The 233378-nt window shown below is 38.4% G+C and overlaps 3 protein-coding genes across 4 annotated transcripts; 2 read left to right on the top strand and 1 right to left on the bottom strand.

Annotated features, from left to right (window-relative positions):
- Positions 1-49773: 49773 nt before the first annotated feature.
- Positions 49774-211118, bottom strand: LOC141439481 (neurotrimin-like). 2 transcript variants are annotated; one of them, XM_074103756.1, is made up of 10 exons: positions 210869-211118; positions 159057-159146; positions 104746-104870; positions 83106-83313; positions 78161-78334; positions 74717-74845; positions 54685-54823; positions 51943-52091; positions 51494-51541; positions 49774-50157 (listed from the first exon to the last, which is right to left on the bottom strand). In XM_074103756.1, the coding sequence occupies exons 2-10, from the start codon at positions 159127-159129 to the stop codon at positions 50033-50035; spliced, it is 1170 nt and encodes a 389-aa protein (XP_073959857.1). In that variant the 5' UTR covers positions 159130-159146; positions 210869-211118; the 3' UTR covers positions 49774-50032. The 2 variants fall into 2 exon arrangements, with proteins under 2 accessions (XP_073959857.1, XP_073959858.1); XM_074103757.1 differs by lacking the exon at positions 159057-159146.
- Positions 67141-74671, top strand: LOC141439482 (uncharacterized). Its single transcript, XM_074103759.1, has 3 exons — positions 67141-67333; positions 67441-67688; positions 74043-74671. The coding sequence occupies exons 1-3, from the start codon at positions 67331-67333 to the stop codon at positions 74407-74409; spliced, it is 618 nt and encodes a 205-aa protein (XP_073959860.1). The 5' UTR covers positions 67141-67330; the 3' UTR covers positions 74410-74671.
- Positions 185165-192611, top strand: LOC141440060 (uncharacterized). The gene is made up of 2 exons (XM_074104532.1): positions 185165-186602; positions 187332-192611. The coding sequence occupies exons 1-2, from the start codon at positions 185731-185733 to the stop codon at positions 191554-191556; spliced, it is 5097 nt and encodes a 1698-aa protein (XP_073960633.1). The 5' UTR covers positions 185165-185730; the 3' UTR covers positions 191557-192611.
- Positions 211119-233378: the final 22260 nt, after the last annotated feature.

The following is a 233378-nucleotide window of genomic DNA, read 5'->3' as shown; positions in this document are numbered from 1 at the left end:
GCTGTTAAGGAAAAGAAAGGTAAATATGTGAGTGCTGTGATACCAGATGCTTTGAAAGCTATAGAGTGGAAATCTAGAGATGACAGTTACTTTATGAATAAATATTTAATAGTTGAATGGTTTCTTTCACCGAAGGCTAAATCTGACATTGTAGACTCCCAATTGTGCACAAATACACGAACGCACAAAGGAATATTTGTATCCCAAGGTAATTATTTCAAAGCTTGGTACTACGCAATGTACATGATTGTTAGTTTTGTGCTATATGTGCAAAATTCAGTTTTTTTGTCTATTGGCCAAATTTGTGTTTTAGTTATATTTAATATATATAAGTTTAGGTAACATTGAACAGCTTGAACGCCATGTCTCTGGTGTTACAACTGTTGTCTGATTTATAATTATACTGAAAATTAAAAATAGAATTATTCGAACGATCGGCGTTTTATTTCAACCTCAACACATACAGGTAAGTACATAGAAATATAAATATACAAGTATTAATTTATGATGATAAAAATCATCGCTTCATCAGAAGAAGTACTTATAATAGAGTTATGGTTATACCTAAATATAATTACATAATAAATATATGTTTTAGAATCATTAGGTTTCTGTAAGTATCGCTTACTATTTCTGGTGTACAATAGTCATAATTTGTATTATATTATTATGTATGCCCAATAATTCTTAGGTTTAGACCTTCTTTGGATTCGCTGAACATATAAATAATAAAATATATTCATTTATATATAGGTACGTTTCTGATTGACATATAATATAATAATAATACTATTTCAGCAAATAATCTCGTTGCATTTACATTGTTTGCTTCTATCATTTGTTTGAGTCGTCAAGTTAATGTATTAGTATAAGTAAGATAACAATTATAAAGATCAATATTCAACTTAATTAATTTAATGTTCTGACGAACTTGTTTTGTATCACTTATTCGAATAATAAATCACAATATTATTAAAATAATTTAACCATTCATACATATTGTAAGTAAAAAATCTATAATTTTCAAATAACGAGCGGTGGTATTAAATCCTCATATTCCGTTACAAATGCAAAATAAAAATAATTGTAGGAAAGCGACCAGTTACTTTTGCTAGTCACTGTATTTATGCCCATGTAAAATCTACTAGCGTACCTACACCTAAAGTTTCGAATATTTTTTAACAGTAAGTATTTACTTCTTTTCGTCAGTAAAACAGTCATAATATAACTTATGGTTATGGTAATACGGTTTGGAACAGTAATATAACCTGTTATCGTTATGTTAATGACATTTTGTGCACTTATGTAACAACTGCTTGGTGCGCCTTCGACCACTGCCAAAGCTAACTAAGAAGTCGTTATACATTGTCAAAACCAACATTTCAACACCTACATATGCCTACAGATCTAATGTGTTTAACAAAGACTAGAAAATTTTAGAAATAATCGGAGTAAAAGAGATAAATGTCTATTTAAATATATTTATATAAAACTCAGGTACATGTTAACAGTTAAGCCATAAAACTAATAAGCTATTCACATTAGTGCAATCTTTGGCACGTAAATCTAAGAAATATAATACATCTGCTTAAAAACCACGAGAGAGCTGAACACAAAGGTGAGATCAACAAGTCATAGTAAAGATAATAACCCCGACGTACCCGTAGTCATGATAGCCGTTAATTTGGTGGTCTTAAAGTTTGTACACCACAACTTCGTATGTGACACTCGTAGAACCCTGTTACAGTCAGTATTTGCGGCAGTTATCAAAAATAATCTGATAAAGGCAGAAGAGCCTCCCCGCGAGAGGTTTCTACCGACTTGTCAAGGTGTAATAAAAATACCTATAGATAGCTATGTATAAAAATACAATAAGGAAGCTTTAAATCAAATGCACTGCAGTGCATGCACATCATCAAATTACTAGTACTCAGCGTTAAAAATATTAATGTCGGCGGCCGATCGTAAAATCCGCCAGATCCGAAATTCCTAGGCATATCGTGAAATGGCGCCATTTCATAAATTGGCTAAGGTACATCCTCCATATCGTTCAGAACTCACCGTTTAACGATTTGCCTAGTGACGTCTAGGCAGATCATGAAATTCCTAGGCATATAATGAAACGCCGCCATTTCATGATTTGGCCAGTTTAGGCAGATCATGAAATCCCTAGGCATATCATGAAACGATGCATATCGGATCTGAACTTCGCCGGCCGCTGCCGGCACCGCTCGCTTCGCTCGCTCGGCTCGTGCGTCGTGGTCACAATCATACTAACCACTCCTCGCTTCGCTCGTCGTACCTATATTTTTCTTTTTTTCGGCATATCACGATGTCCCGATATAGCGCTAGGAATATCGACGAATGCGTTGCTCTAATCGATCTGCCGTATTGTTTCTCAGGCACATCGTGACATGTCTGGTCAACTTTTAGAGGAATTTCGTGATCTGGTGGATTTAAGGATCGGCCGCCGACATTAACATGGAATGCATGATCAGTCAACTGTTTTTGGTAAGAAGTGTAAATGAGAATGTTTTTCAGAGAGTAGGAAAATATCAGGCAGTTTTTTGTTTACTGTTTAAATCCCTGTACGTTACGAAATTTGATAATCATATTGTCCTGTGCGTCGCTTAGGTACCGACCGATTAATGGTAGCGTTTGAGTTCAGGAAATACCTCGAGAAGAACAGCTCGAAGAGTTCCTGAAAGAAGAGGACAGTAATAAATTATACATATTTAACATTGTAAATACACTAACTATATAAATTAATGATTATATCATGGACAGGACATTTGGAAATAATTCCGATACTCGATCCCTTACTTCAAATAGCGAATCTACTGTGTTAAAAATGAATTTGTTTGTGTTAAATTATTGTAAATCTGTTTAAAAAAAATATATACCTCGTTGAGTTTCTTGCCGGATTCTTCTCGACAGAGTTTTTCCGAACAGGTGGTAGATTTTTGGCATTCATGTGCTTGTATAGGTATAGGCTAAATTGAATAAAGATATCTGGACTTTGACTTTGAACTTAGAAAAGTAAAAAAAATGGTCAAGTGCGAGTCGGACTTCATTTTGCACAAAAACGAATAAACCACACAATCAGTTGGACGTAACTTATTTAAGAATTGTCACGATTAAAGTAGGTTTAAAAATAAACTGAGAAATATTGATATATATAAGGAGGCTGAAGGAAAACACGTCCGTTCGTTACCAGCACTTTAATCTGGACAAAAGAATATAAATCTACCTACGTACATCTAATGACATATCAGAAACACCCGACATTACACCTCCACCCTTAATATCTAACTGACAAAATAAGATATAGGACTAAACTAGGTATATTACATTAAATTACTAAATAATAAAACTATGATTTATCAATGACTAGTCAGTGACTAATCACTATCAAAACCGTAACGGCGGGGACGTCGAATTACCCGTTTAGGACGGGACCGACCATACTCCAGCGGTGTACGCTGTGCGGGCTGCACGGGCTGAGGTGTAGACGACGACTTATGCAGGTTATTTGGTGAGCGTGTTCCCTCCGTGCTGGTTGAACTTGGAGTTCTCCATTCCGGGCAATCCCTTTCCCCCTCGCACGGAGAGTTCGGTTGTTCACTACCGTCGTTATCATTATTGACCCTTTTTTCCATAGTTTCTGCATTAGTCATCGTCCCCTCCCCGCGTACATCCTCACCCCCGTACACAGGATCCTCGGAAGGGGCCACCATACCACTGGATCTCTGAGACCTGTGCCGAATCTGATCTATGTGTCTACGCACTAGTTGACCGTCCTCCCTAGCCACTACGTATCTACGAGACCCTTCGCTTTCTACTACTTTACCCGGTATCCATTTATCTGGTCCCGAATAGCTCCTTGCCCATACTGGGTCTCCTTCCATACATGAACGTGATACGCCTTCGGCGGCCTCCACTTGCCTTTGTTGCGCCTTTGACACCTGGCGCTCTCGGGAATAGTCGCTACGTAGCAAATCCAAACGCGATCGGAGGCTTCGTCTCTGTAATAACATTGCTGGGCTTTCACCAGTAGTAGCATGTTTACTGTTTCTGTACGCTAACAAATAAGTTTGTAAAGCCGCGTCTAAATCTACCTTATCCCTAATGGCCTTTTTTAAAGCGCGCTTGCACAGTTTAACGGCGTTCTCTGCTGCCCCATTCGAAGACGGATGATAACACGGTGAGAAGCTATGACGAATACCGTTATTAGTTAGGAAAGTTTCAAAGTCTGTGCTAGTGAACGGCGGTCCTTGATCGGATACCACCTCCATTGGCAGTCCGAAACGTGCAAAAATGGTCCTTAACACTTTAACAACTGCAGCTGCATTTGTGCGCAACATCTCCATTATCTCTATCCATTTGGAGCTCGAATCAATCAAAACCAAAAAAGTCTTACCATTAAACGGTCCCAGGAAATCTATATGTAACCTGCTCCAAGGTTGTGGTATGTACGGCCATGGCTGAGGCAAAGCCTTCGGCGGCGCTTGGGCTTCCATCGCACAAGTCTCGCAGGCCTTACAGATTTCCTCCACGTCTACATCCATACTAGGCCACCACACGTAACTGCGAGCTATACTTTTGGTTTTGACTATACCCATATGACTAGCGTGCAATTGCTTGAGAACGCCTGGCTGCAAGGTTGTAGGTATTATTATACGATATCCCCACATGAGACAGTTACGGTCTATATATATTTCATTTCGCCTCACAAAGTAAGGCTTCAGCTCTTCACTAGGACATGATGCTGGCCAACCTGAATAAGTGTGAGCAAGGACCTTACGCAACACTACGTCTTTGTGCGTCGCTCCCCCCACCTCATTATTCGTAATAGGCAAGAATTCTTCCACAAAGTTCAGGTACGTCACGTCGTGCCGACGTGCCCTTTCTTGTCCGTTCCCCTTATGTGGCAACCTAGACAGCGCATCAGCACAATTCTTTGTCGATGGTACGTATTCTATATCATATTGGTAACCTGCTAAAATTATTGCCCAACGTTGTATCCGTGACGCCGCCATTACTGGGATTCCAACTTTGGTTCCAAAAATATATGTTAGAGGCTTGTGGTCGGTTCTTAATGTAAACTTGCGACCATATAAGTATTGGTGGAATTTACGAATACCAAATATAATGGCCAACGCTTCCCGGTCAATTTGGGCATAAGCTCGCTCCGCTCCCGTAAGCGTGCGCGATGCGAACGCCACCGGTCGCTCACCCTCTGGCGTGAGTTGGGATATGACTGCGCCGACCCCGACCCCGCTCGCGTCCGTCGTGAGGAGCAGCGGCAGCTCGGGTGCGTAGTGCATGAGTACTTGGCGTGACCCTAACTCACGTTTGACGGCCTCGAACGCTTCTTGGCATTCGGGGGCCCACAAAAACTGTACACCAGCTTTAAGGAGTTTGTACAATGGCGTCAGGATAGAACTTACGTTTTTAATGAACTTTCCGTAGTACATGACCATGCCGATGAAGGCCCGTAGCTCCGAGACTGTCGCTGGAGCCGGCGTGTTTACTATAGCTGCCACCTTATCCGGGCAGGTGTGTACTCCTTCTTCGCTGATGATGTGCCCTAAGTAGTTTACCGCTTTCGCAAAAAAACTACATTTATCTTTCCTTACTCGTAGGCCATACAATTTCAAACGCGTAAATACTTTGTTTAAATTTTCAATGTGCTGTTGTGTATCACGACCCGAAATAATAACGTCGTCCAAAAACACCCCGACGTATGGCAGGTCAGTAAAAAGTTGCTCGAGTCGTCTCTGGAAGATGCCGGGACTAGACGAAAGTCCGTATACCAACCGATTGTACTTAAACAATCCTTTGTGTGTATTTATAACTGTATATTTACTCGAATCGTCTAGTTCGAATTGAGCGTACGCTTGAGATAAGTCTATTTTACTAAAACGCTTACCACCGTGCAAGCGCGCCAGCAAATCCTCTACTTTCGGCAATGGATAACGGTCAACTACGAGTACTTTATTAAGCGTCAACTTGTAGTCGGCACAGATCCTTATACTACCATCTTTTTTATCACGGTACTATAGGGTGGCCCAGTCCGAGCGGTCGACAGGGGTGAGCACGCCGTCCCGCACCAGCTGGTCCAGCGCGCGCTCCACCGGCTCGCGCAGCGCGTACGCCAGCGGGCGCGCGCGCAGGAACACCGGCCGGGCGCCCGCACGCAGCTCAATGCCTACCGGCCCGCCGGTAAACCGCCCGAGCCCCTCCGCGAACACGTCACAAAATCTGGAACTGAAATCAGCTAGATTGAATTCTTCCGTGTTTATGTTATTTACTACATAATGCGATTTCGTTATTTCTAACTGTATCTTAAGTTCCATTAGCCACTGCCGGCCGAGCAATACGGTTTTCCGTCTTTAATTACATACAAAATCTAATTGCTTTTCTATATTTTTATACTTAACTAGCGGCCGTATGACGCCCACTGGTTTACAAGCTCACCGGTATAATACCGTAAGGTTAATTACAAGGCTCAACTTCTAAGTTACTAAATAATTTACGTTGCAAATCGTAACTTATACACGACACTGCGCTGCCTGTATCACATTCCATGTTCACATCGATACGTCGCACCGAACTCACACGACGCGGAATTTTTTTTTAAGCTGCTACGTAATCTTTTAACCGGTTCACCCACATTTTGTTTTTGTTACGGAATTTGTACCGCTCGGCAAGAATGCCAGGTTTAGGCTGCAGATGATCTGCAAGGATAGTCACAACTCTCGAAATGTTTTTGATGACGGCTTGTCCTGTGTACACAATTTACTAATAGTTCATAGCAGTCCGCGCCGATTACCGTTATTAACGTCGACACTTGCAACGAACTATCGACCTTGTTAGCTACGAAATACTGTTCAATTCGCTCCACGTACAGATTCCAGTTATCTGTGTTAATATTAAATTCACCTATTTTACCGATTGACATTGTTATATTCACTTCTAAACGTCACTTAACACACGTGAATTATATACTCGTCGCCACTGAGAAATATTGATATATATAAGGAGGCTGAAGGAAAACACGTCCGTTCGTTACCAGCACTTTAATCTGGACAAAGAAATAAATTCTACCTAAGTACGTACATCTAATGACATATCCGAACTACCGCCGACATTACAGTGTCAAGTGTCCCATGATATTTATTTATTTATTTTATTTATTTAGTTTTAGCTCATGCTGATGCTACACAATACCATCCTATTGTAAGTATAAAGTCATTTGCACACAGGCAGCAACAGCCACTCGCGAACCGTACGAATGTCACTTAACTCGTAACATCACTAAGCGAAGCCTTTAGCGCTGAACAGCGTACGACCTTTATTCAGATTGCAGGTGTATCGATTACCTAGTCGCATGAATCGGTAAACAGACAATCGTTAATAGAGCTGCTAAATTTATCGCCTTGGTGCTACTTGGTTGTTGCACGTTGCAGACTTTTATCTGAAGGATTTATCTTTTGTCTAAGTCGTTACACTCTTGACAAAGTGATTGTCATATGGTTGAGAATAAGTTGTGAACCATGACTATTTTTTTTGTTTATAGTGTAGTAGTTTCTCCTTCCCTTTCACACTGTAGTTCAAATTCAATATTTCTCAGTACTTAATGGTTGTTAAATTTTAATTACACACCCAGTACAACTAACTAAGGGATCTTTAAAAAACGAGCCTATCAATCTCTCGAAGGGCCGGCAAGGCACCTGTAATACCCCCCGTGTTGCGGGAATGGGCGGCATTGATTGTTTACCACTAGGTGACCCGCATGCTCGTTTGTCTCCTCTATATAAAAAAATACTTAACAGCCTGCGAGACCACATACTTTTTTCCTTATTTTCGTTTTTAAGGCAGTCGGGCTTTTTATTTGTTTAATTTATTATTTTTAAATTAGTTCTGTAGTAGGCAGTGCGCCACCACCCTAACAATATTCACTGTCTTCGGGGAAATTATCGAACTAGCTTCCAGCACTTTAATTACGCTTTAAAACGTACCCTTATTCGGTTTCCACTTGCCAACACACAGATTTTGAAAGTTTTTAAGCAAGATTTTTTTTTTCGTCAAATTGTCTTCCAGTAATTCACGGAGGTAAACAGGAATGTTTTTTTGGCTTTTATTGCATGTTAATTTCCGTAGATTATTATTCAGAAAAAAACTTTTTTTTTTCAAAGTTTTGAGAAATTTCGGCGATAGACGATCATGCCACTGCATAAGTTATCTGAGAATTAACACATAGTATTATTTGAGAAATAATAAGTGATGACGCTTGCGAGAGCGCGATTTGAACTTTCGCTCTGGTTCGTTTCTGGTGCAATTTGGCGTTCAATGGGGCAGGACGGCCAGTGTGAAGGGCCAGATACCTTTGCGCCAGGAATGATGCGAGGCAGGTTATTTACCTAGTTATATTTTTAATTTGAGTTAAATGTAGATATCTTAGTTGTATTCTTGTTTACGTTTACGTTTATTTCATTTATTTATTGCATATCACATTACAAACATGGATGGAATTATAAATAGGCAGGTATACTGACATGTGACGCCCTGTTAGGACACAGCAATATTAGAGGGCCAATTAAGTATTTCATTTTTTAATTTATTTTATAAAATAATAATTAAAATTATTATTTATAATTATTTATTTTTATTATTGAGAGGCATGGTTATTTTTGGATGTGCACCTATCTAATCGCATAATTTCAGAAAGCCATTACGTTATAGTTACAATTTTGTCACAATTTTTGTTAGTGTATATACGGACTTGTAGAAATCAATAGGTATGTTAGGGCTCTTTTACACATAAACACGATTTGTGACACGTCGTGCTACGTCACGATAAATTCACCTAATTACCTAAAAGTACTTATCGCATAGTTAATTTATAAAATTTCTTATTAATTGATAAAATATAAGTAGATAAAATAATATTGTCGAAAATTATAACCTAAATTTTAGTGACCTAGAACTAAATATTTGTAGGTAGGCTTGCTTGCATGCTCAATATACAGTGCTAAAACTTATTTTATCTACACCCATATAGCAAATCCTCAATTATGCGTTCAAAAACCATAGGTAATGACCAGCATTACGACATTGGATACTATTATGAACACGGCTGTATCGTATTGGTCATTACGATACAGAAATCTGTATTGTAATGATATTTCATACATCATTACAGCACAGGGGCGGGGACGGGGGGGCCTGGCTGGTCGTCGCGCGCACAGCGGGCTCAGCTCCTGGGGCAGACATACCTACCTAGTTCTTGTTAATGCAGGTCATTCTCAATGGTTCATAAACACATGATAGAGGATATGGATATTGATAAATATTGTATGCAAACACTCATGTGACCCTATTATGAAACACTCTTGTTTTAAGGACCCCTATTACGATACAGTTGCATAAAGTACCATAAAGATCATTTTACTATATTCTTATAAATAAATGTTTTTGAATTTGAACTTATATTCGTACTACGCAACCCTAAATTCGGTCTTTTCTTGGGCAGTCATGTAAAGAAAAACATTATTGCCTTAAGTACTGCTAATGCAACGTCTTACGTAATAGCAACTGGCGCAGTCAGAATTGAAATTCCAAGAATTTCTACAGGCACCAGAATTGAATTTGAAATAGCAAAGAAAGTTATTTCAAGTTTAAGTTTACAGTTTACTCGGGAGAGGTCGCGAGATTTATTCGGTAAACTAAAGTTGGGTTCACTTTCTTTGTGTCACACTGTACCCACTTGCAGGCTTTTGCTGTGGTCGAAGTGTACAAGTAGAGCGGGTACGTTGTAGTTTAAAAGCCGTGATAGCCTACAGTGATTTGAGCTATGGCCTCTTGTACGCGCTGCTGCATATTTACTCTATGACAGAGGGGCGCGCGGGAGGGGACCCAGCGCGAGAGCAGCGCCGCGCCGCGTCGCCGGCAGTCAGCCACAAGACACCATTCAAAGCTGGCTCACGCCGCTCTAATTAAATATAATAACGACTTTGTAATACTACAATACATACAAGTTTATCCCAATATCGTGGTTTTATTGTCCGGCTTGGACACCTCTCAAGCTGAGAGTCGTGGGTTGTGAGTTTTTGTCATCATCGTCAAAACTATCACCCACTGTTGGACATAAGCTGTCAATGTGCCTGACAGCGCCATCTTCACAATGATACGCAAATTAAGTGGCTTATTGATGAATTAAAGAACTGTCATCGATTGTTTGCAGCAAATCAATAAACCAAGTAATTCTTTAGGGAGCTAACAGAGGGCGCTTATGTAAACCAACTTAGGAACAATTTTTATTATAATGACTTTCCAAATATACACCGAAGAAATCAGATCTCTCGCATTTCCATTCTCTGGCATCACTCCACCCATCCACGAGCCGACATAAGGTTAGAAGCATCCTTCATCCACCGTGAACTTACCGGCTTTTAATAAGTCATCGGTCCATCTCGTTGTTGGATGTCGCTGCGCTGCCAGTCCGCAGAAGAAAAGAGAAAAAATTAGAAACGTTTGAAACTTTTTATTTCAATAGGATCCTTTCTAATTAACAGAAAAATATATCAGGTTTTTAAGTAGCATCAATATTTAAAAAAATGAAAGAGTTTCCTTTACCGCCAAATTACGACAGTCCGGTCGGTTACGGGTTGATCCATAGTCCAGAATATAAACATTAAAAAGAATTTATGTGTCTTTGACTCAATCGTTTTGACCGGTGACTCTCACACACATAGAAACTGACATGAGCTTCTATGGGTGTGTAGATGAATAACAGGGACGGTATTTCCATGTCGGTATTATCCGAGCCGGTAAAGAGTGTCACCTGTCAAAACGATCGAGTCAGACACAAATTATTTTTTAATGTTTTTTACTCTGGACTATGGAACAATCCGTAAACGACCGGTCTGTCGTAATTTGGCGGTAAAGAAAACTCTTTCATTTTTTAAAATTAAATGATGATACTTAAAAATTCTGATATTATTTCTGTTAATTAGAAAGGTTATTCCTTTCGATTAAAAAAGTTTCAAGCGTTTCTACATTTTTCAGACATTCCCCATTTGACGCTGGTGTTTTATGCATATTTATTAATATCCACGATATAAGTTTTGGTTACTCCCACTGGATTTTTTGTCTAATCCCAGAATTTAATTTCAACTTCTTTTCCTAGTAGTTTACGCGTGCAGTCAAAAATAAGTGATAGACATTTCAATGTACAAACCTTTTCCTTTAAAAATCTTATCATTTTCTTCCAATCGGGTAGCAGCTTACATCTTTCTTAAACCGTCCAGAAACTCAACGCTTGTGCCGCTGCAGAACGGGGGAACAGTTTAAATTGCTTTTTCAGACACTGCGTCTATTCCTCGCCAGAACAACTAACAAGAGATTCTACGAGATAATGTTACTCGTAGATCAGACTTTGTATTATGTATGGGGTATGTGCGTTAATAACATGCCCAGTTTTGCAATAGAAGAAGAATAGTACCTATTACACCGGCGATTTTGAAAAAGAAGAATAGTATTACACTGGCGATTACATTAATATTGTACTCCATTTTTTTCTGAGTCATCATCATCAAAGAGCTTTACATCTATGACAGATGATTCATGCATTGTAACAATTGAACGTTCTCTGATGGCTGAACAATTCTCTACGGAACCGGCATCTTATGTGGTAGAGCCTCACTGGAACTACTAGCTGGCTGCAGTACGAATGGGCCGGCTCGATCGGGTTAGTACCACACTCCCACAGAATACCGGCGTGAAATAGCAGTTTTGCCACTGTGTTCCGTCCGGTGAGTGGGAGATCCGGAGGCCCAACTCCCCTACCCCTTCCCCCTCCCTCTCTTCCCTCTCCCTCTCTCCTCTCCCTTTAATCTGGCAACGCACCCGCAGTCCTAATAATGCTGTAGGTGTCTATGGGCGGCAGTGATAACTTGCCATCAGGTGATCCGCATGCTCGTTTTCCAGCTATTTAATAAATAAATAAAAACTCTGGCTGTAACAAGGTGCATAAACGGTCGAATTTAAAGGAACGTCTCACACACACATGCTCAGGTTCTTCTGCTCGCTAAAGCTTGGTCGTGCTCTTGGCGTCCATCAACGAGACGCCTCCGTTACTCCTCTCTCCCGCGAGTTCCTCCCATTTGTCGCGCTGGATGTTTAATGCAGTCATATTTTATGTTTTTGGCGTAGACCATAAACCTCTTTATTGTACAAAAAAAGAAAAACAAATACAATTTACAAACGTTCAGATACATATACAAAAGCGATTTATTCCTTAAAAGTACTTTCAAGAAGTGTTTTATTTTTAATTGTATCATTTCAGGTCATTTCTTATTGTCGTCCTAATCCCCCTTCAGGCATAAAGGGTTAAACGGAACGGGAAGTACCTATATTAGACATACCTGATATCCCCATTCATACCGTTTGATAGACTCACCAACTGACAAACACAAAGACGACAAGTTTTTCACAAGAACGCCCGTTTTTCGCAAGAATGTCCGTTCGAATTACATCAATTGCAAAATCTTTATCCTAAGAGGATATAAAATGCAGTCAAAACTTCGGGAAAAGAGGCACCGTTGCGCTCGCGACTGGCGTCGTGTTGAATATTCGTCTGTTCATTGCGCAGCCCACATGCTTACCGCACAATGGCTACCTGACAATAACGCAATGTATAAGTATAGAGAAAATGCTCACCGCACCGGTCGTCTCGCGATGTCGTGGTCAGAGTATTAAAGGCAAGGTAAAAACCAGGTGTGCGACGCGAGTCACGGCACAAATTTCTTCCGAGAACGAATGGAAAGAAACTCTACCACTACTACTAGATTTTCGTTATTTTATTTTTTATTTATTGAGTCAGGTGCTATTTTGCAGAAGTCTATAGCAATGAACTAAATAAACAATTACTTTGCTTACCTGTACTTACGATAGCCACGTCGTTGCAACAAATGTGTGCTCATGCTGCTCCTCCACCTCCACACTGTAAGAACTCACAAATCACAAGTATTGCATGGTGAATGGTTGAGTTTCTCTGAGGATGAACTCTGGTTGACTTCGAAACGGGTCAGCGTAGTTTGGTGATGGTGATAGTTAGGTTTGTGTGATTTGTTTGTATTCTTACAGTGTGGAGGTGGAGGAACTGCGTGAACATACAATTTATTGCATAGAGCTATCGAATGGTCGCGGGTGAGCAAAGTAAATGTTTATAGTTCCTTAAATTCTAAAATTATATTTTTAGGGTTTCATACTTAATAAGTTTCTGTTTCTGTGTTTCTGTTTCTGGGGGAAGGCCGTGATGGAGTGGAGACCCAGAACCGGGCGGAGAAACGTTGGTAGACAGGAGATGGGGTGGACCGACGACCTGGTCAAAGTGGCGGGAAGGTGCTGGATGAGGAGAGCACTGGACCGAGATGAGTGGCGAGCAATGCAGGATGCCTACTTTCAGCATTGGGTGGCTATGGGCTGAAGAAGAAGAAGAGAGGAGAAGGAGAAGTTTCTGTTAAAAATTTCACTTTTGATACAAGCTTTTTTTGCTGACTGTACTTTTTGTTGACTGTACTTGCATTGTCATCTGAACTGCATATCATTACCAATTTTCAAGTCGGTAGTATTAACCATTGAGGAGTTCCCTCCTGCGGAGACTATCCTGGCAGGACCACGAAGATATCACAACCAGATTATTGTATTGCCACCATAAGTATGCCAAATTTCCAGTCAATCGTACCGCTGGAAGTGGGTCAAATTTAGCTTCCAAGATTTGACCGAAACAAATAAACAAACAAATAAATACACAGGGCAAGCTAAGGAAAAGCTTGTAAAAACGAATTGATCGTCAGCAATTGCTGATTGAGGTTTAATTTATCTTCAGACTACCTACATCTATTCACTATTCGATGCACATGTCCTTAGTAGCGGACTCGCCGTGCACTTGAAACTTAATGTTTGTAAGCATCGCAGCTGTTTATTTTCTTTCCTCGTTGAAAGAACTCGGATATGCGGTAGACGGCAGACGGTGCTACGTAATAGTTACTATTTGTTTCTGTTAGTTGTTTATTAAGACTTCTTTTGAAGGTAGTGAATAAAGGTTGTTAGTGCAACAACGAGTACTGCCTTTTCGCAACGTAACGTTTGGCAACCTGTTTAATTAAGCAACTTTTCATTTCGCAAACTCTAAAACTGTAAATATTTTAGGATTTATTTCAAAGCCATCGTGTTATTCGCCGAAACATTAGGAAACCGTGCAACAATTGTGAAGTTGATTCTAATTTTATGTATGAGTTTTATGTACCAAATCTTAGTGTATTTTTTTATTTATTGACAGGTCATTGTTTAAGTTTCTTCCATTTGGAATATTAGCAGTATTAGAGAAAAATGATACTACAAATCCAATTAGTAGTCTTCTTGACATACCTAATTGATTTAAGTACTTTTCATGAGCTGCCAATATGTAATTCCCATTTTTTTTACTTTGTACTTTTATCTTCAAACATCACAATTTAATGACATTTTCCAGTTAGCTTTATTACACACTTGTGACAGAGGTGAAAACGGTGCACCCTGGGAGCAGTGACCTTGTCCGCTTGTGTGCAGGTCACCGGGAATTATTTCCGCCTTAAGAAGCAATACGCAAGTATCCCTCACCTATCGCAAAAACTTTACTTTAACCGAAAAGGATTAGGCAGAACGTAAACAATCCATCTTTGACCCTACGAGTATACTACAAAGTGCAAAATTCGAACTTTGGATCTTGCCGTCCCTCTGACTCTTTTATTATTTAATATGAGAGTGAGAGGGACGGTACGATATGAACTTCGATTTTCGAATTACGTAGTAGCCCCACTGGTCCGCAGAACTTACCTAATTCGTATAATTTGGCAAGTTGTGCCAGTCACCCCGATTCGTGAAATGTCAAGAAGATTGATGCTCTTACTCTAATTAGAAAAGTTTCCAGAGTGATATTTTAATGGTCGTTACTCTTAAACCTGGGAAATAAAGATTTGAGAAAAGATTAAGCGACCACTTTTAAATTTGAATGGGTTTAGACATATTCCTGCGGGAGTAAGCCAATAATATGCACGCGTAAATCATTACATACAGCAGCTGAATTGAAATTCCGGGATTTTATTAAATTCCCGTGGGAATACCCTAAAAGTACATCATGGTTTTCATTGACGTTAAATTAAAACACCCATGCCAAATTTCATAATTCTAAACAAAGCGGTTGTAATTTCGAGATTTTATCCCTATCCCGTGGGAATATCGTGGGATAAATAGTAATCTATGCGTTATTCCAGATGTCCAGCTATCTACATACCAAATTTCATGACTCTAAGCCCAGCGGTTGTTATTTGGAGATTTTATCCCTATGCCGTGAGAATATCGGAATTAAAAGTATCCTATGTTTTAATCCAGGTTATATACTAACTTTTTATCAAATTTCATCCAAATCCGTCTAGCCGTTTCAGTGTGAAGAAGTAACAAACATACTCACTCACTTGCAAACTTTCACACTTATAATATTATATAATACGCAACTACTTACATCTTGAAGAAGTACGAGTAGAATATAGGTTAACCGATACTCAGAAGTTGTGCTCAGATTTTAAGATATTTACGCCCTGTTTCACCATTATCATCATCATCATCATCCCAGCCTACATATATGTCCCACGGCTGGGCACAGGCCTCCTCTCAGAATAAGAGGTCTTGGGCCGTAGTTCCCACGCGGGCCCAATGTGGATTGGGAACTTCACACACATCATTGAATTGATTCGTAGTTTTGTACAGGTTTCCTCACGATGATTTCCTTCACCGTAAAAGCTCGTGGTAAATTTCAAATGTAATTTCGAAAAGCTCAGAGTTGCGAGCCGGAGTTTGAAACCACGATCCTGTGCTTGAGAGGCCATAGGAGAAACCACTCGGCCACCACGGCTTTTTTGTTTCACCATCCATTGATTAAAATTGTGACGGATAAAATTAAATGTGATGCCGTCTCTGTTTGTTTTGTTTGAATAGACGGAGACGGCATCACATTTATCCGTCAAATAAAATTAATCAATGGGTGGTGAAACAGCCCCTTAGACTCTTTTAAATTACCCCCGAATTTTATAAATACTAGGATTTCGGAATCCTCAATAAAATATTTTTTTATAATGCAAATTACATATGAGTGAATTTAAAAAAAAACTTTTTTGTTGTCCTTTTGCTGTGTCAAAAGCATTGAATTGAATTAATCAAATACCGATGACATGGCAAATGCATAATCAATTATTGCTAATGCAACTAAATAAACCAACTTAATTGTAGTAGTGACGCAGCAATTTGTAAATTTATAAATATGTTAACCCAATTTGAAATCGTGTGAACGAACTATATTGTACTATACAATTTTCGTATAGGTACTTAACTTTGATTTTGTTCACATGAAACATTTATATTGTAAACCAGAGGCCGTACTGCCTAACGTTTCTGACGTTCGCGATCGCAATCAAATGACAGTTTTTGTATGCGAAATCTGTCATTTGATGGCGATCGCGAGCGTCGGAAACATTAGGCAATACGGCATCTGGGTTAGTAGAATGTTATTTTCTTATGGTAAGTGTCACTCTTTTTTTATAATGTACATAATCAAACAAATTCAAATTAAATATAAGTATTAATCATAATTAATAACAAATGTGGCATTTAAAATACAAGTGGTAAAGAAATACTCGTAAAATTATTACAATTAAAACAAAAATGAGACTAAAAAATTTTTTTGATTACCTGTCAGTGACATTGTAGATCGCCGTTCGGGACGAAGGTTCTCGAAGGGACACGGCGTATCGGCAAGCGCAACGTAGGCCGTTACCAACGAGTTGGACGGATGACCTGGTTAAAGCCGTTTCCAACCGAAGCTACTGGATGTCTATGGGGGAGGCCTATGTCCAACAGTGGACGTCCTACAGCTTATTGATAATGATGATGTTCCTACTAATACTTTAAATATGAAAGTCCATGACTTACTAGCAAGTAAGAACAATTTACTACACACGAAAATGATGATAACTGATACAATTCAAACTTCTTCATCTTACAACACAAAATCTAAGAGCAAATGCAGACCTTCAATAAACTATTTCAGTCCGCTTTATTATCCTTCTCAAGATATTTCCACCTTTAATGTGTCCGCGAATCTCGTGACAGAAACCAATAAAGATGGCTGCCACAATAACTGGCATCTCGTGTTAAGTACACATGAAGAGAACTTTGCCAAGAATGCTCTGGATTTACTGAGGATTGTACGCTTTGATATATAACGTAAGTGCACTTTAAGCTGCAGTGAACGTGTAAAATACTAGCTTTAATCAGCAGCTTTGCTCGCATGATGAGAGTTATCCTACTAATATTATAAATGAGAAAGTTTGTGAGTGAGTGAGTATGTATTGTTACTTCTTCACGCTGAAACGGCTGGACGGATTTGGATGAAATTTGGTAAAAAGTTAGTTTATAACCTAAATTAAAACAAAGGATACTTTTTATCCCGATATTCCCAAGGGATAGGGATAAAATATCTAAATAACAACCGCTGGGTTTAGAGTCATGAAATTTGGTACCTATGTAGGTAGCTTGACGTCTGGAATAACACATAGGCTACATTTTATCCCGATATTCGCACGGGATAGGAATGAAATTTCGAACTAATAATTGCTGGGTTTAGAGTCATGAAGTTTGGTATGTAGATAGCTGAACATCTGGAATAAAACATAGCCTACTTTTTATTCCAATATTCCCACGGGATAGGGATAAAATCTCGGAACAACAATCGCTGGGCTTACAGTCATGAAATTCGACCATGATTGTTTTTAATGTAACGGCAGTGATAACAACTATTTATTTTTCGGGAATTCCCACGGGTTTTTTTTTTAAATCCCTGGATTTCAATTCAGCTGCTGGACCTAATTGATTTACGTGTGCAAAGCCGCGGGTAAACACTAATAAGAAATAATAATAATAAGAATAAAATAATAATAAATATAATAATAATAATAAGAGACTGGCCGGCTTCGCACGTGTAAACCATTAGGCCTAGAAAAATCGAATTGAAATTCCGGAATGCAAAAAAACATGCGTGAAAATACCATCTTGAATTTCATTAACGCGTCATTCAAAACCGTATCAAATTTCATCTCTCTAATCCTAATGATTTAAGGATAAAAGTAGCTTATGTTACCGCAATGACGCATACTTCTTTCTACATGTTGTCTATTTGTACTTAATACTATTGTTGTGTCTTGCTTGTGTTGTGAATAAATGTATTTTCTTTCTTTCTTTCTTTCTTTCTTATGTATTCAAAAATTAAAATCAAAATGACTTTATTGCGGTTATGGGTAATAAAGTTGATAGACAGCAATACATAAAGAAGCGCCATATCCTGCCTGCTAGAGGCGTACAATATTTTTGCACACTACTTAAAATGTAATAGGAAAGAATATAAGAAGAAGTATTATTCTAAAACCAACCAACCAGCTATCTACTTTCACACCAAATTATATCCAAATTCGTCCAGTCATTTTTAGCGCAAATGTCTAACAATATATACACACACACACGCACACACACACCCGAACACGCAGACGCACACACGCGCACACACACACACACACAAGCACACACACACACACACACACACACACACACACACACACACACACACACACACACACACAGAGAGAGAGAGACAGAGACAGACGCACACATACACACGCACACTTACACACATATATATGTCTGTCTGTCTGTCCGTCCGTCTGTCACAGGGCTCTATCTCTGAAGCCGTAAAAGTTAGACACTTGAAATTTTCACAGATTATGTATTACTGTGGCCGCTATACCAATAAATACTAAAAATAAAATAAAGTTACAAATTAAAGCGCATTTATAAAATTTGTAGTAGTACTTTATTCGGGACTAGATCAATAATTGGTTTTAATTGTCTCATTTATTGGTTTTAATTGTACCTAAAGGGAAATTCCAGCACGTTTTCTATAAAGTACCTCTCTAGTAATAAAGAGTGCTCTTCGGAGACCGGATATCATCATGAAATACAGAAATGAAATCCATTTATTTTCCAATAGCACGTACCGCAGTAATACCAGGCGATTCACAAACATTCTCATCTCAGGAAGGATTGTCCAAATGACCAACTATTACGTAAGGTGGGGTATGATAAATGGTGGGTGCCGTTCCTTATAAAACCATGTTTATATATGTATATAGGCTTACATGTTTGAAGCCTAAATGATGTGTGACTATGCACATTTAAAAGGAAATAATTGAATTTGTAATAAGCTAACTTTGTTTCCCGTGCATAACTTTTTGTATTTCCTTTTTGAACAATAAAGAGTATAAACAAACAAACATAAAAAATATCGGACACTTTTGTGAATTAAAAAAAATATGTATGTATTATACAAGGTGTTCATTAAATAACTGAAAACCTCAGACAATCCAAAAATATTTTTTAAATATTTTAAGTTCGAAGCAATTCAATGGTGCGTGTGAAGTTCCCAATCCGCACTGGGCCCGCGTGGGAACTATGGCCCAAGCCCTCTTGTTCTGAGAGGAGGCCTGTGCCCAGCAGTGGGATGTATATAGGCTGGGATGATGATGATGATTTTAAGTTAGTTGATTGCATTCATGTTTGAATACCTTAATTATTTTAAAAGATATAGTATGTTTTACTAAGTCAGTAATTCTGCATGCTTCATTTCTAACTCTAACACTCATAATTTGTGTTTGGCAGTTACGCTTTGACGTTTTTAGAAGAAAATCACACATTGACAGCAAAACGGCCAGTATTCAATTATCGAAATAATTATGAAATCTCGCTAAAATATTTACTTGGCGCCTGTTGCTGTCGCAATTTTAGACTGGGCGCAATAAAAAAGGGATTTAAGAATATTTTATATATAAACACAACCTAATTTAACCATAGTGTAATCGATTCTACTCTCGATTCTGAGCAAACTACTTTCTGGTTTTCAGTTATTTAACACCTTGTATAGCTGGTGTGGATTGCCTGTCCTACGGTGCGCAAACAATGTCTTTGACCGAGAATCAGAAATCCAAACTAAAGGTTTGCCAACGAGCTATGGAGCGCACCATATTAGAGGTGAAAAGGAGAGATCGTATCCGGAACGCCACATTGCGCTCCAAGACTCGACTTAAGTGGGACTTAAGTGGGACTGGGCCGGGCATGTCTGCCGGATGCACCCACAAAGATGGGCGCACATAGCCACGTGGTGGGTACCGCATGACGGGCACCGACTCAAGGCAGGCCGAGGCGGAGCTGGCGAGATGACTTGAACGCGGAACTGAGTGAGTGGCCAAATATAGCTCTGGATAGGGAGATGTGGAAGTCAAGAGGAGAGGCCTTTGTCCAGCAGTAGGACACAGTTATAGGCTAATTATAATAAAAAAAATTGCTGGTTTGAGTACCTACCATGTGACGTCACACCTGAGTGCACGTTTTACTAAGAAGTGACATTACCGCCCCACTCCCGAAATTTGACGTGCTTAACCACTGTCATTTTTTGTTTCATTGACAAAAGAAAAAAATCGTGTCCAAATTTTTTTCATAATCTAAGTGACAGTCTAAATAGAATATTACTTTTTTACCCAGGAATCCACATCGTATAGCTGGGGTCTACATCGACTGGTCGAAAACTGTTAGTCATAGTGTAATACAAATACAAATATTTTTATTATCAGGAACATATTTGATACAATACAGAACATATCTATCAGACTCCAAACTAGGCTGAGCCTGTATCTTGGACGTCTGTGTGTTCGATTAACAGATTTGTAAACCTTTGTGTGTGTGTGTGTGTGTGTGTGTGTGTGTGTGTGTGTGTGTGCGTGTGCGTGTGCGTGTGCGTGTGCGTGTGCGTGCGTGTGTGTGTGTGTGTCTTCACGCTTGTATTTTGACTTGTTCCTGGAGTATTTAAACATAATGGCAGTCGAAAGGATCGAAAGTAGCGTCTCGCCAAGTGTTTTCGCCTGCACCGCCGCGGCGCCGCGATCTATAAATGTAAATAAAAATGCGAAGCGCCGACCACATCCGACGTGCAGTCGGCTTTCGTAGCAGTTTTAAATTTAAGCCTGGATCATCCGCGCGAATGGATTACGAGAACTCGTCTCGGCAACGGCACACCAAATCGGATTTTTACATTGTTTAATGTTTTATTGGGGTTTTTGTTACAGCGTTGTGTTACCGTGTATGGAGACCGAAGTGAAGTGATACTGGAGTAGGGGAATAAGGTACCTGTCTTCGCGGACATAAAGGAGCCTCAGTGAAACTCAAAATTCTTGAAATAATGCTTTACTCAAAAATTACTAATATTTAACAAAGTATGTGCTAATCGTGCGAAGGTTATTGTAAGGTGGTTGTGTTTTTAAAAGACACGGTAGGCGTAGAAGCTCACGGCACAAGCAAACGCCTATTAAAGTTCACGAGCAATGTTTCCACATAGTCTGTAATTTCGGACGTGCACTTAGAAGGCTTCAGCACGAGCCTGAACAGTACCATAAGGTCGGATTACCTTAGACCTGACTGTAGACTGTGTATGTGTGACTGTGTGTTTGTATGGGACTGCCGTGTTGTGATTTTTAAAAATCCTACCGGCTGCGCCATGTTAAATTATTTATTATTTGAGGAAAAAAATTAGAACACAATACAGTTGGATTTAGATGTGCGAATAATATTTGAAATTTACCATGAACTTTATGGTGTTGGTAATCATCAAAACAAAAGATAAAGATAATTTTATTTGTCAAACATGCATGAGTTACTATATACAATTATTAAATCGAATTGTAATAATATAGATGTTCAATAATCTTTTATGACCTGTCCTCCATGTCTTGCCTTTCAGCGTTAAAATTTTTAGCTATGAATTTAAATAATTATACAATAAATAAAACGAAATGATTCAATTATAAATCATTATTACATTAATGTTATATGAATAATTTTACATTTAATAATCAGTGTAACATTAACCTCATTCTAACCAGCACTTTCATGGGTATTCCATAACGCGTCTGAAGTTCCCGATCCGCATTGAGTCTGCATCGTAAATGCGGCCCAATCCCTCTCATTCGAGTGGGACGTATATAGGATGAGATGATGATGATGTTGAAGTTTTAATGGAAGTGATCATCAGCCAGGAGTCTTTCACTGGAACAAAGGCTTCCCCTAAGAACGCTACAGCAAGGGAAGTTACATATAAACCGAGATGAACTATTTGTAGATAGAGTAATTGAAATGATAAAAATGCAAACGCAAATGGAACAAGGAATCTCACTGCGGACTCGGACGGTCGGACCGCAGACCACAATCACTCGGACCGCGCGATCGATGGACGTCTGGCCATTTAATTGGTGGTTTATCGATTCGATTCGTGGAACTACTATCTGAGTTGGGTCGTTGGATTTTGAATTAAATGCAGTATCTTGCATTGCAGACGATGAGGAAAATCCATGTTAATAGATGACGAAGAATACCCGTTTAAAAAACATACGGCGACTGGCTGAATAACAAACCGCTTAGATACTGACAAAAATAAATTTAAATAGTATTTTTTTTTATTTAAAACTTACATAAGACATCTTAGTAACATCGTAGCAATATTAACCATTTACCAACGTGAAATTGACGAATTAGGTTGACGAAATCCTGAGTCTTGGGAGGCGCTTGCTGCAAAGCGGTCGTCTTGGCATTCTACCATCTCGAAAGGCATCAAATTATTTGAGTAGGAGCGTCTAACGGCGTTTCTACACGTAAACATACAACTCAGCTGGGCGACTGTACTGTCACGCGTGTAGGAGGGTATTTAAAAGTAAATTCGGCCTAGCCAGCCATATCAGAGCCCATAATAGGCGTCTTAATTCATAGAGGATGGTTTCCGTGACCGTCGCGGAAACCAAAGTCAAAGTCAAAGTCAAAATATCTTTATTCAATTTAGGCTATAACAAGCACTTATGAATGTCAAAAAAAATCTACCACCACAACGGAAAAACCTCTGTTGAGAAGAATCCGGCAAGAAACTCAACGAGGTATATTTTTATTAATAGATTTACAATATTATTAAATGATATCTTATATATTTATGAAATAGAAATGACGCCATTTCATGATGTAACTAGGAATTTCGTGATCTGGCAGATTTTACGATCGGCCGCCGACATATACAAACCGAAAGACGTAACGTGAGGATGTCTTCAACTAGATGGACCGTCGATCTGCTAAAGGTCGCAGGAACCGGGTGGATGCGGGCAGCGCAGGTCCAATTGCTGTGGAACTCTTGGGGAGCGGCCTTTCTCCAGCAGTGGACGTTTTTCGGCTGATTGATGGTATACGCGCAGACAAAATGTTAGCCTGAAACCGCCCTTAAACTGTGCGGGACGGTGCATTATCTGAATTAATGAATGAAAATAATTTATTTGACATTCTTTCGCAGGGTTTCTAGAACCTGACTGCTCCATCGGCCGACGTTTTATGAGCAATTTGGCCTGCCCACTCTCTGTGAATGTACGGAAGTAACAAAAAGCACAATCATAAACAGTAGAGTTATTAACAGGATTACAAAAACAATGTTTATTTGCATGAAGAAGCCATGTTGTAATGCATGACGTTAATGCACGGAGTTTCTGTCAGAGCGTCGCCGTGAAAAACCGGCCGCAATGTAGCCGCAGCAGATACAAATAACACTTGCATAAGCACAGCCTACGGGCGCAGCGAAACTAGTACAATATAGTTTTTTTGACTGCCGGCTACGGAACCCTATCTTGGGCGTGTCCAACACGCTCTTGACCAGTTTTTATTTCTTTTGCCAATTAAACAAAAAAAAAAAAAACAAAAGAGATGGTGGCCAAATTAAGTTCCGTGTGACGTCACTAATACGTATAATTTTTACTAAAAAATAACTTCACTCGCCACTTGAACTTTGACGCATTTTTACCGCACTTCAATTTTGGCATTTACTGTTTGATAAAAAAAATACGTGTCCCATATTTTCTGATTATCTGTCTGACAGACTAAATATGTAGTATATTCTACTTTTTCAGTTAGGAATCTATCCAATACCAGAATTATAAAATCAACTGCCCGACCCAATAATCCGCGGTTATAATTATAATTTTTAACATTAACTGCAGTTTTGAACGTGATGTTAACTGCAGTGTTAATATCTCTCTCCCATCCTCTGCTCAAGAGTCCAAATGACTAGTATCATTGATTTTAACATTGATTAGTATCCCATCCAGCAAAGTAATGTAGCTGCGCTGTTGGCTGTGATTCCATTGTCGGTTTAACTATGTTGTTAAAATATGTATGTATTTAAATACGAAATGTATGCATGAGTTCTTGGTTCCGTGCGTTTATAAATTGAGATTCATTTTGTTGATAGTGTCGCATCATCAAATGGCTTCCTCTTGTCTGTGTGATGTGGTTTTACAGTTGTTAAAAAACTAAATAGCAAAATTATTTGACTATATAGTTATCCAGTAATACCCAGTAATTATACCCAGTACCTAATTGAAAAGATTTCGATTTAAACATCAATTTGTACCAAACCTCTTTGCAGATGCTTACGAGTATTTCTAAGGAGCAGCGTCTGGTTAATAACAGTTCTCGTAATTACTCTATCAGAATGGATGTCTGGGGTCTTGAACAATATCCTCTCTGCCAGTTCAACGTACTTTTAGTTATTGAAAGAGGTAAATGAGAAACTTAATTAATGAAAATGCTTTCGTTTATTAGCGTTTTTTGGTTGCAACCAGTCTTAGTAAACGTTAACCAGTTAACGTAAATTATAGTAAAAAGTAAAAAATATTTTTTTCACTTGTCATGCTCTAAAAGTAGTTAAATATATAGCCTTACGAGGCGGGAGTAAAGTGAGTACTTTAGTCCCTATGGAGTAAAAATAATTATTTTTTTAATTTACTTCGAGTGACTTATATAAACTTACTTAGTTAGTTTAGTACTTGCTTAGTTTTTGGCAAAAAATAAGATTGTGTGCGGACCATTTTCATGACGAAAATGTTACGTTCTTAGTCAACGTGGTCTTAGTTCTATGCTTCTTTCTTGGGCTCCTATCTGTTTTCTTACTTATATGCCCCATAAACCTTCACAAAATACAAAAATACCCATACAATACAATACAATACAAATATTTATTGCAGACCACAAATCAGAACAATAATTTTACATAAAATGCAGGGTAGACAATAGGGGGGTCTTATCACTTAAAAACGATCTCTTCCAGACAACAATTCAGATACATATAAACAATATAAATGCAGTTAATATAAAAAAACAACAATGAACTAAATAAAAAATAAAACAAAAAAATTGTTTCAAAAATCGTCTACGTACTGACATTTTTATGTCATACTAACTAAACAGACCCACTCTATTATACAAGAGAATATTGAGTATCGGCAGCGATAGGTCAATAGACTTAGTAGATGAGTTTGAGACGATGACGTCACGGTTCGGTCGCTCAGCTGATTGGTTGAAGGCCTAAGCTGAAATATATTGGGCTTATCTGATATATTTTTAGATAGCTCAAGGCTACAGATTAGATCTATCTATAATAAATCTGTAGACTGAAAATATACGTAGATAGACTAAAAAGTCTAAAATAACATGCAAAGTTTATAAGGGGTTGGGATTATATCGCCTACAAAACGCCAGCATTGCCATGCGTGACATCAAATTTATCTAGTTGCAAACCAAGGAAAGCTTGTTGTATGGTTACCTGCCAGACAACTGATAAACATACTTATATTACTACTACTACTGGCTACTAGAAACACAGGGAAGCTTAAAGTTCTATCTTACAGACTGGCTAAAACCAAAAAGTCTTTTCTGGGAAATTGCATACGTTTTTATAATAAAATTCCAAAAAATATTATAAATGAAACGGATACAAAATTCAGATCTATTGTCAAGAAGACATTAATATCAAAGGCGTATTATAAAGTTAATGATTATATCATGTACAGAGATATTTGGAAATAATTCCGATCCGCATTAGCGATCCCTTTAAATAGCGAACCTACTGTGTTAAAAATAAAGTTGTGTTAAATACTTGTGATGTATACATATCATTTAATAAAATTGTAAATCTGTTTTAAAAAAAATATATACCTCGTTGAGTTTCTTGCCGGATTCTTCTCAGCAGAGGTTTTTCCGAACCGGTGGTAGATTTTTTTTGACATTCATAAGTGCTTGTTATAGCCTAAATTGAATAAAGATATTTTGACTTTGACTTTGACTTTGACTTTGATATAAAATTAGAGTATATATTAAAGATCCTGGACTCGAAAACAATTCTAGTATACCACACCATAAAAATGTTTCCGGATGTTATAAAAAAAAAACAAAAACAAGCATTCACATAAAATGAGACGATGAGTGATATTAATAGTTAGGATGTTTGGTGGCAATTTTGAACAGAGTGCAGTGGAGTCGTTATTATATTTTTATGATTGAATGAATGAATAAATATTTTATAAGATTTTTAAAAAGAGTATGTTGTTTAAATTGTCACGGAATGAAATGTCTTGTATAATAGTCGAGAATATTAAAAAGAAAATTATAAACATTTGTTTTTTGAAACTTAAAAAAAGTATGTAGAGAAAATATGATGCCCTTATTAATCAAACAATGCCTGATGCCAAAAAATACGCGACCACAAAAAAGTTCATTTCATTTAATTTCAATGAGTTAGTTTCAATAGCTACTTAAAATTTACTTGAATAATAGCTACCTAACCTACCACTTAGCTTGCAAAAAAATAACAAGTAACATTACTTTTTACAAGCAAATTACACATTTAGTACCAATTTCACCATACGATGTTAATTGTTAATCGACTGTTAGTTCATACATTTTGACTGAATGGACGAACTAACAGTCCATTAACATTTAATATTATGGTGAAATTAGTAAGTACTAATTATCTTATATTGGGAGTGAGGTATTAGAATATACCAACAGGTTTTTGAAAAATAATAACCGGTAGGAATTTCCATCTATGACGTTGAACAAGTAGCAATTGGAATTAAAGTCTCAAACTCTTGTATGTTAGGATGAAAAGAATGGGTAATTAATACCAGTCGTAAAATTATTAAATGGAAATAGTTCACGCAAAATTTTACATGGGTTATGTTTGCATTATTCAGTCATTCATTCATAATTAAAAGTACATATTGACGACTCCTCTGCATTACTTGTCCAAATATGCCACGAGAATCCTAACCCTAGGATATATTACGCGCTGAAAATGTTTCATAAATTGTAGAAGACAACAAACAAATTTATTTTCCCGAAGATACGGGGACGTTTAAGAAAATAGGCGAAGGGCCAAGTCGTGAATCATGCCTGTAACAAAATCTTTACAAGTGCCATTCCGTATCAGGGAGCCAAAGGGAAAGCTTAAAATCCTCTTTTTCTTTTTTCGTGTGACAAAAGTCGCCCTTAGGTCGTTATCACGCGAAACTTGCTCTCTGGTAATTGTTTTCAATTCGTATCCTTATTTTTTCTCCTTTTTTTCCCAGCAACCTTTGTGAGGCTGAAACGCGAATCTTTTTGCCCATTTTTTTTCTAAAAAATAACAAGGCTCTTTTTTTACATATTTCTCAAGGTAACACTGTGCATAGTTTCTGGTAAACTAAACTTCATTACTAAGAATAATGAAAACAAGTATTCGATTGTTTCACCAGCAAACTTTTCATCAAGTATCATAACATCGTAAACGATTCATCGAATGTTCAGTTCGCTTATTTTTACTTAGCGTAATTTTGTTTCATCTATCATTCAATTCATTTTTTTACTTACTATTTACTTATATTATAGGTAAAACAGTTCAAAGAAAATTACTTCATCGATGATTCATTTGATGAGTATTTTTAGTGACAGAACTACCAAACATCGACTTTCATTTGTTCGACGTATTACTAACTATTCCTCACTCACTAATTATTATAAATGTGAAAGTGAGTATTTTGTTTATCACGCTTTCACACCTAAAGCACTAAGCCGATCGTGGTGAAATTTGGTATCCGTATTATTAATTAAGTTAAATTTAACAAAATGACACAATTTTTTTAATGTAATAATAATTATGAAAAAAATCTATTAATAACAAATCTAAATTTGTACTACACTAATTAGATAAATAACCGAAAAAATACAAAAAGAACAAGCTCACAACCATTAATTGTGCAAAAAATCGAACTTCATTATTCCAAATAGTTTTTTCTTGTTTAAAATGTTCAGCAAAACCACTATTATTTACCCCGAACCCATAATTATCTTTGCAGAAAAACCCGCCCAATAAAATTAACCCAAACATCAACAGCGAAGGCAAAAGTTAGCAATTTAATAAAAACAAAAAGAAAATCGGAAATGAAAGTCATAAATTCGCGAAAACTGGCAGTTGTATGTTCGCAAATTTAATTATATCGTGTCCCTTTCTCATAAACAGGGGTTGAAATAAAATCATTATAAAGGGATATAAACTTGGCAAGGATTTGGAAAAATGATAACGCTTACAGATACATGAATGTCAGAGCAGAGATAAAGCAACATTGGTATTGCATTTGGCGTGAATCATTTCATTGGGCTAAAATTAGCTTTGGTTTCGTTTTAGGACGTGATTAAGCGAATATGAATCGAAATGTTTAACCAACTCTTATCTAATACCTTTAAAGGAGCATTCTTGTATATATGTATATAGATAGATCTCGGAAACGGCTTCAACGATTTCGATGAAATTTGGTTTGGGTTTTCGGGGATGGCAAATCGATCTAGCTCGGTCTTATTTTTGGAAAAATGCTTATAATCGAGTTTTAGCCTGAGCAAAGCTCGGTCGCTCAGGTACTTTTTGTATAAAGAGATAGTTTTAACTATGAAAGATCAAGACATTTATTTTTGATTTAAGTATCTATGAACTAAAATAATTTCCTTGCTCACCCGCGACCTTACGATAGCTAAGCTTATGCAAAATATGCGTGTTCATGCAGTTCCTCCACCTCCACACTGTAAGAACACACACAAATCACACAAACCCATCTATCACCACCATCACACTACACTGACGCGTTTCGAACTCAAACAGAGCTCATCTTCAGAGTGACACAACCGTACACCATGCTACCAGTTGTTAGACTAACGAACCACAACCACCGTTTTAACTTGTCACTGTAACTCCCCAAGTACCCACATACGTTTTATGAAACAAAACAAAACTACCCACAAATTATTAATAAATTTTTTTAACTGTCCTTCAAAACTACCTTGATTTTTTATTTATTTACTGTCAAGGCATGTTTTATTAACTACCATTGCTGAAATTAGATCCAAGCCGTAGCAAGGGAGATGAAACTAAATTTACCTGCTCATTAATAATAGACCCCATACTGTTGTATCTAATCGCGTCAGTGTAGTGTGGTGGTGGTGATAGATGGGTTTGTGTGATTTGTGTGTGTTCTTACAGTGTGGAGGTGGAGGAACTGCATGAACACGCATATTTTGCATAAGCTTAGCTATCGTAAGGTCGCGGGTGAGCAAGGAAATTATTTTAGTTCATTGATATGGACCTCCGCAAAGTAACGCCTGATTCAATAAATTATTTAAGTATCTATTATGTTTATTCTACACAAAATACAGAAACAATAACAATTTACACAAACTAAGATATAACAGGCACTTTTCCATAAGGATTAGGTTTACGGACCTATAATGTTCGTGTGTATAATGGTTAGGTTGTTTTTATATGTTATTTTCTTGTTTTAAATGATATTGTAACGGATAACTCACGTCTTAAACCGAGTTTAGCTCGACATGTTTCGGGCTATTTCGTAGCCCTTCTTCTCAGGAGCACGCGACTCGACACTACGAGCCACCGCTCTGCTCGCGCGACACGCGCGGGCGCGAGTCACGTGCTCCTGAGAAGAAGGGCTACAAAATAGCCCGAAATATGTCGAGCTTAACTCGGTTTAAGACGTGAGTTATCCGTTACAATATCATTTAATATGAGTGAGTCTCACGGTAGTTTCATGTTCAAAATATTTTCTTGTTTATTCTGTTTGTTAATTAAATTCCATAATTTGTCACAAATGTAACCCTTTAGATAAGCCTTACTCAATTTTTTATTCTTAAAAGTCTGACGTCGTATTCGGCAGCTAACAACAAAGACTTATTTAAAGATAAACTGATATTTGACGGTATCCAAAACGCTCAGCCGTCGTACTAAGGCCCGCTTCAAACACAGTCACAATCTATTCTGGCGCTGTTAGCACCTGAAAGGCTTTCAAGGGAATTAAATGATGTCACCCGATAAACGCCCCAACCTGTTAGCAGCTTCATTAACGGGCACAACTCGAAACCAGCCAGTACTTTTATCAGTTCCGTGTAATTTTTCAAGCGTTTCAACCTTCTCATTATTGTGGTCACACTTTTTTATATATGGGCTGTAGAATTTGATGACATTTCCGATTATTTTGTAAAGGTCCTGTACTCCTACTAGGTATCAAAAACTTGAACAGGATCTTCTTCTATGTCGATAAATACGTGCCCACGAAAATCATACCGAATGAACTCTCGAATCATTATCCCTTCTACGTTCGCATGAACAAAAAAAAATTTGACATTCTAAAGTCAAAGTCAAAACATCTTTATTCAATTTAAACACAAAACTCAACTGAAAATATTCGGCCTCTTTCAGTGCTTATGGTTGTGTTTGATGGTCATGTACCGAGAATAAGATTAATGTGTGGTTAAAGATTGATGCATGCCAAGTATCAAAGATTTTAACGTTAACGTGTTCTAAGTAAAACAAGCTAAGGGATCTCATGGGAATTATCATGTTGTCGCTGATCCTTCTTAGAGGAGAGAATCTTTTTATATCTATTTCTTTTTTTCTATAACTCTCGTTTTCAGACCCTCTGTTCTTTATTAAACCCAGCCTCACCTGTAATTACCATTCAAATAAGCCTTTCCTCTACCTTCAAATAATAACGAATCCAATTAATATAGTAAATCAATCAATTAATAGGGCTGTTGGGAATCAAACGTAATTAAATAACCCAATTAGGTTTTCCACTTTTATTCCGTAGAAGACAAGGAATTCATATTTTACAAAAGCAGATATTAGTAAAAACAAAAAGTGAAAATACAAATCCATTTACTTATTATCCCGTGGGAATTTCAAAAAATCCTGAAAACTTTTTTTTAGCTGTTAGTATTACCTAACTAGCATGCCAAATTTGAAGTTCCTTATAATTATAGTTACGGAAATAGGGCCATTTTGAAGTGAAAATATAAATCCCATTTATTCCATATCCCGTGGGAATTTCGAAAAATAAAACCGGGCACTGCACGGATCGTCAAATCTAAAGACTCGATATTTTGTAATTTTTAGAATTTTCCATTAGAATTTCGTAAAATCTCAGATATTTTTTTTTACTGCCAGATCGTTCAATCATCATCATCATCATCATGTCAGCCGAAAGACTTCCACTGCTGGACATAGGCCTCCCCCAAGGCTCTCCACTCAGACCGCGCTCGCTCTTGTGCTTGTAATCATTCAATGAATTGAAACAACTACTTTGCTCACCCGCGATCTTATGATAACTACGTTTATGCAAAAAATGTGTGTTTGTGCAGTTACTCCACCTCCACACTGTAAGATCACATTACTTATAATAATATTATCGCAGGTGAGCAAAGTAACTGTTGCAGTTCATTAATATGTACTTTTAAAATAAACTGGTTTATTTTAAACATAACCAGATTCCGATTGAAAAAAAGTGAAAAATGACTCCCTATCCCAAATTCGATAATTCGCGACGTAACTACGCACGCACGAACGGCTCGTTAGATAAACGGCTTTTTGCCAACATAACAAAAGGTAAAAGCGATAAGGATCGCCCGACCGGCCATTGTTCGTTACTTTACCTTTAAATCTCACGTTACCTTGTAAAAGATTTACCTTCGAGTCTTGCCTGTGACGCTGTTTTTCTTCAACTGAAAAATTGGCGCGATTTAGAAGCCCGGAGGTAAATATAGGTCCGTTTGAATAGGTGGCGAAATCTGTGATTTTTATTCGCTCGGTGTTTTTGGAGTTTTGCGAGCTGCTTCGTTGGACGATGCAGGATGTTGTTTGAGGTTGCTTTAAGAAGACAAGCTTTAAAGTGTATTTAAAAAGGCAAACTGAAAGCATTTTAAGAAGCTTTTGATAACTTCACCTCAAATTGTTTGCTTTAAATCTTTCAACTTAATTTTGATCTACTTTCAGTGCAGTGGTCGGATTGACTAGAAATTCGGTATACATATGAAGGTTGGATGGCACATGCATTGGTCATTTGACAGTGAACAAAAAATACAGTCAAAAATTCTTATTTTTTAAAACAATAGCTTATTATTACAAGTTTTATTTCAGCAACATTTCTAGATAATGTAAGCATGTCTTGGTTTCTAATTTGCAAACCGTTATTCAAACACTTATTGATAGGTAATCTATTTAATTGAGCTGAAATCCATACTAATATTATAAATGCGAAAGTGTGTGTGTTTGTATGTTTGTCCGTCTTTCACGTCGAAATGGAGCGACGGATCGACCTGATTTTTGGCATAGGGATAGTTTACGGGCCAGAGAGTGGCATAGGCTACTTCTTATCCCGGAAAAATGCACAATTCCTGAGGGAACAGCGCGCGATAACCGAATACCACGTGGGCGAAGCCACGGGAAAAACCTAGTTTGGCATACTTTTGAAAGCTCGTTGACAATGCAATAATCTTTTAATCTCATTTTCGTAGCAAAATTTTGGTGATCTGCCAGGATCGTCTCCACAGGACGGAACTCTTCAAAAGTTTACTTTAAACTTGGTACGAGCATGCAGTTTGAGCGATAATGCAAGTAAAGTCAACAATAACCCTCCTTCTTCGCAGTCGGGTAAAAGGAGCTTGTATTAAAATATCTTGTCCAGAAACATGTTTATGGAATGATGTAAAAATCATGTTGCTACCTGAGTTTGTGGTAGCCTAGGAATCAAATCGGTTGACTGTACCGTGAAAAAAGAACTTGTAATAAAGCACTTAAAAACTTTTTCGAAATAATTTAGTATTGTTTAATAAACATCATTACATAAGTATTTTGAATTAGTATTAAATTATGCGTTCAATTTCACCGCATAAAACTAGAAAATATAACGCAGTTTTTTCTAGGTGTCTCAACGTAGTAATCCCCTTTAAAACCACTAAAAACAAAAGCTTTACAGTGTAACTCCGCAAAAATTCTATTTTTAAATTTAAATAAGAAATAAAAGTATCAAAACCTCCATAAATTTCAGCCACAGTGAAATGTTGAATTTCTTTTAGCTTTTTCGCCTTATCACTGAAGCTGGCTGGAATAGCGGGGGTGAACGTTTTATGTTCATTTTTAATTGTTTTTAGAGATCTGTAAAGAAATACTCTGTATTACAAGCGGATAAAATATAATTAAAAAAGAGTAGACACAACTTTATAATAATAACTAGCTTCGCCCGCGTGGACTTCGGTTATCGCGCGCTGTTCCCTCGGTAACTGTGCTTTTTCCGGGATAAAAAGTAGCCTCATCACTCTCAGGCCCATAAAATATCTCTATGCTACGTTTCGACGTTAAAGACTGTCAAATATACAAACACACAAACAGACACACTTTTGCATTTATAATATTAGTATTTAGACAAATAAAATACATTACACCACATATTTTTTTTAGACACTACGAAAGAATTTTACAGGTAACTATTTTTCTGCTATTTAATTGAAAGGCAAACAGAACGACACAGTAGGTCAAATGAAACACTTTAAAACTTGAAAAAGGACGTAACGTTTAATTAGGGCCCCCTCTTTTTGAACGTAAGAAATATTTTTTGCTGTGTAAACAGTTGCATTACATTGCGGCGCTCAATTGACTCCTATAAACTCGTTAGCTTTACGGCCTCGCAATGTAATGCAACTTGCACGATTTTTCTTGCAAGTCTAAAGTCGGCTTTACTTAGAAAACCGGACTATGATTTCAGCAACTTTTAGAGCGAGAACAATATTTTCTAATAAACCTAGTCAAGTTTTTACGTCTTAGCAAAGACCCAACTTCTTGATCACCGAACTCCATAGTTCACCAAAAATCAAAGAGAATTCCTTTACTCCTTTAAAAAAGCTCGTATTTCATAAAATATATTATTATAAACTAAACTAAACCTTCATACACGCCAATAGAGTCCACCTAGTAGGACAACAGACTTTGAGATACGAGCTTTCAAAAAAATAGTGGCAATATGAAGAATATAGAAGAAAAAGGCCGGGTCAAAGTAACTTGCGTTTGTCCAAAGTTTATTTTTATCTTCGTCCGGGCCCTTGCAAAACAAATTTCATGAATAAATTTAGCCTTTGTAAACAAATCGGGCGAGCCATATTAAATTAAGGGAAGGCAAAGGAATGCAATTAGGGCTTGCAATCCGGATAACCGGATATCCATATTATCCGGATATCCGCCCATTTTCAAATCCGGATAGGAAGCTCTTCATTATCCGGATAATTTGGATAATTCGAATATCTGATATTAAGCGCGCGCTCGCGCATTGTGAGAGGTTAGTGTAGTGTATGCATGTATGCACAGCACAGATACATTTCTTTTTGTATTAGGAAGGTTTACATGCAATACTTATTAGTTAGGTTCATTTTTAACATCTTGTTTGGTAATGGTAGTGGCGATGATGAATTTTTGGTAAATGTGTATGTAAGTAATGTATGTGTTTATTTTATTAATAGTATTATATTTATGTATTTTTTCAATCTTCAATATATTTTTTACCTTACATTACACCCACCTGCTTTGATCACCTTTTTTCTTGATTCTATGTTAATAACATCGTCAGGTCGAATAAGAAGGTAGAAGAAGAGATCGCTTTTTAGCGATTAGACCCCTGTTTTCTCGTCTCCTACCCTACCTTTTATGTTCTGATTTCATTTTATAATGAATGTTTTTTGGTGTTCAATACAATACGCTTTGTATTGTATTGTGTTATTTATTCTTATAATAGAGCAAGAGCCAGACCTTCGTTATAGTCCGACTACAGGACCAGAGCACGAAGCCTATTCCTTTGCAGCGGGGAGTCAGACAAGGAGATGTAATCTCTCCGAAACTGTTCACCGCTGGATTGGAAGATGATTTTAAGGTTCTGGACTGGAAAGGACGAGGCATTAACAATAATGGGGAGTACTTCACTCACCTTCGATTCGCCGACGATATTGTAGTCATGGCTGAGACTATGGAGGACCTCAGTGCTATGCTCGTTGACCTCAGCAGAGTTGTTTCCGACCGAGATAGCTTAAAAATAAACATGGACAAGACGAAAGTCATGTCTAATGTTGTGCCAGCTCCCGTAATAGTCGGAGGCTCTGCGCTCGAAGTTGTTGACGACTATGTATACCTAGGACAAACGATCCAGTTAGGTAGGTCTAACTTGGAGAAAGAGATCACTCGTCGAATCCGACTCGGCTGGGCAGCATTCGGGAAGCTTTGCAGTGTCTTTTCGGCCAAATTACCGCAGTGTTTGAAGTCAAAAGTCTTTGACCAGTGTGTGTTGCCAGTGATGACATACGGATCTGAGACGTGGGCGCCAACGATGGGCCTCATTAGGAAGCTCAAAGTCACTCAAAGGGCTATGGAAAGGTCTATGCTCGGGGTTTCTCTACGGGATAGAGTCAGAAATGATGATATCCGCAGTAGAACTAAGGTTACCGAAATAGCCCGAAGAATTGCGAAACTGAAGTGGCAGTGAGCGTGCTCGCAGGACTGATGGCCAATGGGGTTAGAAGGTTCTCGAATGTCGTCCGCGGAGCGGGAAACGAGCCGTCGGTAGGCCTCCAATAAGATGGAGCGACGACCTGGTTATGATCGCTGAATTGCGTTGGATGCGGAAAGCACAAGACTGGTCTGAGTGGAGAGCCTTGGGCGAGTCCTAAGTCCAGCAGTGGACGTCTTTCGGCTGACATGATGAATCGAATCTACTCTCGATTCTGAGTATTTCTGAGCAAAGTGCTTTCCGGTTTTCAGTTATATTAAAAATGAACACCTTGCATAAAAAAAAACTTTCAGCGTTTAAAATATAACGAAGGTCTGGCTGTCGTGGGCTCTTGGTCCGTAAGGCAAAATAACAACAAGCAGGAGACAGAGAAGTTATAAAGTGTTTTTAAGTTATTTCACTCATTAAAGTGACAAAATAATGATTTTTACGTGCGTATAAGACAATCAGTGATTAAGTTAATTAACACGATTCGTCTGATGAAACAAATTTAAAATTGTTTTTAGCGTTTTTTAAATATTATGAAAATTATTCAAATTATTCAAAATAACCGGATATCCGGATACTGAGATTTCAAATATCCGAAATATCCGGATAATAAAAAGTTACCGGATAGTGCAAGCCCTAAATGCAATAAAACGGAATGTTCAGAAATACACGATAATTTATATCGCTTGGTTACTTATAGTTTTCGACGTTTAGGGAAAATTGGCGTCTATTTAAAGGGTATACCTGTGTTGTACAGTCAAGTGCAAAAATAAGTATCTGTTCGAACCACTCAAAAATATGTTACTACGGCCTTATTGCGATGGAATAAGAGTCTGTTGTACTTATTTTTGAAACTTTTAATACCTAAGTTCAAATTTTTACAGTTGTATTTAGCACTTTGTTGACACCTTATAGACATACACATTTTAAAAGCTTAGCAATTCAGTTTTTTTACTTTTGTACAACTAGCCCTCCCCGGTTCACTTGAGTGTTATTTTGATTAAACGAATAAAAAAAATGAAATAATAAAAATCAAACAACCCGACTGCCTTAAAAATACCTACTAAAAAGAAAAAGAAAAGTCTAGTGGTATAGAAGGATTATACGAGGTTTATGCCATTATTGTTTCTTCCTATTCGCGATTCTGCACAAAATAAATTCCACACACCTGAATTTGATCACATGCGTAATGCTTCACAGTCATTATTTCTACGCAATCTTGTTTCTTCTTATTCGCGATTCTGCACAATATGAATTCCACACAACTGAATTTAATCACATACGTAATGATATTCAGTCATTATTTCTACGCAATCTTGTTTCTTCCTATTCGCGATTCTGCACAATATGAATTCCACACAACTGAATTTAATCACATGCGTTATACTTCACGATTCTGTAATTATTTTTTTTAAAATCTCATACATAACCGGGAATCGAACCCGGACAAAATTGGGGCAGAGAAAATTTTTTTTTTTTTTTATATCAATCGTCCCTGTTTATTATTATTATTTTATTTAGGCTGCTGCTGCCTTCGGGAAGCTTCGTCTCAAAAGGCGGCACGATTTCCATACTAATATATTTACACAATCATGAGCGCTTGAAAGAATAATTTGAAACTAAAATCACATCTGTTGACGTTTAGTTTGTTCTTTATTTGAGGCATTTTTTATTTACCTAAAGAAAGCTTTTGATTAATAGCTTAATCTAGATGATTATTTTAGTTAATTTTTGTCAATATGTGAGTGGACGGCGACAGTATCGTACGCCAACGGCTCGGTTAGTAGTGTGCGTTTCAGCTACGTTGTCAGCTCGCCGACAATTCGATGCTAAGCGACGTTGCCAGATTTCGTTTGATTTGTCTGATCAAAATCACATAATTACCATTTTGAAGCTCGTTTAACTTTTTTTTTTAAATATTTTTGCTGGCCATAGGTACAAAGTCCGTCAGTCAAAAGACTGAAGTGCAACGAACAAATGCATTGCCAATTTTTTGGATTTCCGACAGAAATTAGGAAGAAAATCACATAACATGAACGTATTAACAAATAAGTACGGAAAATTGCATTAACGGATTATAAATTAGTAGTGATAAAATCAGATAAAGGCTGCATGGCTTGTGGCTTTTTCCATAAAATAAAAATAAAAAAACATCAAGTCAAATGTCAAATTCGTCAAGTCATAATTTTTTGTTCGTTTGTTGTCATTGGTTGTCATGACATTTTAAACTAATGGAGTAATTTTTTCCTAAATTAAATTATCGTAATTTGTCCTCGAAATTGGCCAGATTATCATTATCTAGAATCTATAATGTGAATGCAGTTATATTTTCAAGTATTGAACTGAATTATAATTCACATTGGAAACTATGAAGCCACGAACTTTGCAAAAAAATTACATAAAGCATCAATACTCTGGTCTCGAAAAAGACGCATTATAAGGAAATTAAAAAGTAAGTACAGTAGAGGCTGAGTACAACATACAACTTCCACACCCCGTGGGTACCGTAGGAATCGGCTGAGGGATAATATCAGAAGATGGGCAGCAGCGTTTTCCAAGCAACCCCACATCATATACTGTGCTCGCCAACCCGCTTATCAAACGTGGCAAGGCAGGCACGGGAAAATATAGGGGAGGCCTAAAGTCTCAGTTTCCATGACCGTAGGTGTTTAGGACAGATTTTTTTACAATTTTTTTTCCAATTCCCCAGCCCCTTGGTAGCGGACTAACTTTTGAGCCTCATATCTCGGTAATTTTGGAGTTCAGAGAAAAGTTCATTTGACAAAATATGCTTCTTCAAAATATGTTTTATTTTCATAATACAATATTTAATTACAGAGTGGAAAACACTGTTATAACATTGTGGCGATTGTAGGCGAACTCTAATGTTGGCACGGCTCATCCCTAGCCGGAAGCCGCACCGCACTACGCGCGGGCGGCCGCCATGATGTTTTTCTCTTTGACGTCTCTCGCTCGCCGGCTCGCAAGCTGAGAACACTCCGAAACTAAAGACCTGTATTTAATCAGTACCTAGTTAAAGGATCTCAGAAATACAAAGTACCTAAGAGGTTAAATGTAGTTTTAATATATATGTGCTACAAAACCACCTTGGCCGTCAAAACCACATTGGTGACCCTCGACTCCGAACTACGTACCTGCCTACTACTTCGTGTGTGTTTCCTCACCGCCTGGACATCAGCCGCAGACGCCGATCTCATCACCAATACCTGCAAAACCGTCCGGACGAAAGCAAAGAAACCGACGTGTGTTTTTTTCCCACGATATAACCTCAAAGTGTTACCACGCGCTACAACCGCGTACCTACGCGAGGCCACCGGCGAGCTCCCGCCTGCTTATCAACACGCCGCCCTGTGTGATCGCTACCGCGCCGCCGCCGCGCGCCGCCGTGTCACCGCCGACACGCGCCACTGTGTGATCGCTACCGCGCCCGCCGCGCGCCGCCGTGTCCCCGCCGACACGCGCCACTGTGTGATCGCTACCGCGCCCCCGCCGCGCGCCGCCGTGTCACCGCCGACACGCGCCACTGTGTGATCGCTACCGCGCCGCCGCCGCGCGCCGCCGTGTCACCGCCGACACGCGCCACTGCGTGACTGCCGCCGCGCTGCCCTGTGTCACCGCTGCCGCGCACCGCCCTGTGCGACTGCCGCCGCGCTGCCCTGTGTCACCGCCGCTGCGCGCCGCCCTGTGTCACCACCGCTGCGCGCCGCCCTGTGACTGCCGCCGCGCCGCCCTGTGTCACCGCCGCTGCGCGCCGCCCTGTGACTGCCGCCGCGCCGCCCCGTGCGACTGCCGCCGCGCCGCCCTGTGCGACTGCCGCCGCGCTGCCCTGTGTCGCCGCCGCTGCAGAGCGCCGCTGCCGCGCCTCTACGCCGCTGCCGCGCAACCGCTCCTGCGCGCCGCTGCCGCGCAGCCCCCGCTGCGCGCCGCTCCCACGCCGCCGCTGCCGCCGCCCTGTGACTGCCGCCGCGCCGCCCCGTGCGACTGCCGCCGCGCCGCCCTGTGACTGCCGCCGTGCCGCCCTGTGTGACTGCCGCCGCGCCGTCCTGTGACTGCCGCCGCGCCGCTCTGTGCGCGCCGCTGCCGCGCCGCCCCCTGCTGCGCGCCGCTCTCGCGCTGCCACTCCTGCGCGTCCGCTGCCGCGCCTCCGCTCCTGCGCGCCGCTGCCGCGCCGCCCTCGCTGCGCGCCGCTCCCGCTGTGCGCCGCTCCCACGCCGCCACTCCTGCGTGCTGCTGCCGCGCCTCCGCTCCTGCGCGCCGCTGCCGCGCCGCCCCCGCTGCGCGCCGCTCCCACGCCGCTGCTGCCGCGCCGCTCCTGCGCGCCGCTGCACCTGCGCGCCGCTGCCGCGCCGCCGCTCCTGCGCGCCGCTGCCGCGCCGCCGCTCTTGCGCGCCGCTGCCGCGCCGCCGCTCCCACGCCGCCGCTGCCGCGCCGCCCCTGCTGCGCGCCGCTGCCTCGCCGCCCCGCTGCGCGGCCGTCAAGACCGCCCATCGCGTAAACATGACGGACAACGAAGGCCCTTCTTCACCCAACACTTCGCCCGACGAAGCGGGACACGCGAAGCCCACTCCACAGCACCCGGATTTAGAGGTGAGTCGAGTTGGCATTAGAGTTCCGCCCTTCTGGCCCGATCGCCCCGCGCTATGGTTCGCCAGTTTGGAAGCTCAATTTCATCTTAATAATATAACTCGGGAGCAGACGAAATTCTATTACACAATTTCTCAACTTGATACAAAATACGCCTCCGAGGCGGAAGAAATTATCACAAACCCGCCCGATGACTTGCCCTATACAAAACTTAAATCCTGCCTAGTAGCTAGGTTTTCCGAGACGTACGAGGAGAGAGTTAACCGCCTTCTGGAGAGGGCAGAATTAGGTGACAGGAAGCCAGCTGCGTTCCTGAGACATCTTAAGTCACTGTCACGAGGAGCAGTTTCTGACCAAATGTTAAGGACTATATGGATCAGTCGCCTACCGGTAGCTACCCAGCAAATACTAATTGCCCAACCACCCAACCAGAGTCTAGAGAGCCTCGGAGACCTCGCAGACAGGTTACACGACATCACCCAACCAACACAGCAAGTACACCAAGTAAATGCCGCTATGGCACCCATGCCAACGGCTACGATGTCCCCTATGGAGATGCGCATTAATGAAATGCAGGCCCAGATCAACGAATTAACTAGATTGGTGACTTCTCTCACTACCCGTCCTCCACATCAATACCCGCGTCAAAATAGAAATCGGTCAAGAGCCCGCGCGCGCTCGCAAAGCCGCAAACGCGTTTCGAACTTCAACCCAAATTTTTGTTTTTATCACAACAACTACGGCGATAACGCACGAAAGTGCGAGAAACCATGTGCCTACCAGGGAAACCAGCAGTAGGGTTGCTACAGGCGGTACACAACCCTACTCCAGACCCAGTACCTCACCGCCTTTTCGTCACTGACAGCTTAACAAAGAGACAATACCTCATTGACACAGGCTCCGACGTCTGCGTGTTCCCACACGCCTACCTAAACCGTCGCCGCAAGCCTTCGGAATACGAGCTGTTTGCTGCCAACTCATCCTCAATCAAGACCTACGGTCAGTTAAATATTAAGCTGACCATAGGGCTCCGACGCAACTATGAGTGGCCTTTTATAATAGCAGATGTGAACAAACCAATTATAGGGGCTGACCTCCTAACACACTACGGCCTCTTGGTCGATCTAAAAAACAGACGACTGATCGATCCTACAACAGGGTTCATTGCCAACGCCCTACCCGCTGCCGACGACACCACACCTTCAGTGCGTACGGTCGTAGGGACAACTGCCTATCACCAGCTGCTCGCGAAGTTTCCACGTATCACCCGGCCAACCTCGAGTATAGGTGAGGCCACACACAGGACAGAGCACCACATACGCACCACACCTGGACCACCTACCGCTTGTAGAGCACGACGTCTCCCACCTGAGAAGCTCAAAGTAGCGCGGGACAAATTCCAAGAGCTGCTCCAAGAAGGAATAATCAGACCTAGCGACAGTCCCTGGGCATCCCCAATACATATGGTAGCGAAGAAGTCTGGGGGATGGCGACCCTGTGGCGACTACCGTGCCCTCAACGCGCGCACGCTGCCCGACCGCTACCCCCTACGCCATATCGAGGACTTTGGACTGTCGCTCCAAGGCGCCACCATCTTTAGCAAAATAGACCTGGTCAACGCATTTTATCACCGTCCTGTCCATGAAGACGATATTCCGAAGACCGCCGTCATTACACCTTTCGGCCTCTTCGAATTCGTCAAAATGCCGTTTGGTTTACGCAACGCCGCCCAGACCTTTCAGAGATTTGTCGATGAGATCACCAGAGACTTGCCATTCGCATTCCCATATCTTGACGACATTCTGGTAGCATCTTCAGACGAATCGCAACACATGGAACACCTTAAATGCCTCTTCCAAAAACTTCAAGAATATGGTGTCATTATAAACCATTCTAAGTGCTTATTTGGCCAACCAGAACTGGAGTTTTTAGGCTACAAAGTTTCAGCATCAGGCATTGAACCACCCTCATCCATGATCGAAGTCATTCAACAATACACCAAACCGTCCTCCGTAAAAGCACTACGCAGATTCTTAGGCGTTTTAAATTTCTACCGGCGTTTCATTAAAAACGCCGCTGAAACGCAAGCACCTCTCCACAATTTGCTCAAAAATGGCGTCAAAGGTAACGACCCCGTCCCGTGGACACCAGAAGCAGATGCCGCTTTTGAATCCTGCAGACAAAGCCTGGCGCGTGCCACCAGACTCACGCACCCAAGGCAAAATTGTGAACTAGCACTTTTCACAGACGCCTCTGATACTGCCATGGGAGCCGCACTTCACCAAAAGACAAACAACGACTGGGAGCCCATCGCCTTTTTCTCTAAAAAGATGACTTCCGCGCAATCAAGATACAGCGCCTATGACAAAGAGCTCCTAGCAATATACCAAGCAATCCACCATTTCCGACACTGGCTAGAAGGAAGACATTTCACGGTCTTCACTGACCATCGTCCACTCACGTTTGCGTTTCAACAAAAACCTGAGAAGTGCACTCCCCGCCAATTTCGTCACCTTGAATTTATTGCCCAATTCACGACCGATATCAAACACATCAGTGGCCGAAACAACATTGTCGCCGATGCCCTCTCAAGGGTAGAATCGATCAGCAAGCCAGTGAGCCCACGTGAACTGGCTGCTGCACAGGAATCAGATGATGAGCTCCAGCAGCTCCTTCGCCCAGACTGCCAGACCGCCCTACAACTTAAGAGAGTCTACATCCCAGATTCTGGCATTCACATCTACTGCGACATTTCTACCACCTCAGTCAGACCGTATGTACCTGCACCACTCAGAGCACAGGTCTTCAACGCATTACATGGTCTTGCGCACCCCGGCATCAGAGCGACATCGAAGTTGCTGTCGGACAAATACATCTGGCCAGGAATAAACAAAGATTGCACAACATGGACGCGTTCCTGCCTCGCATGCCAAGCAGCCAAGATCAACCGTCACAACGTCCCACCACCTGGAACATTTGCCCTACCGAACACCAGGTTCGACCACATCCACGTCGACCTAGTAGGACCGCTGCCTCCATCCCGCGACTACAGATACCTCCTGACAGTCGTGGATCGATTCTCAAGACTGCCGGAAGTATACCCAATACGAAACATAGAAGCAGAGACTGTTGCACACAAATTGTTCTCCGGATGGATATGCCGATATGGTATACCACTTCGGATAACCACAGATCAAGGCCGACAGTTCCAATCCGAGCTCTTCTCATCCCTGTCTCGACTGTGTGGTTTCCAGCACATCCACACCACTGCCTACCATCCATCTTCAAATGGATTAGTCGAACGCCTCCACAGACAGCTTAAAGCCGCTCTGAAATGTCACAATAATGTTTCATGGTCAGACGACCTACCTGTGGTCATGATGGGCCTCCGCGCTGTTTACAAAGAAGACATAGACGCTACACCAGCAGAAATGATATTTGGTCAGAACATCAGACTACCGGGAGAATTCATATCACCTCAACCATCAACAGTTCCATCAGAAATAACCTTCGTGTCTTCACTAAGATCAGCATTCCATCGCCTTGCTCCAATCCCCACATCTTCACACGCGAAGCCATCCATATTCATGCATAAGGACCTGAGAACAGCAACTCATGTCTTTATCAAAAAATTTAACAAAGTTGGTCTACAATGCCCATACGAAGGTCCATACCGCGTCACGAAGAAAGAAGATAAATTCTTTACAGTTATCATAAACGGTACTCCGCGTGTTGTATCAATCAATAACATCAAGCCAGCATACCTTGAATCGGATTCCACACCAACCAACGCCACCTCACCTGAAAATAACGACTTACCTGTGTCTGCACCTGCCCCTGCTACTCCAGCTGCTGTTCCACCTCCGGTTGTTGCTACACCACCGAACTCACCTGTAGGTCCACCTATCTTCACACCTTCAACAACTCAAACTACCAGGGCAGGTCGTCGGGTTAAATTCCCCAATAAACTAAACTTATAACTTCTTAACCATACTGGCAACCTACCTTCTCTTCTTTTATCTTTATTAAGGGGGGGAGTATTGTGGCGATTGTAGGCGAACTCTAATGTTGGCACGGCTCATCCCTAGCCGGAAGCCGCACCGCACTACGCGCGGGCGGCCGCCATGATGTTTTCCGATTTGACGTCTCTCGCTCGCCGGCTCGCAAGCTGAGAACACTAACACTTTCCGAAACTAAAGACTTGTACTTAATCAGTAGTTAAAGGATCTCAGAAATACAATTTACCTAATGTGTTAAATGTAGTTTTAATATATGTGATACTAAACCACAACATACATTGTTGGCTGGTAAGCTGTGTATTGAGACTGGCACAAGACTGAAAAAGTGGAGTGAAAATGCAAGAGGCACTCAGCAGTGGTTGTATGTGGGCTAATTTAATTGACTGATTTAAATAAATAAAATAAAAACTGACTTAGTGATGGACTTTTTTATTTGTTGTTCAATAGAGCCTTCGATTACTACCCAATCAATTAAATTTGAAATAAAAATAAACAAGTCTAATTTCATATTTTCACGTGTTTTTCGTTGAAGCAAAATATCGTGAAGAAACGTAAAGACACCTGCTAAATAATTAATGGTGTGCGCTATATTTCAATTCACAATGGGCCTGCGTTGAAAATAACGCCCAAGCCTTCATTGTGAGAGGAGGCCTGTGTATGTAGGTATGTATAGGGATAATGATTATGACTAATTAATTATCTCATAGTATGTAAACTGTATTGTAAATAAAAAATAAATAAACAATCGTTGAGTTACGGTCCAGGAAACTGAGTCACGTACCAGGATGGAACCTATGTGCTACTAATGTCATGTTGACATCCCATACACCTGCCAAAGAAATCACAGCGCAATTGAATATGAAAAGGTTCCACTTGGGTTCCACTCTGGTACGTGATTCGGTTTCCTTGACTTTGTAAAGGCGAACTTATCCCTCGAAGGGATCTCTATTAAGCAACCCTTGAGTGGATGTGAGGAATTATAAGTCTCATAGTACTTACTGTAGTTGTGCTGTGCATATTCAGATTTACCTAAAATTTAAAAAAAAAATGTTTGTGCCTAAATTAGGTCTTATAAATTTTTAGCTACACATTTCAAAAAATATTAACATCATTAACTAAGAACAATAAAAAAAAAACAAAAAAAAACTAAATCTTACAACGGGTTTGAACCCGAACTTCCTAAGCTGTGGGTAGGGTAAACTCTAGCCTTATGCAACTAGGCCAATCTGCTCTTTGATCATGAGAGCGAAATTAACAAAGACTTCTGTTTACAACAAATTACAAGCATGTGTGCGAAAATATCTCAGTCGAAACTGCAGCGATCAAGTGAAAGTATTTTCTAAATTAAAATACATCTGAAACTTGGTACGATATATCACAAATTTCACGCTATTGGCGGTATGTACATTATTTTATAAAAATATCCACGATTTCATTCCAAAAAAAAATAAAATACGAGGAATTTGCACACTAACGTCATCTACTGGCGCTGTAGTGCCTAGCTGACCGTGACAAACGACCTTAAAGCTCGCGACCATGATAATTTTTACCGCGGGAAAAGCGACTCACGCAGTCTGTTTTTTTTTTTTATTTATAAACGCGACTAGGAAGAAACAAGATATCATAGAAAATAGATAGAATAAAAGATAAAGATAGTATCGTGAAGTATAACGCATGTGAGTAAATTAAGTTGTGTGGAATTAATATTGTGCAGAATCGCGAATAGGAAGAAACAAGATTGCGTAGAAATAATGACTGTGAATCATTAGTATGTGATTAAATTCAGTTGTGTGGAATTCATATTGTCCAGAATCGCGAATAGGAAGAAACAAGACTGCGTAGAAATAATGACTGTGAAGCATTACGCATGTGATCAAATTCAGCTGTGTGGAATTTATTTTGTGCAGAATCGCGAATAGGAAGAAACAATAATGGCATAAACCTCGTAGAATCCGTATAGAACTCTGTTAAATAGCTTTAACGCTTAATTGAAGCAAAGCTAAACGCAGACGTTAAGAATCCGATCAATGATCCTTTTCAGTGCGATTTGGGAACTTCACACGTATACCATTGAATTGCTTCGCAGGGTTGTGCAGGTTTCCTCACGATGTTTTCCTTCACCGTAAAGATCGTGGTAAATTTCAAATATAACCCCAGGTCAAACCACTTGGCCACCACGGCTTCCTTTACTAATATAATAAATGTAAAAATAACTCTGTTTATCCCACGCTTGTAATACTAATAAGTTTTAGGGCGACCACAGACCTACCGATTTAGTTTATTTAGTCGCTCAGTTCTGGTGTGTTTTAATGCAAGAAATGCGCCCTCTTATACTTCCACACAAATCACTTAGTCAGACCTAATTACCACAAACTTAACTCGTTTCGAACGTTTTACGAGTTCAAAAATGTTTTTTTTTTTAACAAATAAATAAATTTTCAACTTCCATGGTTATCAGTAAAATAAAATACTTTTACTCTCACTAAACCGAAACTTTTACACGCGGTACTAAAGTAGCTCTACGATGTACTTAAGAATTATCGCTTGCGATAAAAAATACATGTGGCGTCCATTTTATAGATTTAGGCCAATATGAGGACTTTCCTATTTTGTACCTGCTGCGAATAAATTGTCATAGATTGTTAAATAAAACCTAAGAATTAGGTGACTCAAGGCAGTGGTTTATTTGTTCTTCGGTGCAGCATTAAGTTTAGAGAATGATCAACTGACTTCGATATAATGACGCTCGCCAGAGTCCGTAAACCGCAAAGTCTGTTATTGTTTACATATCATCATCATCCCAGCCTATATACGTCCCACTGCTGGGCACAGGCCTCCTCTCAGAACAAGAGGGCTTGGGCCATAGTTCCCACGCGGGCCCAGTGCGGATTGGGAACTTCACACACACCATTGAATTGCTTCGCAGGTTTGTGCAGGTTTCCTCACGATGTTTTCCTTCACCGCAAAGCTCGTGGTAAATTTCAAATGTAACTCCGCACATGAATTTCGAAAAACTCAGAGGTGCGAGCCGGGGTTTGAACCCACGACCCTCTGCTTGAGAGGCGATAGGTCAAACCACTAGGCCACCACGGCTTCACATTGTTTACATATAAAATACCATTTACCATGTCTATACTATGATGTTGAAAAAGCGACCGGGCATGTCTGCCGGATGCACCCACAAAGATGGCCGCACCAAGCCACGTGGTGGGTACCGCATGACATGCACCGATGGAAGGCAGACCGAGGCGGAGATGGGGAGATGACCTGGACGCGGAACTGAGTGGGCAAATATAGCTCTGGATAGGGAGATGTGGAAGTCAAGAGGAGAGGGCTTTTGCCCAGCAGCGAGACACAGTTATAGGTTAAATATAATAATAATAATGTCTATACTCGTAAGTCACAACTTATTTATTTAGAAATTCTGAACAAAGATCATACCTACCAATGCGATGCCAAAGGTATTGCGCTTATCAGCCATCAACAGCCAAATTCAAAGGCTGGCAACGGACTAATGACTCCTTGAGTAGTTTATACTTATCGAAAATACAAACTGAAATATAGATGCATAGAAAAACCAGAAAAATAAGACCAGCGCTGGGAATCGAACCCAGGTCCTCGGCATTCCGTGCCACGTGCTATACCACTACACCACTACTGACAGTGATACAGACACGAATTTCTCCTATGCACCACATATCTCAGCTTGTTTGTTTTCTTATTTAGTCACTTAAGCAGCGACACTAGAGCTCTATGCTGTAGCCCTCACCGAGAAACTTTCAGCACCCCATTGGAACTAACCGCTCACCCGGACAAGAGATGTCGTTATTAAGCAATCAAATTAAGATTGTTTTTTTTTAACCAATAAAAACCCGTAAAAGTCACAAAAATTTGGAATTTAAATAAAACATACAAAAAGATTCCAAAAAAAAAACAATTTTAGTTGATACTTATTCTTATCAGATGACTCGCATGCTCGTTAGCCTCCCTGTCTAAATAATAAAAAAAAAATCTATCCAAAATACCTATTTGCTCAGAGATTGTTCATACACGCGATGAATTCGGCGAATGTTTGACAAGTTGCGGTGATTTAGTAGTTCAAAAAGTAAAGTTGTCTCATTCAAATATTGAGTTTTGCGTGCGAGTAAAAACTTTATAGTGTTCACACAGTTTTGAGACTCAATTAAATATATATTTTGCAAAATAAACACAAAATAAATCTTTTGATGCCCTTTTTAAGTAATACTTAGCAGCGAAAACTACCTACAAACCTTTGAGTATTTATCTAGATAAATACTCAAAGCTACAAACAGATCCCCGAGGCCTTGATTGACTAACACACTCAGAATTACAAGTGTTCACCACTTCTTTCTGTCACATGGTTTAAGACGAGGGTAGAAAGAGATGGTGAATGTGCCTATGGCGTCATCGCTACAGCCCCTCCTTTTTTGTCTTCTATTTTAACTTCATCATCATCATCATCATCCCAGCCTATATACGTCCCACTGCTGGGCACAGGCCTCCTCTCAGAACAAGAGGGCTTGGGCCATAGTTCCCACGCGGGCCCAGTTGGGCCATTGGGAACTTCGCACGCAGCATTGAATCGCTTCGCAGGTTGTGCAGGTTTCCTCACGATGTTTTCCTTCACCGCAAAGCTCGTGGTAAATTTCAAATGTAATTCCGCACATGAATTCCGAAAAACTCAGAGGTGCGGGCCGGGGTTCGAACCCACGACCCTCTGCTTGAGACGCGATATGTCAAACCACTAGGCCACCACGGCTTTAACTAGAATAAATAAAATAATAAAAAAATAAGTCAATATCATGGGACACTTCACGCCTAGTCCCAAACTAAGCAAAGCTTGTACTATGGATATTAGGCAACGGATAAACATACTTATATAGATAAATACATACTTAAAATACATATTGAACATCCAAGGCCCGAGAACAAACATTCGTATTATTCATACAAATATCTGCCCCAGCCGGGAATCGGGAGCTCGTAGTCAGATTCACTAACCACTTGGCTATCCGGTAGTCAAAAAAAAACTTGTCGAAAAGGTAACGTCAGATTGTCTTGTATTTTCATAAAAGTTTCCAAAATACCGCAAACAGTAAAGTGTTTAATTTTTTTTAATGACAGATTAATCTATATAAATACAGGTTGTTGAAATAAAAATATATTTTTTTATTACATCTTTTATTGAAATTGACATTATTGAAAACAAAGTAAATAATAATTATTGAGCATGTAGTAAATTCCAAATAAGCATAAGTTAATACAATTTATTTTCAATTTGAGCAAATTCGTTCCAAATTAACACTTAGTTTCTATTTTTAAATCCTGCTCATTTTATCATTATAATTATAATATTGTAACAGTGTGATACTTCAACAAGTAAAAAGATTCGACAGTAGTACAATCTTCAAAAGGTCGACATTTTTATTTATAACATTATCCTAACTCAACGTTTAATTGTATGTACAATTAAACTAAATTATTGACTAACACTAAGATTAAAACAGTGTATAATACCACATTTCTTGATACAAACACTTGATTTGCAAAACCACTTCCACCCTGCATCTTCACTCCTCCCCCTTCCATCAGACCTGCGCAAAAAAAGATAATCTCCAATGTAGTATAAAGCTGAACCAGATAAAATAGGTACCTATATACACTTGGCTTGTTTTTCATGGTATGTTGGCAAACTTGTGCTAAAGCTAGCAATTTTCGCATCGTGTATACAGAACTGTTTCTAGATCGATCTGCATACATGAAGCCAGAGTTGCCAGCACAGAAGACTTTTTTTCGTGCTCAGCTTTCTTATGTCTGAGAGGTCAGTGTCAATACTTCTGACGTGAGTTGACTTTTCCATTTAGGGGCTGTTTCACCATCCATTGATTAGTGTTAACTGACGGTTAAATGTGATGCCGTCTCTATTTGTTTTGTTCGAATAGACGGAGACGGCATTTCATTTAACCGTCAGTTAACACTAATCAATGGATGGTGAAACAGCCCCTTAATCTAATATTTTCAGAGGTAAATTCGAACAACTCACGTCTATTGTTGCAAAAAAGGTCTAAGATCACCTACGAGTATAATATGATCGTAGTCTGCCACTTCGTCAATCACGTTGCGCTTATACAGGGGTCCATATCGGCTCGCATACTTATTGGAAGTCCGAATGTTGTTTGTCAGAACGATCGTTTGTCATAACTCTTTTTTCTCTGAATCCAATAATTGTTCAGAATTGTTATGAAAACAAACCTAACCAAACCTATTGTTTTCTATAGGTTGACCATTTAAAAATTTCAGTAAACTGTAAGGTTTCAGTGGGAAAAAAATTATGACAAACGATGATTCGGACAAAAATTACGGTATGTCTAGCGAAGAGTATGCGAATTATGGCGCTCCCTTTTTATGGTTATCGTAAATATACACCGTTTTGAAGACAACACTTAGATTAAAAGAAGACGTGTAAGTTACAGTTAACAGACCACCCCTATTAATGTTTTCAGGAGTTTTTTGACTGTGGTTGACAAATCATTCCTGAAATTATAAGTATAATCAAGTTGCTCGAAGCAATTATTTCGGCTCTATCGTTAGAGTTTTTTTAAAGACGACTCATAATGAAGAACTTAACAAACTGTCGTAATAATGATATTACCAATAAAGGAGTATCAGTATACCACGTAAAGTCATAATTTCAGACAAAAAAATACGGGGTGTTCAGTCAAACTATCCCTAACTACCAGCTGAAGTATTCAATTGTGAATTAATTTTTAAACACCCTTTATCAATCGTTTCAAGACACGACGAAACGAAGTTGAAATATCGAGTTGAACGCTCCTGGAGATCTAACGTAATAACTGTCGCACTATCACCGTCTAGTACCGATAAACTTTATAAATTTGAAAACTAGTGCATTGCTTTCTGATTGCTTACCGCCAACGTTGACTTCAGAAGACTGCGAGCTAGGATACAGTTTGATTTCTGCAAAGAAGTTCAAGTTGTACGGTTATTTGTTTGATACAGGATTTTCTTAAATTAAATGTTTACTATAATAGCATCTGAAGCTGGCTTACTGTAAACTGCACCGAGTAAAGTCACTGACATTGGTCTTAGGGTGGCAAGAATCAATAAATGGAAATGGATTTTGGTACAAATGCCTACTAGATTCCATGAGAGAGTCCATGGGCCCGTTAAAGAAGAGAAGGGCTATAAACGAGGTGTAACGATGATATTGAAAAAGTGGAGGGTACATACTGGACCCTCACTGCTCAGGACAGGGAGAAATAGAGAAACTTGAAGAAGTCTACTCCAATTAATTAGTACTGTAGTAGGCTAGAGAAAAGAAGATGGAATACTTTTAAATGGCTATAGTTGCCACTCACCGTAGAGTCTAAGTGTTCCCTCGCTTTTGCCCAGCGAGTTGGTACTGACGCAGTTATAGGTGCCGATGTCACTGCTGGCAAACTGACGAATCGTCAGTTTCATTACCACTTTGTAAAGGGATCTGTCTTCACTAATGATGTACTTAGGCCTGTGAACAAACATCATTTAATAATCAATATTTTCTCCTTCGGTTTCAATTGCAGTCCTCATCAGCCGGAAGATTATCACTGTTGGACAAACGCTTCCTCAAAAACAGCACTGTTAACTACAACTTACGAGTAAAGGACCTACAGAAGCTACGAAAAATTCGAACGATCAGACTGCACGGTTCGGTTACTACCGTTTATACTCGTAGCATCGTGTATGTGAAAAAACTGTGCAGTTTTGTACGATTTTTTAACACTACCGTCGAATTAAGATTGGTTTTTTGAAATTGTTTTGTATTTTTTTTCAATTCCGAATTTTTTGTTGCTTTTACGGTCATAAAACCCATATCGAAAATACAAACTGAAATATAGATGCATAGAAAAACCAGAAAAATAAGACCAGCGCTGGGAATCGAACCCACCCAGGTCCTCGGCATTCCGTGCCACGTGCTTATACCACTACCCAACACTGGACAGTGATACCGGCACGAATTTCTCCTATGCACCACATATCTCAGCTTGTTTGATAATCTTATTAGTCACTTAAGCAGCGACACTAGCGACATCTATGCTGTAGCCCTCATCGAAAAACTTTCAGCACCCCATTGGAACTAACCGCTCACCCGGACAAGAGATGTCGTTATTAAGCAATCAAATTAAGATTGGTGGGACTACCGTCGAACGCAACAGTAACAAAAGTCAAATACTTAGATAAATCGGAAAGAATGGATTAGGAATATAATTAGCCCCACAACCGCTATTACGTCGTCAGTTGCTATAGGAATTAAAACGAAAATCGGTACGGCCAACTGTAGCTGTATGTGGCGTAGGATAAATCAGACCAATCGAACGGTGCAGTCTAATCGAAGAACTATCGTAGCGTCTGCGGGCATTACACCGGTTACAGGCGATGCTCGGGTTATTGTCAGTCCACCTAGTGGGAGGCCAGCTAACGCTGTGTCTTCTAATTTGTGATAATAAAAGTAACGTGGATCAAATATAGATAAATACATAACTAAACATCCAAGACCCGAGAACAAACATTCCTATTATTCACCCAAATATCTGCCTCGGACGGGAATCGAACCCGGGACTTCAAGCTTCGTAGTCAGGTTCTCTAACCACTTGGCTATCCGGTCGTCAATAAATGAATAAGGTGACTTTGCTGAGTTCCATATTCATCATCAACTTACAAGATTTATTCGTGTTTATTTTGTGGACTTTTCAAGTCCACCACTCCAATAAACACAAATAAATATTGTCTACTTCTTCTTTAACTTAAGAGTTATACTCTTGTCGGTGGAGTATCTTCCACACATCCTTCCTTTGAGCTATCCTCTTGACCTCTTGATACGACGCGAGGCCGACTTTCTCCCTTATCTGATTGTATTGTATTGATTAAAATTAATCACTGAATGCATTAATTTCACTTCGACTCTTTAAGCCTAACAGACAATACTGTAATCCCCATCTAATCGTTGCAATCACTGTTTCATTTGCAGCGCTTACTGCGAATCAATCAGAATCAATGAATAGCTCAATATAATAGCGCAACAGGAACAATAGTACAAAAGACCCTATTGCAAGTTCCAGTTGGAAGATAATGGTCAGACATGAAGATTCAGGAAATGATTCAGTCGATGAAACAATAGGTTGATGAGTGTTGAAATCGGTCAATATAAAGGGTCAATAGTTTGAATCAACATATTTTGACCGACCGGATGGCTAAGTGGTTAGAGAACCTGACTACAAAGCTTGAGGTCCCGGTTTCGATTCCCGGCCGGGGAGATATTTGTATGAATAATACGAATGTTTGTTCTCGGGTCTTGGATGTTTAATATGTATTTAAGTATGTATATCTATATATATATATAAAAGAAGAAACTGACTGACTGACTTATAGATCAACGCACAGCCCAAACCGCTAGGCCTATAAACTTGAAATTTGGAATATAATAATATATTGCTTGATATGTGTAGACTGTAGACGCGCACTAAGAAAGGATTTTTCGAAATTCCCACGGGATAGGGAATAAATGGGATTTATATTTTCAATTCAAAATGGCCCTATTTCCGTAACTATAATTATTAGAAACTTCAAATTTGGAATGCAAATAGATAATACTAACAGCTAAAAACTGTTTTCAGGATTTTTCGAAATTCCCACGGGATAGCGTATAAATGGGATTCATATATTTTTTTCAATTAATACTTTCCGTAACTATAATTATCAGAGACTTCAAATTTGGCATAGAAGTAGTTGATTATAATAGTTAAAATCATTTTTATCATCATCAGCCTACAGCAGTCCACTGCTTGACGTAGGCCTCTTCCATGGCTTCCATAGAGTTGATATTAAACTAACCTAACCTAACCTACTGCATTCTATAAGATGACATTTTCAAAAATGCTGAAAAAGAACGATTCTATATATTTTATGGCAAACATTGGTATGGCAAGTGAAATTCGGGCAAATAAAATTCGGGCAAGTAAAGGTATACGGTTGCATAGACGTGGCTATCATAAGGTCGCGAGAGAGCAAAGTAACTACTTTTAGCTCATTGATTTTCTTATAAAAAGGTAAAGGAAACGTACCCATCCAGCAGCATTTCTCCTCTGTTCTTTAACCAGTAGTTGATGGTATTGGGGTAGGCTTCCACTGTACATTCCAACACGACATCTGTGCCGAGTGGAGCTCCTAGAAGCTGATTTGGAACGATGACCGTCGGAGAAACTGGCAAAAAAGAAAAATACATTAAAAGAATATCCGGAAAATATTCGATTTAGTTTTGATCGACTATTACTTCTAGAAAAAAAACATCCCCACTTTAAATGTAGAGGCGTGGTAAGGGCTATTATCATATTACAGTAAACGGCGATAAGAATTGCACGTTGGCGTTCGGAAAAAGACAATTGGCTGTTCACGACGATTTCCGAACACTAGCGACCGTCCATCAATCATCGTATTTATTAAGTGACGTTTTATATCAAATAAATACTGCACTTTTATGGACTTAATTAGTTTATGTCAAATTAATGACATGTAAACTTCAGACATCTATACGAGTAGAGAGCTGTTGCAACTACTAGAAAAAGGATAGTTCCCTCTTTTTGCTAAAGATGCCATCGCACAATTTAGAGTTTTAGGGGGTTTCAACAACTCCTTATTATATTATTTTCATAAAAATGCATCTGTACTCTATTGTACCTGTACAACGACTGACAAACGTCACATAAGTAGTGTGTGACAATGCTCTACGAAGCCAAAATCAGCCGAGTCTCTTTCCAAAGACCGATGTGCAATCTTTATGGCCGGGTACTGTACACGAGCTTGGTCGCCGATGTAATAACCAATTGGAACTTTTACGTATTAGGGTATTAGGTATTTACGAACAGTAAATACCTCATCACAATTCAGTAGCTGAACATATTATTTAATAGGAGATTACTGCAGATTCCTCAGTAGTGTTTATTGAAAATTGTCTGTGAAAGTATTAATTAATAGAAACAGTGAATTTCATTATCTCCCTGTCAGACGACTTGCGTCACGTTTTAGATTAAAATTCCCAGAATAAGACACTGTTTAGTTTAATTTAAGCTTAATTTAAATTTTAACCGAAAGTTAGGCTTTGTTTAAACACCGCCGTTAATACAGTCACTGGCAGTTTGAGAATACTAATACAAACAAGTTAAATTGACAAGGAAGATAAATCTTATTAATATTTTATTAGAACGAAGTTATATTGAAAGGAAAAGGCTTATGGCTAAGTTTGAAATTATCATTAAGGTCGACTACGAAATATCTCCTCTTTCACTTTCATTGCTCTGAAATTTTATTAATTAGTAAGTATATATTATTATGTATTTGATATATACTCAAATTTTATGTATTTGACATTTAATATTAATTTTTAAACAGAACTAACTTAGTTTTAAAGTGTGTTACTAACAAATGAATGGATCTATGTTGTCTGATAAATAAATAAATTATTATTATTATCATTATTATTAGTAGTTTAAGAATAGAATATTCCGTACAAAATACGAAATCCTTAGAAAAATATTACTTAATTTTTTCGTAATGGCTACGGAACCCTATTTCGGGCGTGTCCGACACGCTCTTGGCCGGTTTTTAGGTATAACTAGTGTGGTTTTATACAGCTGTTTTTCAAATAAATATAAATTGTGATAATAATAGACATTGTAAATTGTATTTCGTGTGTAAACTATCAACTGGCGGTGCTGACTTTTACTTCTTTAGGGACTTTGGCGAGCGTCATATTATATCGCAGTCGGTTTCATTGAGAAATGGTACCTATGCATTAATTGTTCTCTAGACTTAATGCTGCACAGCTGACAAAAAGAGTACAAATATGGACCAAGTTCCTAATTGTCATCAGAATTTTCATTTATACCTAACCGATTTTTTTTTATTCGACTGTATGGCAAACGAGCAAGTGGGTCTCCTGATGGTAAGAGATCACCACCGCCCATAAACATCTGCAACACCAGGGTATTGCAGATGCGATGCCAACCTAGATGCCTAAGATGGGATACCTCAAGAGCCAGTAATTTCACCGGCTGTCTTACTCTCCACGCCGAAACACAACAATGCAAGCACGATTAGCGAGCAAGATGGTGGTAGCAATCCGGGCGGACCTTGCACAAGGTCCTGCCACCTGTAAATTCTAAAATACGCGACATGTGGATGTAAAAGAAGCGTGGCAGGTAATTTTTAAACTCCGACGCAAAAGAGGGGTGTTACAAGTTTGACCGCTATGTGTGTCTGTGAGTGTGTGTCTGTCTGTGGCACCGTAGCTCTTAAACGAGTGAACCGATTTGAATGCGATTTTTATATTTAAAAGCTGGTTTTCCAGCGAAGGTTCTTAGACATGTTTTATCAACATCGGTTTAGCCGTTTTTGAGATATTGAACATTGAAGTGCCAAAATCGGGGGTATAAATAATGTGGGCTATCTTTATTTATAAAACGGTACTTGCGCGACTTAAAAGAGAGGATAGAGTTTGTGGATAATTTAAATAAATAACATAAATATCGTGGGATGATATTCCTGAACTAACTGAGCTTGTATCTTGGATATCATAGGCAAGATGACTTGGCTATGGTATGGACTAACATTTTATAAGTGTTTTAAAATAAATTCAGAATATTTCAGAAAATGACTAGATTAGCTTGACTGAATACTTAGTTTTCCTTGGAATAAAAAAAATACACATCACAATAACAACAACGCATAATATATCGCATTTTTTTTACACTAAAAGGATTTTTTAAAGGGTTGATCCATCATCTCTTAAAAAATTAAATTAAATTTTAATGTTACTTAATTAGGTGTACAGTAATTTTTGAACCAGAAAAAGATACTATCAAATAATGCAAATAATTACTCGTTTGATACAAAAATAGAGCTGTTTATGGACAAAGCAGATATTTACAAGCAGATATTTATAAACAGACAAAATAAGCTATAATGAGGCGTTTAATGTTCGTCTGCAAAAATCTTTTTCACTTCTCATGCTCGTAAAGTTTGTGTTTACGCTGGATCTAGGCGACATAAAACGACTTTTTATGCTCTAGTGCATAAAGTTAAATCTTCGTCTAAGACCAAGGCAATCAGGTGTAAATAGCCACAAACAAAGAAGTTTCTACATATTTTAAAAAATAATATTATATAAAACTAAAAATCAATCAAATCAATCAAAATAGATTAATAAAACTAAAAAAAAATTATTTATTTATATAATCTCATAATAAACACTTACAGTCAAGCCACACATGCTAATTATATAAGTATCATAAGTATCATAAGTAATGCGTGAACAATAAAAGGTACATAGTAAGTGAATAATTGTTTCCACTGTTGCTATTTCATTTCCTCGCCATCGAAGTGAATAGCAGAGTGTAAAACTCGAGCATTAAACCCATTTTAACCTCGACGTGTCTATCTACCCTCGCCGTACCGGCTCGGGTGGCTATATGAACGTCTTGGGTAAAATGGCTCTTGTTGTACAATCTACTATTTTTAGATTAGATTAGATTTTATTTATAGTCAAAAACTGTGTACATAAGATCTCATGTCATACATTTTGTATCACCAGTTTTCCCATTTTGAACGTATAATGTTGTTGGTCTTAAAATTAAATGCAAGTAATTATTTGTAGTTTTATATGAAGTATTCATTCAGATTGACATTTACCCATAATTCGCGTATTGTCATAAAAGCAACTGTTAACAAATAAATAAGTCAATCCTTTCCACGATCGAGTCCAATTTTCGAATAAAATATACACAGGATGCTCCAAAATCGTGACACAATAAACGACCTGAGACGAAGGTTACGTAAGCTGTAAATCAAAACAGTGCTCTTACTGCAATGTTGATGTGGTTCAATTTCCTGGCTGAGCAAGGCTTTGAATATTAATCGTGCAAGAAGCTGCCATTTAAATGTAGCCTGCAAAATGAGTGAGTTAGGCCGTATATCGTGCTGTGAAATATTGTGCTGTAGGCAATTATTTAACGTTATATCAGAGTTTCAGGTACGGTTCACCCGCCAGTGCGCTGTGCGAAGTAGCCACAATACGGTGTTTGACTATTTTGTATATGTTTTATAAATTAAAATTCACAATGCCTGTTATCGAATAGAGAAACAATTTTTAAGCTACCTTTACAAATAACAATGTTATAATAGTTTGAAATTCAATATTAGACAGAGAAAGACATACTGGCATGTGACGTCACACGCCAGTACCGCCATACTTGCTGCATAGAGAAAAGCGTTTGAGAAAGAGACAGGTAAGTATACCTACAGATTTTTCAAAAAATCACTATAAATCCAATTTTCAACCGATTTAAATTTTCTCTTCGCTAAACACTATCATCTGTATATCTATATTTTCAAAATAATATTAAGATATGGCAAATTAAGTAGTTGTCAAATACCGTATTTTATCATTTTAGCATAATTATTATAATCTCCGTCGCGTAATATCGATGCGTATCGTACCTGTTATATTGGTTATAAATTAGTAACTTCTGTTATGTCCTTAGAAAATACACAAATTCACTGCATCGCTATTTAACTTCATTATTATTGTTTTCTTTTTTTTTGTTATAAGTTATGAATGAAATCTTATATTGAATCTTGCAGCATGTCTAGACTAGCTTTTCGATACATTAAATTTAAGTCTTGTTAAAAAACAATCTTTTCAACGAAAACATAAGTTTATAAAGTAAATTTTATATTACTTTGCTATCGTAAGTTAAAGACAATGTTATTTTGCCTTCTACGTGTTTCTTGAAGCGAAAAACCGAGCAACTCGGTTCAATTTGCCTTGAATTTACGTACGAGTGCGTCAAGGAAGCAAAGGTTAAAAAAAATCTTAATAAAACAACACGCTGTGATGTTGCAGGCGGAATTTTTTTACATATTATTAAGAGTACAAGAAATTAGTAACATCAAAGATAAAATAACCAAAAACTCTTCATAACAGACTTTAAAAAAAGTCCTACTCTACTTATTGTATTTTAGTTTAAATAGGCATTTTCAAATAAATACATATAATAATAATAACAAGCCTCTTTTATTCCTTAATAAAATTAAACTTTCAAAATAAATTTACAATTTCACAATTTCATTTGATAATTAAATACTAGATAATAATTGATTTAATAATATAAATTAAATGAAATTATTTGATTTATTGTAATTCCCCGCCCCCCCCGCCGACCCCGGCTCGCACCTCTGAGTTTTTTCGAAATTCATGTGCGGAATTACATTTGAAATTTACCACGAGCTATGCGGTGAAGGAAAACATCGTGAGGAAACCTGCACAAACCTGCGAAGCAATTCAATGGTGTGTGTGAAGTTCCCAATCCGCACTGGGCCCGCGTGGGAACTATGGCCCAAGCCCTCTTGTTCTGAGAGGAGGCCTGTGCCCAGCAGTGGGACGTATATAGGCTGGGATGATGGGATGATGATTTGATTTATTAATAAACATTACAATTTATAATTTCAATTTTACGATTGGTATATAAAAGATTAGACAATTATTCGACGACCGGATGGCTGAGTGGTTAGAGAACCTGACTACGAAGCTTAAGGTCCCGGGTTCGAATCCCGGCCGGGGCAGATATTTGTATGAATAATACGAATGTTTGTTCTCGGGTCTTGGATGTTTAATATGTATTTAAGTATGTATTTATCTATATAAGTATGTTTATCCGTTGCCTAGTGTCCATAGTACAAGCTTTGCTTAGTTTGGGACTAGGTCAATTGGTGTCAAGTGTCCCATGATATTTGATATTTATTTATTAATTTGAAAATAGTGTAAATTATAAAATTTATTTAATTATTTGAATTATTACTGTAAAATTATTAAATCATTTATTTCAAGAACAACATAAGTCCAAATTAAATACATACAATTCTAAGTCAATAAGCGAAATGATATTAATGTCACAAATTAATAAATAATACAATAATAATTTATTAAAAACAGTTATACAATAAAAAAAAAATTAAAAAAATCACGAAAAAAAAAAGAGAATATTAATTATTAGTGTAAGTTACAATTAATACATTTCGTACATAGCATGCAATTCGATACATATATTATATACATATTCGATATATCGAATAAAATACATATACCTTTTTTGATTATTAGTGATATAATAATTATAATTTGTGGTAGGTACAACAAACAAACAAAACCACTTAATTTTAATAAAGCATTTTTGGTCAATCTTCATACTGCCAGTTATAACGATGATACGGAATCTTCCGTACTTGACAGGTTTTACAAAATCATAACATTGACATTTTACCATTTCAGTTGCAGTTTCAACGTAAGCTAGCCTGAGAATCCCCTCTTACTAATTTTAAACAGCTTTTCGCTCAAGAACCCAGCAAGGATCCGAATCACCCGGCTCGCTGGCTAGGGATCCAAAATCGATCCCACTTTATCAGCGCATTGGCTCTTACAGCAACCGCCAACCGATCCCAAATCCCTACTCATCGGGATTGGCCAATTCCACTCTGGATCCCCCGATTTCGTTGCGTTCGTTTCAACGAGATTATAAATATCCCCGTAACGCTCTGTGCAAATTAATTCGAGATCTGTAGCCATACATGCTTTTATTTACTAAAAGTTTTTGGGCGAAGATTTAAACGCAGATTGGCTCATTTTTAGGGTTCCGAAACTGGAAAGGAAAAAATGGAACCCTTATGGGATCACTTTGTTGTCCGTCTGTCCGTCTGTCAAGCCCCTTTTTCTCTGGAACGCGTGGAGGTCTCAAGCTGAAATTTATATCAAATACTTAGGTCTACTGTCCTTGGAGCTGTGAAAAAATCAGACTTCTAAGCCAACGCAATCAAAATATACAGCCGTTTATGCCGCAAATTTCCGAAACTCGCAAGGGAATCAAAACCTACAGGGTACTTCCCGTGCACTCAAAATCATGAAATTTGTTACGAAGCAACGTCTTATAAATAGCACATATAAAGGAAAAATTGCGAAAACCATAAATTTGTAGTTACATCATATAATAAAAATATTTTTAATAATTTTAAAGTTACTACCTACAGGTTTGTACGGAACCCTCGGTGCGCGTGTCCGACTCGCACTTGGCTTTTTTATATTTATTGACATGTTCATACACTCAACTCAAAGTTGAGGCATAATGAAGTTAGAAAGAACAATAGCGCTTGGTTGACAATCCCATTATTTTTATTGGTTGGTGGGACCATCAAAGTCGCCACCATCATTTTACTCGTTATTGCTGTCGCACTTCTTGTGCTGTTGTGTTCAGACAAGGAGAGTAAAACAGTCGATATTGGCATAAGATTCTATCTTCCTGAGTCCTCTAGGTAGGTAGTGCTTCTGAAATCTTCTAGTTTTGCATTGCATGCTGACTTACTGACAGGTGACCCACTTGTTTGTCTCATTTTGAAAAAATCGCCAGTAGTAAACTTTGAACTTCTTGAATCAGGTTTTGACTATGGCTCAGGTCTGAATGAATTATCATTATTTTTTTAAAGAATACAATCCGTAATGTTTCTTTTTCATTAATTTTCTTAATTTATTTATTTTTGTACAATACACGAATGTTTTTGCGCATGTGTGAGCCCACTGTTACGTCTTAAAGACATAATATACTTTTTTTATCTGTGAAATATGTTGGCAGTGGTTTGTTTATTTGATGTTATTCCATTAGCTTCCTATTTCTGGTTAATATTGGCAACTATTCATACCGGAGAAGTGCAAAATCCCAACGGTCTTCAGGCAATAACTAATGCATTGATAGCATAGTTAGCACAATTTCAAATCGGAACCAAACCATTACCAGGCTACATCTCGTAACCTGGCCCAGTAAACCGTCTATACACCGTGTAGGCAGACATAGCTCTATCAACTAGTTGGATTCTGCAGTCAATGAAAGGGAAGAGTCAATTATACGCAAGAATGGCCTACAAGAGGCAGATCAATTCAGGTTTATCACGACCAAGGTGCAGTCAAAGGTACAAGCTCACGGCGTTTAGAAAGAAAAAAGTCACGTTTATTTGTGATACACAGGGATGACCGTCGGGTAGCCTCCTCGTACAGTTTCAAAGTCAAAGTCAAAGTCAAAATATCTTTATTCAATTTAGGCTATAACAAGCACTTTATAATGTCGAAAAAATCTATCACCGGTTCGGAAAAACCCATGTTGAGAAGAATCCGTCAAGAAACTCAACAAGGGTTCATGCATGCGCCACATGCAAAAAAAGGTGCTTGGATATTACATCTGTCACGGGCGATACAAGGTGCTTGAAAAGCTTTGTGGCAAATTAAAGGAACATCGTTGACAACGACTAATAAACCGACCAGGGAGAAATTATAATTTTTATTTTTGCACCCTTATTTATTTACTTTCAACATTTCTACTGACATCCTAGTAGCTGTCATTAATGTTGATAATAGTTGACAAAGATAAATAATAGGCAAGAAATTTGTCACAAAATGATTCCAATTCAGCATAACGTTAGCCTGATTTTTAACCCCCGACACAAAAAGAGGGATGTTATAAGTTTGACCGCTATGTGTGTCTGTCTGTGGCACCGTAGCTCTTAAACGGGTGAACCAATTTGAATGCGGTTTTTTTTATTTGAAAGCAGGATTTTTAGCAATGGTTCTTAGACATTTTTTGTCAAAATCAGTTCAGCCGTTTTTGAGATATTGAACTATGAAGTGACGATGTCGGAGGTTTTCCAAATTTTTGTTGGTTAGGTTATATACGAGTACACTCACAATACATGCCTACTCGTAAGATTTCTGCTTGTCTACTGCTTGAAACTTAGAGTACAGTGTGAACTGCTGAATGTGATTACGTGTCAGAGTAGCTTGTACTTTTAGGGGCTGTTTCACCATCCATTGATTAGTGTTAACGGGCGGTTAGGTGTGATGCCGTCTCTATTTGTTTTGTTCGAATAGACGGAGACGGCATCACATTTAACCGTCGGTTAACGCTAATCAATGGATGGTGAAACAGCCCCTTAAAGTAATAACCAGTCATAATCTAACCAACAAAAAGTTGGAAAACCCCCGACTTTGTCACTTCAAAAATCAATATCTCAAAAACGGCTGAATCTATTTTGATGAAACATGTCTAAAAACCATTGCTGAAAAACCAGCTTTAAAAAAAACGCATTTAGATTTGTCTATCCGTTTAACAGCTACGGTGCCACAGACAGACGCACATAGCGGTCAAACTTATAACACCCCTTTTTGCGTCCGGGGTTAAAAACGCTTACTACTTTCCTTTGCACCACCACTTTCATTATACCACCGTCATCGATGGCGTACACCCGACAACGCAACCTGTAATCTAACCTCCATATTGACTCTCTGATAAGGTCTTTTGATCTTTTACGCCCACAGTACCCACGTCAGGCGAAGGTAGTAAATCATAAGATGAAATTAGTATAAGAGTCTTAATACGATTTACTGTTTGAACAGTAAATTCGCTTTAGGTTTTGACGTGGAGTCGTGTTCATCATGCTTCCATATTATTGTAATTAATTACGTATTTAATAGGACTAGCGCAGAGGAGGTTTTGCTATTTTTAACCCCCGACGCAAAAAGAGGTGTTACAAGTTTGACCGCTATGTGTGTCTGAATATGGCACCGTAGCTCTCAAACGGGTGAACTGATTTAAATGCGGTTTTTTATTTGAAATTAGGGTTGATAGCGATAGTTCTTAGACATGTTTCATCAAAATCGGTTTTTGAGATATTGAACTTTAAAGTGACAAAGTCGGGAGTTTTCCGGATTTTTTGTTGGTAAGGTTAGTTTTAATATATGTATTTTTGCGTAGGTACTCTTTCTAATACTCTTTCGTATTGTAATATTATAAGAAAAGAACGTGATGGTCAATGAGATGCCAGTTGTAGATGTGCGTAAAAAGCACCTTTTCATTAAGTAAAACCTAGATTACCTATATACATTATGATTGTCGCTGACACAAGCAATATGCGTTTCCATCCCAGCCTATATACGTCCCACTGTTAGGCACAGGCCTCTTCTCAGAACAAGAGGGCTTTGGCCATAGTACCCACGCGAACCCAGTGCGGATTGGATTCACGCGCATCATTAAATTGCTTCGCAGGTTTGTGCACATTTCCTCACGATGTTTTCCTTCACCGCAAAGCTCGTGGTAAATTTCAAATATAATTCCGGAAATTAATTTCGAAAAACTCAGAGGTTCGGGCCGGGGTTTGAACCCACGAACCTCTGCTTGAGAGGCGATAGGTCAAACCACTAGGCCACCACGGCTTTTATGTAGCAGTAAACTATTGTGTTACGCTAATCACTGTGTGTGTTGCCAGTGATGACATACGGAGCTGAGACGTGGACGCTAACGATGGGACTCATGAGGAAGCTCAAAGTCACTCAAAGGGCTATGGAGAGGGCTATGCTCGGGGTTTCTCTGCGGGATAGAATTAGAAATGATGATATCCGCAGTAGAACTAAGGTTACCGACATAGCCCGAATAATTGCGAAACTGAAGTGGCAGTGGGCGGGGCACATTGCTCGCAGGACTGATGGCCGATGGCGTCAGAAGGTTCTCGAATGGCGTCCGCGGACCGGGAGACGAGCTGTCGGTAGGCCTCCAACAAGATGGAGCGATGACCTGGTTAAGATCGCGAAAAGCACAAGACCGGTCTGAGTGGAGAGCCTTGGGGCCTATGTCCAGCAGTGGACGTCTTTCGGCTGATATGATGATGATGATGAATCACTGAAAGTGGTCAATTCACATACTACAGTATTATTATTATTATTTGTTTATTTTTTAAATAATTATTTTCACTTTCATTGCGACAGCTAGCCTATTTCACCCTTTCATCCGTTCATTGACAATAAGTCTCATAATTGAAGAACGAACGAATAAACCAAAACAAAAGACAACTTCAAGACTTCCTATACAAACAAAATCTACATCATATCCCTATAGTAGAGGATCCACTTAAAAACGACCTTTCCTCGTCTGTTTGAGGGATAAAAAACATTTTGTAGTTATGTAGATTTAGCATGAAAAAAAAATCGCGAGTGGATTGCTTAAAAAAATCCTGCCCAAAATAAGCAAACAAAAATTAGAACCATCATTCAAATACAAACCTTTTTTTTGCAGATAATCCTATTTCATCGCGTTGCCAATGAAAGCGCTTATTCGTTATAACGAGGTTCATTTATTTAGGAAATGGTGAAAATAATTAGTATTCGCTTATCAAACTTGTAGTTACGGTTTACTAATGTTTCGGCGAATAACGTTTGGCAACCTGTTTCATTTCGCAATTTTTCATTTCCCAACTGTTTAATATTTCTGAAACTGTAAATATTTCAGGATTTTTATAAAACTAACCTAACCTAACCTAAAGGGTTCTACACGATGGCCCTGAAATAAATCCTGAAATATTTACAGTTTTAGAGTTTGCAAAATGAAAAATTACGAAATGAAACAGGTTGCCAAACGTTACGTTGCGAAAAGGCAGTACTCGAGTAGTTACAGCACGAAAAAAAAACCACCCAACATTTATACATTTTATAAGCTTCATATTTTCGGTTGATATTAAATTTATTCGTTATTTAGTTCATGAGCCTGATGTTTTAAAATAAAAAATATTCTTTCTTACTTCTTTCTATTTTCTTTATATTCTTACTCACGGTAATTTTGAATAGACTTATTTTGGATTAAAATACTTTTCATCCAACCACGTCCACCAACGAAATGACCAAATGACCTGGTCAAAGCCGCGGGTTCTCGGTAGATGCAGGCCGTTTCCAACCGAAGCAACTCGAGGTCTATGGGGGAGACCTATGACCAACAGTGGACATCCTACTGCTCACATGATGATGATCACTTTTCATCCATTAAACTGATGAGTGCAAATCGTTTCCGATTCGGATCTCAGATTACCTACTACAACGTTGCAGAACTGCCCGCAAAAACGCCGCTGCTTTAATACAAAATGAATATCTAAGCCAGCTAAAGGAGCAGGCAAGATTTACTTTTTCATCCCACTTGCTCGTAAAGTGCCGTAAGATGTAGGCTACCTTGGTTGCAACCCCCCAAATAAAACCCTCGACCTTTATGTGCTTGTCATGAAACCTGTGGTCGGTAAATGAGTCATTGCGCGTACAAATTTTCTTGTCATGAAGCCCAAGGTCGGTAAATGAGTCAATGTGCGTACTGATGGTGCTGCGCGCGCTGCTGCAGGACCACATGCACTTGCACGCTGCGGCGCATGCTGCGGGAGGGGGGAGGGGGAGGGCAGCACTGCCAAGAAAGCAGCCTAAGGTATCACCAATATTAGGAACAATTGTATATTTTTTCTTTTAGAAATATAAAAATTTACTCGCAAATGTGATGAAAAATATTGTATGTCGCACGGGCGGTACTAGAATTACGAACATCGACTTATTAAAGCCCTCAGTCTTCGACTTCGGGCTTCTAATAGACTCTCGTTCGTAATTCCTTATTTACCGCTGTTCGCGCCGTCGCATCTCTCATCGAAGCCCGAGCGTCGTGACCAATCCCAGAGCCTGCGCCGCGCATGCGCGGGCGCGGCTGCGCTACGAGACCCAGGCGTCACTCGCCGTCTCTCTCTCACTTCTCTGCGCGATACCATTGCGAACGCTCGTGTCCTGATTAACACAAACTTAAAGACTTGTAATCCTTTTTAATGGTAATTAAACCATATTTATAACTAGAAAAACCTTTTTCATTCTATGCCTCAACATAGAAAGTGGCGACCGTGACAGGACACGAGCGCGTATCACTCCCACGTTCCAGGCTCGCCGTAAAAAACTCGCCGATCGCCATCTTGGGGCGTCGGCGCTTTGGTGGAAGACTCGGAAGAAGAGGCTACGCAGTCTAGCAGGCCGTAGGCGCGCTGTGAAGCCGGGCGAGCAAGAGAAGTACTTGGCGTTGGCGTTGGCGTTGGTGCAGCGAAGAAGCCCGGCCAGAAGCGGCAGCAACTGCGCGCTTCGTCGGCGACGCGCGCCGCAGCGCCCCCAGCTAAGTCCAACCAGGAACGTGCCGTGAGCCCATCATCCCTTACCCATTTAACTTACCTTACTTTGCCCATTTAATTTACATATAGTTTTATTTGCCCACATACATACTTACTGACCTTTGACCTTTTAACTTAACCTCATAACTTTTTCCCACTTCTGTTTGTCTGAGTTTTGAGTACAGTCTACGGATTGTGATCGTGTTATGCCGTCTTATAGCCAAACAATTAAGTGTCTTTAAGTGTATATTATTATCTACAGCTCAGCGCTTGCTGCGTGTTGTATTTATTTGCACCGCTTAGTTTCATTCAGGCCAGTATTGCACCTATATACCTAAGTCTTCTTCTTTGTGGCAACTTTGTTTTCTCTTAATTTTCAAATGCCACTATTGGCAAATTAAAAACCTAATAATAACGTAAGGCTAAGGACCGCGTACCTACTGATTTAGGTACTTTGTTTGTTAACCAGTGAGAAACCTTAGCCTTAGCATTAGTTGCATATTATTTAACTTCTGTTAATTTAATTATCTGATTTATTTGCAAGGCCCTATCTTTCCTCTCTAATTCGAGAAGTATTATTGCATCATTTTGTTTCCGCCATTTGCAATTTTTTTCGCTTACGCTTTCAGCAGCGCCGTACGCTGCTTGCGTGGCAGGCGCCGTCGCGCGCCGCGCAGCCGGTTACATTCGGCCCGCTTCGGGTGCGCTCGGCACCATTCGTGCGCGCTCGGCCTGCTTCGTGTATCTCCGCCGCTTCAGCAGGCGCCGTGTGGCTGTTATGAATAAGGAGCGTAAGCCGTTTTGCCAATTGTTAATTTAACTCATTTTGTTTACTTACGTGGTTTGCTATTGTTTTTTATTGTGGTGTTTATAAAGGTCTTTACTGTTTTTCACATCGAAAAATACAATTAAACACGATGGATGCAAAAACAGAGGCTCAACTAACGGAATTAACAAGTAAACGCAGTTCCATGAAGGGACAAGTTACTAAATTTAGTAACTATTTGTCAACACTCGATGATGACAAACCACTTAGTGATTTAAAGGCTAATGAGTTAACTTTAAAATTAAATAAAATTATTGACTTGGCCACGCGTTTCGATGAGCTGCAAATGTCCATTGAAGTTATAAACAATAGTAGCCTTGATAGCGAGCTCACGGAACGTGAAGTGTTCGAGGATAAAATTCATTTATTAATTGCAACTGCACAGTGTACCCTTGACAAGGTTCAGGCCTCCAAGGCGAAATCCGATCAACCATCGTTGCAGACTTGTGCTACAAATTGTAATAATGACTCAATGGGTTTTCAATTGCCTCAAATAAAGATTGCCAAGTTTGATGGTTCATATTATAAATGGATGGAATTTAAGGATATTTATGAATCTCTAATACATACAAATGATAGAATTAAAGCTGTGCATAAATTCCACTATTTAAATTCGTACTTGGAGGGCGAAGCCTCTCGAGTAATTTCGAATCTCGAAGTCTCTGCGGCTAACTACCCTGAGGCTTGGGAACTATTATGCGAAAGGTATGGTAACAAACGACAATTGATTACTAACCACTTAAATTCATTGCTCAATTTTGATGTGATTCGGCGTGAATCCGATAAGGCCTTACGCTTTCTAAGTGATCACATGACCAAGAACCTTCGGGCGCTTGAGACCCTTGGTCTTCCTACACAGCACTGGGATGCAATCCTTATTCACTTATTATCCACTAAGCTAGATCCTAGCTCTTCTGTAAAATGGGAGGAATACCGAAGTGAGCTCAAAGATTGGCCCACTCTAAAAGATTTTTCTCAAAAATGTCCGTAAAATTTGACATTATTCTTTACATATCAGAAGGTAAAGTGCATAGTTTATGGTCAGCGAAAAATTAAAAAGTTAAAAAGATTGCAGGCGCGCTAGCTCGACAATAATGAATGAGCGCGCCTGCAATCATTCACATTTTTTTTTTTAAGTTAAAAAGGCCATGGAAATGTTGGCACAAGTCGTATACAGCCAAGTCTAATGGCCGGTATCAGATATTTTGTTGGAACTTCGGACTTTTTCTATTGGGTCTGAAATAGCTTGTGGTGTTTTCGGTTGAAAAATACACCTGCAATTTATTTTTAATGAACAATGGCCGGAAAGCATAAGATTTTTTTTGGAATAAAATTAAATTTTATAATATATTTTGAGGAAAAGTTTATTCTATTTCAGAATTATTCACCATTTTTGAGAAAAGCTTTATATTAGTCTCGGCTGGAATAGCAATTGCTGGCTTCGTATTAGTTAAACGGACTCGCAAGCTCGTCCGTTTAATACTCATACTCAGCCAGCAATTGCCTACTTCCAGGCCACGACAATAATCTACTATTAAAGACTTCCTAAAAAATCGTGCAGATATACTAGAAACTCTGTATCGATCTAAATCCATTAACAAACCGGAAGTTCTGAACAATAAAGCTCCTTCTAAGCAGGATAAAAGCGTGAAAACATTTGTAATTTCAGCCAAACAAAATGACAACAAAGGCCGGCCGTGCGTCGTGTGCCGCGGCGATCACCGCGTGTACGACTGTCCTGTCTTCAGGCAGCTCTCTGTTGACGAGAGATGGGCGCGGGTCAACGGCCTCCAGCTGTGCCACGTCTGCTTGCGAGCGGACCATGAGTCGCGTCGGTGCAAACTGAGCGGCTGTCGTGTATGTAAGAGACGTCACAACACATACCTACACACACACACGACACAACACACAAACACAGCTAACCCTACGTCTAGTAGTGCTAGCATGGACCAGGTCATTCACCCCGCCAGTGGGGCCTTAGAGCAGCCTGCGCCCTCCGCTCCTAGTACGATACCAAACAGTGCAGAGGTTCCTTCTACCTCCACTGCTAATTCTTCGCTGTCCAGCAGTGAGGTTCTGCTGTCCACAGCCTTAATTGATGTAATTAATCCTTGCAACAATAGGATAGAAACTGTAAAGGCTTTGCTTGATTGCGGGAGTCAATCATCATATATGAGTGATAGTTTAAAGCAACGTTTGCAACTTCCCTCTCAGCCTCTAATTGCCACAACCATTTTAGGTATTGGTAATACTCCACTTAAATGTACGCCAGGTCGTTGTTCAGCACAAATACATTCAAAGATAAATGATTTTAATACTAAAGTGGACTTCCTGGTTCTTGACCAAATCACTGATAACTTACCAAAAAAATATTTTGACTTGACCCAATTAAACATACCAGCTAATATACAATTGGCTGATCCGACATTTAATGTTCCATCCCACATCGATGTATTATTAGGAGCTGATATTTTTTGGCACATTGTGGGCGGCGAACAAAAAACCCTAAACAACAAATGCACAAGGCTGATTTCATCAAAATTGGGTTATCTAATCGCTGGCCCAGTGGTCAGCGCTAGTGTCAGTCTAAATCCTGTCACTACACGAAGCAACCTTTCAATATCTGATTTATCTGCCCAAATTTCAAGATTCTGGGAGACAGAAGAGTTACCGTTTGAGGCGGACTCTAGTTACGGGGACGCGATTGCCTCGCACCCCATAGAAACTCATTTTGTAGAAAACACTTACCGTCAGCCAGATGGTAGATTTGTAGTCCGAATGCCTCTAATTGACAGCCCAGATTGTTTAGGCAGCTCTTACCATATGGCTAAAAAACGTTTGCTCAACCTAGAGAAACGCTTTCAAAAACAGCCTGAACTAAAGGACAATTACAACGAATTTATAGATGAATATAAGCAATTGGGGCATTTATCTGAATCTCAGCTGATCTCTAACCCTAATTACCTACCTCACCACCCGGTGATCAAGGAACAGAGTGAGTCCACAAAATTGCGCGTCGTCTTCGACGCGTCATGCCCTACCTCTTCCGGCTACAGTATTAATAATATACAAATGGTAGGTCCATGTATACAAGACTCCTTGTATAATATATTACTTAGGTTTCGCCATTATAAGTACGTATTATCAGGTGACATTGAAAAACAGTACAGGCAAATTCTAATGAATGAGTTAGATCGATATTTGCAGGTCATTCTATGGCGCGAAGACGAACATTTGCCCATACGCTCACTCACCCTAAACACCGTTACTTACGGCTTTGCGTCTGCAAGTTTCTTAGCTGCTAGATGTTTGTGGCAATTAGGGGAAGAGTGCATTGACCCCTTAATAAAAACAATAATACAAAATGATTTTTACTGTGATGATCTGTTAACAGGGGCAGACTCAGAGTCTGACCTGCTGTATATACAAACAGGTGTAGCTCAGGCCTTAGAGGCTGGCTGTTTCAACTTACGCAAATACCGCTCAAATGCAACTGAACTGTTAATTTCCAACCTCATTAGTTCGCAGGATAACCTAACGTTGAGCCAGTCTTGTCAAACACTTGGCCTAGGATGGAATCCTAGTCAAGATCTGCTTAACTTTTCGATTGACGATGATCATAGTAATAAAACAGTAACCAAGCGTTCCATTTTGTCAATCACCTTTAAAATATTCGATCCATTAGGACTATTAAGTCTGTGCACAGTAAAGCCCAAAATGCTCATGCAAAAGCTCTGGGCAGCGAAGGTTGGGTGGGACGACCCCGCTCCTCCTGAATTTCAGCGTATTTGGGCGCGCTTTATAAAAAACTTGCATCACTTAAAAACATTAAATATACCTAGGCAAGTGCTGTGTGAATCACCCTCAGTTGTAGAGTTACACTGTTTTAGTGACAGTTCTCAGGATGCATATTGCGCTTGTGTTTACGTCAAATCCATTTCCTGTACCGGCAAGTCAGTCGTAAATTTATTATGTGCAAAGGATAGAGTAGCTCCCATGAAACCTACTACCATACCGCGGCTGGAACTCTCCGGAGCCCTTTTAGCGGTGAAAACGTACGCTTCCGTTTCAAAAGCTCTGAGAAAGCCCATATCACGCGTTGTATTTTGGACGGACTCCGCCGTAGTTCTTGCCTGGCTAAAAAGTGACATTTCAAAATTGAAGGTTTTCGTAGCAAACAGGGTAGCCGCTATAACCGATCTCGCACCAACTGCCTCTTGGAGGCACGTTCCGTCCGCACAAAATCCGGCTGACCTGGGGACGCGTGGCGTGGACCCGCAACATGTCGCTAGTGCGGCTCTATGGTGGCATGGACCTGAGTTCCTTCTTGAGCCCGAGACTAACTGGCCCACTTTAAATACCGGCTCTATACCAAATACTCTACCTGAGCTTAAAATAACGTCAACGGTCTCAAGTGTGGAGCTAGCGCCATCTATCGTAGACTTCGATAGGTTCTCTAAATTTAAAACACTTCAACGTGCCTTTGCATACGTGCAACGATTTATAAATAACTCTAGGCCTAGCCGTCCTAAATTGACAGGCGTATTGACGTCTCAAGAGCTAACTAATTCATTTCAATCATTGATCAAGCTTGCGCAACAGCAATTGTTTCATGATGAAATACAAATTTTACATAAAAATAAACAGCTAAATACAAAGTCACATATCTCATCGTTGACGCCCTTTATTGACTCTCAAGGCATCTTGAGAGTCGGGGGGGAGGTTAGACGCTTCTCATTACAGCTATGATAAGAAGCATCCTATGTTATTACTTGCTAAACACACACTCACTCAACTCATAATGAAACATGAACACATACGTCTCTTGCATGCAGGACCGCAGCTCCTTTTGACCTCAGTAAGAGATACCGTGTGGCCCGTTGGGGGCCGATGCCTCGCGCGCAGTACGGCCCGCAATTGTGTCACATGTAGGCGTGCTGCAGGCCGCACTTTAAAAAATATAATGGGCAATCTTCCACCACAACGATTAAATCCTGATTTTCCATTTGCGGCCACTGCTGTTGACTTCGGTGGACCTTTTTTAATAACAGATCGCCGTGGTCGCGGATGCAAAATCACCAAATGCTATCTGTGTCTATTTGTATGCTTAAGATATAAGTGTGTTCACTTAGAGGCCGTAAGCGAATTATCCAAAGATGCATTCATACTAGCTCTCCGCCGATTTATTGCGCGACGCGGTAAGCCCACGGAGATGCTATGTGATAATGGCCGTAATTTCGTAGCCGCTGCAAAGGAAATAAATGAATTTGTTAAGCTTAACGTCGATAGTGTGACGAACTTTGCAGCTGATCAAAACATTAGGTTCAAATTTACCCCGGCTTACGCCCCTAATCATAATGGCTACGTCGAGGCCTGCATTAAGATGGCAAAATTTCATCTCAAACGGATTATGGGCAACACGCATCTTACATTCGAGGAACTGTCCTCATTATTTAGCCAAATAGAAGCTATCCTAAACAGCAGGCCTCTCTGCCCCCTCTCCTCCTGCCCCGACGATTTTTCCCCGCTCACGCCAGGGCACTTTCTGGTTGGCAGGGCGCTGATGTCGCTGCCGACCCCATCGCTGCAAGACCACAACCCTCGCCACCTGGATCGCTTTAAGAAACTGGAGCAGCTGCGCCAGCACTTCTGGACGCGCTGGTCGTCCGAGTACGTGTCCGAGCTACAGCAGCGCGTCAAGTGGCGCACACGGCAGCGCGACCTGCAGCTGGGCGAGCTCGTTCTGATCAAGGACGAGGCGCTGCAGCCTCTACACTGGCGAATGGGCCGGGTCGTCAAGCTTCACCCCGGCACGGATGGCGTGCCTCGCGTGGCCGATATAGCCACGGCCAGAGGGCCCATAAGGCGGGCTCTCAACCGTATTTGTCCCCTGCGCGACGAAGAAGAGGTTCCTGAAAGCTAGGCTTTCAGCGTCCCGGAGTATGTTCGCGCCGTCGCATCTCTCATCGAAGCCCGAGCGTCGTGACCAATCCCAGAGCCTGCGCCGCGCATGCGCGGGCGCGGCTGCGCTACGAGACCCAGGCGTCACTCGCCGTCTCTCTCTCACTTCTCTGCGCGATACCATTGCGAACGCTCGTGTCCTGATTAACACAAACTTAAAGACTTGTAATCCTTTTTAATGGTAATTAAACCATATTTATAACTAGAAAAACCTTTTTCATTCTATGCCTCAACAACCGCCCTTAAGACACAATGTACTATTAACTTACAGTTTACTCTCAGTGTGATCCTCTTGCTGACCGCCGGCGGCACGTCGTTCGAAGCGATGCAGAGAAACGCACCCATTTGTTTGCGATCCACACGCCATAAGGGCAGAGAACTGCCCGTGTAGCTCTCAACTGTCAAAGATGGACAAAGTAGGGTTTAGATTAAAAAGGCGGTGTGATATAAGCTGTAAAGGGTGGAAGCGAGATATTTGCTACACTATAAATATATTAACAAAATGCCAAAGTTAAATTTCGTATCAGTAATCGTTATTGTACCCTTCGGCATTAGACATTCTATATTTAAAATGTCGACCTTAGAATCGTTCGAAATTTCAATTTTCGATATTTTATCCGTCGATACTTTCGTCATTTTGAAATTCGACCTTATGATCCTTCGGCATTCTGATTTTCGATATTTTGATCGCCGATGTTTGACGTACACCATGAAACCCTAAAAAATCAGTCCGATCTTCAAACAAAATTCATTCGCGAACCTGCCCGACAGTTTTGACAAATGATTTCTTTTGTTTACCATTTCTGGTGATGCCGAGCCTCAAGGATCCATTGTTCCGAACCATTGAGGCCCCAGTCCCTTGCTTTCTGTTTATATTTTTTTGTAAATAAGCCTTTGTAAAGGCTATCATGATTTTTTACGATTCGTTAAACAACCGAAACGGAATTTGGTAACATTAGTTTCCATTTGAATGAACTATACTTTGCTACAATTCGGTTTGTTAAAGTCTGTAACAGCATTTGAATATTTTATCCGAGTCTCTTGTGTCCGTGTTCATAGGAAAAATCTATAAAAAGACTAAAAGATACACCTAAATACACCCAATACCTTTCTAAACACATTCAATTCAATCTTCAATTTATTTTTATCGAGAAGAAGGCTGTCCACTGGGTCAGATTTACAAGCGCCAGGGTTTTTAAACAAGATTGTGATAACTATTGTAACTTTCTGCTAAATAAACTAGACCTGTGCATCAATATTTTATACTGTTCAATTTCTGTTAAATTGTAGTTTGATTTAACAGTAATTTTTGCAAGTGAATGGAATTTTTATACCTACATAAGTGAGTCTATTAATTTGACAAATTTACCCCTCCTTTACTTCAAAAACTTTTTAAAATTATGACATTCAATTTTTTTTATGCAACTGCGGTGAAATTAGGAGCTTATTAAAAGCAATCGCGCCCTTAGCGGCGTGGCCATAACAACCCGATTCACACCGCGTTTTTGAATCACATACGAGGTATTATTGATTATTTTATTTTTCTAATGTGTTTTACTGAATTTGACATATTTTATCTTATTATATTTTAAGTAGTGTGCAAGAATTATTGTACGCCTCTAGCAGGCAGGATATGGCGCTTCTTTATGTATTGCTGTCTATCAACTTTATTACCCATAACCGCAATAAAGACATTTTGATTTGATTTGATTTGATTTGAGGGTGGAGCCTTTGTGCTACTAATGTCATGTTGACATCTCATACATCTGCCAAAGGAATCATATCGAAATTAACTATGAAAAGGTTCCACCCTGGTACGCGATTCACTGATTTTCACTGTACCTAACTCACACCACACTTTGGGTTCATCATCATCAAAATTGAAAAGTTGTACTCTGGTCGGTGGAGTATTTGCTACTTTTAACACTTTCCTTTTGTGCAATTTATTCCAAACTTTAGCTTTGTGCTAAGTAATTGCAAGTTTATTGTTATCTATCTCCACATAATTAAAATGTTAAACCTTAAACTTATCTGTTTCTGTTATGTAAGTATTACAAAAGATAAACCTACATGAATTGTATTGCGTCATGCCACGAGACAGGCTTAGCCTTGTGTAGGTGACACGAGTAAATTAATTCTGTAAACGAGAACACTATAGGTATCTATTCCATTTTTCTTACTCATATGATTATGAATAACTTAATTAACTGTATGCAATTATCACTAAAAAAAAATCTAACTTATGCCTGTCTTCTGCCAGTATTTTTACTCTCCGGCTTGCCTAACAAAAATGTTCATCGCACGCTACCAAGGCCGGGCGTCTATTTTCCAAAGGAAATCTAATCAACACCATCCTCTTGACTAATGGCAATTGTACAATTACGATCCCGTGTATAATTGGGATGTCCCAATTTTTGACAACGTATAATAAATCGAAAACCGTTTGGAGAAATACGCTTTGTGAAGCGTTTTCAGAAATCATATTCCAAAAATAAACTAAATTAAATAAACACAATTTAAGTAATGACCTTCATTTGACCCCTGCAGTGTCCCGTCACAAAGGCAGTTATAAAGCAGGTCTACGCTAAAGCAAATTGACAGTTTGAAATGATGCTGTCCTGCTTATAATAGCAAAGAGCGACAAAGTTTAACTTTAATTAGTTTCAGGCTTTAAACAGTTGTCATTTATCGTAAAGTCCGAAATGTATACGAGTATTTCCAATATATTTTTATTTTTACAAATAAAATTATTAAATTACGACGTTACAAGTAAATATAAAAGAATTTAAATATCAGATTTTATTATAAAATATCTATTTACTATCAAACCATTAAACAAATATAGGAACAGTCGAAGCTACAAGAAGATAAATAAATAAAACTATTTGTCATGGTTCATTTAGGACCCTAAGCCGTGCTTGTATTATTGACACATTGTAATACCACAGATTATGTTATGTACGACCTGATTTTTTCTAGGCAACGGAACGTGGCTGTCTCACTGTGACGTCATCCAGCGTATTTCGTAAAAAAAAATTAAAAAAAAAAATTACTCATCCAAATTCAAAATCGACGAAAACGGTATCTTTAAATATCCTACCTATTCTTTCCAAAAATAAAATAAAAACTATACTTACGTTATTTTTTTTTTGCATCCCAATTGACAGGCAGGGAGAGCCCTATTGGTTTGACATTATGGCCTCTTAACTAGAGGATCTTGTTTTCAAATCCGGGCTGGCACCTCTGAGTTTTTCGAAATTCATGTGTATAAAATTACATTAGAAATTTACCACGAGTTTTACGTATGGTAAAAGAAAACTCTGGAATGAACATCGCTTGAGGTATTCCCGGATCGATATGACCGTCAAGCTTTCATGAAAAGAGCGTCCTCCTACTTAAAAGGCCGGCAACGCACTTGTGACTCTTCTGGTGTTGCAGGTGTCCATGGGTGACGGTAATCGTTTACCATCAGATGATCCGTTTGCTCGTTTGACCTCTATACCATAAAAAAATATCGTGAGGAGACCTTGACACACCGGCAAATAAATTTAATGAATTGTGTGAAGTTTTTTATCCGCACTGGCCCTGCATTGGGAGCTATGACCCAAGCCCACTCATTGTAGGGAAGGTCTGTGCCCAGCAGTGGGACGTATCTATGTAGGCTGAGATGATGATAATGACGATGATGATGATAAAATTCACATCAATTTTACCTTTGTAAAACTCTTTGCCTCCTTGCTTCTTCAGCAGCATGGGTTCGTGGTCCTCCCTCCTCCACGTGATCTTGGGAGGCGGGTGTCCTGTCGCCCGGCAGATCAACGTGATGTTGTCCAACTCCCTCGCAGATACGTCCGCTGATGTCTCATCATTTATGATGTCTGGAGGCACTGCAATGGAAATCATAGATTAGTTTCGATTTTCTTTAAAAATCCGTATGTAGTCAGAAAAAAACAAATGGCAAAAATGGAACTCGTATCGTTTCACCACGTCCTTCCATTTATCCGTCTATTTACGGAGATTTTAGTGCTAGAAAGCTGTTATTTGGCATGGAACATATAAACGGTAAAGTTTAAGGAATAAAAATATGAGATCCTCCCCTACATGTTAAGTGGGATTAAATTACATTACACGACATGTTGTAGCTGTGTGTGTAATCATTCATTTCAACTCTCGTGGCACTACCTATATTTCAGTTTCTGAGATATTATTACATTTGATATGGCATTACATTGCATAGAACTGTTTTGTGCATCTTTACTATTCTGGTGCAAGCACACTTTGCGACTTCCTTGTCACGCGCGTTTACGGGCGTCTTGCTCTCGATGTGGATAAATCTCAAGAATCTCACGATTGGGCTATTCGAAACCTGTGAATGTACTCGGTCTAAATCACACAATCTGGTCAAGCTCTTACTGACCCATCTAAATGGTCCCTGTATACGAGTCACATATAGCAATGTGTTCTCTATCTCAGCCAGTAGCGTTCTTCATTCAGTGCGAACCCGGTTTGTAGGCGCTATTTACATAAGTTAAGCGAGTGGCAGATCCAACTGGCAGTTTCAGCCTTGACTGTAGAAGTCGACATAACAATGTGACCTAAGCAAATATAGCTGCTTTACTTGACAGAAGTTCATTGTTACTTTTGATTCGATATAGCTTTAATAAAGTACGTAAGTAATTTATTTAATTATTTATTTTCAACTTCATTTTCTTATTCAACGAGGAAATGCTGCCAACCTGTTGGGCACCATGCTAAGGAGACCTTTTTTGGATTTAATTTAGAACAAAGTTTTTAAGTAGGTATTTAATTTACAGTTAAGTTTTATTTACGATTTTAATTCTAACATGTACCTAACCTACATGTAATAGTATGTAACCTGAGATATGTATGCATAGGAAAAATTCGTGTCTAGATTCCTGTCCAGCGGTGGTGTAGGGGTTATAGCACGCAACACGGATTGCTGAGGACCTGGGTTCGATCCCCAGCGCTGGTCTCTTTTTCTGGTTTTCTGTGCATCTGTCTCAGTTTGTATTTTCGATATGTACCTATACCCTATTTCTTACATTAAAATTCTTGCAATAAAAAGAAATAATGATGACGAAAACAGTCATGTCGATCTACTGTCAGTAACAATGACACTTATTTATCACAATAATGTATTATGCAAAAAATATATAGGTAGCATATTAGATGCATAATAAATGCAAAGAATTCCCTCAAACCTGAAACATCAGTAAAATGTTTCAATCTTTAACGTTCTTGAAAAGTACGTAACGTTCCATGTATTAAATTCCCCAACTTCATAAGCCCGATGCAGGAGACATAGTAAAAATTCAATATCGCTGCGTTTGAAACTTTAAGGGGGTAAAAAAGTTGAATAATTTGAGCAGTGAACGGTAAAAGTTGGCACCTACGATGGAGCATAGAAATAACTCTGACTTGTGATGATTTATTTTCTCAGGAAAATACTTTTCCCTGTTGAGAACGTTTTGATATTGAGCTGTGCTGGCAACTTCCGCGTAAGTACTTCGAATTTTTAGAAGCTCTCGTCCCTAACATGCTTTGAACTTCGCCGCTTTTTATTTCAACCTATTATACATTTACAATCGAGGGTTTCTTTTCAAAATGTTCACAGTTGAATTACTCTGAGAGTTTCTATTCGGTTTGCTTGTTTAATTTACTTAAGTTCTTTACGCCTACAACTTTACTGTGTTATCTCGGTTTCCCTTCAGATTTGTTCACAGTCGGTTGAATTTTAATAACAGTACATTCAAACTTATTTACGGAACCCAATTTGGCGTCGTTAAGGACTTTTATATACTTAAAGATTGATACTTTTCATTTTCGGTCGGACGCAAATAAGCTTTTAGTCTTTGCTCATAACAGAGCTTGGCATAAAAATGATTGACATGTTCATTGACATTGTTTTATTGACTTTATTAGTTTTATTGATTGTTTTGATTTTGGGTGTGGGTAGTTATACGATTTACTTGAATTATTGTATGCCCTGACAGGGTTTCATGGATTGACTTGTAATAATATTGTAACACCTTATAATATGTAACATGACATTACAATGAATAAATTAATATGAATATTATAAATATGAATTTAAAAGTATAAAAGTTGATATTAGAGCTTATAAAGTCAAACGCCACCGTCATTATTAGAAAACAATATTAAATGAAGTCTAAATCTTAAAACAATATCAAGAGATGCCCTGACTGATTGACAGACTTATTAATGCACAGCCCAAATAAGTTGAAGTTTTACAGACTGTTTCTTTTGCAAAATAGGCAAAGAATTAAAGTTTTGAAATTCGTACGAGGAAATTCTACAGCGAGATTGTAATTTGTCACATAAATAACATTGTCATAATTATTCACTAATTTGATTGATTTAGGGATTATTAATTTACTTCAATTCTCCCCTAAAAACTCACTTCGCTCTTCGTTTTCACTTTTTTGAGAGAGAAGCAAGATAAATAGTGTAGTTCATTGACTAGTGTATTTTTCACCTATGATGAGTTCTGTGACACTTGAAAATTTTCCGAATTACGCATACTATGTTCGCAAAATATTTTTTAAAAAGAATTTCTAGTTTGAAGCAAAATAATCATTAAAATTTAAAACTGTACATTTTAAATATATATAGCAATATCAGTGTCCATTAAATAGTCTCCATCGAATACGATAGAAAAATATTTATTTTTCTAAATGACGCAATGTGTGAAACGGAACCGAGTAGTGACGTGACACAACATTATCGGCAAATTCGGCAATTGCCGCGGTGCATTATTCAATAACAATGAACATTTAGATATATTAAATTTTTAAACAAAACTTGCAAGATTTCTGCCGCTGAGAGTCTGCCTTGTATACGAGTTGAGTCTCCATTGCATTTTCTTTGCATTGTATTTTGTTATTATTCATTTCTGTTATTATTGTTGTTGACTTTTGTTACTGTTTCTCGTTAGGTTTATTGTTATTTTTTGACAAAATGCCGAAACGGTCTAAAAAGACTGGTTTGAACTCCTAGAGTCGGGAGTTTGTAATTAGTTTGAGGGATTATTTTGAGCGAGAACGAGAAAACGGTGTCCCGGTGGGCAGAAAACTGTTTTTTTTTTTAATATAATGCAACTTCTCCAAAAATAGGCACTAATAACTCGTAGAAAAATCGATAGTTCACTCGATAAATGGTACATCTCTAAAACTTTCAAATTCGAAACGTCACAGAACTCATCATAGGTGAAAAATATTATAGTAACTACTTTAGAGCGTTTGTGGGACATTCATCTGTTTCGCATTGCTAGATTCGCCATTTATTATGTCTGCGTTTCATTTGTTTCTCGTTTCATAATCTTCGCGGTGCTGAGCGATGAAGTAATCTCCCTAAACTTTACAAGGCCTCAACAAACCTAAGCTCGTCATCATAGCCGTGATCACTTAGTTTAGTTATAAAGCGCCGGTTTACTTCGGAATTGTTAATTCATGGTCCATCGTAAATTTCCGACACCTGCACGCTCGTACAACACTTATTAGCTCAGGTGGCTAGAGACGTTGGAGGGAAATTAACCTTAGAACAAGGAAATTGGGTTACGCATTTGGTTAAATATTTCTTTGGTTAGTAAGACATCCTTTCTCGTTTTTTATTTTAATTGAAGAGGGTGAGGGATGAACGTAAAAAAACAAACGGTTGTTTTAGCTTCAAAATACAAAAATCTGGTTAAATTTTCTGCATATTTTCAATAGAGCCGTGGTGGCCTAGTGGTTTGAAGCAGAAGGTCATGGGTTTAAGCTCAGCTCGTGTCTCTGAGTTTTCCGGAATTTAACTGTAAAATTTCATTTGAAATTTACCGGAAGCTTTACGGTGAAGGTAAACCTTGTGAGTAAACCTGGACACACCGGCGATGAAATTTAATGGTGTGTGTGGAGTTCCCTATTCGTACTGGGCCCGCGTGTGAACTATTACTACGGTCCAAGCCATCTCATTCTAAGAGGAAGCCTGTACCCAGCAGTGGGACGTATATAAGCTGGGTTGACTGACTGACTGGAGGAGCTAGGCCGGACCGGAACCCACGATCCTCATCTTGATAGGCTATAGATCCAACCATTAGACTTGTAGTCTGTAGGCTTATAAAAGAAGTATTTGATAAAGGGGTATTTTGCTTTTATGGGTCTATGAAAGGTTGAAGTAACAACAGGCAGACCATAGAACACGGAGAACGGATGGTCGTTGGGCCCGAAAAAATCTCAAATTAGGAGTAGGACGTCCACCAACGAGATCGACGGATGACTTGGTTAAAGCCGCGGTTTCAAGATAGATGCAGTTCTCTTGCAACCAAGTCAACTGAAGTTCCATAGAGGAGGCCTATGTCCAACAGTGGACGTCCTAGGGATCCCTGTATTATAATTTTTTCTTTAATTTTGTAAGTACTGTAGTTTTTAAGTATTTTATTTGCAATCATTTAATTTTGAAAAAATGACTTTCTGCCAAGTTTCTTGCGGCGCATTCTTCTTGGCAATGATCGTCTTTCCGAAAGCGCCGGTAGTTTATAAAAATGACCTGTAAAAGTACCTATTGCGGCCTATTTACTGAATAAATGATTTCAATTTGAAGTTTTGAATTTGATATGATGATGATAAAAGGTCTACTCACCAAAAACATCAATACAGCCGATCTGCCACTTCATGCTGGGCTGCGTGTTGATCTGGCACATGTAGCAGCCGCGGTCTTCAGCACGCAGTGGCCGGATCCTCAGCTGCCAGGTGCGAGGAGAGTCCAGGGTTACGGAGTACCTGGCACCCAGGACTGTGCGGTCGTGCATGGTCAGGATTGTCTGATCTTCTGCCCGCAGCCAGCCAACCTGGGTAAAAAAGGTAAATGTGAAGTGAAGCTAAAAGCAAAGCTGTGTTATCGACAGACCAATGCCACCAAAGTGATAAATCTTGAACACGTGACTTAGAAGGATTCATTAGAGGGTACTAAGGTCCTCAATTACATGTCAAAGATCTATCAGTTAGCAGATATTGGTACTTAATAGTGGTTCTGCTCTGTCTTGTCGCTCAGCGCTTGACTTTAAAATATTGGCTGACTTAGTTTTTAGGTTCCGGGTCACGAAATGATAAAACGGAACCCTTATAGCATCACTTTGCTGTCCATCTGTGTGTGTATCAAAACTCTTCTCAGAAATAGTCAGCAAAAAAATCTTTTATTAAAACCGGCTACAGTCGGACTCGCGCGCGAAGGGTTCCGTGCCATATACAACATTAGACATTAGTAAAAAACGGCGGTGTGTTGTATGGGAGCCCCCCTTAAATGTTTATTTTGTTCTGTTTTTAGTATTTGTTGTTGTAGCGGCAACAGAAATACATCATATTGTGACAGACAGACAGACGGACAATTAAGTCGTAGAAAAATTTCATTTTTAACAAAAACTAATTCTCAGTATAGCCAAGAACTTTGTATCTCATCGTTGTATTTAATTTCGCGTCCGCCTAGGATAACTGTCCCTTCACGTTTTCCCGGAAATTGCAAGCTTTTAGCTCTACGTCCGCACTTGGTCATGTTTTTTTAAGGGTTCCGTACCCTAAAGGTGACAAACGGCATCGTATTAACGTCGCTGGACTGACTGTCTGTCTGTCCGTCCGTTGCAGTTAAAATTTATATACAGGAAGTCCAGAATAAGGATGAAGGAACATTAGGAGGTGATATAGAGTGTTAGAACGAGTTTGAACCTAAAATCTGAAAGTCAAAATGCGTGATATAATTATCTATATTTTCGTTAGATAACATGCATTATTCTTATCAACATTTAAATTAAGAGTAAATAGGTATTATCGGATTTCTAATAATGGAGCTTAAGGAATAGCCAATTTGCCCGTTTTTTTAGAATATCGTATCTTCATCGGATTAACTTAAGTATAGCAAATTTTAGCTCGTTCGGTAACCATTTGCAGACATAAAACTCACTAAGATTTCAAAAATTCTATATACTTTTTATTAATTTCTAAATCAATGGACCATAGTGCGCAGAATCATTTTGAATTCTAAGCAGCAACATTGTAAAGCAAATGTCAGTATTATTACAAACACGTAACGCTTTGCGAAGTTGTGGTAACCCTTCTGATGAATTGCCCAATTTAAGACGCTGTAAATCTTTACTTTATTTCTACGAGTGGGTTTCAACAGTACTCTAGTTTTAAAAACACTTCGAGATATTTTCATAACAATGCCAAAGTAGTTGTTTTGTGTTTCAACTGTTGGTTACACGTATTATTAAGGTATTATTAGTTAAGTATCAGTAAGGCAAAAAAGTTTATGATTTTCTTATAGTGCCTAAATTTGTAATATTTGTATCATGCGGAAGTACGACTGAAAAGAGTAAAAAGTTAACGAGAATAAGCTATAAGTTTACGTTCGAAATTAGCTTACGTTCGAATGTAGCTGTTGCCTGCGACTTCGCCTGTGTAAAATTTGCTTATCGCTATCCCACGGGTACTATGCATTTTTCGGGATAAAAAGTGGCCTATGTCATTCCTTGAGACTTCAACTATCTCTATACCAAATTTCGTCTAAATCGGTTCAGCGGTTGAAACGTGAAAAGGTGACAGACAGACAGGGCTACTTTCACATTTATGTATATATAATTTGTTCAGTAGACATAGACATAACTTTATTTCGACATTAAACTTAAGATAGTAATAGGTACACAATTTACAGAAAAGAAAAACATTTGATGATGTAGAAAAAGAACTTGACTCAGCACTAGGGACAGTAGGGAATAATATTAGTTGGGATATGAAAGAAGTGTTTAATCATAAAAAAATATATTACGAAGTACTTAGTGTAATAGGTTCTCTTCTCGATTGTAAACAAACTCTTTTCAGGTTTTCTATTATAAAATATCATTATCAGACACACACACACACGCACGCACGCACGCACGCACGCACGCACGCACGCACGCACGCACGCACGCACGCACGCACGTACACACACACACACACACACTAACATCACGCCTGTATTCCCAAATGGGGTAGGCAGAGCACACGAAACGTTACCGCTTCGTAGCCACTTTTAGCAATTATAGGTTTTAAGTTTGACAAATTCATCATTATCAACTTAAACCTATAGCAAGCACGCGTGACAGAAATAGGAGGGGGTTAATTAAAACGTCTTGGTTTGGAAGCGGTCAATCGCGAACTAACTTTATTTTTCTCTCTCTATTGTATATTCAAGGGCTGCTCATTTGTTTACATTAGGGCTGTGACGCTTGGCGGCTATCATTTGGTGCTATTATTTTCCAAAGATATGATAAAGAACTCAGAGTTGTATCATATTATAGCAAGAAAGCTTCACTCGAAGAATCTAAATATCACAGTTATGAATTGGAAACACTCGCGATCGTGAACGCCTTGAAATACTTCAGAGTATATCTTCTTGGCTTAAAATTCAAACTAATCACCGACTGCAACGCTGTCAAAGCGACATCAAAAAAACGAGATCTATTACCTAGAGTGGCTAGATGGTGGACCTACATACAAGACTTCGACTTTGAAATTAACTACCGTAAAGGCAGCAACATTCAGCACGTCGATTTTCTCAGTCGAAACCCGACAGCAATCGAAAAAAAACTAGATACTACGTGCCCTCTTCAGTTCGATTCAACTTAACAAGAGTGAACCATGATGAACAATGTCACGTTGGTGTGGACAAAACCTTAGAATCACTAAAATTGAAATACTGGTTTCCTAAAATGGCATCTCTGTCACGCGTGACGCGACACTTGCTTTGTATGTTTCGATCCTTACCTAAATATCTGTGTTCGTAATTAACGTATTTAACTTGCTTTCTCAATCAGCTGCAATAAACTTCAGTAAGCTGTTTGAAAAAGCAACATACTCGTAAATACGAACTTTACCGACAAAATACGATGGCAAAACATTATTCACTACATCTGTAGGTACTGCACTGCACCGTTTATAACAACGGCGTATCGTAATACTAATAACTGTTGCGTGGACGAATGCCGAAATAAACAAAAGAAAGAACTCGAAGTTATCTTTTTTTTTAATTACCAAAAGAAGTTTTTTGAGGTCGCTTAATAAATAACATTTCTAAACGTTTAGTTGGATTATTTTATTTTAATTATCTGACAAAGTGATAACCCTTACACTCGAGTTGGCGGCGTAGGTATGTTCGGAACAAAAGGCAGCACTGTAGGCTATTAAAACGGCGGCTTTCTTCAAAATCAAAGGAGTGCACGTTCTGTACGTAGTACTATTATTTATTCTGTGCCTATAGGTCGAGATGATGATGATGATGATGAAGGGTTGAGTCGCTTTCTATACAATGGTCGTACGATGAATTCTATCCGAATCCTAAAATTATTCAATTATAAAAATTCAAGCCACTTCCAATATCACTAATTACAATTTTAAATCGTTTCCCGATACTTAAGGTTATTAATATAATAATTTATATCCCTAGAAGCGATAATTGCTATTTTAATCGTGAAAATTAATGATTATTTGCCATAATAACGGACAAGTGGTACCTTTATCAGGATCCGTCTTATAAGTGGTTGAAGATTGGATTAATTTATGGAGAGTTGTTCATTAAAATCCTTATTAAAGTTATTAAATTTGAAAATGAGTTCGCTCTTCCTTGTTATGGTTTTCAGATGGTTTGAGTTTTATAGATACTGTGTGTATGCAGTCATTTTTGGTGGCAATTTTAAACATTGTTACATTTTTTTAAGCTTTCCTTTTTTAGGGTTCCGTAGCCAAAATGGCAAAAACTGAACCCTTATAGTTTCGTCATGTCTGTCTGTCTGTCTGTCCGTCTGTCTGTTTGATCAGGGACTATCAATGCTAGACAGCTGTAATTTTGCACAAATATTACACCTAAACTACGCCAAAAAATTTGTTACAGTAAAAAATTCAAAAATATTTATTTTTAGAGTACCTCCCATAGACGTAAAGTGGGGGTGATTTTTTTTTCTCATCTAATCTTGTAGTGTGGGGTATCGTTGGATAGGTCTTTTAAAACCATTACGGGTTTCCTAAGACAACTTTTCGATTCAGTGATCTGTTTGCAAAATATTCAACTTTAAATTGCAAATTTTCATTAAAATAGGGCGTTCCCCCCCTCTAAAATCTAAACCGGTCGGTGGAAAAATTTGGAAAAAGCCTCTTCTTGGTCGCTTATCCAGTTATATTAATCATGATCGCCTATAGACGAGCGAGCATTACTTAGCTTTGATGAGTTCAATTGGTCATGAACGGTCTTCTTCATCAGGTCCACTTTATCAAATGATACTTTCTGAATGTAAATGCTTACTTAATGCTAAAAATGCCATAAATCGCCATAGGTGTGCCTACAAAATTTTAGGTTTGCCCCCGATTTCCCTAGGATCCCATTATCAGATCTCGACTTGGTCACAATGGGACCACCTCAGAAGAGTACTCTTTCAAATAAAAAAGAGCGTACTTAATTAATTTTTGAAATATTTTCGAGCAGCAATGTAATGCGTACAATAATTTGATACGAGAGAGAAGCGTTCTGTGACAGCTGTCACGTCAACAAGTGCGACGTCTTGAATAAAAACAAAGTAGTATCACGTGGTGATACATTGCGTGCTAATTAATTTTTTAAGGAAAATAATAAGTCTTTTTTTTTTACTAAAACATAATAAAACGTGATTATTAGGGTCTTCACTAACTACCCTTAAAGTTTGAGGTAGTGTCAAAAATACACGCTGTATACATAAACATTGGAACATAGAACCTCATCCTTTTTTGAAGTCGGTTAACAATACGCTGCAGCCACACACTGCCGAACCTAACTACTTGCATGCGACCAACATTCAATTTGCAATACACATGCACAACTACCAAATAAACGTAGACGCTTCGCTTCCGCTTTTATCCCGAGAACTTGTAAAGTACCTGCAGATAAACTCGCAGACAATGGCTAGTTACTCTTGTAAAATCAAAATAACGTTTCCCAAATAATACGCCACAATGAGCTCGATCCTTGTACTCCGGCCTAATTTCCTTAACTCTAACAGTACACTGCATCAAACCAAATAACCCCGTCTCTTCCATTACCCTGGTAATGCCGTCTTTTACATTACAAACCCTTTATCTCGTATATTTTCAAGAGATATTTGACGGCCTTCATTAATTCTCCCCATCACGGTGATGACGTACGTTTGTGATAGCGTACAGGGCATAACTTAACGTAACGCACTCTGGTTTAAATGAAGCGCTTGTTAATATATTGTCCGTGATATTCGGGTATATGGTATGTAGGTGAGATTGGTGCGTAAAATATGAAAGCATGTTGGTGAGATTAAAATAGGGAGGGAGAACGAGAGACAAAGAGGAGAGAATGAGAGAATGTCGAATTAATTTATCTATTAACCGGTTCTTTGTTCTTTGAAATGACTAATTTCCAATGAGGGTTTTCACAGAGGCGAAATATCGCTAGATGGCGTTAGTATCGTGAGGTCCGTTTCACGTTTGACGTTTGCTCGTGATTGGTTAAAAAACTAAATGAGCCAATCGCAAACACACGTCAAACGATATTTCACCTCTGTGAAAACCCTCATTGATTAATTCAGGAGTTACAAAGTAACACGGAGAACGGATGGTCGTTGGCGCCGAAAAGTTCTCGAGTGGAGACCGCGGATCGGCAAGCGCAGCGTAGGACGTACACCAACGAGATGGACGGATGACCTGGTTAAAGTCGCGGGTTCACGGTGGATGCAAGCCGCTTCCAACCGAGGCAACTGGCGGTCTATGGGGGAGGCCTATGTCCAACAGTGGACGTCCTATGGCTGATATTATGATGATGATGACAAAGTAAAGGGCCCCATATACGGTACGATTCGTCTGTACGATTGATCTGATGAAAGAGAGCCATTCATTGTCCATTCATCGTTACGATATTCATGATTGCATGAGATTTCGTTGCGATCTCCGAATCATCTTCGATGAAGTAAATCGTTAACGATAACGATCGGTCTGAAACGACGGATCGTACAGACGAATCGTACCGTGTATGGGGCCCTTAACACTACAAAGAACTTTTCAAAATAAACATTGTCAAATAAATAAAGCAATAGTTGAAACATTTTTCCTCGTCATCAACCTGCTGCCAACTCAGCATCATTACGATTCCTGAACATCAAAAACACTCCGGAAACTATCGGCAATCCCTACAAAATGACGAATGTATCATACCCTCACTCTTACATCTCCGGTCCATCCTTTATTTCTTGTACATTTTATTGGACCATTGTTGGTACAAGTGAATGATGGTCGTTTTACTGAGGGCGCCTTTGTGCGCCTTACGTCTCGAGAGCTGCGAGTGGTGTACGGCGGAAACTATCGGCAACCGAAAATTAAACCAAATTTCGGTTTCTGATTCGGTTTCAGCCGAAATTGAAACTCAGTTTCAGAGGTTTTTAGTGTATATTTTTTAAATACGCATTCCTTTTAGCGTTGGTGAGTAATAATAATATATTTGTGTTTGGTGTAACGATTATTCGATAATATAGCGTGTGACACTAGCTAGCTCTAGGCGGGAGCTTCGTAAACGTCAGTGTCACACGCTATAATAAATATTTATTCTGTGGTAGCTCTAAAAACCCCAAACAAGTATAAGTGGGACTCGCGCACTAAGGGAAACGTATGAATTTGTAGGTATCTATAAATACTCAGTGTCAGCAGAGTCTCTCTTCTAAGCAAAATGTACACAGTCTGTTTCTAACATAGACAGACATACATAAAATCAAGATTTTTCTGACTTTTCTTATTGGTTGTACTATAATTTATAAAGGTTACTTTCATACCAAATTTCAAGTTCTATTGTTCTACTTTTTGGTTACGGCATTTTTTATAGAAACACCTTTTTTAATTACTGTACATATCTTTTGATTGCATTGCCTTAGAAGTTTGTTTTTTTTACTGCTTCAATAAGTATTAGACTTGAGTATTCCGTATTAATTTCAGTTTGATAGCTCCACGTGTTTCTGAGAAAAAGGGTCTTCACAAACAGAAGGAAGGACAACCAAATCATCCTATGGGGGATCCGTTTTTTTCCTTTTGTATGTTCAGAACTCTAAGAAGCGACGTATTATTCTACTTGATATAGAATATTAGCTGCTCCATGACGCAGAAATAAAATTTCGGAAAACCACGCTTGTTTTGTTGCTATGTCTAAAGAAAATTTTCACGAAAGCTGATGAACCCAGTATCGACATATTTTCTTCGGAAACCGAAACTTAGCCATCCACCCATTCCATAACATTTTTCTTATTCATCTTTTTTGACCCATTTTATTTTGCCTAAAAATTAATTTAACTCCGAAACTCGCCAAAACCGAAACCCAAACCGTAAGTTCAATCCGACACTAGCTACGAGTACCGACAGGTATCATTAATTTTATACGCAATTGTGTTGACGGCCTTTATGTTTGAAGCAATGCTGTGCAAACACGATGGATTATCAGCACAGATTAAATTAATCTCCTTTTCTTTAATATGAATGATTACGACATTACAGCCGACGCTTTTATTACATCCTTTTATTGCTAGACTAGCCCTATCTGAGCCTTTTCAGGGTTTGTCTGCGAGAACCAGTAGATTTGGCAATTAAGTAAACAGAAACAGACATTTTTATTATTATTATTAAACTATTCTGTCTACTGCATACAAGGGCCATTCCTTCAAAAAGTTGTTTAGTTACGAGTAATACCGCTATCGTCGTTTAGGTCTGCCAGGTCGCCTTTTCGAGTTGGTAGACATTGATTCTCATGGATATTTCAAAAAACGACATAGTGTCCTTTTATATTGCATGAAGATCACCCGTGCCATTTCACATCTCTAGACTACAAGACAGTATAGTTGGGATATTTGGGATTTTTTAATTGATTTTAATTTGGGCAGGAGTCTCGTTAGGGATGCGACCTGCGTAGATACACTGGCACCATCTCACGTTGCCACCACTTCCATCCGAGCAGGTGCGGCGGCCTCTGCTGCTGAGCATCTCAAACGGCGCAAATGTGCCTGTACAGGGCACATAGGGATGATATCCGCAGTAGAACTAGGGTTACCGACATAGCCCGAAAAATTGCGAAACTGTAGTGGCAGTTGGCGGGGCACATTGTTCGCAGGACTGATGGCCGGTGGGGTCAGAAGGTTCTCAAATGGCGTCCACCGATCGGGAGATGAGCTGTCGGTAGGCCTCCAACAAGATGGAGCGACGACCTGGTTAAGATCGCGGGATCGCGTTGGATGCGGAAAGCACAAGACCGGTCTGAGTGGAGAGCCTTGGGGGAGGCGTGATGATGACGATGATGATAAGGACACAGCTACGTTTTTGCACCGTTTGGGGTGGAAGGCGCGAAGGAACTCGTTAAAGAGATTTCTTCGCGCCTGGTAAAGATGACTGCCGACCAGAAGGCAGGCAGCTATTTCCGTCAACGTTTGAGCTTGGCTATTCAACGCGGAAACGCTGCCTCTCTCCTGAGAACTGTGCCGTCGTCGGACATTTTTATAGATATTTTTCTTTTTTAATTGTTAATTAGTTGCTCTGCAAATGTTTTAGTGTTATTATATTTTCAGTCGTTTCTAAAAAAATACCACTACTTTTAAATTACTCCATTATAATTACTTAAAATTTTACCATTAGCTGTTTTGTGAAAGAAAGCGATCCTGCGAAGCAATCCTATACAATGTGTGCTACGTTTCCAATCTGCAAGGAGCCCGCGTGGGAATTACTGCCCTAGCTGTCTAATTTTAAGAAGCTGAGCCCAACAATGAGAAGTATGAATGATGGTGATGACTACTAGATCCCTTCTGCCAAAGCCAAAATTTTCTTGAGTGTAAAATTGCAAATCTCCCAACCTTTTGTAAAACAAATCACCGAGCCGTGTACGTGGCGAGATTACCCAACTTTAAATGAACATTTTCCGTTAATTTATTTCTCTTAATTAACGCTTGTGACATTTTAACGTTTTAAATATATCAGCTTTTAATAAAGGCCCTATGCAAACACATAAAATCGCCCTTAAAAAGGGACGAGCTTCATAACCAAGTGTTTGTGTGAGATGATAATCATATTTCCGGCATATTAAGGTTTATATGAGGTCGTAAAGAAATATTAGGTTGGGTGGGGCCATACTTTATTAGATGATATTTACGTTTCATTAAAAGGTTTTATGTACTGGCTATGCCGTGATATGATGGGTATTAATTACGAACATGGCCGTTCCGGCCCAACCGGGTTGATTATTCATAGTTAACTATCCACTCTTGGGGCTCGCATCTCTCTGGAATCCGATTTAATTGGAATTTTAACATAATTTTTGATGTAGTTTACCATATTAGCATACAAATTAGTAGTTCATTTGTTTACATTCATAATATATATGTCGGGCTAGTTTTTGAAAGAATTTAGGATAAGGCTGATGCTTTTGATAATGTAAGACCTTGACACACCATCCATAAACATATTATGGCTTCAGTCAGTAAGAAGTTTTAACGAAATAAGTTTGTAGTAAAAAAATAATTTAAACACGATCTTTTTTGCTGATTGTACTTGCATTGCCATCCAGGTTTCTTTATGTATACCAAATTTCAAATCAACCCGATCCGCAGAAGTGGATTAAATCAGAATTCACAATTTGATCCATTATAATGGTAAATTAAACAAAAGCTTCTAAAAAAAGTTTCCTTGGCTGTGTTCATCACAACTACAGAACGTCTACTGTTGGACATAGCCTTCCCCGAAACCTCCAGTTGCTTCGATTGAAAGCGGCCTGCACTTTGAACCCGCGGCTTTAACCAGGTCATCTGTCAATCTCGTTGGCGCACATCCTCTACAGCGCTTCCGATCTGCAGTCTCCATTCGAACTGACTCTTGACTGTATTTACATTCAGCAACTCTCACCTTTAGTGGCCACGGTTTAAGGTAAATCTTAAGTTTAAAAAACACACTAGCAAACAAAACTTACGCACCAAATAAAAACCGAAACTAAATTGTAAACAAAACAGTCGGAACGCACGGCCGATTCCAAATTTCTCACAATCCAAGAAAGGTCGTTTTCCTTGACAATTTTGCACGAATTACATAACATTACCCAGAAAAGGGATTACTATTCGAGGGGGCGACTCTAACTTCTGCTTCACAATAAAATCCGACGTGACCAAGCGCTTAAATTCAGTTATTTGCGAGCACCAAATCAATTTGGCCGGGCAAATAGCGTGATTCTCATTCCTGTACTCCTTTTTTAAAACGGCTTTCCATTGCTATTAAGGTGATTTGTCTGATAGAAAATGCTAAATTCATTCGCTGTTACATTGATATTGTTGTAGACGAAAATGCTTGGTGAAAATTCAAGATATAATCTAACTTTAAGAGGCTATTTGGGGATGCTCCACGTTTTGACAGCAATCGTCTTGCGATGACTATTATGATCATAAAAGTTTGCAGCTGAGAGTGGAATTTTTACGGCAAATACTGAAGTAAGTAGGGTTTTAAGCAGGTGTTAGAAAAATATTCTATAAAATCGTTGCTGCCATTCTTCTATTTGTTTCTAGTAAGTAAATGAGAATTTTCAAAAAGTTTGTATCATTTAATTTCTTCTTCTTTCTTATTTAAGAGTTACACTCTTGTCGGTGTAGCCGATAAAAGACTCTCCATTTCTCTCTACTCAAAGCTGCTTCCTTAACCTCCTTATACGACATGACGGCTGCCTTCTCTTTTATTTGCTCTGTATAATCAATTCTCGGTCTCCCTCTTTTTCGCTTCCCTCATCATAATTTAATTTACTACTCCAATTTTCAAAAAAATGCAGGTAGGATGACTGAAACTAAACCTAAAAAGCGAAGTCACGCAAAATGTTTTTGTTCATTTTTCTGGAAATTTCCTTTTTCTTGCTAATTCACTTTTTAGTTCATAGTAAGAAAATGATCAGTCAAATTAATTAGGATGATCATGCCACAAAACAATACATGTCCGAATGTGATATTTTTCTCTAACGGATGATACCTACTCCTCTGCTATAGTTTAACAAAATATCTTGTCAAAATGAAACCGATAACTTAAACCAATCTGTAGTTCATACAATAAAAAAAACTTAGTCTAGTTAACAGTTGTTATCATTTTTGTCCAATAAATTATCAAAATTTAATGGACAAAATTATCGAAATTTGTATTAATTTATAGCGATCATGTTCATTAGTACAATTATTGTACTATGACAAGTATTCAAATAATGAGATATTAAAAAAACATTCCAAATTCTAATTCGAGTAGCGTCTCCTTTAAGTTTTAATTGTAAACAATCTTATTAGTATGTTAAATTATTTGGCAGCCTCTGGCGAATGAAAATATCGTTACGAAATGTAATTAACTCGAGAAACCCAGCCACGGTTGATCTAAATTTACTTACCTATGTAACAGAAAGTAAAAAAAAATTGTGTCTTACAAAAAAAAACCGACCAGGTGCTAGTCGGATTCGCGCCCCGAGGGTTCTGTACAAATTTATAGGGATTTATCCAGTATTAGCAGAACCCCTTTCCTAAGCAAAATGTGTGTGTGTGTGTGTGTGTGTGTGTGTGTGTGTGTGTGTAGTGTGCGTTAATTTGAAACAAAAAAAAAATGACTTCCAGAATCCTTATAATGAGTACACAATAAGTATTCTGGATCATCACGTCTAAACCGCTACATCGATTTAGTTGAAATTCGGTATGCAGATAGTTTGAATCCCGGGAAAGGACATAACATAGATTTTATCCCGGAAAATTACATAGTTCTCGTGGGATAGAGACAAACGAATTCTACGCAGACAGAGTCGCGGGCAACAGCCTAGTAATACATAAATATAGATAAACAAGTTCACTTTATAAACTAACCAACTTAAAAAATTGAAACCACAATTGCATTGCATTGCATGCATTGGCATTGTTATTTCAAAGTTAAATACATCAAAAACAGTTAAACCTATTTTAACGAAACATAGCTAAGAACCGCCGTAAGGCTGCATTTTCAACAATGTTTTGCGAGGAATGAGTTTTCCATGAACCAATAGAAACGCTTCATTTACCTATCCTCGCCCAGCACCGCTCTGGTGAAAACCAGGGCTTGAACGTTACCAAATTCACACTATAAGTAACGTTACATAACGGTAAAATCATAAAAATACCCAGTACCGGTATTAAAACATAACGTTAATTGATAACTGAACATTACAGTATCGTTACCCAATTAACGTTACTTTTACCGGTAAATTCTTAGATTATATATTTACTTAGATACACAGTCCCGAAGAAAACTTTCTAACTATATCCCATCCTTTTTTCTCATTTTTGAGCCGGTAGTCACACATTTTTTTTACATAGCATTTAGCCATTGTTGACAAATGACACGATCTATGGTCAAAACAAGACTAATCTTACAACTCGGAATACAGTTGAAATCTTCCGAGTTTTGTAATACCCATTTTTTCCGTATGATTGTGTATCTTAAGTAATATATAATCTAAGGGTAAATTAAATTTACTTTACATTACGATACTTTTGAATTAACGTTAATTTTATGAATAGCTGATAACGATACCGGTAAAAAGTTGTATAAGTAACGGTAAATCGTTTAACGTTAATTACGATTTAACGTTAAATCTGTTTGACAGCGATAACGTTACCAACTTTTTAACGGTATTTGAAGCCCTGGTTAAAACAGCGGAGCGTGCGAGATTTATTAAGCGTTCCTATCGATTAATGAAAAACATTTCTTGTAACATATATATATTATCCTCGCACATTTCTGTTTGAAAAATGCACCAAAATGTATCCATCCGTTTGCGAGTTACGATACCACAGACAGACATTGGCATCAAACTTACAACACCGATTTTACGTCGGGGGTAAAAACCCCTACTGCTTTCATTCTAGCATGGTGCGGGTGACACCTGTCAATAATACAGACTAGAGAGTGAAAGTGTCGAAACTTGAGTCGATGAAACTAATATTAATTGTCATCATTAATCCGATTATTACGCTAATTTTGTGAGAATAACAGTGAAATTCTAGGTTGGAATATTATTTGCCACTTAAGTAAGGCTATGGCCCAAGCACTCTTGTTCTGAGAGGAGGCCTGTGCCCAGCAGTCGGACGTATATAGGCTGGGATGAAGTAAGGCTAAACGGAGTTTACAAGAATGTTCGTTACTTACCAATTAAAAAGTACCGATATAACTCAAGATCAATTTATGGCCCATCACTAAACGAGCCTCTGGTGTTACGTTACATGCATTACGTTTCTTCACTTAATTGTGCTTTGAAATTTATTAATTAATTTAAAGAATCAGGTTAAATGTATTTCGTATAACAGTTCTATATGTTCAAAAAATTTTCATCACACTTGCTCGTAAACAGTGTCGTAACATGCAGACTACCTTAGTTGCAACCCCCCAAATAAAACCCTCGACCTTAATGTGCTTGTCATGAAACCCGTGGTCGGTAAATGAGTCATTGCCCGTACTAATTTTCTTGTCATGAAGCCCAAGGTCGGTAAATGAGTAAATGCCCGTACTGATGGTGCTGCGCGCGCTGCTGCAGGACCACATGCACACGCGGCTCACACATGCTGAGGGAGGGGGAGGGGGAGGGCGGCGCTGCCAAGAGCGCAGCCTAAGGTATCGCCAATATTTGGAACAATTATATTTTATCTTTTACAAATAAAAAATTTTACTTGCAAATGTGATGAAAAACATTGTATATCGCACGGGCGGTACTAGAATTACGAACATCGACTCATTATTATTTTATTTGACGACCGGATGGCCGAGTGGTTAGAGAACCTGACTACGAAGCTTAAGGTCCCGGGTTCGAATCCCGGCCGGTGCAGATATTTGTATGAATAATACGAATGTTTGTTCTCGGGTCTTGGATGTTTAATATGTATTTAAGTATGTATTTTATCTATATACGTATGTTTATCCGTTGCCTAGTGTCCATAGTACAAGCTTTGCTTAGTTTGGGACTAGGTCAATTGGTGTCAAGTGTCCCATGATATATATATATTAAAGCCCTCAGTCTTGTACTATTACGCCTGTCATATTCAGGCTACAACTGAAACATTATACATCCATATATTTAGACTGCAGCAACTTTTTTGAGTAAAACGAAACGGCGCATCAAGTGTCACCCACACCACGCTAGAATAAAAGCACTGTAGTAGAGGTGAAACGAACAAAATGTCCTAAACATTTTTAGAGCCCCATTTTAAAGTTGTCATCACTAACAAATGAGAAACAACCTACCACCTACAGGTTAATGGCGAAAACAGGGACCCGTTTTATACTTCTGTTAATTTTCCGGCAATTTCTCTCAGATTTAACTTTATCTCTCTAATTGCGGTACGACTGCTTTAACACGTCAAAGAGGTCTAATTCATTTGAAACCTCGCTTGTGTGATGTTTTTTTATAAATGGTGGTTGAGGGATTTGTATTGATATAAACACGGAAGGGTGGGGCAATTAGTAATTAATTGGTTTTGCTATCCCACTAATACTATAAATGAAAAAGTTTGTAAGTCAGTTTGTTCGTTTGTTACTCTATCACGTCAAAACCGCTGAACCAATTTAGATGAAATTCGGTACACAGATAGTTGAAGTTACGGGGAAGGACATTGAATAGTTTTTTTTCCGGAAAATGGCATATTTCCCGTGGGTTAGCGGTAAACGAATTCTACGCGGACGGAGTCGCGGGTAACTGGCTAGTCTTTTAATAAAATTCTAATCCTACTAATATGTGACCTATAAATGCAAAAAATTGTGACTATAATATGTATATGTGTGCGTGTGTATATTTTTGCGAGTGCGTGTGTTTATTTTTGTAACTTCTTCACGCTAAAGCGGTTGTTTGTCTGTTATCCTTTTTACGTCTTAGTTCGTGAATTTGAAATTCGGTATACATATTATAGTTTGAGTTCCGGGGAAAGACACAGGATAGTCTTTATCCCGGAAAATTGCATAATTGGATATCGAGTCGTGGGCAACAGTTAGTATGGCCATAAAGTTAATTATCAGTTAATTCCTATCAAAGAACTGAATATATAAATCTCGTAAATATCGTGAGTAGGTACCGCACGATATACGGCACCGAAAATATATTGCTAGCTCTATGGTACATTGCACTCCGCAATTAAGACAAATGCGTGGTCTCTAATTAGAAAAGTTCACTGGACACAAGTAAAATTAAACAGAGGGGACCCGATTGCGGCACAGACGAATAAATAACTAAATCGCATTATTATTTAATGAGTTTTCGGATGCTTGCTTTGCTCTCAATGGCTTTTAAATAAGTGAATTAATAAAATAGGAAACTGGGGAATGGAACTAGCGCTTTGGCTTAGCGCGACGCGTGTTTTATATAACATTGGCTAGGCATACTTTGAATAATAAAATAAGACTTATGGGATTTATAAATTAACTTTTTCAATACATTTGTTCGTAAAATTCACTTTCAAAGGATACGTGGCTCTAGTGCGATTTTTTTGCAGTTGATTTTTAATTCTCCATTTTAAAAGTTTACAAGCAAAGAGTTTTAAATGACAAAAACAAAAAATATTATATAAGTTTGTCAATAAAGAGTTTACATTCATACATACATACATAATATCGACTTACACATAGAAAAATGTATAAATATACAAAACAAAGTAATGAATTTGCAAAATTGATTGTAATTATTATAAACTGTAATTTAATTACCTTAGATTTTAATGATTTCCACCTTTTATTTATTCGAAAAAATCGCAGTGGCTGAACTTGTCGCACCTTTGCCTAGTAATTTTAGTTAACCTAATTAAAAACAAAACTTATGCATGCGCATTACGGATGCGCCATTTTTGTAAAATTTTGCGTTGTTTTGTTTTTATTTTTCGATTTTGTGTTATTAATTGCCTATTTTCTTACAAATATATTGAAAAACGTCGTATGATACAAGGTTGACAAGGTCTTACAAACTCGTGACGATGAAAATCCTCGCCTTGCGGCTCGGGTCCATCACTCGTCAACTCACTTGTAATACCTTACTTACCAACCTCGTATCACAAATAATTATTCTGGTTAGGTTAATATAATACGTGGAATAAAAAATCTTGACTTATTCAACGATGTCCAGCTCAAAATCTTGGATCTAGAAAGTTATAAATTTTTACACATAAAAGACAAACTTACAAGAAATACGGGTTTTTGAAATTTCCAATTCTTCCAATTCCAATTTCTTATAGGTAACGATAATAATTTTCGGCGGCAAAATTTACGTAATCTTGTTTATGTATAATTTGACTACGAATAGATTTTATGAGTCGATTTAGACTCTCATCTAAAGTACTTTTATTATATTATGGTGCGGGTGACACCTGTCAACATCACAAGACTAGAGAGTCAAAGTGTCGACACTTGAGTCGATAAAACGAATAATTTAAAATCTTTATCATGTCATCGTTAATCCGATTATTACGCTAATTTTGATGAAAATATTAGTGAAATTCTAGGATGCCACTTAAGAATATTCGTTACTTGGCAATGAATAAGTACCGATATAATTCAAGATCCATTAGGTCCCATCACTAAAGGAGCCTCTGGTATTACATTACATGCATATTACGTTTCTTCACTTAATTGTGCTTTGAATTGAATTAATTGATTATAAAAATCTGATAGCTTAAATTTATTTCGTATAACATAGTTCTTTATGTTCATATATTTTACGCCAGTCATATTCAGCCTACAACTGAAATATACTTCCATATATTATTTAGACCGCAGCAACTTTTTTTGAGTAAAACGAAACGTGCATCAAGTGTCACCCGCACCATGCTAGAATGAAAGCACTGTAAAGTTGGTTAAATTTTCATTAGATTTTTATACATTTCCACTTGGCTACGAAGCTTGAGTAGCTTAGTTTACGACTAGGTCAATTGGTGTTAAGTGTCCCATGATATTTCTTTATTGTTTATTTATTTATACTCTTTATTGCACACCATAAATCAGTATAAAAAAATACAATGACACAAATCCAATAACTAACTAACGTTAAGTTACCGTAACTATACAAATTGTTTATGAATAAACAGGTTACGAAAACATTTTTCTTTTAAACAGTCATATAATAATAAAATAATGTAACAGTCACAAAATTAACACTAGAAGACCCAGTGAGGGTCAACTATAAAAAACTTGGACCGCAATTTAGGTGATAGCCGAACTGAAAACATAAAACTGTATTATTACGCACAACAAACGCTAACAAAACTCATCTCGTTCGACAAAATGGCGGACTTTTACTACTTCAGCACCATAAGTTTTGCCACAGGATAAAAAGTAGAGTACCTATCCATATTAATTATTTTTTCTTTTTGGGACAACTCAGCTTATACACGGTCCCACCGCTGGGTACAGGCCTCCTCTCAGAATGAGAGAGCTTGGCCCGTAGTTCCCACGCGGGCGCAGTGCGGATTGCTCCGCATACACCATTGAATTGCTTCACAGGTTTGTTTAGGTTTTCTCACGATGTTCCCTTCACCGTAAAGATCGCACTTCTGAGTTTTTCGAAATTCATGTGCGAAATTACATTTGAAATTTGCCATGAGCTTTTCGGCGAAGGAAAACATCGTGAGAAAACCTGCACAAATCTGCGAAGCAATTCAACGGTGTGTGTGAAGTTTTCTCATTTTGAGAGGAGGCCTGTGCCCAGCCGTGGGACGTATATAGGCTGGGAATATTTCAATATTTGACGACCGGATGGCCATCGGCCAAGTGGTTAGAGTTAGAGAACCTGACTACGAAGCTTGAGGTCCCAGGTTCGATTCCCGGCCGGGGCAGATATTTGTATGAATAATAGGAATGTTTGTTCTCGGGTCTTGGATGTTTGTATTTAAGTATGCATTCATCTATATAAGTATGTTTATCCGTTGCCTGGTATCCATAGTACAAGCATTGCTTAGTTTTGGGACTAGGTCAATCAGAGTTAAGTGTCCCATAATATTTATTATTATTGTTTTTAATTATTATTCTAGGTTACACATATTTCATAATGATTACTTTTTAAAAGTTGGTTAGGTTATTTAACATATAGGTAGAGTCATTGACGATGACGCGTGCTGTGGTTCTTATAACAATGTCTAACTTTGACAAAATCACGCGTCTTCGTGGATGGCACTAGGTATAACTTATTTAATCTACATTCAGGAAATATAAAAGTCAGAATCTTTAATTGCAGCAGGTAGCGTTAATAGCGTATCGTAACTCCTCGTTTATTGCCTTGTTAGAATTACGGTCTCTTTTAAATTCCGTTCGCTTGAGCACGTTAGTATCGAAGCGAGCTCAATTTTATATTTAATCTTATTTTTATTAGTTCCACTTGAAGTAAGTGCCCTCCTCAAAATACGAATCGAAAAGCGGCCAAGTGCGAGTTGGCCTCGCGCGCCAAGTGTTCCGTACGCAACTCTAAACATCAAATTGATTAGGTCTAGACCTGCCTACCTAGGTATATTTTTAAATTTATGAAGTAACATTTTTTTTTTCCCTACGACCGACTCAAACTTAACCAGTTTTCATTATTTTTTTGATAAGGTGCTTTAGGGTAATTCCGTAAACGGGGTTATTCCATTTATTTAAAATTTCTCCTAAACGTGTTGATGTTTAACCACTGGCAGCACTTAAATGGACGCCCCATTTACCGCTCCTCGCGTCTCTCCAGATGATGCGAGGCGCTGACATCGGTTGGACGTGCAATATATATTTTTTTGGGTCGAGTGCATTTTCGTGCCAAAAAGTTAAATACGAAATAACCCCAACACCGCTAACTCTAAAACCTGATAAGTTACAAGATTGAACTATTAATGTTATGACAAATAATCGTTTTTTGCGAATGACTGTGTCAGTCTAAAAGGCCTAGCTATAGTTTAAATTTTTTTCCCGAATTACCCCTTTAGGGGTTATTCCAGTGAAGTGATTCCCGAAATAACCCCAGCTTACTTTAGTATGGTAATTGTCTGAGGTATTCAAACTTTCAACTTTTCAAGATTTACATTTTTTATTTGTGGTGCCAACCTCCATCTATGGACCCCAAGCCAACCTTACCTGCCCGTGGTGCACCCTGCCGTCTGACAGACTGGGCTCTGGCAGCTGGCTGATTGCGGCATAGCGCAGCCAAAATCGGCACAGTTAAGTCCCCGGGCCGCAGCATCGGCGGTGCAATAAACTGTGCCCTACGATCGCCAACTCGCATGCCCAGTGTGGGGATTATGGGCAAACCCCTACCAGAATTAAGCGCACGGCAAAGAGATGGCCCCCAGTTCCCGGTCGCCCCGCTATTCCTTGACATAGTAGCGTTCATGGTAACGGTAGGGCAGAGGATGCTAAGAATCCCGGTCGATCCAAGGCTACCTAAGTAAACTGACCCTGGCTACCTAGAACGGACGGACTTTTAGGACTCTTCTAGCGCAGTTGGAAGTGGAGCTGGAGAACATAAGGGTGGCATATTCAGGAGTTAAGTGAAATACATAGAGAGGGCACCATCATCTTAGACTCGGGCCACCTTCTGTACTTCCGCGAGGATGATCAAACATCACAGGGTGGCGTAGGGTTCCTTGTTAATAGATCCCTCTCTAACAACATTAAAGAGATCTCCAGTGTGTCGAACAGGGTAGCGTACCTGATACTTCGGCTATCAAAACGATGTAGCATGAACTTTATTTAGTTGCTTGCATACTTGCTTCTTTGAAATGATTATGGTTCACGCGAGCGAAACATGCTCACTTGCAAGCTTGCTTAAATGTTTGCTTGCATGCTCTCTTGCTTGCATACTTGCTTGCAAGCTAGCTTAAATGATTGCTTAAATGCTTGCTAGCATGCTTGCTTGATTGCTTGCTTCATTGAATGTTTATGATTCACGCGAGCGTAGCCGCGGGTAAAATCTAGTTCAAAATATTAAAGTGACATGGCATTTCTAATTGTTTTATATACTTACTAGTATATTCCCGCGGCTTCGCTCCTCTCCCCCTATTCTGCTATTCGGGGCGGAGACAAAATCTACAATCCACACATCAAAGATCATAATAATCTGTCCAGCTGTTCAAGAGTTATAAATGGTGTAACTAATCCAGCTTTGTTCTATAATATATGTAGATTTAATATTCCTTTGCGGCAAATTTTGAGAACCACATTGCGTTTGTGGGGTTATTTCGGAATACAGATATTGAAAAAATCTGTAACTGTGGATATTACTAACGAAATAAAAAATAAAAATGAATGGGGTAATTTCAGCCTAAAAAGAAATATGAACCTTGAGCCAAATTATAATAAAGTCCACCTTTCAATAACACGCAGAATAACCCCGCTATATTCCGAAATAGCCCCTGTGCAAAAAAAATAAGTAACTAGTTTTTGAATACCAATATTTCCATAAATCGATCATATTTTAGAAACTTTTTTATATAGTATATAAGATCGATTAGTGGAAACGACAGAAATATCCTAAGACTTTAAATATAATGTACCAACTCGGAGTAATTAACGAAATTACAAACGTCATGTCAACTCATCAAAAATCCACGTGGAATTACCCCAAAGCACTGCAATATACTGCATAATAAGTATTATAATTCAGTGTTTGAAGTATACTCGTATCTTTATAAGTAACAGAGCTAAAGAACACAATTTGGTTCTTGTATTGGAACCCGTTTAAATTTATTTTTTATTATTTGTTGTTGTTTATATTGCCGCTACAACAACAAATAATATATTTATTTAGAAAGAAAATACCTTTATTTACAACAAGACAAGATAAAAATATCGTTACAAAAAGAATAGTGTGTCGTTGCGGTTATCTATCGATTACCTACGGGTCTTCGATATACGAGTAAAGCCTTGTAGCAGATGGACAACGTACCCAGAGTTAGGATATAGACGGATTCGTTTGCATTCCATCAGGTAACTCCATACCCCTTATGAGCCCTGAAATTTAGGTCCGATGAAACAAGTTAAGAAATTAAGGGCCTAAGCTAGCCGACGCGGTTGACATGGAGCTGGTGGACGCCTATTGAAGAATAGTATGAGCATCGCTAACTGCACGCGCGTGCGACAGATTTTACCTGCACCCGCGCCCGTAGGCGTGCGTCCACTCTGTGCACCCGAAGAATAATTATATCCTCATACATATTAATGCATGATCAGTAAGGCAGTAGATCGAAGTAAATCCAAAATCTTACTTTATGTCTTCCAAGGTTGACGATGGAGCAGCCGAGAACAGCTTCTCTCCCAATGTGGAAGGTCATGTTGCCGATGGGCTTCTCAAACTGCGGCTCATCAAGCACCTTTCTTGTTACATATGTATCTGAAAAGAGAGTGAAAATCGCTTAGAAATTCAATAAAAGCATATTTATGGATCGAAACAGAAATGAGGTTATTATAGGTTACGTAGAAGAACGAGGGTCACCGACATAGCTGAGTGAATTAGCTCGTTGAAATGGCAATGGGCATGCTATAATTATAATTACGGAGAACAGATGGCCGTTGGCCCGAAAAGTACTCAAATGGAGACTTCGGATTGACAAACGCAGCGTAGGACGTCCACGCACGAGATAAAATTGATGGATGAGCTGTTTAAAGCTGCGGGTTCACGGTGGATGCAGGCCGCTTCCAACCGAAGCAACTGGAGGTCTATGGGGGAGATATATGTCCAACAGTGGACGTTCTACGGCTGATATTTTATGATGATGACGATATTAACGAATTTACACCTACTGTTTTTTTTACACGCTTTTCTTTAATTTGCGATGTTTTTTTTCACCTACTTTTATTTATCGGATCTAAGACACTATTGTGCGACTGGATTGAATTTACATTTTATGCGGATTAAATAATATTGTTTAATTAAATGAATTATCCGACAAAGAACGAAAGTCACCGACGTTGCTCAGAGACTTAGTTCGCTGAAGTGGCGTTGGGCTAGCCACGTCTGTCGCAGGACCGATGAACGGTGGAGCAGGCGAGTCCTCAAATGGAGACCACGGACGAGAAAACGTATTGTAGGGCGTCCTGCACGGTGGACGGACGATCTTAAGAGGGTCGCTGGCGGCGGATGGATGCAAGGGGCTGAAGACAGTGTTGTGGCGCGCCATGGAAGAGGCCTAAGACTGCTGTAGGCTGATGATGAAATTAATTGTCATCTTACGGCCACCAAAAAAAGTTATATCGATAATAAAATAGGATAGGTAAATTTGTCGAAGTGAGCACTTATCTCTATCACTTATCACACAACTTGTCAAAATCTCTTTAAACCCGTGACACAAGTCGACAACTTGCTCGACCGCAATCAAAGCCAAACTAACAGCGGAACTATCGGACGCACAAAGTTCTAACAATCACATGCGCCAATGGATGTTGGGACTTTGTCACATTCCCGGTAATGTGTCATTTACCCGAAAATATTTGAGGTTAGCCGACGTGGCTTGGAATAGTTGTGTAAGTTAGTTTGACGAGGTTTTGTAAGAACTCTTGAAATTAGAGTTTTTACAATCAGTACGCAACTATTTCTAATTTTTGTCACCTTTTACGACGCCCACGGGAAGAGATGAGTCCGTTTTATCTTAATCGGCCACGGCATGGCATTTGTAGTAAAATATAGAGATAAAAGTAAATATTGTATGTATACATATAATATTTACTACAGAAAGCTTTATTAAGCTAAAGTATTATTAAGCGCTTAATCTAACATCTCGTTAAATATTAACGGACTAAAGCCAGACCATCGGGACTACGTAACTATGAATGATTAAATAAGTCGATCCCTAATTGTTATTTACTAGTATCTGATCGACTAGGGATAATAATAATGGATTATTAGAACTCATTATTCTAGTTTCTGCAAAAATTTTCCGGTATATTGCAGAAAATGGATATTATCATCCACCAACAAGACGGACGGATGACCTGGTTAAAGTCGCGGGTTCACGGCGGATGCAGCCTGTTCCAACTGAGGCAACTGGAGGTCTAGGGGGGGGGGGGGGCTATGTCCAATAGTGGACGTCCTATGGCTGATATGATGATTGCCGAAAATGGTGGTTAGGTCAGGTTTAATGCGATTATTTTCACGTGAAAATGAGTTTCCTTGTAGTGATACTTAGCTAAGTTTCATTAAATTTTTTGAGATATTGCCCGTCGAAAGTACAGATTCTTTTTAGTCAGGGGTTTTTTCAACCTTTTCAATGTTGGTTAGGTTATTTACTTATTAATTCCTTCAAAAAGTAACATAATAAAATAACATAATGGCTTCTAGCAAAATGTTAGAGGCTGTAAACAAATGAAAACCTAATATAAACAGTTGCGCCAACACTAAAGAACATCAAAGGATATTTTGTAATAAGAGTGCAATAGAGGCGCTATATGGGTGCAATACGGACGTAATAAGGCGCTATAAAGAGCGCAATTAAAGCAACTCAATAGCGCCACTACACTATTGCTAGATTTGCAGGCGTTAGAATCAGTGTTCCTATTAGAATATGGCACATAGATACATCCATTTGTGTAGTTTTAGAAACCTCATTAACTTCCCTTTCGACGGTTTAGGACCACAGTGAAAAATGACCAGTTCTTAAAATGACGGCCCATTGAAATGACAGCTCCTTGAAATTACCACTTTTTGTAATGACCAATTCATAAAATGACCGCCTATTGAAATGAAAGCTCCTTGAAATTAACACTTTTTGTAACCACTTCATTAAATGATCATTTATATATGAACTGGATTTCTCTGTTGCATTTAGACCGTTCCACTTTTAGGGACCACCCCCAGATACTTATAAAACCAATTAACGTTTCAAAATTAGACAGTAATGAAACATAAGTATTACTGTACCCACTTCTCTAAGCAATTATAAGAAAAGTCGATTCCCTAACTTACGTATCAAGTTTGGGAACTTACTGTTTTTAAAATACTGGACGAAATATTATTTGTTCATACTTAAATCAACGTTACCAGCGGTAAAAAAGGCACCATTTAATAAAAGGTGTTACAGGGGCGCTAAAACCAATTCCAACATTCGAAACATAAAACAATAAAACCAACAATATATAAACCAAGCACAATATAACAGCGAACCCTGAACTCTTCAAAAGGCAAGCAATAAATTAACAACCCGAAATGATGCGTAACGTTTCAACAACCAATAAATAAATTAAATATTAATCCTATTAAAAGTTTTCCATGTTACATCGGTTTTAGGGAGATTACTTTGAACGACTACTCCAATTCGGACTTCCGTGCCCCCCGCTCCGCTTGTAAACCAGGCGTCAGAGGGGAAAGGTGCACGTGTGTGAACGGTCCAAATCGAAGTGAGTAGGAAGTTGCTTCCCAGGCAAACAATTAGAGGAAGTTAAACATTGGACCCTCCAACTATGGGTAATTTCTCATTTGGGTGAAAATGGGATGTATCTACAAAGTCTTGTATGGGTCCCAGTTGTCCTGGCTGCGGTGCGCTGTTTGACAATGTAGCCTCTCTAACATGCAGGGTTGTTGTTCTTTTGTCTTAAACACCTAAACAATTTTAACCTGGATACGTTTGTACGCCATCAATTTTGGCGAATTTGTGATTCAAAGCGACTTCTGAAATTCTAAGCGCGCAAGCTAAAATTAAATTAAATTGGCTTGATTTGCGACCTGTTTCTCTACTCGTTAATAAATGGTATGTGACAGATTAATATGATGCTGTCTCTCTTTGTTCGGAAAAATCAAAGAGACGGCATCTCAGATGTCTGTCACATAAAAAATACTCTTTTACCTATGTTTGTACTACCAAACATCCATTTTCCCTTCTTATTAATTAATATCGTGTTAATAGTAGTGTAATGTTATCGTTTATCGTTCCAATTTACCTACTCCCTTGCTACTACAGCGTTTTGCCTATACAACACTTTTCGACGGTCTCTTTTGCACACACACATCAGTTCTTTCTCCTACACTCCATAGTCCTACCTAACACCTAACTGTCACCTGTCACACACAGTGCATTCGACTTCTGAAAGCCAGTCACTGACATGTCACGGACATTGTCACCCTCAAAGAGTTAACACTAAAGCCAAAACACAAACTTAAATTTTCACCCGACCAATTTCAAAACTATGCTACCTCCATACTTTCGCATTGTTAATTCTAAGAGAGTGGCGCTTGCTACAACGGAAACAATAACTTTGTGATTGCACTAACTGCAAATTTATATTTTCACGTGACCAAATCGTGAAACTAGGGCTCTTCGTACTAGTTTTATGGTAGTTGTACGTCAGTGGCGCCGGTGATGTAGGAACAGGTACCTTTGCGAAGTTGTAATCTTTAGAGCGTGACGTTTGGTAGATTGTTAGTCTCGTCTGAGCTAGAATTTTGAAAGCTTGTTGGCGAAGGATAAAATAAAGGGAAACAACAATAAGGAAAGCTTGTTGTTTCAAAACTTTGTAGTTGACACGTCTTGAATGATGACAAAGGATACCTTCATTGTTTATTGTTCCTTTTTTAAAATTATTTCAATTCCTAAATAGGTATTAAATTAATAAAATATTTACTCAATCATTAATCATCTACTCCTGTATAATCATACACATGTCTCCTCTAGATAATCAATACGAAGTTTTTATTTTCACACTAAATTTTTATTTCTTAATAAAGTGAAATGCAAAAAAAATGATAATTGTCCTTTTTTACGCAAAAAACAAAAGATCCTAAGGTTTTCTTAAAAAGAAGCGATTGTAAAGAGAATTCAAACTCATATCACGTGAAAGTAGTTGTCTTGTATTGTGTGGTTATGGAATAGTAAGTTACTTGGTCTTTTTTAATGGAAAATGATCTCTATAGAATAACGCCTTATTCGATCAATAGTAAAAAGAGCCAAATATCATGTACTATCGGCTTTTATCTCGAATAAGTTTTTGGTAAAAAAAAAAAACATTTTTAATACAAGCTGCTGACTGTACTTTTTGTTGACTGCACTTGAATTGTCACACAAACTACATTTGCATACCAAATTGAAGAGTTCTGTTCCATGGAGACGATCCTGGCCGGACTACCAAGATGTCACTACCAGATTATTGTATCATCACGCCATTTACATAAGTATACCAAATTTCAAGTCAATCCAATTACTGGAAGTTGGTTGAATTTAACTTAGAAAATTTGATTACAGACAGACATACAGGCAGACAGACAGCAGATAGACAGACAACGGGACAGGTGGAACTAAATGAAAGCTTGTAAAAATAGAGCACTCTATGGTTCTTTAATTTAAGCGGAAAATATTTTACCAATTTTTTTTTCCAATTGTTTTCTATGAATGAAAGCTTTTTAAACTGTAAGTACTTCAGGATTGTAAAAAAACTAACCCAACCTAACCTATAAAGTGTACTGTATAGTCCTCATATATCCTAAATAGTCAATAGTTTAAAAAAGATCGTTCGTCCACATAAAACAGTTGAGAAATGGTTCACTTGGGAAAAATATTTTCAGCGAAAAGCCGGGATCCCTTCTTCTTCAAACAAGCTAACTATTATTAACCAGAGGATATTTCTGAAGTGATCGATAATAAACTCGCTTAATTATAACTTCAAGTTACTAATGCTTCTAACTCCGATATTTACAGAATATTAATTTGATTTTCTATAAATAGTTACTTTTATCGTCGACATTATTCCCGATTCACAGTGTCTTTTGTGATGAATCTATTTTAGCAATTGCATCGTAATATAAATAATTCAGCATCTCTTCCATCCATCGTTTTGAATTTATAAACTAATATTATGCTTAATAGAAGCTTATTATGTTTGGGAAGAATGATTTATTTATTTGTACATCAGTAGGTACAACACAGTCATTATGAGACGAGATAGCAAAACGGAGGTGCTTAGAATTGCAACAATCATATTTTTTTAACAATTTGGTTCAGAAAAACATGGATAACCTTTATAATTATCGTTATTCTGCTTGATTCGTTGACATTAACACTCACCTTAAACAAAACCTCTAACCTTTAACCAAAAACTTCATTATACCTTTCCACTGACTTAATTAATGTAAGCTTCAAAAAACTGTTTACAGACAGACCCTGAAAATTAGTAAAACAATTGTTTAGAATAACATGGTCCCTACCTTTTGTTATTTAACTTGGTTAAGTTGGGTAATTACTTTCCGGGTTGTGTAGATTTTATAGTAAGGTGGTTTGGTCCACAAGTTGTTGGGCGTAATTAAACGCAGCGAAAGGATAATGGATTCGTAACGACCTGATTTTGGCGGCTTTTGGGAGTGCAAAGTGAAGTGATACAAGTTTTAGAGTATACTGTATATTGACGAAAATGTATCATTCGAATATAAAAAAATGCTAATGATTTATTTAATTTTAATGAATCCCTTACAAGTAAAGGCCATGGTAGTTCAATAGTTTTGTATTTATGATTTCTCGAGGGATGGAGCCCGGGCTTGCATCACTGAGTTTTTCCGAAGTTATGCTTAAAATTATACAAAAAAATTACCATGAGCCCTTTGTTGAAGCAGAATATCGCGAGTGAATCTGCCTAAACCTGCAAATCCTGTGATATGTGTTGTTGAAGTTTTCAATCCGCATCGAGCCCGCGTGGGAACTACAGCTCAGCTGTAGTAAACTGCCTCACATTACCGGTACGTCCAGTTGTAACAACCTCTGTCTGTTCTGCCTTTAGTTACAATAAAGTTGGTTGTACCCTCCTGGGACCCTTTTTTTTAACAGACTATTTTACTTACGCCCTAGACGAGGTTCACCAGCTTTGTTATTTTGGATATTATTTCAAAATCCTTAAGATTCTTCTTTCAATAAATAATTTGTACTTTATGAAGTACATTCGGCCATTATTCTTAGTGTCAATTGGTCTTTGAGGCATCAATGAAAAAATAAGCAAATAAACACTCAATTAAAAAAAATGTACCGAAATATTTTATGTCACTAAATTCAATGACTCGAACACCAAACGTATGCTAACCTTAGTGAAAATTACAGTACAAATGTAACAGAAAAAGACAATGTTCATTACACCTCTGAATCACTTTTTCAATTAGAGGCCCTAATCTAAGGCTAAGAGGCCATTTGTGAGCTTCGCACGTATGGAGAAGGCATTCATTTCCGGAGATGAAGGGGTGTAGGTAAGGGAACTGGTTGAGATGAAACAATTAGGGTTTGCCTGTTAAACAGGCAGTGTAAATATTGGAAGAAGCCGGCACTTGTGTTAAATTAAAAGTTACGTAAGGTTTTTGAATTGCACAAGGCAACCGGAAAAATTATAGGCTTAAGTTGACTTAAAATGAATTATTTTCGTATAGTTTTAAAACACTAAAGACAACCTAGTTAGTAAAAATTTAAGGCTTTTGCATGTCATCATGTCTTTTACTCGTCCTACTTGTAAACACAGGTCTCTTCTCCGAACAAAAAGATTTAGGCTGTATTTCCACGTGGGCTGAGTGTGTATTGGTAACTTCACATACGGACTTCACCATATATAGCTCGTGGTAAATTTCAAATAACTCAAAAGGTGCGAGTACGCAGAGAAGATATAGGTCAAAGTACAATGCTACCATGTATTTTACAAGTATAGCTGTGACGTGAGTTATCCGGGTCAATATATTTAATATGAGTGAGTCTCACGGTAGTTTCATGTTCAAAGTATAGCTCTGGTATATTATAACATTACACTCAATATATATTACATTTTTAAGACCCAAATCAACGCATAATACTCAGAGTGAACATTTACGTGAATACAATGAGCAGAATAAACAATAAAAAAACCTATTACATTTCATTTGAATAAAAAATAATATAAAAGCAAAATAACTTAAAATACAACCCATGGCCATACTATCAATTATCTGTAGACAAAAAAAACAATGTCTCCACTTGTACAGCCAAATTCATTTAGGCTGAACTATAAAATTTACCTTTCGGCAATTATTGGCACGAAGTAAACTGAAGCCTTCATGCACTAAAAGGGCGTAACTGTTTTAGAGGTATGTGTAGATACGACATTTTAGTTTCAAGTTGGTAGGTGCTGACGGTGACAGGTTCTGGCTGTCACGGGGCTTGTGTGTTTCCATTATCAGTGATTAAGTTCGTTGAGCTACGATTTTAGGAAGTTAGATTCAAGGTTTTCGAACTATCAAGCTATTAATAACAAAGCATTAATTTTAGGTGTCTAGGAGTGCCAATGTTATCGGCTTGATTGCTTTGCATAGATTAGTATTATAATTGCGAATTTGTGTCTGATTTCAATTTATATAAGATTGAGGTAATCTGTGTCTGTATTGATGGATGACACAAACGGGAAAATCTAGGCCGTGCTATGATTAATTTAGTGGCTGTTAGCATGAAATGCATATTTTTTTGTATTGGTGTAGTTAAAAGAAGCAATTTAGATAACTAAAAAAAGCTTAAAGGTACACACTGACTTTAAGGTAATGTAGAATCCAGCAGTTGACTCGACTAACAAACTCTTAGTACCTAGACGAAGTCTCGAGTGAAAGGTAGTCATGTATGAAATAAAATGAAGATACAACCAAGTGATATATTACACCAAACGTAACAGAGCATAAGTATAAGATACCCCTTTCTTTCTTACGCGCTAACTCCAAAAAGGCGCAAGTACAGCCGTCGATTTGTAAAAGACGGTTAAAGTATAATGGCAAACAGACATAGCGTGATAGCGTTGTCGTGTCGGAGCGAAGCGAGCCTCGTTTAGCCAGCTAATTGTGACCTTCTGATTGCCATTCCTTGTCGGCAAAAGTTTGTAACTTGCAATAAGTAGCCGGTTAAAAAGATATAGCTATAGGATGTTTTAAATTTTATGGCTAAAGTTTTGGGAATAATTACGCCGTTGTTATTTGAGTTGAGGAAGTAACCTGAAGCGTGCTTGTTGTTTATATTTATTTTATGTCAAAATGAAAGGAGATGTTTATATTTTTGAGAAGAAATAGTCCAACATAGTAAACTAAGGGTCGGATAAAAATATATAATGCAACCTTTCAGTCAGATGAAAAAAAACCAGTCAAATGCGAACGTGTACTTCTGCAAATTTTGGAGTAAAATAGTAAAAATATTATTTTGACTTCAGCGACTTCTCGCCCATTTTGAATAAAATTCTATAGACATGGAATTATTGGAAAAATTTTACATGAAGTACCCTAGTTTTTGATTCTTATGTACGAGAACACACTTTTTAAAGGTTGTGTCTTTCGAACTTCAAAAACTGCATTTTCACAGTTGCTTGAAACTATAATAGCCCTGATTATTTCTTGATACCTTCACGCGTCTCTAAAAAAATAAAATCTTGATTAACAGACAGATAGGCAGACAGACAGCAAAGTGATCCTTAAAAGATCCTTTTATACCATCGTATTCGTCAAACTGAACGACATTAGTTCAGGGATTTTTAAAATATATATATATTTACAAGTTTATTCGAAGAAGCAAAGCAAAGAAAACTTTTTGATATTTGTAGCGTGACAGGCGACGCCGATTGCTCTATAGTCTAGTCTAGTCATAAAAGTCGTTGAACTAACGTCTTTTGACAAGTATGATCTATGTTTTGATTTTTTGCTCCTGTTATAGGCCCCTCCCGGTATACAGAGCCCTAAAAAAGTATTTTAAATTTTGTTTAACATCACATTTACTTATAACATCAACCACCAACACAAAAACTAATACAGTCACCAGCATTAATATCTGCTACAGCGGAGCGTGCAAAAATATCTGACACGTCCTTCCGACCCTAGAAATAGAGTCATATCAGATATTTATGCACGCTTGTTGTGTCAGATATTGGTGCTGATGACTGTACCTAGCTCCATTCTACAGCATAAAATGAAATGAAAGAGTATCAAGCCAAAACCGCTAATTATCACGTACGGCGTACAGCCTTACATTTCCCTTTGTACCCAGAGATGTTCATTTAACTAAACTTTTTATCGCATTAAACTTTTCCGAGGACGTTTCGCCGTAAAAGTACAAGACCTAGTTACCCTGCTTGGGGCCTAGTGATGGTGAGAGGTATATAGTGGAGACAATAACAGACGGCCATGGTTTCTACAAGCTTTTATGTATATTATGTGGTACATATTCAAATTTGCAAATATATTTTTATGTTGTAGAGCCTTACTGTAACCACTTCCTGGCTGCAGTACGAATGGGCCGGCTCGACCGGGTTACTACCACACTCCCACAGAATGCCGGCGTGAAATAGTACTTTTGCTACCGTGTTTCGTACGGTGAGTGGGAGATCCGGAGGCCTAAATCCCCTCCCACTCCCCGTCCTCTGCCCTCCCCCATTAGCCCCTCTTTTGGGCCGTCAACGCACCCGCAGTCCTAATAGTGCCATGGGCGGCAGTGATCACTTACCATCAGACCCGCATGCTCGTTTGCCAGCTGTTTGGTATAAAAAAAACTCTTTAAGAGGAACGACTTGTAATTCTACTCCTACTGATATTATTATAAACGCGTAAGTTTGTAAGTGTGAAGGTAGGTGTGTGAATTTGTTACTTCTTCACGCTAAAACGGCTGGACGAATTAAGATTAAATTTGGTATAAAGATAGCTAGACATCTGTAACAACATTTGGAAATTTGGAATTTTTAACCAAACTTCAGATATCCCCCCCCCCAAGGGTGCCACAATAATTATCATAACGAAGTAAGAATATGACAACAAGCATCATGCAGATAACAGTAAAAACAAAAAAAAAACTGGGAAGGTACTACGAAAACTTTTTAAATTTATTCTGCCGCCATTTTGAACTGTCATTATTCAAATATCTTTCCGCGAATTTTCAATTGGCATCTACATTTAGAAGCAACTAGCTTTTGCCCGCGACTTCGTCTGCGTGGAATAGTAACTTTGGGAAGTATTTAATTTATTTAGGATACCTATTCTGCCAATAATAGTATATAGAAACTTCTACGGTTAACTGAAAATAACCTATTTTAATACATTGCTATAAGTATAAACTATGATTTTTTTTTTGTTCTTCCATCCATCCTCCATCCATGTTCTTTGGTAAAACGTAAATATTTTGCGGGTAGCCATATTTTAGCTAGACTAATTCTTCATAGTGAACTCTTGACACATTACGTCCTTTATTAAGTTAGGAGGGTAAGCATAGCTACACATATTTCCGATAAATATACTTATAGTAAATTGGTTTGGAAATCCTTAAATAAATAGGTCGATGTATAAAAAAAGCCGGAACAAATGATTTTTAGGGTTCCGTAATTCAAAATGAAAAAATGGAACCCTTATAGGATCACTTTGCTGTCCGTCCGTCCGTCTGTCTGTCAAGACCCTTTGTCTCGTAAACGCGCGGAGTATAGGTATCGAGTTGAAATTGAAACCCTAAACTCAGGTCAATAGTCCCAAAAGCTGTGAAAAAATGAAACTTCTAAGTCAAGGCAATCAAAGCTACAATCATTAAAAGGTGTTTCCATACAAATCGCCTAATAGAAAAAGTTATAGGGTACTTCGGGCTGTCCTAGAAACTTGGAATTTTGCATAAAGGTAACTCTTTATAGCAAAATAAATAAGAAAAATCTGAAAATCATAATTATTCATGTCTGACTGTCTATCAATTACTGTTTATCAATAAGCCATCTAAAATGACCCCACACTGCGTACATTTTGCTTATGAGCTTAGAAGGCTCTGCTAACACTGCATCGTCCCCTCTGCAAACATCCAGGTAAAGTTTTCAAAAACGCTTGAACAAATATTTAGGTATTTATTTCCTATTAGTGCCCAAATGCCAAATTTCATAAAGAACCATCGATTTATCTTCGACAATGACGATCTTCCATATAAAGTTTCATCCCCTATTTCACCCCCTCACCGGAAGAATTAAAAAACGCGCGAACTAACATCTATTTATCTCTTATTACGTGCCGAAATGGCAAGTTTAATAAAGATTCGTCGATTTATCTTCGATAATGACGACCTTTCTATATAAAGTTTCATCCCCTATTTCACCCCCTCACATGTCGAATTTAAAAAAAAAAACGCGAACAAACATCTATTTATCTCTTATTACGTGCCGAAATGGCAAGTTTGATAAAGATTAATTGATTTATCTTCTATAATGACGACCTTCCATACAAACTTTCATCCCCTATTTCATCCCCTCACAGGCTGAATTTTCAAAAAAGCTGTAACAATTATCAACTTATTTCTTATTAAGTGCCTAAATGCCAAATTTTATGGTTTTATCTTCGACAGCGACGAACTTGCACCATTTAAACTTTCATCCCCTATTTCAACCCCTTAAAGCCTCTTTTTCGCAATAAAAGATAGCCTATGTTCTTTCCCAAGGTCTATTCTATCGCTGTACCAAATTTCATCAAAATCGGTTCAGCGGTTTAAGCGTGAAAGCGTAACAGACAGACAGACAGACAGACAGACAGACAGACAGACAGAGTTACTTTCGCATTTATAATATTAGTATGGATTTTATGGACTATTTAAAGTTACATGTCAGTAGATATTGTAAAAATAGAGCAATTGGAGCAACGTGCCGTGATATACCTTCATAAAAAAAGATTGAAATTGAAAATGGGTGCCACTGTAAACTAACTATTATTGCAAATTTTTACGTCAATTACGCGAGGTTCTGAAGATCAAAAGACCAGGAATTCTGACAAATAAATTTCTCTTTCACCAGGACTATGCACGTGATCAGAGCTCACTAAAAATCAATGGCAGAAATAGACAAATGTGGATTTAAATTATTGCCTCATCCAGCCTATTCGCCCAATTTAGAACCATAAGACTTTCCCCATTCCCGAATTAAAAAAAAACATGGGTGATATGAAATTTTTGAGCAACGGCGAGGTCCATGTTCCGGTGAACACCTGTTTTGAAGGTCTGGAAGAAAGTTTCTTAAAAAGTGGCTTAATGGCTCTAGAATCTAAATGGAGCAAGTGCTTGACGGGGACTATGTAGATAAATAAAAATAAATTTAAAAATACCTGCATTTATTTTTGTACTAAGGTCGCGAACTTTTCAATCACCCTTCGTACATAAGTAATAGTCATTATGCCAATCTCTGCTAATTCGGGGCATTTATCAGACTAAAATAAAATTATAAGTATGTACTCGTGGCATAAGTGAATAAATCGCGCGATGATAGTGACGGAATTATAGAAAATAATGAATCTCTTTTGAATTCAACTTCCAAATTATTGCAGGCTACAAGTCTCTTTAAAATGCTCTTCACAAAAGTTTCTTAAAGCTACTCTACTGTAGGTATTTTCGCAACTGTGCGCGCTTGCAAAGGGTGACGCAGTAAACTACTCATATAAGAGGATTAAACAAGGTAATAAGGTTGGCTCGCCTGCACGTTTGAGCAGGTCAAGCAGGGTTTAGATGCCTACTGTATTTAGTGCAATGTGTACTTGACGTTGGCATTAGTGTACAGTCGATTTCATAAACTACTGAGCAAAAATTTGATCAAAAATACGTGAACACGACTCTATTGTTAACGGTGAAGAAGCATGTTCAGATATTTTTGATCAAATTTTTGCTTAGTTTACGAACTCGACTGTACAGTGGGGGTAGGAAAACCTTCGTCAGTTATTAAATTGATTCCTTAACAAAGTCATAGACTCTTAGTACGTTTTGAAACCCAAGTGCATATCAAATTATACTTACTTGACATGATAACAAGGTATAAAATAGTATACACCTCTAACATATCTCTAGTTTCATATCAATACAAAACCTTTTTAATAAACAACTTCGTAAAAGTTTAATCCAAATAAAGTTATATTTAATTGTCAGTGTTTGTCAGTGCCAAGGTGTAGTGGTAGGGCTGCTATGGTCACCTGATTATGTTTAGCAGGTTGAAAGGTTGACGCTGTATGTCCTACTCAATCGGTAAAGCAGATTAGCGCTCATACTGAGCAAAGGAAAATAGATCTTAGGGTGACGAACCTTTTTTTACTTAGACTGTACATTGAAAAGAAATTTATAGTGATAAGAAATTCCTCTTACTTTTTGTAAATATTTTTCTAAGATTGAAGTACTTAATAATCTTTAGTAAAACAAACATCAACAATTTTTTTTTAATTATTTAATGGACTTTGTTAATCCGCAATATTTTCCGTTAGCAATTTTTTCAAATTACAAGTACAGAATTTCAGTTAATTTAGTTGAGGCTTGAGTGGCGGCTGAATCAAATAACTTGCCCAAAATGGACAACTTCTGGAAGTGACAAATATTGTTTCACTTATCACATTTTTAGTAATAACGCTATAATGGCGGACTTTATTTCCAGAACAATACAGGTCCAACTATAAAAAAGGTACATTAGGTACAATAAAATTAAATAAACTAAAACTATAATAAATCTAAAAATGGACCCTGCGGCATGGTACCAAAGATGCTGGCAGCATTTCCCCGCTGGATCGCAAGACTGATGCGTTGAGCGAGGAAACTGCCAGCTCTTCGGTCTCCTGTGGTATCTCTGAGTCTCTTTGATAGACCTTTGAAGAGACTCAGAGCGCCAGGGCCCCACGGACCAAGGGTCTCGACGCCAAAAGGTAGAACATCATATTCGGCACCGAGACCACTGTATTTTATTTTTTGTAATTAAGGTTTCATTGCCCGGTTGAACATATTTTACTATACAAACTGAGTTTAGAAAAATGCTAAACCATTTTAAATCACTGAGAAAGATTTGACTGGGGTAAAATATTAAACAGATTTTAAATAAGAATTATTTAAATAATGTCACAATTATTACGAAAGTATTCTCGCATTGGGGTAAAACATCAAAAAGATTTTAAAACAACCAAATACATGCAGGTTCTTTAGCAGGTTAACGAATCTCATTTATTTTCATTCTTCAAATTCATTAAAAACACAAACAATGAAAAAGATACACTTTTTTTTTCGAAAGCGTTTTTTTGACAAGTGTTTACTAGCATGTGAAAATTCCAAACAATGCTTTGAATTCATTTTCAAAACAGTGAACTTGAAGATTTTTATCCATTCCAAGAATCTGTTTGTACATAGATTTGAATTGAAAAAATAGTACAACATTGTGTCTTAAATATTCATAATTCCGGTACTAACATAGTAATACGCTGTTTTTCATCACATTTGTGAGTAAAATTGTATTGCGCCAGGAAATACGAATACCTAGTACTAATATGGCGAAATACATGCTTTAAATATATATTAAAAGTCCAAGAGTGAAGAACAAACATTCGTAGGTATTACTAAACTGAACCCAATCCGGGAATCAGAGATATACCGGGTGTGGCCTGTAATACGAGCAAAAACTTAAAACATAGATCGTCCTCGTCAAACCGAACAACATTAGTCAGTGACTTTTTAAAATAATGGAGTCTTTGATTTTTCCTTTTTTCATACAAATCAGCCGGTGAAATTACTGGCACTTGAGGTATCCCATCTTAGGCCTCTAGGTTGGCAACGCATCTGCAGTACCCCTGGTGTTGCAGATGTTTATGGGCGGTGGTGATCTCTTACCATCAGGAGACCCACTTGCTCGTTTGCCATCTAGTCGAATAAAAAAAAAAAAAAAAAAAAAAAAACAAATTAAATACTCCTATACGCCATCCTAGAACACAACTGACGTCGCCTGTCATGCTACAAACATCAAGCATTTCGCTTTACATTGCTTCTTCGAATAAACTTAAAAGTGTAATAAAAATTAAAAAACTAATTACTTTTAAAAGTCGCTGAACTAATGTTGTTCAGTTTGAGAAGTGTGATCTATGTCTTAATTATTTGCTGATATTACAGGCCACACCCGGTATATCGGACATTTATAACCTATCAATAATTTGAATCTACTTTTAGTACTACTTATTACTTACGTTGTTTTAATTTAAAAACATGTTTTCTATCCTTGATAGGTACACGTGAAGCTTTAATAAAATAAAAAAAACAACCTCTTGCATTCCGACAGCCAGCCACATCCAGTAGCACACGAGTGTCCCTCCTCTCAATTATTCACTAGAAAATTAGATGTAATTGGCCAAGTCCAGGCCTTGAGCAATCAAGATAAAAGCTTGGCCACACTGTATACAGCCTGTATAGAACCTGTATATAACTTGAGGGTTATGGTAGAGGCAAGTCTGGAATAGTGATGGCTGTTATATGGGTGTTTTAGGACATATTTCCCTTTTACGCTGGCAAGAAGTGGTGCACTTTAGTAAATACGCTTAGTGTTGATTTGCTTTCTTTATTTGGATTGTTTTATTTCGAAAGATTGAAAATTATCTTTGATTACTTATTTGGTAGGTAACGGTTTTAACTACTGTACTTATTAAAGCTCGGCCAATGCAAATCAAGTACTCTCACAATTAGTTTTAGTATCCATTGTACAACCGTATTTTGTTTTAATTTCCTTTTTTACTTTTTTATTATTACTATACTATTGGCCTAGTGGAAGCCGTGGTGGCCTAGTGGTTTGACCTATCGCCTCTTAAGCAGAGGGTCGTGGGTTCGAACCCCGGCTCGCACCTCTGAGTTTTTCGAAATTCATTTGCGGAATTACATTTGAAATTTACCACGAGCTTTGCGGTGAAGGAAACATCGTGGGGAAACCTGCATAACCTGCGAAGCGATTCAATGGTGCGTGCGAAGTTCCCAATCAGCACTGGGCCCGCGTGGGAACTATGGCCCAAGCCCTCTTGTTCTGAGAGGAGGCCTGTGCCCAGCAGTGGGACGTATATAGGCTGAGATGATGATGATTATTATACTATTTACTTTAGACGTTTTATTTTAATTTTGTCATTTTACATTAAATAATAAAGTTCCATATTAATGAACATGAAATTATCACTCATTTAATACAATAATTGGTTAACACTTCGGGTGCCATCGTATTTCGATTGGGATTCGACTTTACGACCCGGAAAACCATTGTACACTAGATTTCGTCACTAATTAAAAAAAATAAACTCGTACCTCAAAATAAATAATTTTCTGAGTGAACTTTATGAACATTATGTCAAGGTTCCATTTTGTTGACATACTTATTGATTTTAGATACGAGATTTGTTCAAAGTAGTGGCGTTTCGTAGCTGATCCTACTAATATTATAAATGTGAAATTTGTGAGTGAGTGAGTGAGTTTGTGAGTGAGTGAGTATGTTTGTTACTCCTTCACGCTGACACCGCTGGACGGGTTTGGATAAAATTTGATATGTAGATAGCTGGACATCTGGAATAAAACATAGGCTACTTTTTATCCCAATATTCCTACGGGATAGGGGTAAAATCTCGAAATAACAAGTGCTGAGATCGGAGTAATGAATTTTGGGATGGTTTTTAATGCAACGTCAATAAAAACCACGACGTAATTTTCGGGAATTTTCACAGGAATTTTGTAAAACCACAGAATCCCAATTCAAACAATGTATCTAATGATTTACTCGTGCGAAGTGATAAATATTTGAACTAAATAACTTGCATGCTTGCTTGCATTATTGCTTGCGCCTTTGGGAGTATGTTTGCTTGATCGGTTGTTTGCATGCTTGCTTGCATTCTGGCTTGCACGCTTGCTTACATACTTGCTTGCATGCTTGCTTACACGCTCACTTGCATGCTTGCTTGATTGCTTGCTTCTTTGAAATGTTTATGGTTGCAAGCTTGCTTAGATGTTTGTTTGCATGCTTGCTTGCATTCTTGCTTGCATGCATGCTTGCATGCTTGCTTGCATGCTTGCCTGATCGCTTGATTCTTTGTAATGTTTATGGTTCACGCGAGCGAAGCATGCTCACTTGCAAGCTTGCTTGCATTCTTGCTTGCATGCTTGAATGCAGCCTTGAATAAATTCATCCTTGTATTATTGCTTGCAACTTTGGGAGTATGCTTGCTTGATTTGTTGTTTGCATGCTTGCTAGCATTCTGGCTTGCATGCTTGGTTGGACTATTTCTTGCACATTTGGGAGTATGCTTGCTTGATCTATTGTTCGTACGCTTGCTTGCATGCTTGCATACATGTTTAATGCTTGCTTGCATCCTTGAATGCATGCTTGCTTGCATGGTCACTTGCATGCATGCTTGCTTGATCGCTTACATCCTTGCTTGCATGCTTGAATGCAGTCTTGAATGCATGCTTGCTTCCACTATTTCTTGCATAATTACATACTCACTTGCATGCTTGCTTAATTGCTTGCTTAATGGTTCACGCGAGCAAAGCCGCGGGTAAAAGCTAGCTTAATTAATAAAGTAATTTTTCAGTTCATAAAACATTCACGAAGCCATATGAAAATGAGTACAGTTACATTAAAACAGAAATAGCTTTTGGTTGGATTCTTATTTCAGACGAAGCTTATTTGCCGCTCCAGCGCTCTACTTTTCAGGATAATGTCTTATTTTTACATCACGCAGATAAGAAGGACTTTACGTGATATTTTTAGGGTTCCTTAATCGAAGCGTGACAAACAGAACCCTATTAACGTCGCTTCTCTCTTCGTCTGTCTATCTGTCGCAGGGCTGTATCTCAAGAATATAATAGCAGTAAGAATAAACGATTTTTATTTTATCTATTATATATAAAAATAGAAGAGCTATCTCACTGACTTATCACCAGCCAGCGTAAACCTTTGGACCTAGAAAGTTGATTTTTAAGATTTTTAAGACGTAAACAATTTGTAGTGGCTAATTAAATAGTCAGAGACAGATGGAGATGGATCGCGAAGGCAGCGACCACAATGATGGGCGACCCGTCTTATAACTACGACCACTCTGTCAAGTGTTCGATTTAGAAGAAAGAAGAGAGAAACTTAAACAAGGATTAAAAAAACGATTTTTTGAAATGCAATCCTTAAGGGCCTACTAGAAGCAAAAACTTTGTTTTTAGTCCAACAATTAGAGATAAAGAAACACATATTTTAACGTTTTCTGAAATTCTACCCCTGAAGGGTGAAACGGGGTTTTAAGTTTGTATAAATTATAATAAGGTTAATTTAGGAATTTGAAAATTTGCTCCATCCTGTAAAAAATCATCTCGCAGAAAGTAAATCTATGTTACACCACATTATATGCGAGCGCGGCTGCGGGCAAAAACTAGTTCTAAATAAGATATTGATATCAACAATAAGACACTGCGGGGCAATGAAACGCTTGAAAATCGAAGCCAACCTATTTTTTTACCCCAAATGCGACACCGTTCTATCATTCGGAAATGAAATAAATAAACAAATGATTCGTCTAACGTCGGGTTAACCCGTTCCCCGCGGGACAGATCCATCTTCCCGCGCATTAGGTGACACATCGACGCATCCATCAAGATCCGGAGATGCCGTGGTAACGGCACGGGTTAAGAAAAAAATAAAATAACAAAGTAAGGTTTGGACCTGATTCCGGTAATACTATAGTATTATTTGTGATAGATAGCTGGTATGTTTTTATTCTGTTTTATGTTGGCTATGAAAATGTAATTTTATTTTTAAGGAAACATTTCTAAAACAAATAATTTACTATTAAAAATTTCAAACATGCTTTTTTGCTGACTGCAGTTACTATCGTATCTCAAAAACGAAAGGATTTCTTTATGAACAGTATTTTAAAGAACTTTGCTTAGGTGCCCGCGACCTTGCGATAGTTACTAATAGCTACTTCAAAGAAATATTACTCAGTAATTTGTTATTGTAAAGGTCAATTTTGTTGATATATAAACTGTTGTAAAAACCCCAAAAACGCGACGCTGCAAGTCAGTCAAACTCGATCACCTGCTGAATTATTCCAGATTAATTTTAAAACACCGTACAGTTAAGGAAGTTCTACCGAGCAAAAGCATACAACATTCAGAGCTCGGTAATAAATGTCCGGAAGCAGCCGGAACAATACAAGCGGATCGGAACTCGTGCGATCAAGTGCGGAAATGGAATTTTAAATCCACACGTCGCACATAATGGTTTGCCCTACGGCAGGAGTGTAGCTGGATGTTTAGATTATTTCCTTACTTACTTACTGACTTACTTTTTCTTAGTCGCTGCGTTCTTCGCACGATTCGGACTGAATTATTAACCCGTCACGCGTCCCAGAGACTACATTAGTCCCTAACTTTTTTTGTGCGGGAAATGTCCTTAAGACTACTGGTAGACTAGGAGGACTAGGGTACATACTAGGAGATTTCCCGCACAAAAAAAGTTAGGGACTAAATGTAGTCTCTAGGACACGTGACGGGTTCATATTTTTTCTTCTTTTTGATTTAAACGGCATGCTTAACGATTTGATTTATTTTTGATTTAAATACTAACTGACTAACATGTTACCTGCGACACCGTCTGCGTAGAATTCGTTTATCGCTATCCCGCGGGAACTATGCAAATATCTTGAGACAAAACTATTCTATGTCCTTCCCCGGATCTCAAACTATATGTATACAGAGTTTCACCTAAATCGGTTCAACGGTTAAGACGTGATGTAGTAACAAACAAACAATTAGTATAGGTAGTGCCACCTGTGTTGAAGTCACGCGAACAAGAACATGTCAATGACAGCGGGATTTGGACATTTACTCATTCATAACATTAATTGTCCTTTTATTAACCCCCGACGCAAAAAGAGGGGTGTTATTTATTTATTTATTTATTCAATACAAAGTCAGGCTTACAGTTTGCACCAAAACGCCTAGCTAACGCTAAGCTAAGCTAAAGCTAAGGGTAATACTTTAAAAAATACAACATAATGTACTTTAGTTTCCTGTTAACCTTAGCGGTCCCCCGACACCGACGACGCTTAGATAAAAAAATATTACTAGGTACTTGTACTAAATTAACTTAGGCTAATTTTTTGGGAAATCAGCATAGTCCTCGCGGGATAGGGATAAACGAATTCTTCGCAGATGAAGTCGCGGGCAACACCTAGGTAGTGCATAATTATTTTTTACTTTTTAGTTGTCTTTTTTGGCGGCGTTTTTTTAATATTTTTGCTGGCGTTTTTTTTTTGTCTTCGGGCCGCGCCGTAATGGATAATGGCAATTGCGTGACGCATGTAGTTTTTACAGTTGTTGAAATTGCAAATCGCCTGTTTGCAGTAAGCGAGTACCTAAGTGAGGTCAGTTGGTCAATAACTAAGTTACCTGTGCACATGGTACTTTTTAAATGTGCCGTCAACGCGCATTAATGAAACGTGCATTGGCAAGGCGTTTTTCAATAGAGCAGCCACATAACTCGTGTACGTATCGCGTATGTATCGACACTTACGCGCCTTTACGGCGTGTTTAAAAAGCACCAAGTGCATTAGTACATTGTGTCTTAAGGGCGGTAAATAAGGAATTACGAACGAGAGTCTATTAGAAGCCCGAAGTCGAAGACTGAGGGCTTTAATGAGTCGATGTTCGTAATTCTAGTACGGCCCGTGCGACATACAATGTTTTTCATCACATTTGCGAGTAATTTTTTTATTTCTAAAAGACAAAATATAATTGTTCCAAATATTGGCTGTGCTCTTGGCAGCGCTGCCCTCCTCCTCCCGCACCATGCGCCTGACGTGCGTGTGCATGTCGTCCTGCAGCAGCGCGCGCAGCACCATCAGTACGGGCACTGACTCATTTACCGACCACGGGTTTCATGACATGAAAATTTGTACGCGCAATGACTCGTTTACCGACCACGGGCTTTATGACAAGCACATTAAGGTCGAGGATTTTATTTGTGGGGTTGCAACCAAGGTACCCTGCATGTTATGGCACTGTTTACGAGCAAGTGTGATGAAAAGGATTTTACCTACTTATAGACTAACTGACCTCGCCTTGGTGGGTACTTACATACTGCAATTTGCTTAGGCGATTTGCGACCAAAGAACCGCACTATAACTGCACCCAAACTGCCAATTCGCAGCTGGGTGGCAGTTCAAACGCAGGCAGCCTGTTACGGCCCTAATATTTTTTTATATCAACATTATGGTACTAGCAGATTCATACCAAGCTATGCATATAACTCATTCAGTACACCCCCTGAATGTGCCCCGCACCTTGCCATACAAATCGTAACGCGTAAACCTGGGTAGACTAGAGCATGAAGCCGGACGAAGGTGTCATGCGCATTAATTTTGCAGAAAAAAAATACTTTTTACATGTGCTGAAGTAGAGTATACACACAAGCAAAATTTACTTTTTAGGTATCATTTACATTGAGTATTTATCTACATTTACAAGTCACTTTCAAGATTGGTTTTTGGAGTCTTTTGGTATTCTTTATTTCAACTCCAAATTTTTGTTACTTTTACGGTCATCCCGTATAATCCATATCGAAAATACAAACTGAAACATAGATGCACAGAAAAACCAGAAAAAGAGACCAGCGCTGGGAATTGAACCCAGGTCCTCAGCATTCCATGCTGCGTGGTATACCGCTATACAACCACTGGATAGGAGTACAGACACAAATTTCTCCTATGCACCACATAATATAGATGACTTTAAAGATGAGGGCTAAAAGCATAGATGTCGCTAGTGTCGCTGCTTAAGTGGCTAAATAAGAAACAAACAAGCTGAAATATGTGGTGCATAGGTGAATGAGTTTGTGTATCTCGGTTCAAAGTTTACAAGAGATGGAAAGTGTGAGAGTGATATTGAAAGAAGAGTGAATGCAGGAAACATGGTGAATGGAGCTTTGCACTCCTTTATGAACAGTCGGAAGGTGTCTAACAAGGCTCGTTTGGCTGTGCATGGGGGGGTGTTGGTTCCGACACTCATATCGAAAATACAAACTGAGACATGGATGCACAGAAAAACCAGAAAAAGAGACCAGCGCTGGGAATCGAACCCAGGTCCTCAGCAATCCGTGCTGCGTGCTATAACCCCTACACCACCGCTGGACAGGAATTTAGACACGAATTTTTCCTATGCATACATATCTCAGGTTGCTTATTTCTACTACGCTACTTATGCAGCAGCACTAGCGACATCTATGTTTTCGCTCTCATCGAGAGACGTCACACTCTATCGGAACCAACCGCTCACCCAGACAAGAGATGTCGCTACTAAGCAATCAAATTATGATTGGTTATTTGGAGTCTTTTTGTATTTTTTATTTCAACTCCAAATTTTATACTTTTACGGGTATCCCGTGAAACCATATCGAAAATACAAACTGAGACATGGATGCACAGAAAAACCAGAAAAAGAGACCAGCGCTGGGAATCGAACCCAGGTCCTCAGCAATCCGTGCTGCGTGCTATAACCCCTACACCACCGCTGGACAGGAATTTAGACACGAATTTTTCCTATGCATACATATCTCAGGTTAAACCTGAAACCTGGAGTTGAAATAAAAAATACAAAAAGACTCCAAATAACCAATCATAATCCGACACTCATGTACGGAAGTGAAAGTTGGGTATAGCAGTAGAAACATGAAAGCAGAATAAATGCAGTTGAGATGAGAGCGTTAAGAAATATGATAGGAGTTAAACTGAGTGACAGGATAAGAAATAGTGAGATAAGGAAACGTTGTGGTCTGAAAGAAGATGTAGTGACAAAAATTGAGAAAGGTATGCTGAGATGTTTTGGCCATGTCGAGAGAATGAATGAAGAATGATTGACAAAAAAGTGTATGAGGCGAGTGTGAATGAAAGTGTTGGAAGGGGTAGACCTAGGCGGACGTTTCGAGACCTAATCAGGGACGTCTTGAAAAAAGGCCAGGTCAAGAGTACGCTAAACCGAAGAGCATGTATGAAGGGAATAATGAAAGTGGACGAAGCGAAACAAGTATGTAAGGATGCAAGTGGAAAGAAGTGGCCTCTGCCTACCCCTACGGGAAAGAGGCGTGATTATATGTATGTATGTATGTACTACTGTCCAGTGGTGGTGTAGCGGTATAGCACGCAGCACGGAATGCTGAGGACCTGGGTTCAATTCCCAGCGCTGGTCTCTTTTTCTGGTTTTTCTGTGCATCTATGTTTCAGTTTGTATTTTCGACTAGTTACTTTCATTTAACATCAAAAACAACAGCTAAATTCGCTTGTGTGTGTGATGTTACTGAAAACCGCGTAACTTGTACATTTACCGCGTTAACTTGGAATATTTAAGTAACAATAATTATAGTGGTACGTATATGGATAACGATCACTTAAAAAAATATCCAGCAAAAAAACAGAGAAAAAGGATATTTTTTAAACCCACACGCAAAGTGAGGGGTGTTATAATTTTGACACCAATGCCGGTCTGTCTGTGGCATCGCAGCTCTCAAACAGATGGACTGATTTCAATTTTACTTGACAGCGAGTTTCCTGCGGTGGTTTTTAGCTATGTTTAATAAAAATCGGTTTAGTAGTTTTAAGATGAACTTTGAGATGACAATGTATATTTTAGGTGGGTCCATTGTTGCCTTCTCCGGTTGGTTTAAAGCTCTAAGACACAGAGCGCGCCATTCATTGCAGGGCCTAAAATATTTACCGCCCCAAGCTAATACCTTCATTGTGCGCGTTATGAGCCATTCGCGCAGATCGTGTAACTTTTGTATCTCGTTTCTATTTTCGGAAGAACGAAGGTGTTGCTAGTTTTGTCGGAAATAGCTTTTACAGTTACCACTTTTCTAATTTGCTGAATATTAATTTGCTGAGTCTTACTCCTTGGTCACTTTGTTTTATAAAAAAAAAAACGTTACTACTCGTATGGATGCACAGAAAAACCAGAAAAAGAGACCAGCGCTGGGAACCGAACCCAGGTTCTCAGCAATCCGTGCTGCGTGCTATAACCCCTACACCACCGCTGGACAGGAATCTAGACACGATTTTTTCCTATGCATACATATCACAGGTTGCTCATTTCTACTACGCTACTTATGCATGTCTCAGTTTGTATTTTCGATACGGTTTCACGGGATACCCGTAAAAGTAACAAATTTGGAGTTGAAATAAAAAATACAAAAAGACTCCGGAAAAAAACCAATCATAGTTAATACTCGTAGCAACTAGCTGGGTCGACACCGAAATTGTTAATTAATAGGGTGTATTATATAGTCATCTACGTGTTTTTCTCTAGCGGCTTTTACCTGGACAATCCAGCACATAGATGACCTACCGTGCCATAATTTTTATCTAGTAAAACCAGGCTATCCCCACTCGTTCAAGGCCGCGCGGTAAATACCGATCTCTAAGTGTCTCCTATAGGACACAAAATGCTAGTCGGTTGTTGTTGTTGTTGTTACAATTAACATTTCCCGCGCAAAGGATACTCGCACGCAGCGCGTGCGTCCTGTGTAATGTCAAAAAAAAATAATGTCGGATGTATTGCGCGGTGCGACATTTTATAAATATCGCTGATTGATTAATGTATTTTTTGTTGTTGTTGATTTACCTATGCTGATTTTAAATAAAAGTTAAACCAGAACATTATTATTTCTTATTAACCTACATACTAAAATCAGTCCAATTAAAGTATCTAAATATACATATACCTACATACATGCAAATTCAATCAGTTGTTTGTGTTGTTGAATCATCTTGCCGCCTGAATACCTAAAATACCAAACGAGCGAAGGCGTGAGAAATGACATTTCGATTCCTCTTATTAATTATCCTTATTTTCTTATTCTTAACCTTACTAATATATATATGCGAAAATGACTCTAGCCTCTCTCTCTGTACATGATATTTGGTATGAATATAGCTAAGACCCTGGGAAGGACATAACACGTTATATTACAGCCCCTGTTTCCAGATCGGTAGTGTCTACATTATTCTAGGATCCTTGTTAAAAACCCATAAAACATTTTAAAAGCTCACAGTTCCAATTCACCGTCAACGGTCACATTTAAAATTTAATCACAGAATCCAAACGTCCACAATGGCCGTCATTAACCGAAAAATTCCTATTTCAAAAAGCCAAGCGTTATTCTAAACCCACACTTACACGGCGGAGGTCCCAAATACTGGCGACGTCTTAATTTAGCTCTTAATTAAGGGGCAGGCACGTCAAATTAATTAGGAAGGATAATCAGTTGAAACTCTAGAGGATTTTTTTCCAAGTTCTTGAAACGCTGAGGTGTTATAAAAATTGTTTCTTTAAATTTAATTAAAATGTGCTAGGCAATATTAAACTAAGAGAAACGAGCACGTGGGTTAACTGCTCGTATGAAATTACTACTTGTTATAACGACCCGCATTACCGAAGATACTAACCATCGCCTTTGTACCACCTCTGTAGACCTTTACGATTAGTGTAGACCAATCCTCATCACAGCAACAAAACCGTTAACCGAGATGATGGTTGGGTTAGATGACAATGTTTGTACTTATTTAATAAATAATAACTTTCGTAATAAGTTATGTTGCAGGTGGTAGGACCTTGTGCAAGGTCCGCCCGGATTGCTACCACCATCTTGCTTGCTAATCCTGCCGTGAAGCAGCAGTGTGAACTGTTGCGTTTCGGCGTGGAGAGTAAGACAGCCGGTGAAATTACTGTCACTTGAGGTATCCCATCTTAGGCCTCTAGGTTAGCAACGCATCTGCAATCCTTGGTGTTGCAGGTGTCTATGGGCGGTGGTTATCTCTTACCATCAGGAGACCCACTTGCTCGTTTGTCATCCAGTCGAATAAAAAAAAACATACTAATGGAACTCCGCCCAATCCTAATGATCGGATTGACTTGAAATTTGGCACAAATACGTAGATTATTTGACACTGCAAGTAAAATTAACAAAGATATAGTCAGCAAATACTTATTCAGTATTTACTTTCCTCTTTAAATATCGTTAATGATACTGCAATGCCACGTGACCAACAATGGCTAATGTCGTGCATCTGACTAGAGACAAAATTATACAGGAGAGCTTTAAAATTAAATGTCTTCGTGTTTTATACGCCGAGATATCTTTTTTCTACTTTTTCTAGGTTTTTATCAACGACGATATCGACTGCACACAGTCGAACCATTTGATTGCAGACCCACCGTAGAACTTTGTCATAATAAGTGTCATTACAAATTCCCTTGTTAAACAATGCGATGTCACCATGACTTTTTCTACGAAAAGGTTCCACAGTGGATCACGATTCCGTTGGTTCGAGGTACATCGTGGCTTTTTGTAAAGCACAAATCACGGAGAAAAAATTTGTGATTATCCAAGAAGCGTTAGTAACAATATTTCATGAAACAATATGTTTAAAGGCTGAGGCTTGCGGTTTTTTCAAGACATACATTATCCTTCTGCGAACGACAAATCACCGTTAGAGTCTGTTATGACAGATTTAGTAGAAAAATTATAAATGTGAAGTTCTTTGATCTAAAAATATGTCGCTTGATGGTGCTTCTGACATGAACATTTATAAAAAATATAACAAATAATGCTTGTGTCTCTTTTTTTTCTAGAGTTATATTTTCTCTCTCTACCGCGATGACACACTTTCCTTCGTATTGTCTATTGTGTTCTGAATAAATGTATTTTCTTTCTTTTTTCTCTGTGTAGCCTAAATGGCTTGATAGTTTTCAACATATTGTATATCATTACATTTGTCTTGTCATAATAAAATTTTCGGAGTGACATAATACAATAGGATATTATATTCAAAGTGGCATCCGCGAATACCCCACGATTTTATTTTTGTCAGATCAATACTCTAGATTGAGATGTGTGTATTTAAAACCTACCTAATTATTTATCAGAACCCAAAAAAAATATTAAAAACACCAAAAAAAAAGATCCTAGTAAGTAAATCTATGTTACTCTAATTTTAAAAAGCCTATTTTCACAAAATCGTTCAACTTAAAAAAATGCTATTTAAAAGACGGCTATCCGTTTAAAAACCATTTTATCTTCTAACCCGTATGCCATTTGTCAAGGAGCATTATCTTAGGGTGGAGTAGTGCACAGTGGCTCCAACCTACTTACTATGAATTTATGACCAACCCGGCTGTAAAGGTACTTACGTGTGCCATTTTGTAGGTTAATTTTAGTGGGGAATTACGGATGGTCAATACACGACATAATGCGTTGGTTCTCTTCAATTTTTTTTTTTTTATATTTATTTAGAAACAAACAGTCTTTCACAATAATTTTGCATTTTAGCTAAAGCTAGGAATTAGTTTTATATAAATAGGCCTATAGTTCCCTGTAAAATATTAAGTACAGATAACTTTTGTCAAAAAATATGAAAATATGAAACACGTTTAAACGTACAACCTATACATAAGCAATATTAAGATCAACGAATATTAGTACGACCTGGATTAATATTTGCCACAGCGGAGTGTACCAATCTAAGACGCCACGAGCTTTAGAAAAAGAGTCGTATCAGATATTTATACAATCTTTGTCGTGTCAGATATTAATGTAGGTGACTATCCTAGCCTATATACGTCCCACTGCTGGACACAGGATCCATAATGGATTTACCCCGACTGCACACGCCCTCATCTCCTATAAAGCGCCTCAAACGCTGTGTTTCAAGTTGAAACCAGAGATGTGCGCGGATATGTTGCGAGGAATGCTACATTCGGATGTGTTTTTAACCCCCGACGCAAAAAGAGGGGAGTTATAAGTTTGACCGCTATGTGTGTCTGTGTGTCTGTCTGTGGCACCGTAGCTCTTAAACGCGTAGACCGATTTGAATGCGGTTTTTTATTTGAAAGCAGGTTTTCTAGCGATGGTTCATAGATATGTTTTATCAAAATCGGTTCAGCCGTTTTTAAGTTATTGAACTTTGGAGTGACAAAGTCGGCGGTTCATGAACCAATATAGCGGTGATGGTGCGAGGGTTAATGAAGCGTTTCTATTGGTTCATGAAAAATACATTCCTCGCCACACATTCTTGCCCATCTCTGGTGGAAACGCAGTCATAAAATGTAAAAAACCGGCCAAGAGCGTGTCGTACACGCCAAAAATAGGGTTCCGTAGCCATTACGAAAAAATTAAGTGATATTTTTCTAAGGATTTAGTATTTTATACGGAATCGTCCAAGTTTAGGTATATTTTATACCGTAGGCTGCTATTTACTCTTAAACTACTAATAATTCTCAAGCAAACTTCGCCGTTATAGTTTTCCTTGAAAGTTTGATACAGTTTACTACCATCCTGATTTTTTCAAATTTTTCCACCCACCGGTTTAGATTTTAGAGGGGGCGGGGGACGCTCAGTGTTCATGAAAATTTTCACATTAAAGTTGAATATTTCGCAAAAAATTCACTGAATCGAAAAATCGTCTTAGCAAACCCCTAATGGTTTTAAAAGACCTATCAAACGATACCCCACGACCCCACCTATCAAACGAAACGATAGGGTTGGATGAGAAAAAAAATCACCCTCACTTTACGTCTATGGGAGGTACCCTAATAGAATTTTTTTATCGTACCATGTCGGCAGAGTTTACATATATATCCGTGCAAAATTACAACTTTCTAGCATTGATAGTCCCTGAGCAAAGCCGCGGACGGACAGAAAATGATTTGTGTAAATCCTAATTGTCTCTGTCCCCTACACCGTATCATGCCATTAAGGTCCGACGAAAATAGTACATTGTGTCTTAAGGGCGGTAAATAAGGAATTACGAACGAGGGTCTATTAGAATAATCTTGAATGAGTCGATGTTCGTAATTCTAGTACCTCCCGTGCGGCATACAATGTTTTTCATCACATTTGCGAGTATATTTGTAAAAGAAAAAAAATTTTTTTTTTTTTCAAATTGCCGATGCCGCTGACTGCGATCTTGGCAGTGCCAGCTCCGCGCCGCCCTTCCCCCCTCTGCAGCATGTGCCCGACGTACGCGCCATGTGCATGCTGCTACACGCCATGCAGTAACAAACTCATTTACCGACCTTCATGACAAGAAAATTAGTACGGGCAATGACTCATTTACACAATGACATTAATGACAAGCACATTATGGTCAAGGGTTTTATTTGGGGGGTTGCAACCAAGGTAGCTTGCATGTTACGACACTGTTTACAAGCAAGTGTGATGAAAAATAAGTAAATTGGTTGGCTGTAGGGCGTAATATTTTATATGGCGAGGAATGCCAATACTCAAAAATATTAGGGTTTCGCTTGTTACTCTTGTTAGCGGGTGTCAGTAAATTGCAAGTAGGTACCAGACGCACGAGCCCGGGCGAGGCGACCAATCAAAATCCCAAGGTAAGCTCGTGTCTCCGCGGTAAATCGCGCGCTAGTATTTAAATTGAGTGCCGCCTCGGAGTCTCGGTCGCGGCCGAAAAACTCGGCTGTTTTGGGCAGAGACCGAGACCGAGATCTAGGCCCGAAGTTTTGCCGAGATTTGACGAAACCGAGACCGAGATCTCGGTCGGACCTTACATGCCATAACCGTAAAAGGAACGGAATGTCAAGCGCATACATCACTGACACGCGACGGCAACGGTTTGATTACGGAACGTGCTAGTGGGCATGACTAGGAAGAAATATATACTTTTCGATACGATTTTGATTTGAGATTTTGTATTTTTTGTCTCTTTGGTACAATAAAGAGTTTACATACATAACATTCCTCGTTGAGTTTCTTGCCGGATTCCTCTCAACAGCGGTTTTTCCGAACCGGTGGTAGATTTTTTTTGACATTCATAAGTGCTTGTTATAGCCTAAATTGAATAAAGATATTTTGACTTTGACTTTGACTTTGACTTTGACTTTGACTTTGACTTTGACTTTGACATACAAAGAATATATTTTTGCTTGTCACGTTACTATTACGGTAGGTATGATCATACGGTGTAACGAGCCCTTAAATCCTAAAACGTAAACACTGTTCCTAATTCCCCATAATGACACCAACATTTTAACCAAAGTTCCCATCTGTCACTATTCCAAGGGTCACCATCACTCATGTACCAAAAGACAAGGACAGATCGGATATTTCTTAGCATTTTATCCCATTGAAAAGGATTGCTATGAATAATGGATTGGTAGCTTGAGAGCGAGCGGCTGCGTCCTGACTTGTAAGACTTATGATGCTTGTTGGGTCTTGAAACCGAATACGTTGCGTTGATATTTGATATTTTTGTTTAAGTATTTTCCAGTTTGCGTTTGCTAATCATGCCGTGAAGCAGTAGTGCTTGCACTGTTGTGTTTCGGCGTGGAGAGTAAGACAGCCGGTGAAATTGCTGGCACTTGAGGTACCTATCTCATCTTAGGCCTCTAGGTTGGCAACGCATCTGCACTACCCCTGGTGTTGCAGATGTTTATGGGCGGTGATCTCTAACCATCAGTTGACCCACTTGCTCGTTTGCCACCCAGTCGAATAAAAAAAAAAAAGACGATCATGCGTTATGCTTTATAGTTTTACGAAGGTTCCGTACCCAAAGGGTGCCAACGGAACCCTATTACTGAGACTCCGCTGTCTGTCTGTCTGTCCCTCCGTCTGTCACAGGGCTCTGTCTCTTGAGTCGTAATAGTTAGACACTTGCAGTTTTCACAGATTATGTATTACTGTAGCCGCTATGTGGCACTTTAAAAATAAATGATTAAAATAAAATAAAATAAATATTTAAGGGGCTCCCATACAAAAAACTTGATTTTTGCCGTTTTTTGCTAATGCCTAATGTTGAATAGATAATGATACGGAACCCTTCGTGCGCGAGTTCGACTCGTTTTTCAATTACGCGTGAAAGTATCAAGCTAAGCAAGCAAGTAAATTAATCCATACTAATATTATAAATACGAAGTGTGTGTGTTTGTATGTTTGTCCGAAACAGAGAGACGGATTTATGGTATCTTTGGTATAGAGATAGTTTATGGGCCAGAGGGTGACATAGACTACTTTTATCCCGAAAAAATGCACAGTTCCCGATGAAACAGCGCGCGATAACCGAATTCTACACGGGCGAAGCCGCGGGCAAAAGCTAGTATCAAATAAGTACTCAAGTATGCTACTAAAGCAGCAAAAAAAATTAACCTTCTAAATCATTGCAATCAAAAGATACAGTAATTAAAGAAGTTGTTTCCATACAATAAATTGTTGTAACCAAAAACCTATGCGTGAAAATTTGGTAAATTAAGGTAGCGTAGGTAGTGGCGCTGCTAACACTGATTTTTTTTTATTCGACTGGATGGCAAACGAGCAAGTGGGTCTCCTGATGATAAAAGATCAACCAGGGGTATTGCAGACGCGTTGCCAACCTAGAGGCCTAAGATGGGATACCTCACGTGCCAGTAATTTCACCAGCTGTCTTACTCTCCACGCCGAAGCACAACAGTGCAAGCACTGCTGCTTCACGGCAGGATTAGCGAGTAAGATGGCGGTAGCAATCCGAGCGGACCTTGCACAAGGTCCTACCACCTGTACTGAATAGTCATAGATAGCTACAAATTTGAATACCTACAGATTTGTACGGATCCTTCGGTGCGCGAGTGTCTATCGCACTTTACCGGTTTTTTAAGCATACGAAGATAAAAGTTTGCTAAAAGATGACTCAGTGAAATGAGGGCTATCGCGTATGAATTCGCCACTAGAGGCGCTAGTGTAGCGTGAGGTCTCCGAAATGTCAAATGTCATAGTTTTTGGGTGAGCTACGCGGGTTTACTTATAATTAGAATAATTTTGTGAATATATTGCAATATCTGAAATTAATTATGGCAAATATGCGTTCCGGGGCAATGAATGTCTGTCGACAGTTTTGTCTTTCGGAAACCTTTGTCCTCCCTTTTTTCCGAACAAAACGGGGACTATGCAACACTGTGGCATGCTCGATATTTTTATGGTACGGTTTTAAGGTGTATTAAATATGATTTTTATCTAAACTTTGTTTTCACGCCCGTAATAACAGACTTTAAAGGCCATACTTGAAAACCTCACGCAACAGTGCGCCATCTAGTGACACAAAAAACGATAGCCCTCATTACGCATTTGTCAAAGGATGTTCGAGGAAACGAATGGAAAACATAAATATTTCGCCTCCTCTAATTCAGAGAAAGATAAAAGTATTGTTCTCTAAAAGCAAAGAAGTATAAATTATGTATTTGTAGCTAAACCACGATAAAAATCACTGTTTTATCCCTCGAGGAAAGACGCTGACTGAATTTCAATTTGTACAATATTTATGTACAGTCACACGCGTAAGTTTCTTGTATTTATTTTGAATTATCTAACTTCGAGAGATGTAGAGAAGTTAGGTAAGAATAAACTTTAAAAACCTGACCTCAGTAAAATTTCTCCGCGTATATGTCGGCGGCCGATCGTAAAATCCACCAGATCACGAAATTCCTAGGCATATCGTGAAATGCCGCCATTTCATGAATTGGCTAAGGGACATCCGCCATATCGTTCAAAACTCACCGTTTAACGATTTGCCTAGTGACGTTTAGGCAGATCATGAAATTCCTAGGCATATCATGAAACGCCGCCATATCGGTTCTGGCACTTCGCCGGCCGCTACCGCGGCACGCTCGCTTCGCTCGCTCGGCTCGTGCGTCGTGATCACAATTAAAACTAACCACTCCTCGCTTCGCTCGTACCTAAATTTTTCTATATAAATAAGTAACAACTAGTGAATACTTTATTTATCAACAAAATACTAACCTCTAAAATACGGGCAGACGTCCATGGTTTTTTCACATTGTGCACAGAATACGTTTGATTCACATAAAAGAACGGAGCTGATGTTCAAAAGCTTCTTTTGCACTTCTATTTTGAATTCAATCACTAGTTTCGGTTTAATGATCATTTTTCACGCGCTAAACAAACACGACCGGTCAGCTGGTCACGGCCGCCATTGCATACGCAGCGCCACCAGTGGCTAAAACAGAAACTATTTTACGATGTGCCCGGTATAGAGCTAGGAATATCGACGAATGCGTTGCTCTAATCGATCTGCCGTATTATTTCTCAGGCACATCGTGATATACCTGGCCAACGTTTAGGCATATCATGAAATGGCGGCGTTTCACGATATGCCTAGGAATTTCGTGATCTGGCAGATTTTACGATCGGCCGCCGACATATATACAAGGTTTTTTTGAGATATTTCACAATGATTTTGAAATATCTGTTCTTGAAAGGTCGATAATCGTGAAGTCCAGCTATAGGGTTCCATTACCAAAGTGTACCAGAGTTACCAATGAAAGGGATACACCAACACAAAGTAAGAGTAAAATATAGTAATAATAATAATATTAACTAATAATCATGTAATGATTAATAACCAATTGCGTAGCCAGCGACGTTCAAGAATTATTAATATTAATATGTTTGAATATAACGCAAGAGCCAGCATAAAAATAAACCCATTTCCCCTCAATGAAGCTAGCCCCTATATTAACAATGTTGCCAAAATCACGCGCCCCATTCACAGTTCACCTAAACAGCTACAAGCGTGTTCCTAAGCGGAAAATGCGGAAATATTTCATTTTATCCTTTGAGAATGTTATGAGCTAGACTTGTGTAGCATCCGCACCATTCATGGACGATTTATTAAATTCTAGCGAGCCGTATGCAGACAAATTTGGCAAGCTATATGTACGCATCATTTAAGTCTAAATATGGCTCTACTATTAAGTGCCAGACAAAAAACGCTTGATAGAGAGTGACGAGGATAAACAATAACACCGATTTCAACTGGGACGACTGCTTCCTGCGTTTTACATCTTGATTTAAACAGTTCTCATGATATTAGTAGCCATATTTGAGTACAAAAATATGCGCACATGGCATACATGTTATTGTCATCCACATTATTATAATGAATAATACACCTCTAACTGTACTTTTATTTTGAGTTTATGTCTTGGCAATGAGCCTTGCCATACTAGTATAGATACCTCATCTCAAACGACGAAATGCAACTGGCCAATATTCTTTGCTCTTATTTTTCACGAGATGGTAGTTTATAGCTCACGGATACTTAAACTTTTCAATGGGCTAGATTTGAAGTCCTCACAGCCTTTGTATGGGTTCAGAACTTCACACACATCATTAAATTTCTTCTCAGGAGTAAGATCCCTAGCAAAGTTTTCCTTTTGACTCGACTTGTGACCACGGCCGCTACAATATGGTCAAAAGCATCGATGTATTTCTAGAAATAGTTCGTGATTCTGATTAAGTCCCGAGAAAATTAACTATAAGTTTTTCTTCACTGTAAAGCTCATGTAAAATTTTCAGTAGGTAAAATTTTGCTCATAAATGCTGAAAAATCGAGTGGTGCGAGCTTGTCGACCGGATGCCCAAGTGGTTAGAGAACCTGATTATGAAGCTTGAAATATGACATCTACGTCCATATCTTCCAAACCTCCTCGCAGGAGGAGGGGGAGTAGGAATGGGAGAGAACTTACCACCCAGCAGTAGGACGTAGGCTAGAATAGATCCGACACAGAACTAAGGTCATCGACATAGCTCAAAGAATTAGCAAGTTTTAGCAGTGGGCTGGTCTATCGAAGATCGAAGAATCGAGAATCGCTGGTATAATCGAGTTCTTAAGTGGGGACAAACTCGGCAAACGTAGAGTAAGATGCACTCCGGCCAGGTGGAGTGACGATCTTTCGCAGGTCTTAGCCGAGGACAGGGAGCAATGGTGCTCATTGGGGGAGGTCTATGTCCTGCCAGTGGACTGCTATAGGCTGATGATGATGATGATGATGAGGCTAGGATGATGATGATCCGTATCAATATCACGTATTGCGATACGACGCGAATCTATTATTACCCACCTCACAGTACAATACAGTACAAACTTGTTAGAAGTTCCACGGCGTTCCTAAAGAACTAGAAGTGCTCATTTTAATTATAGCCAAGAGGATTATTAAAGAACTCAACCGGAGTGTGGAATCTTGTTATGCCACTTAGTTTACCTCGAGGGATAAAATATATACCTAAAGTGCTAAAGTTATGGCTTATGTTCTACTCGCCAAGTTAGGATTTAGACTTGCGTAAATTGCTATTATTTCAAAGTTATTTCAACAAGTCGCTGTCTCAAAGGAATTAACTTATTAGTTATCTCCTCCCGCTGCAAGGTTTGCTCTAAGAATAAGAGGTCTTGGACTGTAACTCGCACGCGGGCCTAGTACTGGTTAGGAACTTCACACACACCATTTGATTGTACGTCGGTGTGCAACTACCTACCACAAACTTCATGGAAAATGCTAACGAAATTTGAAAGTACAGTCAGCGTCAAAAGTACTTTGCAGATCGCTTTTTACTCTGTCGCATTAACATATTTGTCGGTCTCGTATGGCGTTAAGTACGTGGCTGTAAAACGACGAAGTACAAAAAATGCTAATTTTGATGCTTACTGTTCCTACTTACTTGGTGCCTAGGTTTACTACTTTAACTTATTTAAGTATGTTAATATGTAAATACAGGGTTTAGATATTTTTTAATATATAAAATTGTTATCGTTTCTTTTTATACTATGTTATGTTTGTTGAAATAAATAAAGTATAATCAATAGTAAAAGAAAAAAAAATATGTATGGAAACTTTGCGATACATGTGTTGAGGCAGAAAAGTCCTCGAGTGGGGGCCGAGAACTGGAAGACGACGCGTTGTCAGGCCTCCCACTAGGTGGACTGACGACATCGTAAGAGTTGTGGGCAACCAGAGGATGCAAGTGGCGAGTTGTCGTTCATTGCGACGTTCTAGGGGGGAGGACTTTGTTCAGCAGTGGACGTCTTCCGGCTGATGATGATGATGATGAGATACCTACATGTACAAAGACGGACTCATCCCTTTAAGGGATCTCTACCAGTCAACTTTTGCGTGGATGAGACGAGCATTCAGTTAGGGACCGAGAAAGAGTATTTAAAAGTCAAAATAGTGGAAGCCAGCTACAATACAAGCCCAAACACATGTGGTTAAATAAATTATTTCTACCTGCAAATATAGAACCTGTAAAGCACGTCAATATATCCAAACCTTTATTATACTTTATCATCACCTGGACACAGTCATTATTAAAATACTCCTATACAGTAATAAAACGTATCCAAAAAGGTCACCCTTGTACATTCAATGACCTAAACCGTTACAATAACGAAATTGAAACATTAAACCTGTCAAGACCTTCAATTTATGGCTTTTAACACACTGTAATGACTAAGGTTCTGGTATTTAATGTGTAATTAACGAAAATTTAACAGGCAGTGGCTTTTAGTGACTGTGTTATATTTAGTTAAGTGGGATGACTAATAGAGGCTGAGAGGCGTGGATTTTAAATCTACATAATATGTTTCAATTACAATATTATTTGTTGATGAAAATTGATCCAGACTCCATTTTTTTGTTTAACTGTCTGATGATTCAAAATTTATTTTTCATAATTTGTCAATTTTAATATTTTTAATTTTCATTCTATTTACTTCCTTGGTTTCACTTTGTTTCAAACATGAACTCAGCAAAGAAACCCTTGAATCCGCATTGTAATTACAAGTTACAAATATAATTAGGAAATATTTTTACTGCTCAATTCTCTTAATAATTTATCAAAATTCAACTATGCCAATTTGAGAGATGAGCATTAATTTAGACCGTTTGTGGCATTTTACGCGTCCCTCCGTATAATTTAGTCATATTCGGGTTAAAATTACACGCAGCTGACACAATTTGTAGCAACATTTTAACAGTTTTCATACTCGTAAAATCCTAGTCAAAATACCATAAACGGGACTTATCACGCTATTTTTACACGAGTAATATTTACCTCGACGTTTCGGCAACGTTACAGTTGCCATGGTCACGAGTAGACTGAAGTGTGGGGTGTCAAGTCTGCCTAGCAGCGCGAGTTATTCGAACTACCCGCACTTGATCACTAATAGTACCGGCACTCGTATCACGAACTACCCGCACTTGGTCACTTTTATTAGTCACCCTATCACACCGACACACAACACTAACAACGTCCGATCGTCCCTCCGAACATTCATCCCGACGCCGACACTTATTAATAACAGGATTCCACGAAAATGAAAGCTTATACCCATCGTCCCGGTTGAAATTTTCGTAAAATCCTTTCTAGCATTATTAAAAATTCCAAAGTTTGTTAGTATGTGTCTGTGAGAATAACACCATGGGTTATTTTTTATTTCGACGCCTCGATCGATCGATCGATTCCGGTTTTAACCCCCGACGCAAAAAGAGGGGTGTTATAAGTTTGACCGCTATGTGTGTTTGTGTGTGTGTCTGTCTGTCTGTCTGTCTGTGGCACCGTAGCTCTTAAACGGGTGGACTGATTTAAATGCGGGTTTTTTTAATTGAAAGCAGGTTTTCTAGCAATGGTTCTTAGACATGTTTTATAAAAATCGGTTCAGCCGTTTTTGAGATATTGAACTTTGAAGTGACAAATTTGGAGTTGTAATAAAAAATACAAAAAGACTCCAAAAAACCAGTCATAAAGTCAGGGGTTTTCAACTTTTTTTGGCTAGGTTAGAATTTAACTGCAGTACCCTTAGTGTAAGTTTTCGGTTACAAAATACGTCTAGATCGCGTTCGCATTAAAATCTCAATTTGTATGGAAACACGAACATCGCAAACGTTCCGCTAGAGGCGCTGTTCGTGATTGCTTGCATACAAATTGAGATTTTAACGCGCACGCGATCGAGATGTATTTTGTAAACGAAAACTTACACTAAGGGCACTGCTCTGTGGCGTCGCGTCAGATATTTCCTTGGTAAAGCCGAAGTGAAGATCGCTTACATCTTTCATAAATCCTGAATGTAGTGTTGTTTTATTTTTTAAATATTGGGCAAGCCGGTGAGAATGGGATTCTATGGACACATCGCCACTTCTGCTGCTGTGAATAATGGACAGACATGCCATGACTAATCCTACTAACTAATATTGTAAATGTGAAAGTTTGTGAGTGAGTGAGTGAGTAAGTATGTTTGTTACTCGTTGAACGGATATTCGGTTGAAACAGCTGAACGGATTTGGATGAAATTTGGTATGTAGATAGTTGGACATCAGGAATAAAAACACTGGCTTCTTTTATAGGGATAAAATCTGAAAAACAACAACCGATGGGCTTAGAGTCATGAAATTTGACATGATTTTTTTAAGGTAACGTCAATGAAAACCACGATTTAATTTACGGGAATTCCAACGGGAATTTTTAAAAACCACGGAATTTCAATTCAGCTCCTGGATCTAATGATTTGCGTGTGCGAAGCCGCGGGTAGACACTAGTCCTAAATAAAACACGAGTCTATCTATTTAGAAAGAAAGAAAGAAAGAAAGAAAGAAAGAAAGAAAGAAAGAAAGAAAGAAAGAAAGAAAGAAAGAAAGAAAGAAAGAAAGAAAGAAAGAAAGAAAGAAAGAAAGAAAGAAAGAAAGGAAGAGAGAGAGAGAGAGAGAAAGAAAGAAGACATTTTTTCACTAACACAGAAGACACACATATACAGCAAAATTTACACAAATAAAAATAATAATAATAAATTACAGAAAAACACATTAAAATAGTAAATACATATCGCATACCTAGATCAAAAGCGGATTTAGGGTTTCTAGTTGTCCAGAAACTTATTATGTAAAGATGTTATCTTTGAATTATAAGGGGCTGTTTCACCATCCATTGATTAGTTTTAACTGACGGGTAAATGTGATGCCGTCTCTATTTGTTTTGTTCGAATAGACGGAGACGGCATCACATTTAACCGTCAGTTAACACTAATCAATGGATGGTGAAACAGCCCCTAAATAATATATTATTAATGGTCGCTACAATAGCGACTACATTTACGAGTCGATTCGTAAAAAAAATTGTTTCATAATATAATATTTATTTCAAAAACCACATCTTTACATTAGTGTCTTAACAACTAGAAATCACAATGTGGTCGAAACGTCAAGGTTAATTTTAGCAATAAAAGTTCGTGATAAAGTCCCGATAAATATGAATAGTTATATCGTAAATAAAGACCATGGTTCGTAGTTTCGAGAAATGCTTTAGGAATTTAAAATAATAAAATCAGGAAATTTAATTTTACGGCCCGAACTAAAAATTCCCGCGAGTGAAGCAGCGGGTAAAAGTAACTTTAAATAAAATAAATTTTATAATAATGGCTTCGAATAAAATAAATATGAGAAAATACGAACTCAATCTACTCACTGATACCAACTTGAATTGTTTATTCGGTAGTGTTATAAAACATTCGTAAAAATCAGCCAAGTGCGAATCGTGCCCACACAAGAATGACTTTCGTAGCAGAGTATGAAAAAACTACTTTTTTGGGATGAAACCCCCCTTTAATTTCAATTTTTAGGGTTCCGTGCCGCAAAATGAAGGAAAGAGCCCCTAAATCAAAATAATAAAGATTAAAAGATCTGCGGTTCTGCCTTTTCGCAGAATTATTATTTGCCAAATGTTTCATTTGCCAACTGTTTAATTTCCCAGCTCTCAATTTTCTACAAAACCAAAAAAAAACAGTGTATTTTCTTATGCTTGTAATATTATATAACACAGTATGTTAGGTAAGATTTGTTTTATGAAAGTTCCGAAAAAAACATGGTTTCATAGAAAATCGTGAGTTGGAAAAAGACAGAGAACCAAAAATCTGTCCATATCATTATTACATGTCATTTTGTTAAATTATTCTAATACTAGCTTTTGCCCGCGGTTCCGCCCGCGTAGTATTCGGTTATCGCGCGCTGTTCCCTCGGGAACTGTGCATTTTTTCGGAATAAAAAGTGGCCTATGTCACTCTCGGGCCCATAAACTATCTCTATGCCAAAAATCACGTCGATCCGTCGCTCCGTTACGGCGTGAAAGACGGACGAACACACAAACATACAAACACACTCTATAGACTTACAATGAAAAAAAAAATGCGATATTCCGTCATCACCAGTTCATACAAAAAAAATGTAGCTCAAACGAGCTCAAACGTGTTCAATTAACTGAATAAACATTTAAAATTAAATGTAATTATATGAAATTTATATGGGTACAAAGCCTTGTAAGTACACACAACCTTCGCCCTCCGAAACACCTTTGAAATTTAAAAGTAAAACAAAACCGGCGGTTTACCTTCTCCTGGTGTATAAAATTCACAAAGCTCAGTAAACCACTAGAATTGGCATGCTAAATAATATTAATTAAAATCAAGCGTAGGTAAGTGAGCGTCACCGTTTTAACATCAGAATCTAAGGCCGCCTATTGGTTACCTTGGAAAATCACTGTAAGTATACCTTTTCGGTACTTAACTGCTTACTATGTGTGTTGGTATTCAATAAAGAATAATTTTATTGTATTGTATAGTATTTGCCAACTCCTGAATTAGCCGTATTCTATATATTACTTATTATGAAAATATATCTAATACTTATACCAAATTTTTAGCTAAGAAGAAAAATAATTGGATAAAAATTGAATTGGTTTATATCTTTATTTTAACTGGGGTTATGGTTCAGTAGCACAGCACAAGCACAATAGGGAATATGTTTAGAATACAAACTTTCAAAATAATCAATACTGTTGAAAATTAAGAAAGACAATATGAGCGAATTTAGTTTGTATACCATTATCTTTCTATAAATATTAAATTTAGTACGTAAGTACTTTCTAATAGTAATTGTGTGACATGTTTATGTATATATATATTAGATATTTGTATGAATAATATGAATGTTTGTTCTCGGGTCTTGGATGTTTAATATGTATTTAAGTTTGTATTTATCTAGATAAGTATGTTTATCCGTTTCCTAGTGCCCATAGTACAAGCTTTGCTTAGTTTGGGACTAGGTCAATGGTGTCAAGTGCCCCATGATATTTATTTATTTTTTAAGATATTAAAAAAAATCTTACACAACTCTGTTTGTCAAACAATAAAGATATCGAGGGTATTCTGGCAGAACCGGATAAGTGCACAATATTTATTTACTTATACGGTTTTGCTAGATAAATAAAGCAGAAAAAAATGAGTATGCCAATGTAACTATTTTTTAAAAATTTTGCACTTATTCTGTTTTTCCAGAATACCCTCGATATATTTAAATAAATAAGAAAATATGCTCACATATTTCCTATTCCGTGTTGTCTTCATTGCCGTATCTAGAAAGCTGGTGATGATTCCGCGCTCTGTGATAAAATTAATAACTAAATTCTGTTGCTCATTTCGCTAAATGAACCGACCGTTTCCCCGCTCCGACAATTCGAAGTTTCTCGAAGCTGTTTACGGATTTCATTTGTTTCGTTATTAGGCCACCATGACTGTAACTGTTATGATTATGTTCACTGGGTTCCATGGAATTTGAACCTCTCGTAAATTTGGATTGCCTTAAAAATACTTTAAAAAACAAAAAGAAAGATCAAACATGTTAAGTAACTAAAGTTCTACAGTCAGGATCCATTTAAAATCGCGACCGGCTCAAAAATTCTGAGGAATTGGTCTCGGCCGTTAAATTTTAAGTTACTTGGCAGAGTTCTAGCCTAAACTTGTTTTTTCGCCTGCTTCAAAACTATTTACTAATTGTAAGAAATGTATATTTACGCAACATTTACCGGCTATTCTTGAGCAAGTCATGATTTTTGTCGTCTATTAAACCCGCTTTATTCCGCGTAAGTATTTATTGCTTATTATTATGTACCTACTAGCTTTTGCCCACGGCTCCGCCGCGTGGTATACGGTTATCGCGCGCTGTATCCTCGGGAACTGTGCATTTTTCCGGGATGAAAAGTAGCCTATGTCACTCTCGGGCCCATAAACTATAATTGAAATTATGTCGATCCGTCGCTCCGTTACGGCGTAAGAAGACCGGACAAACACACAAAATAATGCGAAAGTGTGTTTGTATGTTTGTCCGTCTTCTTACGCCGTAACGGAGCGACGGATCGACATGATTTTTGGCATAGAGATAGTTTATGGGCCCGAGAGTGACATAGGCTACTTTTTATCCTGGATATACAAAAATCACGTCGATATACTATGTATTATATATATATATATATATATATATATATAAGAATCCGGCAAGATACTCAATGAGGTATATTTTTTAAATAGATTTACAACTACAATATTATTAAATGATATCTATATATCACAAGTATTTAACACAACTTTATTTTTAACACAGTAGGTTCGCTATTTGAAGGGATCGCTAATGCGGATCGGAATTATTTCCAAATATCCCTGTCCATGATATAATCATTAACTTTATAATACGCCTTAGATATTAATGTCTTCTTGACAATAGATCTGAACGACAGTCTAGTTTTTTAAATTTCAAATTATTCTTTTCTATTTGAGATGGTATTTAATGCTGAGTTTATAATATACAAAAGGTCATATAAACTTTCCTTGTAATGAAAATCACTCAAGATCATTCAAGACAACAAAATTATATCATCACCATCCCTGCTTCACGTTAACAATAATATCAAATTTATCCTGCTTAAATTATTTGCTAGATCTGAAGGGTATTCATTACTCTCATGCCCGGGGCTCACATTGTTTCCGATATCTATATAACTACAACTCTGTATGAACCACAGTACTCATAGTAAGAATAGAAATGTCACACAATCGTTTTAACGGCTAGGTGCTGGTTGCTTCATTACCATCCCACGGTTATTATTTCGATGCCACAAGTTGCAAAACGTTTGATCAAAGCACAGGCCATATTTTCTTGGAATCACAATCGTTTTTACTACTTCTTTCTATCAGATGGCATAAGATGGGGGTAGAAAGAGATGGTGAATGTGTTCGCTAACGCCAACGCGTTAGGCAATAGGGCCTCTGAATTAGCATTGATACCGTTGGTTAGTTTTTATTTCATTGTATACTGTAGTTTTTAAGTATATTATTTGTAATTATTTTATGTTGAAAAAATGACTTTCTGCCAAGTTTCTTGCGGCGCATTCTTCTTGGCAATGATGGTCTTTCCGAAAGCGCTGGTAGTTTTAAAAAATGACGTGTAAAAGTGCCCATTGCGGCCTATTTACTGAATAAATGATTTTATTTTTGATTTAATTTTTTATAAAAAGTTTAGGTACTCAAAAAGCGTCATGGTATTAATTTTACTTTGATATTTCCACACGCACCTGAGTAAAAGGCTTTTGACAGACGAACGGACTGACAATAAAGTGATCTTATTACTCGTACGGGTTCCGTTTTTACCAACTGTGGTTCAGAACTCTAAACGCATGTGCATCAATAGTAGAAAATATGAAATCGTCGCGACATATATTCTACGACGAAATACACATGATAAAATGTACTTTATGTTACACTGTTTCTGCATCAATAAAAACTTTTCATTTTTATTTTTTTCATTTGCAAAATGTCTATTCTTCTTATTGTTAGTTCTATGGCATAAACAGTTATTTACTATCATGAATCCATTATATAACCTAAGCCGCAGTATAAGCTTTAGCTGCTGTTGTCTCTTACTTTGGTTAAAACTATCTTTGCCCCGCGGCTTCGCTCGCCTATAGCAGACAGATAGACATTATTGTTTAACTTATATTATAACACCCCTCTTTTTGCATCAATGAGGGCTATCGTTTTTTGTCTTACTAGATGGCGCCACTGTTGCGTGAGGTTTTTAAGTGTGGCTTTCAAAGTTTGTTATTAGGGGCGTAAAAACAAAATTTTAGATTAAAATCTTATTTCCATTCCAGCCTATATACGTCCCACTGCAGGGCACAGGCCTCCTCTCAGAACAAGAGGGCTTGGGCCATAGTTCCCACGCGGGCATTGGGAACTTCACACGCACCATTGAATTGCTTCGCAGGTTTGTACAGGTTTCCTCACGATGTTTTCCTTCACCGCAAAGCTCGTGGTAAATTTCAAATGTAATGCCGCACATGAATTTCGAAAAACTCAGGGCTGCGAGCCGGTGTTTGAACCTACGACCCTCTGCTTGAGAGGCGATAGGTCAAACCACTAGGCCACTACGGCCGAATCATATTTAATATATCTTAAAACCGTACCATAAAAATATCGAGCAACCACCCCGTTTTGTTCGGAAAAAAAAGGAGGACAAAAGTTTTCGAAAGACATAACTGTCTCATAACACAGACATTCATTGCCCTGCATAATTACCATAATTAATTTCAGGTTATGCAAAATATTCACAAAATTATTCTTATTATATGAACCCGCGTAGCTCACCCAAAAACTATGAGATTTGACATTTCGGAGACCTCACGCTACACTAGCGCCTCTAGCCCTCATTGAACTCGCACTTAACCTTCTCCTAACTAAGACCAACTAAAGTTTACCATTAGTAAACTAAAGTTTATAAAGACGACGCAGATCACTGGTTGATTATTGCCCGCCTGTGCCCTGCTAAGTTGCCGTTATATGGCAAAACATAACAGCACTGTTACAAGTTAGTGGCATACAGCCAAAGCCCCTTTGGTATGGCTGCTGCTAATTTATACAGGGTGTTTGGCCCCAGAACATCATCATCATCATCATCATCGGCCTATCTTAGTCCACTGCTGGACATAGGCCTCTCCAGTTGCACGCCACTGAGCACGATCCTCGGCCAGTCTCATCCAGTTCTTACCAGCTAACCTGCGAAGATCATCGCTCCACCTAGTCTGAGGGCGTCCTACGCCACGCTTGCCGATTCGCGGTCTCCACTCAAGAACTCGTTTGCCCCAGCGGTTATCAGTTCTTCGACTGATATGGCCGGCCCACTGCCACCTCAGGGTGTTTGGCCCCAGAACAATAAGAAACAAAAAAATGACACATGTTTAATTATTTATTTATTTATTACATACACACAACTGTCATTACAGGTTTATGTATCCTAATTCAACAGTGTGGATTAGCTAATAAATTACATATTATAATTATAACACAAAAAATGCAGTGTGGTTTTTCCAAACTCGTTCAGAGAACAAGAGAAAAAATCAACCTCAATCGCTACCCGATTTAGTGTCCCGATTATGTCTTTATCGCCAGTAAACATTTAACACATTGTATCTTTATTTAGAACGAGACGAAGGTGGCGGGACAACTTGGACGCGTGGAAGCGACTCGCAAGACGCCAACAGCAGGGCTACTACGAAACTCGAAGTTCGTGTCGTGCGGTCCCTCTGACACTCATACTATTTAATACGAGAGCGAGAGGGATGGTACGATACGAACATCGAGTTTCGGGTTTCGTAGTAGCTAGCCAGGGGAAATTGGAAGTCTAAGTGAGAATCCTTTGCCCAGAAGCGCACACAGAAGATAACTAAATAAAAAAAAATACTCCACAACACCGTTACCAATGAAATACTCACAATTAAGTTCGTTTTAGGTTTCCGTGTCCGATGGGTCCAAACAAAACCTCATTGCTGACACTCACGTTTACATCAGTTCGTTCGTCTGTCAGTCCGTCTGTTATATTTCTAAGAGGTGCCGTAAAGGGGGCATATTTTTTTGACTTTCCCACCAAATGGGGTAAGTATTGTTGTTGTATTAGCTTTACATAGAGTAGATAATAGTACATTGTGTCTTAAGGGCGGTATAAATAAGGAATTACGAACGAGAGTCTATTAGAAGCCCGAAGTCGAAGACTTCGCTTCGGTTTTAATGAGTCGATGTTCGTAATTCTAGTACCGCGACATACAATGTTTTTCATCACATTTGCGAGTAAAATGTTATATTTGTAAAAGAAAAAATATAATTCTTCCAAACATTGGCGATACCTTAGGCTGCGCTCTTGGCAGCGCCGCCTTCACCGCCGCAGCATACGCCTGACGTGCGTGTGCATGGTGATTCTTCTGCAGCGCGCGCATCAGTACGGACAATGACTCATTTACCGACCTTGGGCTTCATGACAAGAAAATTTGTACGCGCAATGACTCATTTACCGACCTTGGGTTTCATGACAAGCACATTAAGGTCGAGGGTTTTATTTGGGGGATTGCAACCAATGTAGCCTGCATGTTACGACACTGTTTACGAGCAAGTGTGATGAAAAAGCTGTAACTGTTTGTTGTAAAAAAATATTGAAAAGCATAGGAATGCGAATATTGTGATGTACAGTACCTAAACATTCATTGTATCTTATCTTATGTAGCTATATGTCCATAACCAAGTCCATCAAGTCTTGAAATAAACAGCTATCTCTATCATTTACCACGTCCTACTAATATTATAAATGCGAAAGTTAGTAAGTCTGTTTGTTTTTTGTTACTCCATTACGTCTAAATCGCTGAACTGATATAGATATGATTCGTCCCGGGGAAGGCCAAAGGATAGTTTTATTCCGGAAAATTGCATAGTTCCCGCGATATAGCGACAGCCAAATTTTACGCGGACGGAGTGGCTTAATATGCTGATATGGCTAGTATGAATAATGTACTTGATAAAAGCAATAATTTTTTTACCTGCAATAAGGGTGGATATAGCGGTCCCATCTAATCGTTCCGTCTAAAACCCTGACAGGTGCTAAGTGACGTCTCGAACGTCAGCTGTCACCTGTCAAATGTCAAGCTACAAATATGATGCATGAAATTTGACCCGAGATAATTGATGGATTTTGGAATGTTATAGGTAACAGTATTTTTAGAAAGATTAGGCCTCACGGAGTGGTTAAGGTTGTCCTGTTAAATATTTAATGCTTATATCTGGTAAAAAAGTGTACTTTATATTGGTTTATTGGATATTTCCGAAATATCTTATCCACTCTCATTTTTTTTAATGCGTCCTGAAATATTTTTTTCTAATTTGTGTCTCTGTAACCCATTCATGATTCATTCATTCATTTCTTTCAGTGGTTATTATTTATTATATTATTATTATTTTTGTTAGCCTATTCTGTCCCACTGCTGAGCAAAGGCCTCCCCCCAATACTTCCACTGCTCACTGAATAATAACTATTATTATTTATTACAGGAAAATGACATTTGTAAATAAGAAACACAATGACAGTTAGTGAGCGTTGACAGGCAACTGGAGGAGCGACTTGTCGTTCTAAGAGCAAGACCTTTGTTTAACAGAGGATGTCTTCCGGCTGATAATGATTATGATGATGAGAGTGAGAACTTCATACCTTTCTAAAATTTAATTTTCATTTAAACTAAAGAGATCTATTTTGTTTAACGCGTAAAAAGATCTGTTTTTCAAAATTATACCCATTTATTAAGTGTCCTAGTTTAAGTATTCTTGTTTAAGTAATAATATACCAAAAAATATCTTCCTACGAGATGGCGATAGAAAGCTAGTTTACGATGTGAAAGTGAAGAGTTATTGTTAAAAATTTAAAACGGGTGTCTGCCGCATTTATCAACTGGATTAACATAAACTGAACAGAATCCGATAAATATTATGATACGGCATAATTCCCTGTGCACTAAATAAAGTACCCGGTGGCATTTCGCAAAAACGCCTGTCCAACTCAATTTGCAAAAGTAAAAGTTCATTGTCCCAATTCATTCTAATCTAAGAAAATCTTCTTAAAACAAAATTAGAAGCGGAACACTCTGTGAAACTTTGTTTTAATTTCGTCCACGGAAAAAATAAAGATTTTCACTTTTTTTTTAATTAGCGAAGGCTTGAAAATACACGATCGAGTGTCTAATGAGTATTTGTTTTTTCTTAATTTTGTCCCGGACGAGGGGGAAAATTTTATTATAATGTTCGGTAGGGTGGGTCTAATTGAAAGATGGAGGGTGACGGGATATTTTGGGCGATAAAGCGATATAGAAACAAAGCTTTCTGTACAATTATGAATTTGGGGAGACAGGCGCGTCGGTGCTTGAAAATTAATGCACATTCTGAATGCTAGCTCCCCTATGACGGCCATGACAGCCGCGACGCCCTCTATTGATAAAACAGGGGGGGGCACAATGGTTACAAATTAAAGCCAAAATTGAATCACAATTTTGAACTGCAAAATTTAAATTGAGATGCAAGTTCAAATTTTGCCGCAGTCATGTTTATATTCTTAGTACCTATACATTTTGCTTGATTCATAGAAGAACTTACATGATTTTTTTTATGCCATAAAATTCGACGAATAAGCCAGAGTTTTAAACACGCTAGCGTCTTAAGACTGAAGCGATAAGGCCGCCTATTGCTTACCTTCGAAAATCTCTATGTATATACATGTGTTTTCTGTACTGCTTGCTATGTGTTGGTGTGTAATAAAGAGTTATTGTATTGTATTGTAGCTAACTAGCTCGTACAGTTACATTATCAAAAAATATTGGACATACATGTCAATCAACTTTTTTACCCACACTAATCTGTCCGCGACATTTTTCAAACAATTGTAGATTTTTGTGAGTAAACATGTTTTTTCTGTAATTTAATAGATGGATTACATGAATACGTGCCAACCTACGTAAGTTCAACCTATTAAACCGTGAAATATCTTGTTGGTAGTACGACTTTTTGGTAACGCCAGAGACAATTTTGGTAATGCAGGAGACGCCCAAAGTGTCGGTAAAATAGTTGATTGGCCTAATTTTATTTTAATTATGAAGATATAGCCAGTCAAAGATTCACGTAACGTCACGCCGTGTGACACTTCTTAGCTATTATTTGCTATTATTTGCGTCACGGTCCCCACTTCCGAACTTTGACGTGCTTCATCTTAGTAATTTTGTGTTTGATTGACAAAAGAAACAAAAAACATGTCCAATATTTTCTGATAATCTTACTAACGAGGCCGGGAAAAAGCAATTCGTGGATGAGTAGAGTTTGACGGACGAACCGTAGCTTTTTCCCCTGAGGCATATTATAGTGCCTTTCTCCAATAATGCGAGGAAATAAAGCAAAATTGGTAAAATATTCAATTAAATTGGGCATGGTTTTAAAACTTTTTCCCTTGTAGGTACTTTCCCGCGTTATTTGTTTTTTTTTAAAGTACCCAGGACACGAGTCACAATGCCACCTAATTTGAAATAATAATTTATTTATTTTTTTATTCGACTCGATGGCAAACGAGCAAGTGGGTCTCCTGATGGTAAGAGATCACCACCGCCCATAAACATCTGCAACACCAGGGGTATTGCAGATGCATTGCCAACCTAGAGGCCTAAGATGGGATACCTCAAGTGCCAGTTATTTCACCGGCTGTCTTACTCTCCACGCCGAAACACAACAGTGCAAGCACTGCTGCTTCACGGCAGGATTAGCGAGCAAGATGGTGGTAGCAATCCGGGCGGACCTTGCACAAGGTCCTACCACCTGCAAATTTAATTTAAAATAAAATTGTATTATATCAATTAAAAATATAAATTTATGTGCAATGAAGCTTTTTATAGCTAAATTACAGTTTAAAGTGGTACTGCACGTTTTTTACTTAATTTGGCAATTTACTTTTGTTACCTTTTTTTAGTATTTGAATTGTGCTTGAACTCGAAATATTAAATAAAGAGTAAAACTGCTTGAGACATTTTTAAGTACCTACGCCGTTTCTTTCTAAATGAAATCTCAGTCTAGGAATAAAAAAAAAACGGTAGAAGGAATTTGATCTTCACGAATATTTGGCTGTTTGGCTTGACTTATCGTAGACAAACCGTTATCGTTTTAATTTGTGGCATTCAATAAGAAAGAGCTTCACTTACTATATTATTTGCGACAGTTAGGCGGACATTTTCGAGCATAGGAGAAAAAAATATATTTTGTGCCCCGAAAACTACCAAAAAAAGTGTAAAAGGTCTATGGACAGTAAGTACTCTTGAAGAGTTTCTAACTGTTTTCACGACGGTTTAAGATTAAGCTTTTCCCAAGATAGACCGACTTTTTGAAGGTGTGTAAGCACAGAGATATTAAGAAGGAATGGAATACTTTCTCGATAAAAAAACTTAGAGAAAAAGAGCTAAGTACAGTAAGAAAATAACAACAAAACGTACAAGCAACAGCGACTTAAAACTACAAACTAAAAGCCAATGTCTCAGAAAACTTTACGACGACTACGCGAATTCAAAATGAACAATTAAAGAAGGAATTGCCGACGCTATAAACGACTGGTAATTTACCAAAAGAACTATCTCCACTTCGTAAATAGCTTCAATTTAGACTTAATGATACTGGAAGTAAGGTCCAAACTGCGAGTTTTATTGTAACGGACGTAAGGATTTTAGAAAAATAGCTTTCAAATACGATTCTTGGATATTCCGCTCAGAGGACTTTGTTTTAAATTTAAAGTAGGTATATTATATATATGTATTATACATGAAAGTGAAATGTGAAGGCGCTGTTACGTCTAACTATATCTGTTACACATCTTCAGACAGATTTCAAAAAAGTATCATCATCTTTATCTTAGCTGGAAGACATGCACTGCGGGTGTGCCGGTCATACATTTTTTCTAAGGATTTGGTTCCCCTACCTTTACTCTTTATTAATCGATTACAACACTTTCATTGTCCCTCTTGCTATTAATACGCACAAGTCTTGTGTTTTCGCACATTCTCCTAAATTATGACACTCAGCAACGAAATTTTACGCTTTATTTACTTAAGTTGCACAAAACTCAATTTTGAGCAATAAAGGAAGGTTAGTATCGAGAAGTCCGTTTGATGTTACGATCTTGCTTGCGATTGGCTCATTTAGTTACATATTTAACCAATCACAAATGTAAAAGTTGACAAATTATTACGATAGCGCCAAGTAGCCATCAGTCACAAAAATCTTCATTAATTTTATTACAAACTAGCTGTTGCCCACATTCCACTTCACTTCACTTCCGTAAACCGGGGTTACTTTAGGAAAATTCGGGGCTACTTTAATAGATTTAAAATGGTTATAAAAACGCAAATATTCAAAGCTCGATTGAGTAAATGATGTTAAAAGTTAGCTAATTTATGAAGATAGGTATTTCACTGCCACAGATGGTCCAAAAAATTAAGGACATCGCGTAAAACCTGTTTCCCAAAGTAGCCCCTGCATTTTAAAGTAACCCCGTTTTACTTTAGAGATTGATTTGGGAAATTATATAGCTTTTTAACCAGCTCGCAAAACACTTTCTTTCTTATTATCTGTTACTTATAATATCGACAATAAGTAATCCATCCATCCATCCATCCATCCCAGCCTATATACGTCCCACTGCTGGGCACAGGCCTCCTCTCAATAAGTAATACGTGTTAAAACTTGTTGGAGGAGCAGAGCGTCCTAACACAGGCTTTTTAGCCTAAAGGGACGCCCCGGGTACTGTAAATCTACTTACTTATAAATATGAAATAAAGGTATTTTTTTTTATTATGAGTTCTATGCTTTCATGCTACCACCAGCCAACGTACCATCACAACTTGACCTCAAAACACCCGATTTATACGCCCACCTTGCCCAATCAAGAGGTTATCACTCGAAAAGCAATTAGTAGTCGGAAATCGTTACCTCCTGCTAAACCTTTTAAGTCCGTCACGGTGTGATATTTACTGAAACCAACGGCCGAGGCTTTACTATGCGCGATCTACGATACGGGAATGGTAGCCTTAAATAATCTAATAAGTTCGTCTATTAGGTCATTAGAATGGGAACACCCAAATAGGTACTCCGAAACATTTTATTCCGAATTTGCTAATTCCGATTTTCAAAACTCCGATTTTCACAATTCCTAAGATGATGATATGTCTAATATACTCGTATAATTCCGATTACTTAAAAACACGAAATTTATTGTTCCGAATTTTAAAATATCGATTTTTTTAATATCCGATTCTTATAACTCCGAAGAATGAAAAACACATGATGATATGTTATTGGCCCGAAGTACAGTATTCCAATTACCAATTTTCCGAAATGACATTGTTAAATCGGAAATATGACATTCGGCAAACTAAATTTCGTGGTTTTAATAATCGGAATATTGAATCTCGAAATATTATCAATCAATTCGGGCCAATAACATTTCGTGATTTAGGTAAATTGACCTGCACAGGTTAGCTTAGGTAAGAATTACGTCAAGGCGCGAAGCACCTTTACTGCGCGGAACAGGAGCTCCGCGAAGCGGAGCTCCGTCGACCTTGTGTCACATTGCCGAAAATGAATTGCAGTTACTAATGTTTTATGCCAATCTAACCTAAATAGCTTACGTTATCGGGATTTATTATTGATCGGTGTAATGATATTCGGAATTTTGCAATTCGGTATTTTAGTTTTATTTTTATCCATGGTTCTCATGTTTATCACGAATACAATTAAATGTTTTCTTTCTTTCGTTCTTTCATTGACTAATTTTAACTGACGGAGAAATGTAATGCCGTCTCCGTCTATTCAAACAAAACATACAGAGACGGCATCACATTAATAAATGGGTGACACAGGCCCTTAGCCTTGTAAATTGTATACGTATGAGTAAGGTGATAATTAATAGGAACTTATGGGTGCGAAAGAGACAGAATGCGTGAGTTTAATTGATGTAAGACAGAGAGGTATGCACAGTGAGCTTGAGCGATGAATGAATGGGAAGATTAATCTATTGTATGAGTAACGTAGTGTGTAGGAAAGAGACGGATGAGATTAACAATAAAGCATTATGGCGCAATCTGAGTTTCAATCCTTACATGGCGCTGAGGCGAAAAATAGTATACACAATGATAGTTGTAGTTGTGTGTATATTAGAATGGCTATGGTTTTTTTTATTTGGAGTTTGGGATCAAAGTGTCTTCAAGCGGTTTCTCCAAGCACCGCCTATGTTAAATAATTCCCTGTGTTACGAAATTTCTTACACTACTGTCCAAATGGAGCTTTAGGCCCGAGAGGTTCCGTAGTGGCAGTGAGCCAAACTATCGTTGTGGATACTGTATTTGAAACAATATTACGCCTTGCTTGTAGGACTTGCTCGTGGATAAGGCATTGTAGACTTTATAGGCCTACAAATCAAAGTCAAATAAGGTAAACGTAAGTTTACGTTAGAGTATAACCACCATTCGGATAGTTCATATCTAAAAAAAATAGTAAAATAAATATCATGGGACACTTGACACCAATTGACCCAGTCCCAAACTAAGCAAAGCTTGTACTATGGGATAAACATACTTTTATAGGTAAATACATATTGAACATCAGAAACCCGAGAACAATACAAATATTCTTTATTGCACACCACAAATCAGTACAAAAAACTTATAATATATACACTTAGATTCAGAGTAGACAATAGGCGGTCTTATCGCTTAAAAGTGATTTCTTCCAGACAACCATTTGGGTATAAGTACTTATGGTTATATCAAGCAAAAGTAGGTGGCGGAAACAGAAACAGAAAACAAGAACAAACAAAAACACCCATTGATTAAATTCATCTGACGGATAAATTTGATGCCGTCTCTGTTTGTTTGTTCGGATCACAGATATAGATTACACTAGATAACGCAAACACCTCAATATGTATGCATACCAACCGTGTCACTTTTTTATATCTACTGTGACGTCTCAAGAGCGAATTAGCGATGTGAATTCCCCGATGTCCGCGCAATCTATTCAAATACGCCGCCCGCCCGCGCCGTGGGGCTCGAGTCAGTCACTAGACATGACTAGTCAGTTAGCAGTCAGTCTTTGTATGGGGCCAACCTCGACGTCTGGTCGGGGTTCGGACACGCGAAGTAGATGCATTTGCGTTATCTAGTGTAATCTATATCTGTGGTTCGAATAGACGGAGACGGCATCATACTCGTATTTATCCGTCAAATAAAATTAATCAATGGGTGGTGAAACAGCCCCTTAGTTTTATCTTACCTTTGAAAGCTATTGTAGGCAGTAGCACGAAGCCTTGGAGACAGGTCCAGAAGAGTTTCTTGTAAGTCTTCATACTTGACAGTCAACGCTCTGTAACGAAAAAAGACAAAGTTCAATGTCTCAAAAACGGCTGAACCGATTTTGATGACACATGTCTAAGAACCATCGCTAGAAAACCAGCTTTCAAATAAAAAACTGTATTTAATTCGGTCCACCCGTTTAAGAGCTACGGGGCCACAGACAGACAAATACACATAGCGGTCAAACTTATAACACCCCTCTTTTTGCGTCGGGGGAAATAGGGTGGATATTTGAATTACAATATCATGAACAAGGACCCAATTCGTCCTTGCCATGCGAAATTGTTCTCAGAGAAGGTATTAAACTATTTATAGATGTATTTAAGTTTGAGCGTTTATACCTGCTGAGATGGGAAAGTTGCATTTTGTTAGTTTTTCTCGATAATTCGATAAAAAATTATTGAAAATTAAAAATGTGGTCTGTTAAAACTGTTCTTAATATAAATAAATAAATAAATATCACGTAATATATAAGTAGTTAATGTGTCTACTGCAATAATTTCGTAATAGACTTTTATATTCTTTAAAAACAAAGAAATGTTTATTAACGGTTTTTAAAGAAAATTAAAGTCTATCGCGAATAATTATTGCAGTAGACACATTAACTTATATATTAAGAACAGTTCTAACTGACTACATTTTTTTCAATATTTAATTTTCATTCAATTTTTATGAAATAATCGAGAAAAACTAACAAAATGCAACGTTGCCAGCTCAGCAGGTATACACGCTCTTAATTGAATTTTACGGAAATTTGCCAAAGAACGAGTAATCACCAACATCAGCATCATCATCAACGTATCAGCTGTAGGACGTCCACTGTTGGACATAGACCTTGCCAATAGACCTCCAGTTGCTTAGGAGCGGCCTGCATCCCCCTTGAAGCTGCGGCTCTAACCAGGTCATCCATCTCGTTGGTGGTCGTCCTATGCTGCGTTTGCCGATGCCGAAGAATATGTAAGTTGAATTGGTCATTGGCAGGCCACATCGCTCGAAGGACAGATAACCATTGGGGGAGAGTAGCATAGTTAAATTGAGAAAAGTTTTTCCATGTCAAAGTCTTTATGTTGTGTTGTATACTTGTGATGTATACATATCATTTAATAATATTGAAAATCTGTTTAAAAAATATACCTCGTTGAGTTTCTTGCCGAATTCTTCTCAACAGAGAAGAACTTTCCGAACCGGTGGTAGTTTTTTTTTTGACATTCATAAGTGCTTGTTATAGCCTAAATTGGATAAAGATATTTTGACTTTGACTTTGACTTTGACTTTGACTTTGACTATGACACTGGGATAAGATTGACTTTGACTTGGTCTGTGTAAAAACCTGTTTCATTACATCTATACTCAGGTCAAGCAGGCATTCCATGGATTGGCAACATCTCGAGAGTTACAGGATGCAGAACCAGAGGATACAGGTGGCGTCTTCGTTTAAGCCGTAGTGGCCTAGTGGTTTGACGTATGGCCTCTCAAGGAGAGGATCGTGGATTCAAATCCCTTCTCACACCTTTGAGTTTTTCGAAATTCATGTGCGAAATAACATTTCAAACTTACCACGACTTTAACAGTGTAGGAAAACATCGTGAAGAAACCTGGAGAAACCTGCGAAGTAATTCAATGGTTTGTGTGAAGTTCCCAGTCCGCACTGGGCCCGCTTGACAACAACGGCCCAAGCCCTCTCATTCTGAGAGGAGGCCTGTGCCCAGCAGTGGGACGTACATAGGCTAGGATGGGATGAAATAGATATCTTGTGGCTAATGATGATGATGTATAAAGAAGTGAAAAATGTATTGCTGTAAAGCTGACATTTGGGCTCTCATATTTTGTTTTAAAAAAGTATCAGAATGTGATAATGTAGGTAATTAACATTAATAACAACATAACCATCCAATTAAGTCGTAACTTAAAGTTTAACTGCAGGGGAATAATAACGCAGTGTGAATGCAGCTTAAAAATATAAAGAAGTGTCACTGTGTATGTTCTATCCTACAAAATAAATAATTTGAAAGTTTAAGAAGGTGCTTAACTGTTTTTTTGTTTGTCACGTAATAACAGCAGCTGTGAGCACCAGTGTGAACTTGGTATACAGATAGACAAAGATTTGAGTTGAGATATAATAATATATACTATGCTTAATGTTCCGATACAATACAATACAATTACTCTATTGTACACCAGAAATAGTAAGCGATACAGAAAACAGGTACAAAGAGAAAATTACAACCGATACTGTCCTGCAGGATAATAATATTAAATTTAAACGTGAATACAGGGTATCCTAGGTAGAATGTTGAAGTCTACTTTGAAAGAAGTCGTGTTAACTTCGTCTTCAGTTACTAGACGACGTTGTCTGAGCTAACGATGTGCTTTAAAAATGTTACAGTAACCTTTTTTCAGGCTAAATTCTAAGATGTTCATTTTCTGTGAAGTTGCGCATTAAAGTTAGTACTAACTTTAGTATTATTGATTTAAAAGAGCTAATTTGTGTTATGAAGGCTTAAGGAATAGCTTTTGTGATGAACTTTTAAATATTGCGGTTTAAGGTACCGTTTCTAAGTCCACCTATATTATTTTCATTTTCATTTCTTTTTTACTTACAGCTAAAGAATTTGGTTGGTTTCTGTTTCGCGAATAGTTCGGAATTACGACTCTATGGTATAATAGTATATTACCACTAAATATCAAGTCTCTTCTTAGTCCCAATTGTTTTGGTTGTGTGTTATCTATCAGTCATTTACGTCATAGTTTTATAATATACAGAGGTATATCATACATTGTATACTGATTAAAGGAAAAATAAAATACATTTTTAATATTAGCATTATTGCAAGACTTTTGTATAAAGTGACACCGCTGTCTCAATAAGCTGTCACAATGCCCCCGTAAATCACGGCCCAGGAACCAACTTGCGTGTCCAACAAAAGCTTATCTGCTCATCTTTTACGAATCCCGACTCTACACCGATAACGGAAGATTGATAATGCTACGGCCGTTTTATATCGTGTTTAAATGTTGACTCTATCGCAGAATCAAAAGGAATAACTTCGAAGTTGTTAAGCTGTACATTTTTCTTTGGGTTGTCATTGAAATGAATGCTGAGGTAAGTTTTTAAATGGTTTTCTAGCAAATTGCATCCAAATATTTATTACAGCGGTAGTGGCCTAGTGGTTTAATTTATGGCCTTACAAGCAGAAGATCGTGGGTTTGTAACTGTTTCAAGTGGTAGCAGACTTGAATATTTAATATGAATTTCAGCTTCATAACTAAATGCGTTCCTGAGAAAAAGTGTCTTGACAAACGGACAGATAGAAAGAGACAGATTTATTTACACATATATGATAGACAAGGTAAAATATACTGAGAAGGAAAACATTAAAAAAAACATTGAACAAGTAATACCCCTTGAATAGTAGCCACAACGCTGGTTTTCAGTGGGACCCATTTAAAAGCCCGATTTGGGTCAATAACAGTTAGTTTCATGTAAAAAAACAGACGAACAACAAAATGATCTTACAAGTGGTCCGTTTTTTAGGGTTCCGTAGTCAACTAGGAACCCTTATAGTTTCACCATGTCTGTCCGCGGGTAAGCTCAGAGACCGTTAGTACTAGAAAGCTGTAATTTGACATGAATATACATCAGTCACGCCGACAAAGTGGTACAATAAAAAAAAGTAAAAAAAAATCCCATACACGTAAAGTGGGGGTGATTTTTTTTTCTCGACTTACCCTATATTGTGCGATATCGTTGGATAATAGGTCTTTTAAAACCATTGGAGGGTTGCTAAGACAATTTTTCTATTCAGTGATCTGTTTGCGAAATATTCAACTTTAAAGTGCAAATTTTCATTAAAATCGAGCGTGTCCCGTCCCCCCCTCTAAAATATAAACTGTTGGGTGGAAAAATTTAAAAATTCAGGATGACAGTAAATAGGTATATCAAATTTACAAGGAAAGCTATAACGGCTAAGATCGCTTGAGAATTATTAGTAGTTTAAGAGTAAATAGCCGCCTAAAGTATAAAATATACCTAAACTTGGAAGATTCAGTACACAATATGAATTTTTTAGAAAAATATTATTTGATTTTTTCGTAATGGCTACGGAACCCTTATCCGAGGCGTGTACGACACGCTCTTTAGTTGAAGAACTTTTAAGCTGTACTCGTAGCTTACCTACAGGAATCTCAGTGTACAGTCAAATGCATTATCTGCCACAGCGGAGCGCGCAAAAATATCTGACACGTCCTACCGGCAATAGAAATAAAGTCGCATCAGATATTTATGGACGCTTGTTGTGTCAGATATTGGTGCTGGTGACTGTACTTTCTATCAATCAACGGAGCCCTGTGACAAAGTTAACGGAAATAAAGACAAACACGATGTATAATTATCTTAATGATGAGGACAGCAATTATATTTGATTTCGAAAGCGACTCGTTATATTTGGTATTATTTATCGATAACTGAACTATGCGCTTCCAACCGAAGCAACTTTGTTATGTCAGATATTGGTGTTAGTGACTATAGGAGTCTTCACTTCGAATTCCCCTTTAAATACCCCCCCTCTCCCTCCACTATTAAACCTGAGATCTCCATAAAATCTTTTCTCCAGATATTACCCTATCTCTGGATTTATTCAAGCAATTAATTTCCTTAGAACGCAACGAAATGAAACCGTTGAATTTATTGCGTCTTCATTTATTGCATCGCGAATGAAATAAAAATGGTGGCACACTTTTAATTTTCCCAGTTATTGCTAGGGTTGCCAATTGCAATGAAGGATTGCAAAAAGTTGTGTGAAAAGAGCCGGGGTAGTACAGTCACCAGCATTAATATCTGCCACAGCGGAGCGTGCAAAAATATCTGACACGTCCTTCCGGCCCTAGAAATAGAGTCGTATCATATATTTATGCACGCTTGTTGCGTCAGATATTGGTGCTGGTGACTGTACAGTGGTATTAAACCCCCTTGCAAAAAAAACGGGCACCTATAGTTTTTATATTTTATGTGCATGAAAGCTTACTTTTTAAGCTTCAATGCCTAAAAATCTGAAAAACAATAGGTGCCCGTTTTTTTTGCAAGGGGGTTTAAAAGTATATTCTCAAGCTAATATTCGAACCCAGACTTGTATAGTAGAGGTCAAAGACATCTTTACATTTTACTTATTGCCTTGTGACTTGTAACATTTTGTCAATTTTATACAAAAGTTCAAACAAAAAGTGGCAGCGATAAGGCGACGAGCGTTAATTTGGGACCCAAAAAAAATCCTTTGAATTGTCATACAAAATGACAGATATTCAATCCTAAGTGGGTCCCAAATTAACGCTCGTGACTGAACTTAACTACAAACTTAAATTTGACCTGAACCGTACCCCTCAGTTTTTCGTAGTTATGCAAAACTACTCTTGAAATTTTCCATAAACTTTTAAGTAACAGAAAACATTGGGCTTGTACTAGGCTACCACGGCCTTTTAACTAAATTTCCCATTACCTTACTATAATTATCTAAGTATTCCACATTAATTTCAAATTGATATCTCTACATGTTCCTAGCAAAAGGGTCTTGACAGACAAACAGATGAAGAAAATCAGCACTACGGCTTGTCACAGCATTGTGCTGAGTCGACGCTGTGTCTTCATTTCATCACATGGCTCCCTGTTATACAATGTGTTATCGCTGTCTGTTTGGTTCTGTTTTGTAACTGTTTTTTCATTCATTTTACTTGTTTACTTTTTTTTTAGTTTATTATTTTGTTTTTATTAGAATTTTATTAAAGAGCCATGTTTTTTGTGAAAAATAAAGCTTCTATCTATCATTTAAGGTGTTCCTGTTTTCTTTTGTTCAAAACCCTGCAAACAATCTTTTTAAAATGTCAAATTTGACATTTTAATGCGACATTTATTAAAAGACGCAGCGCCAACCCTGTCTGGCGCCGAAAACAATTTATGATATTAATTAATTTGGTCGTAATTTGAAATGCACAGGGAAAAAATCTTTTCAAAACTGGTTTGAGTGATTAAATAATTACGTGCAAACTCATTGTTTGAATTAAATGGACGAGAATGTTCCTTTTTAATTTGGCTTTTGAAAAATTCAAGTGAATCGCGGGTTTGTCGTGGGTATAGAGGGTTCTGTAGGTACGGTTGTAGAATTTGCTCGTTCAATCTTATAGAATGAACTATTTTAAAAAACTATTTGAAGTTTTTTGTCGAAAGTGACACAATTATATTTTTTTCAGGAATTATTAACATAATGGTTAGAATTTATTGTTAATACTTCTTACAACATTGTTGCATGGTTCTGTTAACTTTAATAAGCCTGGTCTCTTTTTTCGGTTGGCTAACGTAAGACTTTTTAAATTATTTTAAATAAACAAAGACTTTCACACTCTCTGTTCGTAAGACAAAAATATAAAAAAAACTGTAAACGTGGCAACAAAAAATGTATTAAGTATCAAAATTACTTTAACGTAATCGTATTGTATTGTATAACTCTTTATTGTACATAAAACATAATAATATGAAAATGACAGTTAACAAAGCAAAGTACAAAGACAAACTTCGGAAAATATATTTTTTACTAGCCTGTTACCCGCGACTTCGTCTGCGTCGAATTTGTTTATCGTCATCCCGCAGTAACTATGCCATTTCCGGGATAAAAACTATCGTTTGTCCTTCCCCGGAACTCAAACTATCTGTATACAGAATTTCGTCTAAATCGGTTCAGCGGTTCAGATGTGATGAAGAAATAACAAACAAACAAACAGACTTACAAACTTTTGCATTTATAGTATAAGTGGGATTAAAAACAATTATTTTTGTCCTTGTGTTCTTAGACTGTTGGCCTTCCTAGGTAGGTGTAGTCCTCGAAGTCGCGGCGTTCTAAGAGGGAAATTATTAAAGAGGATCCCATGCCCCAATGACCTTCAATCTGAATTCCTTAGTTTTGTAATGTTTTTTGTAGCTTATTATATTAACAACAACGTCTATAAGCAATATAGTATCCCATATTTACTACAAAGTTCATTGTCTTCTAGATATTTGGCATCAAAGTTGAACAATTTTAGGCCAAAAAAACTGGTTTTCTGGCCATAACTTTTGTGTTAATTAGTTTCAAATGAAAACCCTCGACCAGTTTTTAGAGACGTCAAAGACGAACCTAAATATGTTGATTTCTTATATGTTCGATCTTTCACGTCAATAGAGATACGAAGGTGTTTTTTTTTTCAGACAATGTTTAAAAAAATCATACAAAATTAAGTATTAATTTTTTTCGAAATCCGGTACACAAAAATGGAGATAAAAGATTGGAGAACCGATAGCCGATTGAATTATAATTCTATCTGTAGTGCAAAAGTAGGAGATACGAATCAAAACTTGTCAAAAATCGATGAAAACCTCGGGTAGCCCCTTAACAGTGGGTCTTCCGACTGATATGGTGGTGGCTATTGCAGAAACCATCGATATGGGCTAGCGTCCTTTTATAATATAGGTACTGCGGGAAGTTTAACAGTTTTTCCCACTTACCGTATCGGCTAAACATAGCCGACGAGTGGCAAGTCATCGCACGCAATCTCACTATTTATATTAACTATGATGATTAATCAGTTCTGCCACCCCTCTTAACCTTTTTTGGGGTTTAAAAGGCATATTAAGAATGTTTAAAAAACGGCCCAACGCAAATCGCACTAAACTAAGATCCCGTATGAGATTTTCCTATAATTAGCTACAGGTATGTACCAACTATTGCAGAATGTAGCATTCTGCATTTACGAGTATTTTTATAATTTTAGTCGCAAATGTTTTGAAATAGGTCATTTTTGGCAATGAGGGTCAATTTTTTACAGTTCTTTTTTTACTTAGGTATTGCAAGTAAACATGGAAAGAGAAACAGTGTCTTAGTCCAAAACTTTATTTATAAACTATTAATCTAGTTATCAGCGTCTTAGCCTTAGATGTTAGGTTTTTTTTTATAGCAGCCAAGATAACTGCCACTAGGAAAGGAGGTTGGATAAGGTCAAAAGACCGAATAGATTTGTATACAAATTGTTTGTGTGGTTTATTATGAACTTTAATTATTACGTGCATGAATTTAATGTACATATTTAAATATGCAAAACACAAATATTCAAATTGGTCAATATGATTTCAGATATTCGGGAATTCGTTTATAATGTATAATTGTTTTTATACGTTCTGAACATTTCGACAGATTAAAATTCTAATATTTCTGTATTGGTAAATGAAAATTCCCAAATAGATGCTATGAAAAACATTACACACTCCTATCCGATTAATTTTAATATTAACAGGCGCCAAGGTAGCTTCGATATTACCAATTTATCAAGATTCTTCATTAAAAACGCTGTATTAATAAAACAAAAAACGAAACCAAAACAAAAAGTTTTCATCAGCACAACAATAAAACATAAGGTCAACGACCTTCGCTCCTAAACCCCCTTAATCCCCAGTGTTTATGAAACAAGCCAAATCTCAATTAACAATGTTCCCGCCATCACTACAAGCTTGACGGGTAAAAATCCCCCGGTTCCCCGCAAAAAGGTTAATGACATGATTAAGGGTATGTAATTGGCTTTAGCAGGTATGCTGGTCATTCCTGACATGTGGAAATCAGGAGATAAACGGTTTTTGCTATAAATTACGTCATATGGAGCTGGAAAACTGGCACGTTTCCTGATCATACTGTAGAATACAATTGCTCTTTATTGAGCCCCACAAATCCCACAATATGTCTACCTCTGGTATGAAAAATAGAGGTCCTCAGAGAAAAATTACAAGGCAGCAATTAGCGACCTTATCATGTCACAGCGGTCATTTCCAGGCATCTTTTTAAATATTACGAAGTTAGGAAATATGATTTCTTTTAACGGCTTTGTCGCTGTCACTGCATGTTTGAACCTTTGTATAAAAATTCCAGAAGGCACACAGTAACAAGGTACTATACTGTGAAGGTGTTTTGACCTCAATGTTCATCTTTTTGAACCCTACTTATCTATCTATATAAATATAAATGAATCTTAAAATGTATTGCTAAGCGCAAAACTCGGGAACGGCTGGGCCGATGTCGCTTATTCTTATTTTGTTGTGTTCGTTATTGCCAGGAGAAGGTTTTTAATCGAAGAAAACTTAGAAAAACACGGCGTTCCAGCGGGAGCGAAGCCGCGGGCAATAGATAGTATCTAATAAACACAAATTAACAGAAAACTTTAAGCTCATAAATTTTACTTTCAAAATAAAAAGTGCTATACTTTTATGATACTTGACAAGAGAATATCCCAGTGATTTGAACAATACAATTCAAGATTAAAACAGCTTGGACATATTGTACACTAAAAATGCTAACAGTATGGTCTTGTCAGTCAGTAGGTGATTGGGACGCAAATGCTTTTTGCTATGGATTTTATGAAGTAAACAATGAAATTTTATACGCCATAGTAAAAGTAAAACAAACGTCTATCTATCGTCGTGCCCTCTCTTTGTTGGTCTGCCTTGTCGTCTTCACCACTCGCAATTATTGTAAGCAGTGAAATTAAAATAAAACTCCAAAGTTTTTCTTTTTGAAAAATCAACGATACCTTGATTTCGAATTTTCGTGCTTAAGATTCAAATACACCCCATAAACATTTACATTATTTAGAGTTTTTTCCTTCAAAGTGTAAGTGGTAACCATAAATTACGCTGTGCTCCGAAGATTCCCGATTAAACTTCGCTTTGACGTGATTCAGCTTAAATACCGACTTGAGAATATTTGCCGAACAAGTTTCCTGGGCATTGTGGAGTTTCCCTTTGCATCAGTCAGGCGAACTGACGACAAGTTTAAGTTCACTGGGCTGCTTTGGAACTAATAAGTCTATTAACTAAGGTCATTATGATCTTAGCATATTGTACGAGAAACCCTTAATATTAGTCTCTTCTAAGTGGCTATAGGTAAAAACTTAAGAAGATGACCCGAAGTCGTATTGCCTAACGTTTCTGACGCTGGCTTCTGGCATTTCTAATTAATTCAATTAAATTTGTGGTATCCGTACCCCCTCTTCTACATTCGAAAAATTACTTCAGTCCCATAATAATATCAATTCTGTGCACATACAACACTCATCCTTCATCCAGTGATCTTCTTAAGTTTTTTACCTAAGGTATACCATACTCTTGACAGATTTTGTCTTGGCCGTCGGTTGACATGATATTGTATCGGATAACTCACGTCTTAAAACGGGTACAATATCATTGAACACTAAAGTATCTATCATATTAATGTAACGATATATTGTTTGTATTAGTGGCTAATCATCATGACTGTCATTATGTCAGCCGAAAGACGTCCACTGCTGGACATAGGCCTCCCCCAAGGCTCTCCACTCAGACCTGTCTTGTGCTTTTTGCATCCACCGCGATCCCGCGATCTTGACCAGGTCGTCGCTCCATCTTGTTGGAAGCCTACCGACAGCTCGTCTCCCGGTCCGCGGACGCCATTCAAGAACCTTCTGACCCCATCGGCCATCAGTCCTGCGAGCAATGTGCCCCGCCCACTGCCACTTCAGTTTCGCAATTCTTTGGGCTATGTCGGTAACCTTAGTTCTACTGCGCATATCATAATTTCTGATTCTATCCCGCAGAGAAACCCCGAGTATAGCCCTCTCCATAGCCCTATGAGTGACTTTCAGCTTCCTCGTGAGGCCCATCGTTAGCGCCCACGTCTCAGATCCGTATGTCTAATTAGTGGCTAATACAGAGTTCAAATATTACGAGTATTATTTATGAAGCCACTTCTTCCGTAAGATAATGCTTCCACCTACGCTAAGAAAGCAACCTCTACTCTGATTTTACTAACTACCTTTAAAGTTGGCGGTTCTTACAAAAATAGAAGGCGCACCCACACTTGAATTCAAGGAAAGTTAAATGATGATTAGTTTTTTGGAGTCTTTTTGTATTTTTTATTTTAACTCCTTTGTTACTTTTACTTTTTCTGGTTTTTCTGTGAAACCATATCGAAATTACTAACTGAGATATCATCATCATCATCCCAGCCTATATACGTCCCACTGCAGGGCACAGGCCTCCCTTCAGAATGAGAGGGCTTGGGCCATAGTTCCCACGCGGGCCCAGTGCGGATTGGGAACTTCACACACACCATTGAATTGCTTCGCAGGTTTGTGCAGGTTTCCTCACGATGTTTTCCTTCACCGCAAAGCTCGTGGTAAATTTCAAATGTAACTCCGCACATGAATTTCTACACTAACTGAGATATGGATGCACAGAAAAACCAGAAAAAGAGACCAGCACTGGGAAGTTAAATGAGTAGTAACGCGTAGCAGTCGATGAAATTGAATCACGTAACAGGCAGTCATCACGAACAACTATTATGGTTACCATTTCTTTAAAAGAGAAAAAATATAGGTATATTTTGTTTTCAGATCTCCATCAATTTTTCTTTGTTTTGGTACCTATCTCCTTGAATAAAGAAAGTAACTCCATATTACAAGCTTTCATTTAGTTTCACCTGTCCCGTTGTATGTCTGTCTGTATGTAAGTAATCAAAAATCTTGCAAGTTAAATGACCAACTTTCATTAATCAGATTGACTTGAAATTTTAAATTTATGTAAATCGCGTGACAATACAATAATCTAGTAGTGACATCCTGGTAGTCCAGCCAGGAACGTCTCCGCAGGACGGAACTCATCAACGGTTAATAGCATCGACTTGAAATTTAGAATGCAAAATGTAGTTTGGGTGACAATGCAAGTACATTCAACAAAAAGTACAGTCAGCAAAAAAAGCTTGTTAAGTTATTTCATTCAATGGTAAGTCATAGTACTTTGCGAGCTCTACATTTTGAGATTAAAATCTTAATTAAAAAAAATGTGACTAGACATTTTCGTACATGCAACAAGCAAAAAGTTTGAATAAAAATATATTTGTAGTGTATCGCCATAATCAAACTCAGACTGAGTGACAAATGTAAGTATCTATCTGAACTCCCACTTATCTCGAAGTCAAAACAAAAGAACCCCTTAAAACACTTCCCATTATTTTGGTAACATGAGTAACACCACTCTGCAATTTACAAGGAAAAATCTTATTTCGAATAAACAGGAAAATCATTAGGAGATTTAACGTAAGCAGCTACTCAACAGCTACTGCGTAAGTAGCTTCTTTTTGTTGAGTGCTATTATGTCTGATGCGAGGGTACGCTTCAGACTTTCTTCATATCGAGTTTGATTCTTTATTCCTTGTTTATTTCTATTTCAGTATTGTATTTTACCTGGAGCTGTCAAAATGTCCTTTAATCCTTCCATTTGGCCCTTTTCTTTCTCCTAGAAACTCAAAAAGCATTAAAGATGGTTGCCACGAACGATTTTAAACAATAGAAATGTAACTCGTAAACAACTACAATGTTAATGTATGTATGTAAAAAAATACACCTCGTTGAGTTACTTGCCGGATTCTTCTCAACAGAGGTTTATCCGAACCGGTGGTAGATTTTTTTTGACATTCATAAGTGCTTGTTAAGCCTAAATTGAATAAAGATATTTTGACTTTGACTTTGACTTTATTGTACAAAAGAAAAGAAACAAAACACAATTGACAAACTTTGATGTACTTGGGTGGGCAATGTATGGGTAATCACTTATACCTACTTTTATTCTGACTGCAGATTTATAATAACCAAACCAAAAGAAAGTTGGAAAACCCCCGCCTTTGTCACTTTAAAGTTCAATATCTCAAAACCGACTAAACCGATTTTGATAAAACATATCTAAGAATCGTTGCCAGAAAACCTGTCTTCAAATAAAAAAAACCGCGTTCAAATCGGTCTACCCATTTAAGAGCTACGGTGCCGCGAGCAGACACACTTCTTCAAACTTATAACACCCCTCTTTTTGCGTCGGGGGTTAACAAATAGATGAAGTTCATAAAGTTTTAGCAGTTCAAATAAATGTAGACTGAGAAATGGTTCACAGTTCCACGAAAATTCTTGAAGACATCATAGAAATAAGATTTGATTTGATCTTTTAAAAAAACGAGCCTATCAGTCTCTCGAAGAGCAACGCACCTGTGATACCCCTCGTGTTGGCAGGTGTCCATGGGCGGCGGTGATTGCTTCCCATCAGGTGACCCACACGCTCGTTTTCCCCTCTTTTATATAAAAAAAGATTGATATACAAAATAATATACCTCGTTGAGTTTTTTGCCGGACTCTTCTCAACACAGGTTTTTTCGAACCGGTGGTAGATTTTTTGACATTCATAAGTGCTTGTTATTAGCCTAATTAAGTTGAATAAATATATATTGGCTTTGACTTTAATTGTTATATTATTGGGCTGAAACACTCCTAATTTAATCTAATTTACACCGTGCAAAAGCTCTAATTCTGTTAGTAAACTACTAACACCCAGATCCACTTTATGCAAATTCAACAAGTTGCTTTAGAATCCAAAAACAATCATAATAAATCTTAGCCACTCTAAACTAATAACTTATATAACCCCACTTCTGAACTAATCGCTCGGTCATAACATGGGTAAAGAGCTACAAACTTACGTTTACACTTCACGAGGGCGCCACTCACAAGCGGGATTGAAAAGTTAGTACGAGGCTACTTCAATTTCAGATTTAGCCACCTGAATTGATAAGCTGGTAGCAGTTTACAGTGTGATGTGATGTAATCGAAATTGTTTACAAAACTCGTTAGGAGGACAGATTATACAAGAGTAGTGGGCAAACTTGGCCTTGACATTTTAAGGCACGCTTGTAATATGCCACTAAGTAAGTACATATAGCGGGTGTGGCCTGTAAAATACGAGTAAATAATTGAAATATAGAATATCATACTAGTCAAACTGAACATTAGCTCAGCAACTTTTATTTTTTTTAGTTTTTTTTATTACACTTTTAACATTATTCGAAGAAGCAATATACCCCCACTTTACGTCATGGTCTTTAAATTTTTTGATCTCACCATTTTGTCGGCATGTTTACATATATAAACGTGCAAAATTACAGCTTTTCTAGCATTGATAGTCCCTGAGCAAATCCGCGGACGGACAGACAGACAGACATGGCGAAACTATTAGGTTGATTTTTGGAGTCTGAAATCAATCTTAAATTGAGTGCTTAGTAGCGACATCTCTTGTCCGGGTGAGCGGTTGGTTCCGATGGGGTGCTGAAAGTTTCTCGATGAGGGCTACAGCATAGACGTCGCTAGTGTCGCTGCTTAAGTGACTAAATAAGAAAACAAACAAGCTGAGATATGTGGTGCATAGGAGAAATTCGTGTCTCTGTCACTGTCCAGTGCTGGTGTAGTGGTATAGCACGTGGCACGGAATGCCGAGGACCTGGGTTCAATTCCCAGCGCTGGTCTCATTTTTCTGGTTTTTCTGTGCATCCATATTTCAGTTAATATATTATTTTCGAAACTATAAGGGTTCCGTTTTTGCCATTTTGGCTACGGAACCCTATAAAACTGGAACGGGGGCGAAGCCGCGGGCAACAGCTAGTTGTTTTATAAAATCTTTCCATTCTACCTGACTCATTTCTTCAGTGTAAGCGACAGGAAACTGATAGCGGTTGAAATGCTCGTAGAACTAACTACCCATCATTTAATCTTTCTAAGAAAAAGAATAACATTTTACAAAGAAATTCTTAAAGCAACCTGTTCTCTCATTTATTATAATCGTGGTAAATCTACTCTGACTCATTTATTTTAGTTTTTACACCGTCTGCTTAAAACTGAGCGTAATGATTAAGTTGAACTGACTTCATTTTTAGGGTTCCGGAGCCAAAATGGCAAAAACGGAACCCTTATAGTTTCGCCATGTCTGTCTGTCTGTCTGTCCGTCCGCGGCTTTGCTCAGGGACTATCAATGCTAGAAAGCTGTAATTTTGCACGGATATACAGTTGTGGTCATATAATTAAGAACGATTTTTTATAGAGAAGATTTTTTCAAACTGACAAGTGTTACTAACTGTATGTATATTTTTGTACTTCTCTCGGTATCGTAAAACTTTTCCTTACTAGTGGTAAATTCATTTATACATATAATTGGCTAAAAAATAAATAGATAAACTTTATATATTACATCTAAACCTAGTATTACTACTTACTGGCTGGTCATATAATTAAGAACGCTGAATAGTTTATTTTTTATTCAAATTTAAATAGAGAACGGACCGCCGCTTTGTGGTTTTAAGTTATTATTTGAATAATTTTGGCGCCATTTAGTGCCGTAAAAGTCTTAAAGGCGATTGCTTCATATAAAAACAACGGGGAAAAATAAAAGTTGTGATAAATCTACAAGAAAAGTAATACTAAAACTTCGCGACAAGAATTGGTCGTATAAACACATAGCCGATCATCTGCAATGTTAAAAACTATGGTTTTCCACGCCATAAAGCATTTTGCTACGTATCAAACTACTTCAAATGTTCCGCGTGTACCTAGACAAAGAAAGTCATCTCGTCGAGATGATCGAAATATCGTTCGTTTGGCAAAACAAAATTCTTTTAAAGGGTCTAATGAGTTGAGAAAAGAATATTTTGGCGAAAACAACCCTTCAGCAATCTCGGCACGCAGTATTCGAATGCGTATGGTGGAAGAAAAGTTGCACGGAAGGATAGCAAGGAAGGTGCCTATGTTGAAACGGTGTCATAGGCAAGCCCGGCTTGCATTTGCAAGAAGATATGAAAACTGGACAGTCAGACAGTGGATAAACGTTCTTTTTTCTGACGAGACAAAAATAAATAGGGTATGTTCTGATGGCAAACGATATGTAAAACGGCCTCCAAATAAAGCATCCGACCCAAAGTACACAAAAGTAACTTTAAAGCATGGCGGGGGAAATGTAAAAATTTGGGGATGTTTTTCTGGACATGGTGTTGGACCTGTTAGGCTGATAGAAGGAAACATGGATCAATTTCAATACAAAAACATACTGGAAGAAACAATGTTACCATATGCTGAAGGCGTGCTTCCGGTTATTTGGACATTCCAGCACGACAATGATCCCAAGCATACTTACCGTTAAGGAATTCCTCACATCGCAATCAGTTTCTGTCTTAGATTGGCCAGCCAACAGCCCCGATCTTAGAGCAATAGAGCATCTTTGGTGCGAAGTCAAGAAAAAAGTTTCAAATCGACAGTGTGGCAATTTAAGAGAACTGTATGACGTATTCTTAGAAGAATGGAACTCTATCTCTCTTTTGCAAATGTCAAAAATTGATAGATTCAATGCCTCGCCGGTGTAAGGCAGTAATAAAAAGCCGTGGACATGCTACTAACTATTAATTTTAGTTAAAATGTATTACATTGCTTTTTTTCTGTACAAACTTCACGTTAGTGTGATTTAGTTAATCTAAGTTTCAAATAAAAAAACTTTCGAACCGTTCAATAAATCGTTCTTAATTATTTGTCCAGCTTCATTACTATTTGAATTTGTTACTAAAGAGAATAAAAACAAAATTTGAAAAAAAAATGACAGTAATTTTATTCTTTATTCTAAATCCCGTTTGCTCTATTCATGTGGCTATTTCATAACGTAACTAGTTACTTCTAAGAAGGACCCACGACTACACATGACATGATTTAGTTTAAAATAATCTGGAACTTCAAATCGTTCTTAATTACGTGGCCACCACTGTATATGTAAACTATGCCGACAAAATGGTACAATAAAAAATTAAAAAAAGTTTATTTTTAGGGTACCTCCCATAGACGTAAAATGGGGGGTGATTTTTTTTCTCATCCAACCCTATAGTGTTGGGTATCGTTGGATAGGTCTTTTAAAACCATTAGGGGTTTGCTAAAACAATTTTTCGATTCAGTGATATTATATTTACGAAATATTCAACTTTAAAGTGCAAATTTTCAATAAAATCGAGCGAATATTCAATAATATTTGAGTTTTTTGTTGACTGTAATTTTTGATCACCGTATCTGCATTGTCATCCAAACTAGATTTTTACACCAATTTTCAATTTGATGCCATCTACCGTTGAGGAGTTCCGTCCTGCGGAGATGATCCTGGCCGGACCACTTGATTGTCACTACTGTTGGCAACACCAAACAGAACGTTTTTTATGTCAAAAGGTGTTCTCGTGTTGTTTTCTTCATCCGGTTCGAAGGACCATATAGCGAATTGTTGTTGTTGCACTAATTTTATAGACTGAATAAAATGCACTGATTCGAAAGAAAACGGAATTTATTAAATAAAACACGAGAACACGTCTTGACAAACTACCAAATTATTGTAATTGTCATCGGGTCTTACATAAATATACCAAATCGAAAGCTAGAAATGGTTTTCAAATTTTCAGGACATACGGTCAAGGACTTTAATTTGTGAGCCACTATGGAACCTTTTCAAAGGGACAAACCATTACGATTTTCCTTGTTAATTATTGCGATTTCACTATGACGCTTACTGTGAAATGATTCCATGGTGGTTCATGAATTAAAGTGTATTGACCATATCTACATATACTCGTACACACATACACGTGGAGTTAAAAAAAGCTTGTAAAAATTACAATCAACTTTCATAATAAGTTTAAAAAATGCCTCGACTTTTTGTACAAAGTTACAAATACTTAATTGAGGGAAATGGATATTACGTAATTTTTTTCTCAAATTAATCACCATATTAAACTAATTACGATGTAATAGGCCCGTTTTGACAGCTGTCATCTCAGTACAATTTATTCATTGCAGGCTATAAATTGTAAAACGGGCCTATTACATCGTAACTAGTTTAACACAATGTAAACCAAACAGGAGAGTCTATAAGCAACTGACACCAAAAGTGCCACAGAGAGCAATAAAATAATTAAAACCCATCAAACGCCAGCTCACGTCCGTAACCAAGGAATACTTCCACAAATTGGTAATCTTCCAGGAGCATAAAACAATGATGACGCTCCAGATTACACTTCATAAACTTTCAAAATCATAAACGTAAAACTCTTTGTGAGGACCTCCGAGCTATTATTCATAAATCCATTGCTTATAAATTGCCACTGTGACCTGAATATATAATTTTACTGACCTTTTTACGCCGCAGAAATGGAAACCTTTTTGCACAAAAAACACGCTTGGAAGAAAATAACGAATTGCAGTTGTCAATGGCGAACACAAATAATAGCTCGGCTAATCTGTCACTGAATTGGAAGCGCAGACAAGTGAATTTTTAATGCATCAGGAGGATTCAGTAAGAGAAAACTGATTTTTTATTTTTATTATAGCTTTTTTGAAGAAATTAAATTTCGTTATTTAGTAACTGATGGCTATTGAGGCCAGAAAAAAAAATGATAAAAGGGAATTGTAAGTAACGTCAATTGATTTTTTTATACATTTTACTATAGGCACAGAGATGCTGACACAGGGATGAGATTAATAAGTTTTGTAATTATGGAAATTATATAAGCGTATTTAAAAATCTTTATTGAGATGTATGTAGACGACCGCCTGGTAGTTAGAGAACCTGACTACGAAGCTTGAGGTTCCGAGTTCCGTCTTGGGTTGATTCTCGAATCTTGGGTGTAAATTATGTATTTAAATAAATATATCTATCTTTTAAACTATATTCATCTGTTGCCTTGAACCAACAACACAAGCTTTGCTAACTTTGGGACTAGTTCGAAATCGGTGTCAAGTGTCCTGTGATATTTATTTATTTACCGAATTATCTGTGCTTTATACAGTAGGTACTACTTACCAGCAACTCCGTCCAAGTAGAATTCGGTTATCTCCATCCCGCTGGAACTATGCAATTTTCCAGGATAAAAACTATCCTATGTCCTACCCGGGACTCAAGGTATCTATATACCAAATCTCATCTAAATCGATTTAGCGGTTTAAACGTGATGAAGTAACAAACAAACAAACAAACCGACTTACAAACTTTCGCATTTATAATATTATTGGGATTGGGATATTTTTCAGTTATTCTTAAATTTGATTTTTATGTTCGCTAGGCTAAGACTCACGAAACGAATAGATTCCTGTTCATCCTTGATAATAAGACCAGATTGCAGCATTCAGAGAACACAAGTGCAGACAGAAAATTCTACTCCTCAACTGTCTAAATAATGAAGCACAGCAATTTCGCCAAAAGAGCAATTAAAATAAATAATCAACTTCATCAGCAATATCACCAGGTTTAATTTACAGTAAAACAAGCCAAACAAACTGGAACTATACTTGGGTTATTTGCGAAACATAAAAGAAATTACACTAGTAGCAAAATAAAGTCAACAAGCCCCTATATTGCCGCCTTAAAATGGTTTGTCCGATCGCTATTACTTTACTTTAATGATATCTGAGCTAAAAAAACCGGGCTAGCTTTTAAAACGTCAGTGCTAGCGGTACCCTAGTGGCTGATCTCGATTCTTAGTAATTGGACTGTCAGGTGCTTGGAAAACATAAGGTCGAGCGATGATATTGTTTGGCTGAGACGGAAAACCAGCTCGGGTCAGGATATTGACGTAACAATATCGGATGTCTAGTGATTTGACTTTGAAATGATTGTTTACGACGGTGAGCTTTAGCTTATTTAACTTATATCTACTTGTTAGTTTGTGACGTGTTTGGTTTTTAAAGCTAATAATAGAGAAAGATATCATTGGGCACTGGTAAATACTTAGGTAGATAAGCTTGAACGGTAAGATAGTTCCAGTATTTGCCAAGTATAATTTGCATGAAAACAATAAGAGCATTTTTGGATAGAATAAATAGAGAATTATCGGTCACTTATAAAGCCAAAATCAACTCTCATTGGTGTTGCTTGTTGCGTAATTTTCAAAACAGCAGCTGCGTTATCATTCCTTTAACTATTTAAATAATAATTAGACTGTGTACAATGCTAATAATAAATTCGTCATTTGCTGTCTTTAAGTGTGATCATAATGAAGTATAACTTCAGAATTATCAATCCTTTAACATAAGCTAATATTGTTACGTGTGAAGTTGTTGAAGAATAATCTAGTGCAACTGGAATATAATAAAATGTCTACACATTCAACAATCATATATTTCTGGTGGAAATCTGTGCTCCGTAATATGGTATTCCCGTAACCAAAGGTTGGCACGAATGACGTGTTTCATTCTATTACTCAATGTGTATCGTTATACCATGGCACACAGTTCAAAAACAGTTGTGTAAATGAACTAAAATAATTTCCTTGCTCACCCGCGACCTTACGATAGCTAAGCTTATGCAAAATATGCGTGTTCATGCAGTTCCTCCACCTCCACACTGTAAGAACACACACAAATCACACAAACCCATCTATCACCACCACCACACTACACTGACGCGTTTCGAACTCAAACAGAGCTCATCTTCAGAGTGACACAACCGTACACCATGCTACCAGTTGTACAGTGCGGAGTGTGTTCTTACAGTGTGGAGGTGGAGGAACTGCATGAACACGCATATTTTGCATAAGCTTAGCTATCGTAAGGTCGCGGGTGAGCAAGGAAATTATTTTAGTTCATTGATATGGACCTCCGCAAAGTAACGCCTGATTCAATAAACAGTTGTGTAACTTTATCTACACCAACCAATTTAAAAAATAATCTGTTTTCAGTAAATATTTTGTGTTTTCTCTTGGTATCAAGTAGTGAAATTCTGGAGGTCCGGCCACAATCATCTCCACAGGTCGGAACTCTTCAATGATAGGACATCGAATTTTAATACTACGGATACTACCATCACTTCGGCCTGTATAAATCCCACTGCACACACCACACTGCACAGGCTTCCGCTCAGAATGAAAAGGCTAAAGGAGGATATCACAAATAGTACCGGCACTCGTTTAAGTCGTTTGTAAGTGTGTTTACCGTGATAAGTCATGTTTTTGGTATTTTGACTATCTATGAGTGAAAATCACGAAAGTTTAAAACAGTGAGATATGTCGTTAACAAAAAGTACAGTCCGCAAAAAGGCTTGTTATAATATCGACAATGAAAAAAAAACTTTTTATGTTTCATTGATTTCATTTTAATCGCCAAATGGGTAAAGTTTTTTAACCATTGCACTACGCTTTATGAATCAATTTTCATACCCAATATAAATCCCCCCCCCCGTGAAATTTAAAAGCGCTAAAATAAAAAGCGTTGTTTTTCTCTTACCTTAAGCTATTGTCCTAGTACTTTTCTAAGTCAGACGTTTCGATTTTGTATTTTCTAATTCGACAATAGAATTTTTGGAAAGACCTTACTAGGCTTGTTGCCCTGGTACCTTTACTGCGTGAGTCGTTTCAATTTTTTTAATTCGTAAATTAACTTTTAAACAGACCTATTACGTATAGACTGTTACCCTGATACATACTTTTGCGTTGTGACACGTTACATTTCGATTCTGCGAATGACTCTCCAGTCGTGCGTCGCAGCTGACACACATACACACTTTTTTAATATGGACAAATGATACTGTCCTATTGATAAAATAAGAGTACTGTTCGCGCTTACGAAAAATGATTTATCAACCCGTCGCACTCGCCAAGGAATGGATGGCGCAGCCGCGGAAAATTGTTACCGGTATTATCGGGAGCGGTAAGAGCTCTGAATGTCATTTGGGCTACATTTATATAGAATTCATCACGAATTCCTTATTGCTCCTTTTTTTCGTATCAGTAAATGCTTTGAATTAGTTATACAAATGTACAAATCAAATATTTGGGGGCTTAAAATCGGCAGCACTTACGTAATTTACGTTTACGTTTTTGTTGAGGTAATTACTACTAAATCATTATCATCCCGGCATATATAAGTCAGACGGCTGGGCACAGGCCTCCTCTCAGAATGAGATGGCTTGGGCCATAGTTTGCATTGAATTGCTTCGCCCGGTTGTGCAGGTTTCCTCGCGATGTTTTCCTTCGCCGTGTTAGCTCGTGGTAAACTTCAAATGTAATTTTGCACATGAATTTCGAAAACTCAGAGGTGGAGCCGGGGTTTGACCAACGATTCTCTGCTTGAGAGGCTATAGGTCAATCCACTAGGTCACCACGGCGGCGGAAAATAGAGACAAAAAACTGAATAATTTACTACAGTACCATCTACATAACAGGACCTTGATTATGTGCTTACAGACCTACTGATTCTAAACGAAGCAGGAAGGTATTAATTAAAAAAATTAAAGACGCAACAAAACAACAAGACAGCGAAGCAAAATAATGTTCCAGCCATTTGAAATGTCTCTGTGTGATTGTTTATAAATGGCCATAAAAGCGTAATAAAAATAACCATTATTAACAACTAAGCAAATCCTAAATAAGCTCACAAAAACCATCAAAAGGGTCAGTAATACGAAATAATGTTTTTGAATGGTAATTTAAACAAAGCACAGTAAATTTAAATATGTAGGCTGGTTTTAAAAATCTCGACGTAACATTAATTTGAACACAAAAGAAAACGTACGAACCTACTAAGTGCCTCATTTTCATACACAAATCCCTAATTTTAATAATGCGTCTAGAAAAACGAACCTAAATATTCTAGTTGAGTTATGAGAGACAAGCGGTTTAATTATTATATAGCACTCATAACGCACGGTCACGAGCGTTAATTTGAGATCCATTTCATTTCGTCAAAAGATATTCGATCTTAAGTGGGTCCCTACGCTCGTGATCATACGAACAAGTAGGCTAATGGACAGGCCGAGATTTAAGGAGCAACTGCAAATTGTCAGTTTCGTCGATAAAGTTATAGTTAATCTCCAATCGGTTCCAAATTATAACTTTATGAATTTTTTGTTCTAGCTTAAAGCTCGAGGTTCTGAGTTTCATTTTCTTTAGCTAGAGGCAGACATGTGTTTTTTACGAGATACTTATACAAAAGTTTATGTAAGTGTTATTAAATACACAATCCTGTATTTTTACTGGGATTGCGTATTGGTCTGCTCAAAAGTTTTAACGGCGGAAAGACCGTGAAACTAGTTACCTTTTGATGACGTAGGTCGTGTATTGCTGTAATACTGCGGCTTAAATTTAGCAAATTAACTATACTAGAGTAAAGAATCAGGCATGTAGAGTTAAAATACTGTTGCGGTTATGGATTAGTAGGTTGTTCTTTCCTACTATTATATATTACTAGGATTAGATCTTGACACCCTTCCAGTAGGTATTACTAGTTTGCAATTTTCGACCCTTTTTACACCATTAACACATAAGTCCAATTTACTACTCCAAAATAATCAAAAACAAATCAAAAAAATAAATCAAAATGGTTTATTAAAAGCAAAAACAAATTACAAGTAGGGTTTCCGTTGGTTCCACACTAGGCTAAGCCTGTCACGTGGAAACCTGATTCGGGGTACAAACAATTAATTAATCAGGTAAATCCAATCCTAACTTAAAGAAAATAAAAACGCTGCGTTTTTTAATTTGGGGCACACAATACAACATCCGACGTAGGTACGTAGTCGGTGCGGTACAGGAAAGGTTAGACGCAGGCCATTTAGCGATCCTTTGCGTGGTACTTGTGTTACTGAGTGCCTACCGTCTGCCTCGAGATATTTCTGAAAGCCGGGATACCCGAGCTAAGAATACCTGCTCTATTATTACAGAAATTACCTAGTTTACCGATTTATTATTTTTATTTCTACCTGCTTGTACTTCTACTCTTTCATCATCATCAGTATCATATAAGCCGTAGGACGTAAACAGTTTGACATAAGCCTCCCCCATAGCCCTCCAGTTGCCTCGATTAGAAGCAGCTTGAATCCACCGTGTACTCGCGACTTCCAGGTCATCCGTCCATCTCGTTTGTGGACATCTTACGCTGCACTTGCAGATCCGGGATCTCCACTCGAGAACCTTTCGGCCCCAACGACCGACCGATCGACGATCTGTTCTCCGTGAGACACTTCAATGAGCTAATTCGCTAATTATAACTTAATCTTACTCTTAGTTATTAACAGTTAATGTGATTTTATGACAGTGTATTTTTCAACACGCTCCTATTTTAACTAGCCTTTACCTGTGGCTTTTGAATTTAAAAAGTCAAAGAAATTCGTTAGCGGTGTGTTCTAAACAGAGTAGCGCAGCCGTAGGAATCCACTAAAGAGATACACGGATGCTTCAGGCTCACGGTGGAAGCAGGTCGCTTTCAATCGAAGCAACCGGAGGTCTAAGAGGAGACCTATATCCAACAGTGGACGTCCTATGGCTGACATGATGATGAGGCAGGGTTAACGCTAGAAAGGGTTATATCGCCCCTAGTAGCCTAACATCATCATAAAGTTCGTATTTGAACAATTTTGTTCTTCTCCGCTGGAACATATGCAATATTTGCGACATACTCCCGGATAATATTTCCTCCGGCTACAGCTTGTCTTTGCTGAAAATATTTGATGACTCCGCAGGGTTCACACGTTCATGAAACAATCTAAAAATTGCGTAAAAAGGTGTAGGGCGGCGCGGATTGGGAACTTGACACACGATTGAATTTCAATGCAAGTGTGTACGAGTACAGGCTTTCTCAAGATGTTTTTCCTTCACCGTAAAGGTTTGGGTAAATTTCAAATTAATTTCACTTATAAATTCTAAAACGTTAGAGGTGTGAGCTCCGGTTCGTACCCATGACCCATTCCTTGAGAGACCATAGGTCAAACTAAATTACTATTTAGTTTGGCTACCACGACTTTTAATTTGTATTATACTGGCCGTTGCTGGCGTCTGCGTCCGCGCAGAATTCGTTTACCGCTATCCCGCGGGAACTAAGCAATTTTCCGGGATAAAAACTACAATACAATACAATAAAATACAAAACACTTTATTGAAGACCAACATATAGTAAGCAGTACAGAAAACACAGGTATATAGAAACTACCTATCCTTTTACCCTCCCCGGCCCCGGGACTCAAACTACCTGTGTACCAAATTTCATTTAAATCGATTCAGCGGTTTAGACGTGATGAGTGAGGTAACAAACAATCAAACAGACTAACAAACTTTCGTATTTAGTTATAATATTAGTGAGATTAGTTCACATTATTTTACATACTGCATAATTCTTTATTGTACATAGGTACATAAAACACACGAAATGAACAGATAGCAAGAGAATGTTCTGTACAAAGGCGAACTTATCCCTTAGAGAGATATGTTCTAGTAAGCCTCACTCAAGATCATTTGTAAAGCTGCCTCATCGTGTTAAACATAACTTAGGTACATCGAAAATACAAACTGAAACATAGATGTACAAAAAAACCAGAAAAGAGACCAGCGCAGGGAATCGAACCCAGGTCCTCAGCATCGGAACTAACCGCTCACCCGGACAAGATGGACAGATGGAGTGCTGAAAGTTTCTCGATGAGGGCTAAAAGCATAGATGTCGCTAGTGTCGCTGCTTAAGTGACTAAATAAGAAACAAACAAGCAGAGGTAATATGTATGTGGTGCATAGGAGAAATTTGTGTCTGTACTCCTGTCCAGTGATTGTATAGCGGTATACCACGCAGCATGGAATGGTGAGGACCTGGGTTCGATTCCCAGCGCTGGTTTCTTTTTCTGGTTTTTCTGTGCATCTATGTTTCAGTTGGTATTTTCGATGTGGCTTTTACGGGAGTAACAAAATTTGGAGTTGAAATGAAAATACAAAAAGACTCCAAAAACCAATTTTAATAACATATGTATTAATTATTTGCAAAATAAGTGTTGTGACATGGTGGCAACCCTGAAACATTTATGAATATTTCAAAGCGTCTTTTGTGAACGCTCACCGTCCTCATCCACTTTAACCTGTCTGCTGTTTAGTCTCTAAAACATCGCCTTGTTATTAAGTTACTGGGAAAAGGTATTAAAATGTTTTGACGTGAAATCTTTAAAGGTGTATAAAAATACTTTCGTGTCAACAACCCTGGTATATTAATTAGATAAGGAAGAATCGTTTTAGTGAAAATTGAGAAAAAAACAACGTTTTTTGCTTACAAATTGCTGACAGTTTGTCGGATTAGGACCCTGTTTTGATGATGGTGTCCGAATTGGTATCGTTTTCACGTATACGGTGTGACCGATAGAGCAGAGGGCTACGTGCTCCGTGAGCAAAGCAGTCATGCCATTGAAATAATCTACCTAGCGGAGAGTAGCGAAACAGGTCAGGCTTAAAATCAACTAGCTAGATAAATAGTACCGCCAGCCAACTCCAGAGGGCGTAGCAAAAAACCTATTGTTCTTTTCCCAGTCTCGCTCTACTCTCCGTCAGGGGGCACCATGAGCATGGTGTAGAAAGTTCTAGAAGGCGGAAGTTTATTTGACTTCCGCCCAGTTTTACACCTAGTAACAGCGGACGAATTTCTCTTTCTTCTTCGCCACGCACTCGTAGAGAGCGGTCACGTTTGAGCGGCGTATGATTGCTAGTCCGTCCGCGCGGGTAATTACAGTGATAGTGATAATATATCGAGCCAGTATTAAGTGTAGTTATATTATATTGTGTTCCTTGTGGAAAGATATTACAGTGATTCAAATAGCCATATTTTGTTTTACTACTATTCTCTCAGCGCTATACCTACAGGAAAAGCCCATAAGGCCAGCCACTGTGCTCCACATTGGTCCATACGAACCGGAAAGCTGGTGAATGGTAGTAACACGAAATATGGCTCGCGGTCACGGAGTGGAAGAGGAAGCGGCTGGCCCGACAGCGGAGGCGCCTTGCCTTGAGGTAACAGCCCCGACCGCCGCCTCCGACACGGAATCCGAGGCCGCGCGACCAGCACCCGCAGCCCCCCTGGCACCGACACCTCAGTCACCGCCACTGGAGCCCCGGGCCGCGGGCGAACACGACGGACAATCAGACGACGTGACGAGAAGAAGGAGGGCCTTAGCTGAAGCTAGGCTAGAGCTCGCCGAGGCAAGAGTGGCAGCTCTGGAGGCAGGATTGCTCTGTGACGACAGGACGTCACACACCGTGCCGCCATTAACCCCAACGAGCCCTGTGATTTCTGGTGCCACCGCGAACCTCGCGGCACATACGGAGTCACCACAGCTCGTCCACTCCGGGAGATATTCCGTCACGTCACAGACGTACGTGACGGGTAATTTCGGCGCGTCGGGGGCGTACGCGCCGAGAGTAAGGGGCACAGACGCGTCACAGGCGCACGCGTCAGGCGGCATCGGCGAGTCTGCGACAGACGCGCTAGGAGCAAGAAACACCGACGCGTCACAGGCGTACGCGTCAGACGGCATCGGCGCGTCACACCCATGCGCGCCGAGCTACGACATCGGTGCGTCACAGCCATACGCGCCGGGCGGCGACATCGGCGCGTCACAGCCATACGCGCCGGGCGGCGGCATCAGCGCGCCCCAAGCTAGCGCGCCGAGCGGCGGCATCGGCGCATCGGGGACGTATGCGCCGGGCCACGGCAACCACACAGACACCGGTCAGACCTTGAAGGATTTAGCGACGGCAATTCTCGAGGTAGCTCGCGGGGGCCGCCCCGCGAGTAACAGGTATGGACTCGATTTACCTAATTTTAATGGCTCGATTAGTGAGTGGATGCATTTTAAAGCAGCTTATTTAGAATCGGCCTCAGCCTATTCAGTGACCGAAAACCTAGCCCGCCTAAGGAAAAGCCTTAAGGGCGAGGCTATGGAAGCTGTGAGATGTTTGTTTTTGGGATCCGCCCCAGACGAAATCATGCATAAATTAGAGTGTAGATTTGGGCGGCCAAATGCCCTCATAATACATGAGCTAGATAAATTACGTCACCTACCTAAACTGATAGATAGCTCTAGGGAGGTGTGTGCATTCGCATCGAAAGTTTGCAATATAATCGCCACGGTGAAAGCCTTAAAAAAGCCAGAATATCTTTATAGTCCTGAAATGGTTAATATAGTGGTAGACAAATTAACCCCAATTATTCGTAACAGATGGTACGAATATGAAATAAAGTCAGGCGACACAGAACCCGGTTTAGTGATATTAGGGCGTTTCCTCGATGGCGAGGCCGAGCTTAACGCGCGGCACGCTAAGGCAGAAACGATAGTAGAGAATCACCAACGCCGAGGTCCATGTGATAATATTCGTAAATCGCACCGATCGTTCAATGCCAAAGAGAGTAGCTTGTCATGTGCGATTTGTAAAGGAAAGTGTAGTAACGCAGCCGTTTGCTCCTTGTTTAAAAATATGTCTGTGTCAGATAGGTGGGACACATCACGCAAGAATCATTTATGTTTCAGATGTCTACAGAAAAGGTCTTGGAAACATCGATGCAAAAGCAAGCAGTGCGACGCGCCGGGCTGTGAATACTTTCATCACAAGCTTCTACACGGCGGCGGCGGCGACAGCGGACGACGCTCCGATGAGGGCGCGCGCGCTCAGCACGAAGTCGCGCACGCCGCGAATGGGAACACCGCGGCAGACACAAGCTGCGCGCGCTGCACGTCGTGTTGCGAACACGCCGGGCCCCCCGCCGCGGTCACGACTGCGAGGGCCCCGCGCGCCCGCACCCACACTCTGCTCAAAGTGATACCGGTCGTTATATCAGGACCTCGAGGTGAGATGAATACATACGCTCTTCTAGATGACGGCTCCACCGTGACGCTGCTTACAACGGAAGCTGCGCAACACATCGGCGTAAGTGGCCCCAATGACCCATTTTATATAGAAGCAGTAGCCGGCGCGCGTATAGACGCAGCGAGCTCGCAACGTGTCACATTCACAATACGTGGCAAACACGTAAATGAATGTATAGACATACAGGCACGAACCATCGATCGACTCGACATATCGGCGCAGTCTGTACCAGTGGAGGCGCTCGCTAGTTGCGAACACCTCACTTCTATATCTGAGCAACTCGTGTACGAGTCCGGGGTGCCAACTGTTTTGATAGGTCAGGACAACTGGGCGCTACTACTGTCATCGGAGGTACGCAGAGGGCCCGCGGGTCAACTAGTAGCATCGCGCATGCCTCTCGGTTGGGCTCTACACGGGCAGAGTTGCTACAGTGGGCGTGTGCAGGGCACAGAGCGGTGTGGCCATATGAGTACTAACGAGTCTCTCGATCGGCTCGTGAAAGAACATTTCAACTTAGAATCACTAGGAGTGGAGCCGCGCCGGCCACAAGGCGACCCCGAAACTCGTGCGCTTCAGATTTTGGAGAAAACTACACGCGCTCTGCCTGAAGGGGGCTATGAAACAGGTATGTTGTGGAAAAATGAGGGGAAAACTTTCCCTGATAATTACGCCGCTACACTAAGTCGTCTCCAGGGCGTAGAGAAACGACTCCGGAAGGATCCAGTTCTGAGCCAGAAATATTCAGAACAAATTAAGTCAATGGTTCAAAATGGTTACGCGGAGTTGGCGCCGGCAACGCCATCTAGTCACCGCATGTGGTACTTACCCCATTTCCCAGTAGTAAATGATTCGAAACCGGGTAAAATCCGTATTGTTCACGACGCAGCTGCCCGTACGCACGGTGTATGTTTGAATGATTTTTTGCTTACCGGACCTGATTTATTACAATCTCTTCTAGGAGTACTTATGCGATTTAGGCAAAAACCTGTAGCCGTGGCGGCTGACATAAAAGATATGTTTCTGCGCATATCGATAAGGCGGGAAGATAGAGACGCATTGCGCTTTCTGTGGCGTGACGACCCGACTTCTACGCCCACCGAATACAGAATGCGATCGGTATTATTTGGCGCAACGTCTTCCCCAAGCACTGCAATTTATATTAAAAATTATAATGCACAGATAAATAGGTCCGAATATCCCGATGCAGTACAGTCTATTATCAGAAATCATTATATGGACGATTTTTTACAGAGTTTTGACGACGTTGAAGAGGCGCAACGGGTGTCACGCGCGGTGGACGCGGTACACCGCCGAGGGAACTTCGTGCTGCAGAAATGGGCGGCCAACGACCCCGCAGCGGTAGCCGGCCTCGCGTCCGAACCCGCGGCACCAGACGTACGCCTCAGCAAGGAAGAAAAAGTACTGGGGCTCGTCTGGCGACCCGCCGACGACACGCTGGGATTCAATTTCAGGAAAGTTGACCCCTCCTATTTAGATCAGCAAACGTCTAAACGTCAATTACTGAGTACGGCAATGGCATTGTACGATCCCTTAGGCCTCGCCACGCCTATTACGGCACAGGCAAAGCGAATACTTCAGAGTATCTGGCGTCTTAAAATAGGTTGGGACGAACCTCTTCCCCACCCCATAAAGTGTAAATGGCGCGAATGGTTAATTGCCTTACAGAAACTTAAAGGCGTTCAAATACCACGTTGTTACCAGGGCTACAGCAAAGCAACGACATTAGAGTTGCATGTGTTCGTCGACGCAAGCGAACAGGGCTATGCCGCCGCCGCCTATTGGCGTTCCGTGACTATCACAGGCGATATCAGTGTTTCGCTCGCGGCGGCGAAGGGGCGCGTGGCCCCCCTTAAGATCATATCTGTACCAAGGCTTGAATTACAGGGAGCTGTCCTGGGTGGTCGCCTGGCGCACACGGTGGCAGAGGAGCACGACCGGCGCGCCGACCGACGAGTCTTCTGGTCCGACTCGCGCACGGTGCTGGCGTGGCTGCGCGCCGACGCGCGCTCATTCAAGCCGTTCGTCGCACATCGGGTAGCGGAATTGGAAGAGACCACGGCCGGAGCAGAGTGGCGCTGGGTACCTTCGGCTCACAACGTCGCCGACGATGCGACGCGCGACCTGCAGTCCGATTTAACGGCGACTCACCGCTGGTTCCGGGGACCATCGTTCCTGTACGACGACGAAGCGACCTGGCCGCGCGAACGCGACCCGCTCACGACTACCGACACCGGAGAGGAGCGTATCAACGCCGCCACGACCAGGAAGGGACCGCGCCTGACTGAAGCCCTACCGGACGCCGCACGGTTCTCCTCTTGGTTACGACTCGTCCGCGCCACGGCCCGCGTGCTTCAGTTCATAGAACGTTGTCGGTCTCGGACTACAACCACCGTATCAAAACGCACCCGACGTACCGCTGCAGATGACCCGACGTGGACGGCGACTCAACCCGGCGTCGCGCGCGCGCCTCGCGGCGCGCGGTCACACAGCGAACCCACACCCCCATCAGCAGCCTACGTGCCTCTGGCGGCGCAGTACACGCGCCGCGCCGAGCTCCTTTGGGCGCGCGCGTCACAAGAAGAGCGTTTCCCGAACGAGCTTCGACACGTCGCAAGCGGGAAGGCGGTGGACACCCACAGCCGCCTCCATCGGCTGTCCCTAATTATCGATCAGCACGGCATACTGAGGCTGCGCAGCCGCATCGCCGCTGCAGCAGACATCGAGCAAGAAATGTATTTGCCCGCCGTGCTAGACGGTGACCATCACTACTGTCGCCTCTACATAGATTGGATTCACCGGCGGCTACATCACAGTGGAGTCGAATCCGTGGTGAACGAAGTTCGACAGCGCTACTGGATCTTGCGCCTACGGCCCACGGTGCGAACAGTTATCAGAAGATGTCAGCCATGTCGTCTCCGCCGCGCTGCGCCGTCGGAACCCCCGACCGGCGATCTGCCGCCCTGTCGTCTCGCTCATCACCAACGCCCTTTCACGCATACCGGCGTTGACTACTTCGGGCCCCTGTCTGTGACAATAGCTCGGCATCATGAGAAACGATACGTAGCGCTCTTCACCTGTTTGACTACGCGGGCCGTGCATCTAGAAGTCGCCGCGTCGCTCTCAACAGATGCCGCCGTGCTCGCTCTACGGCGCATGATAGCGCGCCGGGGCTACCCTGACACGATTTGGAGCGACAATGGAGCTAACTTCCGCGGCGCTGACGCAGAGCTTCGTAGGGCGGCGTTAACAGCCTTACACCAAGAAGCCGACGTGCGACACATCGACTGGCGGTTCATCCCCGCAAGCGCACCATTCATGGGAGGTGCTTGGGAGAGAATGGTATCTACGGTTAAGACCGCATTGGCGGCCACACTCCACGAGCGCCACCCATACGAAGACGTTCTCCACACGCTATTGACAGAAGTCGAACACACGGTAAACTCACGACCTCTATCTCACGTATCTGTGGCGTCAGAAGACGAAGAAGCACTGACACCAAACCATTTTCTGCTCGGCGGGCCGTCCAAAGTGCCGTTACCAGGGACCTTCACCAAGGTGGACGAGATGGGCCGGTCACACTGGAGGGCCTCACAGCGGCTGGCAGATCTGTTTTGGCAGCGGTGGGTACGTGAAGTCCTTCCCACACTTTCAAACCGGCGGGAGCCGCGCGGTCGCGGCGAAGCGATCAAGGAAGGGGACGTGGTCATAATTGTAGATCCAAACTTGCCTAGAAACGTATGGCCGAAGGGCAGAGTTGAGCGCGTGTATCCGGGTGCGGACGGAGTCGTAAGAGTCGTTGATGTTAGAACCAGGAACGGTTTAATGCGTCGTCCTACCAAGCGTCTTATAATCTTACCTATAGAATAGTGTGATTTCGTAGCCCTTAGAGATTGTAGCGCTGTGTTCTGTGTAGTCACGCGCAATGCGCAACATTATTTGTATGGCGTTGCTACAGTACTGCATTGTTTGGTGGCTGCCTCTTGGCAGCTGCGGCGGTCAAGAGGTATTGTATTAAGATATGGCAGAATGCAGTGCTGTAGTGACTACCCTTAGAGTCAACCATGCCTAAAACCTCATGTATGTCGAGTCATACCATAGTATTTTTTTGTGTTGTCTAGTAACTGTCAGGGGTTGTTACCGAATACACCACTTGGAGTGAATTCAGTGAAATTCAGCAGTTGTGTTAGTGTCGATGAGGTGTATACAGTAGCAACCACCACCCTTTGTAGAATTGCTCATGTTAATAATTGTAGTTATAGAGAGATCCAGACTGATAGTAGTTTAAATGGTTCATGTCTATCTTGAGTTGTATATATGCTAGACTGATAGGACTGTATGTATAAATTAAGGAAAGTTAGACATGTAGCTGCCTCAGTCTGGATGTTTCAATGGCATGATGTAGAGTCATATCGGTCACTAGTATCTATTATGTACACTTCATGTACACGGCGGGAGTAAATGTGACCGATAGAGCAGAGGGCTACGTGCTCCGTGAGCAAAGCAGTCATGCCATTGAAATAATCTACCTAGCGGAGAGTAGCGAAACAGGTCAGGCTTAAAATCAACTAGCTAGATAAATAGTACCGCCAGCCAACTCCAGAGGGCGTAGCAAAAAACCTATTGTTCTTTTCCCAGTCTCGCTCTACTCTCCGTCAGGGGGCACCATGAGCATGGTGTAGAAAGTTCTAGAAGGCGGAAGTTTATTTGACTTCCGCCCAGTTTTACACCTAGTAACAGCGGACGAATTTCTCTTTCTTCTTCGCCACGCACTCGTAGAGAGCGGTCACGTTTGAGCGGCGTATGATTGCTAGTCCGTCCGCGCGGGTAATTACAGTGATAGTGATAATATATCGAGCCAGTATTAAGTGTAGTTATATTATATTGTGTTCCTTGTGGAAAGATATTACAGTGATTCAAATAGCCATATTTTGTTTTACTACTATTCTCAGCGCTATACCTACAGGAAAAGCCCATAAGGCCAGCCACTGTGCTCCACATACGGTATCACGCAAAATTAATCATAATAAGTAGGTAGATCTTCAGTTGAAATTTGTAAACGTATAAGCATTATTCTGTCTGTAATATTCGAAGATATTATAAATGTAAATATTTTATGTAATAAATTCTGTCCTTGAAAATACAAACTGAAATATAGATGCACAGAAAAAACAGAAAAATAAGACCATCACTGGGAATCGAACCCAGGTCCTCGGTAATCCGTACCGCGTGCTATACCGCTACACCACTGATGGTCAAACCTGGGTTCGATTCCCAGTGATGGTCTTATTTTTCTGTTTTTTCTGTGCATCTATATTTCAGTTTGTATTTTCAATTTCGGTTTTACGGGATGACCGTAAAAGTAAAAATTTGGAATTGAAATAAAAAATACAAAAAGATTCCAAAAAACCAATCTTAAATTCTGTCCTGTTTTTCAACCACAATTATAGTTTTTTTTCTGCATAAATAAACGCCGCGAACTTCATGGAAATTTCAATTCATAGGCAAAAACTAAAGATTCACACCAGCCGAGCTGGAGGTGAAGTCATTTTTGTCTTTACAGGGATAAATAATAATAATCTAAATCAGCAACTTCAAAATTTGAGCAAAAACGCCAATAGTGATAAGGGGAAAGTTGAGTTTTTGTTAGGCAAAGTATGAAAGAATTTTCATTAGCAAGAAGTGAAATTCATTTCCTTTCGGGGGTCGATTGCGAACTTCAAACTTCGGGGCCGGATGCCGTTCGAGATATTAAAGGAATTTTCATAATCCATCACCTGATCCGGAGTTATTTAGTTCCTTAAGTCTTTTAATAAAATCAATTGGCGATGTTTTAAGGCTCTTCGGCAAGGCAGCGTTTGATCCTTGATCGTGGCGTTATCGGTTTAATCTCCATTGTGCCATATTTTGGCAGTTATGTTTTTTTGTTTGGGAAGTTTTTTAATAGGACAGCTTTCATTTACAAGTGTTCTGTTTAACTAACCTTGTACAATCTCATTCTTTTTGTATTGCCTTGTTACGTCCGTACCTACTAATGTATGTAATGTCTGTTGAAATGTCTGTGTATATGTCTGTCTGTTAGCTATTCACTCTTAAACTACTGAACTAATTAAGTTGAAATTTCGTATAGAGTGGGGAGTGAGTGGATGCGGAAGGCATAAGACTGATCTGAGTGGAGAGCCTTGGCGGAGGTCTATGTCCAATAATGGACGTCTTTTAGCTGACATGATGATGATGTTGATGATAAAGTGGGCAGCAGCGTTCTCTATTACCAACTATGAACTCTGGAGCAACTATTTTCCCAAGAAAGTCGTCATGTATGTTCACTATTAATCATCATCTAACGACTACGAACACTGTGAAGATGCAGCTTAATAGTCAACGGCCGTTATGAAGTAAATCCTGACACATTGCTATGAAGTTTCTGAATAGAAACAATATGGATCATAGACAAAAATGCAATGCTTACTTGTTGCGTGCGACAGAGTAGTAATTCGGCACTATTATAATAATAATAAACAATTCGGCACTATAGAAGAAGAAGATAGTTTCAGACAGAGTAGGACATATTTAATAGTTTTTATCCCAGAAAATGTCATAGTTCCCGTGGCTTAGCGATAGACAAATTATTTTCAGACGAAGTCACAAATTAAAACTAAAGAAACAACTCACAATAGTCCAGTAAATACCCGAAAAATAACATCTAAATGTAATAAACTTCTCGAATCTGAATCTGAAATACTCGAATGAAAATTAGCAGGAGCTATTCTTACATACATACATAAAAATCACGCCTGTATTCCCAAATGGGGTAGGCAGAGCACACGAAACGTTACCGCTTCGGAGCCACTTTTAGCAATTTTAGGTCTTAAGTTTGACAAAAACGGTACAATAGTGACAGGTTGCTAGCCTGTCGCCTACGGTGTACCTTAACCTATGTCCCCAGTCGCCTCTTACGACATCCATGCTTTTCTTAAAATCCTGATATCTACATTGATATCAATTTTATACAAAGCCGTCCAGCTGCTTCTGTTAAAAACAAACACAAACTTTCACATTTATAATATCAGTCAATAACATCCATTTTGTTCAAACCCGGCCTCATTTTTATTTCTAATAAATTATCGATGTCACGTTTGCAAAAATCAACAGTAACGTTGCTTTACTTATCATACCGAATCGAACGGAAAATGTTTTGCCGCTGAGCCGAGTGTACAAAATGTATGCGCATACATTCCCCCTCGTTAGAGCCCCACTTCCATCGCCGCGGCCATAATAATATGCTAGATGAGGTAATAGTAGCCTAAAATATAAATATAGAACAATGTTATTTTGTTGTTATTTTCTTTTATTCGACTGGATGGCAAAAGAGCAAGTGAGTCTCCTGATGGTAAGAGATCACCACCGCCCATAAACATCTGCAAAACCAGGGGAATTGCAGATGCGTTGCCAACCTAGAGGCCTTAGATGGGATACCTCAAGTGCCAGTAATTTCACCGGCTGTCTTACTCTCCACGCCGAAACACAACAGTGCAAGCACTGCTGCTTATTTAAAGTTAGAGTTATTTAAAGTGCACTTTAAATGTTCTTAAACGTTTATTGAAACTCATTATTTTTGCAACCATATTAAACTTAACGAATCCAAGATATGAAAACAACCAAAAATACGGATCGTGAATTGGAGCTGCGGTGAAGTCAAATAATTTGTGTCTAAGCCTCATCTAGATATGATAATTCCTCGTTCGGATGTGGATTATTCCAAAGAATATCGAGAACTTTATCCTAACGACGAGGTCCGTAATTGGAATTTTATATTGACCCTTATTGAATACGATTCGGACCCATTTCCAAATTCGTAGACAAAATGGACGAATTTAAATTATTCAAAGAGCGGTCTGAGTTTACCGGCAAAATTACAATTGCTTTTCAGCTGTGTTTCATCAATTTTGTCAATGTTGGTAGGCATTTTTTTTATTGAAAATACAAATATCGTTGGGGGAGAAAAGTTCTCGAGTAGCGTCTACAAACCGGAAGACGAAGCGTTGGCAAGCCTACCACTAGGTGGCAATGACATCGTGACAGTTGCGGGCAACCGGTGGGTGCAAGGGGCCAGTTGTCGTTCAGTGTGGCGTTCTAAAGGGGAGGCCTTTGTTCAGCAGTAAACGTCTTTCGGCTGATGATGATGATGACAAATAACAATAAAATATTTGAAAAAGTTTACTTAAGTTTACCGGTGGTAGTTTTTTTTTACATTCATAAGTGCTTGTTATAGCCTAAATTAAATAAAGATATTTTGACTTTTGACTTTGATTTTGACTGTCAGTTCGGAGCAATCTTTTAGACAATTAAGTAGGAATATAAACTATTTGAAAATTGCACAATATTAAGTGAATTCAGTTTCCACCATATTTTGTGTTATGTAGGTTATGAAGCTATTGACAAAGTTTGCACACTTCAAGTTTTTAATTGAAAAACTCACAAAAAATACCCATTTTCCATTACGAAGTTCACTTTAGCGAAATATTCTAAATTTTTTATCCCACTTATATTATAAATGCGAAAGTTTGTAAGTCTGTTTGTTTGTTTAGTTTGTTAGTTCATCACATCTTAACCGCTCAACCGATTTAAATGAAATTCGGTAAACAGATAATTTGAGTTCCGAGGAAGGACATGGGATAGTTTTTATCGTGGAAATTGCATAGTTCCCGCGGTATAGCGCTAAAAGAATTCTACGCAGACGGAGTCGCGGGCTACAGGCTAGTTTATTACAAATCTAACACTCATTAGACGTCTAGACTTTATGAAAATTGTGTTCTATGTTTAGGACTACGTAAATCTGTAATTTCCTTAATACCAGATGACTTACAAAAGTAACTTCAAATCACAATACTTACACAATCTTCATCCAATTTCTTTTATTCACAACTCAGAACCGATCCATAAACATTTCAGTGATTTCAGGTGTCCCACAAAATTAGACGGGGGACTCCCTAAAGTAATTATAGAAAAAGGTTTTACAAATTACTTGAGTTATAAGACTTTGTAGATCTCGTTTAAAGCGCCTTTAAAAAGGACAGATTTGTTTTATGTTTATTTTGGTTACTGCTACCAGACTATAAATAATATAAAAATTTCATTCTTTCATTTTTTTAAAGCTACGTACAAAGTTCTGAATAAGATACAGTGTGACTTTTGAAGATTATACCAATAAATTAAAAATTAAAAATTTTTACTCATAATCCGTGGGACTTTTTTAGTCATGAAAAATAATTTTAACCTTTTTTTACCTACAAGAGTTCCGGTGTCATTGTCAACTATAATACCTAATGAAATACCGTTGACAAAAAATATTTCAAGTCTTCTTTAAAATAAATATCAAAATTTAATTTAATTAAATATAACATCCAAGCAAACACAACGTCACGAATGCTACTTTAATAACCTAACCTAACCAACAAAAAGTTGCAAAACCCCGACTTTGACAATTCAAAGCTCAATATCTCAAAAACGGCTTAACCGATTTTGATAAAACATGTCCAAGAACCATCGCTAAAAAATCTACTTTGAGATAAAAAGACCGCATTCAAATCGGTCCACCAGTTTAAGAGCTACGGTGCCACAGACAGACAGACATACACACAGACATACAGACAGACAATCACACCCCTCTTTTTGCGTCAGGGGTTAATAAAATGATATAATTTAAATAAATGTGTGTGTAAATAGTACCTAATATTCTGAATCCACATACGAATTCCTGTTTCTAAAACTTTGGTCCAACTGCCGGTGAGTTTAGTATTTTAATATTTCACAAACGGTAAGCGTATTAAATTTAACCAACGGTGCGAGCTCATTTTTCAACTAAAACAACGTAATAAATCATGAAGTTTTCGAGTAAAGTTTATTTTGTATAAAATCTGAAAAATATTATGACAAATTCGGTCACTGTAGGTAGCCAGCAAATTTATGTAGTTGCTGTTCTTCTCGTTCAAATTCAAAATAATTTATTTGTCCAACATAGATAAATTACAGTTATCTTTTATTCGAAATCAAACGCAAAGAGTTCTTTTACGTTCCACATTTTAATCTAAACCACAGCTAAAATAGAGAACCCTTATAGTCTTGCCATGTCTGTCTGTCTGTCCGTCCGTAAATAGCAGCCTAAGGTATAAAATATATCAAAACTTGGAATATTCCGTACAAAATACAAAATTTTTTTGGCCGGTTTTTTTTCCGGTTTTTTTCGCAATGGCTACGGAACCGTTGGGCGTCTCCGACACGCTCTAGCTACCAGCGCTTTCGGAAAGACTATACCAAGAAGAATGAACTGGTTGAAGCTACGGGTTCATGGTGGATGCAGACCTCTTCCCGACTGAAGTAACTAAAAAGAAGCAAGTCTATGAGGGAGACCTTTGTTCAGTAGTGGACGTACTATGATTATTATGATGGTGATGATGATGATGATGATGATACGTACATGTATAGACTAGACAAAGAAAACATAAAAATTTAACACAGCGTCACCCAGTTCACAGTTTTTATTTGAAAAATATGACTGCAGTTGTAAAAGTAAGTATGCCTCGACCATAAAATGCGTCCTGTCTTGTTGACTCTGAGCTATAAGCTGTGCACGACAACGGCTGAAATTAAAAAAAAACCGGCCAAGAGCGTACAAACACACAAACACACTTTCGCATTTTTAATATTAGTATGGATTTGCAAACTATTTTTCGAACACAGGTTCCTATTCGATTGAGCTGAAATTTGGCATACGTAAATCTGGTGATGAAGTGAAGTTGTACGGTTAAGCTGTGCAAATAGCCGCGCCTGCGTCGGATATTTGTAGTCATGCATTAACTTACTCCTGAAAATTATTCTGTCATGAAAAGTACCTCCGAGTTTTTCGAAATTCATGTGCGAAATTATATTTGATTATTCGTCCGCCTAACTTTGCCTAAAAGTTCATTGCCCCGTCTAGTACCACAAAAACTATAAAGGTATAATTCCAATAATTGAAAAGGCACTATACCGTTAAGCGATTTGAACACAATCCGAGAGTAACGTCACATAAAAAATGTATCTCAAAAATGCGTCAAAGCTAAGTATTAAGTAATGAACTTTTAGGCAGATTTATATGGCGCGTGGTATGCCACGAGCTTCACGATGAAGGAAAACATCGCGAGGAAACCTACTCAAACTTCTGAAGAAATTTAACGGTGCGTGTGTAGTTCTCTATTCGCATTGGGCTCGCGTGGGAACTATGGTCCATGCCCTCTCATTCTGAGAGGAAGCCTGTGCCCAGTCCTGTACCAAATCCTACTCAAAATGACAATTAGCATGATGTTTTTGAAATAATCCCATAAGTAAAAAAAGTACCTATGCGTTGAAATGTCCTAAGGACGTTTTTAAAGGCATCAAAAATAATGTTAACCCGTTTGACGGCACTCTTTGTCTTCCTGTTAATTTAGTGTCAGCCCTCAGTACAGAATTCAATTCACACTACTCGCATTGTTCAAGGCCCGAAGGTTGCCGAAGATAACTCCCGAACTGTCCGATAGTGTAGCGTGTAAGTTAGTCCGATAGCACTCCAGGGCTTTAGAATAAAGGGTTGAGATATGGTTTCCTACAAGTCTCGGTTGAAGTAAGGCGGATATTGTGGAGGCAACATGAGGTATCACAAATGAATCCGGAATGTTTGAACCAGTATTTGGCTAAGTTCGACTGTAGTATACACTTGTGAATGTTGATATACTCCAGCAGTTACGCATTTTTTTAACTGTGGCATCATCGGATAAACCGATTTCAATGCGTTTTTTGACTTGAAAGTGAATTTCTTTACGTTGGTTCTTAGCTTAATTCTTTCAAAATCGATTCAGCTTTTTTGAGATATTAAATATAGTAATGATACATAATGTCAGGGGTTGTTCAACTTTTCTAAGTTGGTAAGGTTATCGTTGCTTCACGGTCGACTTTCCGTTCAAAGTCGCCTTTAAAATGAACCACGGGTTTGGCTCGAAGCATGTCGAACATAATCTCAACTATTAATACGTAAGCGATTAGTGTATCTATTTTAATGATATATCTGTGTCTCACGGTAGTTTTCATTCAAAGGTTAAAAAGTTTAAGAAGTTGGGTGGGAGTACACTCTAGAAAGGTTAGATTAGATTACTCCAAGTGGTCGACCTCTAGCACCCAGTGGTAACCCTCAAAATGTTCTGACTTTTACAAGTTTTTCGCTTTTATATCTCTTAAACTGAGGACATTTTGTGTAACACATTGTATGATTTAGTTGAAGAACATAAATTTATATACATACCTAGTTGAGTTTCTTGCCGGATTCTTCGCAACAGAGGTTTTTCCGAACCGGTAGTAGTTTTTTTTGACAGTCATAATTAAGTGCTTGTTATAGCCTAAATTGAATAAAGATATTTTGACTTTGACTTTGTATATTAAATTTTCTAAAAGTTCATTGCTAAACCAAGTTCTTAGGCTTAATATTGACGGAGATAAAGCTCTTTTAAGTTGAATAGAGGTACATTTCTTCTCGTTGCTTCTCGTCTTTTTACAAGCTTTTATTTAACTTGCCCTGTTCGTTTATTTATTTGGGTCAAATCTTGCAAGTTAATTTTTTACAAGCTTTTATTTAACTTGCCCTGTTCGTTTATTTATTTGGGTCAAATCTTGACAGTAAATTTTAACAAGCTTTTATTTAACTTGCCCTGTTCGTTTATTTATTTGGGTCAAATCTTGCAAGTTAAATTTAACCCACTTCCAGCGGTCCAATTGACTTGAAATTTGACATACTTATGTAAATTTGATGACAATACAATAATCTGTAAGTGAAATCTTGGTGCTCTTGCCAGGATCGTCTCCGCAGGAGGGAAATCCTCCTCAATGGTTAATAGTACCGACTTGAAATTTGGTACGGATATGAAATTTAAATGACAATGCAAGGACAGTCAGAAAAAAAAAACTGGTATTTAAAATGATTTTAACAGAAACTTATTTAACGGTAACCTATATAATAACAGTTAAATATTGTAAGCTTATTAAAGGTAAACAGTCTACATCCCTCAAGAAATACGTCTAATTGTACCGATGTAGATACTTAAATAATCATTTTCCATCGTGATTGTGAATACTTACTTATAGGTAATAAGTAAAAAACACTGTTGAATCCATATTATGGGAGATAATTTAAATTTACCCGGGACGGGAAGTCTTCCGTTACTCATGACTCTGGCTGAAATTCTAAAATGTCTCTTTTTATTTTTCCGAGATTGTTTGTACCTCGTTAGTTTGCCGATGAAACCCGCTCGGGGAGTAATTGACTATAGACCAGACTAGACTAGATACAGGTTGCTCCATTTGTTAGCCTTTTACCTCAAGAGCATAAATTCCTTGTAGCGATTCGCCGAATAGCATTTCACATCGAACCAACAAAATTTCAATAGAATCTTGTACTTGACGCAATTTTTCGCGTTGCTTATTACATGTAGTATTTTACCCTAGAGACGCATTTCGCCGCGGTCAATGTTTGCTTGGGACTCTAATTAATTTGACGCGTTAGTTGATGTTTGCACTAAAATACATAATACTAATACACGACCGGGGTGAAATGCGACTAAAACTAATAGCGACTAAAAAAACAGGATTGAGACACAACGCGATACTTTAATGCACGATCGAGGTGAAATGCCACTAAAATTAAAGCGGCTAAAAGAATTAACGATTGTGACACAAAGCTATAATTAAATATACGATCGAGATGAAATGCGATTCGGTGAAAAGCTACAAGGAATTTATGCTTTTGAAGTAAAGAACTAAAAAATACTCTTGACACTTCAATCATTTGGTTAACATCCCAGACGCTGCTCCAAAGTGATAAATTGATAATCATTGATTTTGTTGATAAAAAAATCATCAATTGTTATAATACATTGCAGTTTTGTTTTACATTGTAAACGACCTGATATTTTAGCAGTTAGAGAAACTGACTACAAAGCTTATGGTCCCGGATTCGATCTCCGGTAGTGGCAAATATTTATGTGAATACTTATGCTTTCGAGTCTTGGGTAGATGTTTAATTATTTATGTAGTACCCCTATGGGTACCGTCACCAGCATTAATATCTGCCACAGCGGAGCGTGCAAAAATATCTGACACGTCCTTTCGGCCCTAGAAATAGAGTCGTAAATATCAGATATTTATGCTCGCTTGTTTTGTCAGATATTGGTCCTGGTGACTGTACAAGCTGCACTTAATTCAAATTGATCAATTTGGTTTCAATGATAAAATGATGTTTATTTATATGTTTTTTTTTTTTTTTTATTCGACTGGATGGCAAACGAGCAAGTGGGTCTCCTGATGGTAAGAGAACACCACCGCCCATAAACATCTGCAACACCAGGGGTATTGCAGATGCGTTGCCAACCTAGAGGCCTAAGATGGGATACCTCAAGTGCCAGTAATTTCACCGGCTGTCTTACTCTCCACGCCGAAACACAACAGTGCAAGCACTGCTGCTTCACGGCAGGATTAGCGAGCAAGATGGTGGTAGCAATCCGGGCGGACCTTGCACAAGGTCCTGCCACCTGCAATAAATATGTACTTAAGGACACTAAAGAACACCCTGTAGACTATCATCGGTTTATAGACTTCAGTGGAACAATTGCTGAGATGCTTTATGCTCTCGACTATTAATTTTCTGAACTAGTAATTGAAATAGATTCGTGATTTTATCCATTTAACGTTTTGTAAGACGTGACTTATTTGGTTTGTTTGTTGATGATGTAATATTAGTTAAATTAATATAAATAATTGGCACTTTCCTCTTGCAGAAGATATTGCCTCTTAGTACAGGTATTTCATACCAAAAGTGAAAGTCAACCATTATTAATACTCAGTATGATTCGATAGATATTTCTTGTCTTTTTTTTAACTAAGATTGTTTTTTTTTTTTGAGTGTTTTTGTATTTTTTATTTCAATTCCAATTTCTTTGTTTCTTTTACGGTCATCCCGTAAAACCTATATCGAAAATACAAACTGAAATAAAGATGCACGGAAAAACCAGAAAAATAAGACCAGCGCTGGGAATCGAACCCAGGTCCTCGGCATTCCGTGCCGTGTGCTATACCGCTACACCACCGCTGGACAACGATACAGACACGAATTTCCCTTATGCACCTCATATCTCAGCTTGTGTTGTTTCTTATTTAGCCACTTAAGCAGCGACACTAGGGACATCTATGCGGTTTTTTTTAACGCCCGACGCAAAAAGAGGGGTGTTATAAGTTTGATCGCTATGTGTGTCTGTGTGTGTGTGTGTGTGTGTCTGGGTGTCTGCTTGTGGCACCGTAGCTCTTAAACGGGTGAACCGATTTGAATGCGGTTTTTTTATTTGAAACCAAGTTTTCTAGCGATGGTTCTTAGACATGTTTAATCAAAATTGGTTCAGCCCTTTTTGAGATATTGAGCCTTGAAGTGAAAATGTCTGGGGTTTTCCAAGTTTTTGTTGGTAATAACCTAACCAACTAACACAATGAAGTGTTAATATATCATATAAATATATAATGTATGTATGTATGTATGTAAACTCTTTATTGTACAAAAGAAAATTAACAAAATACAACTGACAAACTTAAAGATACTTGTACAAAGGCGGGCTTATCCCTTTAAGGGATCTCTACCAGTCAACCTTTATATAAAATCATCTATCCTGGAAAATTGTATTAGTTCCATCGGGTTAACGATAAACGACAGGCTAGTACATTATATTCTTAATTAAAGTCATTAACAATTTAGTACCTTGCGCGGAAATTTATCCTGTCCTATATAATTTAACTTTATAGATTACTATTATAAACAAAGGTGTGGTGTTGCAGATGTTTATGGGCGGTGGTGATCTCTTACCATCAGGAGACCCACTTGCTCGTTTGCTATCCAGTCAAATAAAAAAAAAAAAAAAAAAAAAGGTTTTTTTTCAATACGTTCAGATTATTTGATTTTTGTCCATCATCACGCAATAACAGCTGAATTAGCTTTATATGTATGCAAAGGACTGGCCTGAGACCAAAACTATCAGAAAAATACATAGGTTTTTTTTTATGAAATTAAAATGTATATAAAATAAAGCTAATTAAATTGTGTTAACACCTTCATTTAACCTAACCTAACCAAAAAAAAAGGTGGGAAACCCCCGACATTGTCACTTTAAAAATAATATCTCAAAAAAGGCTGAACGTATTTTGATAAAACATATCTAGACCTCTAGGTTTAAGAGCTACGGTGCCACAGACAGACAGACACACAGGTTCATAGCGGTCATACTTATAACACCCCTCTTTTTACGTCGGGGTTAAAAAGAGATTCTAACTTTAGTTTATTTAATCGCTGAATAACATTTTTTTTTCATGTCTTTCTAGTTATGGTTGCATGGACATGCAATTTTATTTGCGATAACGAATTTATAGATAGAAGATAATGTTGTGTAACGCCGGTGCATGGGGCTTTAAGTAATTGAAGTAACTTCTTTACAAAAATAACCTAACAAACATAAAGTTGGAAATCCCCCGACATTGTCACTTTAAAGATCAATCAAAACGGCTGAACCGATTTTGATAAGACATGTCTACAAACTATTGCTAGAAAACCTGATTTCAAGTAACAAAAACCGTATCCAAATCTGTGTACCCGTTTAAGAGCTACGGTGCCACAGACACACATAGTGGTCAAACTAATAACACCCCTCTTTTTGCGTCGGGGGTTGTTACATCGGATTGACAAGCTTCAAAACTTCTGAGCAATGTTCGTGAAGCCAGATTACAGTCTTGTAACGCCATTAATTAATATGATAACGATGAAACTATAGCAACAGGCAATTTAAAAAGGATTAAGCTGGCGCTTTGAAGCAAACTTTTAGTTAACTCCCTAGTTTCCGCTTAAGCCTGTCGCCTATGTTAATCTGAGGAGTATAAAATGATCAGATCATCATAGCTCAGTGTCTTCCATAACATATTTTTGACGACCAGGTGGCCTTGTGGTTAGAGAACCTGACTACGAAGCTTGAGGTCCCGGGTTCGATTCCCGTGTCGGGGCAGATATTTGTATGAAAAATACGAATGTTTGTTCTCGGGTCTTGGGTGTTTAATATGTATTCAAGTATGTATCTATCTATGTGGGAATGAGGGTGGATTAATGTTAGAATGATTTGATGTAAACGAGCGACCGAATGACTGAAGACTAATGTGGAGTGAATGAGACGAGCGAATGAGTAAAAAAGATTTGAGTTACGATCCAGTGAGCCTACGTGCTAGTTGTGTTTTCTGTTCTTTGTCATTTAACGTACTCCATTTAGTTTTTTTTAATAAACTTTTTTTACTTCTCGGTTTAAAAGTTTGTTTCCTTCACACGATCCCACATCTGAGTATATAATTAAATTTATCCGTTGCTTAGTACCCATATCACAAGCTTTGCTAAGCTTACTTTGGGACTAGGTCATTGTCCCGTGATATTTACTTATTTATTTATATTTGGGCATTTGGTGGTATTTTCCAGCGTGTTGAACGCTCTGATCGGAGACTATTAACATAATTTATACTTGTTTATAAAAATTTGCAGAGCATGCTGACTAAACAAACTCTTTAAAATATAAAACTATTACTTAAAAAAAATGGTGCTCATAAATGATTAAATTTGAAATGGATAGGATGAAACTACAAGGGTTTCGCTTTTGTCATTTTGATTTGGCAACCTTAAAAATGTGTGAATGGTGCCCATCATCCCAGCCTATATACGTCCCACTGCTGGGCACAGGCCTCCTCTCAGAACAAGAGGGCTTGGGCCATAGTTCCCACGCGGACCCAGTGCGGATTGGGAACTTCACATGCACCATTGAATTGCTTCGCAGGTGTGTGCAGGTTTCCTCACGATGTTTTCCTTCACCGCAAAGCTCGTGGTAAATTTCAAATGTAATTCTGCACATGAATTTCGAGAAACTCAGAGGTGCGAGCCGGGGTTTGAACCCACGACCCTCTGCTTGAGAGGCGATAGGTCAAACCACTAGGCCACCACGGCTTGTGAAAGGTGCAATTTGCATCAAATGAAAATGACATCGATATTGACTAAGCAAAGTTAAGAAGATTAAAGACACCGCATTATCGTATTTATTATGATGTAGGTCAAGTACAGTCAACGTCATAAATAAGTGATCACTTTTGTACACTTTAACTCATGTTTGAAAAGCCATACGAAATCATGTAACGACTGATCACTTATTTATGACATTGACTGTGTACCTATGTGGTACCCGTTTCCTACGGCCAGAATTAGAATTAGGGCAAGAAAACCACTCTCTCAACTTATTTACGTTTGTAAGAGCCGTACTCGAAACCTTGGTACTTATTCAAGGGAGGTTCACATAAGGACCTGAAAGGGACCTTTTCATTTGCCCAAATAGAGTAATTACATCTAAAGGGGAAATCTTTCAATGGAAAAAAACTCTTATTTCAGTCGTTGAAAAACCGGGAAAGCCCTTTTAGCCGTGCATTTGTGCCTAATTCAACAATTTAATCAATTCAATGCGTATTTGATTAAATATCTTAATTTGCATCAAATATTTGAGCGAACCTTTTTTGCATTTATTGGCGAAGTATAAATAGGGAGGATTCTTTGGGCATTTTTGTGGAAAGATTCACCCAAGATTGTTTTTTTAGGTAAATTAAGAGCTACGAGGTGTATTTTTTGGGGGTTTTTAGTCAAACTTTCAAAGAGGGAACCTTCATGTGCGTATGTTTTTCTGCCTGTACAGTCACCAGCTCCAAGATTTGACACAACGAAGCGTGCATAAATATCTGATATGGCTCTATTTCTAGAGCCGGTAGGAAGTGCCAGATATTTTTGCGCGCTCCGCTGTGGCAGATATTAATGCAGGTGATTGTACCTATATCACAGAAGGCGTCTAAGACTGCCATAAAAAGAAAATTCTGAATGTATCGTGTCATATTTTTATGAGTACTTAATGAAATTATCGCTACCTATCAAATTTTAGTTTAGTTTTGGTTTATGAGTGGCTTGGATCCGGCCACAGGCATTTTACTCAGAAACAGAATGAAATGATGGCTAAATATGAATAAATCACTACCTACGTCATATTGCTGTAGATAGAGAACGGAAAAAAATAGCAACGAATAGTGTGGCGCGAGCAGAGCGATGGCGCGTAGGTAGTGCGCGTGTTGCGGCAACCGCCGAGTCGCGTGCTCCTGTGAAGAAGGGCAATGAAATAGCCCGAAACATGACGAGCTAAACTCGATTTAAGACGTGAGTTATCCGTTACAATATCATTTAAATATACAATAATTTGTGAGTGATGATCAAACTTGTCGAACTTTATAATAGTTTATTCATTTCGCTACACTCTCTAAATGAAATAGGGAGGGAGGTCCCAGGCTATGTGCTATCGCCATTTTACTTAAATGTGATTCCAATTTCTTTGAAATAAAGTTGAATTTTGATTTTCAGTTCCCGTTGAAATTTCATCAGCTTAATTTGGATTCTGAATGCATTCATATCAAAGTCATGCTTGAAAAATTCGATACAAAAACGGATAATAATCCCGTGGTTCTGTTAATGAATTTTGGTGTACCATCCCTTGTTGCACCTGTTTAATTGATACAACCTGTATAATAGAGAAATTCAAAGTAGGAAAGTTTTTATTTAAATAGCCTAAGTAGTGAATTAATTTTGTGTTCATGTAGAATTTTTGTACTGATTTTGTGGTGTGCAGTAAAGAATATTTGGTATCGTATTGTAGTGTCCACCCCTAAAGGCCTCTTCTCTTAACCTCCACAACTCCCGATCTGGCGCTATGACAGGCCAGTCTTTTGCGTACATATCTAAATCGTCCCGCCATCTCTTTCCCGGTCTACCGGAGAACGACCAGCGACGTCGAGGCAGACCAAGAAGTAGGACAGATTAATAAATAAAAAAAAAACAAAGTCATTGTATTGTATTGTTCAAGAAAAGCTGGTACAGCAGCCGAAGCGATCGCAAATAAGAAATTAGGAAACACACACGTCAAAAAAGTCTTGGGATATTCATTATCCCTAGACAAATTTCATGTTTTGACACAGTAGTAACATCCCTATATTGAAAAGTTTAAAATTGTCTAGGGTTAAAAAAATCCTAGGCGCTTTTGATGAGATTGTGAGTGAGTGAACGTATATTTTACGTGGATTGGCAAGCGCAGCGTACCTACGACGTCCACCAACGAGATGGACGGATGACCTGGTTAAAGTCGCGGGTTCACGGTGGATGCAAGCCGGTTCCAATCGAGGCAACTGGTGGTCTATGGGGGAGGCCTATGTCCAACAGTGGACGTCCTATGATGATGATGATGAACGTATATTAGGGTTAGTTCGATGTACAATTTTAAGATAATATAAAATATAATTTATTGCCACACACAACACATAGTACAACGAAGACTTATTAGACAGAATTACAGTCAAGGGCAAAGATATCGACACAGCCAAAGTTACAAAAATATGTATACACGACTTTATGCACTTAACATTACGGCCGTGTATACATATTTTGCAACTTTGGCCGTGTCGATATCTTTGCCCTTGACTGTACAAACTTATTATAAAGAAGACTTACTCTTCGGCTTTGTCGGCTTTGTGACACTGGGTCTATGAGGCTCTATCGCACATAAACTTTTTAAAGATTTATAAAAACGTCCGATTGACAAACTGGAGACCAAGGGGCCGGCAGCTATCTCTCTCAATGAATTACCATAGCGTCGACGTTTTAATTTGCGCAAAAATGTTTTCTGCCCGTATGTCCAGCGTGTATCTGGCTGTTCTCGAGTTCAGCCTGTTAATTTCTCAATCGATTCTAGTGAAATTTCGTAAGAAGGTTCGAAAATTATACTATGGTTTTTTTTCGTTACATTTTTAGATTATTTCCAAAAATGGTGGAGCCATGGAAATTGTACACGTTATAAGACAGGCGCGAGATCTAGCTAACAGCTACTAGCAAAGTACAATTTTTAATCGCACAGGTTGTAAAACTAGCACACATCTATAATGCTGTGTACTCTATGCGCCACATTATAAAATCTAATTTCCTTTGCACCGAGGCTTCCCACTTTGTACATGAATCCGTGAATCACGAGGCTGGTTGTAAAACTCCACCCGACTGTAAATCTGAAACGTTTCCCACTACGTTTATGGATACAGGAATTTTGAGTGAGCACATACTTCGGGTTCCGTATAAAATACCAACGATCCAAAACTAAGAGCCCTTATAGACAAAAAACATTGTTAAGGTCTCTGCCCATTACACCGTATCATACGATAATCGTAAAAGCAACGCATCAGGCAGCAATATAAATAAATAAATATAAATATAAATATCCTGGGACACTCGACACCAATTGACTTAAATAGATGAATACATACTTACATACATATTAAACATCCAAGACCCGAGAACAAACTTTCGTTTTATTCATACAAAAAATCTGGCCCACATGCATTCTGAGTGGGGCCCATTTTATACTATTCGATGCTATTTTTATTCTTTCCATCTAATGTATTTTTATGTGTATCGAATATTGTGTAAATAAATGTTTCTCTCTCTCTCTCAAATGTATACAGTAATATGTAGAGTGAGCCAAATTTTTATATTCTTTGTATTGAAGAGTATACAACTATTCCCACTAGCAATGTTTCCAAACCAATCGTCGCCGTCGCGTGTCATATTAGCGTTTGAAAATCCATTCCAGACACGTTCCTATTACGGTCATGGCATGATACGGTCTAGTATAGTGGGTAGAGACCTTTAAGCCCGATTCACACGGCGTTGAGTTTTGTCGGATCTAGTTACTACCGGTTATTGCAAAACCGGTAGCAGCGGTATAGCGTCGTAAAACTTGTTTTTTTTTATATAAGTGAGAGCAAACGAGCTTGCGGGTCACCTGATGGGAAGCAATCACCGCCCCCGCCAAGGGGTATCAGGTGTTGCCAGCCCTTTGAGAGACATAGGCTCGTTTTCTTTTGTTTTCCACCGGATTGCCTAAATTTTTCGTGACGTCATAGATGTGACAAGTCTAACAAAAGTTGTGTACGCAACTCACAATTCTCACTGTCCGGGTTGACTAACGAAAATGTTTACTCGACGCCACTCTTGGATAGAGTGTTTATATATGGTTTTGTAAGGTCCTCCGGTCCAGTGCCCTTAGTGTAAGTTTTCGGCTACAAAATACTTCTCGATCGCGTTCGCTTTAAAATCTCAATTTGTATGGAAACACGAACAGCGCCTCTAGCGGAACGTTTGCGATGTTCGTGTTTCCATACAAATTGAGATTATACGCTAACGCGATCGAGACGTATTTTGTAACCGAAAACTTACACTAGGGGTACAGTATCTGGTTTTTTACAGGATTCTTGTTCCGAGTTTGTGTAAACGCAAATCGGATCCGGCACTTGTCAAAGGTAACGTAGTGACCGTATAAACAAATTGACGTTCCAAATTTGAAACATGATTTAAGCTCCTTAATAATTCAGGGCACTAGGTATTACATACAACAGGTGATTTACTTAAGTTTTTCACCTATAAAGGTTTACTATTGAACTCATTCTGAATGAACTTCATAGTGTTTGCAGCTATTTTAATTCAAAATACCATTGTTTTCTATTTTTAATATTTTAATTTTTCCATAAACTACAATACATATTCTATCTCGCTTCTTCACTACTAGCACGTTGCAATGAAGGACCCCAACGTTCAACCTTAGTTCTCTCTATAGTTTGTGTGTGACCCCAACCAATGTGTCATATCAACTGCTATGAAGGATCAGTAATCGAGGTATGCCCGATATGTTTAAAAAAAACTGTGGTTCTTTATCAAGGTTAGTTCGCTTGTAAACTTTAAATTGATAATTAAATACTTATAACATTTTAGGTCGAGACAACTTTTTTTTTGGGAAAATATAAAATACTAAATTTAACCATTTCTCGATTTAAAATTGAATAAAACTGCTAATGTTTTATCAAATATATCGCTGTTTTGAAATAACCACACGAAATTAAGATTTATTTAATTAAAAAAAGAATGTATTTTAAAGTAGTTTTACATTACATAAAGTAGAAATCTAAAATCGATCATAAGCAAACTTACCTTAATACAACAACGCTTCCTCGTTAAACGTCAGTCATTTCTGTTCACTAATAATACGTCAAATTGATTGTACATCTTTGTTTACTCACAAAACGCCAAAAACCAAACAATTTGATACATAAACGCACTCTTTTGATTCATAAAACATTGATTTTATTTTAAAATCTGAATAAAACCGATTTTTACCGAAATATACATAATGCTGCGGAAAATTGGCGTAGCGCGGCGGGGCTTGTAGCAACGCTACGAAGGTTCGTAGCCGACTGGCTATGAAAACATTGAGTAGTACAAAGCTTTATAATCACTAAAGTATAAGTTACTCACAGCTTTTTCTTTAAATGACATTTAGAATTCTTATTCCTTACGTAAAAGAAGCGAAGAGTGAGGATAGATAACTTGTTATTGTTTTTTCTTTCGGTTTCTTGGTACTACTGGCGCCATCTAGTTTTGCGTTTGGTAACTGTCGTTGAAGGCGCAGGTGTGATAGTTTATGAATTTTGTACCTTACCGCACTAAGGAGCTAGGTAATGTTGATTCTAGGAACATTGTTTTACAATGACGAGGTAAAAAACCTCGTGGTTAGTTATATTCTATAAATAAAATGCGAAAGTTAGTGTATACATGTGTTTCTTTCTCTTGCGCGATAAAAGATCTTAATGGATTTTTTAGGAACTTAATAATTTATTTAGTTTAATTTTATTGACATTAGTGTAGCCATGTAGGTACGTCAAGAGTAAAAATATGAACTAAAGTATTCAAAGTTTCAAAAATAAGTACCACAGACTTTTATTCCGACGCAATAAGGCCGTAGTATTTAATATATTTTTGAGTGGTTTTTTATGGTATAGGGGGCGAACGAAAAAACGGATCGCCTGATGGTAAAACGATTACCGTCGCCCATGGACATGACACCTGCAACACCAGAAGAGTCACAAGTGCGTTGCCGGCCTTTTAGGTAGGAGTGCTCTGTTTTTGAAAGCTTGAAGGTTATATCGGTCCGGGAATACCGCAAGCGATAGTTAATTCCAGAGCTTTGCTGTTTTTGCACTTGACTGTACCTATACATATTCATGTACAGGTAAACCCTCGCCTCCTTCAACAAGTAAATGTGTTTTGGAATAAAAGCAGTGAGGGAAAATTTCTTTAAAAAAAAGTAGCTTCTGTTTCACATATCTTTAATTAATATTATCTAATAAGGAACTTCATTAGGATACGTCTTAATTATTAATAATAATTATGTTAAAATAATACCTGAACTCTCGTGAGATAAGATTTTAAAAATACAGAATTAAACGGTTCATCTAATACACTCCTGCACCATAATTCCTCGGTGGCAGAACATGTCTTCCTCAGTTCGCAAGTTCCCAATGGCACTGGCACTTGGGGTATCCCATCTTAGGCCTCTAGGTTGGCAACGCATCTGAAATCCCCCTGGTGTTGCAGGTGTCTATGGGCGGTGGTGATCTCTTACCATCAGGAGACCACTTGCTCGTTTTCCATCCAGTCGAATAAAAGTAACCTAACTAACAAAAATTTGGAAAACATCCAACTTTGTCACTGCAAAGTTCAATATCTCAAAAACGGCTGAACCGATTTTGATAAAACATGTTTAAGCACCATCGCTAGAAAACCTACTTTCAATTAGAAAAAACAGTTTTCAAATCGGTCCATCGGTCGGTTAAGAGCTACGGTGCCACAGCCAGACAGACACACATACAGACATACAGACACACATACACACATAGCGGTCAAACTTATAACACCCCTCTTTTTATTTAAGGGGGTTGAAAAACAGCACTGGTCCCACGTGGGAACTACGGCTCTAGCCCTCTCACTCTGAGAGGAGGTCTGTGTTCAGCAGTGAGACGTATATAGGCTGCGATGGTGATGATGGTGATGATGACAATGAGAACATGTGCTTGACGCTGGAACGTCTCATTTTTAACCCCCGGCGCTAAAAGAGGGGTGTCATAAGTTCGATGCTTGGTCTGCCTGTCTGTTTGTGGCATCATATCTCTCAAACGGATGAACCAATTTCAATACAGTTTTTTTACTTCAAAGCGAGTTTCCTTACGATGGTTCATAGCTATGTTTCATTAAAATCGGTTCAGCCGTTTTTGAGATAGATATTGAAATGTCTGATTATTCAACTTTTCTTAGTTGCTTAGTTATATATTCGGTTGACAAGACAAGGCTGCTAGTACGGGAGAAGAGTTCTGTACCAAGCAATATACTATACTTGGTTTGGATAGTATTTAACTAAATGTAAACAAAACAACGTCAATTCGTTAAATATTGAAATTCCCCCATTAAACTATCTAAACATTTACATTTCTGTATTGATTTCTGCATTACAATAATACATAAGTAAAATGTTTAAGAGGAAACCTGCACAAACCTGCGAAGCAATTCAATGGTGTGTGTGAAGTTCCCAATCCGCACTGGGCCCGCGTGGGAACTACTGCCCAAGCCCTCTCATTCTGAGGGGAGGAATGTGCCCTGCAGTGGGACGTATATAGGCTGGGATGATGATGAAAATGTTTAAAATCCTTGAACGTACCAAATCTGGCAGCTGAAGTTTGTTTACATTTAGTTAAATACCTATCCAAACCAAGTATAGAGGCGATTGAAATTGGGTGTCGCCCTAATTTTAACCGAGATAGTGGGTTTTGCCGCCGGCGTGGAAGCCAGTTGTTTCTAAATGGGCATTTGGGACGTCTAGAAATACACGGGACAATTTCGGCGCGCCGCGAGACAGTCCGGGAGGTCCCAACGTCGTACGAACTCAATTAAAAAAGATCTCCCGAAAGGGTCGAAACTAGTCGCACCGTTCCTGACTTATAAACGTGATTAGAACCGTTTATTTCTGCAATTTTACTCACGATTTAGCTTATTATAATTATATAGAAATAACTTGTTATAATAACAATATAACGCTTCTGTTTCAGATATCTTTAAAAATAATCAACTAATTAGGAACTTCATTAGGATACGTCTTAATTACTAGGTAATTATAATTATGTTAGTAGAAGATGTCAGAAATCTGGTTTATGCATATTTTATTATTAGGTTTTATGCTGTAGGCACGTTCGCTCGAAGATGTTGTTTGGGTGCGCCAAACGTGACTAGAACACTGGTTCGAGTCTCATTCGGTACATATCGTTTGCGAGATTTTTATATCAGAGGTACAGCATAGTTTTTTGTTACTTTACACACTGATGTACCATTTTACAATCTTTTATAATTGTATACTAATAATTATAGTTATCCTAAACTAATAGTACCTACATAAAAAAACTTACACTAAAGCAAATTATTTCAAGGAGTCACCTTAGGCAAAGCTCCGAAGATGCTGGCAGCGTTTTTCTTTTAAATGTCTTAGCGAGGTTGCATTATTAAATTATTTAGATAATTTTAATACTGGCTGGTTTTTTGACATCTTCTATTTAACTTACATACAACATTTATTTTTAAGGTGAAACCGTGCAAGTCGAAACTCACCCATTTCTAACTTTCTTAAAATTTGGCAACGTATAACTTGGATGACAATAAAGTACATAACATTACAAACACTTTTTAGGTGCCGCATTTAACTGTTCCCAACGGCTGTCTATCGAAGTAAATTAAAAATAAATATTGCAGGGTGTACGAGACTGACTCACACTTGTCTAGCAATCTTACAACCTATGAGTATTTAGTTTACATTAAAAACATATAGGTACAATTTATAGGAACAAATTGCATGCACATAACATGTCAAATACAGGTCTTTAAAAAATTAAATTCTTGAAAAATTACAAAATATAACGGTCACGATCATAAGTCAGGAACTGTCCGACTAGTTTCGATCCGTTCGGAAGACCTTTTTCAAAGGTGAGTGCGTTCAAGACGATAACCTCCCGCGCACACCAAATCGTGAACCGTTTAATTTTTGTAATTTTCCAAATATGTATCCGACAGCTTAAGTAGTATAAATTGTAATTTTTGTCTGATATTCCTGAAAAAAAATCAAAATATCACTTTTATTAATTCACGGCCAACATTAGATAATATTACATTTGAAATTTACCACGAGCTTTGCGGTGAAGGAAAACATCGTGAGGAAACCTGCACAAACCTGCGAAGCAATTCAATGGTGCGTGTGAAGTTCCCAATCCGCACTGGGCCCGCGTGGGAACTATGGCCCAAGCCCTCTTGTTCTGAGCAGAGGCCTGTGCCCAGCAGTGGGACGTATATATTTTTGATTGCCACATCAGACAATATTTAGGTACAATAGTACCTAATATATATAGTTGACAAAATATTCTTTGCTAAGAAACAGTCGTCAAAACTATTTAAAAACTACCCTGTTTGACTATACTTCCCATAAATTATCAAAACAGTAAATAAACACACATTAAACCCGAAATAAACCAAACGTATCTCAACCACCAACTTCGGCAACCCTTTTAGAACTTTTATCAAACTTTAAAGTTTCGATGGCCCGCCCCGATAGACAATAATACCCCAAGTTTCGGGAAAAGGTGTTCCCAAGCCGCCCAATGCGAGTGATATTGGAACTTATATGATATCGTACTTACAAAGTAGCTCGCAAGCCGTATAAGCACTACAAACCAGCCTATTTAGAACTCCAAGGTTCATAAGAGTCATATAAGAATACAGCTGTATATAGTAAGCTTTAAAGTTTTATAACAGCGAGGGGTTCTTGGTTTTTGAGGATAGCCATCTGATTCTAGTAGAGGACTAGCTTTAATCTACGATTTAGATCACGTGAAATAATAAAAAGTAAGCTAGTTAATAGTGGTAGTTTATTTGACAATATCCCTTAGTATACCTACGAGGTACGGGTCTCAGCTGCACTATATAGGCTGTGCATCTTCTTTATTTTTATCTTTACATGCTATAAAAAAGTCACTTCCCGCCGTCACTTTTAAACTCCTCGATGCATTTTAATCCGGTTTCCACCATTATTTCAATAATTTTTCAGAAAAGGTTTATACAAATAATTCAGATTGCTTGCGACGCGCCTTGGCTTTGCAAAGAAAGGTGAAAAATGACAAGTTTTTTTGGATTATAGACCTTAGTCAGTCAGTTACGATACTATTAAGTACGGCTCTACATTTGTTTTTAAGCCTATAAACCTTGTTTTTATAAGTAGTAATGTACTGCCGTAGATTAAGATCACTTGCACGATCAGGGGCCTTATTGTCTAAAGCCCTTGGAATCACAATCGTCTTCTCCACTTCTTTCTGTCGCACGCTATAAGATGAGGGTAGAAAGAGGTGGTGAATGCGACCGTGCAATGCAATCGTTTTCACCCATTTCTTTCTGTCACACGATGTAAGATGAGGACAGAAGAGACGTTAAATGTAATCGGAACGCCCGCCCGTACGTTAGAAAGACAATTCAACATTTGAAAATAACAGCGTTATCTACTCAACTGCTTTTGAAGCTGCCGTTTCTTTTGAAGACTGTCGTAGTGCAAGCAAGAATACTAACTGTCCATTGCGTACACCCACTGTCTCACTTCAACACACAATATTACCATTCCACCACTCAATCAAATTCGCGTGGCTACTATACGTTTCTGCATTATCATCATTAAGCATAGCACATAGGGTACAGATGTCTTTAGTATTTTCGCTGTACTGGTAATATCTTGTCCATCGGAAGAAGTCTTGGTATGCCGTCTGGTTTTCCATCAAGTAGACCATCTGCTCCGCTAGTCGTTTTGGCCCCAGTTTGCGTGCGTTCAAGTAGCTTCCCGGCGGTAAAAACCTGGAATCGTTCAGTTTACTAGACAAAAGGTACTAAACTAGTAAAAACCAAGTAGTACGAATATCAAGCCCACCAAACTGAAGAAAAACTGGGCTAAAGTTATACCCCTAAGTTTTCATTGATGTCGGAACTAATAGAAGAAAACTAAATACTGAAGAAACCGGCAGAATAATGCTTGCAATAGATACAACATAAGCGTTTAAAAATCTCACAAAAAAAACTTACATTACAATTGTGACACCAGCAAAAGGTTCTTAATATTGTGAAATCTTATTTCTCTCATGTTTTTTGTGTTCTCTGTACTGTCAGAATCAAAAGTAGCTGGTTACTTTAACACAGTTGTCAATCTTGTATGGCGCTAAATACATGGCTGTAAAACAACAATGTACAAAAGTAACCAGCTACTTTTGATACTGACTGTACTTTGAGAAGAGCGAATAAAATATTGCCACAGGTGCCACTACTCAATCAATTAACTAATTAATTAATGTGGCTTTTGCTTTGCTTAATTAGTGTACCTTTGCCGTTACTGTTAAACTAGCCAATGCAATAGTTTTCACATAAATTTACCTTGAATAGTTGGCGCCACCATAAACCACAGGCACGACATAATTCGTCAACGCAATCACCACCTTTTCAGTGACAAAATCTTCCGCGATGTAGTTTTCAAATGCCAGATAAAAGAAGTAGTCCCTTGCCAGCATTTTGCCACAAGCTGATGTCCCTCGGGCGCATTTAAACTCTCCACACTCATTGAACACATGCACCGACCAATCACCAAGTTCTGTCAAATTTGTTTGGAGCTCATGGATAAACTTGGTCCTTGTGTTTTCCGTGAAGCAATGTGGAAGGAACAGCGCAGCTAAATCTGACTTTGAGCTCAATTGTCTCTTCAATCTGATGTCAATTGGTTTCATGTCAGTCTGCCAAACCATGTCCCTCTTCGGGCCAACAATTTTTCCTTTCATATCCAAGACTTTAAAGTATCCCCAGGGTATATCCGAATCTAGCTTGAAAGTCCAAGTCCAATTGAAGTAGTTATTGTAGAATTCATGGCAAATAGGATAGTTCTGGCTTGGGTTGATGGCAGTGAAGATGTATTTTTGTTTTGGAGATCTATATTTTGGTAGGAACTGGTAATCGTTGAACAGCATCCCTTCCACTTGGAAGAGGATAGCGTCGTAATCAGTGATGGGTTGATCCAGGTCACCTTCTGATACCACGAAACAGTTTTGGTGCGCGCAGTTGTTTCGGACGAAAGGCGCGTTACCATTGTCAATGTTGTAGAAACTTCCGAAATATGGCTTCCATTTTAGGATACTTCTGGTCATGATTGGTTCGACAACTAACACTGCTGGAAGATTTGACGTGTATACAATTATTAAGAAGTAAAATAATGGTTTCGACGGTATAGTTTGCCTTGTGCACATTTCGTGAGCGATCACTGTAGACTAAGCCAGAATTAGGTTCACGGTTACTCTGATGTCATTGAACCTGACGTCAAATTAAGAAATTTATATAACAAATGACTACTTGTATACATTGTCAAATAGAATGTTTGTTGCAGTGTTTTGATAGCAACACGCAACAACGGACTGAGAATGTCGGCAACAACTTCTAGGAAATTACCTATCTATACTACCTATTCATATTTATACTCATACAATATTCGTGTGTTTGTTTATATGACGGGGGTAAATATTTAAAAACCCTTTTAAAAAAAAAATCACCGATTACAATGACAACATTGAAATTAATTTTTATTGTATAATAAAAGACGTGTTTTCTTTCTGACAGAAGAAGAATCATACTTTTTTTTTGGGCATCTCGACGGCCAGTTACAGTTTTATACGTACGATATTTAAAAGTTTTAATGTCATAAATAAAACGCTCCATTATTCCCAATTAACATAAAGCTACTTTTTATTTCGGCAAAATAAATAAGTTTTATGCCTTCAAAAACTTGTAGAACCACTTCTCTGTTTGTATGTCTGTCTAGAAGAGACCTGACACAGTCATGTCAAGACTAATTTTCTTAGGAATGCGTTGAGATTAGTACTAGGTTTAAAATAGAATCAAATAGATAATTATGACTTCTTAGAACAGTAAAAATGTGAGACAATGCTTTTGAAAGTGTGTGTTAAAAAAGCGTGAGCATCAAATTCTATAGGGTACGCTCTGTAGACATAGAATTAACATTTAGCATGAAGTAGGTAAGGCCTCACAAAGTAAAAGAAAAATTACGAAAGTCAGAGAACCGTCAATTTGTTTTATGTAGGTATATGTATCTAATGATGATTATTATGTAGAGTACAAACGATGTCTTTGCTGTCTATCATTTATGCAGCAAGAAATCGTCAGTGCACGAGTCTGACTCACACTTGTTTATAAATTAGTGTGATTTCTTTGTAAACCAATCTCAAAATACCAGCCAGTATTAAATCTAAACAAGCTATCTTCTTACTAACGAACAAAATCTAATCTTATTAACTAAAGTAGGCACCTACGAAATTTCTAAAGAATATGCTTAATTAATATGCACCTAAAATGGAGCTTGGTCTATCTACCATCGCACACATGGCAACAATAGCCCACTGATTAAGGCTACTAGTGTAGGGGTATCGGGATCTAAAGCCTTTAGCTTCACTTAATTATAATATTTAACTAGTTTACCCAATGCTTGGCACACGTAATCCAATAAATTGCTCGATTTTATTAAAGTTATACGTGTGCTAGAAAATCAGATGCGGATATTTTGAGGATCGATTATTTGCATCGTTGTTAATTAGTTTCAATTAAATTAAATTAAAAAAAATACAGTTAATGTTAATGCAAGGTGATTATTTTTGGACAGAATAGTATTTAAGTATGAAAAAAAAAAATTACCACACAATACTTAAATAATTTATGTGTTTAATTGATTCTTAGGTTATTAATTATATACCCTGAAAATATCCGCACCTAATTTTCTAGCACCTTATATATAAAAAACCGGCCAAGAGCATGTCGGACACGCCCTAAATAGGGTTCCGAAAATTAAATATATTCAAAGTTTAGTTAAGTATATTTTATGCCATAGGCTACTATTTACTAATAATTTTCAAGAAAACTCAACCGTTATAGTTTTTCTTGTAAGTTTGATATACTTACTACCATCCTGAATTTTTTCAAATTTTTTCACCCACCAGTTTAGATTTTAGAGCGGGGCACGCTCGATTTTAATGAAAATTTGCACTTTAAAGTTGAATATTTTTTTCTTTTGACAATTTCTATTGCTTTTATATGTTAGTATTATATGTAAGTACTTTTACAGTATTGTATGTATGTATTGATATATATCATTTGTATTTATTTTGATATTAATGTTTTTTTTTGTTAGTTCTTCTTGTATTTTGTTTCTGTGTCCACCGCCTACTTTTGACATACCTAATCATAAGATCATGTACCCAAATGGTTATCTGGAAGAGATCGCTTTTGAGCGATAAAATCGCTTATTGACTACCCTGAATTTATGTGTCGTGAAACGTGAAACGTGAAATAGTAACGAACATACACACACACACACACACACACACACACACATCCATATACTCACAAACTTTCGCATTTAAAAAGTATGTAGGTACATCATAAACATCATTTTTATTATTTTTCATGCAGGTAATTTAAAAAGTACTCTTTTCCACCTTTTCTATTTCCAAAGGCCGAAATTGTAAAAGTGGACATTTTCGAATCGTATCACTTGTCATATGAATCATAACTGGGTGAATCCGAGACGTTAGGAGCATCCTCTTATTACTGGCGACGAGATCGGAACCGTCAAACAGGGATCATAAAGACCTGCTTTGTTATACGAAGGGTGCTAGGGTTGACGCTGTGCGTGTGGGCCGTAAAAACGGACTGCAATTCTAACTGCAACGTAGCTGCAACGTTAGGTACTGCCAACTGCTCGGACTGCCTACACATTTTACATGGAGCTACGTTGAAGTCGGGCTGACTTCGATCGATATGTATTAACGGTCGGCATTTGTAATGTAGTTTGCATGTGACAGTCAATACAGGGAGTCTCTGACCATGGTCCAATGAGGGCTATCGCGTATGAATTCGCCGCTAGAGGCGCTAGTGTAGCGTGAGGTCTACGAAATGTCAAATCTCATAGTTTTTGGGTGAGCTACGCGGGTTTATGTATAATTAGAATAATTTTGTGAATATTTTGCATTACCTGAAATTAATTATGGCAATTATGCGTTACGGGGCAATGAATGTCTGTGTTTTGAGACAGTTTTGTCTTTCGAAAACTTTTGTCCTCCCTTTTTTCCGTACAAAACGGGACTACGCAACATTGTAGTTGCTCGATATTTTTATGGTACGGTTTTAAGGTGTATTAAATATGATTTTAATCTAAACTTTGTTTTCACGCCCGTAATAACAAACTTTGAAAGCCACACTTAAAAACCTCACGCAGCAGTGGCGCCATCTGGAAAGACAAAAAACGATAGCCCTCGTTTCACTCGAATAACTGAGCTACTTTTTAAAAATATGATCACTACTTCATTTTTTTTTCATTCAGATTAAATGTTATTTTCAATTTATGCGATACAATACAAAATTGACAGTACATTGCTAAATTTTTATCTAAGAGATGTCAAACAAATGTCAAAAAATAATTAAAGGCCGATGCCGGTGCCGGTGAGACAGCGATAGCACCGCCATATTCGATACACTGATTTAACGATTAAACTTTGGGGGATCTACTAAGGCACTTGTCTCACCGCCAGCGAGGAAACGATTGGCTATCGACTATTTCCTCGCTCAAGAAACGAACAAAAGATATAAGATCCTGTGTGAGTAAAAAAGACACATATATATTAATAGTTGATCGCTGGCTGTTCACACTGTCGGCGAGAACTCGCTCTTACATCTAAGTGGTAAGAGAGCCTGACTACGAAGCTTGAGGCCCCGGGTTCGATCCTGGGTCGTGTCAGATATTTTTATGTAAAAATACGAAGATTTGTTTGCGAGTTTTGAATGTTTAACTATGTATTTAAGTATGACTCTATCCATTTAAGTATGTTTATCCGTTGTTTAGCACCCATGACACAAGATTTGCTTACTTTGGTTAGACTAAGGGGCTGTTTCACCATCCATTGATTAGCGTTAACTGACGGTTAAATGTGATGCCGTCTCCGTCTATTCGAACAAAACAAATAGAGACGGCATCACACCTAACCGCCAGTTAACACTAATCAATGGATGGTGAAACAGCCCCTAAGTCAATTATGAGTACTAGACTAAGGGGCTGTTTCACCACCCTTTTGATTAATTTTATTTGACGGATTGTGAGGCCGTCTCCGTCTATTCGAGCAAAACAAACAGAGACAGCGTCACATTTATCCGTCTGATAAATTTAATCAATGGGTGGGGAAACAGGGGGTAAGAATAGTCAGTTGGTGTCAAGTGTACCGTGATAATTATTTATTTATTTACTAGCTTTTAGGTTTAGGTTATCGCGCGCTGTCCCCTCGGGAACTATGCAATTTCCGGGATAAAAAGTAACCTATGTCACTCTTTGGCCCATAAACTATCTCTATGCCAAAAATCACGTCGGTCCGTCGCTCCGTTTCGTTCGACGTGAAAGACGGAGAAACATACAAACACACACACTTTCGCATTTATAATATTAGTATGGATTTGCACGGAACCCTCGAATCATCTAAATTCAAAGACCAACATTGCCAATAAAAATGCGCCGCAAGAAACTTTATTCAAAATAAACTAAAATAAATGTTACATGATTCCGACTCGCTCTTAGTCAGTTTTTCCCGTATTATTATGCTGCGAAAACAAGTTCTCAATATATAAATAAATAAGGCTTTGACAGCCCTGCCAAGCTCTCGCTCATTACTATGACTAAGGTTAACAAGCCACAATAACAAGCTTCATAAACGCGAGGGCGTCTCGTAAAATATTCCACGTTCATTTGTTTTGTCGCCAGCGTCATCATTTAAAATGGAGGCGCTTTCTATAAAGGATCGGAGGTGAGAAGTATTTTCAATAAGTAAAGCCCAATTTACACCGCGACCAAAGCGGACTCATTAAGGCTGGAAACAGTGCTCGACCGACGGTCCGGAACGGTGACCGGTGACCGTCGGTCAGCGTACCGTAAACTGCTTCAACTTTGCCCTCTGGCCCCAACATTGCCTGATTCGATTTAGAGTCGATAACTTAGCACTCTTATAGGTTTTAAGCTTTTACCTACAAGGGAATTATTATTACGGGGGGATAAAAGTTTAAAAACCTAAAGGGTGCTAAGTTATCGACTCTAAATCGAATCAGGCAATGTTCGGGCCCCAGGGCAATGTTGAAGCAGTTTACGGTAGCCTATATCTATGCAAGTCTATGAATGCGCACAAAGCTACGCTGACGGTACCTACGCGCGTGATTTGGTGCGCGCGTACGGTCGGTCGAGCCGCCGGTCCAGCTCGTCGGTCACCCGGCGTCGGTCGACCGACGAGCTATGAGATTGTATGGATACGTTCAGTGCTTCGTTAACGGAGCGACCGAACTGTACACACGCGTCACAGTTCGCCGTCAGCGTAGCACTAAATGAATTTTCGCAACCGACGGTCAGCGCTGACGGTCAGGACGTACGGTCAGGACGTACCGTTCGGTCGAGCACTGTTACCAGCCTAATGACTCAGTTTAACGTACAACGAACGATTGGCTTCATGAAAATACTTACACCGAACCTATACTTCGTTTTTTTAGCATTAGAATAATTAGAATTTAGAAAGAAGGTAAGCGATCTTGACGTGTCTTTTATTAAAAACACTTTTGAAAAATAAGTCACAGCGAATAGGTAATTTGTCACAAATTAGCAAGGACATCATCATTTACATGCCTTTGGTATCATAAGTAATAGTTATTGTATTTAGGGTTCCGTCGTCAACTAGGAACCCTTATAGTTTCGCCATGTCTGTCTGTCCGCGACTTGTTGTAAAATGGTTTTAACATCCTCAAAGCCACACCTGATTTGATAAATTATTTATAATGTTAGTTACACATGATTAAGGCACATTGCTAATATTTTTATGAGGCGTTAGAAATTTTGTTTTAAAATTAATTTGTGTAAATGGGCATTTTCAGAAAAGTGAAAATATGAAAGGGGAAAGGTTTAAAAAAAAGTACAGGGCTTTTTTTTTAAACCTAACCAATTTGGGGTTATTTTAATCAGAATCACGAGCACTATCGACTTAAGCAATATAAAAAAGTGTCCCCCATTTAATTGTCAGTTTTGTGACGCAGTTAACCATACATGTTGTATGGACCATCACAAAACTGACTAATGAATTTTGTTTGGAAAATAAAGGATAATTAAGGCAAAACGGGTACATTTTTTCTGAAATCCCCAAATACATTAGTCGTGTAGACAAAGTATCTGTGTATTTGAGAAGTGTGTGCGAACTTCACACACACACACCATAGAATTGCATCGCAGGTTTGCGAAACCTGTTTCTTTGCGATGTTTACTTTCACCGTACCTAAAGCTCATGAATGTAATTTCGCAAATGAATTTCGAAAAACTCAGAGGTGCGAGCCGGGGTTTGAAACTACAATCTCTGATTTAAAGGCCATAGGTAAAACCGACGACTTCACTAGTTTATTCTAATTTAATTTGACACATCTATCTGATCTTTGCCACTGATACTGAGCATGCAATAAAGGTATCACACCAACCGCCGGTAATCGGCTGGTGTGAGCCCGACTATTGCTGCCGGCAGCCGTCTGCGGTCGTCTGATAAGCAGTGACATATGGCGTTTGAACCGTGATATCACGATTTATCAGCGTGACAATAATCCCGGTTGTTTAGGTGTTACTGCTGTATACCGTCGTAGTCAGAGAATGCCATCTGATATTTAATATATGGGTGAATGGATGGAACATGTACCAGGTTCGATTGTCGGTCGGAGCGGATATAATAATAATAATAATAATGGTATCTTGGGACAAACAACACCAATTGACCTAGCAGCAAACTCTTCAAAGCTTGTACTATGGGTGCTAGACAACGGATAGACATACACCTACATATTATAATATAGATAAATATTTACTTTAATACATACAGTAAATATCTAAGACTCAAGTACAAATATTAGTATTCATCATACAAATATTTCCCGTCTCGGGGATCGACCCCGCAACCGCTAGCTTCGTAGTCACGGTCACGCAACTTAGCTATCCGGTCGTCATTGTATCGTATAACTCTTTCCTTTTCATAAAACACATAAAAATAACAAAAGGACAACAGGAGTAGACACTAAGGCTGACCTGAGGCTCTATTGCGTAACGTTTCTGACGCTCGCGATCGCAATCAAATGACAGATTTCGCATACAAAAACTGTCATTTGATTGCGATTGAATACGGCCTCTGTTTTAAATTGGAACATTCTTTACTTATACCTACCAGTCATATTGACAACGGTGTCGGTGATGTTATTTAAAGGAATATTTTCTAATCCCTCAGACTTTTTCTATGACAAATACTTTTATACGTTGTTAATTATTTTCCTTCCAAGGCTCTGGATAAGCTTCGGCATTTTAACGCTCAAAAACACAAAATAACACTTTAAAATACCACACGCAAACAACGTTAAACTTTGACAGCATAGACAGATGACATTTGAATTTAGTGTTACCAGTGCAGGAAATTAGTTCTATTGGTTTTCCGCAATACGGCAAGGTTTTTTATAATATTTTTTTTTATTTTTATTTTTTTTATTCGACGGTATGGCAAGCGAGCAAGTGGGTCTCCTGATGGTAAGAAATCACCACCGCCCATGAACATCGCAACACCAGGGGTATTGCAGATGCGTTGCCAACCTAGAGGCCTAAGATGGGATACCTCAAGTGCCAGTAATTTCACCGGCTGTCTTACTCTCCACGCCGAAACACAACAGTGCAAGCACTGCTGCTTCACGGCAGGATTAGCGAGCAAGATGGTGGTAGCAATCCGGGCGGACCTTGCACGAGGTCCTACCATCTGCGCAAATAATGAAAACAATTCAAAAATACACGTGCATTATTAATTTATTATAATATAGATATACACACAAATACAAAATAATATATTATTATAAACAATAATCTAATAGATACATATCAATACAGGTACCTACATAAACTACATACCTATTTAAATACGCATAAAACAAAATGAAACGCGTAAACGATGGACTATAAAACACAATCTAAATCATATGATAAACTACTACTATGTTAATATTCACGAATATCTCTGAAAGATATAGTTTTTGTCAGAGATCTTCGGAAATATTAATATTATTGATAGACTGACTTTGAATTGTTCAGTTACATTATATGATCGTAAATAATAGATTAGGCCTCGTATTCTTCAAATTAGTACTCCCGTGAGAAACCGGGATGGCAGCTATTATACTAGGTACTTATATAACTCAAAGGGTTAGGTCTAGACTGTTTCAAAGATGAATATCCAAGAACAGACCTATATAAATAATTAGTTTGTGTTAATAACAAATGATTCTGGCAATCTTAAATTAAGCATTATAATTATTATAGTTATGCTCTAATTAAAGCCAATTAATGTACATTATAGTTAGACAACAAAGGCTTTAGGTATCTAATATTACGCAAGTTTGACTACTAAGTCTAGGAAAATTGGCACAGGGTAAATTGATTTAACTCGTTGAATTTATAAAAATAAATGAAATAATGGAACACAATATAAAATTAAAGTTAGACTTATTTAAAAATATTACCTAATAAAAGTAACGCAAACTAATAACTAAACTATAACTAATAGAAATTTGAAAAAGTATCCCCCCGCGGCATGGACCCAAAGGCTGGCAGCATTTCCTTGCTGTATTATTAATTATATTATATTATATTGTATCCCATCAAAAACATAATAGTACCTAGAAGATACGAACCTACATCGACCTTCACCGGTCTGATAATAGAAGGAAACGTTTTTTATAATCAACTAGATCAACTGGTCAACAGCCCACGGCTTTGCCCCCGCTGTAACCCCGTGCTTTTCTAAGTTTTCTTCAATAAAAACCTTCTCCTGACAATAATGAACACAACAAAATAAGAATAAGCGAAATCGGTCCAGCCGTTCCCAAGTTTTGCGTTTAGCAACACATTTTACGATTCATTTTTATTTATATATATAATAATATATACATTTAGTATATTAGAAACTATATTACGAGTTATAATTATTATTAGAAATAATAACATAAATAAAACTATATTAGAATTGGTTTTGCTAACAAAATCCTGGATAGGCTATTTTTAATTATATATTTTTTTTACCATAATGTAAAATGAAAGCCAAGTTCAATATTAATAATAGATATGCATCATTGTTGACTTCGCCAACAAAAGACTTGAAATCTATAAAGGTGCCAAGTTCGGTATAGAAAATTCTGATTTTTTTGTAACAATAACATGCAACATTCTAATATATAAGTACAAGTGTAACAAACCAAATTTAAAAAAAGTAACATACGAACGTAACGACTAAGTAATCAGTCCTCTGGGTGGATATTTTAAAGTTGCTGGCTAGTAGACACGTTAAATTAAGGGGATAAGTCCACCTTTGTACGTATCTCAAAGTTTGCCAATTGTATTTTGTTTCTTTTCTTTTGTAAAATAAAGAGTTCACATACATACCTACATACACAAATACGATACTACAGACAGATAGACCGACAGACAGACAGATCGACAGACGCACATTGGCCTCGAACTTACAACACTCTTCTAATTGTTTCGGGGGTTGAAATAACTCATTTAATAAGCAGATTCAAAATCATCCACGTTCCACAGTCTCTGCTGTCGAACTGTTCAAATATCTCACAGGCTCAGTTCATATTATAATCTGATCATATATAGGTTCTGATATGTGTACATAATTATAAGCTAGATTTAGATCTAAACTATAGAATCCGAATCAATCATTATCGTAACTGTTACATATTGAACACATGCACGAACACACATAAACATATTATACATATACGAGTACAAGTGTCAAAAGAACAGGCTTGCTCGTCAAAGACTTTACATAAATATTTTAACTGTGTTAATCTTCATGTAAACTTAATAATAATTCAAATAACATTGTTTATTATTGCTAAAACGTCTAGTAGCCATAATGTCCAGATACTAAAGCACCCATTTGCTAAAACGTTTAGTTGCTATAATAATTTATTGAATCAGGCGTTACTTTGCGGAGGTCCATATCAATGAACTAAAATAATTTCCTTGCTCACCCGCGACCTTACGATAGCTAAGCTTATGCAAAATATGCGTGTTAAAAATATATATTAATATGCGTGTTATATGTGTTTATGCGTGTATAAAAATCAAGGTAGTTTTGAAGGACGGTTTTAAAAAATTTATTAATAATTTGTGGGTAGTTTTGTTTTGTTTCATAAAACGTATGTGGGTATTTGGGAGTTACAGTGACAAGTTAAAACGGTGGTTGTGGTTCGTTAGTCTAACAACTGGTAGCATGGTGTACGGTTGTGTCACTCTGAAGATGAGCTCTGGTTGAGTTCGAAACGCGTCAGTGTAGTGTGGTGGTGGTGATAGATGGGTTTGTGTGATTTGTGTGTGTTCTTACAGTGTGGAGGTGGAGGAACTGCATGAACATGCATATTTTGCATAAGCTTAGCTATCGTAAGGTCGCGGGTGAGCAAGGAAATTATTTTAGTTCATTAGTTGCTATAATGTCCAGTTACCAAAACAACAAAGGGCTAAAACGTCTAGTTGCCATAATGTCCAGTTACCAAAAAAGTTAAAAGTCTAATAATCAAATCGTAGTCTAATATCTCGCCCATAGGGGTCATTCTGTGAGGTATTCTGTGAGGAGATCATAAAACGCCTAAAGGAAATGAAGTAGTTAACATTTAATTAGAGCACAACTACGAGTACCTATACCTAAAATCACAGATGACGCATCAATTACCGCACTTTCACAGTAAATTCCACCCCCTTTTTCATCACCATTAGGAATAATTCCCGTAATAAAAAGTATCGTATGTCTTTTCCCAGGACTCCAACTATCTCCATACCACATTTCATCTAAAACGGTTCAGCTGTTTATAATATTAACCATGCTCAGTGTAGGGATCCGAAGCCGTTACTATACTACTAGGAAATGGACTACAGATGAAAATAACACGATGTGAAAAAATGCACCAGCAAAAGAGCGTATCTTCATGGCACTTACGTTTTTCAGTAAAATGCCTGTGACATAAAGACATGACCAAAAAATAAGGGTTCAGTTTTTGCCATTTTCAGTACGGAACCTTAATACTACGAGTACTAATAAATTCGAGTAATGGTCTTTATAACATCTGCTGGACATTATAACTCCTTGGACATACTGACACGTCTTGTGCATATTGACTAATGGTCCTTATAACATCTGGACATTATTACTCCTTGGACATACTGACACTTGTCCATATTGACTAATGTTCCTTACAACAACTGGACATTATTACTCCTTGGACATACTGACACTTGTCAATATTGACTAATGGTCCTTATAACATCTGGACATTATTACTCCTTGGACATACTGACACTTGTGCATATTGACTAATGGTCCTTATAACATCTGGACATTATTACTCCTTGGACATACTGACACTTGTGCATATTGACTAATGGTCCTTATAACATCTGGACATTATTACTCCTTGGACATACTGACACTTGTCAATATTGACTAATGGTCCTTATAACATCTGGACATTATTACTCCTTGGACATACTGACACTTGTGCATATTGACTAGTGGTTTTTATAACATCTGGACATTATGACTTATTGGACATACTGATGAATTGGCCCAACATACACCGGAGGCGAATCAATTAACTGTACTTAAGTACATCAGTTTCATGGAATGTATGTTTATGTGAATGTATTTGTATTTCGATAGGCAGACCATAGAACGAGAGAAGCATGGATTAGGTGAATCTTTAAATGCTTCATCGAACCGATAGTGTAACTAGCTTTGCCATAGTAGTCACTAATTGACGTTATGAAACAAAAATTAAAAATATGATGGGAAATGAGTTGATGATTGTGATGAAAAACATTAGGTATAGCTATGTCACACGGGCGGTACTGGAATTACGAATAACGACTCATTAAAGCCCTCAGTTTTCCGCTTCGGGCTTTTTGAAGCAGCAGTGCTTGCACTGTTGTGTTTCGGCGTGGAGAGTAAGACAGCCGGTGAAATTACTGGCACTTGAGGTATCCCATCTTAGGCCTCTAGGTTGGCAACGCATCTGCAATCCCCCTGGTGTTGCAGGTGTCTATGGGCAGTGGTGATCTCTTACCATCAGGAGTCCAACTTGCTCGTTTGCCATCCAGTCGAATAAAAAAAAATAGACTCGCGTTCTTCATTTACCACCCTTAAGACACAATGTACTAACTACAATACAATACAATGACTCTTTATTACACACCAGAAATAGTAAGCGATACAGAAAACAGGTACATAGAAAGAAAATTACGAGGTAAACAATAGACGGCCTTATCGCTTAAGAGCGATCTCTTCCAGGCAACCTTTTTACTACTATTTACCACCCAAACTACTACCTAACTATTACTATTATATATAACTATTAATATTAATTATAAATAATAAATATCATGGGACACTTGACACGACCTAGTCCCAAACTAAGCAAAGCTTGTACTAGGCAACGGATAAACATACTTATATAGATAAATATATACTTAAATACATATTAATCATCCAAGACCCGAGAACAAACATTCGTATTATTCATACAAATATCTGCCCCGGCCGGGAATCGAACCCGGGACCTCTAGCTTTGTAGTCAGGTTTTCTAACCACTTGGCCATCCGGTCGTCATAATATTGATATTGGTTATTGCGAGTATATTACTTACTATTATTTACTTTACTTACTATTATTTATTATTTAGCTTCTGTGGCTGCAAATAAATGATCACTAAAACTAAAGTCAACATCTGATATAACAAACAAACTCCCTTCGAGTAAATCCTACGGTATATCAACTACATCAGCAAAGTTGATTTTAATGACCGGATAACTTTAGTATGATGGCCACGTCCTTTAGGGAAAACCCTATTCTCCGCCTTCCAATACACGTTTACCTCATTCCGATACCACCATCTCACTTGGCGCAGTGGCGGCAGAAAAGGACAGCTTCGTAGAAATAACTGGTGGTTTCGCTCCCGGTGCTTGAATACACCGGGTTTTGGACAAGTTAAAAAAATGTTAGCTGGAAAGAGATTTATGGTCTTAACGGTTAAGGGGAGTAAAGGGGGTCAGTAGGGGGGCTGTTGATTGACAGTGCTTCCAGTTAGCCGAGAAGTTGTAGTTGCAGAGGTAAGTGATTTAAAAGCTCTAGGAATTCGCTAATGTATTTTACTTTAATTGCCGTTTTAACGAACCGACTTTAAAACTGTAAGCATCACTAATATAAAGACGGACGACCGAAGTACGACTTGTTCGAGAAGTTACCGTGGCGTAAATCGGCGTGTCGTGTGGTGAGCGGGCCTTTGTGTATGCCAAAGCATAGGTCAGCTGCCTTCCCTGGTAGTTTTAAGTATGCGGCCACCAGGTGTTGGAACAACTTGCCGCTACCTCTACGTCTACCAATGTGCAAACACACATTTAAATTAAAGCTAAAGAAGCATCTTTTTGATAACCAAAAAGAACAACCTGTTGGTGGCCGAGTTGTTCCAACTGACTTGAGGCCTCCCTAATTTTATTTTACTTATTATTGTTTCATTATTACTATTGTCGTTATTGAATTTATTGCTACCCTTTTATTTTATTTTTTAAATCATCTTGTAAAAATTACCACATTATTATATATGTTTATTCGTCATGATATATATCTACAATAATTACGCCTTCAATTACGTGGGTGCACACTCACCGAGGTTCAGCTGAAAACCAGCGCTGCAGCTCTGGTTACAGGGCTACGGCACATGCTGAGCTGAGTCCTTTTGGCATCACACTACAGCACAACGTCTCTAATTTTTCTCTCATCTCCTATTTAAGTATGTTTTTACTGTGTTTTTGTTATCAATAAATGTTGTGAGTTTGAGTTTGAAAGGCAAAAGTAAATAAAGGCAAAGTAATTCTGTCTATCTGTTGCCTCGTCGCACTTAATTGAACTAATTTAGATGAAGTTTGATACGGAGATAGTTAAATACCCTGAGAAGGATATAGGATAGTTTTATACCGATAAGGGCATAATTTCTGTGGGATTATGGTATTAGTTATTGGCATATGAAGACGCTGGCAAATGTTAGTAATTACATAAAGTCTTCAAGTACTTAACTTAAGTACCTTTTAGGCACGGTCAAGTTCTTTAATTCATGAGCCACTATGGAACCTTTTCAAATAAAAAATCATTACGATTGTTAATTAATGCGATGTCACTATGACGTTTACTGTGAAATGGTTCCATGATGGAGCCACCACCACCGCCAATTAAAGTCCTGGACCGTACCTAATGTACGTTCTTACCATTGTAACTACGTGGCCGGGTGGGTGGGATGTATATGATAAGGTACCGACATTGTAAGGTACCGTTTGTCAACTTTGGGTACGAAACCCTAAAATCACCAAACCTCAATATCCTCCGAGTCACTTTCAAGTCAGTTCAAGAGATAATCTAAAATTAACAAACTTTTGCAGCATCGGCACTGAACCTAGGCCAAAGCAAATCTAATATGAAGCGCTGGAACTTGTTAAACCAATAATCCACACTTTTGAAGAAATAATTATGTTCCTGTGCTTGTTTAAATTTCCATCTTTATCTGTGAGCAGACCTCGGGGCTGCGAATTTTGATTAAACCTACAAAGGTTTCTGCTACATTTATTCGAGAAGTTAGTTCTGGATCGAGTTTAGAAGTTTACGTTGCGCCCTTACCATGATCCTTAAGGTGAATGGAAAACTGGATTATACAGGGAGTCCCTGACCATGGAGTTTTAAATCCAGGGTTCGATTCTATTCGCATAACTAAGCTAGTTTTGTTCTGCTACTTTTTAAAAATATGACCACTGTTCATTTAATTTTTTTCATACAAATGAAATGTAGTTTTCAATGTATGCGATACAACACTAAATTGACTGCACAATGTTAATGTTTGTCTTGGAGATGTCAAATAAATGTCAAAAAATATTTTAAGGCCCCCGTACCAATAGACAGTGAAAACACCGCTATGTCCGATAGATTGATTTAAAATTAAACTTTGATCTAAATTTATGTTTTTTTTTTAAATGTTGCAAAACAAAAGTAGCTTAGTTTTGTTAATAGAACCGAATCTTAAATTTAAAGCCCTATGGTCCAGAGACATCCTGTATACTTGTAGTAAACATCTTACTATAAGATAAGAATGGAATTCGCTCCCATAGTCTGTATTAGTGTTGCCGAAAAATCGATAGTTTTAATCGTAAAAAAGCCATACTAGTGTCGTGTGTAGTGTAGATAGTGTCGATAGTATCGATATCTCTTTTCGTGCAATACTATCGATAGTATCGATATTATTGCTGTCTAATAATACAAAACTATCGATACTATCGATAGTATTGAACAGCAAATTACGAAAACTATCGATAGTGTCGATACTATCGATAGTTTTGAACAATCGATTG

This window comes from Choristoneura fumiferana, chromosome 21 (genome assembly GCF_025370935.1).
Source record: "Choristoneura fumiferana chromosome 21, NRCan_CFum_1, whole genome shotgun sequence".
NCBI lineage: Eukaryota > Metazoa > Arthropoda > Insecta > Lepidoptera > Tortricidae > Choristoneura > Choristoneura fumiferana.
The sequence above is the reverse complement of the archived record's forward strand: the minus strand, read 5'-3'. Positions and strand labels throughout refer to the sequence as shown.

Excerpts from the sequence above, each read along its gene's own strand:
- LOC141439481 (XM_074103756.1), bottom strand. The coding sequence starts at position 159,129 with ATGAAGACTTACAAGAAACTCTTCTGGACCTGTCTCCAAGGCTTCGTG. Across the intron at positions 52,092-54,684 it reads GGAGAAATGCTGCTGGATGG|GCCTAAGTACATCATTAGTG; the intron begins GTACGTTTCCTT and ends GTTTGTTCACAG. Across the intron at positions 51,542-51,942 it reads GGGAACACTTAGACTCTACG|AAATCAAACTGTATCCTAGC; the intron begins GTGAGTGGCAAC and ends ACTTCTTTGCAG.
- LOC141439482 (XM_074103759.1), top strand. Across the intron at positions 67,689-74,042 it reads AGTCCAACCAGGAACGTGCC|GGCGCTGATGTCGCTGCCGA; the intron begins GTGAGCCCATCA and ends TCTGGTTGGCAG.
- LOC141440060 (XM_074104532.1), top strand. The coding sequence starts at position 185,731 with ATGGTAGTAACACGAAATATGGCTCGCGGTCACGGAGTGGAAGAGGAA. Across the intron at positions 186,603-187,331 it reads GGCCGCCCCGCGAGTAACAG|ATGTCTACAGAAAAGGTCTT; the intron begins GTATGGACTCGA and ends TTTATGTTTCAG.